Source organism: Falco rusticolus, chromosome 6 (assembly GCF_015220075.1).
Source record: "Falco rusticolus isolate bFalRus1 chromosome 6, bFalRus1.pri, whole genome shotgun sequence".
Classification (NCBI taxonomy): Eukaryota; Metazoa; Chordata; class Aves; order Falconiformes; family Falconidae; genus Falco; species Falco rusticolus.
In genome coordinates, this window is record NC_051192.1 from 868,064 (window position 1) to 1,152,813 (window position 284,750).

The window sequence follows — 284,750 nt, forward strand, 5'->3', positions numbered from 1 at the left end:
TGTCCCCTGGCCACCTCCTCACTGCCCCCTGTCCCCTGCCTGCAGAGTCTGAGAAGTCTGTTCTGGTTTGTGTGGTTGCATTCCTTCCTCACCAGGTTAGCCAGCCTGCTAGCAGGGACTTTCTTACCCACTCAGTCAAGGAGGCCCAGGGACACCTGGACTGGCAGTCTGTGTTCCTCGTGTTCCTCAAGAAAGGGTCCTGTGGTCATAGGAGCCAAAGCCCTGACTGTGCCACCAGCCCGATGGAGGCAGCAGGATGCGTTTGCTCCTATTTGAGACTGCCTGAGGAGAGTCCTGCCATGGCCACCAGCTTTTCCCCCTGAATGGTGCCTGATGTCACGGGGGTGAGGGCCTGATGAGCCTCACCAGCCTCCCTGGAGCATCATGGAGCTGCAAGCCACTTGAGGCTTCAGGTCAGGTTGGCAGAAGAGTGCCTCTACCTAGCTGCAAAGGGGAGCTCTGATAAGTGCCAGCCTCCTGGAAGCCTTGCCTTGTCTCACCCTTCTGCCTGTGCTCCACAAAGAGGGTGTCACCTGTGTACGGGCAAGAGCACCCCCACTCCCCCTGCCTCTCTGGACCTGTTGTGCAAATGAGCAGTGTATGTTCTAAGGGCAGAGACATCTCTCTGCTCTACAGACAGCCTATATTCTGCATACAGGCAGAAGAGCTCCATACTTACTACCTGTGTGTACCAGGTCTTTGTTCAGCAAGGAGAAAAGCCTTGCTGTGTGCTTCTATAGACAGAGTGTGCCTGATGTACAGACACACCGCCCCTTTCACCCCTCAGTCTTCACAGATTTCACGGGGGGTGGTGGGGGGGGGGGGGCGGAGAAGCCCTGCCCGGCCCATCTTTGCTTTATAACCAGAATATGTTCTGTGTCCCAATGGGGAAGTGGTTTGTGGTGCTGTCCATGTGTATTCTCCATACAGGTATTTTATAGTCTGCATGGTGACAGAAAGGTATTGCCTCACCTCACCCTTCTGCTCTTTTCTAGTCTCTATACAGCTGGTGTACACTGTATAAGCAGACCAAAAAGCCCTGCTTTGGTGGTATCTAGCCTATGACTAGATGGAAGAAACTTGCTTTGCCTGCATAGGGTCTGTGTACATGAAATATAGTCAATATCTGGAGAGAAAAGTCTTGCCATCTATTTTCTGATAGGCAGAGTATCACCTGATATGTGCTACATACTGAGAAAGCAAGCCTGGCTTAGCCCGTCTGTGTGTCATCTTGAGGAAGACAGTGTGTAGTCTGTATAGCAACAGAAAAGCCTCCCCTTCTCATTGGCATGTCGTGTATTCAGATGGTAAATATTAGATGTACAGGTAGGTGAGGTGCTGCTTTTCTATGTGTATGTTTTACGTTTGGCCCATATATTCTCTGTGCAGACAGAAAAGCCACTCGTCACCTTGGCTGAGTATATTCTGGATGTGCATAGGCTGTAGTCTAAAGAAAAGACTGAAAAGCCTTCCCCCCTCCTATTGAATATATTCTATAGAGATAAGCTAAATCCTCTCTTAACCTTGTGCATATTGGTAGCTAGGTTCTCTTGTGTGTATAGCCAGAAAAGCATGACTGTATGGGCCTTCTATAGCGCTCTGTGGAAAGAGGCTATTTTCTGTAAGCAGGGAAGACCTGCCTCATCTCTTTGTATCTACTCTACAAAGAGATAGTACACATTCTATATAATGGCAGTATGTGAGCTCTATACAGACAGAAAAACCACGCCTTGTCTCTCTCTCTCTCTCTGTATGTCTGCATGTAAAGTATGTGTATCCATGTGCATGTGTTCCAAGTCAGGACAACATGCACTCCTCCTTTGCCCTTCCTCCTTTGGCCTTCAAAATGCCTGTGTTCTATGTAGAGATGACATCTATTCAACATAAAGACGTTGACATTCATATTCAGCATAAAGACATGAAGCATAGCTTCCCCTCACCTGTTTGTTGTGTGTAGTACGTACGCAACAAATTCTATGTCTATTCTGTATGTCCTGTGTGTGTGTTCCATGCAGAGTGCATCTACGAAAAGAAAAGTACGGTTGTGCTTTCTGTGTCCGTATACTTTTTCGTGCATAGACAATGTATCTTCTGAATAGAGAGAGGAACACAGCTTCAGTGAGATGCAATCGGCTGAGGCTTCACTTCCTAGGGATAGAGTGTATAGTGTCTGTGGATGTTCTGCATAGACCACACATGGGGGAGTGTGTATCTATGTTTGTGAAAGACACACATTTATATGTATCTCTATATGTCTGTCCTTTATACATATATAGATATCTAGGTGGTGTCCTAGCTGTGTGTATTTTATATCCGTACAGAAATTGCCTCACTCAGGCAATGTAGGACTTGTTCTGTAGAGAATATACATAGCCTACAGGTAATGTAAATGAAATGAAGAAAGCTTCAGCTAGGCAAGGTGAGGCTTTTTTGTTCCTATGTAAAATACATACTCCCTCGTTTATGCCCCATTTGCAGATGCAAAAGCTTCAGCCAGACTCTTCCGAGTGTAGGCAGTTAAACATGCAGTTGAGCTCTAATCAACATAGCAATGGAAAGCAGGGATGTAGTCAGAATGCTTTTTGTCTGTCCACTGAGTGTCTGCTGTCTGAATGAATCTTCTAGCTTCAGCCTGGGAAGCTCAGCTGAGCCTTCTGTGCTGCCACAGATGTGGACTTGGTGCTGCTTGTGTATCTCTTGGGTAGTGGGCAAACAGCGAAGGGGGGGGGTGAGAGTGACCACAGGAGCAGAGAAGTGGCTCCCATGTGAAACAGGAGCCCTCCAGGTGGCCATTTGAAGGAGCTGAGGGGAATATTTTGGGAGCTACCTTGTATCTTGGCCAAAAGGGACCTTCTGTGAGTTGCACGTTTCTTTGAAGGCAGAGAAGTGGGTCGTGCCCCTGCGCAGGTGCTGCCTGTGAAGGATAAAAGCTCTCTAGGAAGCACTGAGAGCAGTTGGCCAAAGAATTGACTAATCCCTGTGCAATAAATAGCAGGGATCTGGTAAGAGGTGCAGCATTTGTGTCCCAATCAGGTGTAGTCCAGCTGTGTGCAGGCAGCATTTCCATTGTGTGAACGTATAGTGTGGTTCTTGGGTACAGAAAAGCAAGGAAGAAATGAGGAATTTTCCAGGAATCCCTAGGAGACAACAAATCGGGATGCATTAAAGGTCTTTCACAGAACATGCTAGGAATGACGTCTCTAGGAGATTGACATAAATTTTGTTGACTAGGAATTTCTGAAGAATAAAAATAGCTATTCCACTGCTGTTTTCTAGGATTGCCCACAATCTTGGATTGCCCATGGTTTGAAGCATCTGAGGAGTGCATCATCTTATGGTCCTGAAAGAGCGCTTCACCGCCTAGTTGTTTTGGAGTGCTTCATCATTTGGCTTTTTTGGAGACTTTCATTGCAAGGCTTTTTTTTGGAGTGCTAAAATGTCCAGTTCTTATTGGAGTACATCACCACACCACCCTGGAGGAGTGCATCACATTTGGTAATTTGGGAGCTGTTTGCTGTTTGGTTTTTTGGGAGCTTTCCACCCTAGGGCTTTTTTGGAGACTTCTGTCACCTAGCTTGCTTGAAGCTCTCTACCACACAATTTATGGGAGCGCTTTAGCCTAGGGATTTTTGAGAGTTCTCTGTCTTGGAGCTTTTTCCAAGTGTTTCACTGAATGGACACTTTGAGCACATAACCCTGGGGCTTTTTGAGAGACCTTCACCATTTTGTTTCTTTGGACACCTTTTAAGTTTGTTTATTTCCTGGAATTCTACAACGCCTGGTATTTTTGGAGTGCTTCATCACATGGCCGTAGAGGAGTGCATCAACATTCGGGTTTTTGTGAGCCATTCACAAGGAGCTCTCCACCTTGGTGCTTTTTGAGAGATGTCTACCCCATGGCTTTTTGAGAGGGCTCCACCACAGGGATTTTTGGGAGTGCCTCACCCTGGGGCTTTTTTGGAAGACTCTTACCCCAGTGCATTTTGGGAGCCATCCACCCTGGGGCTTTTTGGAACCATTTCACCATTTGGATATTTTTAGCACTTCATCCTCGTGCTTTTTTGGATGCTTTCAACGCTGGGGCTTTTTGGGAGCTCTCCACCATTTTGGTTTTTTGAGAGCCCTTTAAGGTTTGTTTTTCTTTTGGAATTCTACAACTCCTTGAATTTTTTGAATGCTTCACTATGGACACAGAGGATTGATTCATGGTGTGGCCCTAGAGAAGTCCTTCACGGAGCAGCCCCCAGAGGACTGTTCCTCCTTGCTGCTCTGGAGCAGTGAATCACGGTATGGCCCTCAAGGATTGCATCAGTGTTTTGTATTTTGGGAGCTGTTTGCCAGTTGTGATTTTGTAGATCTCCAGCCTGGTGCTTCTTGGGAGCTCTCCACCCTGGGGCTTTTTGGAGCACTTTACCACTTTGTTTGGAGACCTTTTAATTATTTTTTTTCTGTAATTCTACAATGCCTGGCATTTTTGGAGTTCTTAACTGTGTGGCCCCAGAGGAGTGCTGCACCATGCAGTCGTGCAGGAGTGCATCACTGCACAGCCCTGGAGGATTGCATCAGTGTTTGGAATTTTGGGAGCCTCTTGGTGTTGAGGTTTTTTTCCAGCTGTCCAGCCTGATGCTTATTTGGAGCTCTCCACTGTTGGGCGTAATTTGAACTGCTCCACAGCTGGGCTTTTTGGGAGCATGCCACCCTGGGGCTTTTTAGGAGGTATCCACCCTGGGGCTTTTTTGAAGCCTTTCACCTTTTGGAAATTTTGAGTGCTTCACTCTGGTACTTTTTTGGATAGTTTCCACCCCGGGGCTTTCTGGAACACTTCAGCATTTCAGGTTTGGGGAGCCCTTTAAGATATTTTTTGTTTCTTTTCTGGAACTCTGCAATGCCTAGAGTTTTTAAGAGTGCATCGTGGCACAGCCCCAGAGGAGTGCTTGCTGTACGGCCACAGAGGAGTGCATCATCACGAGGCTCTAGAGGAGTGCTTCACATCACTGCCCTGGAGGAGAGCATCACTGCACAGCCCTCAAGGACTGCATCAGCGTTTTGTATTTTGGGAGCCATTCACTCTTTGTAATTTTGTACATCTCCAGCCAGGGGCCTTTTGGGAGCTGTCCACCCTGGGTTTTTTTGCAGCACTTCACCATTTAGTATTTTGGGAGATCTTTAAGGTTTGTTTGCTTTTGAGAATTCTACAATGCCTGGAATTTTTGATTTGCAGCACAGCCCTGGAGGAGTGCTTTTCTGAGCTGCCCTGGAGGAGTGCTTTGCTGTGTGGACCAAGAGGAGTGTATTGCCGTGAGGCCTGGAGCAGTGCTTCACCTCACCACCCTGGCAAACTTCATCACTGTGCAGACCTTGAAGACTGCATCAGTGTTTAAGTTTTTTGGGAACCATTCACCATTTGTAATTTTGTAGATCTCTGACCCAGGGCTTATTGGGAGCTCTCCACCCTGGGACTATTTGGTAGCCCTCCACCCCACACCTTTTTGGTAGTTCTCCACACTGGGGCTTTTGAGGAGGGGTCCACCCTGGAGCCTTTTCAAACCATTTCACCGTTCAGATTTTTTGAGCACTTCATCCCGGTACTTCTTTGGATGCTGTCTACCCTGGGTTTTTTTGGAGCACTATACGATTTTAATTTTTGAGGACCCCATTAATATTTGTTTGTTTTCTGGGATTCTACACTGCCTGCAATTTTGGAGTGCCTCGAGGTGTGGCTGCAGGGGATTGCTTCACCTTGTCGCCCTACAGGAGTGCTTCAGCTCACCGCCTGGGAGGAGTGCCTCACCCTGTGGCCCTTGAAGATTGCATAAGCTTTGGGTTTTTTTGGAAAACGTTCACCATCTCTAATTGTGTAGATCTCCACACAAGAGCTTTCTGGCAGCTCTCCAACCAGGGGATGTTTGCAGCCCTTCACCATTGTGTTCCTTTGGAGAACTTTTCAGTTTGTGTTTTCTTCTGGAATCCTATGATGCCTGGCATTTTTGGAGTGCTTCACTGGACAGCCCCAGAGGACTGCTTCACCATGAAGCTGTGAAGGAGTGCATCACCACACAGCCCTTGAGGATTGCATCAGCATTATGTACTCTGGGAGCCATTCACCATTTTGATTATCCGTAGCTCTCTACGCTGGGGCTTTTTGGGGAGCTCCCCACCGTTTTGATTTTTAGGAGACCTTTAAGGTTTGTTAGTTTTCTGGAATTATACCACGCCTGGCATATTTGGTGTCCTTCACCGACTGTAACCCGTGACAGGATTGATTTGTCGCACAGCCCCAGAGGAGTCTTCACTGTGTGATCACACAGGAGGCCATCACCATGAGGCCCTGGAGGAGTGCTTCAGCTCGCCCCTCTGAAGGAGAGCATCCCCGCACAGCCCTCGAAGACTGCATCCGCATTTGGATTTTGGGGAATCATTCACCATTTCTAATGGTGGAGATGTGCAGCCAGGGGCTGTTTGGGAGCTCTCCACCATTATGGCTTTTGGGGAGACTTTTATGGTTGGTTTGTTGTACAATGCCTGGAATTGTTGGAGTGCCTGACGGCGCGGACTGGAGGAGTCCTTTGCAGCACAGCCCCAGAGGAGTGAATCGCTGTGTGACCCTGGAGAAGTGCTTTTCCTTGCCACCCTGGAGGAATGCATCACCGGGTACCCCCAGAGGAATGCATCGGCATTTGGTTTGCGGGGAGTAATTTGCCATCTGTAAGTACGTGAATTCCCAGACCAGGGGCTTTTTTGGAGCTCTCCACTCTGGGGCTTCCTGGGATGCACCCACCCTGGGAGTTTTTTTGAAATGTTTCCCCCTTTGGATATCTTGAGCCCTTCATCCTGGTGCTGTTTTGGGTGCTCTCCACCGTGGAGAGCTTTTTGGAGCGCTTCACCATTGTGGTTCTTGGGACCCCTTTAAGATTTGTTTGTTTTCTGGAATTGCGCAACACGAGAGGTTTTGGAGAGCTTTGCGGTGGGGCTGCGGGGAATCGCTTCACGGTCTGGCACCAGCATGGTGCTTTGCTGTGCAGTCCTTGAGAGGCGCATCAGCATTTGGCTTTTTGGAAGCAGTTTGGGATCTTTAATTTTGTACGTTTCCAGCCAGCGGGGGATTGGGAGGGCTCCACCCTGGGGCATTTTAGAGGGCGCCTGCCGTGGGCCTTTGGGGAGCTCTCCAGCCCGGGCTTTGTCAAACCGTTTCAACATTTGGATATTTGGGGCATTTCATTCTGGTGCTTTTTTGGATGCTCTCCACCCTGGAGAGCTTTTTGGAGCGCTTCACCATTTTTCGTTTTTGGGAGCCTTTTAAGTTTTGGTTGCTTTCTGGAATCCTACAATGCCTGGAACTTTTGGAGTTCTTTCAGGCTGCGTGGCGTTGCTTTGCAGATGGCCCCAGAGGAGCACGTCACAATGCAGCCCTGTTGGAGTGCTCCATTGTGACACCCTGGAGTTCTTCACCTCGCTGCCCTAGAGGAGTGCATCGCTGCGTGCCCCTTGGGGGTTGCATCAGCATTTGGATTTCTGGGAGCTGTTCCCCATTTGCAATGTGGTAGATCTCCAGCCCCCGTTTGGAAGCTCTCTGCCATTTTGGTTTTTGGGAGTCTTTTATGGTTGGGGTTTTTTTGGGAATTCTACAGCACCTGCAATTGTTGGCAGTTCCTCATGGCACAGCAGCGGGAGATCCTTTTGTGGTGCAGCCCCAGAGGAGCGTGTCACTGTGACCCTGGAGAAGCGTTTCACCTTGCCACCCTGGAAGAGCGTGTCAGCATTTGGTTTTGGGGGAGCAATTGGATGTTTCGAGTTGTGTAAATTTCCAGCCAGGGGGTTTTGGGAGCCCTGGTGCCTCTGGGAGCACTTTACCCTTTTAGGTTTTGGGAGCCCTGTAAGCTTTGTTTGTTTTCCAGAATTCTACAGTGCCTGGATTTTTGGAGTGCTTCGCGGTGTGGCCGTGGGGCATTGCTTCACGGCATGGCCCCAGGGGAGTGCTTCACTGTGCAGCCCTGCGGGTGTTCATCGCTGTGAGGCCCTGGAGGAGCGCTTCAGCTCGCCACCTGCCCTGGAGGAGTGCCTCACTGTGCGGCACTCAAAGATTGCATCCGCGTTTGGCTTTTTGGGTCTCGCTCACCATCTGTAATTTTGTGGATGTCCAGCCCAGGGGCTTTTGGGGAGCTATCCACCCTGCGGTTTTTTGGAGCACTTCACCAGTTGGTTTCTTTGGAGACCTTTTGAAGTTTGGCTTTTCCCTGGAATGCTGAAACAACCTGCCGTCCTTGGAGTGCTTCACTGTGTGGCCCCAGAGGAGTGCCTCACCGCCCAGCCCTTGAGGATTGCAAGCCGTGCTGGGGGCCGTGCTGCGAAGCGCTCCCCTGCGCCTGTGCCACAAAGGACTCACACAATGCCAGGCGTGAAGAGAATTCCAGAAAGGAACCAAACCTGAAAGGCCTTCCAGAAACCAAAACGGTGGAGAGCTCCCCAAAAGCCCCCCGGTAGGGACCTATGCAGAGACGAAAAGAGCGAACGACTCCCAGAGCAGGCCGTCACCATGAGGCCCTGGAGGAGTGCTTCAGCTCGCCGCTCTGAAGGAGAGCATCCCCGCACAGCCCTCGAAGACTGCATCCGCATTTGGATTTTGGGGAATCATTCACCATTTCTAATGGTGGAGATGTGCAGCCAGGGGCTGTCTGGGAGCTCTCCACCATTATGGCTTTTGGGGAGACTTTTCTGCTTGGTTTGTTGTACAATGCCTGGAATTGTTGGAGTGCCTGACGGCGCGGACTGGAGGAGTCCTTTGCAGCACAGCCCCAGAGGAGTGAATCGCTGTGTGACCCTGGAGAAGTGCTTTTCCTTGCCACCCTGGAGGAATGCATCACGGGGTGCCCCCAGAGGAATGCATCGGCATTTGGTTTGCGGGGAGTAATTTGCCATCTGTAAGTACGTGAATTCCCAGACCAGGGGCTTTTTTGGAGCTCTCCACTCTGGGGCTTCCTGGGATGCATCCACCCTGGGAGTTTTTTTGAAATGTTTCCCCCTTTGGATATCTTGAGCCCTTCATCCTGGTGCTGTTTTGGGTGCTCTCCACCCTGGAGAGCTTTTTGGAGCGCTTCACCGTTGTGGTTCTTGGGACCCCTTTAAGATTTGTTTGTTTTCTGGAATTGCGCAACACGAGAGGTTTTGGAGAGCTTTGCGGTGGGGCTGCGGGGAATCGCTTCACGGTCTGGCACCAGCATGGTGCTTTGCTGTGCAGTCCTTGAGAGGCGCATCAGCATTTGGCTTTTTGGAAGCAGTTTGGGATCTTTAATTTTGTACGTTTCCAGCCAGCGGGGGATTGGGAGGGCTCCACCCTGGGGCATTTTAGAGGGCGCCTGCCGTGGGCCTTTGGGGAGCTCTCCAGCCCGGGCTTTGTCAAACCGTTTCAACATTTGGATATTTGGGGCATTTCATTCTGGTGCTTTTTTGGATGCTCTCCACCCTGGAGAGCTTTTTGGAGCGCTTCACCATTTTTCGTTTTTGGGAGCCTTTTAAGTTTTGGTTGCTTTCTGGAATCCTACACTGCCTGGAACTTTTGGAGTTCTTTCAGGCTGCGTGGCGTTGCTTTGCAGATGGCCCCAGAGGAGCACGTCACAATGCAGCCCTGTTGGAGTGCTCCATTGTGACACCCTGGAGTTCTTCACCTCGCTGCCCTAGAGGAGTGCATCGCTGCGTGCCCCTTGGGGGTTGCATCAGCGTTTGGATTTCTGGGAGCTGTTCCCCATTTGCAACGTGGTAGATCTCCAGCCCCCGTTTGGAAGCTCTCTGCCATTTTGGTTTTTGGGAGTCTTTTATGGTTGGGGTTTTTCCGGGAATTCTACAGCACCTGCAATTGTTGGCAGTTCCTCACGGCACAGCAGCGGGAGATCCTTTTGTGGTGCAGCCCCAGAGGAGCGTGTCACTGTGACCCTGGAGAAGCGTTTCACCTTGCCACCCTGGAAGAGCGTGTCAGCATTTGGTTTTGGGGGAGCAATTGGATGTTTCGAGTTGTGTAAATTTCCAGCCAGGGGGTTTTGGGAGCCCTGGTGCCTCTGGGAGCACTTTACCCTTTTAGGTTTTGGGAGCCCTGTAAGCTTTGTTTGTTTTCCGGAATTCTACAGTGCCTGGATTTTTGGAGTGCTTCGCGGTGTGGCCGTGGGGCATTGCTTCACGGCATGGCCCCAGGGGAGTGCTTCACTGTGCAGCCCTGCGGGTGTTCATCGCTGTGAGGCCCTGGAGGAGCGCTTCAGCTCGCCACCTGCCCTGGAGGAGTGCCTCACTGTGCGGCACTCAAAGATTGCATCCGCGTTTGGCTTTTTGGGTCTCGCTCACCATCTGTAATTTTGTGGATGTCCAGCCCAGGGGCTTTTGGGGAGCTATCCACCCTGCGGTTTTTTGGAGCACTTCACCAGTTGGTTTCTTTGGAGACCTTTTGAAGTTTGGCTTTTCCCTGGAATGCTGAAACAACCTCCCGTCTTTGGAGTGCTTCACTGTGTGGCCCCAGAGGAGTGCCTCACCGCCCAGCCCTTGAGGATTGCAAGCCGTGCTGGGGGCCGTGCTGCGAAGCGCTCCCCTGCGCCTGTGCCACAAAGGACTCACACAATGCCAGGCGTGAAGAGAATTCCAGAAAGGAACCAAACCTGAAAGGCCTTCCAGAAACCAAAACGGTGGAGAGCTCCCCAAAAGCCCCCCGGTAGGGACCTATGCAGAGACGAAAAGAGCGAACGACTCCCAGAGCAGGCCGTCACCATGAGGCCCTGGAGGAGTGCTTCAGCTCGCCGCTCTGAAGGAGAGCATCCCCGCACAGCCCTCGAAGACTGCATCCGCATTTGGATTTTGGGGAATCATTCACCCTTTCTAATGGTGGAGATGTGCAGCCAGGGGCTGTCTGGGAGCTCTCCACCATTATGGCTTTTGGGGAGACTTTTCTGCTTGGTTTGTTGTACAATGCCTGGAATTGTTGGAGTGCCTGACGGCGCGGACTGGAGGAGTCCTTTGCAGCACAGCCCCAGAGGAGTGAATCGCTGTGTGACCCTGGAGAAGTGCTTTTCCTTGCCACCCTGGAGGAATGCATCACGGGGTGCCCCCAGAGGAATGCATCGGCATTTGGTTTGCGGGGAGTAATTTGCCATCTGTAAGTACGTGAATTCCCAGACCAGGGGCTTTTTTGGAGCTCTCCACTCTGGGGCTTCCTGGGATGCATCCACCCTGGGAGTTTTTTTGAAATGTTTCCCCCTTTGGATATCTTGAGCCCTTCATCCTGGTGCTGTTTTGGGTGCTCTCCACCCTGGAGAGCTTTTTGGAGCGCTTCACCGTTGTGGTTCTTGGGACCCCTTTAAGATTTGTTTGTTTTCTGGAATTGCGCAACACGAGAGGTTTTGGAGAGCTTTGCGGTGGGGCTGCGGGGAATCGCTTCACGGTCTGGCACCAGCATGGTGCTTTGCTGTGCAGTCCTTGAGAGGCGCATCAGCATTTGGCTTTTTGGAAGCAGTTTGGGATCTTTAATTTTGTACGTTTCCAGCCAGCGGGGGATTGGGAGGGCTCCACCCTGGGGCATTTTAGAGGGCGCCTGCCGTGGGCCTTTGGGGAGCTCTCCAGCCCGGGCTTTGTCAAACCGTTTCAACATTTGGATATTTGGGGCATTTCATTCTGGTGCTTTTTTGGATGCTCTCCACCCTGGAGAGCTTTTTGGAGCGCTTCACCATTTTTCGTTTTTGGGAGCCTTTTAAGTTTTGGTTGCTTTCTGGAATCCTACACTGCCTGGAACTTTTGGAGTTCTTTCAGGCTGCGTGGCGTTGCTTTGCAGATGGCCCCAGAGGAGCACGTCACAATGCAGCCCTGTTGGAGTGCTCCATTGTGACACCCTGGAGTTCTTCACCTCGCTGCCCTAGAGGAGTGCATCGCTGCGTGCCCCTTGGGGGTTGCATCAGCGTTTGGATTTCTGGGAGCTGTTCCCCATTTGCAACGTGGTAGATCTCCAGCCCCCGTTTGGAAGCTCTCTGCCATTTTGGTTTTTGGGAGTCTTTTATGGTTGGGTTTTTTTGGGAATTCTACAGCACCTGCAATTGTTGGCAGTTCCTCACGGCACAGCAGCGGGAGATCCTTTTGTGGTGCAGCCCCAGAGGAGCGTGTCACTGTGACCCTGGAGAAGCGTTTCACCTTGCCACCCTGGAAGAGCGTGTCAGCATTTGGTTTTGGGGGAGCAATTGGATGTTTCGAGTTGTGTAAATTTCCAGCCAGGGGGTTTTGGGAGCCCTGGTGCCTCTGGGAGCACTTTACCCTTTTAGGTTTTGGGAGCCCTGTAAGCTTTGTTTGTTTTCCGGAATTCTACAGTGCCTGGATTTTTGGAGTGCTTCGCGGTGTGGCCGTGGGGCATTGCTTCACGGCATGGCCCCAGGGGAGTGCTTCACTGTGCAGCCCTGCGGGTGTTCATCGCTGTGAGGCCCTGGAGGAGCGCTTCAGCTCGCCACCTGCCCTGGAGGAGTGCCTCACTGTGCGGCACTCAAAGATTGCATCCGCGTTTGGCTTTTTGGGTCTCGCTCACCATCTGTAATTTTGTGGATGTCCAGCCCAGGGGCTTTTGGGGAGCTATCCACCCTGCGGTTTTTTGGAGCACTTCACCAGTTGGTTTCTTTGGAGACCTTTTGAAGTTTGGCTTTTCCCTGGAATGCTGAAACAACCTGCCGTCTTTGGAGTGCTTCACTGTGTGGCCCCAGAGGAGTGCCTCACCGCCCAGCCCTTGAGGATTGCAAGCCGTGCTGGGGGCCGTGCTGCGAAGCGCTCCCCTGCGCCTGTGCCACAAAGGACTCACACAATGCCAGGCGTGAAGAGAATTCCAGAAAGGAACCAAACCTGAAAGGCCTTCCAGAAACCAAAACGGTGGAGAGCTCCCCAAAAGCCCCCCGGTAGGGACCTATGCAGAGACGAAAAGAGCGAACGACTCCCAGAGCAGGCCGTCACCATGAGGCCCTGGAGGAGTGCTTCAGCTCGCCGCTCTGAAGGAGAGCATCCCCGCACAGCCCTCGAAGACTGCATCCGCATTTGGATTTTGGGGAATCATTCACCATTTCTAATGGTGGAGATGTGCAGCCAGGGGCTGTCTGGGAGCTCTCCACCATTATGGCTTTTGGGGAGACTTTTCTGCTTGGTTTGTTGTACAATGCCTGGAATTGTTGGAGTGCCTGACGGCGCGGACTGGAGGAGTCCTTTGCAGCACAGCCCCAGAGGAGTGAATCGCTGTGTGACCCTGGAGAAGTGCTTTTCCTTGCCACCCTGGAGGAATGCATCACGGGGTGCCCCCAGAGGAATGCATCGGCATTTGGTTTGCGGGGAGTAATTTGCCATCTGTAAGTACGTGAATTCCCAGACCAGGGGCTTTTTTGGAGCTCTCCACTCTGGGGCTTCCTGGGATGCACCCACCCTGGGAGTTTTTTTGAAATGTTTCCCCCTTTGGATATCTTGAGCCCTTCATCCTGGTGCTGTTTTGGGTGCTCTCCACCCTGGAGAGCTTTTTGGAGCGCTTCACCGTTGTGGTTCTTGGGACCCCTTTAAGATTTGTTTGTTTTCTGGAATTGCGCAACACGAGAGGTTTTGGAGAGCTTTGCGGTGGGGCTGCGGGGAATCGCTTCACGGTCTGGCACCAGCATGGTGCTTTGCTGTGCAGTCCTTGAGAGGCGCATCAGCATTTGGCTTTTTGGAAGCAGTTTGGGATCTTTAATTTTGTACGTTTCCAGCCAGCGGGGGATTGGGAGGGCTCCACCCTGGGGCATTTTAGAGGGCGCCTGCCGTGGGCCTTTGGGGAGCTCTCCAGCCCGGGCTTTGTCAAACCGTTTCAACATTTGGATATTTGGGGCATTTCATTCTGGTGCTTTTTTGGATGCTCTCCACCCTGGAGAGCTTTTTGGAGCGCTTCACCATTTTTCGTTTTTGGGAGCCTTTTAAGTTTTGGTTGCTTTCTGGAATCCTACACTGCCTGGAACTTTTGGAGTTCTTTCAGGCTGCGTGGCGTTGCTTTGCAGATGGCCCCAGAGGAGCACGTCACAATGCAGCCCTGTTGGAGTGCTCCATTGTGACACCCTGGAGTTCTTCACCTCGCTGCCCTAGAGGAGTGCATCGCTGCGTGCCCCTTGGGGGTTGCATCAGCGTTTGGATTTCTGGGAGCTGTTCCCCATTTGCAACGTGGTAGATCTCCAGCCCCCGTTTGGAAGCTCTCTGCCATTTTGGTTTTTGGGAGACTTTTATGGTTCGGGTTTTTCCGGGAATTCTACAGCACCTGCAATTGTTGGCAGTTCCTCACGGCACAGCAGCGGGAGATCCTTTTGTGGTGCAGCCCCAGAGGAGCGTGTCACTGTGACCCTGGAGAAGCGTTTCACCTTGCCACCCTGGAAGAGCGTGTCAGCATTTGGTTTTGGGGGAGCAATTGGATGTTTCGAGTTGTGTAAATTTCCAGCCAGGGGGTTTTGGGAGCCCTGGTGCCTCTGGGAGCACTTTACCCTTTTAGGTTTTGGGAGCCCTGTAAGCTTTGTTTGTTTTCCGGAATTCTACAGTGCCTGGATTTTTGGAGTGCTTCGCGGTGTGGCCGTGGGGCATTGCTTCACGGCATGGCCCCAGGGGAGTGCTTCACTGTGCAGCCCTGCGGGTGTTCATCGCTGTGAGGCCCTGGAGGAGCGCTTCAGCTCGCCACCTGCCCTGGAGGAGTGCCTCACTGTGCGGCACTCAAAGATTGCATCCGCGTTTGGCTTTTTGGGTCTCGCTCACCATCTGTAATTTTGTGGATGTCCAGCCCAGGGGCTTTTGGGGAGCTATCCACCCTGCGGTTTTTTGGAGCACTTCACCAGTTGGTTTCTTTGGAGACCTTTTGAAGTTTGGCTTTTCCCTGGAATGCTGAAACAACCTCCCGTCTTTGGAGTGCTTCACTGTGTGGCCCCAGAGGAGTGCCTCACCGCCCAGCCCTTGAGGATTGCAAGCCGTGCTGGGGGCCGTGCTGCGAAGCGCTCCCCTGCGCCTGTGCCACAAAGGACTCACACAATGCCAGGCGTGAAGAGAATTCCAGAAAGGAACCAAACCTGAAAGGCCTTCCAGAAACCAAAACGGTGGAGAGCTCCCCAAAAGCCCCCCGGTAGGGACCTATGCAGAGACGAAAAGAGCGAACGACTCCCAGAGCAGGCCGTCACCATGAGGCCCTGGAGGAGTGCTTCAGCTCGCCGCTCTGAAGGAGAGCATCCCCGCACAGCCCTCGAAGACTGCATCCGCATTTGGATTTTGGGGAATCATTCACCCTTTCTAATGGTGGAGATGTGCAGCCAGGGGCTGTCTGGGAGCTCTCCACCATTATGGCTTTTGGGGAGACTTTTCTGCTTGGTTTGTTGTACAATGCCTGGAATTGTTGGAGTGCCTGACGGCGCGGACTGGAGGAGTCCTTTGCAGCACAGCCCCAGAGGAGTGAATCGCTGTGTGACCCTGGAGAAGTGCTTTTCCTTGCCACCCTGGAGGAATGCATCACGGGGTGCCCCCAGAGGAATGCATCGGCATTTGGTTTGCGGGGAGTAATTTGCCATCTGTAAGTACGTGAATTCCCAGACCAGGGGCTTTTTTGGAGCTCTCCACTCTGGGGCTTCCTGGGATGCACCCACCCTGGGAGTTTTTTTGAAATGTTTCCCCCTTTGGATATCTTGAGCCCTTCATCCTGGTGCTGTTTTGGGTGCTCTCCACCCTGGAGAGCTTTTTGGAGCGCTTCACCGTTGTGGTTCTTGGGACCCCTTTAAGATTTGTTTGTTTTCTGGAATTGCGCAACACGAGAGGTTTTGGAGAGCTTTGCGGTGGGGCTGCGGGGAATCGCTTCACGGTCTGGCACCAGCATGGTGCTTTGCTGTGCAGTCCTTGAGAGGCGCATCAGCATTTGGCTTTTTGGAAGCAGTTTGGGATCTTTAATTTTGTACGTTTCCAGCCAGCGGGGGATTGGGAGGGCTCCACCCTGGGGCATTTTAGAGGGCGCCTGCCGTGGGCCTTTGGGGAGCTCTCCAGCCCGGGCTTTGTCAAACCGTTTCAACATTTGGATATTTGGGGCATTTCATTCTGGTGCTTTTTTGGATGCTCTCCACCCTGGAGAGCTTTTTGGAGCGCTTCACCATTTTTCGTTTTTGGGAGCCTTTTAAGTTTTGGTTGCTTTCTGGAATCCTACACTGCCTGGAACTTTTGGAGTTCTTTCAGGCTGCGTGGCGTTGCTTTGCAGATGGCCCCAGAGGAGCACGTCACAATGCAGCCCTGTTGGAGTGCTCCATTGTGACACCCTGGAGTTCTTCACCTCGCTGCCCTAGAGGAGTGCATCGCTGCGTGCCCCTTGGGGGTTGCATCAGCATTTGGATTTCTGGGAGCTGTTCCCCATTTGCAACGTGGTAGATCTCCAGCCCCCGTTTGGAAGCTCTCTGCCATTTTGGTTTTTGGGAGACTTTTATGGTTGGGGTTTTTCCGGGAATTCTACAGCACCTGCAATTGTTGGCAGTTCCTCACGGCACAGCAGCGGGAGATCCTTTTGTGGTGCAGCCCCAGAGGAGCGTGTCACTGTGACCCTGGAGAAGCGTTTCACCTTGCCACCCTGGAAGAGCGTGTCAGCATTTGGTTTTGGGGGAGCAATTGGATGTTTCGAGTTGTGTAAATTTCCAGCCAGGGGGTTTTGGGAGCCCTGGTGCCTCTGGGAGCACTTTACCCTTTTAGGTTTTGGGAGCCCTGTAAGCTTTGTTTGTTTTCCAGAATTCTACAGTGCCTGGATTTTTGGAGTGCTTCGCGGTGTGGCCGTGGGGCATTGCTTCACGGCATGGCCCCAGGGGAGTGCTTCACTGTGCAGCCCTGCGGGTGTTCATCGCTGTGAGGCCCTGGAGGAGCGCTTCAGCTCGCCACCTGCCCTGGAGGAGTGCCTCACTGTGCGGCACTCAAAGATTGCATCCGCGTTTGGCTTTTTGGGTCTCGCTCACCATCTGTAATTTTGTGGATGTCCAGCCCGGGGGCTTTTGGGGAGCTATCCACCCTGCGGTTTTTTGGAGCACTTCACCAGTTGGTTTCTTTGGAGACCTTTTGAAGTTTGGCTTTTCCCTGGAATGCTGAAACAACCTGCCGTCTTTGGAGTGCTTCACTGTGTGGCCCCAGAGGAGTGCCTCACCGCCCAGCCCTTGAGGATTGCAAGCCGTGCTGGGGACCGTGCTGCGAAGCGCTCCCCTGCGCCTGTGCCACAAAGGACTCACACAATGCCAGGCGTGAAGAGAATTCCAGAAAGGAACCAAACCTGAAAGGCCTTCCAGAAACCAAAACGGTGGAGAGCTCCCCAAAAGCCCCCCGGTAGGGACCTATGCAGAGACGAAAAGAGCGAACGACTCCCAGAGCAGGCCGTCACCATGAGGCCCTGGAGGAGTGCTTCAGCTCGCCGCTCTGAAGGAGAGCATCCCCGCACAGCCCTCGAAGACTGCATCCGCATTTGGATTTTGGGGAATCATTCACCATTTCTAATGGTGGAGATGTGCAGCCAGGGGCTGTCTGGGAGCTCTCCACCATTATGGCTTTTGGGGAGACTTTTCTGCTTGGTTTGTTGTACAATGCCTGGAATTGTTGGAGTGCCTGACGGCGCGGACTGGAGGAGTCCTTTGCAGCACAGCCCCAGAGGAGTGAATCGCTGTGTGACCCTGGAGGAGTGCTTTTCCTTGCCACCCTGGAGGAATGCATCACGGGGTGCCCCCAGAGGAATGCATCGGCATTTGGTTTGCGGGGAGTAATTTGCCATCTGTAAGTACGTGAATTCCCAGACCAGGGGCTTTTTTGGAGCTCTCCACTCTGGGGCTTCCTGGGATGCACCCACCCTGGGAGTTTTTTTGAAATGTTTCCCCCTTTGGATATCTTGAGCCCTTCATCCTGGTGCTGTTTTGGGTGCTCTCCACCCTGGAGAGCTTTTTGGAGCGCTTCACCGTTGTGGTTCTTGGGACCCCTTTAAGATTTGTTTGTTTTCTGGAATTGCGCAACACGAGAGGTTTTGGAGAGCTTTGCGGTGGGGCTGCGGGGAATCGCTTCACGGTCTGGCACCAGCATGGTGCTTTGCTGTGCAGTCCTTGAGAGGCGCATCAGCATTTGGCTTTTTGGAAGCAGTTTGGGATCTTTAATTTTGTACGTTTCCAGCCAGCGGGGGATTGGGAGGGCTCCACCCTGGGGCATTTTAGAGGGCGCCTGCCGTGGGCCTTTGGGGAGCTCTCCAGCCCGGGCTTTGTCAAACCGTTTCAACATTTGGATATTTGGGGCATTTCATTCTGGTGCTTTTTTGGATGCTCTCCACCCTGGAGAGCTTTTTGGAGCGCTTCACCATTTTTCGTTTTTGGGAGCCTTTTAAGTTTTGGTTGCTTTCTGGAATCCTACACTGCCTGGAACTTTTGGAGTTCTTTCAGGCTGCGTGGCGTTGCTTTGCAGATGGCCCCAGAGGAGCACGTCACAATGCAGCCCTGTTGGAGTGCTCCATTGTGACACCCTGGAGTTCTTCACCTCGCTGCCCTAGAGGAGTGCATCGCTGCGTGCCCCTTGGGGGTTGCATCAGCATTTGGATTTCTGGGAGCTGTTCCCCATTTGCAACGTGGTAGATCTCCAGCCCCCGTTTGGAAGCTCTCTGCCATTTTGGTTTTTGGGAGACTTTTATGGTTGGGGTTTTTCCGGGAATTCTACAGCACCTGCAATTGTTGGCAGTTCCTCACGGCACAGCAGCGGGAGATCCTTTTGTGGTGCAGCCCCAGAGGAGCGTGTCACTGTGACCCTGGAGAAGCGTTTCACCTTGCCACCCTGGAAGAGCGTGTCAGCATTTGGTTTTGGGGGAGCAATTGGATGTTTCGAGTTGTGTAAATTTCCAGCCAGGGGGTTTTGGGAGCCCTGGTGCCTCTGGGAGCACTTTACCCTTTTAGGTTTTGGGAGCCCTGTAAGCTTTGTTTGTTTTCCGGAATTCTACAGTGCCTGGATTTTTGGAGTGCTTCGCGGTGTGGCCGTGGGGCATTGCTTCACGGCATGGCCCCAGGGGAGTGCTTCACTGTGCAGCCCTGCGGGTGTTCATCGCTGTGAGGCCCTGGAGGAGCGCTTCAGCTCGCCACCTGCCCTGGAGGAGTGCCTCACTGTGCGGCACTCAAAGATTGCATCCGCGTTTGGCTTTTTGGGTCTCGCTCACCATCTGTAATTTTGTGGATGTCCAGCCCAGGGGCTTTTGGGGAGCTATCCACCCTGCGGTTTTTTGGAGCACTTCACCAGTTGGTTTCTTTGGAGACCTTTTGAAGTTTGGCTTTTCCCTGGAATGCTGAAACAACCTGCCGTCCTTGGAGTGCTTCACTGTGTGGCCCCAGAGGAGTGCCTCACCGCCCAGCCCTTGAGGATTGCATCAGCATTTTGTCTTCTGGGAGTCCTTCGCTCTTTTCATCTCTGCATAGGTCCCTACCAGGGGGCTTTTGGAGAGCTCTCCACCGTTTTGGTTTCTGGAAGGCCTTTCAGGTTTGGTTCCTTTCTGGAATTCTCTTCACGCCTGGCATTGTGTGAGTCCTTTGTGGCACAGGCGCAGGGGAGCGCTTCGCAGCACGGCCCCCAGAGCAGGCCGTCACCATGAGGCCCTGGAGGAGTGCTTCAGCTCGCCGCTCTGAAGGAGAGCATCCCCGCACAGCCCTCGAAGACTGCATCCGCATTTGGATTTTGGGGAATCATTCACCCTTTCTAATGGTGGAGATGTGCAGCCAGGGGCTGTCTGGGAGCTCTCCACCATTATGGCTTTTGGGGAGACTTTTCTGCTTGGTTTGTTGTACAATGCCTGGAATTGTTGGAGTGCCTGACGGCGCGGACTGGAGGAGTCCTTTGCAGCACAGCCCCAGAGGAGTGAATCGCTGTGTGACCCTGGAGGAGTGCTTTTCCTTGCCACCCTGGAGGAATGCATCACGGGGTGCCCCCAGAGGAATGCATCGGCATTTGGTTTGCGGGGAGTAATTTGCCATCTGTAAGTACGTGAATTCCCAGACCAGGGGCTTTTTTGGAGCTCTCCACTCTGGGGCTTCCTGGGATGCACCCACCCTGGGAGTTTTTTTGAAATGTTTCCCCCTTTGGATATCTTGAGCCCTTCATCCTGGTGCTGTTTTGGGTGCTCTCCACCCTGGAGAGCTTTTTGGAGCGCTTCACCGTTGTGGTTCTTGGGACCCCTTTAAGATTTGTTTGTTTTCTGGAATTGCGCAACACGAGAGGTTTTGGAGAGCTTTGCGGTGGGGCTGCGGGGAATCGCTTCACGGTCTGGCACCAGCATGGTGCTTTGCTGTGCAGTCCTTGAGAGGCGCATCAGCATTTGGCTTTTTGGAAGCAGTTTGGGATCTTTAATTTTGTACGTTTCCAGCCAGCGGGGGATTGGGAGGGCTCCACCCTGGGGCATTTTAGAGGGCGCCTGCCGTGGGCCTTTGGGGAGCTCTCCAGCCCGGGCTTTGTCAAACCGTTTCAACATTTGGATATTTGGGGCATTTCATTCTGGTGCTTTTTTGGATGCTCTCCACCCTGGAGAGCTTTTTGGAGCGCTTCACCATTTTTCGTTTTTGGGAGCCTTTTAAGTTTTGGTTGCTTTCTGGAATCCTACACTGCCTGGAACTTTTGGAGTTCTTTCAGGCTGCGTGGCATTGCTTTGCAGATGGCCCCAGAGGAGCACGTCACAATGCAGCCCTGTTGGAGTGCTCCATTGTGACACCCTGGAGTTCTTCACCTCGCTGCCCTAGAGGAGTGCATCGCTGCGTGCCCCTTGGGGGTTGCATCAGCGTTTGGATTTCTGGGAGCTGTTCCCCATTTGCAACGTGGTAGATCTCCAGCCCCCGTTTGGAAGCTCTCTGCCATTTTGGTTTTTGGGAGACTTTTATGGTTCGGGTTTTTCCGGGAATTCTACAGCACCTGCAATTGTTGGCAGTTCCTCACGGCACAGCAGCGGGAGATCCTTTTGTGGTGCAGCCCCAGAGGAGCGTGTCACTGTGACCCTGGAGAAGCGTTTCACCTTGCCACCCTGGAAGAGCGTGTCAGCATTTGGTTTTGGGGGAGCAATTGGATGTTTTGAGTTGTGTAAATTTCCAGCCAGGGGGTTTTGGGAGCCCTGGTGCCTCTGGGAGCACTTTACCCTTTTAGGTTTTGGGAGCCCTGTAAGCTTTGTTTGTTTTCCGGAATTCTACAGTGCCTGGATTATTGGAGTGCTTCGCGGTGTGGCCGTGGGGCACTGCTTCACGGCATGGCCCCAGGGGAGTGCTTCACTGTGCAGCCCTGCGGGTGTTCATCGCTGTGAGGCCCTGGAGGAGCGCTTCAGCTCGCCACCTGCCCTGGAGGAGTGCCTCACTGTGCGGCACTCAAAGATTGCATCCGCGTTTGGCTTTTTGGGTCTCGCTCACCATCTGTAATTTTGTGGATGTCCAGCCCAGGGGCTTTTGGGGAGCTATCCACCCTGCGGTTTTTTGGAGCACTTCACCAGTTGGTTTCTTTGGAGACCTTTTGAAGTTTGGCTTTTCCCTGGAATGCTGAAACAACCTGCCGTCCTTGGAGTGCTTCACTGTGTGGCCCCAGAGGAGTGCCTCACCGCCCAGCCCTTGAGGATTGCATCAGCATTTTGTCTTCTGGGAGTCCTTCGCTCTTTTCATCTCTGCATAGGTCCCTACCAGGGGGCTTTTGGAGAGCTCTCCACCGTTTTGGTTTCTGGAAGGCCTTTCAGGTTTGGTTCCTTTCTGGAATTCTCTTCACGCCTGGCATTGTGTGAGTCCTTTGTGGCACAGGCGCAGGGGAGCGCTTCGCAGCACGGCCCCCAGAGCAGGCCGTCACCATGAGGCCCTGGAGGAGTGCTTCAGCTCGCCCCTCTGAAGGAGAGCATCCCCGCACAGCCCTCGAAGACTGCATCCGCATTTGGATTTTGGGGAATCATTCACCATTTCTAATGGTGGAGATGTGCAGCCAGGGGCTGTCTGGGAGCTCTCCACCATTATGGCTTTTGGGGAGACTTTTCTGCTTGGTTTGTTGTACAATGCCTGGAATTGTTGGAGTGCCTGACGGCGCGGACTGGAGGAGTCCTTTGCAGCACAGCCCCAGAGGAGTGAATCGCTGTGTGACCCTGGAGAAGTGCTTTTCCTTGCCACCCTGGAGGAATGCATCACGGGGTGCCCCCAGAGGAATGCATCGGCATTTGGTTTGCGGGGAGTAATTTGCCATCTGTAAGTACATGAATTCCCAGACCAGGGGCTTTTTTGGAGCTCTCCACTCTGGGGCTTCCTGGGATGCACCCACCCTGGGAGTTTTTTTGAAATGTTTCCCCCTTTGGATATCTTGAGCCCTTCATCCTGGTGCTGTTTTGGGTGCTCTCCACCCTGGAGAGCTTTTTGGAGCGCTTCACCGTTGTGGTTCTTGGGACCCCTTTAAGATTTGTTTGTTTTCTGGAATTGCGCAACACGAGAGGTTTTGGAGAGCTTTGCGGTGGGGCTGCGGGGAATCGCTTCACGGTCTGGCACCAGCATGGTGCTTTGCTGTGCAGTCCTTGAGAGGCGCATCAGCATTTGGCTTTTTGGAAGCAGTTTGGGATCTTTAATTTTGTACGTTTCCAGCCAGCGGGGGATTGGGAGGGCTCCACCCTGGGGCATTTTAGAGGGCGCCTGCCGTTGTTATCGTTTTGTTAATAAGTTAAGATTGATTGACTTTGATTTATTATTTGATTTTATAGAATTATTTTATAGAATAGCAATATAGAAGGATAAAAATATATTTTGAGGAAACTTATAATTGCTCAGTAAAAGCTGCTATGAGACCCTCTGTACATCCTGTACCAAGGCCAGAAGAATGAGCTGGAGTCATTGTTGAAACTTAGGTAATACTTTAGGGTTTGAAAGGTTTCTTTGTATCTGACCAGTCTTCTGTATGTAGAAAGTGTATTGAGATGTCAGAATATGCGATTAATGGAAATTGGGAAGAGTCGATTGGAACAGCTTGTAGTTGCCTGCCAAGAAACCGTGAACTTTAGGAAAAGGTAATTCCGGCAGGGGGAGATGGCAACCACCGACTCACATACGACCTACCCAAATTGTACCCCAGACCCATTTCTAGACCTTTGTAAGCTCTACTGCACAGCATCGTATATAGGAGGAGAGTATGTTAATGATTTACTGGAAATATTATGATTATGTATGAATATTTAATGAATATGAATGAGTATGTTCTATATATGGTGTCTGATTTTGAGACTTGGTGTGCGTTGATCGTGAGAGGACTCGCTCACGCACCCAGCTGTCAGTAAAGAAGTGTCTGCTTATCTACATCACATTGGTGTCAATAAGTTCTTCATTCCGAGATTTCGGTAACAGTTTTGGCGACCCAGATGGGACCTCGCTGAAGGAGACCGGAGGAGTCGGGGACCTGATCGGTTCCAGCCGGCACCGAGGATTTCTCGGGGATACCCATCGATCCCCGATCCGTAAGGCTCTTAGCGACGTTCCCTGGATTTTTGGTAAGACACTTCTTTTTTCAATTGTAGTAAGTGGGTTGGAGTCCCACTAAAGTAAGTAAGTAAGTGCACTAGAGGAAGTGGGTAGGAGTCCCACTATAATAAGTGTATGGTAAGGAGTGGGTTGGAGTCCCACTGAGTAAGTCTGCCTGTCAGAGGCGGTGAAAGAGCTGCGCAGGGTAGGACTAGGAGTCTGCCCGTAAGACATAAGCGAAAGCTATTGCAGGGTTGGACTAAAAGGATCCTTGTGGAAGTGGAAGCCTAGGCGTCTGCCCATAAGACATAAGCGAAAGCTATTGCAGGGTTGGACAAAAGTGTAGACAAGAGAAACTATATGCTATAGTGTTCTCTAAGGTAGTGCCTCTAACAAGAAGTTAGAAGAAGTTTTTGGGGTTTTTTGTTGTTTTGTGAGTTTGTGTATTAAGAAGAAAATTAAGAGGTATAATATTGTGTTATATGCTTGTTTAAAGTAACTGTGGGAAAGTGTGAATGTGGCTGTAAGGGTGAGACGTGTAATTGAGAACGAAAGCGAGTGTGGAGCGTGGATCCGTGGATCGGAGTGACAGAGTTGAATAATTGTGTATTGTACTGTGAGTAATTACACCATGGCAACTAAGTTAACTCGGTTGTTTAAAAGTAAAAGCATGGGTAATCTTGCTGTAAATGACAAAATCCCCAAAAATTCTTTGTTGGGATGTTTATTGGCACATTGGGGAAATTTACAGGATGATCTGCAAAAGAGCCAGATGATTGAGTATTGTAATAATTTGAGTATTGTAATAATTGGTGGCCTTTGTGTATATTGGATGATCAGGAAAAGTGGCCCATGAATGGGACACTGAATTATAACACTATTTTGCAGTTAATGCTGTATTGTAAAGGAGAAGGGAAATGGAATAAAATGCCAGATGTGGATTTGTTCTTTTACTTAAGACAAAGAAAGAATTGGCAGGATGAATGTAAGCTAACTATTAGAGATAATTTGGTAATGGCTATAACTTCTGATAATAAGAAAGTGGAAAAAAATGTTGTTCAAATTGTGAGATTGGGAGTGGATACAGGAGCAACATTTTTTTATTAAATACCTGTAAAGGAAAAATTGGAACAAAAACAGGCCATTCCTGCAACCCCTGGATTTGAAATTTGGAAATAAGATAATTACACATGAATTTTTGTATGTACCAGAATGTCTGATACCCTTCTTAGGAAGAGATTTGTTATCCAAATTAAATGCACAAATTGTTTTTGACGAAGAACTTTTCTTGAAAATACCTGAGTCAAAAATGGGAGAAATCTTGGTGATATAAGAAAAAGTAAAGGAACAAGAAATTCCACCGGAGGTGGATTTGGCAGTGATCCCTACTGTATGGGAAACAAATATTCCCGGTAAATCGAAACTAGCAGAACCTGTTAAAATAGATCTGAAGGAAGGCGCAGGAACAGTGAGAATTAAACAATATCCAATCAAAACGGAAGTGAGACAGGAATTAAAGAAATTGATTGATAAATTTTTGGAGTATAAAATTTTGGAAGAATGTGAATCTGAGTATAATACTCCTATTTTACCAGTCAGAAAACCTTCGGGTGAATATAGACTGGTACAAGACTTGAGAGCAGTAAATCAAATAGTTAAGGATATTTATCCTGTAGTAGCAAACCCTTATACACTGTTAACAGCATTGAGGGAGACTTATCAGTGGTTTACAGTGCTTGGTTTAAAAGATGCTTTCTTTTGTATACCTTTGGAAAAGGGAAGCAGAAAACTGTTTGCTTTTGAATGGGAAAATCCTCAAACCGGGTGAAAGATGCAGTTGACATGGACTAGATTACCCCAAGGATTTAAAAACAGTCCAACTATTTTTGGAAATCAATTAGCAAAGGAACTTAAAATCTGGAAACAGGATAAATCAAGACCTGGGCGTTTACTTTTACAATATGTGGATGATATATTGATTGTTACAGAAGAAAGATTTATTTGTATACAGGTGACTATTGACCTCTTGAATTTCCTGGGACTAAATGGGTATAAGGTATCCAGGAAGAAAGCCCAGATAGCCTGCCAGACTGTGATATATCTGGGCTTTGAGATTTCAAAAGGACAACGACAATTAGGAAAAGATCGCAAAGAAGCTATTTGTGGTATACCTGAGCCGAGAAATATTCATGAACTCAGAGCATTTTTGGGAATGACTGGGTGGTGTCGCCTTTGGATCATGAACTATGGGCTAATAGCTAAACCGCTGTGCGAGGCCCAAAAGAACTCTCCCTTTGTATGGGGCCCACAACAACAAAAGGCTTTTGTAGAGTTGAAACGTGCCCTAATGTCTGCACCTGCCTTGGGACTGCCGGATCTAACCAAAGATTTCCAGCTGTTTGTACATGAAAGACAACACCTTGCACCGGGCGTGTTAACCCAGAGGACGGGAAGCTGGAAGCGACCAGTCGGATATTTCTCTAAACAACTGGACACAGTGAGTAAAGGGTGGCCAAACTGCCTTTGAGCAGTGGCCGCAACAGTGATGCTCATACAAGAAGCTCGGAAATTGACTTTGGGAAGAACAATAACAGTCTATGTCCCACACATGGTGATAACTGTCCTAGAACAGAAGGGGGGACACTGGCTGTCTCCCAGCCGAATGATGAAGTACCAGGTGGTATTGACTGAACAAGATGATGTGATTCTAAAGACAACTAACCTGGTAAATCCTGCAGTGTTTTTAAGTTCCATACAGGAAGAAGGACGACTGGAACATGATTGCTTGGCTGCCATCGAGTATGTTTATTCCAGTCGTGAGGATCTGAAGGATGTGCCATTGGGGCGACCAGACTGGGAATTGTATACTGATGGAAGCAGCTTTATGGAACAAGGAGTTCGATACGCCGGATATGCGGTAACAACAGAGACTACAGTTATAGAAGCAGGAGCATTGGCGAGTACCACATCAGCCCAAAAGGCGGAACTCATCGCTTTAATTCGAGCCTTAGAACTAAGCAAAGACAGGAGAGTAAATATCTGGACTGATTCAAAATATGCCTTTGGGGTAGTGCATGTCCATGGAGCCTTGTGGAAAGAGAGGGGGTTATTGTCCTCTCAGGGATCAAACATTAAGCATCAAACAGAAATTTTACGATTATTGCAAGCAGTTCAAAAGCCAGATCAAGTAGCAATCATGCACTGTAAGGCACATCAGATTGGGAATACAAAAATAATAGCTGGGAATAATTTAGCTGATAGAACAGCAAAAAAGGTAGCAAAGAAACAAGCATTGCAAATGGCAATAATTCCTTCTAAAACAGTAACCCTTCCTAGGGAAAAACCGAGATATTCAGAGGAAGATGACAAATTGGGTCAGTTATTAAATGCTAAGAAAAACTTAGCGGGATGGTGGGTAACTCCTAATGGACAGGTAGTAATTCCACCTCTTGTGATGAGAGAGATAATTCAAACGAGACACCAAGAATGTCACTGGGGAGCAGAAGCCTTAGTAACATCTTTACGAAAGCAAGTAATATCAGTTAAGATGTTGGGAATAGCTAAAATGGTAACTGCAAAGTGTGAAGTATGTTTGAAAAATAATCCAGTGATTAAGAAAAAGGTTCAAATGGGTAGACTGAAATCTGGTGTAGAACCTGGAGATTATTGGCAAGTAGATTTCTCAGAGCTACCCAGACAAAATGGGTACCGGTACATCCTGGTAGGGGTTGATACTTTTACAGGATGGCCAGAAGCCCTTCCCTGTCGCACCACACAAGCAAAAAGAGGTTGTGAAGTGGTTATTACAAGAAATAATTCCAACATTTGGAGTTCCTATTGGAATTTCCTCTGACAGAGGTCCACACTTTGTTGCTGAAGTAGTCCAAAGTGTTAGCAAAGTATTGGGTATTAATTGGGATTTACATGCGTCTTGGAGACCGCAATCTAGTGGGAAAGTGGAAAGGATGAATCAAACTTTGAAACGACAAATAAGTAAAATTTGTCAAGAAACCAGTCTAAAGTGGCCTCAGGCGCTTCCATTGGCATTATTATGAATCAGGGTACAGCCAAAGAGTGGAACCTCAGTCAGTCCTTATGAATTATTATATGGAAAAACATATGAGTCTCCAGAACCAAATCTAAACATACATGTAAAAGGAAAACAAGATGTGTATAACTATTTGCTTTTTCTAAGGAAAACTTTGGCTGCAATTTGGAGTGCAGTAATTTGGAATAGACCTTTATTCCAGGAAAATTCAGTGCATGATTTCCAACCAGGAGATTATGTCTATGTGAAGACCTGGACCTCCGAACCTTTGCAGGAGCACTGGAGAGGACCTTTCCAGATACTGTTAACCACTTTTACAGCTATCAAAATTGCAGAATCAGATGCTTGGATACATTATACTCGAGTGAAGAAAGCACCTACTTCGTGGAAGATTGTGAATCGTGACCCAGAGACTTTAAAATTGACTTTGAAACATGTCTAATTTTTCATATCAGGTTACGATTGGTTTTTGGATTTTATTTTGGTCGGTAGTGTTGGTGGGATCATGGGCTGACTTGGTGGACAGGAACAAAAGACAAATAGAAACAGAACAAGTAATTGACATTCCCAAACAAATGGCTGAGGAAAATTTGATGGTAGGATTGATTAAAGAATATGCCAATTTACAAAACGTCACGCAGATCACTGCTTGTTTGCCAATACCGAGGGCAGTAGGTGAATCTATTCTATGGGGAATTTTAACTATGAATTTGACTAATCTGGAACATAAAAATGAAACCACCTATTGTGAACAAAGGCCAGTGACTCAATGGTATGAGCAAATGAAAGTCATTAGAAAACAGTGGAAAACTCCAGGTAGTCTGGCGGATTGTGAAAAATTGTTAAATTATGTTTTTACTAAAATAGGGAGATTTAAGACTGTGGGATGGTGTTCTTATGATGAACAATTTAAAACCAATGTGAGCAAAGGTGTCATGGAATGGAAGTGTAACGAAACTGGCCAAAGTACCCAATTAGTAGAACAGTGGGACTCTATATGGTCTATGTCCATATTTTCCCATTTTCAGTATATGGCAAGAACTTCTTGGTGTTTTACCTGGGATGGAAAAGTTTGTTTCAGTATTACCCTGGGTTGATGATAGGTCAACTACATCGGGAGAGAAGGAAAATAAAATAGTGCCATGGTGGAAATGTGAAAAAGTGTATGATTGCAGTAATGCAGACTTAGTAATCCAAAGAGTTCCTCCGTAGGCCACTGTTTTAAAATATGGTTGTTTTTGTCGAGGTCTTAAGAACACTCTCAATTTAACCAGCACTTTTACAGTTAGGAAAGGAACTTTGTTTAGTTGTAGTAAAACTACTATTTGAAGTCCAGGACATTTAGTTTGGGCATTAAGTGATGGAACCTGGACCACACATTTACCATTAGATGGTAAGGTGAAACATATTACTTTAGGCATGCCAACATTGTGTCCAATTTGGAAGAAATCACCATTTAAAGGATCCTTAGAGAATTTAGAATTGAAACGAATAAAGAGATCTGAGACAAATGATGATACTTGGAATGAACCATTTACAGGAGTGAAAACTGGTTGTGCACTTGAATCACTTTTAAATCCTATAGCTTCATATAGAAACAGAGCATGGCTCTATCAGTTAATTGGCCAAGTGGAAAAATTAGCAACAGTTAACCAAAAGGGGTTTAAGGAATTGAATGTACAATTACAGGCGACCTCCAGAATGACTTTACAAAATAGAATGGCACTAGATATGCTCCTACTTAAAGAACATGGAGTATGTGGATATCTCAAGGATAAATTGGACCACTGTTGTATCCACATTCCAAATGTCACTCAGGATGTGGAATGTGATCTAGACCTATTAGGAAAAATTGAAAAAGAAACTGAAACAATTCAAAAGGATATGTCAGAAGATTGGCTTGGGAAAATTTTTAACAAACTGGGATGGAATTTGAACTCTTGGATACAATCTATAATTAAAACTTTGTTTCTGTTACTAATTGTCTTTTTGATGAGCATGCTAGTATATGCATGTTTGAAGAAACAGTTTACCAATAGAATTGCAGTCAATCGTATGATTATGAGAGAAGTACCAACTATTTTATCAAGACATGATCCATCACCAAAATATGTTGAAACAAAAGATATATGAATAATGTGAAAGTATTGAAATAATGATTTTCAACACTTTCAAAAGGGGGAAATGTTATCGATTTGTTAATAACTTAAGATTGATTGACTTTATTTGGTTGATTATTTGATTTTATAGAATTATTTTATAGAATAGCAATATAGAAGGATAAAAATATATTTTGAGGAAACTTATAACTGCTCAGTAAAAGCTGCTATGAGACCCTCTGTACATCCTGTACCAAGGCCAGAAGAATGAGCTGGAGTCATTGTTGAAACTTAGGTAATAATTTAGGGTTTGAAAGGTTTCTTTGTATCTGACCAGTCTTCTGTATGTAGAAAGTGCATTGAGATGTCAGAATATGAGATTAATGGAAACGGGGAAGAGTCGACTGGAACAGCTTCCAAGAAACCATGAACTTTAGGAAAAGGTAATTCCGGCAGGGGGAGATGGCGACCACCGACTCACATACGACCTACCCAAATCGTACCCCAGACCCATTTCTAGACCTTTGTAAGCTCTACTGCGCAGAATCAGATATAGGAGGAGAGTATGTTAATGATTTACTGGAAATATTATGATTATGTATGAATATTTAATGAATATGAATGAGTATGTTCTATATATGGTGTCTGATTTTGAGACTTGGTGTGCGTTGATCGTGAGAGGACTCGCTCACGCACCCGGCCATTAATAAAGAAGTGTCTGCTTATCTACATCACATTGGTGTCGATAAGTTCTTCATTCTGAGATTTCAGTAACACCGTGGGCCTTTGGGGAGCTCTCCAGCCCGGGCTTTGTCAAACCGTTTCAACATTTGGATATTTGGGGCATTTCATTCTGGTGCTTTTTTGGATGCTCTGCACCCTGGAGAGCTTTTTGGAGCGCTTCACCATTTTTCGTTTTTGGGAGCCTTTTAAGTTTTGGTTGCTTTCTGGAATCCTACACTGCCTGGAACTTTTGGAGTTCTTTCAGGCTGCGTGGCGTTGCTTTGCAGATGGCCCCAGAGGAGCACGTCACAATGCAGCCCTGTTGGAGTGCTCCATTGTGACACCCTGGAGTTCTTCACCTCGCTGCCCTAGAGGAGTGCATCGCTGCGTGCCCCTTGGGGGTTGCATCAGCGTTTGGATTTCTGGGAGCTGTTCCCCATTTGCAACGTGGTAGATCTCCAGCCCCCGTTTGGAAGCTCTCTGCCATTTTGGTTTTTGGGAGACTTTTATGGTTGGGTTTGGTTTTGGAATTCTGCACACCTGGATTTTTTTTTTGACTGATTTGCAGTGCATATCTGTAGGATTGCTTCGCCATGCAGCTCCAGAGGAGTGCTTCACAGTGCACTCCCAGATTGGTGCACCACCATGTGACCCCCGTAGTAGCACTTCAGCTAGCGACCCTGGAAGAATGTTTCACTGCACAGCCTTCATGGATTGCATCAACGTATGGGGGTTTTTGGGGATCACTCACTGTTTGTTTTTATGTAGATCTCTAGCCAAGGGCTTTTTGGGGGTTCTGTGGACAGGGACTTTTTGAAGGACTTCACCATTTTTGGTTTTGTGAGCCCTTTTAATGTTTGTGTTTTCTTCTGTAATTCTGCAAGGCCTGGCACATTGGGAATTCTTTGTGGCACAGCCCTGAAGGAGTGCTTCACTGTGCAGCTCTTGAGGAATACACCAGTGTGTGGGGTTTGGGGGAGCTATTCACTGTTTCTTTTTATGTAGATTCCCAGCCAGGGGCTTTCTGGCAGCTCATTAACCACGGGGCATTTTGGAGCACTTCACCTTTGGAGAACTTTTAAGTTTGGGGTTTTTTTCTGGAATCCTACGATGCCTGGCATTTTTTACGTGCTTCACTGGACAGCCCCCGAGGAGTGCTTCACCATGATGCTGTGCGGGAGTGCATCACCACACAGCCATTGAGCATTGCATCAGCATTTTGTACTCTGGGAGCCATTCACCATTTGGTTTCTGCGTAGCTCTCTACCCTGGGGCTTTTGGGGAGCTCCCCACCATTTTGGTTTTTGAGACCTTTAAGGTTTGTTTGTTTTCTGAAATTCTACAATATCTTCATTTTTGGAGTGCTTTGGTACCCAGACCTGGAGGAGTGCTTCACACTGCAGGCCCAGAGGAGTACTTCACTGTATGGTCCTGGAGGAGTGCATCACTGTGAGACACTGGAGGATTGTATCACCACACAGCCTTTGAGGTTTGTATCAGCATTTGGGTTTGGGGAGTGTTCACTATTTGTAAGTTTATAGATCTCTAGCCAGGGTTTTTTTGGGAGCTCTCCAGCCTGTGGCTTTACTGGAGCACCTCACCATTTTGTTTCTTTAGAGACCCTTTGAGTCTGGTATTTTTCTGGAATGCTGCAACGCTTTTTGGAGTGATCATGGTGCAACTGTGCAGGACTGCACCACCATGCATCCCTCAAGGACTGCAGCAGTGTTTCCTATATTGAGAGCCATTCACCGTTGTTTTCTTTGTAGCTCTCTACCCTGGGGCTTTTTGGAAGCTCTCCACCATTTTGGTTCTGGGGAGATCTTTAATGTTTGTTTGTTTTCTGGAATTCTACCATGTCTGGCATTTTTGGAGCCCTTTGTGGCCCGGAGCCTTGCTTTGTGGCGTGGCCCCAGAGGACTCCTACACTGTCTGGTCCCAGAGGCTTACATCACACTGAGACTCTGAAGGAGTGCTTCACTTCACTGCCATTCTCTGGCTCCACCACTTAACAAAAAAAAAAGCCCTACCAAAATAATACATATGGACAAGAAAGGCATTGCTGAATCCCCTCACCCTCATTACAACCTTCCTGTAGTACCAACATCACTGAGGAAAAAACTGTTTTCAAATCAGTTTCCCTCCTTGTGCATCCATGTGCAAGCCAGATCTGACCTCTGTAATGTCATTCTGTACAGCTCCTTTTTGGTCTTAACAAATGCATGTGTTCCTTGCAAAAGTGTTTTAAAAATCTTCATTATCCTTGTCTTCTGAACTTGGTTCCCAGTCAGAGTCTTCATCAGTAGGCTTGCTCTCTTCTTCCTCATCATCTATCAACCAGTCATTAAGGTTGTATTCAATTGGTTCATTATCATCATTGTCATAATCTTTCCCTACAGCCCTTCCTCCTCCAGGAACAAAACCATCACCTATTCATGAATCTTAGATGCAGAACAAGATCTAGTTAGTCTCTCCCCTCCAGAGAAGAGAGAATCACCTACAGCACCCCACCCAGCAGTGGCAGTTTGGGGGTTGATGTTCAGGACTCTTCTGAAAAGCTGTGCCATGTCTCTGACCCCTGCTGCAGCACTTAACCATCCAATCACTCAGTTTTCCTTCCTGGCCTTAATCCCAGCCTCTTGTTACAGAGGAGCCAGAAGGTGATGTTACATCTCTCTGCAGCACCTTTTATCGCTTTCCTCATTCTCCCCAAATTTTCTCTAGCCTAGACTACACATTACCTTTACTTTCCCTTTCAGCTGTCCTGTCTTCTTCCTGTACATCTGATCACTGATGATCTTCTCTAGAACTCAGGCCTTTTTCACCAGGTCATGGCCCAGACAAAGCTCCAGATAAGGTGCTGTCCATTCTGGGTAGACACAGGTACTGCTGCACAGTTAGCCTGCACTCATCTGGTTACTAAAGTACACCACGAGGACTGCTTTTCGTAACTACTGTTCCTGAAATGCAGCCAAAGCACATTAAGTTATCACAGGTGACAGCCGCAAACCAGTTTCTGCAGAATGATTTTGTAAAAGCTAACGACTGATGTAGCTGGTTATTCTTCACTTCATAGAATACAGATAATTACAATTAATGCATTTCTTTCAGATCATTTCTCCAGCTTGAGATGATTCTGTATGTATTTGTACTGCGTACCAGTGTAACAGCCATACTCAGCATTCCTGGCGCCACATTATCAGGCATGATACTCACCTCATCTCCGACCACAAGTCTTCATGAAGTGTCCCAGATCCAGGCTGGTTTCTGTAAGTACAGGCCACATTTTCTGTTAGCACTTGGAAAACAGTATCAGGCCTCCCCAGCCTCAAAGCAGAATTTGAGTAGTACACAACTCACAGGCTTCTTCCTTGAAGGCAAGAACTCCTGAAAAGCCAAACCACGATGCACACCTGCACACCCCAGAAACTTGCCCCTTGCCCCCAAGACCGCACTGTGTCCACCTGCATATGCCCTGCCAATAGCCCACGTTCTTAAAAACACGACAAAACTTCGCTATCTTTGGCCACATGTCCAACACTGATTAGGTCATCTTCCTGAGAAAAAAAACATTCAACAGTATATGCTGCTGCTGCAACTTTACAGTAAACTCAATGAGCACATACATTATGTACAGTCCATAAATTTATGTCCAGGTAAAAGTCTGACATAGTCAGGCTCAAGTAAATGCTATTTCTATTTGGTACCTCACCTGTCCCCATCTCTCTATAAAGGTTTCTTACCAGATGTGTACACTGAGAAAATCATGTATGAAATTGAAACCCAACAGAGATGTAGAGGAATGAAGCTGGGTTAATTAACATCGATAATACACAGCTGTGGGCTGGCTTCAGGGGCGGTGGGTTGGCTGGTGTGGATAAGGTGCAGCTGTGGCTGGTTCCTGCTAAGTGGTTAAATAGCTCTAAGGGGTATGGAAGAGGAGCAGTCAATGAAGAGAGATTGGGATGAAGTAAAGAGAGGAGAGACGAGGAGAAGGCAGCAGAGGGACTGGCCCGAAGAGTATGAAGAAACAGCACGAATGGTGGATGGACCTTTGAGACCTGGCGGGGGACCGATGGCCGTGCTGGGGCAGCTACCTATAACTATATAACTACTTATTGAAATTAACTTGGTATGTGATGGTAAAAGACCTTGTTGCAGCTAGCTAGTTTTGAGAGTGCTGCAACACAGAGATGTTTTTGTTTTGTGGATGTTGTGCAGGGGTTTTGTAGGTAAGTTAAAGAGAGGAGGTGAGAAAGACACCCAGATGCAAGAGAGTGTTGGTAATATATTTGACAGCCTATTATTATTATACATGTCAAATGCTCTTTTGCATTCAGTATCTTACACTGGGTGTCCTCTGAAATTTCCTAAGTCATCAGGGCAAATCATAGCTAGTCTGGTATGTTGTTTCCAAATAAAATCTAAAGTTTTTTTAGTTGCTAGTCATATGCAGTTCACAAAAAAACCAACTCAATCTTACTAACCTTGTGGACTTCATAAGTGAAACAAGCCTGAATATAAATAACCATTTAACTTCATGAATAACTTAAGAGACTCTTCTAAGCAAGTTGAAAAAGCAGGAACATTGAAAGTATGTCAAAACTCTCCTTTTAGTGTACACTTTGGCGGTGTAAATGAAAGCAAATTTCAAACCACAAGCTGAAAGCTAACATCACAACAGACTGTCTACAGTCCAAGGTATATTGCTGACTGACTAGACTTCTAAACATGCAAACAAGAAATTATTTTCACATATGAACATGCATCTCTCTGAAAGGACACGATTCCTCCAGTGTTTTCATTGCATCCATAATACTGAAGTAGCGTAAGCTTTAGAGTAAGTGCCTGAACATTATTGACCCTTAGTCTTCACACTGTCACCAAATCTGCAAAACTTGCAAAGAAAGCCAGTGCCACAGTCCTGGGTTGCGGCTGCTGCCTGTCCAAAGCTGTGAGTCAAGCCTCTACCACAACTGGAAGCAACAACTGCAGAGATAAACCGAGCTCAGTGAGCAAACTGAGGGTAACTAAAGTGCGTTCTATGTGTATCCCTCAGCTATCCAAAGGCTGCCCAAAACACCCAATTTAACTGCAAGATGCCAGTTGTCATCCCCATCAGCACAGCATGACGGCAAGTTACCCCAGCTGCAGCACATCCCCAGGCTCCATCCACAGCTCAGACGATGCACGCAGCACGCTTCTCCAAGTCCCACTCGGCACAACCCATACAACACTCTTCAACCAAGCATACTTCATGCTTTTGAAAGTGGTAGTCTGCTAAGTAAAAAGTTGCATTATTTTAAAGGTTGACATGATCTGAGTCTGCCAAATCCTACAGTTCCTCCCCTACTACACAAGTCTCCTTCCCCCTTGTATCTTCGCAGTTCCATAGGGAGACAGAGCACAGCTGCCTGGCTTGGCTAGGCTGGTAACCCAGCCACGCACTGCCAAGTACTCCAGCAGTGGGAACTCACAGAAAAGGCCAAAGCAGCAGAACGAGGCGAGATAATCTGAGACCACAAGTTTGAGCATGGATAAAAGTGTGATCGCTTTTGGAACTACACAGTAACATGCTGACCTGTCTTGAATGTTGTGTTGTTTTGTTTTTTTTTTAATGTGTATGCATTATATAAACACATTTCTAATCACTTCCCAGTTTGTAAGAGGAAACCAGTAACTTCTACCTTAAGGATCAAACCAGTAACTTCTACCTTAAGGATCAAACCAGTAACTTCTACCTTAAGGATCAAACCAGGTAACAGTTAAAATACTCCTGCCCCCCCTCCCCCCACCATTTATCCGGAAGGGAACTCTTAACAGAAGTTAAACAAAATGTCTAGACCTTTTACTTCCCAGATTGTTCAACAAGCTCCTTCTTGTTCAGCAAGTCTAGCCATATCAATAGAACAGCACTTGCAGGCTGATAACTGATCTCTAGGGCACATGCACTTTGTGCAGTCACAAGATAAGCACAGGTCAAGGTATAAATATAGCATACGGTAAAGCCCTAAAAACAGTCTCCAAGAGAATTTCAAGAAACTTACTCCCAGATACTAATGCTCAGCTATTATTTCACCCTTCCTTCTTTTTATTTCTCCCTTTATGCTTTTTCCAGTTCTTTTCTGCCTTGCTGTCTTCCTCATTTCTGTTGTCCTGTACAGGCTTTTGTATCAAATTTTGTATTTGGGTTGAAAACGTAGTAGTTAAGACCAAAAAAACCCAACTCTCACTGAAATTTTAATCAGTTTTCCTTTAACCATCCTCCAATTACATTTTTTTCCTCTCACATCTTGCTTGTCATGCTTGTTATTTTCTAGAACAGTGTATTTTGTCCTACACTAGAAGACAACAATTACCCTTTTTTTCAACAAGTAGACTCAACTGATTTGTACACTTGTACTTTAAGCATGAAAATACTTAGTTTCTGTGGACTATTTTAGGTAAGAAACACCTGGTTCTAGTTTTATGACTTTAATCCCTGCTAGCTCACCTGTGTTGACATTGCAAACAAACAAACAAACCAGTTTAGAATGTTGAGGGCACTGCCTTACATGTTCATTCAGCATAATCACACTAAAGTCGCCCGTTACTTACGGGCTTTGAGATGGGTGCATTAATAAGGAATAGTTGGCTGAAGAACAATTTTGAACAAGTGTTTCTAAGTCAGCAAATGCAACCAAAAATTTCAAAGAGGCTCAAGTAAGAAGACACATCTTTGGTTTTTGCTGCCACTTGCACCTTAAGTGCTCTAACTCCCAGCCTTTGCGCTGCTGATGTTAACAGCAACAGCCGAGTTCTTCCTCCCACCCCTGTTTCCATGAGCAGGAGCCTGCAACCAATTCCGTCAAATGCAGATTTCACTATGTCAGTGCAAATGCATTACACAGGGTTTGCGGAAGCACGGAATGGCCTACAATGCCTGTGTCTCCATGCGATCACTTTACTAAATGTGTACAGCATTTATACAGTGTCTGCTCTGGAAAACCATGTAAGGATCCTCATTCCACCAGCGGCTAAAAGAATGAGACTCTTCAGAGATCTAGACTGCCATATCTGGGGAGGAGTTTAAAAAAAATGCACCAACCGCTCAGTCAAGCTGGAGAAGCACCAACTAATTAAACAGGAAAGAATTACTAGTGTCTCTGTGACAACAGTAGGGTATCAAATCAAATTGGTATATAAAAAACTGCCACCCACTGGAAATGAAAACTAGAAAAGTACAAGTTTTGATATTATTTCATTATTAAAAAAATCATTAACCAAAATGCCTCACAACTGGAAAGACACTATTACTCTGAAATAGAGAAGGAAAGAGCAATGGACAGTGCTCGGATGGGCTCTACTGGGAAACACCAGCCAAGCAAGAGATGTGCACGGTATCTGAAAAGGAGGGGAAAGAAAAGGAGGAAGAAGGCTAGTATTTAGCACTGCCCCTAATAAATGCCACAACAGTACAGTCATAAGGAAGACAGGACTGTGCAGCTGAACTAGTACAAACATAAAATCCAAGGTCCAAGGAGGTAAATCTCCTGCCAAATTTCTATTTGTCCTTCAAATGGAAACTGGCAATAAAATAAACAATGTTGCAACAAAAACTAGGCCAAAAAGCAGTCTAAGAGAGTAACAATAGAGCGCTTCTGGCTTTGACTACTTCCTATGTGAACTGTTGAACAAAATGCAGATGAGCGATTTCTAAACAAGTTGTTGCTCACGGGATAACCGATCCCAGGGCACAGTCAGGCTTCCTGAACTGGATTAGCTCCGCTCTTCAGGAAAACGCACCCGAACGGCTGCCCGACCCCCTGCTTCCACCCCTACGGGCTTCCCCTTCAGCCTCTCCCAAACCCACACGACTGTCCCAGAGCCAATTCAACTCTCCAAGCCAGCAGAAACCCACCTGCCTCCCTTTTCTTGGTTAGTTTTCTGCCGGGTTAGCTAACCATGCTGGCCCAGGCATCGTGCTGAGCATCAGAGCCAACGCAAGGCAAGCGGCCAGACAGCCGGGAGCAGGGCAGGGGATCGCCCCTCTCGGGCAACAGTGAGCTGTTACACCAGTCCAGCCCACCCCACAGTCACGGCTGTAATTAACAGGAATTGAACTACTGAGAATTATGCTAAAAATAATTAGGTTCCACATTCTGGTAGGAGGCGTGGTAACTAAAATGCGACAGGGCTACAGTTCTAGAAAGTAATGCTCCAATAAAGGTGATGTTAAACAGAAAGATTTGAAATGAAGGCAAACAAAAATCCCTAAGCAAGGCACGCATTATGGGTTAAGGAAACCACAATCACGGAAACAAAACCCTGTAGTACTTAACGCAGTAAAAACAAGATGGTAAAATATCCACCCTTCTCTGCCTGCCTGACAAGCTTCATAAGACAATTAAAACCGAAAGCCTTCATAACAGATGTTTATCCCTAGCAAAGTCAACAGAGGCTTCAACAGGTCAATCCAGAAGAAAGGATGACTAAAACGCCTATCAAAAAGCAAACACCTGAAAGGCAGTTTCAGTATTTCAGAAACAGCAAAGCTGTGGAAGTAGCGATGCCTTACTGGATCTTACTTACACGCCAGGGAAGAGGAGCAAGGGCACGGACATGGAGAGAAGAGATTTGTGCAGGACTGTGCGCAGGACGCTGCAAAACAGAGATCATCAGAATTCAGGTTCATCTGTTCTAGACACGTTCTCTGCCAGCAACACACAGGAGTGCCACCAGAAACCAGACTCCGGAACACAGCTGACAGCAGAAAGCAGTGAGTCACCAGGGGTTCCCCAGAGACACCCACAGCATCTGAGAGCTTCAGTGTGAAACAGCTGAGCCAGTAGGTGCATGACATCCCTCACCAAAATCAACTCCTGTGCCAGAGGACTGGGGAGAAGAAAATCCGGCTTTTTCTTTTTTTGAAATATGCGACCTCAAGCAAAGCACACCCTACTGAGTTCTGCATCTTCATTTGTTAACTGGCTGAAGCCGTAAATGATGAAAAGAACTGAAGGCAGACATGGTATAACAGGTACCTGCACAGGAACAATAATCTCACTCATTATCCCAACTTTCTGAATTTCAGTAAAGGGGAAAGTAAAAGAAGGGCCTTTCTTTTAGTAAGATGTTGAAAATCTTTGGAAGGGTATGCTCACACTAGATGAATGACCTGTGAGGTGGCAAACAAAGTTCAACCTTTATTAAATAAAAGCAGTATTTATTTTTTCCAAGATACACTGTGATACAAATTAATCATAGGAACAAAAGAAATGGACCTACGATCACTTCAGAATATGCTTCAAATCCACATACAGTTACCACCAAACCCAAAGGTGTTAGGATGGGGGCAAAACAAGATGAATTATGAATATGGTCTCTGTCAGAATACCACCTGCAGCACCTGGAACCCAAATCCTAAAAGGATGGAATGAGTTAGAGGGCCTGGGAACAGGGATGATGGTAACAGCAATTTCAGACCAAGAGACAGAGAAATCTCTCTAAATGAGAGATGAAGTAAATACAGAGCAAACTAAGCAACCACTCATTTAACGCTAGGAATATTTCCAAAAACTGAGCAGGACCAGGCATTGTCTTTTTTTACAACCAAAAAAACGTAACTTTTCTTTTACACTTCACGGGCCACCCTACACAATTAAATTATTTGCAGCAGTGAATTTTGATTTTAAATTTTAAAAAAAGTAAATTGCCTTTTGTTTCTACACAAAGGACAGAAATTACTTGTACAACAGAACTAACTTACAGACTTCCTAGTGAGTATCATTTTGGATAAGAAAATTTGACAGAAGGAGAAATTTGAGATTTTTCCTGACATGTAACTGCAAATCAGAAAAGCAATTTTGCTGTCAGTCTCTAAACTAGACTTTAAATGAAGCTGAATTACTTGACGAGTAAGTTTACTGAGATACAGAAGACAAAACCATGCAAATGAAAAATGTATGCAACACTGAAAAATACCTCCAAAAAAACCACCATTAGCAGATTGTCTGTGTTTTGTTACTGATACATTAACCGTCTTACAAAACTAGTAACTTGATTTCACCCTGAACTTTAGCAGTCTTCACAGGAGACACCTCTGTGTGTGGGATATTTGTGGGAACAGGTTTTAAGTCTTGCATTTTACTTAAACTTCTAATGAGAACTTCGTAATATTAATATTTTAGCTATCTATCGTGGCAACACAGCTTCAACAAAACAAAACTAAAACCCCAAACATCATCACTCTTTCAGACCCTCACTGAAACCAGTGCTATGTCCAGTGTTTATATTCCTGGGCTACACTAAGAACCAAACAATCCAGATGAAGCTTCACCTCCTACAACAAACTTGCACCGGTGCTGGTTAAAGAGACACATTACTGTTGACGGCACATATTTGATAGAGAGTGAACGGCACGAACAAGTTACCCGTTACCTTTCTTGTGATGCGTCCATTCGTTATAGTCTGCTCCAAGCCCTCTTTGAAAGCTGAGCTTGGGTGGGAAGGCAGATAATTATTAAAACAGTTTTAAGCCAAAAATCTGTACATACTTGTGGTGCATTAGCATGTTCCCAGGTACCAGGTAAACAGGATCCACAGCAGCAGGGTCGTATCACTCTGACCCATATCCCCGTTTCCTTCCAGTCTCTGCAGTTCAGTCTCCACCACGGGTTCTTACTTCACATTCCAAGATCTCCAGAGTAGAGACTCTGCCTTGGAAAGCACACAGATATGGGAAGTCTTCCAAAGGCTACACACAACAAACTTTAAAAAAAAGAAAATGCAAAAAAAGCCCAAACCAACCCAGACACGCTATTTGTTATCTCCACCCTAATCGCAGCAGAGGAACACAATGCATGAGACCATCCCAGCTTGCCAAGTTGCAAACGCTTGTCCAAAACAGCATCTGAAAGCAATCTGCAGCCATCCTCTGTAATCTCCCTGTCAGCTCAGCAGCCATGGGAAAGCTTTGAATTAGGCTGTTCCCCTCCCACAACCCCTTTTGCATAGACCAAGAGAACTCCCAAGACCTCTCTCCCTTCAGGGGAATTTTTCCGAACGCTTCTCTGCAGGCAGAATCAATTCTAATTGTTGATCTGCTTGGCAAGTTTTTCCATATTCCACACTGTGCCCTTGGGGTAACATTACCAAGTGAGGAAAAGCATTATTTCTGACAGAAATAAGTTTCTTCACCTTAAAAAGCTAAAGCATACCCATTAAACACATGCACATGCTGCCAAGAATTAATAGAGAAAATAGTTTATTTTCCACTCCAAGAGATCTCAAGAGTGACATTTCAAGCTCATTAGAAACGAACCTTAAAATAAAACACAAGACTGCAAGCCCTCAAAAACAGCTGGACACTTTGGAGATAAGATGTGCTTCCTAAAAAGTACTGCTAAGGGTGAAAATCCATTTACATTTGGTTTTGCAGTTCTACAAATACTTTCTCTCCCAAAGCAGCTCGTCCCAATACTGAGAGAGGCTTTGCCTAAACAAGGATTTGAGGACTGTCTCATTACAGTAAAAACGTTTTACATCCAACATTTTACATCCAAACCATTGGTAGGCATCTTCCACCTCTCCTAAAAAGCTAAAAAAGCAGCGCCTTCGGACATCCAGAGAAGTGAGGCGAGCTAACAGCAGCACAGGGCTGGCTGGGATCAGCAGCGCTCCCCCAACAACTGCCATGCTGCTTTTCAAGTGTATCAGGATTCCAGTTCACTCAGGCACAGCGCAAGAAAGCTACCGAGCCCCAGCAGCGCAGATCTTCCTGTATTTGTATATGAAAGCATCCGTCTTTCCAAGACTAACTTCATAAATGCCATCTGGCACCAGAGACCCAAAGCATGTCTGTCGGCCGCTGAGGAAGGATTCTTCAGCACCATTCACCAAGGAGGAAGAATTTCCGTCAACATTCAGGGCTTCTGCAGTGCCAGTTTCAGAAATGGTGTTAGGAGCGTCGTTTCCAGCACACCGGGTAATGCCATCCATGCGCTTGTGGAGATCCTGGCTCAGCAGCAACACAACGGTCCCTCCAACACGAAGCACCCTGGCAATTGCAGGAGAAATAACGGTTAGGTGTTCAGCCTACCGGCACTCATTTGTCTGTGCAGAACTCAACGCTGCTGACACTGCAGATGCCAGCTGCCTTCAACAAAACACCTAAGCACATTAAGGGTCATGGCCCAGCTTGACAACCTACATCTCCAAACAGAATTTAAATTCCCTATCTTCATAACTCTTCCTAAATGGGAGAACTGGGCCCTATCCTGACTCCCAAACATTTCTGACCTTGGGAGTCCTTTCCATTGGGTTGACAGGGAAAACTGGACTGTTTTTCCCCGCCTCTTAGTACTCTTCCAAGGACTGAAGGCAGTATCGCCTTCAAACCCCATTTCTGGGTCATGTGAGCCTCCCACCAGTCTGCAGAGGAACAGCTTCCCAGGGCAGCCAGAGCTCCTCGGGTCGGTACGGCAGTTCTGAAGCTGGCCTCTCCCTTCGGAATCATTAAAAGGTCAGCTCTTTCTGCATTCCACTGATCCTTAATGGCTTTCAAACTTGGGAAACAGAGGAAACTTCACCATTGTCTGTAATCCATTTTTCTTAGTGCATTAGCGAACGTTACACTTGGCTTTCAAAGAAAGGAGAAAGAAAAGGCTATCCTGGCTGTGCTCACAGCAAGCGGATCGGACAGTCCTACTGGTGGGGCTCTGGTGGTAATGGTCCCTTCCTCACGTGCACCTTCCCAAGGAAATATTTTGCTTAGGGTGGTCCAATGGAGCAGAGGAGACCAGAAGACAAGCACGGTCAAAGGGAGGGATGCTCAGCGCAAGCTGATGTAAGATTGCCCTGCCATTCTGCAGAGCTGCCTCACCTTCCTCACCGTCTTCCCACCACACCCCTGTACGGGCAAGTGAGAGCAACACCCACTGAAGACCAGTCCTACGGAAAGGGCTTGTTTTCAGCCAAGAAATAAAAAAGCTGACAGTTTGAACAGCCCCTTAGAAGCAGCCTGCTACTAGCTTGGCTCAACTCTGCCACAAAGTGACAGGGTGAGAGGTGAAAGGAGGCATCTTCAGAGGCTTTTAAGCAGACCAGGTGGCTAGCTGGATATTCCAGTACATGCCAACAGAAAGGAAAATGCATACCACCATTTTCTGGCCTGAGATCGTTCCTGCCAACACAGGTTGGTAAAAGCTTGATTGTGAACCCAAAAGGAAAGCCTGTAATTTTATGCAAGCAGACTTAAACCAAGAAAGGATTATTGTTTTATTTGCCTGGCCGTGTTTTAAGTTTGTCTAGGTCATCCTCCCCCCCCTTCTCTCATTTCTGCCTTGTAAAGAACCCCCATGGCTGTGGCTCCACAGCAGCCTTTAAGGGACAAGTAAGGACTCAGACTTTCACAGCCTGCACAGGACCAGACTGCAGAGCTGGAAAGCATTTGCAATAAAGCAAAACCTGAAGCTGACCGAACACTTCAGATCACAAACCATCATGACGTTTACACCAAACCCCGAGCACGTCAAAGGCCACACACACCTCTCCATTTCCTGGAGAATATCCGGTAAGAGCTGTATGTCTTTTGTGATCTTGAACTTCTTCCCAAATGGAATATCCGAAATCACAGCATCAAAGCTTTCTGAAGGCAACGGCAACGCTGCAGAATAAAGGCAGGTCTTTACATCTGGCTATGTGAAAAACAAACAGTAGCTATGCCCCCCTAGACCTTACGCTGTCTGCCCGCTCTTGGGTGTGTCACGTGCCCAGATTCAGAGCTCCTTCTGTCCTTACCGCCACAAATGGCACTGCGAAGCCGTCGACCCGATGCAGACCGGGAAGAGACAACTGCACGAGAGCGTGGCCGAGCCTGCAAATTCCCCGTTACTGGTGGGTGATACGTTTGCCCCAACAGCAAGGCTCTCCAAACAGGGACTGCATGGTTCCAAACTAACTCTGCTTCTCAACACACACCACATCTTTACACGCAAAATGCAGAAGAGGAGCTAAGCTTGCAAGCACTTTGCTCAGCGCAGATGTTCAGATGCCTGTGTATGAATGGCAATGAACCACATGTTAAATTCCCCTCTATCCCCCTTTTCTCCCTTCAAGAATCCAATTACAGCCAGAATCACTTGGATTGTGTCAGACCTAGTGTCTTTGAAGTACCTCCCAAGATTCTGCACCCTGGAAATAGGCCGTTCCCTTGACCGTGATGCAGCACTGCACCCTTCTGGTGATGAAGGCCAGCCATGCTGGCCAGAGCGGACCCAACACATGGAAGGATAAGACTATGGCTTCTCCATCCCTCAGGATGCTCAAAACTTCACTGGACAAAGCCCTGAGCATCCTGACCCAGCTTTGGGGTTAGTTCCACTCCCAGCAGATGCCAGGACTAAAGACCCCCAGTCCCTTCTCAGGTAAACCCCTGCTGCGATTCTATGCCAGCCTTTCCAGAACTGGCTGGAGATGTTTCTTGGACCATTCTTGGATCAACACTTGCAGCACAACAGCTTTATAACAATTTTATCTACAGACAGAAGGACAAGTTACCTACAGTCCTTCTCAAAATACGCAGAAGTAACAGCTTCTGACCAGTGACAAAGACACTAATTACTTCTTCAGCATTAGAAAAGCTTGACATAAAAGTACCTTCCATTATCCCAGAAGCCAAGCCCAGTCACAGCTTCTAAGTAAGAAATAAACCTATATATGTTCTTTGAAAAAACAAATAATATTTCTTACCATTTGGGTAAGAAATAAATATTGCAAAGTGAAAAAAAAAAAAAAAAAAAAAAAGCAGCATACTTCATCACCCATGCACAGGGAAAAGTGGCCAGCTTTTGTCTGTTGTGAGTTCCATAAAGGACTAAAATAGACTCCAGCTCCGAGGTACACAATAAGGTCATAAAATTACTACCTACTCCTAGCTCATGAACCGAGAGCAGACTCCCTCTCCCAGGAGAAAGGCATCATCATTTAAAATACTCCTACTGCAAAACATCACCAGTTCAGCTGAGTCCCCGCTATTACTCATGTAGTAAACGTGAGTTACTAGCCACGTGTTATCTGGATTTGTCCTTGCTGTGTTCCCGTAAGACACAAAGAACTCTCGCATAGTCTGTACTCTTTCTGGCATTCACAAATACACCATTAAGAGACAGACAACTACTACACGTGCCTGACACTTACTTTCATTGCCTTCTGCTGAGTTTATTCTTGCCAAAGTTCCCAGGGGTAGGGAGGGGAGAACAAATAATTAGCCATTCACTAGCACTGGAGTCACTACTCTGCTATTTGTTGAGACTTAGCTCTACTACACATTACTGCAGTATCTGTATAATCCCAGAACCATAAAAAATTTCAAACATGTCTCACCTGGAAAGCCTACAGACATACCTTTCACAGAAGCTTTAAATAATTCAATCTTATCCATCAAGCCTGCAGTCCGAATATTCACATCTGCACCCTCTAACTGTGAATCACTTATATCAGCACCCCAGTAACAGGCTTCCTGTGCAGAGAAAGAGAAAAGTCATTGTGCTGACAACCAGGTGTATTTATTTTATCAGCCCTTCTCAGAACCGCCTTGCTGCACAGCTCTTCCAAGACAAGTGCCTTTCTGGGAGATCAGCTACCACCACACAGAACGGTATGTAGACCCAGGGGACAGAGGAATGGGGAAGTACGTGCCATCTTCACTCCTTTCACGTCCTGGTCTGCTGAAGACACTTGTAACTTACAGAAATACTGAGGCTACATCCTAACAGCAAGCCCCCAGCTAGCTACAGCCAGCCATGCTGCATCTAATACCGACACCTCTGACCCCAGGATAAGCCCAGGCAGTCTCAGCTCCACGGCTGCCTCACACAAACCCAAAATCCAGGTCTCCCAGCACCCACCTGCACAAGTATGTAGGCCTTGGTTACACACTCCTGTGGAGGAACGTTTGCACTAAAACACTTTTAGCTGCCTAGAAAGATCAGTACTTTGAAAAGTACATTTTCAGCTTTCCAGCTGGGGGCTTTGGTGTAACTGTGGTACAGATTTTTCTTGATGCAACTACAAGCCATCTTGCAAAGGTCCTGCCTGTTGCCACTGCAATACTCACGGGCCACTCTTTGGCAGCTTCCACCAGTATTGTTCCTAGCCCACACATGGGATCCAGCACAAAGGCACCAGCCTACAAAAAGAGAGGGGTTATTGCATCCAAGAAAGACAGACTCCTCTCCCAAGACAAAGCTTACTCAGGGATGTATGAATCGCCTACTTATTCCCACTGAAACCAGTGTAGTTAACAATAATCACTGGTTTACCAGACCAAACTTGCTTGTAAGATAATATAGTAAAAAGCATTACTAGTTTCACTAAAGACAATGTATCCAGCCTTCATTTGTGACATTTAGGGGAAAAAAATTATGAGTGGACTGCAGGCAGGTATTAGTAAAAATTAATCTGTGGAGAAGATCACGCTTGCTTCTGTCTTCCCTTGGGAGAACACCACCAAACAACATTTGAAGCCTCAACAGTGAAAAAATGTTGCCATTTAGACGTGTCTGTACAAGCAATAACACCTCTGCTGAGAAGGACCTGGGGTTCCAACAGAAACCTGGTTGCACAGCAGGTGACAGGGCACTCCAATCACAGATAAGGCAAACCCTGCCCACATGCATTAGAGGACGGGGCGTTAAAATCACCACGCTTCTTCAAAGCTTCCAGCTCTGATGAGCAGCAGCTCCCCCCGCCGCCCCCCCATCTGGGGCTCTATATCTTTGCCACGAACATTCACTTACACTGATTTCAGCCAGAGATGCCATGGCCCACGCAATCGTTGACCGCAGTCCGGCTGTTTTGATATACTCTCTGTTTGCCAATGGAAGCCTGCAGACAGCAAAAAATCAACGTAAGATAATGGTGCAACCACGCAGAAAAGCCCGTGCGATACGAAAGAACAAATGAACTGGACAGACCTGCAGACAGTCAGACACCACAGTCTGCTCGTATCCATAACTCACTGCAGCCTGGCCTACATGCTCAGATAAGCTGCAGACAAACTACAAGACTAATGTGACAGTCCCACGAATATTAAACTGTAAGATAAATACTCGCAGTAGACAGAAAGACTATTTAGAAATTATGCCTGTTCTGATACTAGCAAGACAAAATCTGGTGAGAGCACCTACCTGAAAAGAGGAATCCCCACCACAGAATGAATGTCATTAAGGTGTACAAAGATCTGAAAGAGGAAAAAAAAAAACATTAGAAACTCTCAACTTGGCATGACAATAGCTTTAACTCATTTAAACCAGACACAGAAGCTTCTACAAATTTCTGATCACAGTTGTTAAGAACAAAAATACATGCTTTAGATAATTATGATTAATGGGGGGGGAAAAAAAAAAAAATCACACTAGATAATCTAAAAGCCACTCTAAAGACAGTCTAGTATTTAAGCAAGCTGAGAGGGGAATTTTGGCAGCCAGGAATCCATCAGCAAGCAGCTGAATCTTTAAGGGAACCGATTTTTGTAACACTGAACAGGTATTTTTAATTATAACCCCATTTACTCTAAGCAGATTATTTACCGTATACTAGCACTCAACTACTCACCTACCCCCTCTTTCTTTTAAAAAAAACCAAAACCACAAACCAACCCAGAACAACAATAAGAAAACCCACCGTAAGCGCCACTAAGGTGCATTTCAGATGGAAGGCGAATGTAGGTAACCCTTCCAGAAACACAGGCAGCGCAAAGAAATCGCCCTCCTGTCCCACACAGGGCATCTCAAAAGAAGACTGAGCTCCCCAGCAGGTCTTGCATGACGGCAGTCCCTCCCCGGGAAGCCCAAAGAGTAACGTGGTGCTGCTGAGAAATCCCAGTCCTCAGCACTTGAACGGTTTCAGAGCAAAAGGGAACAGGATCCCCATTTGCGGCTCAACGAAGCTGTGCTTAATGCACGGCCTGGGAAACCAGAGCCAGTGATGAACTCAGAGCTTCCACCGATGGCCTCCCACCTCCCAGCAGCAGCGCCGAGAGCAGCTCCCATACGCCAAGCGCAGGGATGGAGAAGCAGCTTGTCGAGAGCAACGAGTCATTGCCAAGCTCTCCAGACAGCCCACACCACGGAGGGTGCCTTAAGCAAGCTGCTTGTCAGGCACAGGGTCGAGAAGGAGATGCTCTCCAGCCAAGTTCCTCGAGAACACGACCTTGCTGCTCGCCCTCTTCCCCTACAGAGGCCAAACGACCTGCCCAGTGGCTCAGGTGATTGCTGTTTTCAAGAGGGTCAGAGCCCAGCAGCTTGTAAGCGCGCTGGATCCCAAGCCATCGCCTGCGTGGGTGGATCCTTCCCCTGACATACGGGCCCATCTGGCCGGTCTGTTATTTATTGACGTGCTCGGGAAGGCGCGCACACAGCGGCTGCGGAAAAGCTTTGCTCCGTGCTACCAGATGATTTCTGGTTAAATTCAGTGGCAGAAAGACAAACAGAGGGAGGCCGTGAACCCACACAGAGGGAGCGGAGAACAAAACAAAGGAGTGGGGGCCACCCTGGAAGCAGTAACAGGCCATCTGGCAGAGAAGCACCACACTACCTCTAGGTCGGGGTCCCGGAGATCAGCCCGCCACCCACACTGCTTCATGAGCGCTGTGCCAATGGCTCTTCCGATCTCCTGCAAGGGGGAAGAACACTCACAGGCAGTAAAAATAGCAGAATTAAGAAAACTACAGATCACAGCCTTGACTGTACAATCCTTAGAGATGCCTGGGAAAAGAAAAGAGTCTCTCTTTATCCCTAGGAGAACAGTTTGTACAGACCAGAAGAGGCAGAGCAAGTGAGCCAGGGGCACGGCAAACACACCACAGGACAAAACGACTGTCACTCAGCGGGAGTGCAGGCTGCTGAAGTTCGAGTTCTGCCCAGGTTACAACAAAAGTTGTCATCATTTCAGGATTACGTATCAGGCACAAAATATTTCTGATGGCTGTAAACTAGATTACCTAAAAGAAAACCTGAAAACACACAACTACAACTCACAATTTTCATGATTTTACAGCATCTAGAAAGCTCTGGCTACCTTCAGAGTACGAGAGTTCAAACACACGGTGTAGATTTAAGCAAACATACCCATTGGTACAGGGTACTGGCTTTAGCAGGAAAAAACCCCTCTGGTTAAACTGCTGTTACCTTCACGTAAGGGAAAACATACATAAATTGCAGCTACACACAGGGTTTCTTCTATTTTTTATTTTTCTTACAGTAGAAAGAGATGCTAGGCGAGAAGAGCGCTGGATGGAAAGGGTCCCTGGAGGTACCTACACCACCACGCTCTCCCAAGGACCAAGATCCACCCTGCCAAGGACACCTCCCAGCGCTGCACCACCCTCCTGGGGGACAAGCTCTCCCCAGTACCCAACCAGAGCCTCCTGAAGCTGCAGGTTCTGGCTTTTGCCCTTCCTTTTACACTGCCTGCTGCACCTGAGAGCAGTCTGGCTCCACTGCCCTCGCAATGGCCCTTCAAGTAGCTGTAAACTACTATCAGATCACTCCTCAGACTCCACGGGCCCAGCCGCCTCTTACCTTTACTCATCCTCAACCAAGGGCATTGATTTGAAAAACATTCAGGGGAATAGCACCCAGAAATTAACAACAGCCCTTGGGTTTCCACTTATTCAAGGTAAATGCAGGGTAAGGGCTTTTTCGAGAAAATACAGGAAAAGGTCAGATCAGTTTGTTTCTCTAAAACATACAACACAATAGAAAAATGACAAATCAACTACACATCTCGCTTCACCTTTGCTAAATTATTTTAAAACATAGATACTTTAGCATACCTGTGAGGTAAGGACTTTGGCAATTGCCCCACTACAACGACAAGAAACTCTGAAACTGAAGCTAGGCTGCTCGTTCACGACAGGTTCCTCCTCTCCGCTGCATTTGGAAGGGTCTTCTGAGGAATCCATGCTTTCCGTGCAGCAGCCCTGCCCCCCCACACACCTCTCTCCAGCTTCCACCTGACACTCCTCAGACACGGTCTCTCTCACTCGTTCTGCTTTCTGTCTTTTAGCTGCAGTATTTGTCTCTTCTTCTGATTTTCTCTTGAGAGGCAACTGGTTTTCTTGAGAGGTGTCATCGTTCTTCCCCTCGTGCCCATGAAAGTTTCTCCAGACAGAGATGACATCCAGCCAGTACGTCGGTTCCTCAATGACAAGGCTTTTAATCTCATGCAGCATTTTCCCTGGAAGAAAAAGCAGTCTCGGCATTTGATTTTCCTGTGGACTAAAGGCTGCTGCTGGCAGAGGCTGCGTTCAGAGTTCACGAACGCGCCAACGCAGGGCCCGCAGCAGCGGCTCTCAGCACCCACGCGGCACCCGCAGGCACCCAGGCATCTGTCCGACTGCAGGGCCGGCAGGACCAAGATAAATGGCGCAGGGGTTGAATTCTGCAGAAGGGTTTGGCAGCTGTGGAGAACCAGACCAGCTCTGCGAGTCATTCTCAGGGACAGAGGACCAGCCTACCACGCCATCCTCCCCAGAACACTCGGCGGGGGATTAGGGACGTGGGACACTTTTCAGGATTGCAGGACGGACACGAACACGAATCACTGATTCAGTTCAAGTAAAAAGCCGCAAGTCTGGTTTTTTCTAAAGGAGATCTCTCCTTGCTATTCATCGGTCTGCCTTTAATCCTGCAAAGTCTCCAACACACACCTGAACTTACGCCTCTTGAGCTGGCTATGGGGGAGGGGAACACGGAGGCCAATTCAATTAAAAACCTTGTAGCTGGTCGAGGGGTGGGGGTGGGAGGTATTTCTATTTCTCATTTAAAATTTTAGATCTATGGTTAAATTGGATCCTCAAAACTGAAGGCCACCTGTGACCTCCCCAAAAAAGTCTCGCCAGCAGGCGGGTGTCCATCCATCCAACTTGGAATTGTTACTGCAACAGCGACCGCAAATACAGCCCGAGCAGCTGAGATGGACACAACACCCGTGCGCCGAACCAGGGACACGGGAGACGCACCTGGATGCACCGGAACAAGGAGACTCACCGTTAGAATGCACACGAGGGGTCCCGGGCTGGGGGTCCCAGGCTGGGGGTCCCGGGCTGGGGGTCCCGGGCTGGGGGTCCCGGGCTGGGGGTCCCGGGCTGGGGGTCCCGGGCTGGGGGGTGGATTTTTGGCAGGGTGGTCTTACGCACACGCACATGCAGAGGGCCAGGACACGGCACAGTTAAAGCCACTGTCAGCCCTACAGGGCGCTGCCAGCGCGCCCGGGTGAGGGTCACCGCCCTCGGCCACAAAGAGCCGTTAATTCTGGAGCCGGGGCCCGAGGCCGCACGCGGGGGGGGGGGGGGGGGGGGAGGGGCAGCCGGTACCTTTGCTCCGGAGGCGCAGCGGGGCGGCCCAGCGCAGCAGCAGGAACAGCCGCTCCGCGCAGCGCAGCCCCCGCAGCCGCCCCGGCGCCGCCCCCGCGCGGAACGACACCTTCCCCGGCACGCGCTGCACCTGCGGGCGCACCGGGACAGCTGCGGCGGCACTGGGGGGGGGGGGGGGCACCGGGGTGGCACCGCCCGCACCCCCCGGTCCCCCCCGCTCTGCCCCCGCCCGCAACCCCCCGCCCCTCACGGAGCGTCCCCGCCTGCACCCCCCGGTCCCCCCAGATGTGCCCCCGCCCGCACCCCGCCGTCCCCGCGTCCCCGCCCCTCACGGTGTGTCCCCGCCCGCACCCCCCTGTCCCCCCAGATGTGCTCCCGCCCGGTATCCCCGCCCGCACCCCCCGGTGTGTCCCCGGCCGCCCGCAGCGCTCCCCTCCTGCGCAGGCCCGCGCCCCCCAGCCCGGCCCCCGCCCCCGCGGCGCCCCCTCACCTCGGTGGCGCCCAGCCGCGCGCGCACCTCCCGCGCCAGGAAGGGCTCCAGCCCGCGCCCCGCCGTGCAGAAGTACCGCCGGCCCCGCGCCGCCATCTTGGCCCCCAGCGCGGCCCCTCCCAGCGCCCCCGTGCGGCCGCCGCGGGGGGAGCAGCGCCGGGGGCCCCGCCGGTAGCGACCCGGCCCCGGCGGCAGCCGCGGGGCCGCCGGGCGGGGCGGGCGGTGGCGCCCCGGGCTCGCGGGGCCCGCGCGGAGGCACCGCGCGTGCGGAGCGGCCCTCGTGCGCGTGCCGGCGCCACGGGCGGCCCGAGCGCCGGGGGGCGGCGGGCGGGGGGCGCGGTCCGGCCCGCCCGGCGGGGGGCTCTGCCAGCGCAGCCGCGGGCGATCCGCAGGGCCCCGCTCCGGGCAGCCGGGCGCGTGCGGCAGCGGGGGCGTCCCTGGGGCAGCTGCGGCGCGCACGCTCCGCACAGCAGCCCCCGCGCACCCGGGGTGCGGTGCCGAACGGCGCGGCACCGGCGTGCCAGGGCCGGGCTCGGTGACAGCAGCACCGCCGCCGCCAACGGCGCTGCCACCGCGCCGGGGCTGTCCCCGGCTCCCGCTGCCCGCGGGCTGGGGGGGGGTGGGGGGCGCGATCCCCTGGGAGCGGAGCCGGCCGGGAGAGCTGACCCGCACCCCGCGAAGGGACACCCCGCCCCGCACGGGGGCTGCTCGGAGAACCCGGCGCGGGCGGCGGCCGCGGGACCCTCGGCGCTGAGGTGCCCCGGGGCAGCCGCGGCAGCTCCGCGGGGAGGGGCCGGACGGCGCCAGCTGGGACGTGGGAGCCGCGTCTGCTGTTCCTTCGCTTCCGCGCACGCCAGCCGCCTTTGCTGTTGCTCCGTCAAACTGCCTCTATCGCCACCCACGAGGGGTTTTTCCATCTTGTTTTCTCCCCCCGCCCTTGTGCTGAAGGGGTGCCAGAGCGGCTTGGTGGGCCGCTGGTGCCCCGCCGAGGTCCCCCCGCCCCACCGGGCAGCGCGCCCGCCTCGGCGAGCCGGACAGCAGCTGCCAACGCCGCCGGAGCCCCGGCAGGAGCCCGGAGCCCCCGCCGAGCCCAGCAGGGCTGGCACCCCGCTCCGTACGCCCCCGCCGTGCCCCAGGCGGCCCGGCCGAGAGCTCCGCTCCGCTGGGGAAGCGGCGCCGCGGAACAGCTCGGTGCAGCCCGGCCGGGTTTAGCGCAGCTGCCGCCGCAACCGCCGTGCGAGCAGGCGGCTGCCAGCGCGCCCTACGGCGGTACCGCCGCTGCACCCCCGCCCGCAGCGCGGGCAAACGCTGCTCCCCGAGCACCTACGGCCGGGAAACGAGCCTGGGAGGGGGCCGGGGCTCTCCGCAGCGGCACGGCGCCGTGAGCCCGGGCCAGCACAACGTAACACCGCCCCCTCCTGCAGCAGCTCCGCGGGTGCGCTGCCCCGCTGGCGGGCGGCGACGCACCGAACAGCTGTTGGCAAAGCCCCCGAGAGCCCCCAGAGAAGCCCCCGGGGGGTACAGATGAGGAGAGAAAAAACCCCAAGAAGCACGCTCTACCGCGTAACAGCCACAGGCCGCTGCTGTCAAGAATCTGGTTCAGTGCCCCCTCGCTCCCAGAAAACACAGCTCACACACTTCAGACGGTGGTTGGGTTTGTTTTTTTCTTTTTTTTTTTTTTTTTTTTTTTTTTAAATAAAAGACAGCTTCCAGCTACCTAGTCATTACTGTGCTGTTTGTGCAGGACAAACAAACTTTAAATACAAAAATGCACAAGGCAAGTTGAAACAAGCTGCTTGTTTCAAACTACTCGGCAGTGCAGGCTCTAGCACTTACTTGCAATGGCTTTACTCTTTGTACAATCAGTTCTATGTAGCAATGATTGTATATAAAGAATATAGTACATACTGTTTTGTCCATTTACAAGAGAAAAAAATAAATATTTTCCATTCTTATTATACATTAACACTTCAGTAGAAAGTTACAGCTGTTGTGTTGGCGTGACCTGCAACTTCAGGAGGAAAAAGAACATGCATACCTATCTATTAAGAACTCTAAACAATGACTTTGTAATAAATTACAGAGGATAGATACCAGCCAACAGAATACCGATTTTCTGAATTCAGTACATTGGTGATTCTTGTTCCAAAGAACAAAGGAAAAAACCCAACCAAACCAAACAAAAAACCAACCCCAAACTTGCAAAATACAAGCGCTAGTAGCTTGTGTTATGTAAATAAGACAAACCATGTATGACACAGCCTTTTCTTCAAATGTTTGTGAATAATAGGCTTGTGGTTTTAGGCAAAGAAGATTAAGTAGTTGAGCTGGTCCTTGCACCCTTCACACATAACTAGCACCGTAAAGATGCAAGGGCCTCAGCAAACACCTAAATTTCATGCTTAAGAACGAAAGCATGCATTTTGTAGAGTTTGTGCATGGTACCTATTCTGTTTATTAAGGTTACAGTGCAAGAAAGATTCTCAGACACTGAGGATGTTTCTGTAATTCTGCTAAAATTATTATCAACATTTCTAAAGTTTAGCCTGTGTGAGATTAATGAAAAAAAATCATACTGGTGCCTCACCTTTGACTGCTATACACAGACACTGCATCACTAAACTGGCAAATGAGAAAACAATAGCAGCAGCCTAAGTGTGCCATGAAGTGGGGAGGAAAAAAGAAAAAGAAAGAAAAAAAAAAAAAAGAGGAGTTAATATGCATTGCAGTTTACTTAAAAATATATAGGTATTTTAAAATGGCACAAAGCTTTGTACAGGTGGATGTGGATGTATCGGTGCAAATACATATAAATGAGGTACCAATTTATTCAGGCCAGATCTAATTATACGTATCTTACAATCGCACTCTCAAATTTCCTGTTGTCAGCTACAGGCTGACAACTTGTAGCACTGAAGTAAAATCAAAGTCAAAACAATTTCTCAGCATATTCAGCATCAGATCATTGTAACTTCCCTACAATTTAGTTTCTGAGCTTCCACTCCCTCCCAGTCCTCAGATGGCTTGGTTTTCTGTTATTTTTAAACACATACTTAGTGTTAATACTTCATTTTCTTTTTCCTATAATCAAGTTGCAAATCTTGAAAAAGTTAAAACTGTGTACGTAAATTGGAACAATAACTGGCTGACTATTTTACCATTGTTTGAAATTTTAGCAAGTACTGCCAGGAAGGAGAAACACTGTTATTGCTATTCGGGGACTGCAAACAAACCAACCTGAAGGCATGGACAGCACTGTTCCAGTGGTGGATGTTAGATACAACATGGCATTCTGCCTACAGTTAGTCCTTTTGCATTTGAACACTCTTCAAGTTATCCACAGCTTTCTCGTCCAGGCAACTATGATGACATTTACATGGAGATATGGATTTAAAGTGGCTAACTGTGGGGCACACACAGCTTTTCAGTTCTGGTAATTCTTTCTTGAGCCGTTCCAGCTGCTCCACCTGGAATATATTTGGTTGTTCAGGATTTGAGTCGTATATCCTGAATAAATGAGAAAAGAAAAAGCGCTGATCAGCCTGACGGATCTCAGGTAGACTAGATGAAGGCACTGGGTCTTTTTCCCTACTAGAGTAAAATTAGGTATCAGCAAGTCAGTAAGAACAGTATGTTTGAGGTCAGTACCTTAAGTTTTGCCACTCATCTTGCAATATCAAATGGTATTCCTTTTAAACAATGGTTAATGTTTCATTGGATAGACTAATAAGCTACCCACTGGCATTTACCTCACTTACTCTTCTGAAAAATGTTGTTTTACAGGTGGCAAAGGCAGTGAAAAGCAGAGTTCCAGGCTTCAAACTTAAAAGCCTAAGAAATTTCAGAGACTGACATTATTTGTGCAGACCACGATACACTGCTTGTACCCCACACTGAACAGAGTTCATACTTCCTGCTTAACAAGTATTTCACCACCACTCCCAGTTCAGAACCATTTTTGTAAAAAATTACCATTACAGTATTAGGTGACAAGTAAAAGCCAGAAAACCTCATCTTTAGTCATACCCAATGCAAATTTAACTACCTACACTACTTTAAAGAGTATATCTGCTTTTCACTTTCCTTTTTTCACACACGTAAACAAAGCTGTGGGATGCGATTGTCAACATCGTACCAGATTGTCCAAATCCAAAACACATTTTGAGTTTAATGGCACAGGCAGTGAGCGTAACTCAAGTGCTATTTTGGTGTAATACATTATAAAGCAAAAGCATTCGTGTTCCTGTAAGCTAGCTTTGCTACAGCACTTACTGTGACAAGGATACATCCTGATCTCCCAACATTGATTTCTAACACCAGTACGTTATTTAGTTCCAAATTGCAAATCCTGGCATCCAGTTCCCCTCTCCTGCAGCTGTCGCGCTTACACAGTTTCAGGTATTGCACATCTCCAGGTTTACCTCCTTCAAATGAGAGCTGCTGGAAGAAATCACCATGGCTTCTGCCTTAGTCTTTTATGAATATTTGTAATTTTCACTTACAATTCCTTCAAGAAAGTGGTTAGTTTTTATTGCATCATCCTTTCTCTTTCATACCATAACTTCAAGCTATGTCCAAAAGGGACACGGCATCACAACGAAAACAATGGACGGCTACATGATACAGTGCCGGGTGCCTTTTTATGCTGGCAAGACAACTTTGAACTGTTGGCAAGTCCAAGACATCAAAAATAATATGCAGCTTGAAGAGTCATATAGAAAATGGGATTCAAATGAGGAAACACTTCTGCAGGAAATACAGATATGGATCACATTCCCTACAGTAAGATCAAAGATAGTCTCTGTAAAGAAACTCCTAGAAGCGAGGACAAACGCTGTCTGGTCCTACGGAACACGCACAGAAGGCACAGCAGTTACCTGCACAGCACCTATAAGCTAACACAGGCCAAAGACAGGACCGAAAATTGCCTCACAGAAGACACCTGCATCCTGGAAGGAAGGACGGATGGGCTTTTATTTTGCAAGTACCACCTGTGCTTTGTTGGCTAGGTTAGCTGACACAGGACAAATTTCTCTATGCATTCAGGAGAAAGCACTGAAATTAGAAGATAGTTTTCTATATAGCAACACACTTTAGAAACTGCCAATCAAGTACCTCCCATCAGCCAGACACCAGAAAAGCAACTAAGCCACTTGTTCCTAGAGCGTGGCTAAAAATGTTTTAAGCAGCTTCTGGCAAGTATTTTATTAGTTTTTTACTAGGACAACCATTAATTCTGTAATTCTTGCCTCATACTCAGTTCTTTGCAATTGAGATTTTGGACAAGTCCAACCCTCCAAGCTCCTTTCACACACTCCACTGGAACCAGTCTGCTCCAGTGTATATACAGTGTTTCTTCTAAATCAAAAGCAGGGAAAACCATCTGAAGCAGAGCTACCCTCGCACCTCAGAATTTCTGGTCCCCCCTCTTCGTTTGGGTCCACAAAAGTACACCAGCAGTTGGCAAAAACAGAAAACGGCTCCAGGACTTCTCTTAACAAATTATTTCCAACATCACTATCAAGATAAGGAATAAGCTCTCATCTCCCTATCCTTCGCTCTTCAACAGGACAATTATTTGTAAGTAACTATGCACCAAAGTTTCTCCATTTGACATCCTATCAGTATGCAAGCCCTGGAGAAGACTGGGAAGTCCTCCAAATCCTACTGTTTTGAACTAGCACTTTCTACAAAAAGCCTTGCACAACATTCCAGGGTTATGCAGCGGGCACAGAACTGACGTGCTTCGCTCCCCTCAGGTGTGTTTGCAGCCCCTGAAAACACATACATCCAGCAAGTGTCAGTCACAGCTGGTTTTCTTCACTATTGCTTGGTCCAAAAACCAAGAGTCAGCAGCATCAAAACACTGCTTTCATGCTTAAAAGGTTTTCTGAAGCTTTTGCTTAAAACTTTTCATTTTTCTTTATGTTTCAAGGTAAGCTTGAGTTTACTTTGCAATTCACAAAGGAAGACTTCAGACTGCCACTGTGTAACATCTTAATTCAATCACTGAGTAGATTAAACTACAAATCAACTAATACTAGTTAACTTCCTATATATATCCACGGTGTTACTTATTTAAGTAACATTCAGTTGCAGGCAAATAAAATGGTGCAAATTTGGACAGTCTTCTAGTTTTGAGAAGTGTTTTGAATGCTTTTGCCTTTATTGCCACTTAAATTTGTGTTAGTTTTGGGAAGTTACTAACGCTGATAAAGCACAGAGCTTTTGTCCGGAGTCTGCAAATGCAATGTGCAGCCACAAGGAACTGTAGTGTTTAGAGAGGAGACAGGCACACCGAAGATTCTCATGGAAGAGCTTCCACCATAGATGTTGGAGGATTACTGTTTATAGTATTTTCATGCAGCTATGTGTATTATTCAGCAAACAGAACTCAGACCATGTAAAGTGAACTAAAAAAAACCCCAAAGATAATACAAGTGTAAGTTAGCACCCACCTCCTCTCCACATTGGTATTTAATATACAGCCAACTGGTGTACAAACGTAAGACTGCACTGTTCTTATTGAGTTAAGCACATTCAAATGCAGAAATATTTCCTGGATAAGCTTTGTAAACAGGCCAGGAGAAAAATACCAGATAAATCACGCCACAAATCCTGCTTCACAATTCATTACTTTTGCCAATCCAGAGAATTTTACTGCAATAGGTTAATGTTTCTTCTCTAAACAAGCGTTTCAAGCATGAGACGTAATTTTCTGTGTGAACAGAAGATACCCAGCCACGTACCTGAAGTACTTTTCTGGATTAGGGCCCAAATAGAAGCCCTGTGGGCAGAGATAGCAACTTGTCTGTAGGTTGCCCTTTTAACATAAGCAGTTTATTTTTGAGCGCTGAGATGAATGCTAGTTAAACATAAGAAAAAAGCAGAATATTGTCCTGGCAACTGCACTAGGCCATGCGATTGGTTCCATGGCTTCGGGTATGTCTAGTAATTTGCAGCCCAAGTGGAGAAAGGACCAGATGGGGTGGGGAGGCGGGGGGATTCTTTCCTCTGCCCCAGTGAGGTTGTTCTTTTAATAGCACTGACATTTGTAAGCTTTTTGGATTTAGTCTTGCAGTTTTTCGCCATGCAAAACAAACTCAAGACCTCCTACCTGCATTTTTTTTTGCCCGACACTTGATATCAGCAACTTTTGGCATTCAGGACACTGTTTTCCTGCCATCTTCACAAGTGGCTACAATGTTTTGCTCAATTCTACATGGACAATTAAAGTTCGGAAAAAATAACTTAGAGAAATCATCTCTACCCAGATGGTTCATACTCTTTGAATAATTACTGCATGCAATAACAATAACTCAGGCCCATATCCAAGCAGCCTAAAAGCTGTATTTGCTTCCTAGCTTATTCAGACAAATAACTGTTATTAAGATGGTTTAAGTAAAGGTCTAGTAAACAGCAACACAAAACACCAGGCACAGCGATTTTTTGATAAACATCTGCACTTGGCCTTAAGTCCAGAGAACAAAAATTCTGCAGAAGCCATGGAAGCAGCACATCCTCATTCAGTCCTGGAAATATTCTGGAACTTGAAACTGCAACTGTAGCATAAATTCACCTTACACTAATAAATGGGTTACTGCTGCCCCTACTTATTTCTAGACCTTGAAACACACGCGTACATCACTCCCTCTCTCAATACTGGAGTTCTGCTTCACAGTAGTTTTGAATTTATTTCTAAACTTCAAACAGCACAGAATACGGATGCTTACCCCATACATAAACTTTTGACAATGTGAAGTCTTGATATTAACTTCATACACTCAAACAGAATCATTTAGGTTGGAAAAGACCCTCAAGACCGTAAAGCTCACACTGCCAAGTCCACCACTAAACCACGTTCTTAGCCACCATGTCTACACGTCTGTTAAACACCTCAGGGATGGTGACTCCACCACTTCCCTGGGCAGCCTCTTCCAGTGCTTGACAACACTCCTAGTGAAGAAATTTTTCCTAATAAGCAATTTAAACACCCCCTGGCACAACCTGAGGTCATTTTGTCTTGTCCTGTCACTTGCTACTTGGCAGAAGAGACCAACACCCACCTCGCTACAGCCTCCTGTCAGGTAGTTGTAGGTGGTTTCAAAAGACTCCCTCTTTACCCAGCAACTCCACTGTGAATGGGAACACTTGCTGCCAGGTTTTTAGATTTAGACATGCATCCAGGACTTGCAGGTACCACCTGCATTTCAAAATGTCCAGCTTGAGATATCTGGTGAAAATTCTGGTGCAATTTTCAGGAAGTGTCATGCTCCTTCTAAGGAACCTATATTAAGATTAGATTTAATTCTACTCAGACAATTAGTAAATTCTGAAAAATAATTAAGAATTGTAAAGGAACATTCCAGTATTTGTTCTGGCCTACAGAAAAAAAAAAAGGTCAGTAAAATTTAGAAATTATAGTTAACAAGCCTGCAACAATTATCCCAAAACAAAGTAATTGTTTGCTACTCAACTGCAGTTTGTAGCTTGAAAAAGAAAGAAAAAAATGCACTACTGTACTACTGTTTTTTAAACAGCTTTGAAATTGATATTAATTTTGGGGTTTATCTCAATGAGGTGGAAAGATGTCAACAAGGTGGAAGAGAGACATACAGGGGAAAGGCTATGAGAGGAGAGATGATTACTATTAAGAATCTAGATGGTCTAAATTGTGCAGGAAGGCTAAAATTTTTTGTTCAGTTAAATCCGTAAGGGAATTCAGCCTATAAGCAATTCCAGTGAATTGGTCAGTCATGAGAAGGCGAGGCAAAAGATGTTCTGCTATCATACTGCAACCTAAAACACAGGAAGCAGTACAAAAGGCACTGTAAGATGACACATAGCAGACTTGCAGCCTTGACATAAGTGCAATGTTACTTAAGTAGTGTTGAGCAATTAAGTATCTGAAGTAATGAAAGTAACGTGAAGTCAGAAAAAAAGGCTGTCACCTGCTTTACTAATAGTAGTGCATATCTTATTGCATCAGGAGTAATTAAGAACTCCAGAGGACTGGATTAGTAGACATCAGATGAACAGACATTTTGCATAAGAACACTTTATGCCGTAGTGTTTGATTAAAACACCCCACCTGTCTATAGACTGATAGTTTATCACTGCAAGTTACACATACCATAGAATCGAATTACTTAACAATTCTATGCCCATACACTAAAGAGCTGGAGTACCGTCTTGTCTGCACACTAGTCCAGAGATACTTTTCGTCTACTAAAGGGGCCTCAATCTTCAGTTGTAGGAGAGGTACAACACGTAGCACTGCCGTAGCAGAGAAGAGGGCTTACATTTCAATGACTTCAAGTCTGAAGCTGATCCCCGGTGTAAAAATCTCGTTATTCCTTTTTACCACCAAATAATAGGAGACACTCTATACAGTACGAGAAGGGACACCCCAGCAAACCAGAGAAACACTGACCCGTCACTCTGGAGGACTCTCAATAGCCAAGATCAGATTGAAGGGAGTTAACAGTTTTTCACACTGGGAGCCTAGAACTCTCAATTGCAAATGATTTCTTGCCTTTAGATACATTTTAACTTGACTCTCAGTTTCCACTTTATAAAACAGAGCCCTTGATGTTACTTGATCCCACACACACTTATTTTCTCCAGGTAAAACTATATGCAAAACAATGCCCCTGCTAAAGCAAGATGTTTGAAAAACTTCTGCAATTTGACAGTTCAGTTACACCTAAAGCTATTCCAGGTACATATTGTTTGCAATCTATCGTAAATTCTAATTTAATACAGCTTCTCAAATTAATCGTCATCGTATAATAATGAGTTTCACATCTTTTCTCATAAAAGAGCTAAAACTTTTGGGTTTAGTAAGGAACTAAAATAATACTTTTGTTCACAGATTTACCAGAGTACTCCCAAGTCCACCTGAACTGTGTGGATGTAACAACTACCTTCTGAAGCAACTAATTTGGCAGTTTGCCCTGAGAACCACACCAAGCTAATTTTAACTGGAAAAGTGGTGAATTCACAGCTTTGAAACACAACAGAACATTGGCAAAAAATTCAGTTAAAATCATTCACTTAAGTTGTGTTAACTATTTCCGTAACTAAGTGTAGAAAGCTGAAGATTTCAGCCAAACAGTTAAATAACACTGTCCTCACTGTGTCACAGTCAAAGTTTAAAAATTACCATCAGGAATGTTAATAGCACATTAAATGTGTATGCCATGCACTAGTTCTTTAAAGAATCAAATTACATTTACGTTAACCTCAGGAGAAACAAAAGTTATTCTGCTTCATATATACAGCTGAAAAAGTAGGAATTAGTGTTAGCCGTGCTCATGAACTGCGTTTATGAGCTTCTTGTACTTACAGTACAAAAGGAAGATATTCTGCACTCAAGACAGCCAAAAAGCAACGTGAAATTTCACAAGAGTCAGGATACCACAGTTCCTAAGCTTTATTATTATTAAAAACACAGTTAAGTACCTGTCATATATTAGCCCATGAACACCATATTCTCTCAACTTCTTCCTGTTATCTGGGTCATTTGCATCATCACCCCATGAAAAAATAACTAGGCCCTTGGATTTGGCCCTTTTAATAAATGACGGATTCCTCAGCAGATCTTCAGAGTGCACATTAATTCCCTGAAATACAGAAGAGTTTAATTAAAATCCATGTTTCTGAAACACTCTCACATCAGGTTTTTGTAATCTTTTGACACTTGCAGCTCCTTACAATGTCATTCATAATAAAAAGTAATTTAATACGATTAAAGAGTTTACTGACAGTACTACTTTTTAAACACTGTAGTAAACAGACATTTGAAACAAAGAACATTATTTTGGCAGTTACAAAATGTTAGTGTATTTCTTCTATGAGGTTAGTCTTCATTTCAAGCATTAGCGTCAAAAATTATAGATTTACAACAAGTAGTAATAATTGTTTCATTTTACTGCCAAGTAATATCAGAACTTGTCGGCTTACCAGCAAGTTTTCAAATTGTGCAAAAGTAATGGCAATTGGAGTTGTACGAGACCTAAGATCCATAAGCTCTGGATAGAGTTTAGATTCTCCTTGGGTGAGAAATAGCACAGGGTACTTGTTCTGCTTATGCCGAACCCTGTTAGGAAAAAAAAAAAGTTTGCAAGTAGCAGATGTGTTAAAAAGCAGGGGAATTCAATATTACTGTTTGAGAATCACACTCCTTACTGCATGTTCTTCTAGTCCCTAGCTGGTGCAACAAGATGGTACTACCATTTAGTATCAAACTGCGTGACAAACTGCTCCAACTGTTCTTTTTGGCACTACTAGAGACTTACAGTTTGAGGGAAGCCAGACTTCAAGGTGAACTCAGACCCACATCCTCAAAATGTTTATATAAACTTTTCAAACTGTTCAATTCTGTAATTTTCTTCTTAAATGAGAGTTACAGTAAAATAAAGATTCACGATAAGAATTTCTAAATGTGGTTAATATACAACATCTAACCTTACTAGTGTATTTTTCCAGTCAGATGGTATGAAATGACAACAGATGGAAGCAAAATTTTGGGATTAGCATTACGCACTCTTACACGCTTGCTTCTTAACTCTTTTATCACTACCCTGATTTGGTTTTGTCCTGCCCATTTACCCTTCAATGGTATTTCATCGGTGCAGCCTCTCAGCAAATGAGATTTCCATAAAGCCTTACATTAACAGTGCTAAATCACTTCTTGTTACAAAGTGCTACAGCATATTGTTAGTTTATATGTATCCCAACTATTTGCTCCCCAGTTCAATTTCTATGCTTTTTCAGTGCCCCAATACCTTCAATATGACATTCCATAAAAGAAAAACAAACTGCTTAACAAAACAAAAAACTCTAAAACACCCAAACCAAACACAGGTAATCCAAAGTTCTTTCATTTTTCTGTCTTTTTAAAAAGGCAGATACAGTGAAAAAATTGTAACTAAGATGATTTTCTTTGTAAATTAGGCTTGTGTACCCCTCAAGAAAAAGACACTGTGATACCAGAAGAAATCACAGCCTTTTTTGCTGTGTCAAGACTGAAGCATTCAGGAAGGCACTTGACAAAAATGTCTACTTTGACTTTGCTCTCCTATTTTATTTTTGGCACAGCTCAGATGACAATGTGGTCTTGTCTCAATCCCCAACTATTTTGGCATTCAAAGTTTAGATCTAATCAAAACATGATTTGCTTCTTATTGGGTATTCTTATGTCCAAAGTCAATTTTACCAAAAAAAAAAATCCCCCACCAACCACAAACAAGAAGATACATTATCTCTTCTTAACTTACATTGTACAAATATCTGCATTAAAAGAAGAAAATACAATTCTTCTTCTTCCAGCATTCATCAAAACAGTCTTTAGAATAATATCTAGAAAGAGGTTCATATCAAAGTAAGTTGACAAGTTGCCGTCCCACTGTCCATCCTGGAAAACGAAAGGGCAAGTTTCAGCCTTGAATTACTTGCTTACTAAAAGTATTTTAACCAGCAATGGTCTCTCACTCAACCTCAGCAAAACGAGAGCTCAGTTTGCCAGTCCGAATACAGAAGTCACTCCTTCAGTCTGCTAAATGCTAGCTACAGATCTACACAGCCATCAGCCTGTGAGCTGCAGCTGAATACTAACAGCAGTAAGATTCACTGAAAAATTGACTGTCTTCTCATCCAAGAAGAGTTTCTGGGAAGCATTATTTTGAAAAAACAAAGGAATTAAATGAAAGATCACTAAAAGTTATTACAGATATTTTGTACTTCTATTTCTAAATAGAAAAATACAGCAAGATTTGTAGAAATAGAAGAGGATACTTCTCAAACGTCTTTGAGAATAGCAGGTACCAGTATTCCTGCAGCTGACCTGTTAAGAGCATCAGCATCTCCATGCATACAGACTTCCACCTACCCCTCTGCTTAGTTTCTTTACCCCACTCCAGGCTTCCAGTCCTAGCCATGACAATCATTTCCTTCTAGACCAAGCGCTAAGCAATCCAGCTGAAGGAAACAGCTGCTTGTGTTGCTGCACAACGTTGTAGCTGCTCCTGCATCAGGCCAGGAGAGTCTGAACTCGTCACTTCTCCCACATACAGTATACGCAACCTGCTGCGACCCACTGACTTTAAAAAGGGTCTTCTACTAAAAGCAGTCTGAGCTGTATTATGAACTCAACCCTATAAATAGCTCCTATCATTTTAAGAGTAAGTTTCTTCATTTGCTAGAGTGGTGCTGTTATACTCCCAGATTCAAAGACAGCAGGTTATAATAAAACAAGAGGGTGACATTAAAAAACAAAAACAAAAACAAAACCAAATTACGCCTTTGTTCCTAGCTTAGCCTGCCATTCTCATGGCTAAAGCCTGTAATTTGACATGGCATAGTATCAAAGTAAACCACATGTACATTTACTTACCCTTTGTTGGCAGATCCATTTTATTTCTATGTTGAACCCAACATCTTCAGAAACAGACTCCAGGACCTGAAAAAATTTCTTTATGAAGAGAATCCAAAGAAAAACAGGACATCTAAGCCCTACGAGGGTAACTACCAGGAGAATACATTGGAATTTAATGCCAATAGGGTCTAACAGTGTAATAAAAAAAAAAAAAAAAATAACATTTAACACAAGATACATATACACCTTCTTCTACTTCAGTTTAAAGTTAGGAAATACATAAAAATGGACAGAATCTTAAGGACAAAGTTTTGAGAAGGTACAAATGCAAGTTAATTCACCTTTAGGTGTGTGAGAAATACCCCATTTGTACTCCTAAAGATGACACTGTTTTTATTTCTCCAGGAAGTTTTTCTGAAGGCAGAAAGTATCTTAAACTACACATAATCCCAAGTATGATATCCAGGAGCTTGCCATTATGATGACAACACAGAAATATGTGAAATTTGAAGAACTATTGGTAAGGTGACTTCAAATCAAAAGGTGAAACTAACGGCTAATGAAATTAAGGAAACACTGGTAGATGATTCTTTAACCCTGTAAAGATGCCAGGTACAGAAGAGAGTAACATAGCCTTTCTTATAGGAAGAAAATTAAATTTAGGGAATCGAAACAGGTAGAGGAATCAAACCTCATTAGTCTATTATACAAAGTTCTCTTATTTTCTGCAGTTAAGCAGTATCTGATTAGACAGTAAAAAAAAAACCCAAAACTGCAGTGGGGCATATGACCTGTAACTGATGGATAGTTCATACATGCTCTGATATAACCCTATGAACAATTGGATATTAATAATCTCCAAAACCCAAATAAAAAGCAGTATTATTGTATAAAACAAGTCCCTAGAAGGCATATTAACATTCATATTAAAGTTCAGACATCAGGAAAAATAGTGAGGGGAAAAATAATAATAGAGGAAAAAAAGACTGCAAATGGTATGAAACTGTATTTGGTCAACAATTGTCAGTTGTTTCTGTGAAAAATAAGCCAACACAAAGCCCAAATCTGGCAAACAGTCATTGGAATGTACTAGAAAAGAAATCCACTTAACATTTCTCTGTGCCTGGCTTTTTCAGATGGGCAAGAGTACGTGATGAATTACCAAAGGCCAGGGTTTTTTGGTTGGTTTGTTTCTGGGTTTTTTACCCCAAATTAGCAAACAATTGTTATTGTATCTGAACGCAATACTCAGATGCTAACCAGCTGTAAAACTGAGTGCATCCCAGGCTATACCACATGGGTTCATGAATTAAGAAGCTTGAAAGGTAGGCAATCTATTACTTTTAAGTGCTGAAAAGGCTTCAGTGGTCAACAATAAAACCTATGTTCTCAGTTCCAGCACTGATATCAGAGGCCCAAACCCAAATACGACTATCTCTTGCTACATGCACAAAGCTGAAAGAAAAACACATGTTTTCACATTTCACAATCATAATCTCTATTGCTCTATATTTGCTGCTTACTCTCTGCAGAGAAGGAAATGGCTGGGTCTCAAAAGCAGAGTTTTCTTCTTCTTTAAAAGATGCTGAAAAGAAATACAAAATATTGAATCAAAAACAAACAGCAGCACTGCTAATCCCAGCAAGAAAAGACTGGCTCAAAATCATAAGGCCTTTGAGAGTAAAGAATGGAACCAGGTCTATCCTTTGATTACCAAAGCCTTCCCTCTAACACTGACATACTCCAATGATAGTGTTGGCAATTCATGTTTTGCCATTGGGAAAATAATTTTTACCCTTATTAAAAATCTTGCCTGAATATTTATCAGAAACAGGTTCTTCCATCCCTCACTGTTTCAGCCACTGAATCACATCCAGTACAAGCAGCCTTGCCTGTCAAGGCTTATTATTTATTTTATCTTTTCCCAGACAGTTAGAACGTGTAAAATACTTTGTCAGTTTGCTGTCCCTATAAAGGGGATGAATTAAGGCCCAAGATTTACAGCACCAGGAAGACAGCCTACAGCAGTTACCAAAGTTCTTGCTAGCAGTTCTGAAGAGCTGCCAAAAAGGTTCAGCTGGAGAAGCATAAGATGGGAGCATTAGTGGCAATTATGAATATTCATAAAATATATATTTATCTATATATTAAACTTCTACCCTCCTGCCTCATCTTCCCAAGGGAGTAACTTCTGTCCAGGTATTTACTTGCCACAGCAAAGAACTCTACAGCATGCACAAGATTGAAGTAACTACATAAGCATTTAGAAATGTTCAGGAAGAAACCAAATGTCATTAGAACAAATGACTGCAATCACAGAATCTGTATTTACACAGTAATAAATAAATCTCAAGACTCCTGCAAACTAGTACATACCATTGTGGTCTTTTACCTTCAGGGCAGTCACGTGAGCCAGCTAAAGAGCATAAAAACAATAATATTAACTAGTACTCCACCCATAAAGATCTTACTACATGTAAAATGCAACTAATTTTCCTTATAAATTGGTTTTAAAAGTCCATTACAGACATATTTTTAGTGATCTGTAAAAGAATAAAGGAAATCCTAGTACACAACACAATTTTCTTTCAAACTTCAAACAAAGATTGCAATGAAAGCTCAAAAACAAACTGAAAATATTCTTACTGAAAGCACAGAAAATGTGTTCAATAGTAGAAACACACGGAATATAATTTAACATTAAGATGTTAAGAAGTCTGAACATTAAATCTTCCTTTGTCAAATGTTAAGACTCCTTGTTTCCAATCAAGCGCAGGCACAGGTTTTATAATGTAGTTATATACTGAGATAGAATCAGGCCAGGCGTAGGGCCAAACTCCCTCACTCCATTCAAATTCTCTCTCCAAAAAAAAGGAGGAGAGCAAGTGATTTTAAGTTAAAAGAAACATAGTTCTTGGACCAGCCAGGTGCTTCCTTACTGAGGACACGAATCTCAGCTGGGTCTTCAGTGGCCCAGTCTCATTCCCTGACCCCACCTGTCAGACCACCCTTCTAGAAGATATAAATAATGAAATTTATTCAAGTTGTAATGATGGTGCAGAAGTACTATTCCAGGAATTAGCTACTTGTTCTACTTGTACAATTTTTAAAGCTTGTGCTCTCCCAAACTATCTATAGTTACTCTAAAAAATCTAAGCTTTATACACACAGCATAACACACTAGCCAAAGTAGCAATACCTTCAATAACTGCAGCTGATCAAATGTGAGTTCTTTGACAGCAATCTCAAACAGTTCCAAAGGCTCTGTATCCAGTTTCTTCGAAGACAAAGAATACATAATTAAGCACCACTGAAAACTAGAGAAAAGCCTACATGCTTTTGATATGGTAGCATTAAAGGCAACTGATATTTTCTCTTTTATCGATAAAGATATATTATAATACAAGATATCATTTGTAAGCAAGATGATCACTTTTCAGGAGACAACACAGGCACACAGAAGCATAAAACAGCTGTCAATTTGAGAAAACAGGATTTGGTCTTTCATGCAAGTCAGAGGCTTCAATGTTCTTTCTTCAGAAAAGGTTAGCACATTTATTCTGCAAAAACTTGACAAGTTAATGTATTCAGGAAAAAAGTTTGCCAGTAAAGAAATGTATCAAAAAATACTCTAAGGCAGTTCAGTTCAGTATGGTCTACTCAATGTCCCAGAAATGAGTAAAAAAAAGACAAATGTCCTGGTAAAACAGACACACACACCCTGCCCCCAAAACAAAGATAAAAAAAATTCTTTTAATCCATTTTTCACTCCCCCTCTTCACTATAAAGAAATTTTTACTCAACAAGACAATACTGGTTCAATATACACTGAACATATATTTGCCTTAGTTGAAGTTCCATTTCTACAACTGTCCATACTTCTTATAAATTGCAGTATCGCAGTAGATGAGAGTTTAACAACGCAGGCTTAGTGCCAAGAAGAAAGAGAGAACTTAGACTTAGGTAGAGCAGACTGCAAGATATCTTTGTTTTCACTGCCAGACCAGAAAGGAAGAAAACTAGAACAGAACAGAGTCCAATCTCTTTGCAACTGCTGCTCAATGCAAGTATCGCAGCCTCAGTGGAGAGCATGCAACAGACCAGGCAGGAAAGCACCAAAGTGTTTTCCTTCTGCCTGTGGTTGTCTCATTATTAAGGAGTGTAATGGCACTTTATGAGAAACACTCAATTATTATGCTTCATAAACTCTCAGTATTTAAAAGGTGTTGTGACAGACCGTTCAGAGCGCCCTTCAAGGAACACTTATCTCTATGCACGAGTACCAGTACTGTTCACTGCTGCTTATGTCACTTTACTCTTGACTTACAAAAACAGCAGAAAAGAGGTTTTGGTTGAAAAAGAATGAACAACTGCAACCTCATGAGGTAAGCAAGGAAAGGAACAAGAAACTTGCTTTCAAGAGCTATTTTCCTGCTCATACAACCTCTGTCTTAACTCCTTTCCTTCTGTTCCACCAAGCAATCCAAAAGCAGTTCCTCTTATCTTGTTGGGACAGTAAGTGAGGCTGAAGTATATTGCTCACTTCACTGTTACAACACTGAGCAAAATGCTGTAGTGAAAAAGGATTTTCCACTAGAAAAACTAGTGGAAGCCAAGCCACTTATGGCTAATCAAACTCCATAAACGAAGGAAATCCTTGTTTCTTCCACTTTTCTGCTTTCCATCTACTGGCCACTACTGGGAGACCAAATAAGGTTTATTTAACCTAAAAACTTTTATTAGTACGTAACTGCCTAAGAGAAGTACACATTTAAGTATCAGCAGGGGTGAGAAGTCATGCTGAAAATCATGCTAACTCTCCCCTCAAAAAAGAAACAAGCAGAAGTTCTCACTCTGACAGTCTGAGTCCCAGCGGTGCTAGTGAATCAGTGGAGTTGTCTAATTTTTTCTTCCAAACCATAAATTTAAAAAATGGTATAAAAATAACTACAATGTAAACTTGAAGTCTCAAACTGTGCATCTGAAATGCTGTTGCTACAACATCAAAAGAAAAGCTCAACTTCTCTACTTATGCACACAGTAATGCTGCATATTTAGTCCCATTCCATCCCTTGATTCTCCAGAATTATTTCTACGAGCACTTGGTATTTTAGTTTCTGCAATGGTCACATTTAAAGATAAAATACAGGTATCTTAATCTTTACCTTTTTCATGGCCATGCAACATGTGAGATCATGGTAGACAATAGGCACATGATCTTTAGAAAGATGCACATCAAATTCCACATATGCTGCTCCCTACAGAAAATTAAAAAACACACAGAACAAAACAAAATCCATTGACTCTTTATGCACAAGGACTACTGAACCGCAGATAAGTTGTCAAGTATTCACAGGTCCTGGACATCAACCAAGTTGAATGCAGCTGGCTATTATCAGTTAAATCATACTCCACAATGGATTACAAATGGGGTGGGGGTGGGGGGGTGGAAATCTTAGGGGAAAGTATTTTAATTACCATAATGCAGTTCTGAGATATATAGATATAGGTATCAATCTTGTAAACCTTCTAGTAACATTCAAGCACTGCAAACTTGATTTCAGAGAAAGACTAAGACAATGTTTTCAAACAGATACCTTTGCAGTGCCCTTCCTCCCTCTCTCCCCCCTCCCCACCAAGAGACATGGGATCACTACAAACTGGCAAAGCTTTAGCAAGGCACTCCATAGACCGAGGAGCTTCTGGAGTCACTAGTGGATAACACAGTAGTAGTGTGTTATAACATGTGCAAGAGCAGAAGCAGCTGCATCTGGTACTCTCCTGCCCTTTTCAACTGTATGTTGTTTTCTGTTAAGCTTAAAAGGAATAAAGATATTTCTGATAAGCTTAAAAGGAATAAAGGAATAACGAGTTCCAAGCACAATCTTTCTGAAAAGAGGGAGGGCCAGAAAGAAAGAGATAAAGAAACACACAAAGCCTTTTTTTTTTTTTTAATGTCTGTAAATCATGCCTTTGAAAGTCCTCCAAGAATACCATACATCAAATTATCATCCTGACTTGCCCAGTCTTTTTTCAATCAGTAGAAAAAGAAAATAGGGCAGGCTTTTTTCAGCCCTCTTCTCAGCAGAAATATTTTAGAGTGGTAGCTTTCAGCCTTTTCAATCTGCAAATAGTTGAAAGTACTCTTCTGGTGATACTGCTGACAACTTTCATAGTATATTTCTGCCACAATGTATACTTCTGATGGTCCTTTTAAAAGCTATCTATACACCTGCAGCATCCACCCAGGAATTAAGAACTATCACAAGGATAATGTAGTAGCTGTTTTCTTTTCCTCTGCAGTCAGTACATGTTCCAGACACTGTGTTCAAATTACACTTACTCCCAAACCAGACAAAGCTTTCAGCTCTGACTCATGGGGAGTACAGCACTCCAGAATCAGAAGCCAATAAGCATAATACTCCAGATTCTGGTCCCATCCCTTTAACAACTTCAAAAGATGTTTGGTAAGAATCTGCATTACTGAAGATGTACCTGCAAAGCCTTAGGAACCCTACAACTTAAGCAGCAGGTGATCTCATAACAGCATCTTTATGTGTAAAGCTGTAACCACAGCTCTTCACTGCGAGAAGAGAAGCTAGGCAAGGAACCTCTGAATGTGCTTCTGAGTCCAGCTACTCCGCTGCAGGATGTCACTGGATTGTCTAGATCAATCTTACCACAGATCACTTCAGTGACTAAGATTATGGGAAGGAATAAAATTGACCGCCTCAATCATGGAATTTAAGCACTTGAAGCCAGTATCTCCCAAGTTGAAAGTCTCATCTTAGGATTCCAAGTCTCCATCGCAACAAGCACTGAAGCAAAGGATTGTTTTATTCTACCAGCTTGGCATCCAAGTCTCATTTTTGGACACCAACTCTAGGTACTCAGCAGTCCCTGAGCCACCTCAGAGAACGCTGACCGACTCTAACAGAGCCAAGATTTTATTCATCTGTTTGAAATTCTTCCACCCCTATGTCTCTGCAGGGTTGAGATTAAGATTTTCTCTGTATTAGACCACCATCAGAACATATTAGATGGAAGTTTTGATTTTCTTTAAGGAACTCAAGAATGACAGCCTAATCTAACTGTTACTTCCCTTCCTCTCTCTCAGGGAATCTCCACAGTGATTTGATGCAATTTCATACCAGTGCAATTACCATTTGTTGTATTAAATCATGGAAACTAAGCATACAAGCCAAGATAGTTTTAACTATACAAGTACTATATGCGTGCAAATGTGCATACATACATGACTAGCAGCATTCCTCAGAGAGGCAATAGTATTCTCTTGAACTTTAGCAAGTCTGAAATAACAGCAAAGAAAAATGTTTTGTTAGATGCAGCATAGCACAAAAGTCCACTGAAACAAGAGAAATACAAATCACAAGTCTTTATTTTAAAGAACACCCACATTTGATATCGAAGTGACTTAATCATGGGTTGTAGCTTTTTATTTTAAACTGCCCATTTCCTCAATTGATGTCAGTGAAACTAAACATAATCCCCTCCTCCCTGGATTAAAATGTAAGTCAACTTACTTAGCTGTTGTTGTAGAATTTCCTGCTCCCCTGTGTCCAACATCTAGAGTTGTTCTTGGTTTCCAATATTTTGCGTATGAAGCCTTCATATCACAAGTGTATCCCTGGATCGGCTTAATAATTATGTAGTCCACTACAAGAAAAATACCAGTGCTTCATATGTCAACAGATAATGGATGACTGAGTAAAATTATCTACATCTTTTTGCATCAACTGTACCTCTAACTTTTCCAATTGTCTTCCTTGGATTTCTGCTCATAATAGCAAGTGTAAGAATTCCAGCACTCTTTCCGAGTTCTGCAATTGTGGATGACAGGAGGCAGGCAGAACCTACATGACCTGGGAGCACATCGCCTTGTACTACTTTTTCACCTAAATCTTCCTAAAAACAAAACAAACAAAAAACGAAAACACCTACTGTTACATGTAGGTGAGAATTCTAAACAAACTCTTTCTTGCTCCTCAGGAAGATACATACAGGCACTGATGTAACAGAAGTTTCTTGTGTGCTACAGAAAACACTAATTTCAGGCTAAAAATTGTTTAATGTAACAGCGTGTGGCAATTTACTGCCAGGAATATGAAATTCTTAATGGAAATCGACAAAACTCATGTACATTTGCCTTTGAAAACTCTTAGCTTTTCAGATGAAAATTGTATGCATGAAACAGTCTGTATTCTAAAAAACTCAAGTTGTGATTAGAACCAAGATGAATTGGAATAATACATATGCTTCAAATAACTTTGTATTTTTCTGCAGGGAAGGAGGAGGGCCACTAACATGCAGAATGTGCACTTAACCATAGTCAAGTTCAGAAACCATGTAGCCGCTCTACGATTATGAGTGTAAATGATTTTAAGGGTATTTTTAGTCCAAAGAGAGAATGCTTACAACTTTCTTCTGCGTAAACAGTATGAAGAGACAAAAGCTGTTTTCTTAATATTCCAAGTTTTTTTTTAAAGATCTTCCAGGGAAATTAAATAGAGTGCAAAATAACATATGTAGTAGTGAGAATTCACAAATATCCAGTTTTAATTTGTACTAGTCAATTCAGAGAAATCTATTCTGTTTCCAATTTTAAAATTAAGATCAAATAATTGTAATGTAACTAGTTCATATACACATTGTTCAGGTTCAAGAAGGATAAGCAAACCTTTGTTCTGGTAAAAGATAAAAATCAAAGCCAACCTAACCTAACTGCATGCAGTACTGCACACTAAGGTTTGTGTCTAATTTGCACTAACTTCTAAATAGGTAGAAACTGCAAAACTTTGTGCCATATCGAGAAGACTCATAAAACCTTTCTGCAAAATGGGGTGGTAGCCAATGGTCTCGTAACTTGTTTTTGCAAGTCCAAAAGATCAAGAATATCAGGCAATAGCACTATCCGAACAGTGAAATCTTCACGGTAATTGACTAGCTCCCAAAGGCAGACAGGAGTTGCTTCTTCAGGGTGAAGAGACATACCTCAAAAAAATCAAAGATTAATTCCAAGTTATCAGGCTCCATGGTTTGTATTGTGTATTCTATCCATCGATCTGGCTGCAAAGCATAACCACAGTCTGGCTGAGAGTGTCGACATTTATATTCGTTGTTACTTATTAAGGAGAACTCCACAGTGTTTGCCATTTTCTGAGGGACAGTAGGGGATGTTTTCTCTTGGCCTTCTTCATCATCCTCATCTTCCTCTAGGCCTTCTAGAGTCAGTTTTACTCTACTCAACCAGAAACACAAAACAAATGGTTAAGTCACAGCAGTGTCTTTGGAAACCCTGAAGAATTAGAAAGAAGCTTGAGCACAAGCTCATACAACACAAGAATTCTTCTCACCACCACCACCATCGACAGGACAGCATTGTGTGCAGTGGGCCCTCACAGGAGTCAAGAGCTTGCAGCTGCTGTCTAAATCTTATTTTGGTCAGATTCAAGTGCTCAAGTCACTTCTAAAACTGGAACTTGGGTAAATGTGAAAATTGTACTAGTGGTCTGAGAAGCAGCACTCCAGCAAAGCAACGTTTTGGTCTGCCACACAGCCAGCCTTTCTCCACAGACTGACACCCATAATGCCAAAAGGCTAATGAAAAAACACTGAAAATAGCAGTAATCGCCAAGGCTGGCTGCTGGTAAATGCACACACACAACTTGAAGTCTCTCTGAACACCGATTAGGCAGATGAATGTATTCTATTAGGCATAAATAAGATAGTCTGAAGTAATTAGTAAGTCCCTTGAGAAACCCTAAATGATCATTTAAAAGTAAATTGAATGCAGTTTCTGAAAAATCCTGGACTGAGAGGAATAAGCCTCTCAATAAGACTCAGAATTCATTGTTATTATACAGAGCAAACCTTCCACACAGAATTCATTATGCCATGTGTGATGGAAGCATATACGAGTAATCCAAATCCCTTTCTGAATTATCTAAGCAGCAGATGGGATAGAGTTATTTAGTTAGATGCCAATTCACTAGTAAAACTGAATCTGTACCTCAAACAATTACAGTCATAAAAATTCTTTACACCAAGTCCACATTCTTAATACCCTCATAAAAAAGTTACAACACAGATGCTCCACAAACTTGACAGTGTCATAGCAAGTGACAGTTACAGAAACTACCTGGGCAGATCTAGTTTTTTACGCAGCAAGTGGAACACAGTAAAACAGTATCTTATCTAGTGAATGCATCCAGCTTAACAAGTTTTGATTTCAACCATCTAATTTAGACAAGGATGAAGCTTCAGAAATTGCTCTCTCTCTACCTACTATAACACACAATGAATAGAGAACAGGACATAAGTATTAACTTTGACTGAAGAATGTTGTATTAAATCAACTTTCCCCTCATCAGAAGAGTTGGAACTTTCGGGGGGGGGGGGGGGGGGGGGGGGGGGGGGTTGGGGGACAACAACAAGTGTCAGACCATCAAAATACATTAGTAACTCCCAGGTTAACCAAGTGATCTGTAAATCACAGAGAGAGCAAGCTCCAGATCCCAGAAACTCAAGGGGGGGAAGGAGATCAAACACTCAGGGCAATAGCGCAGTCCTCAAAACATCAGGACTAAGGTACCTGCTTCTGTCAGTCAACTGTATACTTATAATAATGCCTGCTTTCTGAGACACCTCTGCAGATAAAAACAAACTGATCTAAACAGCAACAGAAGGGATTAGAGAATGCTGTTCTCTCCACCATCTACGTTGACTAGAAATCTGTAATGCAGTGGAGAGTTAACCATATATTAAATGGAGAGGGCTGTTTACTTTGGTAAGGAGAAAAAGTAGTAAGCAACAAAAAACCTGGAAGCCTTCTCCCTTTCCCCCAACTTCCGTTTCCATTCTGCTCTTTCCAAGAAGTTAAGAACAAAGAAGAAAACTCTGAAAGTAACAGCATAAAACTACTTCGGAACACTACAGTTCCAGCCAAGAAACAGGAAACACCAAGGCAGGTATGTAATAAGTATTTGTGAAAGACACCTGTTACCTACTGCTTAACTTGTGGTATCACATCTGATTTATACACATTCAATAGCTTAATAACTATTAGAAATGCAAAAGCTGAAAAGCATTAAATCAGCAGCAAAGCTAGAATAGTTTTGTTTGACTGTCTGTCTTCCTTTGTTAAAACAGGAGAAACTTCTGACACTACATTAACAATGAAATGAGGCAACTGAAACACGCCACCGATTTAATGTTATCATCATATTTTTACAAAGTGCTTAAATACTTGGAAATTGGCCTGATAGTACATGCCTATTAGCAACCCAATATTAATTTAAAGGCTATATTAATTAAGGAAAAAAAGAATCACTAGTATTGACAATTAACACAAGATAAATTGCGCACTAAGATGAGCAGGTTCTTACCTGAACCTTGATGTTTTAAATTTCTTCTTAGATATCACTACAGGTGGTTTCTCAGAATAATGTAGACGCAATCTTATTTCTGTTTGACACGTCAGCCACCCAGCATCCACAGTTTCAATACCATCTAATAAAAATCAAACAAAAAGTAAAAGACACTTTAACAACTTATTTCAGGGAGATCTAGATATTTTAATATACAAAAATATAAATACAGTTCCTCTGACACCATCTTCCAGACAATCCTCTTATCACCAGCCTTATTCAATAGCACATCCAGAGGAACTGCCGAGCACATCCTTTCACCTGTCTTTTCCCAACTACCCAGAACAGACAACAGATACTGCAGTTGTTTGCTGGCTTTTAAAAGGGGATTAAGTAGGAACAATGATCCTTCACACATGACCTGTCTGCAGGACAGCACGAAGTATTCCAGTGTTAATTTGTGGTATCAAGGACTAACTTAAGTCTCCAAAGGCAGATATAACATTCCCTTGTCCCGGGATCTCTCAATGCATGGAATACCACTGACAGAAGCTCTGAAGATCCATACACAACTGGAGATTCCCTGTTTCTATTGAAATACAGGTGTTGAATTAGCTCATCATAGTCAATGCCAGTAAAGCAGTGTAAGTCTGCAGGACAGGACAGAGGAAAATCCTCAACCTCACCATCACGACAAGGAGAGCCTACAAGCAGAATGGCTGGAAAGCACAAGCTGTCAGACCAGGTGCTGAAGCAGACCCCGCAGTTTTGAAGAATTCCTAGACAAACTCATCATTCAACGAGGATACAAAGAAACATGGAAAAGCTTTAAGACATGAGACATGCCAAAGAGTTACCTTGGGTGCCACAGGATTGAGCGTTAAGCGAGAGGTGGGATAGAACTGCCAAAAGTGAGACACATGCACACACGAGAACATGAGGGTTGAGCTTATGAGAGGTTTTGACAGTCATGCATCTGACTGAAGAGGAAGGTTGTATACATTTAGGGTAAGTGATAATATTTTTCTAGAGACAAAGAGTTTTTTCAAAGGCAAAGCTTTAGAAGAAAGTTAAATCTATTCTGTATTTCCAAAAAAACATGTTCATGACCTAAAGCTCACAAATTTCAACCTTTAACACCAGCACTCTTAGAATATTTCAACTCTTCCTAGCAGTCTCTTATTAATATTAGATGGGATTATAGCTTGAGCGTGAATTCACAATGCTGGATACAAAAAATCCCCAAACATATAAGCAGAGAAAACAATCACTTAGCGGCAATTCCTGTCAAAACTTAGTATTTCAAATATTTTTCAACTACAATGCTTTATCTTGTTAAAATTAAATATGTGGTAAAGAGTAAAGGTCAATATATCTCACTTACTACGGATTCCAAAGTATCCATCGTCAATAGTAATTTCATTTTCTAGAACCAGAAGGAGGGGAAAAGAATGAAAGAAACTAATTAGTATTCACATTATAAAGAATCATTGCCAAGTTAAATTAATTCTACTTTTCCACTTCACTTCTAAAAAGTGTATCTAAAAAAAAGTAGGAAAACTGAAACAAACAAAGAATAAGCATGTTTATTGCAACCTTCTATAAAGCTTTTTCCCCATTTATGCTTTTTCTTAGTTTCTGCAAGACAGACCAAACAACACACAAAATGCCGTAAGATGTTTTACCTAAAGTAATCTGAACTGAGAAAAGCAAGAAGGTTGCATAATTTCCTAGTTTGATGCAGTATTTTGCTTATAATATTTAAATCCTACTGGGATCTAAGATGCTTTTCTTATTAGTGTCAAAGACATTATAAAGTTTCTTGCAAACATACAAGAAAGCTGCCCTCCTGCACATTTATAGGTAAAGCTTCTAAATCAAATTAGTCACAATTAAAATGCTTATTCTGCCCACGTGACAGAAATCAACCTAGGATGAAATACTCAAAACACTCATTTCACACTTAGATTTATCCTTACCCTCTCCAAAGTCTTAATATCTGAAATCTTAAGGCACTAAGTAAATTCACAGCATTAACAGAATTGCAGTAGTCCAAGCACACTAAATATTTCTCAAAACATAAATCTTAACAAAATTTTGTGTCTACAGCCATTAATCCTATTATTTTTTTTCTAAGAATAAAAATTGAGGGCAGGCCCATGATTATTAACCTCAGGCAACAATTTAGGATCATAATGACCAAGCACTAACATCCTGGTTTTGCTGCATTTTCTTAAAGACTGCTTATGAAGGGTTGAGTATTACTTGAAGAAAAAAAAAAAAAAAAATCCTAACTGGAACGAAGTTATCCAAATTTAGAGATGAAGTCTAGACCCTAACAGAAGTTAGGCTGCTTCCCTAACCAGTTACTGACAAATACAGAAACAATCTTGTTACAGCAACAGAAACACAACTAATTCAATTGAAAAAAAAAAAAAAAGAAAAAAAAGAAAAAAAAAAAAAAAGGAGTGGGGGGACACAGGGGGATGGGACGACACCATGATCACAGAACTATTTGTGATTAACAGTCTCTTTAATACCAGCTTGTTTCTAAAAGACATCTTTTCAGTGCATCAGAAGGTATTTAATAGATGTGAATTCCTAAGTGTGGAGGAAATAACATTTTTCATATCCTAGAAAAGACAGCGCATAAAACATGCCATACCATAGCAGCATGAGAGATCTAAATTGCAAGCTACATTCAAAGGTTATTTCACTCACTCTTAAAAAACAAACTTTTCCCTGTTCAAAAAAGCATTAGGAACTTGTATGCAAGTCTGCATGCCACCTTCTCCCTCAGCAAAGTAGGTTTCTGCTAAATTGCCAGGAAAATAAGACCATTCGTGTTTCTATCTACGTTAATCCATTTACTCAAAGAAGCCTAATTAAAATTTTTTGCATGAAATATTAGTTAAATAAAAACAGCAGTGACTTCACACCCTCCCCCTCCCCACATTTTCTCTAAAAAAATAATATGGATCCTTAGTCTCAAAGAATTAAACTTACAGAAAATTATTACAATTCCAAATTAATAAAAAAACCAACCCACAATCTTAAGGATAGCAGCAAAGAATTTAACATCCACTCCATTTTTAAGCCACTTATGTATATATACATATATTTTGAGAGTAAGGCCCATGTTGTGCAAAGAAAAAGTTTATACCTCCAACACAATAAATTTAAGTATTTTAAAACTATAGTTATCAATCCCTCTACACCAATGTGCAGCATATTAGCAATCTTATGCATATGCCTCAAACAGATGCAGTTGATGCCCATACCTAAAGGGGTAATTGATCGTGGTTGTAGATGAGTCTCCCACGTGTGAACTATGACTTCGCAGGGACCATCGATAGTCTGTAATTTAAAAGTTAAATGTCTGCAATAATTTCTTTTGTTATATCTGATTTTCTACCCATGAAGCTGTTTGGGATGGTTGTGAACTAAAATTACAGGTTTAAGAAAGAAAAAGAAGAAACAGAGTGGGACAGAGAGAGAGCGTGAAAGAGAAAGAAAACAGATCAGGCTCGTTCGTTACCCCTACAACTGCTGACGACGCCATCTGATGCATCAGGCATACATATGACAAAACTTGTGACAGGGTGGAGAAGTTACATGGAATTATTAAACCTTTACTGCTTACAGCTACTCCACTGGACTACTTCAGTTTCATTCTGATACAGAAAAACAGTGTCTCTGAACTCATTAAGAGTGCTTGCTTTTTTAAGATACTACAGCAACAACTTACAAAAAAACATATCTCACATCTCGAATTTCAAATAGCACTCAGCATCTACTCATGCAGTTAACAGTTGCAGGGGTGGGTTCTCCTGTAAAATTTCCTTAACTAATTCAAAGTCTATAAAACACAGTTATTTCAGTTATGGTACAGAAGAGCAAATTATTTACCATTTCATTAAAACATAAATACTTGATCCAACTGGCCAGCAGTGAAACTCCGGCAGTCTATTCCATTTGGGACAGGATAAATTAGATTCTTGCACCCACACAAAAAAAAGTTACTGTCCCTCAAAAGATTGTATTTGTTGATAAACATAGCCAAGATTCAGACAGATAATCAGAACAGTAACTCAATCTCTTCTTTGAGAACGATTGAAGTTTGAAATGGTTTTCTAGGTTAAAGCTTTTAGGTAGCCACTGGCCAACAACAGAAAGAATATGCTTGATTCCCAGCTCAGTCACCCTAAGAAGTTTCCCTGAACATTGCATGGTTGTTACTATCGGTCAGAAGAACCACTGTCAGATAGCTTCAGAGTTTGTCATTTTGGTGTTTTGGACCCAAGTAACTCGTTTCCAAAAAGACTTGCTACTATTGCCAAAGCAATAGGCCAATTTGTCCCAGTACTTCAGGTTCTTGTTTAAACAGACTTCACATCAACAGGGACATCCAGACAGGTGTCAAGCTCGGCAATATAATTACACAGTACCATAAAGCTTTATCAACTTACAGCTTACTGAATAAATTCTTTAACAACAGATGGGATTTCTTGAAATACATCAAACACACACATTTAATCACCTATGCTTTCGGATGAGTTAACAGCCAACACCAAATAAAACCACTCAGTAAGATGGGTTTGCTCTGTGAATCTTAGCTAAAAGCAATTCAGGGGCATCTATACTCAAGAGTTGTGTCAGAATAAAATACATATACTTAAAAGACAGAATGCATGTAAATAAAAAAAAGATGATACTATTAATTTCAGTTTATCCCTGTTTCAGGGCAGCTTTAACTCCCATCTTCTCACTGCTGCCACAATTATCACTCTTACGGACTTCCAGAAAAACAGACTATGAGAAGTTTCTTCCCCCTTCTCTCACACTGGCGTGTCACAGTCCCAGTTTCCGAGGCTGAACCCCGTTTGCCAGCAGGGAGGCTACCATTCACTTCCCAGCACCACGCAGGCCTGCAAGCTCTCCAACAGTGACTCCCATAACACATATAGAACCTGTAGCTTTGCAAACCTGGGGAACGCAAGTCCGTCCCAACACGGATTGAGCTGTTTTCTGCAAAAGGTAAGCAAGGTTTTCTTTGTAGAAATCCCTAATGTATTGAAATACCAATACCAGTTTATGTCTTACACTACTGTAACTGCACATTTTAATTTTAGGTTCTAAAATTATGAATGAGAATTTGAGTAACATTATCCTAACAATAACAGCACACCACACTGGATACATTCAGCAAAATTTCATCCCCTGAAAGGAATATGGTGGCCTGATTATGCATGTAATCCCTGGAGCCCTCAACACTTTCCACACTAAGAGCCAAGCACAGCTACCTGGAAAAAAAAAGGGCAATGGATCAGAGAACAAGCACAGATGTGACTGACAAGCCCCCTCACAATCCCTGCTCAGATGGTGTTTGTGTTCATTTAAATAATGTTTTAATCACATGTAACAGAAGCCATTGTTATAACGAGGTTAAAGTACTGATGTAATTTCAGTGGCATATACTGACCACATCTGAACAACAGCCCAGTTCAGATCAGCCCATAGTGGAAGTAAATTATGTGTCATCAATATTCATAAGATGGTAATAATGTTACCTAAAAAGTCAGCCTCTTCTAGGCCAGTCTTAAAAGGGCACACTTGTAAATCTCATGTGAAGCAACCCTGTGGGCAGTACACCGAGATTATAGTAAGTGGCACTGCACGGCACAGATCCCTCTCCACTAACACAGAAAGCTGTATTTTTTTAATCAAATACATCAAAAAATACATTGCTTGATTCATTTGTAGCTGAACATATGATGCAATTTTAAAGCTCTTAAAGGACGTTCAAGAATTTCCTTTAAAAATCAAGTCCTTTTACATTGTCAGAAGCTGGGAGGTCCCCCAGTAGTCATCAGACACTTTTAAAAATAAGGGTAAAATGGCTACGTAGCCTAATGTTCCAGAGGTTCAAAGCAGTCTGGATGCACCATCTGCATGAAGTGCTTGGGTGTTCAGTACAACCATAAAAATGAAAGCACTTCCGTGGATGTTTAAATGATAATTTAGGAGGCCAGTTCCAAACTTCCTGATCCAAGGCAACATAACAGAGTAGGCACTAGGAAACAAAAATATCATCTTAAAAACACCACGTTAACTGCATTTACTCAACTGTACTTCTCAAAAGTAAGTTTCAAGAATATTAATCTACTTCAAGAACATGAGACAGCTAAATTAATTGGAATTAACTTCTGATGCTGGATTTCTGACAAAAATCTCTCTGGATTCCTGTGCCATGCAAAAGACAATAATTAAGCACAAAACCAATCAACCAAAGCCATTCAGCCAGCATGACTAACTTTGTAAGGCAATACAGCAAACACAAGTCACTTGCCAAGAAGCCCTGAGCTAAGTAAAGATTTTATAGCTGTAGTATTTCCATCAAGTTTAACACACAATCTGCTATCTCAGCGCAGTCACGGCAGCGGTGTTCCTTTCTTATTATCAGGTTAACCATGGGTTATTAGTCTAGCAAAAGCTTTTCTAAGGCATTCCAATATTAAAGAAATTACTGAGTCTAGACCCAAGTTTCACCTTTATTACTATATTCCAGGCACTAAATGGATTTATTGACATTTTGGAAAAGTAAATTTAAGTCTAATTTGAAACCTCTATAATTAAGCAATATTCTCACAAGAGTGAAAAATGTTTACCAATGCAGTTTTAAAAGTCCTGCTGCATGCATGGATAACTTAGTTATTTCATACTTCCCTTGAAAGAAATAACCCTAAACATGCATGCTTATTTACTGTTGGAAAAACAAATACAGAACATGGCTTAACAGAATGTATTTACCTTACTAAGGTTTTCAAATATGCATCATGCAAACAATACATACAAAAACATTCTCCTTAAAAATATGATACGGAAGACTTAAATTCCAGACTAGAGGGTTTTGGTTCCCACCTTTTGTCATTCTCCCCCAAACAAACAGAAGGTATATGTAGAATAAAACATGGGAAGATCCTCACAGTAAGGTAACTGATACTAGACTATGTTTAAGAAAAGAACAAACTTTGAGCAAAATAGTTTAAATTACTGTCTTATTTCATCAAGTGCATGTATTTACTTTTCTTTTTGAAATGCTTAAGATGATTCTTCAATTATCATTAAAACATTTAAAACACAGTAAAAGCTCTTGAAACGCAGGAACCAAGACTTGCACCAATTTTATAGTAAAATGTCCTTTGTATATACATGTATTTGTATTCCTACAAAAATTCTACGGATTTCAATATATTAAGTATTAAAAAAACCCACTCTATTTACATAACCACAATCACGCTAACACCAAAATGCTTCAGTGCAAACAAACCAAACTCCCTGAGACATTGTACTATCCTTTAACAGAGATCAAATGATGACTTTTTTTGTTTAGAGAGAGGTGAGAAAAATACTTTCCTATTTGTTTTTTTCCAAATTGTGAATTATTGTATCTATTTTCACATCTAGCCTATAGCAATATTTTGGATGAGAACTATCGTTGCTCTGTGTAAACATGTATCGCTCCCAGCTTTGCCACCATGTCCATCTCCAGCATCTTCAAAGATGCAGTTGATACAGAAAGGCACAGCAATTTCAGCTGGATCTGTCTTCAGAATGATTTACTCAATTATGTGGTGTCAAATTCACATATTCAGACTTCAATATATATTTAAGACTACACATGTATTTAAGTTATCCTACTACAGACCATGACACAAAATCGGGCTGATATAAGAGGTTAACAGTGCCTGAGGGATCATATATCACAAGCCTATCAAATTTAGCAGATTAATCACATGCAATGCCAAATGAAAAAAATTACTGAAATAAAAATATTCAGAATAATGTAACTTAGAAGTCTCTTTTCCTTATCAGAGTTTCTAATGCTAAAAGTCCTCCACATACTGTCTCATTTGCACTATACTGTGCATTACACTCATGTCACAATGAAGGGAACCTGCTTTTTCATTGTTCTTCAAAAAATTTACAGAAAGAGGGAGAAAAGACTGTACCTGTATTTCTCTTCTTCAAAATACTTTATGTTACAAGAAATACAGTCCTGGGCACTTAGTAAGTACAGGCTAGACACTGCTAAGTGGATAACCACGTACCCTAGTAATTCACATTACTTTGTTTTGTAGGGTGGTTTTCTTTTTTCCTCCTTTATATATATGCTGGTATTCCATAAAATTTATACTTACCTTGGCAGACTCTGCATCACACGGTACATAAAGCGTGCACGATACAGAGCACCTACTTAAAAAAACACACTCACCAATACATATCGTAAACTTTTTCAAATGTTAAAAACAGAAGTTGTTGTCTATAAGCACATTTTCTGCCAATCTGTTCTCACTAAGTGTGCTTTTTCTAGTGTGCTACTGATTACATTTTGAGCTTATGGGCATTTGCAAAAAAAAAAAAAAAGTATGAGTCCCATCAGAGTTGCTAGGCTGTAAGAACTGATCTACTTTTGGCTTCAGTTTGACCTCAGAAAAAGAAATCTGTTATTAGCCTTCCCTTCTTTTGCCTCAGAATAACAATTTAAACATCAGTCTCAGATTAAACTATTTCACATGCTGTAAAGAAAAAACAGAATTGTGTTTTATTTGAAGTTACCGTCCTTCACTGAGATGACAACTCTGTCAAATACTTTCAGTGAAAGAAAGGCTAGTCCAGCTGACAAAAACTTAACACGCTCTTGACAGTAATTTAAAATATTTAAAAATATTTAAAAGATACAGATGAGATGATTCTGTAACTCCTTTGCACATTTAGCTATGGCCTTCATAATATCTATTTCAAAGAACTAAATCCCAGAATGGTTAGCTACAGGATTATTAATACAGTAAGACAGCAAAGATAGTATTAAATGGGTTGTTTCTTACAATTATTACTTGCTATTTAAGAAAAACAGTCAAAGAGCAGCTGCTTATTTTCTCAGCTTAGTCCAACTTTTTTCTGGATACAGTCTCATCCCTAGTCTGAAGAACTCCCCGCTTACCCTAGTACAGTTTTTACAGACCAGTATACTGCCATATACATTCAACTCACATGCGCCTTTGACATCAATACCTCTAAAAACACATCTGTGTGTCTCTCGGGTTTTCCCCCGCCACCCAAGTCATGCAAATACCTATATACAAACCTAGAGAAAACACTGGGATGCCCCATTCCTTGCTTCACCTTTTCACTCCAAGAGATTAACATATGTTAATTATGCAGCACAAAAACTAGTTAATATTTCTCATGCTTCACAAAAAATATCTGCAGTAATTTTAAAAACTGTAGATTAGGCAATTTTAAATACACCTGCTCACACTAACCATTTTTCTCCTGCTATTGCTTGCTTCCATGCTACAGATCCTTGACCTGCTGAAGTCCGTGTTCAATGGTAACTGTCAAAGTCGTTATAGCCTCACTATAACTAATGAGAATTCACTGTATCATATAAGTTTTATAATAGCGTCAGGCATTTCATTATCACTGGAATTTTTGAAACACTAACACTGGTACAAGAGAGAAGACAATTTAACAAAAATAATTAAAAGTTAACAGCACACAGTCATGTCTTTCCAGAAGTGAACTGCTTGTATTTCCACAAATAGTTGAATGTTTCATTTGTTGCAATTTGGGATTTATTTCTAATAACTCAAGTTTAACTCAGAAAATCCTTTTTACTTCAAGTAAGGGATTTTTTTTACTAGGGATGAGCCAACTTAAAATAGAAAAGGTTGTACATACCTTAGGTTCTAGGAAGTACCCTTTAAAATACCGATACCGAACAGGAACTCCTCTAAGAAGCTCTACAGTAGCTTTCCATAATTGACTGCGGGAGAGGGAAATAACAAAACAGTAAGTGATATTCTAAAATAAGATTTAGTGTATTGCTGCAAGAAAAGCTTTTACAAGGTAACTTAGCAAAATGCACAAAGCACAATAGGTATTTAAAACTGAAATTACACTTTCTAATCTACAGGTCTGAAGTGCTCTGTAATGGAGCAAGAATTCTCAACCTCATTTAACAGATTGGGTAGACATGATGAAATAATTCCGGGACTCATTCAAGCTCACACAGCAAGTCACTGACAGGAGTATAAATACAACCTGCAAGCCCTATTTTCCTGCATCATACAAACAGTGATAAGCAGGGCACCATTTTAAGAAACCGCTGAATTTCCCCACTGTGTTTAAAATTTCTTAAAGTGCACTCACGTTTGTATACTCACAAACAACTTAACACAACTCTCATTTTAAATAATCTTCTCCCCATCTCTTTATAGCCACAATAACTTGACTAGGTTAAAAAGAAAGTAAATGATATAAACATCTCCTATAACTTGCTGTATAGTTATGGGACTGAGAATTATCTATAGCAGTGTTTCAAAATGTCTACAATTAAGGTACTGAAATATGCCAGCCACAACGCTAGAAGCATCACCTGTAACTAGAAAAGGCATACTCAAACATTTTTTTGGACACATTCCTAAGTCTTCAAAATTTTCAAGGGCAATACAAGAAATTCTGTAGAGTTTTACTAACGGTATGAGTAGCTCAATAGTTTACAAACTCAAAGCCAGAATAAACATTGCTCCAGAACTCCAGCTGCTTCAAAGAAAACAAATAAAAATCCCAAAATCCTGACTTACCGATCATCAGTCTGAAGGACCACTGCAGCTTGTGGATTCCAGTTTCCCAAAGCACTGCAGCTCCCACATATAGCAAAAACCTCTCCTAAAAAATCCCAAACAAATAGAAAACACAATCATCATTACTCAAGCTTATATGGAATTAATAAGTACACCCTACGCTGTCAAACCGTCAAATATGTTAAAAACATACACCAGAATCACCCATCTAAGCTTCCTCTTTTTGGTTCATAAAGGATTTTTCCCCCACCCAAAACTACAACAGCGTTTTCTTCACCATCACAAGGATCTCACTGAGAGAGGAAGTACTGACAACCGCCCTTAAAAGGGCTGGCTTCCAAATCATCCTGCAGTAATACTGTTCCTTTTATTACCCTTTTTTTTTTTTTAATAGCTTTTACTAAGCCAAATAACATAACTTGAACTTCAAAGCCTGAAATAACAGTTTTGAAGAAGTCTTTATCCCTCTAAAACTGTCTCAATTTTTTCCAGTTATACAGGTTAATCTAGTAAGAGATACCACCAGAACTGCTTACAAAAGAAATCCCTGCACACCCAGGGGTTTGAAAAAATCTACAAAACCCAGGAATTAAATAAGATAATTTGCTCCTAAAAACAGCTTACTGAAATTATTTGAGAACATCTTGAACCACGATCCCCTTTTTTTATAAAAATCTTTTGTTCCAATTCATTTAAAAAATAAAAATCAGCCTTTTTGTATGTTCACTGTAAGCATACAAACCAGCTGTACGAGTATACTAACTACGCAACTCACTGCACACAATTCCCTAGGTCAGGTGGTCTCCCTTTTCCACACTCTACCAAGCTACATTATGGTTTGTTTTTGCAGGAAGGAGATAAAGGGGGGAGGAAAGACCACCTGAATACCACACAGTTAGACTTTCTGACTGGAGATTTTAAAGAAGCTAAAATTCTTTTAATATCTCTTTAAAAGAGCAGTATTTAGTACAGCTTAGTGCATATATCGGCCAACCTCTCAAGTGCCATCTAAATTACACTCCTCTTAGTAGCAGCTAGCTAGAGTAATTTTCTGGCCTTTTTTAAACAACTGTGAACATTCTCCGAATACTTTATTGCTCTGCAAGGTACAAAATACAAAAGGCAGCATTTAAACAAGATGCACAGTCACCCTTCAAGTCACGCCAACAATTACACTGCAAGGCTGAATCAGGATTTGTAAAATGCTTCTTAAATTTTCCCAGGAAAGGCACAAGCAAAATGCATGATAAACTCCAACTGTCTTTTCAGAGGCAATTTAAGCTCAGCAGGCTTTTGCTTGTTTTTTTGTTTTAAGTGCAGAGACCATCCGCTTCTCCCCCTCCCCTTGCTGAGGAATCCGATGCTGAGCTGCAGTGAGGAAGCTACTCCAAGTCTTCTGCCCAGCCTCACAGCTTGCAACAGCCTCAGGGGTGTTGCAACCTCTCTGCTTGGGCCAGCTCTGTTGAAACAGTATGTTTGTATACAGGTGGGAGCTAGAAGCTCCATTTTTTGTTCCATAAAAGCTAATATTTGGCCACCTAACTGCCTCTTGGAATGGGACTGTGTCCTGACGTGGAAAAATTACTAAATTTGTATTACAAAATTAAAGAAATTTTAGGGTAAAACTGCAGCTGCTACTTCCAGGATGGAATGCAGTTGGTACAAACAGTATCTACTCCCAGGCAGTTCCCCAGGCAACATAACCTGCAACCTTAGCACCTGCTAAAAGGAACTGAACCTGAACAGGGGTGGAATGGAGTGAAGACTCTGAGGGCAGGCCCTGTTGGAACAGGAACTTGATGGTATCATGTATTGACAAACTGCACAGCAGCTGTCAAGCGAGTGAGGTAAGAGAAGATGTTGGCTGTTGAGCCAGCAACTGTGGCAAAACCCCTTTTCTTGGATGAGCTTTTCTCATTATGATCTCATTGTAATACCAAAACACACTACATCTCAAAGCTACCCTCTTCCAAGGTACAACCACCCCTCACTGAGCATGTGCTTTGTATTTTTTTATTGACCATCCCTTTAAAGGTAAAGCGAGAGAATTTTACACCTATGAGTAACAAAAGTATGTATGCCTAGAGTCACTCAACCTCCATCTAGAAGTAAAGAAATAATACAAAAGTCAGGAAGGGGAGAAACTAGGGAAGACTCAATCACAACTCTTGGAATCAGTCAATGGGCCAAACCCATCTTCTCCCTCACAGGAACATCTATCAGGTAAGAAAAGTACTATGATCTATGCGCATTTAATGATTTAATAACTCCATCTGGCTTTTATTTGTGATTACATTTTGTGTGTATGCTATTTCACACTTGTTCTTGCAGTCAGTGTACTATCAACAGCAATCTCGAACCTCAATCTGTCACAAAATTGTACAGTAAAAAATTCTCAGGTAAGATCTGTTTTGTGTGAGTTTGCAGAAACTTGAAGAATTGATTTGACTAGTGAATCTGTCACTGTGAATCCCTGAGTAGAGCAGTCAAATCACCCTCTGACACAGTGTGCTATCCAGCAGTCTCTGTAGCGAGCTCTGACAGGCTGGTCAGGCAAAAGGGTCTCATGTTTTCTGGGACATTGACAGACTAGGTGAACATACAGGCTTGGAGGGGAAAACCTCCCCTTTAATGTGACACCTGATTAAGACCTACAGAAGTTACAGCCAGTAACCAGTGACCCTGTTCCTTCTGCTAGGATAAGACAGAAATTAAACACTCCGTGTCACAAATACGTAAAAGCCTACGTCAATGTGTCAGGCTTCATTACCATTGTTGACTCCAGAAGTGGTTTGGCTAGAGGGACTGAGTCAAAGCATCATTCCTATACTGGTAATGCCCTTTTATCCTGCCAGTGCGCCTGGAATCACTGGCTTTGACAGCGATGAGGACACAGGGAGCACATTAGCACTCAAAGTGGGGATCCTTGTCTCCTCAGCCAACTACTCGCCCTGGTGATCTGACAAAATCAGTACGTGACATTTCTAAATAAAGCGGTAATTTTGCTGTTTGTAGAACTGCTGATTATTCTGAAAACCTACCTCTCTTCTTTCAGAAGAAGGCAAGTTGCTACTGCTGCATCTCAAAGCTCTTCTCCCCAGTCAGGAGCAGTAGTATCAGTATCGTCATCACCAGAAGCAACTTTCTGTATCACCTCTTTATGCTATACATATGGTAAGTATCTCCAGGTGATTCTTTGTAACCAACCACTGAGGCAGGATCTAGCTCTCCCTAACGCTGATTTTTGTTGCAGATACTAACAGAAAGTTAACAAATCCAAAGTCAACTTTACTAGTGACAGCACCATCACATCGGTGCAAGCAACAAGAAGTATAGCTTGCAATACTCCATTGATTAGCTACACCAGTGCTTCAGAGCCTCATTTGATCTAAGGTCAATTTATTCTTTAAACTCTTCTCCAGAATGCTATAAAAAAATATGTCTTACTAAAGGCTTCATATCCACATTGTGTGTCAATGTTCAGTTCCCAAATTCCCAAGCAAATGGGAGAAACACAGGAAAGGTCTAACATGGTGCAGATGTCAAAACTCTTGAAATGTTTTTATCATTTTTCCCCCCAACTACAAGAGGCGCCTATGCCATCTGGTATTCGTCTGTAACAGGAATTTTGCCAGTCTGTACATGCTCCACATTCACCTGCCTTTGTCAGGCAACCACCAATTACGTTTTTGGTGATCTTCCTTCAAAGTTCCTAAGGATGAAGGTCAAAGTAATAAGCACAATTTATCAATACTAAATCTTGGTGTTCTACATGACATGACATCTTGTGTTCCCTATTTAGATTACAGAAGTTATTTCACACATTTTTGCACAGATGGCATATCGAATTAATATTGTATATTCTTTCTGTCCTTAATTCCCACTGGAAGTCACATCTTGTTATGGAGAACCTTCAATAGGGATGCAGAGAGACTAAAAAATCAGAACAAACATGTCAATGCATGCCTGACTATCATGGTTCAGAATGTAAACACTTGTTTCCGTGGAATAAACTAGAGACAGAATACTGATTTTAAAACAATCATAACCATTTCAGTCAGCATCAAATTCTCAAGCACACTATGAAATTGCTGTTTGAAGAAAAAGGTAAACATTTTTATTCCCAAATTTAATTTTCAAATTCCTATGTGAAATTTCTTATTAATGTACTTTATAATGACTTATTATTTTGATATTAGAACTGATGTGTTCTTTTACCTCTGCAGAAAACAGACAAGACAGCCTTTGAACATCCTTCTATTCAGTCATTGTCTAGTTAAACCATAAGAAAAGGAGAAAGCATGCTTTGGGTACCTGGTACTGACGGTCCTCTTACTTCAAAGGTGACTTGAGAAGAGGTCATACCTGCAGAACTTTTGTCTTAGGATAGCTGAAATCTCCTATAGTGAAAGGAAAAAGATACTCCATTTCAGGAACAATACATCTGTTGCCGTCTTAAGTAAGAGGAAACACAAATCCCACCACTTACAGGGAAGCAAACCACTAGTGAAGTTACTGTTTCAGTGAGCAGTAAAAATAGATGGCTCTTTAAAACCAGCAGCAGCCCCAGAAAACAGCATCCAGCTGAAGAAGACATCACAACAGTGGCACAAGAAAAAGACTAGTAAACGAAACACCATATGCAAGTAACAATATCACGCAGCATTCACCAGTCTTAAGCTGAGATTTTTCAGAAACCTCTGTTTTGACTAATTTTGCTCCCCAAGAGGCCACCAGAAGTTTTAAGACATTTAAGATTATGACACTTGGCAAGCAGCAACTTCTGACTGTCCCAGCTATGCTATTCTTCAGCATCCTCTTCAAAACACAATAGAAGTTTCACAGAGAAGCACTACCACCTTGAAGGAAAAAGGGGAAGAACTCATGACAGATGACAGCTCTCTGCTGTCGCAGGCAGTGAGCTGTTCATCACTTTGGATCTCCTCCCCTACCAATAATTGAAGCATTTCACATGGAGCACCAGCAACTGGAAGTACCGAGCAGTCTTCCAAACACCACAGCAGGAAGAGACTGCCTGTAGCCAGGACAGCAGTTCAAGAATTGACCCTGTTCAACTTCCTGCCCTCCTCCAGTACACAATAACTTGATGGAATATAAAGCTGGCAAAATCCCACCCCTCCCATACAGCAGAAACACTATTGACGTAGCATGCCCTTTTATATTATTTGTGAAAGTAGTAGTCATATCAAAGTCCAAGTCTGGATGTTGCCAGACAAACTGTCATTACCCAAGTACATTCCTTTGGACATGGGCTGCAAAATAATCATACTAATGCTATGCAGAATTAACTTTGCAATGCTCTCAACTAACCATTTTCTTTATGTCACTGTGGGTTGTGGTTTTGTTTTTAAACCAATGAAGTAGAATGTTTTTATTGCTGTTTCTGAACAGGACAAGAGCACTTTATTTCAGTATAATGTTGCTCATTGATCCTTTAGTAACAGCTTTAATAACAAGAAGAAGAACAAACAGCACTAGAGAACAAATCTACCTTTCGTTAGCTCTACTACAAGCCTTTGCCTTCAAAGGGCACAGGGCAGTTTTAGCTTTTCTTGCTTTCAAGGCATCTGTTAATGGAAGTCAGACACCAAGGGCTGGCAGGGGAGGGGGAAGCTCATAATCAATCCTCATTCCTCCCAGGCAATCAGAAGGTTAGTTAAGGTCTGAAGTTCAAATGCCTACAATTTTTCTTCTGGATCTTCTCCTCCTCTCAATCTATTCCTGTTCTAACTATTGCTGCCTTTACTTTACATTCCTTTTTCTCCTCCCCCGTTTCCCTCTCTTCATGTCAAGGGAGACGACTTTTCAGTGGTAAAATGAGAGCAAGAAAATTCTAGCAATATACATGTTTCTGGTCATATATTCCAATTCTGCATGTATTCTTTTACAAGTAACATTTCTGTAAATGATAAAATCCCAAACTACTGAAGCACAAGTTCCATGAAGGGCACACCCTTTCTGAACTTTGTCATGTGTGTGTCATTAGGTGGTCTGTATGTTAACAGTGACACATTCTAGCATTTATTTTTAGCACTTGTTTATAGACACAGAAGTGCAGCATGTTTCAGTATTGAAACTAAAATTGGACTTGTGAAACCAGTCCAGTATGACACAAAAATCCCAGTTTAAAACAGAGAATGTAACTACTAGCATGCATTTATGAGGCCACTGAATAGTTCAGGGCCTTGGCTGTGTTCACCAACTATCCTTGCTTGGACATCTTTTAACTGAAAAAACAGGGGAGTCAAGGGGGCGATGAAATAGGCAAAAATGCCTTGCCAGAGACTATAAAGCAGGTAAGCAACAGCTGAAGCCTGAACCCAGTTCCCCAAAGCAAGAACAGGCTTTTGCCTTAAGAACAAACAAACAAAAAAAAAAAACCAACCAAAAAAAAGCCATTTCCCAATGCAACATGACTCAAAATTAAACTTGGCAAAAACCAGCATGTCTGTCTTACTCCAAACTAATTAACTACCCATCCATTCCTATCTGAAATCAGAAATCCTATTGTCTATAAAACTTTTATCCAATCTTGTAAAAATTCTGTTTACCTACTTGCAAGACATTTGTGGGCTTTTCTAAACCGCCTAGCAATAGAATATTGCTTTTCTATGTAACAACAGTTAATTGTAAGGAGATTTTGATAAACTAACTTTGTAGAGTTGTCAAAATTCTGCTCTAAAGGTATTTTATCTCAAAGACCTACTCAACCTGCCCAAGGGATGTATATCAGAAGAAAAACTATAGTTTACATCAACAAACACAGGCAAGATTTTTCTTCTGGCAGAACTGCAGCCACAGGCAAAAAAGGCATACTGATGCCGAAGAAGAGGGAGTAATTTAATTCCCAGAGGGAAACGGCAAGAAACCCTAGACAATCAAATCCTCTGGCCAGTAGGTGTCAGGCAACCTTTTAAACCCTATATTCCCTTCCCTCAGATTTTGAGCACTGCCTCACCAAAGCAGCTGACAATAACAAACCCCTCTCTGCTCCCCACACCTGTAAAGATAAACCATTTAGGAGAATGTAAAGAATCCTCAGCTCAGAGGGGTCATAACGGTCTGGTTATAGGAACTGAAACAAGTTAAAACAGTTAACATAAAAAAATGTTAAATGCTTCCTAATCAGCAAATATTAATAAAGTCAACAAAGCAGATTTACAAACTAGAACTCCTTGGGCGGTAACAATTTTTAAATAAGTTTCGCGTTCAAAAGTATTAAAGCTCAATTCACATCTGTTGCAGCTGCATGCATGCAAACAACTGACCCTCAGCCTGTGTCCCATTCTTCCCTTTTTTTATGGATTGCAACTACATGCAAGCAAGCAGTGAACACCTGAATCTCAGTCATTTCCTCATGGGAAAGAGACCTCACCCAGGCATTCACACAACGGTATCAGCACTTCATAACAAAAAACAACACACAAACAAAAAAGTGTTTCTCTACCCAGAGATTCTTGCTTTTACAACAGAAACATGTTCTTTCCCCCACCATGCCACAGTTCAAGTCTCTCTCACGCTCTTCTCCTATCGCAAAGCAAACCCTTACCTTTCACAATCTCGGCGGGTTCCCCAGGGAGGTGGTGACTGCACGGCAGCCAGCAGCACTCTGAGTCCCGGGGCTGTGCTGACCTGCCTTCAACAGCCTGCCTCAGGTAACCCTGCCCACCGACCAACCTCCCTGTATAAAATAAGCTGTCTGCCAGGCTTCCAGAGCAAGGGCAAGATACACAGCCTCGTAAGTAGGGTCACATATAAACCTTGGTTCCCCTGCCGCAAGACAAAGCTCTCCTCGTGGTCTTAGGAAGAAAAACAAATGGGAATCTTAGAACTTCATTGCCTTCGTATACTCAAAAGAAAAGCAACAAAGATTTTAGGCATAGTATTCTGCATGCTCAACAGAAGAGAAAATGAACCCCTTGTTCTAATATTGCCTGTAAAGCTTTCCTTTCACAATTTTCTCCCCCTCATGGGCACCTGAAGGAGTGTAATAGTGACAGGAGTTAAGTACTTCCCTAAGTGATAGGGAACCCAAGCTCTCCCCTCCTGATTCAAGAAGGGCGCTTCTAGAAGAGGCAATCAAAGAGCTGTGAACCCCTAAAGCCACTTGGAAGAAGAGAGAAGACAACATTTCAGACTCTCCTTCTGGTATAACACAATCAACTATTAAAGTATCACAAAATATCACAGCTTTCCTCTAAAATGAGGTAGCAAATGTCATCATGGATGGGGAAAACCAACATAACTTTCTGTTGTAGTCAAAATGTATCAGGAAATGGAATTAATTTAACAATTACAAGCTTGAAGTTCATTTGAACCTTCTGGCTTACAGGTCTGGTGGCATATAAAACCCCTTCACAACCCTTCAGCTTTAGTAGATTATTACCCACCCCCCCAATTTCCTTAACCTTTCCGATGTATTTTAAGAGGATTGGTTGTTTGCTCTCCCATTATCTTATACTCAATATTTCAGGCTTAGATAAATACACACCAAGTAATCTGGGACAATGCTGCAATGTAATAACCTAGTTTGCAAACACTGAACAAGTTCCAGACTTATAAAAATTCATAGCACTCAAAGCCAGATGACATGCTCTCTCACAATACAAGTGAGATTTTTAATAGCAACACAAATAGGTTTGCAAGGCTCTGACTTCTAATGCTCTAAGGGCAATGTCTGAGACAGGCTTGAAATACAATGTGATCATCTTTTTCTACTGAAGAGACTTACAAGCCTGAAGGCCCTGAACTTTGTGTTTGTTGTACCGACAGAAAGCTTTCAAAATTAGGCAGGAAACACTTTAGGCAACTATATTAAGACAGAAAAGCTGAGTTTAGCAACTGTGAGTTGGCTGTAAGGGTTGCAGAATGATTGGTTCTATTTGGCAGTAGAAGGAAAAAAAAAAATGTATTGAAATCTAATGGAGGAAGACAGGGGAGACAAACCGACCAAGCCTCAGGAAATTCTACACTGGCTTTCTAAGTTGGAGGGTCCTGCAGGGAAGGTTTCTATTGAGAATAATCAGAACTCATAACAAAAATAACTTCAAAATTAAATGAGAAGCAAAACACTGCTCTTCCAGTACATGAGAGGGATCCAAAGTTTTGCAAATCCTATCCTCTCTAGGATGCATTTAATGGAGTGTGAACTCAAAGAACTTCATTTAAGCTCCAAGAAACTAGATGACCCAGATCACATGAGACTGTCACCCTCTGCGTGGACTTAGTCCAGTGAAGTTAATCAGCATCTGGCACCATGCTGATAATAAAAAAGCACTTCAATGGAAACATACCTTGGCCCAAAACCCTATCTAATAAACTACCAGTATAAGTTTCTGATGTAAAAGTTATCAACCAAAAACTCTCTCTTGAGTAACACTATGTTTAAGGATGACTGGATAACTTTTCAATGAGGGTCAAAAACAGCTTACGCAAGTATCTTTCTAATGGGTGATTTTTATTTTTTTTTTAAGATATCCAGGTAAATTATTTTTTATAGGTAGTTAATGGAATTTTTCAAATGTAATTAAACAGACAATTAAAATGCAGCGGCTAGGTACCTAGGTGCCATGATATTCCTGGAATGCACTGTAATACTTTCAAACAGCTGGTTCTTAACATAAGAATATTTTTAACCACTACATTACTGAATGTGCTCAGTTATCTGCAGAAAAATACAGACCATGTGTGCACAAACAGGCTCTTTCATACCATTAGCACACATTTCATCACAGACCACAGCACAGACTGCTGGTACTGCAAAAGTAAACATATGCTCAATTATTTCAAAATATCACTCCACTTTTTTTGCATGTAAAGATCAAGGCTGCAGTATTTTTGCTTTTATTTTTCTGATTTCAAGCAGACATTCTGCAGGTAAAAGTACAGACTCATGAGACCTATGAACACCAAGGAGAGGTCCAACTCCAGCCTGAAGCAGGGGAAAGGTGCCACAGTCCCAGCCAAGTCACTCAACAGCTGAGAGCACAAGCTGGCAAGAGCGGGATCGACGCAGGGCACCAACGCTGCCTGCAACCTCCCTCAGGATAGCTGCGTTTGAACATGACCATGCACTGCAGGAGAAGGTGCTGTACTTACATTTTACCTTCCTGAAAGCTGTGCTATATGCAGCGATAGAAAATCCACCACGTGTCAGATCTGGTGCTGTGCTGAACAAAGACGAGGTATGAGGCTAACCACACAAAACTGTTTTAAGACACAGTTTTGTCATTTTTACTCACATTAGACTCCTGAGTATAAAAATACCAACTTGTGCTACTTCAGGCTATATCTTTAATATGTAAATGACACCTATTCCAACCCAATCAAACTTACAGCATGAAGAACAGATGTTGTTGCTTGTGGTTGGTCCTAACAATGTATCAGAATATTATAGTCTATTAGGTATACAAATTAGGTATGTAATAAAATTAAATAACAATAGTTACAATAACTGCCAACACCTGGAATTTAGAACAATGTCAGAGGATACACTTGTCAGGACATTCACTCCAAAAACTAGAGGAGAATTTTTATAAACAGCACTACAGCATCAACTCCTTCATCTTCACCCAAACAACCAGAAGGTTCTTCCTGCTCCCTCCTTTCCCCCTGCACCCTGACTGCATGAGAAAGGACAGCCACAAAGTCAGCAGCTCTCTCATACTGCATTGCAGTATTAACACTGGACAGAAAACAAACTTGCATACAAGATTTCAACATGCTGCTGATTCAAAGGCGGGAATTTTACCAATAGGGTTATGCCAATATTTAGAAAGCACCAAAGACAGAGTACTGTTTCTGAAACAGCAAGATATTAGTATACAGCAACAGAGAAAAATATTTTTAAGATGCTATTTCCAATATCAGTTTAACTACCCATTTGCAGGGCTAAGCCAGCCCTGGTAATCTGACTCAAGATCCCTTATCTGACACACTATGTTCACTTATAATGCATCTACTCTGTTTTAAATAACAAGATTTTAATGGTTTTCAGCATTTCCTAAATACCCACACACATTGCAAAGCTGCTGGGATATAAATAAGACAGAAAAGTTTGCTAAGTTCTTGAAAAAGATAGGAAATGGCTGGGGCATGTTTGCAACTAGACAAGAACAGCTTTTGTTTGGTTTCTCGTTGCTGAAGCATTGTTTGTTATTAACCTGCTGCTCACAAGTTCTTAACCAGGCAGTTCTTCATGATCACAGTAATATTCCTCACTTAGAAATGATGTGAATAAATAACACTCATAATGCTCCCCCACAGGTTTCCATACAACAACGAGCAACTTTTTAAAAAGGGTTTTCAAAGCCTGTATCCATTTTATTGAGAAGCAACCAGCTTTACTAAGAGATTTGGCTGGTAGCTTCTATTTAAGATAAACAGCATTCCTCTGAGTGTTTTAATATTTTCTATAGTTATTTTACAGGCAACAGCACTAGAAGAGAAATGCATATAAAAATCTGGAAGGAAAAATACCTTTTATGACAAAAAATGATTCCACTATTTAATTCTCATTCAAAACATTTTGAAAGTTACTCTCCATCTAAAAGCGCATGCTTTAATGAACTGGAACGCTAACACCCTGCAAAACAAGTCACTGAGTGAAAAGGAAAATGGAAAAAAGAAAAAATACGAAGATGAACCTGTACCTACTACAGCAGCCTGGTTAGGAAGCGCGTAACAAAGTTGATTTCGAGCTGCCTTATTGGTCCCTATGAGACAAAACCCACTCAAAGACAAGGCGGCAGCGGTGTCTGCGCCTTCCCGCGGCAGCGGCAGGGAGCGGCGCCCCGGGCCCGCCGGGCGCTCACCGAGCGCAGCCCGCCGCAAACCCGCAGTGCGGCCGGCTGCCGGGCGGAGGCGGTGCGCCTGCCCCCGGGCCCTTACATAATGCGGCCGCCGGGACGGCCCCGGGCCAGGGCGTTCGGGGGGGGCGTAAATCAGCAGCGCCCGCGGCCGGCGGCCCGCCACGCTGACCGGGGGGCGGCCCGGGCCTGGCTACGAGGAGCCCGGCGTGCCCGCTGCCTGCCGCGGCGCCCCAGCCCCGCCGGCAGCAGACCCCGCTCCCCGCCTAGAGGCCCGCAGCCGCCCCGGTGCGGCTCCCGGCGCACGCTCCCCCCGCCCCCCCTCAGGGCCCGGCGCCATCGCCCCCCTCAGCTCGCAACTCACCCACCGGCGCCCCCGGGACCGCCCCCGCGGGGCGCCGCCGCCCGCGCCCCCCTCACGGCGCGGCGCGAACCGGCCGCCTCAGGCCGCGGGTCCCCTCAGGGGCGCGCAGCAGCCGGCCCGGCCGCGCTGCCCCGGCCGCGGCGTGCACTGACCTGGCTGAGCACCGCTCCGGCTGTCCCAGCGCCTTGTGCGTGGCTGCGGGCGGCGCCGCCCGGGTCCCTGCCCGTCCTGCCGCCGCCGGGGCCGCCTGACAGCGCCGGGGGACGGGGGCGCCGCGGCCGCCAACCGGTTCCAGCTGCCCCCGGCCGAACCGGGAGGGGTGGGGCGGGGCGGCGCGGCGCGGAGGAGGTGGCGTCATGTAACCGCCCCTCACCGACACGTCACTCACCCGGGCTTCGGCCCCGCCTCTCTGCCGCAGCCAATAAGGAGAGGGCAAGAAGGGCAGGCGAAGAGAACGTCTTTTCCTCGAAAGCCGCGGCCGGGCGAGGGTGGGCGGGGCGCGGCGCCGAGCCGGACGCAAGGCATCGCTGAGGGAGGGGGGCGCCGCCGCCTTCAGCCGCCCGGCCCCGGCGGGGACAGCTCCGCCCTCCTCACCTCCCCAGGGCCGGGCTGCAGCAGCTCCCCGCATTGCAGCCCATAGAGTACCGACCCGCCCCCGGTATGTCCCGCGGGGAGAGCAGCACCGCACCTCACAGCGCGGCGCGAACGGCCGCCTCAGGCCGCGGGTCCCCTCAGGGGCGCAGAGCAGCCGGCCCGGCCGCGCTGTCCCGGCCGCGGCGCGCACCGACCCGGCCGAGCGCCGCTCCGGCTGTCCCAGCGCCTTGTGCGGGCTGCGAGCGGCGCTGCCCGGGTCCCTGCCCGTCCTGCCGCTGCCGGGGCCACCTGACAGGGACGGGGGCGGCGCGGCCGCCAACCGGTTCCGGCTGCCCCCGGCCGAACCCAGGGTGAGGGGGGACCTGACCCACGTCACGGCCCCTCGCCGACGCGTCACTCACGCGGGCTTCGTCCCCGCCTTTCTATTGCAGCCAACAAGGAGCGAGGAGGAAGGGCGGGGGCAGAGCACGCCTGTTCCTCGAGAGCCTGGCGTCTGGGCGAGCGGGGCCGTGGCCCCGGGGGGGCGGGGCGCCGTTTCCCTCAGGCCGGTAAGGCGGCGGGATGGCGGCAGTTGTGAGGCCGGTGTGAACGGAGGGTGGGCGCCGCGCGGGGGCTGTGCTGAGGTGACAGGTTTATTCCACCATCTTCCTACCCGCTGATACCACCACACCTCAGGCCTGGTCCTCAGTGCCCAACCCGGGAGTGTGAGGGTCCCTCGGGGGCAGGCAGCCCCCTTTCCCTGAGGTACCGGCCTGGCTGTGAGCCTGTGGCCTCAGGGGCATGGTGGCTTCAGCACGCAGGGGCAGGCAGCATGCCTTTCTGGAAAGGCTTTGGTCTCCGTGGATTTGATGGTGGCCATCTATCCCCGTGTGCATTTTGTTGAGGCTCTCCCTGTGCAGGTGTCCCAGCCCTGGCAGTAGGCCATGGCCTCTGTTGCCCGCTGAAATGTGGGGTGGCAGGAGCTGGCAGCCTCTGCTCCTCACATGCTTGGGCCGGGGCTCCCAGGGAGCCCCCCTCCTGTCAGCCAGGCTGCGCCTCTTTGCACAGATCTGGTTGCGTGTGTGGCCAGTTGCATGAGCAAAAGGGCTGCCGTTCATGGTACAGCTAAAAACATGTCTTCACAGCAGTGGCACTGAGGCAAACTGATGTGGGAGTGCCCATGCTGGCATTTTGAAGCAGCAGACAAAGCTTAAGCATGACACTTGCCTCTTTCAGGGTATCTGAGACCATTGGGTGAAGACCCCAGGGAGCTTTGCTGTTTTGAAAGGTAGTGTTGTGTTTGTGACTATGACCTTGTGGCTTTCCTGAGACCTGTTTTTGTAACGAAAAGGGTATCCCACTGGAATTCAAGCAACAAAGTATTGGCAAATAAAGCTAGACTCTTTTCCTCCCTGTTTTTGAGGGGCCTTGTGCTTTGTTTTGTAGCAGAGCTATGGATTTGTGATAGTATAACCAGTCCTTTAATAATAAGCTTGCATAAATAGTTTGGTAAGTAACTTGCTGCTTCTTTACACAACTTGTCAGCTGCCAAAGAAGCTGTGGTTTGAGTATGTGGAGAAACTGCTTGTTCTGTCTTGCATTGAGAGCACTGTTACAAGCATGCTGCTCTATGCTGTCCTTCCATCTGTCATTTAAATAGAGGGCTATTTTCCATTTATTCATCCCCTGCAAATGCAGCCATGTTAATAAGTAATTGGCAACGCAGCCCTGGATGTTGTAGGGAAAATGAATGTTAATATCACATGTTCTATACCAGGAAAGTATGTAATACTTGTGAATTGCTGAGGTCTTTAGGTGAGTACTGCAAGATCAGAGTACCCTGCGTAACAGGGAAAACGAGTAGGTGGAGGTATGCAGTTAAAAGAAATGATAGCCAAAAGCAGTTTATTTTGAAGCCAAAAGGATAAGAGGAATCCCATTCCTGTGGGTAAGGGGGAGGGAGGCCTGATGAAAAGTGCTTGTTGCAAAGTGAGGATCTTGTTAAAGGCAGATGTGAACTGCTCTAGTTACAAACCCTTAGTAATTAAATAAACATTAGGAGCCATCACTTCTACAGGTGTAATCAACAGTAAGCTGAAGAAAGAGGAAGAAGAAACCTTAGGGAAAACACTATTCAGAAAAATGATTGCCTCCTTGTTTTTCTCTTGCCCATTTTAAAGATTTATTAGTTCAAGTAATTTGTTATAAAGCTGGAATAGAATTGAACATTTTCAAGCATGCTTTGGTGTGTTATATTTTTCCAATATGGGTCTTTGGTATGGTGACAGTCATGCTATAAAATTGTACCATTAAATTTTTGTTAAAAACTGGAAGTATAACACTTGCTCTCTTTCAGCCCTAATCTATTGCAAAAAAATGCCTGTATCCAGTCAAAACTATTGCATTTCATACAATAATTCATTATAGCTAAAACCTGCAGTTTAGGCTCTAAATGAATTCAAGAAATACTTATGTGTTCATTTTATTAAAGGTGCACATCTCCCTACCTCACTAAGATAAGAGAAGCTAATATAATCAGCTCAATAGAAATGCGTAGAGAATTCTCCTTTTCTCCTTGTAAACTTATGTGGTTGATTTCGGCTAAAAGCTGAAATTCTGTGAAATGAACCATTCCTTAATTCTTCGGGTATCTTAAAGTAGTATAGATTTATTCATTTGGGTAGTACATTAATAGGAATTACTATGCTGCAATAAGGGAAACGGCCAATTCTAAACATAGTAATTTCTCATGGCAACTTTCAGGGACTAGTTTTTTCTTTAAAGGTGTCCTGGTTTCAGCTGGGATCGAGTTAATTTTCTTCTTAGTAATTAGTACAGTGCTGTGTCTTGGCTATGATGTGAGAACAATGTTGATGTTTTTAGTTGTTGCTGGGTGATGTTTATACTAAATCAAGGATTTTTCAGTTCCTTGGGCCCTGCCAGTGAGAGGGCTGGGGGGGCACAGGAAATTAGGAGGGGACACAGCCAGGTCACCCAAACTAGCCAAAGAGGTATTCCATACCATATGACATCATGCTGAGTATATAAACTGGGGGAAGAGGAAGGAAGAGGGGGGGGGACGTTTGGGGTTATGGTGTTTGTCTTCCTGAGTCACCATTACTGGTGCTGGAGACCTGCTTTCCTGGGGATGGCCGAACACCTGCCTGCCCATGGGAAGTGGTGAATGAATTCCTTGCTTTGCTTTGCTTTTGTGCACAGCTTTTGCTTTATCTATTAATTTGTTCTTATCTCAACCTTTCAGTTTTACATTCCTTTCCGATCTTCCTTCCCATCCCTCTGGATGGAGGGGAGTGAGCAAGCGGCTCCGTGGTGCTTGATTGCCAGCCGGGGTTAAACCACGACAAAAAGTAACTTGAGTTTGTCAAGATCAGAGATTATGTGTTTCACTCTGTAATTGATAAGGCTTTCCAAAGGGAAGAAATTTTGTTTAGCTGTATGATTCTTTTCTCTAAACAATTAATGTTTCCATGATTGCATCAGTAAGATTGCTCTTTGGGTTGAGGCGCATCTTCTGCTTTCTGCTTTGCCTCAACCTGTGAGATCCCCGTCTTGCTTTGTTCTTAAGCCTTTCATTGAAATACAAATTTTAATAACTTTATTTCTGTAAGTAATTCCACTGCGCTCCTCCTTGGTCTTGCTGAATAAAACAAAAGCAACTAATTAAGAATGAGGATTAAGCTTGTGTTCAGCATAAAGAAAGTAGGAAAAGGGTGGGATGGGAAATATTTTTATGTCTTGGGTAAAAAAAGTCTACATTTAATTAAGCTTGCCACTGTCTTCCCCCCCCACCCCCCCCTTAAGGAGTTGCTTCAATATGGTTGGATCAGATAAGGTCATACTTTGCCATGACGCAGCAGACAAGTCTCAGCTACTCCTTAAGATAATATAAAACTGTACAGTAATTAGAGCATGTAGATGAGTTTATAAGACTCTCGTATATCTGTCCAAAAAGTTAAGATTAGTGGTCTGCTTTTCTTGTTTACATAGCAAAACAAATGGAATGGGGGTTTTATATCACGTAACTGGAGTCGAATCAAGTTGCTGTTTGCAAAAGTCCCAAAGAGATCAGAAAGACAAAGCTACAAGACCCATTTCAAGTGTGCAGACACAAATTCTATTTAAACTATGTCTGCACATGTTGGAAAGCATGTTTTCCCCTTTCCACAATAGGATTTTAATAAGAATTACTAGTACTTAGCCAGTACTCTCTGACAAATTGTTTTGTTGTTGTTCTGTCAATGATACTGTTGTGATGCAGTTGCTGAGCAGGAGTGAAAGAGCTAAAAGATGCAGTACGTGTGCAGCCTCCTCAAACACTGTGGTGGCTGCTTTAAAACTGTACCTTGCTTCCAGCCACGACAGGGTATGAAGCAGTGGTGAAGGCAGTGTGTGCCATAGGCAGAATATCCAAGTAAGTAGCCTTGCGGCTGTCCTAGTTGAGACACAAAGCCCTATGAGACCTATGCAGCCCGGTTTTTGTGATTAGTGACAATGATACTTGCCCAAGTGCAGGAAATAAGCGGTTGAGGCTAATGCATAGAATACACTAGCAAACCTGTACTAAAAAGGCACGAGGAAATACCTTTGACATTTTATGTCTGTTACCGTAGCCAATGTAGTATTTTCTTCAGCTGCCAGAATTATAGATGCAACCTACAAATGAAGCTTCATTCATACTATAAATAGTTATAAAGATTGAAAACATGAAATTATAGATGTGCTGCTTCCTCCTTCATAGTTTGCATTATCACATCCAGTGAACTGGTTATACCAACATCGGTGCTCACAGCTGGTGAAGGCTGCATGTATTTAGATGAATTGTGCTCCTTACTTTACTGCACTTGATTTCTCTGCAGTTGTTCTGGTTCTGATGGCTTAGTGTGAATAAAAAGAGCTGGTAAAATCATGCAAATGAATGCACAGCATTAGGCATTTAGTATCTTGTTAGCTTTTGTTTTATCTTTTTGTAGAATCACTTATTCTTGAAAACACACTTTGACCTTTTCTCTGGCACAGAGTATTGCTGTGTCATTATCTAATGTGAAGTCTGGACAATTTACAGGCACTAAAGAAAAGTGACTCTAAGAGTCTGGAAGAATAGACAGTAGAACTGCTATTAGCGTGGCAAACCCCTCTCAGTCTCATGGAGAATTATGAGAAAGGATTATTAGGAACAGGCCTGTTGTGCAATGGCATTTTCTCTGTAATGTATACTGTAATATAATGTAATCTGGTTTTCTCTGTGAATGAGTTAGTAGTCAGGGAGCACAGAAACGCATCAGAGAAGTGGGTGGTAAGAATTAAGCAAGAAGATAAGGCTGTGTTCAAAGCTTTTTAAATACCTACAGTAGGGAAGCCTAGAAGGTGAGGAAAAAGGTGTGGAGGGAGGGGAGGAATGCTAATCTAGATTTGCAATAGCTCAGATTTCTCTGACCAGGGGAGACTATTGCCTAATGCAAGGACTAGGTGTGCTGGTAGCAAATGTGGCAACACACCAGAAAGGTGGAGATCATCACCAAATATAACGTAAATATAAAATGAAAGTCTTACGTGGCTACTGTTAACAATTATCAAATTTATAACAAGGAAAAGAATAGTTACAGATATTTCACTTTATCCTGTAGAAAAATCTGTCATTTTTTAATTTTTATGTATCATCTTGCACCAGTGGTAGACAATGTTACAACAGAAAACTTTCCCCAAAAAACCCCAGGTGCTAATACAATATTTGAGACATGAGATTTGGATTAGAAATGAGACGTACTATAATTAATCTTCAGGGTGCCTGAGCATGATTTGCTGCTTGATCTAAGCTGGTTTGCAGTTTCTGAAATGAAAGATGTTATGCATAGGATAAGCTTTATTGTGAAACACTTAAAGAACTAAAGTGCCAGACCATTAAAGCACCGCATTTAAACTGGCCCAAGTCAATTACAGTTATGAAACTTCTTTGATTTTTTATAGATGACTAACCAAAGTTATATAGTAAGTTTTATGTGTCTGTATAATTTATATAGTAGGTTATATACATAACTTTTGTTTTACTTTTGTATATATAAATGTATATGTGCTATTCTGTGAACTCCTAGCTCTGCCTGCATGCCAATTACAAGCCATTCTCTTGTGTTCTTGCACAAAATCTTCTGCTGTTACAATCTCCATCTCATTGTCTCTCAAATTGTATTCAAGACCTTCCATGCTCCTTTTGCCAGCAGCACCCATTTCACTGTGTCAGAGGCGAGGGTGGCCAGCAAACTGAGAACAACAGTGGCTCAGGAATTTGACAGAGATTAAGTTCTTTCTTCCTCCCTTCCTCTCTCTCTCTTTCTGATTTGTTCTGTTGGGGTTTATTTAATCTCAACAATAGGGAGGAGCACCTGCCCTAAGATAAGGGGAGATGGGGTTTCCTATGACAGCAGGAAGGTTTGTTTCTGGTGCCATTCAAAGGTCATGTTTGTGCTTTAAATTAAATGTGAAGCTGAATGTTGTGCTTTGCCAGATAACAAGAGCAGTGATACAAGTGCTTCCTTTGGACGCCTCAGGCCAGGGCTAGCAATAATGTGGAGTTGTGGTGTGGTGGTGCCCAGTGTTTCATGGGCACTGGAAGCACCACTGTCCTCCGCCCCCCCCCCCCCCCCTCCATGTGAACACCAAAAGGCCCAAGAGGGGCAGGAATATGCCACTTCTTGTTGTCCATTGAAGCTCTCTGCTTCCAGACTTGACATTTCTTGACCTGTGCCTGTACTGAATATACTTTTAGGGAGAAAGTAAGTGGGAGACCTCAAATTCAATAGGGTAAAATGTTAGCTTTTCCTATCCTTTATCACTGTCATTTCTTCTCCATCTGCTGCACATACCAAGAGTGACAGAGAAACATGTTTACGTTTCAGTTATTGACGTGAAATTCCTTAAGGGTGCAGAATCCTGTCTGTAACTGGTATTTCTTCCTTTTTATACGTATTAATTAAGGTTACTGCAGGAGAACTGATACCTAGCTTTACTGAACTGTTGTTCCTGGGAATGCAGCCGTACCCCGGGGACACAATTCCTTGTAAGCAGAGCTCAGCCTGAGGAGAAGCTAAGGGTGTCCCTTGCCTAAGCCAGTCTAGCATCTGGCTGCAGCGTTTTGGCTCTACTGCAGCTGCTCTTGCACTCCTGCTGCCCTTTGTTCTCCCTCTGGCCCTTGTCTAACCTTTCACAGAGCTATGCCAGCTCTCTGTCAGAGAGTGGGTATTTTGTTTGTTTCTGTTTTGGTTTGTTGTTTATTTTTGTAATTAGATTAGTTCTGCCTTGGGTTGGGGAGCTGAAACAATTCAAAGATAGGTTGGATGAATGTTAAAGCTGTCTTGGCACAAGTGGGGACATCAGCAGCTGGAAGGTGAATCCTCTAGCTGCCAGGACACTGCTTGTTGCAACAATGGAGTTGTAGAAAAAGCATCTCAGAGGCATTTATTACTTCAGGTTTAAAACAGACGGCTATCAGCGAGCGAACTCAGAGAGGACTTCTGTAGGAAAAAAGGAGAACATGTTACTTACTTTACACCTACTCTGCATTCTTGGTTGTCTCTGTCCTGCTCAGCCAATAGCGCTTGTAAACAGAATGTGCCTATTCTGCCCACAGCATTGAAAATGTCCAAAAATGAGATATTTTTTTTTTAAGGCTAATGAGATACAAACCAAGAAACCTTTTGGAGCAATTCTGACTCTCATTTTCCTTGCTGGGAGTAGGTAAGAACTTCCATCTCAAAACTTCTGAAGATACAGAGAGATGTATGTAACTGAAGATGAACACACCTTGTTTTACAAATACAAATTTACTTGTGAGTAGGTCTTGTTGTTCCTGCCGAGTCTGACAGTTCTCAGTGGCTGTCTCCATGCGAACCTGTCACAACTTTGTCATTCACATTTTAGTCAAAAGCTTTAAAAATTAAGAGCAACCACTACAAAAAATGCAAGATCAGTGATAAAAATTACACATTGTAAAGCTGAACAATGCACAGCATTTGTGTTAACAGCAGCAGAAACTGGTATATCAGGTTCACCCCAGACATGTACAAAACCTTTTGGATTATTGAGAGAGAGAGAGACACACACACTCACACTCACTCAAACACACACTCACTCACTCACTCTCACACACTAAATAAAAGAGTACCAGGACTAATAGTAGCAAAATCTAGGCTGTAACTAGTGCAAGGTACTGATATCTTCAAGCTAGATGGTTTGTTGGTGTGAATCACAGAAAAGCACTGAAAATCTCCCCAGCTGCTCTCAGCTGGGAGACTGAAAGAGATCAAGGTGTGCCAAAGTACTGGCCTGATCTCAAGCCTGTGCACAGGGGTAGCACAGACAAAGCTGCAGGCAGGCCACACACACAGATGTCTGATTAACTGCAGTGTGTGAGTTTGGTCAGAGCTGGCAGCTCTGCTGGCAAGACCAGCCATGAAGCTTGGCCACTGTTCATGATCTGAGGAAACTGCATGTCTCTGGAAAACAACTGCTGAAGGAATAACCTTCCATGTTGTCTTCCAACACTTCCTTTCGGAACCTGACACTGTGGAGAGGTCAGGTGAAATAATGATTAAAATAATCCATGGGGAAGGCTCCCAGCAAGGAAGAGCTGTGTTGCAGTCCCAGGCTGAATTTGGTCATTGTGAGCCCAGGCCAGCACCCCAGGAAGCACAGCGTGTTCCCACTGGGGCTCCTGGCAGCAAATGGGGCACTGGTTTGTGTCACTATCAGTCACTTGAAGACTTGAGTTGCATGAGTTACTGTAGAGAACCATTTGGGCAGAAAGCATCTTTTTGTTGCACCTTGTATTTCTCTGGGCTGCAAAAAGCCCCACTGATTTGCAGGGAGGTTAGTCTGAGGCTCCTGGGGATTTCATTAACGATTACCTTGAGTGGACTGTGTTGCAGAGAGGCATGCTGCCCCATAAACAGCACCCACCTCCTTCCACAGCGGAAAAGTACTTGCCTTTAAAATCTGCTAGTGTTGAATCTTGACCAGTTGTGCATTGTATTACAAAACTTTCATATTTTTAAAGTACAAATAAATGTGTAAGCATGAGAGGTGGTGTGAGAGCACAGAAATGATCTCTTTTAGCATTAATGGCAAGCCGGGGGGGGGGGGGGGGTGTGTGTGTGTCTTTGCTCTCTTCCAGAACAGGATGAAACTGTAATTATTTCTGCTGTTTCCCTTCAAAGCATTGCTCCACAAATAGTTATATCACTTTAAAGCTGAAGTAGTTTTTAACATTATTAAAGCAAACCAGAGTTCTAGTATCCTGGGGGCTCAGAACATGAACTGTATTAAGGGATTGTATGACGCTCAAAAGATGTTTTGGAGACTAAACATTCACCTTTGTTCAATGGAGTTAGAATCACAGCATGGTTGGAGCTGCAAGGGAGCTTTGAAGATCATCTAGTCCTGCAGTGGGCAGGGACTTCTTCCACTACACCAGATTGCTCCAAGCCCTGTTCAACCTGACCTTGAACACGTCCAGTGATGGGGCATCTACAGCTTCTCTGGGCAACCTGTGCCAGCACCTCACCAGCTTCATCATCATAAAGAATTTCTTCTTCATGTCCAATCTAAGTCTACCCTCTTTCGGTTTAAAAGCATTACCCTGCGTCCTGTCACTACAAGCCCTGGTAAAAAGTCTCTCTCCATGTTTCTTTTGAATATTGAAAGGCCACAGTGAGGTCTCTTAGATTAATGAATGCTGAGAACCAAATAACAGAAACAAGTGTGATCTTTCAGTAGATTTCTCTTTTTGTGTCGGGTCCCAGGACTGTGTGCATGCAGTCAAAATCTGCAAAGGTTCATAGTTGCTGACTGAAATGAGGAATTTTTTAAGGAATGGGTGTTAAAAGGCACTTGAAAAACCCCATTCTTTTTTACCCAGAAATGGAACTACTAGGAGGGTTTTGAACAGAGCATGCTGATTCTGAGACAGGTGGACTGCCTTGTCTCAACAAACTGTTATGTTAGCTTTCAAATTCCATTATCCCATGGATCTTCTGCAAATGATCCTGAACCAAGCCAAAAGTCAGGCTGAATTAAATCAAAGTAATTAAAAATACAGTAAATGAACCAGGGTTTGACATACTCTGAAACACAATTTGTGTCTTGTGCATAGGGATCATCACTTTCAGCTGCAGAGCAGAGATAATCAAACTCTCTTAAGGATAGAAGGGGATAATTCAATTAAAGCAGGAAACGAAAAGCAGCAGTTGCCAAAAAAGAGAGAGAAAAATTCCTGGAAAAAATACATAATGGGAAAGGATACAGTTTAAATCCAAAGCAAGGGGAACTGACCTTAATATGCTGTGGCTACTCATTCACTTATTTCCTGTTTATTTCTGTTTACTTTATTTTGCAACATGCTCCAGACCTTTAATATTTCCTAATCTGAGTAGTTATGGTTTGTTTTGTCAAAGACCTTCACACACCGCAGATGTTTCTGGAAAAATATATATTCAGAACATCCTTTTTATTCCAATAAGGAAAACATTTTGCAAACTATTACAGAAACAAAACAAAGATATCTTGGTTTTCCAACTCAAACAGTTGCACGAAATGACTGTACTGCTCAGAGGTGTTTTTAAATTTATTAACTGAGTTAAAACGATATTTCTAAAATTAAATATTACAGACTATGGAGCTAAAAAAGTCTGACTGTCAGCATCTCTTTCCCACATCTGTGTTTTGAGGATTGATTTCGTGCTGCAGGCTTACCCTCAGCAGTGGCCCATGAGCTCAGCCCTCTCCTGTCCTGACTGTGCACCTTGTGTTCTAGGACATTAAGATCCTGTTCTGTGTAGCTGGGAGGGCAAAAGGGGACGATGATGCGGGGCTTGTTCCAGATCTTGATTAAGAAAATTCCAACAAGTGGCATAATAAAATAGTTGGTTTAGTACAATTGAATAAAAATAGGAATACAGATAGCAAGTAAATCTTACATCCCTTCAGGTGCTGGGAATCTGGCTTGCAAGTAGCATGGGACAGACCCCAACTGGATTTTCCCATGGGCTGCTGTGCGTATCCCATCTGTGGAGAGGCTCTGCCTCTGTCCCATGCCGTGGTACCTTTTAGTTTGCATAACAAACAAAACCAGGTATCCTCTCCTGACAGCCTGGGCTGTTACTGCTGTCATAATGCCCACCAGTGCACAGCCCAGGCTGGCCCTGGGCACTCCAGCAGGTTCCCTCGCAGCAGCTGCTCATTCTAATGTATGAGCTGCTCAAGCCCTGAGCACAAAGCTTGGCAGGGCAGGCATGGTCTGCTCGTGGTCACCAGCTCCTCAAACAAAATGTCTTCTGCAAGGCTTCCAACACAGATCCCAAAGGCCCTTGCCACTTTGTCAATATAGTCCAGAACCAATGGATGGATTCAGAATGTACTGGAAAGCAGAAAAATATAAACACACAACCGAGCCATGTAAACCTCAACTTGCTTAGGGAACTGGGCAAAAAGAAATTAAGCACATTAAAAAATAAAAAGTAAAATTGGTGCTAGCTGACAAGATAGCAGGGAGAGCAACTTGCACACTAAGCTCCTGCCAAAACTTTATGCTCCCTATGCCATTGTCACCTTTATTTGCCTCATCACAGATAGATTACAACCTCAGCCATAACTTTTGGACAGTAGCTATGTTTAAAAACAGAACCATAGCTTTGAACTGAGAACAGTTTTGCTCATAAGCTCAGGAGACAGCGAAGCCATGTAACTCACGGCCATCCTGAATTCATTGTCTGCCTGTTGCTAGACATTAATTCATAGCTGCAATATCATACTTTGTTTACTCTGCATCTTATTTCAGGGCTTAATCTTCTAGCCCTTAATTGTATTGTAATGCTTCTGTTTAATAGGACTGTTTGCACAATGGAGGATTGTTTGTGTGAATAAATTAACTGGAAAGCATGTGTACAAGTCTCCTACAAGTACTCCACACAGCTGTCCCGAACTCAAGAAGTAATTAGTTATTTGCTAAAGTCCTGATCCAGCATCTATAGCCATCAATGAGCAGGTGTTGACTTCAGTGTGCTTTAGTTTAGGCTTTAATACTGTGGTCTCTCATCCTCTTGAGACCTGGTAGTGACTTCTACATTGAACGCCTCTTTCCTGGAGGATAAGGGTTGGGAACATCATGGAGACAGTACCCACAGTTGTCATGGGAGAGAGGACCCTGTCCTCGTCCCCAGGTCAGTAAATCCCTCCTCTCCAGGTCAGTAAATCCTACAAGGCCAATGTAAGCACTTATGCACTTCAAAATTAGTATGTTTATCGTGTTTTGCTGAATCCAGGACCTTCATTCCTAGGGCATAGCAGTTTCCAGGGCAGTCACGCTTATCACTCTGTGGCCCGTGTTTGTTCACACAGGGGTGTCGTTTATCCACAGGCACCCTCCCTCCTTAATACCGCAAGCAGAGCAGACACTGTATTGGGAAGGGAAGAGCAGTGACACATGGGACAGCAAAATATGGAGCCATTTTTCTGCTTTCCTGTGTTTCCTGTGGAGGAGTGTTGGGGCGAGTCCTGCAGCCCTCTTCTCCAGGGGAGTCCTCCATGGGTGAATAACTCTTCTGCCAGAAAGCCTGGGCCCATAAAGCATCTTCTGAACCTTTTCCCAGGAAGCGATTCAAGGGGTGAAGTCTCAGTTTTTCCATCAGCAGTTTCAAATAATTTGATCAATACCGCAGAGGGCTGGTGTCACATGCGTAATGCCAGGGTAAGGTGCAGAAGTGTCAGGCAAATATATTCCTTTGATGCCAGGGTTTGCAAAATGATTGAATGCTGAGGGTTACAATGCCTTCTGATCGCTGACTTCAGACAAAGGCCCTAACTGCGTCAGGCTTGATCAGCAGGAACCGAGTGTGACCTGCTCCAGTGGCAAAAGACAAAGCCTTCCCTTGAGCCTCACATACCTCACACACACATCAGGGGCAAAGCCTTCGGCTCTGTCATCTCCACAACATGCTACCCATTTCTTTGTCCTCTTCCCCACAGGGTAACTGTTGTGCCTGTGCTGTGCCAGCTGCGCCCAAGAGGAAAGCAGCTTGAGCAGAGAAGATGTGGAAAGGGAGATGAAGGAAATCAGTGTAATCAGGCTGAAATGTGCCAGATTATTTGGCACCTTGGACTCCCTCCAATGTTTGTACAGGTTGAAGCAGCCGTTCTCCATCTGTCGTGAGCAGTGCTAGACATGGCCCTGGGTAAGCAGCTTTAGGTGGCCCTGCTTGAGCAGGGGTGTTGGCCCAGATGACCCCCAGAAGTCCCTTCCCATTTGAACCCCTCTGACTGTGTGATCTCAGGGCCAGCTGGTGCAGGTTTCCCTTTGCAGAAGAAACCCCCCGCTGGTTTGTTAAGTCAGGGAAGTGTTACTTTTCCCATCTGTGCCCACAATGTCAGCAGAGGATGTGTTTAGGAAGTGAGAACATGTGGGAGATATGGAGTGGAGCCCTGCTCCACCAACTCCCACTTTTTATGCAGTTACTTGGGCAGGTGGTACTGGTTCTAGAGAGACAGAGAAATTAGTTCAGGAGTAATATCTTCTGGCAAAGATGATGTAATTAATTTCAGAATGTGGCTTGGACACCACAAGAATGGGCTACATCTGGAAAAGCAGGTAGACCTAAATGACCGTGTCTTTTCCAGAACACAAGAAGGATGCCAGAAATGGCTGTGTCTAAATTTAACACTAGCATAAGCTATGTTATTGATGATTAATTTAGAAAATAGAAATCTAACAATAGTTAGATCTTAACTCTATTTTCAGACGTTTGGGTGCTTCATATCTCAGTGTGCAAACAGATAAACATGAACTACTTTATGAACAGTGAGGTATCACGTCTACGGCAATTGCCTGTATTCAAAAGGCAAGAGGAAGTAGTTATCATTGCTTGCATCAGCCGTTGCCTTGCAATTGTGTTAGAAGAGCAAGCCCTAGGATAATCAGTGGTTTATAACTGTTTTTTCTTTCTAAAGTGTCTAATCTTTGTGTCTTCTATGTCCTGTGGTGTGATCAAATCTTGCACAAAGGCAGATAAAGTTGGGAAACAGTTGAAGAGTTTGGGAGAGCTGAGAGTTTGGAAGGAGCTATATTTGTCTTCAATCATTTTCATACTGCAGTAAATAGGCTTGGCTTTATTATTTTTCCAGACATAATGCCACATCATATTTTGCATTTCTAAGTTATCTAACATAACAACAACAGTATCTTAGATAAGGATGGTTATGAAGTCTGGCTGATAAGGGAAGACCACAGGGCATAGGCAGAATATTCTTCAAATTGAAGAAGCGATTTTCCTGGACAAGTTAAAAAAAAATCCTAAGACAAGTCTCTCAATCCAAAATGTGCGTTTTCTTACTCATTTGTCAAAGTGGTGAACAACTTTTGAGTTTGTAACGTAAAGAAAATTTTGAGTTTGTAATGTAAGGAGAATTTTGTAAAAATCACTGGAAAAAGAAAGCACTTGTCTCAGATTCCATGTTATATATTTGCTCAATAGACAAAGAAATGCAAATGAAATGCCTGGCTCACCAGGGGAATGTGTTCTGCTTTTCATCCAGGAGCAAGATGCGATCATTTCAAATCCCAGTGCTGCGTCACAGCACATACCATAGCGCATATCATGCCCCTTCCTCTCAATATTAAACATGCATATTGTTTGCTGTGATGGCACCATAGAGGAGTGTACCTTTATGGACCTTAATAGTAGCTTCACTCTTTTCATCATATTTTCACTCTTTTCACCCCACAGTCAGGCCACCTGCACCCCTTGGATGCCTTTGCTCCTGTAGAGCAAGGGTGTAGACAAACAAAACAGCCTGCTCCTCAGAGAAAAGTACACAAACATTGAAATGTAAAAAGAAAGCTGGGATGGCAACTTAGGCAGCTTTTAGAACGCAGAAAGCTCAGTAAATCTCATTAGACCCCTCCTAGAAATCTCAGAACTTGAATCCAGCTCTTGGACTCTGTGGCTCCAGCTGTGCTGGGCCAGCACGTGAGAGCAGCATCCTGGCCACTGTGCTCTGTGGGCTTAAGAAAAGCAACCAGAATATGAGCTGTAGGCAGTGATGTCTCCAGTGATGTGACAGCAGGCAGCTGGGTGTCTCCACTGTTTCACAGAGACTTACAGGCAGCCGCTGCAAAGACCTACCACTACCTAATGGCCCACATGGGTTGAAGTCCTAGTACTGAGCACTATTTCACCCCAAGCAGATCTCTGCTGTGCAGCAATGCTGCAGATTTTCCTAAGGAACTGCTTTTTAAGAATATGGTTTAAAAATACCGTCTTCTTTCTGCTTAAGGAGATTGTATTTATACAAACTCATAAAAACTGCCAGCAATTTTCTGTAGAGAGGAAAAGAAGGAAGGAAGAAGACTAATGTTTGCATTAGGACTTCAGTTACCAGTGGGAAGGTCTTAGTAAGGACAAAAATGTTGGATTTGATTGCAAATTTGTGGTGGTCAGTCCAGAGCTGCTGCATGAAGGCATATTCCTTTGAATGCTGCCAGTAACAGATATACGTGAAGAACTGAGAAAACGGTAGCTGATTCTAGGACTCAAGTGTATTGTCAGCACAAAATGCGCACCTTCAAATGCCAGGAGTTTTCTGGTGCAACACAGGTGAGTTCCTTCAGCTGCAGGGAAACCGTGCTGATGGCCATCTAGAGAAGAACCTCCAATACATCTGTCCTTTTAATCTCCAGTTCAGCCTATCTGCTTGCCTTGGTGTTTCTGAGTTTACCACCTTTTAAGTTATCCTGTTTGATCTCTTCAGTTCTTCTTCATACATCCAAAGCATGAAATGCCTTTTTCACCTTTTAAATTCACCGGTAAGGAAATAAGTGACATTTTATAGGCATACTTCTAAAGAACCAGTCAGCAGCAACACTGTTTTGCCAGTTGAGTGGCACAGACCTATCCCAAAACAGGAAGCGGATTCTTACCTAAGTATTGCTGCACAGAAGTTGGTAATTCAACACTGGCAAGGTCCCATGGGTGTTAACTTGGTGTGATAATACCTGTAAGCAATAGGCATCTGGGGTACACCTGCAGAGGAGCCTGCAATCCTCATGAGAAACCATGCCTTGGTTTCCGGAAGCTTATCAAGAAAAGGTCTGAAATTTTGCCTGCCAGATAACAAAAACGAGTTAGGGATAGGTTTAAAAAAAAACCACCATATGCTTCTCTTGCCCTGAGCTGAAGTGCCAGTGAAAGACTGCAAACTTGGGAAGGACCACTTTGAGGAATGCTCAAAATCTCATGGTCAGTTAAACGATTCTGTTTATTTTTCGTCAAAACCTCAGTCCTGTTCCCATTGAGCTCACTGGCAAAACTCCCTCTGCTTCTAACATGTACTAGAACCAGCATCAACAATTTGTGCTGCCTTATACAAGCCTTGCCACAGGGCCATGTTGCTGGAAGTAACTACCTTCTGACACAGTTACCAGAGTGGCCTGCACAATTGCTAGACTGGAAGAAACTACAGTTACAGGGAGATCTTTTCCCAGCAAACAACTCAGCTCATTTGGTTATTTGCATAGGTAGTTACAGGGCTGGCAGCCAGATATACAATACACAGTGGGGAAGGAATTAGCTGAAGGCAGAGGCTGAAATGGCTAAAGTTTACACAATGGGGAGGGAAACAAGACAAAACCAGCAGACCCCAAAGCCTTTGTTTGCTTTTGTTGTCTGTCCGCACATCTTTGGAGTTCAGCTGTGAGCAGTTAACATCTAAAATTGTGATAGTATCTTGTATTTTCTTAGATTTTTTCAAAGCTCTGGAAAGGGTTCAGATGCCAAATTTAAGCCCACAGACATAAACTCAGCAACGCCTCTTTTTGTGTTCCTGCCATACAAAACAAAGGCAGCTATATTCATAAAGAGATTTTCTTGTCATGGTGGGTGACTTCAAAAAGCATGGTCTCTCTGTACCGGGAAACAGCTGCAGCTGATTTTCTTCTCATCCTTGCACAGCAAGGGAGGAGTGGCAGCCTGGCTGGCCAACTTTAGGAGAAGAATTGGAGCAGCCAGACCCAGGTCAGTGCAGTTCAAGCCACTAATAATATTGTCTTCTTGTGTATTCAGAGAAGCTGTGGCTGTTCCCTTGACCAAGAATACAGCTTAATCACATAGAATACAGCAAGAATTCAGGTACAGCTTCCTGAAGCCACGTAGATATTTTACACCTCACAGGCAAAAAGACCCTCAGGCAGGCAGTGATCTTGCCATGCTTCTCCCAGGGCCAACACAGGGCACAAACATCATTTTACCCAGGAAGAAGGGGCTGCTTTTAAGGGTAAAATTTGTTCCACTGCACATAATATCCATCTGCAGCCAAGCATCTTCTTTACCATCCTCTCGTCATCAAGGGAGGAGAAAGGATTTCTAAAACAGGGTAATTCTGAATTGTTTAGGTGTTTCCCTCAGGAGGTAGTAAGCAGCAAGTCAGACACGCTTGTTGCCCTCCACTGACTGAAAATCTGCTCAGTTTACTCAGACCCAGGAGCCTACACAGTAGGCATTTCAAGTAAAGATAGATGAATCTCGCCTACTGCTCCATGAACGCAAAGCCCAGCTCACTGCAAACATGAATTCAAACTTTTCCAGGGTCAGCCCTGTCCTTGTAAGGTGCTCAGGGAGCCAGTTTTCAAGAAGAAAGCTGGAAGAAACGAAACTAGCCTCTGTTTTAAGGAGATTTATCTTCCACAACGATTTGTCAAGCTGGAGTACAGCAAAGGGTGAAGCCAAGGCATGTGTTCCTGTGACCCAGTTACCTTCAGGAAACCCAAGCAGGACAGAGAGGATTCTGTCTTCTACCTACAGGAGAGCAGCTGAGCATTAAGACATAGTCACCCATAATTAATTTATTCCTCCAAAGGATAGTTAATAGCAGGGTTTTTTGCTGCAAAGTAGCAGCCTAATATTGGTGCTGATTTTAATTAACTAGCCAATGGGAGACAGGATGGGCTGAGGAGAGATTTCATACAAAAGTTAATTAATGCTCTGACCTAGTTTAAAGTGTTGCTTAAGTGGAAATTGGGGGGAAACTGACATCAACCAGTAATGGATCTTTTAGCATCCGTATTACCGGTTCTCCCATGTGATCCACAGCACTTAAATTAGCAACCTAGATGAAATTAGTGAACGCACAAGAAATATGGAAGTAGTTTCCAAGGTAAACATAATTACTTGTTCATGAACACACAGGAGTTAGAAGAGGAAGAAGCCCTTCTTGCTCCAGACAAGCACTTGGGTTTTGGCTGAGCTCAGCTCAGGGCGTGTGGTGGGTGGCATGGGCTGTGCTGTTTAGCCAGGAGGCAGCTCTGAGTAGCACCAGTCTGGCTGAACCGTGTGGTGGGACCGAGCCAGTGCCCAGCACATGGGAGCAGAGCTCAATACCTTTGCTCAGTGTTACTTGTAAGAGCTGTACTCCTGGGGGACAGTTACTTTGCACCTTGTGGAAAATGCACTGGGTTTACAGAAGCATCCTGATAATAACTCATTATCTCTTTAATGAGACTGTAACCGTCTCTGGGTTTTTAACTTTTGTCCTTCCTAGATTTGTTTTAATCATATGTCTCTTAGATTAATACCTTTTGCCTTCATTTATTTTCCCAGTCCTGAATATAAGACACTTCAGGATTTTATTTAATCTTTTTGTTTGGGAAATAAAATATAGATTTATCTTATTGACCACCTGTAATTTCGTCATATGAAAGCAGATTTCTCCACATCTCTGAAAACCCAAGGCCCTCTAAGATTCTTGCCTTGGGCCCACAGCTATGTATAACCACCAAATCACTTTTGCAAACCAATGCCAATGAATGCAGGACATTGATTATTGTGTTACTGTTCTTTAAGGGCTGTGTTTTGCTTGGCACTGCCCCTGTCTTGAAAAGTTAGCTGTATGAACAGGCACAATAACTGCACTGTGGGAGAAAGGACATTTTAGTTCACTCCTATTTCACAAGCAGGAATCTGAGGCACAAGGTCATGAAATTACTTTACCAAGATCACAGTAGTGCAGTCAAACCATCCCATCGTTTGCCCACTCCTCAGCATTACATCATCATACTCTCAGCTGGCAAAGTGCAGTTCGGATTATTGCAGTTGGAAGGGCACAAAAGACATATTTTTAAAACTAGTGTATCAGGTTAACTACAGTCTTGTAAGAATCTCTTCCTTTTCATAAACAGCTTCAGCAATGTGGTTGGGAGTCACATCCTGTACCCAAATTCTGTGAAATGTTGACTCGCCAGGCAAGCAGCTCTGTTTGAATGACTATGAATCACTAAATCACTGAAGCAAACTATTATCTGGCAGCTGAGCATCACATCCTTGTTTAAGTCACTCCATAGATAAGCGACAGCTTAAACACTCTACTAGTGGAGCCTCACATCCTTTTCTAGGTCACTTCACAGAAAAATGCATAAAGTTCCTTCTGTGCAAATCACAGCCCAATGTTTTCTTGGAAGTCTGAGGCGACTCCTTCCTGGGAGGCAGGAATTACACTCTTGGGATCTGACTTCTCCCTAAAATGCAGCCCAATCCTCAATAGGGAATTTGTTTACACCTTTCTGAATCCTATTAAAACCCTTTTTTGTCGAGGATACACCAAGTATTTCTCTTCTTTTTCTGCAGGAATGTGTAAATAAGGCATGCTGTCCAGTTGGCATTCAAAGAATACCAAGACTGGAAAGGTTTAATGAATTGTGGCCCTGCCTTTAGTACCTGCTTTGGTTAGGGGAGGTAGGTTCCTACCAGAGAAGGGAGGCCGCATACAGCTTTCTTAAGAAGTTAATCAGTGTTTATAAATAGTCTTGGGCTTGGGAGCGGCTTTAGCTCCTTGCTGCTGGGATTTTGTCCTAAAAGACCAATGGCTTTCAAAGAAAAGCCTGAAGATCTTAGGTGCTGAGTCATGGGTGGTAGGCTGCCCACCTTCAGTTATCTATTTTACTCTTTTATTTTAAATATTGCTGCTGTTCCCTTTCCCCTTGCTGTATTGAATATTCTACCATTTAATCTAGTTGTCCTCCATTTCTTCCCTAATTTGAGATGCTCGTGCTGCCTGCTTCTGGTCCCCTTCGCCCTTCTGCACTGGGAGGTGGCTGAAGACCTAAGCTGTGCTGTGTGCCTGTGGTAGCCTTGGTGTGAGCGACATTCAGCCTGTGTTCTGCTGTGCTGCAAGACTCCTGTCTTGCATCTCTTAGGGCATGTTTGATTTCTATCAGCTCCTTCTTCCTGGCCTCTGGAGGCACAGAAGAGGGCCTGGCCTTTTGTAGGGCCCGGCTGATCCCTTCTCCTTGAGGCTGCGCACAGCTTCAAGCACAGGATTAAAGTCATGTGGGTCAGCGTGCTCCAGCCATGTCTAAAAGGCAATGCTAGTTCTGATAGCTGTTGGCTGCCCTCAGAGGAGGTGATGTGTCTGCACTAAGGCAACCATGACACAGTGTTGTTGGGCACATTCACTTTTCGAGGAAGGTTTTGCTGTGGCAGCCGCTTTCCGAACAAGACACCTTTCACCTGCCAGGTAGGTGAGTATGCTGCTGAAACCTCTTCTCCATGGTGCTGCTGATGTCCTACCTTTCACATCCCATCTCTCCCATTGGTTCCTGCCTGCACACTTGCACACTCCTCCTTCCCTCTCAAGAAGGGCACCCCATGAGCTTTGTCACTAAAACTGGGGAGTATTGAGTGGTGGTGTCCACACCCATATGGGGAATAATGCTCTCACTCCTTCTTCCATGAGTATTTCTCAAACAGTGGACCTTTGCCCCATGATGCTTGTTTGGGCTTAGCTCCACAGTGGTCTCCTTCAGCATGTCCTTGCACAAGATTTCTGTGAATATGCCTGAGCTGACCTCGTCCTGGAAAGAGACATCCTTCAGTGATGCTTCTTGTCTTCATCACAGGCTTTATATTTTATTGTTTACATGATGATGCTTGATGAACCTCTTAGCTCAAAGAAGTACTATCTCCCACCCCTCCCCTCCGTGAGGGATGCAAAGGAACTGAATAGGCAGCTGCCAAGAGATTCCTGGCACAGGACCTTGCCCTTGGCACCCTGACTCAAGGCACGTGATTGCTTGGCTCTGTCTACACGCATCCATTTGCGTGGATGCTACGTGGCTTGTTTGCAAATACTGGCGACTCCAGCTGAAAGGTGCCAAGTGCTCACAAGCATCCAGCAGGATGTTGTTGGTGACCTCCTTTGTGAAGAATGTCTGATCATTGGTGCCAGCAACCAAGTCCTGGCATGACCACAAGGCAAAAGGACAATGTAATAGTAGCCTCCAACCTCTTCAAGGGCAGTTGAAAAGATGACAGAGCAACACTCTTCTTGGTGGTGGCAGATGGTGTAACAAGAAGCAAAGGTCACAAATTGTGGCTTGGGAGGTTCAGGTTGGATGCTGGGGAGAAACTTCCTGATAAGGAAACGTACAGGCCTGGGACAGATCACCAGAGGGCTTGGGGGAACCTCCATCCTTGGAGGGAGTTCAAATATCTGCCAGGCAAAGCCGCAGCTGACCTGATTTAGCCCTGGCAATCATCCTCTTCTGAGCAGGAGGTTGGAATAGAGACTTCCAGGGGTCCCTTCCAACCAAATACTCATAGGATGACAATCTCGCCTGTTGGCATCTGCTGCAGGAAGACCTAAGGCAGAGCCTGTGGATTTGTGACTACCAAGTCTGACGAGCCCAGTAGTGGGAGGAAGGAAGAACCCAAATGGCAACAGATTACCAGCTGGCTCCCAGGCAGCTCGCATGCTGTTCCACCAGCAAGCAACCCTTCTGGCCTTTCTCTAGACACAAGGCAGCTGCAAGGACAGTTCTGTGCTCTGAAAACACCCCTTGCAGCATGCGATGTGCGAGGGCTACAAGCAGACAAGATACTTGCCCACTTCTGATGCTATCTATCATGAGGGTACAGGGCAGAGAAAGAGCTAAAGAGCATCATGGTCAGTGAACCTGACTTTCTGTGCTACTAAGAAATCAATATGAAAGTCTAAGTGTTGATTAAAATCAGTCATATGAGTCTTACCCTCCCTGTCCATATCTTTCCCAAGTCTGTCCAGTACCTATAGATGCAGACCTGCTTAAAGTTTGTGCTGGCCTTTAGCGTGTGAACTTCTATAGTTTGTCAAGGCTAATGACTACAATAATTCAGAAGCTGTGTTACCTCCAGAAATATAATACCATTCCTGGAGGTATGCAGTACATTGTCTAGAGCCTATTCTGGGCTTAATTTTGTCCAAAAATTGTGTTTAAATGTGTTTTAGAAAATAGCTATTAGATTACATCATTATGGATTGCTCTTCTTTTTGGCATTCAGTATAATGAATCAGTGGTCAGTTATTTCTTGGCAGGAAAGTAAAATTACTGTCTTGAACCATATTTGAAAGAAAACAGCACGTACAACCTAAAAGATTAATGGGCAAGAGACCATGTAAACAATATGTCATCTTTTTTTTTTTTTTTTAATTTAGTGGGGGTGGTGTTATGTCTTAATTTAAAGTGTGCTAGGCCTTTGAGGAAGGAATTGGAGCACTACAGAAGCAGGATGTGTTACTGGGAGGCAGTTGTATGCCTGTCCTTGGTTTTGGGAAGATGGAACCTTATGTGTAATTTTAAAGGCTTACAGGACACAAAATTGTATTTTCAAAGGGAAAATTCAGATTAATTCTGCATCTTGTAGTTACACAGGGGAGCTGGATGGGCAACTGTTATTAGTGCTAATGTAAAAGTGTACTGCACTTCACTTGACTCAGGGGCACATAAATGTACCATTAGCACTAAAAAGTTGCAAATTAATGAATTAGTATTCTTGCTTTCCTGAATGAGGTAATGTGTTTCTTGCTGAGAGAGAGTGCTAGATGACAGGAACGAGTAGCAATCTCTGTATGGTGATTTTTTGTCTCTCTGATCATACTGCAGGTGAGAAGGGCGAATCTGGGCAGCTATTTGGGATCAATTCACAGCCTTCAGTGCAAGGGGGTTGCTGGCACCAGCTTTTGGACTGTGAAAGTCCATCCTTTGCTCATTTCTTGGCCCAATGTAGCTGTGTATTTTCTGGAGCAGGCATCACCGCCTGTCACCAGGAGCACGTGGCCCTGGTTGGAACCTGTCTGTGCTGCTTCAGCAAGCAGTCCCTGGCCGTTTTAGGGCAGAAAGGGCAGGTTTGGCCATGTTCTGTTGCCTGCCCTAGGGTTTGCCCTACCCTGTGACAGTTCAGCAACTGTCTCTTAAACTTGGCTGTTGCAGTTGAACCCAAAGTGTTTGGTTTGGGGTTTTTTTGATCCCTTCTTTATAGCAGTCTTTATGATCCACTTCCATGCAGGCCATGTAGCATGGATATCCTGAGCCATGGTAAATGCAGGGTCTAAGCAGGACTACAGGGTGTGAGCAGGACTGCAGGGCTTTAGCCCCTGGGGGTTTGCTGACCAGAAATGGCCCAGCAAGAGCACTTGGCTGGCAATCGTTTAGAGACATCATTGCTGTGCTGAAGAGTGAGGTCCTGCAAGATGCTGGAGGTGAAAAAATGGTTCCCCTGTGCCAGCCAGCTTCTTTCCCCAAAGCTGGTTGTGCAGCCCCTCTAACCCTGTGTGCCACTTCTAGCACTACACAGTGAGATGGCTTAGCTGACACAAAGCTTACCTGCTGGGGAGGGAGAAAAGTTGGGCTGGTGGTCCTGCACACTGAATTGACTCAGCCGAGGGGCTTGGGGAACACTGCAGTGGGTGCAAGGGACAGGGTGAGACTGCTGGTTTTGGTGGGAGCCAGCTTGAAATGGCACCCAACAGCCCAAGGACCATGATGGAGGGGGCTGAGGTGCAGCCAGGAATGGAGCAGTCTCATGTAAGAGACAAATGTGAGGGTACAGCCCTCTACCAGCTTGTCATATTACCACTACCCCTGTTTAAAACTGGAATGCCTTGTCCACTGCGACCATCCCCATGATCTCTTTAGACCTGTTTTGCTCCTTATGACTCGGATTTCCCTGCTAAACATGAATGGCATAGAGACTAGCACAAGCCCTGGTATTTGCAATACACATGGAGAGGAGGTATATACACCCCTACAAACTACACAGTAGCTCTCAGTGATCAGACACCCCATCCAGTAAGAAGCATGAGACCTGCTACTTGTCTAAAATTTTTTTAAAGCCAGAATTTTTTTTCTCCCCCTTGCCAGTTTGGATTGAAAATTACTCAGGCACTCAAGGAGACATCACTGTGTTATCTCCCTGTGGAAGGAATGTCTTCTTTGTGCTGCCATTAGGGTTAAACTTGGCTATGGATGATGTGCTCCTACTAATATATGTGGGGGTCTCTTACACAGAAGCCCTTTTAAGGGGCATTAAGAGTTGTCAATAGAGCTTTCATTCATTTCTGAAGCCTTCTTTATACTGAAGTCCATGAATCATGCCAGCCAATGCTAGCTTGAGCTCTGGTGGCCAATGGTTTCAGTGCTCCACTTAAAGCTCTGCTGGGAAAGTGTCATAGATTTTTAAGTTTTATCACATTATCCTAATTTTTCACAAGATTTTAGATGGATTTTATATTTACATAGAGAGCATCTCTTCTGATCCAGTCACAGTTTTGGACTTCAGATCTAGTCTGCGATTTTAAATTGTGGCTCATAGACTTCTGGATGCTTTTCTTAAGGCAGGATTTCTAAAGGGAAACTTTTCCCAGAATCTCTCAATGCTAACAGGGAGTTCCCAGCAGGGATATTCCAGTGTTATTTTGCATTTTTGTGCTGCTTCATGTCTGGTTTAGTTGTCTTTCAGTCCTTAGTAGTTCCTCAAGTTTGTGATTGCAGTCTCATTTAACATCCTTTGCTATGGAAACTTGTATTAGTGCCAGGGAACGGCTAAGCAAATGCCAGTGCAGAGTTTAAGAGTGGGAGGGAAGCATCATGAGACATGATGTTTATGAGGGAAGTGGAAAGTGGAATTCCTCTAACGTAAACCCAAAAATCTGCACCAGTACTTCCATTATGTCAAATTTTTCTACCCGCCCCCCAGCCTTTCTCAGGTTCCTATGGCCTTGCATTTTTGTTACCCTAAGTATCTAAATAATTTCTTAATTTATCCAGGAAATGAAGGGATTTTCTAAAAGAATAATGAGGATATTGTAAAGAAAACAAAGCTGTCTTTGCCAACACTATCCTCTTCCTCAAAAACAGGTGAACAGGGACCGGAAGGGGGTAAATGGAGGCAGGGAGGATGCATGTATTGCCACAGCAGTGGTCTTGCAAGAATCATGTTGCTGTTTAAATTTCTGTAAAGTGAAACATGCTGTGCTCTAAAATGACAAGATTTCTTTCTGATCTATGGGAAGCTGCTGTTATTTAGTAACTCCGGGTTCCCCTGATGGTGAGTTGCTATTAAATAATGTGAGTCATGGAAATTACAGCTCTGTGGAGATCCGATTCTGGTGCCTGGCCCCCATGTGCCCATGTGTTACCTACCAACTGAATGCTGGCTACCTAAGGTGACTGATTTAGGGCAATATGGTACTGGTAGGTGGAGTGGCTATTCCAGAGAGCAGCTATTCTTCAGACTCAGTGACAGATCCCACCAAAATGTTAAATATACCATTGCTCTGATTTCTGATTTAAAAGGTCAAATGGTGGTAAAAATACCTACTTGGCACTTCTCAGCTACAGACATGCATGGTTTGGTTATGACAGTTTTGCCGTAGTAGGCACAACCACTAATACACTGGGGTGAGGGACTAGCTTGCTTTGTGGACATTGTGACACTGGAAATAAAGTCACAGACTTTCATGTGGCCAAAGAAGGAACTGGACAACCTCTCCCAGCTTCAAGTGACTTGAGTTGCTGTGTGTGGATCAGAACTCCAGCTGGGGAAGCAAACAAGTACTTCCCACCATAGGATAAATGAAGAAAGAAAGGTACATTAGCTCTAGTCAGAAGAAACCACAGTACAAAAGTAAAAATGGATAGTGTAATAGAAACCATTCTAGCCCTTGCTTTTTGCATTAAAAATAGAAAACACCTATGCTCTGTTTAAATACAAGTTTCAGTAGTGATTTGGAGGCCTAAATGCAGTTACTTTAGTCTCTTAAATTACTAGTTGGCTAGTTCCTTGTTGGTCTTCAAATACGTGTTACAAATCTCATGGCTTGCTTGTCTGTACTGGTGCTGCTATTTGGAATGAACTCTTGGCTTGAATCTTTCAGACTTGCGGCAAAAATTGTGATGAGCAGCACCTGCCCTCTGATGCTGAGCCCTGAGTAACCTGGGTCAGAACAGGACTAGCTGGAGTTTCTGGGTTATAAGCAAGCCTTTTTGTTCTTCTCTTTGGTGTAGTTGGGGAATAGTGTTTTTCTTACAGAGATTTATTATTGATGCTGTGATCATGCATTGAAAGCCCCAACGTATACTGTTTTGCTTTGAGATCATTAGCAAGAAGCTGCTAAGCTTACTTTTGTCAGGTTGAAAATATATATATGTATGAATTATGTATAGAAGTTCGTTGACTCTAATAGCCACTTGAAAAAGTGCAAACTTTCCTCCAGAATGTCTGCATTCCAAAAATTCAGCATTTCTTCTCAGTTCAGTCATCATGAGACTTGGAAACATTTGACTTTGATCTTCTGAGTTGGGGTATGAAAGCATCGCAGTGCAATGGCGCAGTGACTGGCAGCGTGGTTTGGTCTCTGCGTAACTTCCAGGCAGAACTGTGGTGCAGAAGAAGCAAAGGGCTGCTGTCTTCTCCACCTAGAAAGGAGATCTGTGTGAATTTGAGTGCTTGGGATCCATCACAGTTGTCTGCATTAGGAGGAAAACTTGGTAGTAACAGCCTGATAGGGTTTTGTGGGCTTGTACAACAAGCCAAGACAGTATGTCATAAACACATATGCTCAGGTAGCCAAGTAGCAGGCAGACATATCCTGCTTCCCAGTTGTTTCTAATGCCTCTAAACGCTAACACCCCCGTCTCTCTGTTATTGGAGAGACGCTGCGGCTTGCCAGGTCCCAGAGCTGCCTGTCCTTCCTTGGTTTTGGAGGCCTGATCAAAGCAGAGCCACAGCCAGCTCAGGCTGCTCAGGTTTCAGGCTGTGCTCAGGCTCTGATATTTTTTCCCCCCAAGATTGGGAAACAAAAAAAGTGGTAAACATGTTAACAAACATTTGGCCTGTTGCTGTCTTGGGATCAGGGACTTGGTGACAGCTAATGGAAACTTCAGAAAAACAACATGCAAGCCCATGTTACAGAGGACTTGAGATTCCCTCCTGGGGCAAATAAAGGGTGACAAACTCTTTCATTCCTGATCAGGTGATCCCTTACTAAAAACCACAGTTGTATCCGTGTCTGGGCACACTTCTGTTTCCTTTTTTATATAAAGAAGGGGTGCAGAGATTCCCCTGGCAGAGGAGCAAGGCACTGCAGTTAGCCATGCTTCATCCAAGCCTTAGTTGGCGTGAGCTTGGCCGGGGTGCGGAAGAGGTGCCCATGCAGAGGCAAGACTGTGCAGAGCCAGGGAGCCCCTAGCAGGGTCCAATAGGGCTGTCTGCCTGAGCTGGGGGCAATCAGAAACTGACAGCAGGGACAGGAGGGAAAGTCGTGAGTGGCTTGTGTGATGCTGAGAAGAGAGGGCTGGTGCTGGGAGCTGGTGCTGCTGGTCCAGCACGTCACTGCAGTTGGTAGATTTCCATCAGCAAACTTGGATTTTTTGTGGAGGAATAAAGGGTTCTCCCTGCTCCCCCCTCCCCTGTTTTTTAGGGGGAAAAGTTGAAAGTTTGAAGTTACAGTTGAAAATACAAAAGGAATATCCGCCTGTCTGTCAGCCTAACATAGCCCTGAGGCAGGTACGTGCCAAATTCTTGTCGACTGCACCCTGGTTTCAAAAGTGCTGAGAGGCCCAGAGCTTGCAGATTGCAGCACCCTTGGAAAAGACATCTCCACCCAAGGGAATCGGCTCTGTTCCCAGAGTAAAGTGAGGCAGTGACTGAGTCACTACAGCTTTGATTTTTCTTTTTTTTTTTTTTTTTTCCCCATTAATTTGGTGTTTTTAATGAGACCTCTCTGTTCCCATGCCTGCTTAGGCCAAACTGTCTGTAATCCAGTCAGTAGAATATAAACTGATGCAATGTAATGCAAATAAAACAGAGCATTCAGTACCAAGAAATGGTGAGCATCAAAAAACCTCCGAGTAAGTAGGCATCAGGCAATCTCTTAAAAATAGCTAATCTAAAAATAACAGATAAGGGAGGGAGTTCTTCTGTAAAGCAGTTAAGGAGCTTACGTCTGGAAACTAAGGACAAAGACCAGCGCTCTATCTGCAATGCACCTTTGCTTTTAGGCAATATATAAGCCTTAGGCCAGAGGGCAGGGTCTCTTCTGTATCTGTTCAGATGCAGAGCCTAAGGCAGTCTTAGTCTGATGCTTTTACCAAAGGAATTCAAGGCCATCCGCCAGCTGACTCAGGAACACGGTGTATGAAATTGTGCTCCAGCAGGGCAGAGGTCTTGTGGGGTTCTCCTGCCTCAGCCCAAGTCCAAAACGTTTGTAATCCTCTCCCAAGCTGTGTCAGCACTGGCAGTGGAAAAGCAGGCTAGGCAGCCGTGGGTATGTGCCAGCCCTGGGAGCTGCACCGCTCTTCCTGCTCCAAAAGGTATAACAGGGTGGGATCTCTGTAGTAATTGCAGGCCATGAATAAATGCAACCAGGACACCAGAAATACTAGCCTAAAGCCAGCAACAAGGCTCCAATCTCTTCAAACAAAAAACACAGTTGGCTTCAATCTTTCAGTAGCAGCGGGAGCTTTTGGAGCTCTGAGGATTGAAGCTGGAGGTGTGATAGCCTGGTGTTCGTTTTGAGGTGGTCGTGTAGGTTGATTGCACAATAGTATGCTCTCAGCGTTGATCACGCTGGATCAGGGTAGCTCATGTGAACACTTACAAGGAGGCTGTCACAGACAGATGGGAAGATGGGTTTTTGCATTAATGTATCACTGACAGCTTTAGCTTTGCTTCCCTCATCATCTCCAGGCTGGGGCACAATTTCCTTTGCACTTCTGCTCTGGTGACAGCTCAGAAGAGGAAGGCGCAAAACCACTCTTTTACTGCTGAATAGCCCAAAGCAAAAGGGTAGCAATGGAGAGAAGTCTTTGCTTTCCTTATGGTGTAACTGCTAGGCCTGCTGGGGAAACCAGCAGGCCTTTGTAAGCATTTCACAGCTCAGGAAAGAGTATGCCCAGGTGGAGTACTGGAGAAGAGCTGGAAGCCAACAGGTCTCAGAGCACTTTCTTGCCACTTTCTGTCAGCAGCACATCTGCAGAGAGTTAGAGCTCAGCAGTGCCCCTTTCATGTAGGGGCACTGGTACACGCCTGGCTTTTGGTGGGCTTTAGTCCTTCAGCTGTGACTCTGCCAGAATGCAGGCACTAGAAGCGGGCATGACTTGAATGGACCTTAGCAGAGGGCCAGAGTTTAGCAGCCGTAACTTCATAAAAAGAAATTATGGGAAAAAGTGTAACTACTCCAAAATAATATATGGGGCAGGTAATAAGGCTGTCACCTCAAATCAGGATACATTGAACAGGCTCAGAATGGAGCCTCCATTTTAAGTTATAAAGATGCTCTCCTAGAATTGTTGTGTGAAATTAATACCAAAGCCATTGTCAATCCTATGCCTTATGAATGAGAACTCAGTTAAAGTAAAATGATATTCTGAGAAGCTCCCTGAAGCAATACAGTGGAGAGAACTGCTGGGGAGCAGATAATGCCATGCTCTCTGGCCTTCAGTTTCACTCCATTCATCATAACCCCGCTTGCAGGATGCCAGCCTTCTAGATGAAAGACATGACTCTTCTCTTTATTTTGAGCCTGGCTTCTAGAAGATACAAAGCCAATGTGGGTGTGCTCATCTCAAATTACTTTTGAACTCTGATTAAATCTGATGGATAGGTAATGACCTCAGAGCTGATGTGATTGCTGTAACAAAAGTAAGTCTGTTACTAGACAGGGGAGAGACCCCTAGCAGTATAGAAAGTCAGTAAAGGTGGCTCAGCCCTTAAGCCCTAGAGGACTTATAGTGGAGAGAAGTGCATGAATACTGCAATTGACACTTCTTGCTGGACCTCCATACTGTATCAGGCTATGGAAAATCCAGGCAAGAAGCTAGACTTTATTTCCTGTTCTCCTGGGAGTATTTACTTCAAGCGAGGCTGGAAGCTTCTTTTGGAAATTCCCTAAAGGCCCAACAGCATGAGAAAATGACAAATCCTTGGTGGATATGTATGTGTGTATAGACATATGTAGGTGCAGCTGTAACAATTTCCATCCCAGATCCCAGGCGTACAAGAACTGGGAACTCGGACACACGGTCCCTGCCAGAAATAAAGGAGTCCAGTTGCTGCCTGGTATGTACGGTGACAGAGAAGCTGAAGAGACTGTAGATCACTTGCTTCATAAGGTAGAAATAAGAATGAAAGGGAATAAACGGCAAAGGCTAAATCAATACTTAAAGGGTTATTTTGCCCCACAGAGAGGCTGCCTCTGCTCTTCCTATGTGCTTCCTTCATCACAGCTGCAAAGTGCAGGATTGCCGTCGGGCAGCAGCTGTGGCACAGGCACAGGCAGAGCAATTAGGATGTACAGAATCACTGGGTAGCAGGAATGCAAGGGAAGAGCATGGGTGTGGAGGCTTAAATAGAAATACTTTGCAAGAGGGGAAGTCTGTAAGAAGGAAATACAATGCTAGTTAAGACAGACCCAAGTTGTGCTTAGGTGCAAGATGAGAGTTAAGTTATAGTGTGCTTCATGTCTATCCTTGCATCATATAATGCTTTTGTTTTATGGTTAGTGAGCATTGATGCAGAAAAGCTCTTTGTAGGGAGGAAATGAGGCCCCACGGAACCCTACGTCTGCATCCACTGTTCTAAAAGCTTAAACAGAACAAAAATAATAGTGTCAGCAGCCTAAAAAACTTTACCTCAAAGTGGAATCAAGGAGCAGCAGATGCGAAGGGAGTAGCCCAAAAAAGAAGAGAGGTAATATCAGTCAGAAGGGTAGGAGCCATTCTGTGCCCACTCCAGCAAAGGCTCTCAAAGGAGAGAGGCACGATTTGGACAGGGCTGTAAGAAAAAAAATTGGCTCCTGCTGGTCCCCAACATTCACATTTTCAAGCCTTTACAACAGAAAACTACTTTTTGGAGAGAAACTTCCTCCTGAAATCACAAAATTCTTAGGCCTGTTATTAATACATGAACTGGCTACCATGATTTCATGTAAAGTTTAGAAGTAGCACCTTAAAAAGTCAGATACTGCTGGCAGACCCACAGCAACAGCTTCATGGGAGGGGGTGGGGGGGAAAGGCAATTTACTGGCATGTGGTACAGCAGAAATAACATTTGGTCTTTTAAACTTCCTGTACCGTAGGGTGCTGATTGCAGCAAGTGAAAGGCTTAAACTCCTAGTTAATGAAAGAGGAAGCAAAAAGCATTACTTGTCTTATAGCCAGGAAGGAGAAAACCAAGAATTTTTTGGATGCCTGGCTGATCCACCCTTTGTAATGCAGATGACTGCTGGCTGTTCGCAACCTTAACCTGTCTTGAGGAGAAACACAGTTACCAGGGCAGAGCTTACAGGGTTGGGGTAACTTGGAGATGCCTACTTGACTAAGCATGAGAAAGACAAGTAGGACAGCTTATACGTTGACCTTCATGTTAGCCAGGAACCTGAATCAGTGGTAAGTGCTCTGTGATAGTTCAGTCCAAACTCTGCAAGGCGTTAGCCCCGCGTTACCTCTGTCTGGAGATAGTAATGACAAGGAGGGCTATTTCAACTTAAGTGGAACTGACCCTTTAGAGGGAGGTTTGCTGGTTTGAACGATTGCCTTTGAAGTGGCAAAACATGAAACACACAATGTCTTTTTGTGTGGTCCTGGAGACTTAACTGCAGCACGTCTGGAAGGACTAGTAATACCTTTCATCTGACCAGCTAATAAATCTGAATAAATCAGTGAGGTTTAGGGCAACCAAACGCTTTTTTGGGGGGTTGCATAGGTATGGTTTGGGATTTTTTTCCAAGTAAGCAAGTGTATTCCCTCAATTGTGCTAACCCAGGTCCAGCCTTGGTAGGAATCAGGATGGATAACACACCTCAACCAGGGAGTCTGGAGACGCTCCTTGTGTGTCTGCTGTCATAATGCAGCTTTTAAGTCTCTTGCCTCTGCAGATGAGCTGCACTTTCCATGCTGAACTATGGTGTGCACACAAAGGACACAGCTGTAGGTTGAAGGGACGATGATCATGCAAAAAGTTAAGTGAGAATGCCAGGTGTCTCACCTTGTGTGGGGCGGTGGGGTGGGAGAAGAGAGCTTTCCTTCCAGCCTTCCTCTACCCTTTGCTGTCTGCAGTGCCACCAGCAAACCTCAGTGGTCTGGAAGGAGTGGAGATGAGTTGCCAGTTGCAGTTTCTCATCTCATGGGTTTGAAGAGCTGTTTCTCACAGTGGCTCACCTGAAGCCTGAAAACACTCATTCCTGGTGTAACTGCAAGAGGTTTTTTCCAGAGCAAAGGCTGCTAAAGCACTGTCTGCAGGGCTTGAGGGGAACTTCAGAATGGGAATCCAGTACAGCCTGAACCTCCATCCGTTTTAGTAACAGCCTCTAGAGCTAGGAAGTGAAATGCATGTGAATAATAATTTAAATATATGGATTTTCTTGCTTGCTTTCAGTTTTGAGAAAAGGGGCTAGTTCATTGTGGGGAGTGAACTCAAAACACTCAAAGTATGCAGACTACAAACTTTGATTTAATAATTTCTATTAAACAACAGAAAATTTTTTGTATCAACAGTGAGAAAATCAATCTTGTTTGTGTCTCCTCAGCATCTCTTCTGCCCTGGGCACTTCCTGTGGAGCAGAGGCTATTCAGCTGTTACTTTGTTTTCATGTACTAAATTCACTTGTAGCTGTTGTGAAAGGAGGAAGTGAGTAGACAGAGTTGCTGCCCTGTGGTGTGACAGTGGGAAAGGACTGAAAAGACATGAACTTGCTAGTTCTGCTGTTTATGAAGACAGACTTTTTTCTTCATGTTATTGTTACGTTTTTAAGATGGTAAGTTGGCAGATATCCATTAGCTTCAATGACATGAAATTGTACAGCTTAAGACTCTGGTCTTGAGACTGTCAACACTCTGAAAACTGACATTGTGACAGAGCTGCAATAGTCAGAAAGTGTATTTCCTTTTCCCCATGTGTGACCCTCAGTAGTCTGATCTTTGGTAAATGTCAAGTGTGGGGTTTTATTCTGTGTTTCCTGGCTCTTGTGTATCTTCTTCTTTAACCAACTTCAGACATGGCTGCTAGCATAGTTTTATCATGTGCTAACTTTAACATGCTGATAAAAAGAAGGAGCACAGCACACACTTATAGTCTTGCACTACACAATGTAGGCAAATGTAATCTCTTTGCTGATAATGCAGTCCATAAGGAATAAAGGTAAAGAATGTAGATTACAGTGGCAGGGGGACTGGGGGAGTGCACGGCTTTATGAGGCAGGCACAGGACCTCTCCCTTCTGGTGAGGGAGAGGCGGAAAATGAAACAAAGATCTGGTTGTCCACCTAATATGACAAATAGAAACTGGTAAGCTGTAGGTGTTTGTTAATAAGCCCTATGGCTTCCTTGTCAATTCTGCTTACTGGAGCTTGTTGCTTTTCCAGGACCCAGCAGTACCTACCAGTGGTATTCCCCACTGCCGGAGCTTTTCTAATGGGAAAGGCTCCAGATTATCTGGTGGGATGAAATCACAGAGATGACTGGTTTCTGGGCGCTGTAATATCGCATGTGCTTCCATAGCTAAATAAAGCAATTCTGCTGATGTTTTGCATTCCCTAGCCCCACTCCCTGGAGCGAAATGAAGCGCTGTGGTGCTGCCTTCCAGCCTGTAGAAAAGGTGCCATCCCACTCCCCAGAGGGGTGGGTAGTTCTTGGGGACAGGCAGTGAATGGCAAGAGGTAGCCTGGCACTAGAGCAGTGTCTGGGATTAGTTACAGCCCAGGAGGTAGCCAGGTTCGCATCTCCACATGCTTGGTGATCCCAAAAGCCCAGGCCTGGCTTGAGGGAGGCTGTAAATGCAAGGCAGAGGCGTAGCTGCTGCGCCTGAAAAGCAGACTCAAAGGCCCTCCCTGTGGGAACCTTTCCCAGCTTGAGCCAGCTCACCTGGGAGAAAAATGAAGCCCTCTTGGCTTCCACAGGACTTCAAATTTATTTTCTTCCTTTTAATGACTTCCTTCTAAACACAATAATTTGCCACCAGTACTTTTGCAGTCCCAAGGCTCTTGGAAAAAACGACTAGCTCTCTCCCAGTCTCAGCAGCAGCATGCGTGCCAGGGAGCGCAGCCAGCTCCCGACTGGCAGCAGCCTGCCCAGCGGCCGGCCGGCAGCCCTCCTCCCCGGCTGCTCGCCCGACAGAGAGGGGCTGCCCCCAGCTGCCGCTGCCCCGGCACGGCTGGCTGTGCCATGCTTGGCAGCAGCACTGCGCTATATTCTCTTTGCTGGGAAAGCTCTGGCGTGTCCCGGAGCACTCGCTGCACCCCTATGAGGAGGGTCAGGATGTCTGTGCCATGGCTGCCGCCCTGGGGTCCTTGTCACCGTGCCTGCTGCTGCTGTTGCAGCATGTGTGCCACGTGCCTAGGCAATGGGTATGCCCCAAATTCAGCGCAGTTTGTATCCTACTTCCCAGCAGGATTTGTGATGCTTTCATCGTGCTGCCCATTAAACTCCTTGGTGCCATGTTACTTAGCTGTATTTTAAACAAATCTGAGCACAAAGCTTAGGCCAAGTGGACTCTCTAAAGTTGTTAAAAGTGATGAATGCAGGGACTTCTAATCGAGGAAGTCAGCCTCAGGAAGGATGGGAAACTAAGAATGGATGGGGAAAAGAACACCCCTGCCTGAAGTTATGCAGAAAGAAGCCTCTGAGTGAGGAAGTTTTCACTGCAGGAGGAGGCCACAAGTTAATGAAGTGTTGCCACTGACAGAAAACTGGTTGAAAGTAGGATAAAGGTAATTGTGGGAATGGGAGACCGTGACCTCTGACTCAAATAGCCCCCTGAGAGAGGGCAAACCCCGGTGGGGGAGCATGTGGAGTTCATAAGAACCAGCAGTGCTCTCTGAGGGTCAGTGCTGCTTTGCATTAGAACTGAGACACGTGTATCCTGCCCTACGTGTGAGCGGCCGACACCCTGAACATGCGCACAAAACATGTGATGCCCTAAACACGTGTACGGAACACGCAATGCCCTGAACATGCATATGGAACGTGCGATGCCCTGAACGTGTGTACGGAACACGAGACGCCCTGAACACGCATACGGAACGCGTGCCCTCCAGCAGCTCAGAGCGAGGGCCGGGCCGCGATGCCCTGCACACGGTGGGCTGCAGGCAGAGCGCGCCCGCCGCCCGGTGCCGCGGTGGAGGGGCACACCCCGGGGCCGGTGCCCAGCAGGACGGCGCGGGCACCCCGCTGCGCACACCGCCCGCGTTGCCCTGCCCTGCACAGCTCTGTGCGCCTGCAGCCCACCCACCTGCTCACCTCCCACCTGGGAACAGGGGTTATCTTCCCTCCAAGCCGCACTATGCGGTTTGCAGCCGGCGGACCCGGCGCAGCCCTGTGCCCGCCGCCGCGCCGGGCCTCGGGCCGGGGCCGCCGCGCCCGGCGCTCCACACAGCGCCCCCCTCGGAACCCGGGGAAGTGACACGGCGTTAACGCGCCCGGAGGAAAGCCGGGCTAGAGGCAGCTCTGCCATCCCGCGGCCCTCCGGTATTTGTGTTTTCCTCCTCGCGTCTCTCCGCACACCCCGCGGCTGCCGGCCGCTGCCGGGGTGGACCCGCCGCCCGCGCAGACGCTCTGGCCGGCGGGGCCATGGCTGGGTCCGTGCCAGCGCGGTGCCCGCGCCCCCCTCCCCGGCCCCGCAGCGCCTGGCCCGGGCCCGCCGCGGCCGCCCGTAGCCCGCACGGCTCCGCCCGCGCTCCCTCGCCCCCCGCCGGCAGGGGCCGGCAGATGCGCCGCGGGAAGGCCCTGCCCGGGGCCCGGGTCTCCCGGCCGGCAGCGCGGCGGCGGGCCTGAGGGGCCTGGTCGGGCCTGAGGGGCCCGGGCGAGCCTGAGGGGGCCTGGGCGACCCTGAGGGGGGCCCGGGCGCTGCAGCCGCTTTTCTCCTCAGGAAGTGGCAGTGCGGATGAGGCGAGGCGCGGGGCTGTGGAGGGGCCTGCCTGGCACCAGGCCTGTGGGGGCTGCCCCATGGTTTTTCTGTTTCCTTTTGCAAGCGGTTGTTGAAATAATGTCTGTCTCTGCCTGCAGGAAAGGGAAACGGGACCGGGAGGAAGAGAACCCTCTCTCCAGCAGCCCCACAAAAGCAGCCGGTAAGGCCAACACCCAACACCCGCCACCATGGTGGTTGCACGTCACCCAGCAGGCGTTTGGGGGTTCCTGGGAGCAGCGCAGTGCCAGTGGTCAAGGGTGACCCAGAGGAAAATCCGGTTTCCTTCCAAAAATATGTGTCCTGGTTGCTCACTGAAAATAGTGAGGTAATGGCAGAGGGTGGGGAACAGGATTTGGGTTTCGTGGGCCTGTGGCTTGCTCCACATGCCGGGCTGCCTTACCACACATTTCCTGGTCAAGGTTTGACAGCACAGGCTATCAGTGCTGGCGTCAAAGGATGGCTAGATAAACCTGTTGGGGGAATACCTGCTCGTCCACAAGAGGGAGTGAAGGATGCCAGCTATTACTGGCTTCTTTCCTTTATAGGTTTTGAGTAAACAGCCCACCTGACAGCTTCTTCTGAAGAAAATCTTGGGTTTATTTCTAGTGTACCCACCCCTTTGCAGGAGGTCTTCATTGCTGTCAAAAGATTCAAGGGCATTACTAGATGTGCTGTTTCAGATTCCTAGAAAAAAGCTTTTCTCTGTGCCAGACCCAACAAACACCAGTATATGTGATGAATGACAGACTGTTGACGATTGGCATATGTGCTTTGAAAGGTCACACCGTCCGTCAGCCAGATCAGCTGATGTGAAGCATGTAAGTGACCTGTTTGTTTCATTCCAGCAGGCTGGGACTAACAAACCATGAAGGAAGAAGGAGAGGATCCTGAAACAGGAACAGACTGTTTGCTCCTGGACTCTGTCCAAGGGGACTGCTTCAGCATCCGTGCGGTTCCCAGGTATGGCAGCAAGTGTGGCTCTTTCATATGCCTGAAGGCTCAGGGCTGAGCTCATGTCTTGCTTATCCTCACAAAAAAGTCTTGCCATCAGTTCTGGGAACAGGACTGCCACATACTTGACTTAGGAGGACTAGAGGGAGCTGTTCCAAGGGAATATTTGATTCATCACATGGCTGCACATGTTGTTAGCCCTGTCAAGGCAATATGAGGAAGGAGGCCAGCACAGGCAGCTGGCAGAGATGGCCAGGATCACAGCAGCCCATATCAATGACAGCCTTAAGCTGCTGTGATACCACATCAGCAGCTCCTCTTGCTATAATCTCCCATTTGCTCTTGGTGGGATAGGTTTGGTTGGGGTTTTGGTATGGTCTTTGGGGTTTTTTTCCAGACCAAGGACTGAAATAGGCATTTTTGTTCTTTAAAATATCCGTGTACTTAAAAAGTAGCAGAAATCATGAAAACAGTATTTGAGGAAAGTTTCTCCTTCACTGTGTTCCTTACTCACAGATCATTTGTGTTTTGGGACATGAAAAGCAATGGAGGAGGAGCTTCCCCCTGCAGTGACTGTTGGGGAGCAGAGGGTTTTGTACTTTGTTTTGGTTTTAACCTTCCACTCTGCTTTTCCTGGAAGCTTTCTGTGAATGCATTGACCTTGCTTGTCACTCTGAGGCAAAGCAGCTGGTCTCACAGCCAACATCTCCACTCTGCTCATTAGTGAGTTAGCATTGTGAAGAGGCCAGAGGTGCATCTTAGCTACAAGTTTACTCAAGACAGAAGCACCTAAAGAATGGTGTTGACTTAAAAAACAATCTGCATGGGGGTATTTACTTCATTTTTCAGTATTAATCCCTTCTAGGGTTTCCTTTGGCCCCTGGGACTGTGACATTCCTCACTGATAGTACCCCTGAGATAAGAGTGTATTGCCTTCTTCCTTTTACAGAAGAGGAAATACATGTGAGCCTGCAAGGTCCCAAGCCGTTGCCCAACCACTCCATCTGGTTCCTCTCCTACCACTCTTTACCGAAATAGCAGAAGGATAGAGCTGGTGGAGGGGGCAGCCATAATCTGCTTTTTTTTATTGCATATAAGTAGGCAAAACCGTTGAAGGAATAAACTTGCACAAAAGCTCCTGGATTCTCTGTTAAGAGCTGGGGACTAAATTCACATTTCACAAGAAACACTCTTGTTCTGTCCATGTTTTTTTTTTTATGAAAAGCTTAAATCTGTTACTTGAATGAGGGAAGAAAAGATGTCAGCTCACATTTACCCCACTCCGTCTCCATCAGTGCGTGGTGGGTGTTGAAGTGAAGCTCCTGCTTGAAAGTCTTTTTGGCGTAAGGCCTTGCAGTAAGGAGTGGGTCAGCCTGGTGTTCCTTCACTGGTGTTGCTGGAGGTGTGAGCTGGTGTACAGCAGCGCTCTGCCCGGAGCCTTTACTGTTGGGGAGAGTCTCAGCTGCATCACAAGGGGTTGTGCAGGGTGACTAAAAGCTAGTGGCTGAGGTATCGGGGGAAAATTAAGAGTGTTTGGGGCTCTTCTGCATCTTTTCTTGCAGATGGCTTTTCTTGAGAACCCCTGTTACTGAGTGAGTGCTAATCATGCTTCAGCCCGTGGATTCCTGTTTGCTCTCTCCATCTGTCCTTCTGTGAGCTCCTGCCCCCCCAGGTTTGTGCCTTTCACTCCTCTTCTGCCCCAGACACTTGTGTGGCTGTGCTTGAAGCTGTAGGACTGGAACACTTCGGTTTCATGTTCTCCAAAAGAGTTGCCCATCCACTGTGGCCCTAGATGTTTAGCTGAGTGGCACCAGCACTGTCCTGCTATCCACCCTGCTGTGTGTTCCTGCCCTCAGCAGTGGTGGATTGGTTGAGGGAGCTCAAGAGAAGGATGTCAGGATATGGGGATGCTTCAACCGCAGCTTACCAGGGTGCTGTGCACAGGGTATAGAACACAGCTGCCCACACAGGAAATCCTTGCCATCCCTGTGAGACTGAGATTACCAAATTACCAAGATGCTTCTTCCTTCTGCTAGTGAGCATGATGAACTTCATGAACAGAGCCAGGAGAAAGGGGTTTAACTTGTGACTTCTAGAAGCTTTGGTAGAAAGGGACCCTGTAGAACATGTTTCCTTTCAAATTGCACACATAATATACCTTGAAGGGAATATACTTCATAGCTTTCTGGTTGTGGGGCCTGAATCTGTACTTCTGGGAAGTCTCTAAGAAATCTAGATTTCTTGTGGACTTCTAGTTATCTTGCTTAGGGCTGAGGCCTGTTGTCTATGAGTTTTGCTGTTGTTCTTCCTTTACACCTTTAAATTTCCTCTTACTTTCTTAAGTGAAGTAAAAGTATGCTAGAACAGCTTCTCTCAGCTCATAAAGCAGTGCAAAAATGTCAGATCATTTGTGTTAACTTCTGCTTAGTTTTTCATGCTCTAAAAACTCAGCTCAGTTACATTTGTGTCTCTGCAGTGGGACCATGGAAGGAAAGGAGATGCCACCAAGTCATAACTCAGAGGAGAGCACAGTATTGGACCTACCCTTTGTTTGTGATCTAGCAGAGTGCTTTCTGCCTTCACACAGCTCTGAAAACAGTGAAGAGCTTTTCCTTTCTGTGGATACTTTTCCCTCTCCACCCACAGGTAAAAGCTTCTGCCTCTTTACATGCTCTTTTTCTTTAGCCAGTGCATTATCTATTTAGGCAGTGTGTCATTTGACTGAGTAACCACAGCCTGATGCTGGTGCATCTGCATGTCTTAAAGCACAGTTTACCAGAGCTACGGTCTGTTCCAGCTTCACAGATTCCGTGTGAACTGAATCGATGAGGCCCAGGAACTAAGAGGATACCATCAGCTGCTAATGTTTTGACAACGCTGTTTCTTCCTGTTTAGTGTGTTCTCAGAGGAAGAGAGTTACTTGAACTAACCCACAGAGCAATCCACCAGACTTTAGTAGGAAATACTGTCTCAAATTGCCATAGTCAGTAAAAAATGTTTTTAAACTTTTCCTTATGTTCTTCATGTGCTCATCATGTATCTCCCAAGCATGAGCTAGGGATGTGGCCTCTGTATTCCTTTACTTTAGAACTGTAACAGTGAATGTTTGCTTGTGCTAATGGCCTGTGTGAAGAGATCTGCTTCAGTTCAGCTCTTGGGAGACAGCCGTTTCCTCACTTGAAGGAGGACTGATTCCTGCAGAAGTGGCATTTTAGGTCGACCACTACTCCGTATTCTTAGGAGTAATGGTGTATTGGAAAGATAAAGGGATAGCTGGCACATTCTGATTACTACATCCCTCAGCCCGGTCAGTGTAAATACATGGCAGGAAGTCTGAAATTGAAATGCATGGGCCCAATGACACTTCTTGCCATATATTCATACTGGCTGGACTGAAGGTTGTAGTAATTATATTTAATATTGTGGGGGGAAAATAAAATCTGATCAGCAAATAACGTGTGGAGATAAGTTTGTCGAGGCACCTGCGCAGGTGAAATGTCAGTGATGACATTTCTGGTTGCTTTGGAGTCTCAAGTAGTGTAAAATTAGAGTTTGGCTCCTTTTCTTCCTCTGGCACTGGGTGGTTTACTTCAGCCTGGTTCCAAGAAGTAGGAACTTGGAATTTGTTGTGTGAGTTTTTTGGTCGCAATTCCACTGTTTTGCATGCTAAACAGGTAAGCATGGGGATCTACCAACTGATCTAGCTCTGTCGATGTTGACTACTTGTCTGTGCAGTTGTCTTAACCTCTAATTGTGGGACATCCAGAACTGTAATGACATCCACAAACCAATCCTTGCTTTGGTTTTCCTGTGCAGACCAGGAAGTCACGTGTCTTATGTTACTAATAATGCAGATCTTCTACTGTAACCTCTAGTTTAAACCATGACACATATCACATTCCATGATCCATTTGCCGTTAGAGGAATAGTGTATCTGGTTTGAGGTTTTGCTTTATTTTTTGTGCCTGAGTGCTGACCACCACTGCAAGGAATGTACTGAGCAAGCTTTTCCCGCTGTCGTGGGAGAGGAGGATGGGGAAGTTCCTCTAACTTCAAAGGCTGGAAAAGCATTTGTCTACTCAGATTTCACAAGTCCTGTGTCACAGGCAGGTAGGAATAAATTCTGGGAGCTGTGAGGCGGTTCCTGCAATGTGTGTAATGGTAGCTCAGTTGCTCAAACGCCATTTAGTGTGGCTCAGGGCAACTGAGCTTGATTGGTCTGATGAATGGGATACACAGAAGTGCATGACTGCTCAGCAGTCGTAAGACTGGTCTGAGGCATAGCAGCAGTGACGTATGTGGAAGTGAAGACAGGCAGCTCTAAACTGAAATGACAGCATTGGGCAAGTGGTTTACTGTGCATGTGTGAAGTATGTAGCTGAACCTCAGTACCAAGGTAAGCTGAGAGGCCGAGGTCCTGCCTCCTTGCTGTCTCCAATACCCTCTGGTGTCAGTGGGGATTTCAGGTGGCTGGGAGGGCAGATCAGGCCTATGAACCCTCTCCTTCTTCGCTTATTTTAGAGAGCCCTCGCAAATGAAACCACTTGGCAGTAACTGTGGGATGCATAATGTAAAGCGGTTCCTTACTCCTGCGAGTGAAATAACCAAGTATCACATCAGACCCAATTCAGGCTCTGAACTTCCTGGTTCCTTTCTCCATTTAACAGCATCAAACCAATATACGTACTCGCTTAAACTCTCTTTCTAAGCCATTGAGTTTGGTCAGTGTGGCAGAGGAGGCAGGAGGACAGTTTTAAAAACAGTGCCTGTGTCAGGTGTTCTTGGACAAGCAAGTTCTGTCAAAGGTATCTTGGCAAAGGAAGCTCCTGTGCTTGTTTGTTTTCTCATGAGACATTGTAAACTGCTGCTGTGATACAAGATAATTTAGGAGAGCGGGGTGGCTATAGCTTGCACCCCACAGTATTACCAGAAGATTGCGTCCTGGGGCTTGTGCAGGATGCATGATGAGTGTTCTCATGAAACTTGAAAGATTTTTGTTAGGGGTGAGGATCTTCCCTAGTGATTCAAAAGCATTTCCAAAAGGGCGTTAGGTCTCTGGGAATGTGACATCTCTGGGAAAGAAGCAGACTGACAGGACAAGCTGTGTTTTCTGACATCTGCCACATGAAGTGGCCTGAGACTAACTAAAATACCATGTCATTCGAGCCTCAGTAGTCGGAAATGGATATGGAGGTATTCCCGGTACCTGAGTCACTAGTAATAGGTCTTAGCCTAGAGAGGCTCTGTCACTTGTAATAGCAGGAGATAGTACCCATTAGCCATGAAAACAGGCATCCCTAGGCAAGAAAACAGTAGTCCTGTGGGAATACTACTAAATGTCTAAGTTATGTATAAATAAGTGGGTTTACAGTCTGTGCGGGAGTGAGGGTTCTGCTATTGCAACAGACATGCATACTTTTAGCTTATTGTCATAGTGAATTCAAGGGTTTAAGTGGTGACAGACTGAGAAAATTAATTTGGATCAGTGAACCTTTCAGTATGCTTCCTTTTTTTTGTTTACTCCATACTGGAAAATAATTTAAAAAATCATTATTCGTTTATAGTGTTTCTAATCTGCATCACTCGGCTGCACAATGCTGCAGCAGCACCTTACTACTTCCTCTGGATTAAGAAAAGTTGCCAGCAAAAGTTCTTTCTTGGCAGCGCTCAGGTGTGTGTGTGGGAAGGCCTTAAATTATTTGGATCTGTGTTTGAAGGGCAGCTAGTAAAGGCTGTTTCCGATCAAGTAAGGCACTGGCAACGTTGCTTTTTCTTGTAGGGCACTGAACCAGAGCATACCAGGGACAGCAGAAACATAGGCTTGGCCGGGAAAAGTTGTTGCCTAAGAATGGGTTAGAAAATAGGTTACAGATGTGCTCTACGGATTGGAGCAGGCAGGGTCCTGGGCTCTGGCTGTGATCTGTGTTCTGGCAGAGCTGGATTTGCCAGTGCAGCCCTGGAGTGATTCTGCCAAGCTTGGAGGCAGCGTTGAGCTGGGCCATGGCACCATGCCCGTCTGAAGCATGGCAGAGCTCAGCCGCATTTGTCTTCGTGGTCATTCCATGGGGCTAGCAATCTTGGGAGGGTGGGTCTCCTTGTTTGTCCTGTAGTTTCTCCCTTAATCGCTTAGTCTTTGTAATGAAAAGTAGTTAAAAAGCTGTGTCCTTAGGAGAATGGATGGGTAGACAGAGTCCCCCAGTGGAAGAGAAGGTACACAGAAAACAGTGTCACAGGAACAAAGAAAATGAAGAATGGCAGTAGCAGAGGAAGGATGATGGTGGAGAGATGGGGTGGTGAAGGAAGACAGAGTTCACTGTGTTATTGGAGAGGCCTGTGTGTATCTAAAAGCTGGCTAGCTTTTAAAAAGAATTCAGTAACACAAGCCAGTTTGGAAGGATAGAGGTGTTCAACCTTTAGTTGCCTTTCCAAAGGCACTCTTTGTGTTCCTGCAGTTTGCTTCAGGTTTGAGCCCAGGCTTACCTTTGGTTATTTTCCATGGACTGCCTTGACCTCTCTAATGCAGCAAGAGTCCCAGGCTGCCCCCGATCGTGCCTCTTTATTCCTACTCCATCCTTAGCACTGGTACCCGGGTGGCCACGTGAGAGTCAGCTCAGGGAACTGGCCCAGGAAACTTGCTGGGCAGCCACGTGAATATTTGTGTGGATGAGATGGGGACAGCTGCTCTTTCTGGAAGCAAGACAGGTATATGCCAAGGTGCAGCAGTGTGCAATGTGTCCAGTCTTTCATATGCGGTTACAGTCTTTCCAGAACAGTAATTTCTGGAAAAAGTAGTGTTAGAGTATTAATTGCTTTTCCCTTGTGGGGACCCAGGCTGTAGGTTCTTTTTGATCAGTTGTGGATTTTGTAGACTTTCTTCAAAAATAGCCCATTTGAACAAGTTGTGAGAACTTGTGGGAGATGGAGCCAAACCATTTCAGTGGAGACTCACTGGCTGCAGGCAAAGCGATGAGTCTGGGCTATGGCACTGCTGCTGACAATGCCGCTCAAATCAAGAGGACATCTGATCACAAGGTTAACCCAGTTTAAAGATAAAAGCTATCACAATTTTTGGACTGTTGCAGGCACTTTCTGGATTTTCAGTCAACCAAGCATTTATGTTAAACAAAGCTGAGATTTCTAGCCTGTTAACACAGCTTTCAGTTCTATAGGCAATTGGGATTCTGCTGAAGAAAATGCTACACATACCCAGTGAATTTACATACATACAATTTTGCAGTGGGTCGCTATGTCTTTTATTAGCAACTGCAGAGTCACGCTAATGTTGGTGCATGTGTTCTGGCTTGTCCTTAAATGCTTTTTGCTGTTTACCACGTCCGCTTGGCTGTCAAGAGTTGCTTAATCTCTTGTGCAGAAATGGGTCATGTTTACTGAAGAAGCCTGGCGTGGTTCGTACATTTTCTGTATGGGAGTTGTGAACAAGTGCTGGCGTAGAAGCTGAAAATGAAGGGTACAGGCTGTACTTACCATGTCAGCCACAACCTTTCAGAGGTGGTGCTTGGTGGGCACTTGGAGATTCAATTTAGCCCTGAACTCAGTGTATAGAAATTATACCTTGGCTGTCTGAGCTACCACTGCTACCAAAAGTTGCAGAATTTCCAAAGTGGCTTTTTGTCTGGCCATACTGAAGACAACCTGAAGGCTAAAGACCTTTATATATAGTCTTATTTAAGAGGTCTATGTAATTTTGTAAATCCAGAACATGCATGATATTTCAGACTGAGCCAAAGCTGAGCTAAAAAGGACTTGTACTTGCACTCCAGGCAGCTGTGGTTAGGTACTGAAACTTTTGATAGTACCAAAAAGATCACCTTAAGAATATTTTACTTTTTGGCTCAATGAGGAGGTGAAGGGGAGGGTGCTCTACCAAGGTGATTTGTGCTGTTACGGTCTCCTTCAATTGCAGAAAGTGAACATGCTCTCCTACTTGCAAACCCACCTCAGTTTGAAGCGTGATCCCAAACACAGTGAGAACTAATTGTTTTTTTAAGGCAGGTGACCTGTGCTTTACTGCCTTGGCCTTGATGAAGAGCACGGCTGCTGTTGTGGGAATCGGTGGATTTGTACTGGTTTTGGTTTGTTTCCTGCTGCCCTCTAGTGAGCAATGTTACCCTTTCTGATCCCGCCAGGCTTGCATGCTTGGAACTTGGAGGGCTGATGATTTTTATTTTTCGTCACCTGGTGGTGGGGGTGTATATCACTGTACTGAGCTCAGTCCTGTGTCAGTTTACTGCTTTTGAGAAATCATGCTAAAAAATCCCCAAAGCTGGTTTGGGAATACTTCTGAGGAGTGTTGGCTGCTCATTGTTTACTGCGTGGATCTTGGCATAAGGTGACTTATGTTGCCTGTTGATGAAGTATTTTCCTGTTCTCAGAAGTTTCAGGCATCCAGTCAGAATACAGAAACAATGCTTAAACACTCAAGTAATTAATTAACCACAGATCACAAGTGATGAACAGCAATTAAAGTGAACAGTGTCTAAATAATCCATTGATTTAAAATAGTCCATCTAGACTATTCATATAATCCTTATAAATAAGAAAAACATAAAAATCAGGCCTGTGTCACAACAAATATGAGTAAGGTAAAGGGCTACATTTTTCAGCTCATGAATTTGCAAAGAATGACTCAGTCAGATATAATGCAGAGCTTGTCAGAACAGATTAGTTTCTTCAGTTCTCTGAGTTCTTAAAATGCATAAAACAGAGGCTCTCTGGAGAGCAGCCCCACAGGAGGAGACCTGGGGTTCTGGGCTGACGGCAAGCTGAGTGAGTCAGGAGTGTGCCCTGGCAGCCAAAGGGGCCAGCGGTGTGCTGGGGTGCACCACAGTGGTGTGGCCCCACCTCGACTGTTGGTGCAGGTTTGGGGGCCTCAGCATAAGGACGACATCAAAGCACTCCAGTGTGCCCAGAGGAGGGTTACCAGGATGGTGAAAGGTCTCAAGGGCGAGACTTCGGAGCCGGAACAGCTGAGTTCACTTTTTTCAGCTTGGAGAAGAGGAGGCTGAGAGGTGCTGTCATCGCGGTCTGCACCTGCCTCAAGGGAGGCTGCGGAGGGGACAGTGCTGAGCTCCTCTCTCTGGTGACCAGCAACAGGGCACAGAATGGAATGAAGCTGCGTCAGGGGAAGTGCAGACTGGATGTTAGGGAAAGGTTCTTCACAGAGAGGGCGGTAGGTCACTGAACAGGCTCCCCACAGAAGTGGTCATGGCACCAAGCCTGACAGAGTTCAAGGATTGTTGGGGCGACGCTCTGAGTCAGATGGTTTAGTTCTAGGTGTCCTGTGTGGAGCAGGGAGTTGAAGCCGATGATCCTTGTTGGTCCCTTCCAACTTGAGATGTTCTTACTTGTTATTGTCTGGGAATAGCCTTCCTACTTCTACCTGTTAGAATTACAGCTGTGCTGGTATCTGATTTTGTTACAGAAATAAAGACTCTTTAAAGCTTGGTTATTAACCTTTTTTTGTGTGCAACTGTCATTTTTTGCAGCCTTTCCAAAAGTTCTGTTTTTAGCAGCTTTCTCTTTTGTCCCTGATACTGGTATAAACATCCAGTTATTTGTCAAGGCAGGTTATTTGTTTAGCTTATGCAAAGAGAAGAAGCACCTATTTTCAAGCGAATGTGTATTTTTTTTTTATTGATGATTTTTAACCAAGTACACTCTCAAATATGATCCAAATACTAGATTTTTCATAATACTTTAGTCTTCTCAAGAGGAAAAAGAAGGTGAATTGTTCCAAATGCTAATAATTTTGTAAAGATGTTGTGATCCAGTGAGGCAGATGCTCAGTGGACTTGAATTTATGCAGCTCTGCTGAAGTCATAGGCAGGCCCTTGGGTCAGGTAACTGCATGGCTGTGGTGAGAGTGGCAACATTACCTTCCCAGGCATCTCTTTGTGGCTCAGTTGTGTTGAATATTCAATGAAGCTGCAAAGTGAAATGCATGCTATTTTACATAAGAGGAATACAGGGAAACCGCGTGACACAAAAAATAAAGCACTCAGCACTGCTTGGCACCACTGAATTGCTGAAGGTCTTGCATCTTTTGTAAGTTAATTTTTCAGGAATGTGTTACATAAAGCAACACCCAAAAATAAATCCTGGAAGAGAAAAAGACAGTGGTTTATTCTTCACAATCTGAGGAAGAGAACTAATCCCATTTTAAGAATTAGAGCACTATACTTAATAAGGGAAAAACTGCAACATGTGACTTGCCTTTCAGACTTCAATGCTTCAGAGTACCTCTGTGTTCTGTGGAAGTGAATAGTTCATACTAAACCATTGATCATTAGAAATCAAGTCCAGAGGAAATGCTTCAGTAACAAAGAGAAGGAGTTGTGCTTATGCACTGAAGTTGTCTGATGGGATTCTGCGGTTCTGTGTGTAAGAGAGCTTGGTAATTTGTCTCTTGGAGGTGCTAGGGAACAACTGTGCAGTGCAACTGCATGCTGTAGTCTGAGGGTTTGTATTGACTTGTTTGGAGTTGCATATTCTGCTCAGACTGAGCTTTCTTCTGCTACCCAGCTCATATTTTTTTCGCAGAAAAAGAGGATTTGCTAGGTTCACTCTCATTAGGCATACAGTTTCAGCTGTATCCACCAATCTAATTACCAAGCTTTTCAGCATGGAAAGAAGCATAGTACGTGTTGTGCATGTTATCTCCGAATCCTTAAAAAGTGCTGGCACAACACAGAAGTTGGTATTTGTATATTTCAGGGTGACTTTGAGGGACCATTACCGTTGTTTCCTTTAATTCGTTGCTTTTAATTGAGTGTATAGGCTAGTTAAACCCTTGCCAGCCTCTCTGTGTAGAGGCAGAAACAGAATGGGTTGGTTTCCAATTTGGGAGGCTCACATCAAACTTCACGCGGTGAAGTGATTTCTAAATCGTTCCAAGCTTCTAAATGTTTCTAAGTTATTCTAAATGTTGGTAGGAGTTTTGTTTTCTCTGTAGAGACAGTCCTAAGCAGTTGCCTGTCAAATTTGTAACTGGATGCTGTGGCCTCGTACTGGGAACTGCTGCATGATTGCTGTAGAGCTAGGAGCTAGTGGCTCATCCGCATGGTAACTTTGGGAGTGGGCCTGACCTTGTAACAAATTGCCATTGCTTAATGAGTCACCTTTTGTTAGTAAGTGCAACAGACTAAATATCTGTGGCAGGTCATGGGGGTGCTGGTTTGGGATTTCTTTTTAATGTTGTATGTGTGCATGTGTTGGTGGTGCTGGACTTAGAGCTTCTCCAACTCTAATGAAGCATGACAGAGATGAAGTTTTTGTTTCTGGTACTTGGCAGTAACTTTTACAGGTAGGGACTGACACAGAGCTCCTGGCTGATGCCAGCTAATGCTGGTTTGTGTCTGTAGAGCATAGCCCTGCAAAGATCTGAGTGACTGTGCTTCTCCTGACTGTCCAGGGGATTGGCTTTTCGGCTTCCTGCAGGAATGAAAACTTTTCTGTGTATTGCATTGATACATTTCTTCAAGCTAGCAAAACATATCTGTGTTCTAGTATTTAATGTTAAGTCCTGATGGGGAAGAGGGGAGACCATGTGGCTGTTTGCCAGCTGCTTACCCAGGATGTAGTTCAAGTGAAATCTGATAGCAAAGAATGGATAAGATGTGTGGTCTGAACCAGACTTCCAGAGGAGTGGTCTTTTTCTTTTTCTGAAATGACCATTCTGCAAAGATGTTGCCATGTATTTAAAGGGTGATGATATACCTAGGATTTCTATACCAGTTAATGAGCTGAGGCAAACAAATATGCCACACATGCAAGACTGAATGTGTTTGTTCAAAGCCAAATTCAGCTCTTTTCCCACATTTTACAGTCCTTTTCTTGTCAAATCAGTCACACTGACTGCTGTAGGTCTGCTCTGTTACCTTGGGCATGGCTTTTCCCTGCTGTGGTCTGTATTTTTTGCACCTGTGGGCTCTGTGTGTCTCATTTGCATGGTTGATGATCTCTGTGGGGCAGCGACCATGCTGTGCTCCATAGCTGTCTACTACACAGAGGACAGTAGTCTCTAGCTGCCTTCTGTAATAGCAAAGCCCAGCAGCACCTTGGAGTTTTGTGACCTAGGTACAAAGAACCTGTTTTAAACTTTTGAAAGATGTTTATTTAGTCCTTGTTTAGTCAGAGAAGGTGAAGCAAGGTTCAGAGTGAGGAACAGTAAATACTCCCAATGGAACCATTAGGCCATAAATCAGAGAACACACTTGTCCCGTTCACCATTGAGAATAAGACATGTTTCTGAGGTAGCTCATAACTTTAGATTATTTTCCATTTTTAATGTAAAATCCATATGTTGTCAAGATGATGCAGAGTTGCTGTGGTGCATTATATGATCTAGAGCCTGGATATAGAGTTGCCAAACGTGCTTATATGTAGCAGGGCTTACAAACTGAATGTATGCTGCTGCATCCCTTACATTGCTAAAAGATTTTTAGTGAGGTTTTGTTTTCCTGTGAGCAAAAATTTGTGGGATTATTGTATTTTTTCAGGTGCCATTCAGTTCATAGAGATTCCTCTTAAACGCTTCAGGCTTCTCATTTGCAAATATGTCACAGAGCAGTCTGTCCTTGCTTTTAGTTCTTTGTGCATTGTTTTGCTAGATTTTTTTCTTTTTCTACCCGATTTGGTACCTGTATTGGAGGAGGGGAAGTCGTTCCTTGCTGGGCACTGAACTATGCCTGGGCTAGTACAGTGGTCTTGAAAAGGTGCTCTCTTGAAAGGTCTCTTACTACCTAGTAATAGAAGTCTAGGATCCCTGCAGGTAAGTCAAAGTTGTCTTTTGCTGGTCACTTCAATCTGTTCACATGCTTGTTCTCTTATTTCCTTCCCTTGTAATATTCCTTGCTTTTGCACTTTCACTGCCTTGTCTTCTATTCCGTGAAAATTGTGGTGGTGTTTCCCTCCCCGCTGCCCCCCGCCCCATCTCCATTGTCCACATAGAGCCACCTACCTGTTGTGCATTCTGGGCAATGTCATTCTTTTTGTCCCGAAAAGTATATGCTCCTTTCAGTAGATGGCCCTTGAAACAGCATGAAAATATTTACTCTGTAAGCCTGTAGTTAAAAACTAGAAGTCTTAAATGCTGTCCTCCCACCCTGTGCTGTGTGCTAAGTCTTCAGCGTGATCCCTAAAACAACTGTTATTGCTGGACTTTTATTTCAGGAAACTTCATGGGTTTTATTGGCTTCGCTTCCAAAACCCTTCTGGCATAGTTTTCAATGAAATGTTTGCTCTGCATCTGCCTTTGATGTTTGATGTGCTTGTAGTCCTTGTATTTGCAAAGGTGGTTTTCCAGTCCTTCCTGGTTATAAGGCTCAAAGGTTTGACTTAGACTTGAAATGGCAAAACTAAAATGTGAAGACAGTGTTTTAGTGATTTAAAAAGGTCAGACAGGCCTATGAGTCAGGTCCAGGAAAATAAATGTGATCCTACTTAAGTAGCCAGTCCAGGGATTTACTCAATGTTGAGCAAGGAGGGGAATCTGTGTATCTGTATAAAATGTCATTATAACAAACCGTTATTGGCATTCATTTCAAAAAGGAGGCTGCGCAAAAGCTCGTGCCTGCTTTCAAGATGCCATATAGCTAATTTCATTATTTTAACAAATGCATTTGTAGCTTTTCTTAAAGCTCCATCTGCTGGAGATTACCAGCTATGAATACTTCACATTGATGACAGCAGTCTGGCTGCTAGCTGTAGAGTATCATAAAGCTCTAAAAAGTGCACACTTGGCATATAGAAGCAATATGTATCTATTTGAGATATCATTGATCTTTTACTAGTGTCTGGTGAGAGGGGCCCAGTTTGTTTGCGGGCAGTAACAGCCACACTATGGGTGCACATCAGTGCCAGACAGTGGGACCCATAACAGGCATGTGGAGCAGTGTGCCAGACAGTGGGACTGGGCACTTGTAATCTCGCCTTGCCCTGAGGCTGTGCTGTAAAAAGGCCCTGTGGGCCATTTCTTCCTTATCTTTAACTGTCATTCCAATATTGGCTTTTATTCCTCTCATCATAGCTATCAGTGTTTGTCCACTGCTGTGGCCTAATCTAATTCAGGCTGCAGTAATGTCATTATGGTAATTGTTCCTAAGGTGGCTGTGAGGCAATTTTGTACATACTTGTGCCAATGCTGTTTTATCTTACCAGGCCAGTTAGCAAGCATTAACTGTTTAAATAAGAAGGAATTAAATCCTGTAAATAAATGTCAGAGAACTAGACTTTGTTCAATTCTTTGTGAATCATTTTCCATCCTCTGAAGTACGGGTGTGGACTCCTTTGAGATGGAAAATTGTGGATTGGGAATAGAAACCATTCAAGTATGTGTTTTACAGGGGAATGATAGACAAGTTTAGGCTCTATAAAGCCTGTGCCTCTCAGTCATCATTTGTAACCACCATGATGCCATTAAATGTTATGGGCACAAATAAGAATGTATACGGTAGTACAAGACCTCATCAGGAATTCTTAGTGACCAAGATGCAGGCTGATGCCAGGTCAGGATAGGGGTGTTTTTGGGTAGCCAGATGCTACTGGCTCTGTAAAGCTGCAAAATACATGAAAAGCTGATCCTTGCTTTGGGTTCCTCCTTAATGGGTGCTTCCCTGGGCTTCCCTGTTCCGTAAATAGATTTTTAGTGTGTGTGTGTGTGTAGTGTGAAGTTTCTTCTGTGCTTTGAGCTTTCTTTTGTATCCCTACTCAGCTTTTTCAAAAGCGTTAGCTCTGCTCCTCACCCCTCAGAGTCATCAGTGGAGGTGGATCTGTCGTGAAGCAACTGCATGCCAGATGTCGGCAGTCAACTGATGTTGCTGAAGGGAGCAGAGTGTTTACTGAAGTTGATAGTCTTCTGTAAAACAAAGGTCCGCTTAGGGTGGTTGCCTTCACTACACTAAGCTCCCATCTGAAACAAATTTGTCTATAAATTGTCTTTATTTGGGCCCCAGAATCTTCAGGGAAAGGCATTATTAACCCGTCTGTATGGCATCTGGTATGTCTCTGGGTAGCCAGCATGGAAGCCTTGGCCTAGGATGATATTTCAGCAGGTAATTGTCATTCCTTGTCTAGTCCTTCAAGAGCACAATTCCAAAATGCACTAGTGCTCATGATACAAGTTTCACACAGTGGTGTTGGTGCTCTTACATGCTTCTGTGTATGGCTGCAAGGGATTTACGGAACACTCCAGAGCAGTCGAGTATGGCCTGCCACGATATGAGCCTCTGGCCTGTCACAGGGAGAGGGGGATTAGAGATTCTTATTTTCCTGTGACAGTTATTTTAGTGCAAAACTGTAGCTGAAATTCTTCAAGTTCCATTAGATTTTTAGAAGAGAGATAAATCCCCTGTTTTGACTCATTGCCCAGGGACTGTTTTTACCACCTGCTTCTCACTCGGATGCTGGCTTTGAGCAAGCAGCAGGAGCCATTTCTTTCACATGATTAGAATTGAAAGCGCAGGCTGCTCTTGCAGAGATCCTCACCTGCTTCACTGCCTGACTCCGTTCCCTTGAGCAATATTGTGGCTCTGTGCAAGTGTGCTAAAGTGCCAATAGAAGGGATATGGGTTGAATGAAAGTGCAGGATTCAGGAAAGGGAAGGAGGAAATTAAACTGTCTGTGAGGTTAAGGGAGAGGCCAGGAATCCTGTACAAAATGGGTTTTGTTGTTTAATCTCTGGCTAATAGGTTTTGATTCATTTTGTCACTATTTCAAAGCTGAGGAGCTCTAGGAACAGTCACTGATGTAATAGTGGGGCTGGAAGGGTGTGGCAAGACAGATAGCAATGGCGGTGATGGAGAGAATTTTTTTATATGTGGGAGCTGGGTGGCATTCCCTTTACCCATCACCTTGGGTTACCATTTTAATTGTCGTTCCTCTTTTTCAGACAAATTGCATTTTTGTATGCTGAGTTCCTAGATAACCTTCCATAGCTTTACTTCTTACCATTGAGAGGTGACTGTTCATTAGTGTGTTCATGTTGTTTGGATCCAGGTATCCAAAAAGTATTTCACTAAGCAAAGTGCAGAGAGCTGGGAGAATGTGCTCTGCTTTCCTGATGTAGCAGTGATTTGGGTGCCACTTGTGTGCATCAGGATACACCGTTTTTTCTCCCAGGCTTCTTTGCAGAGTCTGGAGGAAGGCCGTGATGCAGGAAGACAGACTTGGCTGTGTTGTGTCCCAACTTTGAGAATCCCTCTTCAGAGAACCATAGCAGAGGATTTCATAGTCACCCTTCTTCACAGCACCAAAGCTTTTATAGGATTGCCCCATGATCTGATGTATGGAGGCTGTGACAGCTGAGAGTGGGTCCCGGAGATGAATGCATCCTTCTAAATCCACTCTTGTGCTGGATTAGGAGCTGCCCCTTCCCCACTGCAGACTGAACGTCTGATTCCCTTCATCTCTTCTTCCTGATGTGAAATCCAGCAAGTGCTCCATCCCTCTTCTACTGCTGTGTTTCTGTAAATGCTGGGCTGGGTTTTTCGTGCTAGTATATGTCTAAACAAGGATACTATGAACCACACTTCAATGTATGTCTGAGCAGTGAGTGCCCTATGTTTGAAACATTTTAGAGACAAAAAAAGTTCACCTTCTCTACTAATATGGAGAAAAAGATTTGGTTTCCTTTTTATAAAAAAAGAAAACATCAAACCAAAGTCCAGCAAATCTCTAGGATGTATTTTTAGCTTTGAAATCAAGCTAATTATATTAAAGGATTCACAACATGAGAGTTACACAAGGGGCAAAGAACTCAGAGGAGAATGGGCGTGCAAAGAGGTTGGACTACATAGCTCCTGCAGACCCTGCTGTAGGTGAAATTTGTCCCATTTTTTGTTCTGCTTTTAAGGAAGGGAAGCATCTTCTGCAGAAAACAATTTCAGGGAAACTCCAGTTTTCCTTTGCAGCTGGAGAGGAGAAGCTACGAAGCAGTCATGAGGCCTGTAAGCCAGGGTATGCGTTTTTATAACAAAAGTGCTAAAATAATAGTCACACCAGCTGTGAAACATGCTGGTGTATGCATCAATGTTTCCAGTCACTTTGGAGTGCAAGAACTGCTGTACAGTTGAAACATGTCCACAAAATACTTTTTTTCTTGAAGAAAAATGAAAATACATGCCATGAATCCTTAAGTAACTGAAATAAGTGGGGAAACTGGTATAGAAGTGTGACTGTTCCTGTTACCCGTACATGTTACCCGTTCATGGCATCTTTTCGTCAATGTTAGATTCTTTTGTGTGGGGATCTCAAGATACCGGCTGCTTTCCTGTATAATAAAACTGCTCTTTGCTGCTTGCTATTATGGTCTTGTTGTAGTGCAGATACTGCAAAAATGACCCAAGATGTATAGATATGTGTTGAGGAGCCAGCAAGTGGCAAAACATGAAATGCCTGTGATCACCTTGTTACGTAAAACCAGCGTTACCCTTCCCTGCTGTCTGCAGAGCATGGCTTGGTGTCTCAGCTTGTCAGCTCCATCACTTGTGTGTGGGTGGTAAAGATCTGTGAAAATGGCTTTAAAATCCCAATTTAAATCATGAAGGATGCCTGGCTAGGACAGAACAATGAAAAATGTCAAATTGGTTTGGAAAGCCATGCTGAGGCCATCCTGCCCCAGCCCGCCAGGGTATTTCTTTGATAGTGTGGTGGTGTGGGAGTCATCTCCCAGGTTAGCATGGGCGTTTGGGGAAGCAGTATGGCTGCATTGACTGGAAATGCAGCAGTACTCAAGGCAGAGGACCCAGGTAATGATGCTGCAGAGCTTCCAGTAAACCCTGAGCTTACACATTTCATCAGTGCTCTGGAGCGTATCACCTCCAGTCCAGCTGTGAGCAGTGTTTGTAGTTTAGAGGGCGATTTGATACTCTTGAGGATACAATGGATAAATAAGAAATGTTCCTCATGGAGTCTCTTTAAAACCTTGAGTTTCCATGTTTGTTCTTTTACATATGCTCGTTTACTGGCAGTGGCTTTCATCTCTGCTTGATTTTCTTGAGTGTATGCCACTGGTGCATTCATGTTTCACCTGCCCACGCTGCTTGCACTGAGCAGCTTTGCCCTGTGGTGCAGTCCATGGAAAGACAGTGGTGTGCATCATGCCACATGTTGGAGCATGTTTGTACAGGAATGTTCCTCTGACTCTGATGGTGCTTTTGTGTAATTCATCATAGTTACTGCTGAGATAGCAAACTGCCCCCTGGAGCTGCTTATGTAAATAATCAGAGAATGTTTTTATTACCAATTAACAGGGATAGCTTATGTAAGCAACATGTGCCAGAGCACTGGGTGCTGAAATACCACTATCCTTGAGGATGTCTGAATGTCTCTGAGATAAGGTGTATGAGCCTGTATGAAGTACCTCCATGGCCTAAGCAGTGAACTCATACCATAATGAAGGTTGTTTCTTCATTATTCTATCAGCAAGAGTTTTACTTTTCCCCCCACCCGCCCCAGTCTGATTCTAAATGTAGGGGGTTTGCCTTGTAATTTGTCAGATTCACCTGTCCTGTTACACAAAACACCTTGGAGAACCCTCAGAGACCTAAATTCTGTGTATGAAGTTCATATGCTTTTGGGCATCTTTTACATCAGTGATCATTTATGTGCAGCCTGAGTTCCTCCTTTTCACTGGGTGGCTTTCACTACGCTTCCCTCGCTATCATTCAAACCTTTTTTCAGACGTACAGTGTGATTACATGGTATAAAAATGATCTACAGTTTATTGGACCCAAAAGGCTCTGTCCTGACAGTTGTCGTTGAAGTGCAGCAAGAGAAAACAAGATATATCTGCCCAGATTGCCGTGGTCTCTTACTGCTTTTGAATTTATTCCCTGACTTGAAGCTTCTTTAGGTACTGGTGTGAATTGGCAACAGAGAAACATATCTCAGGGAATCCTCTGTGGCTGGTGGCAGGAAGGAGGAGAAAAAAAGGGATGCTGGTGGCATTGAAATGAGAAGCTGCATTCCTTGCTGTGCTCCCAGGACTCTGCTTAGTGTAGAGGCCAGCTTAGTGCTGTGAAAGGATGCAACTTGTTCCCACCCAACTTTGCCATGGCAGATTTGGAGTAAGAGCTGAGCAGAAGGCTGTGGGCAGGGATGCCTGTTTCCTGGGCATAAATAGAGCTTATGGTGGATCCAGTGCCTGGAGCATTTCAGGGGATGCGCCTTCGCTCTGTGACAAGGTAGGTCATAGTGCTACTGCCTGGACAGCCATTACTGTCTTCTGGCTGGAGGTCCCTGCTCTCTGCAGTGATGTGGCCTGGATTAATCACAGGATTGTGGGGATCATTGTGGAGTTTTTTCCTGGTTTTTTGTGTAGTTATTTAGTACCTGCCTTTGCATTCACATGCTCTCAGTGTCTCCTTGCTTCCCCTCTGTAACATCTGGCTTGTACTACACTGCATGGATTGGGTCCAGATGAAATATTTCTAAAGCCTCCCAGCTCAGGCATCTATCAAAAAAATAAATGATGTAAGTGGGGAATCTGGCACTGAATTTAAATTAGTTCTCTGTGTGTTTTAATTCAGGCCTCAATTTTTTTGCCTGTTTCTCTGTTTCGCTTTGCTGACCTCATTGGTGTGCAGCTGATGAGGCTGCAGCGTAAAAGCACAAAAAATAGTGACTCATAACCCTTTAGTAGCAGACTGAGAGTATAAAATAGAGCACACTTTCATCATCCACAATATTTTTCTAAACAAAACAGCATAGACTAGTGATTCAGCATCAGTGTGGCTCATAGTACATTAAGTTTTATCCTGGAGCCCTCCTGTGTTTGATTTCTTCCTTCATTTCATGAGTTTAACAACCCTTCACCCCACCCCTCTTCCTTCTTGGTGTGATGTAAATTTCATAGTAGCTGAGCCCTGTGGCTGGCTTACACATGCACATATATATTCCTATAAAATCTCCTCCACAGACAGATGGAATGCTGTCAGGCTGAGCCGTGCTTCTGTGTTTGCAGCAAACCTCCACGCTAAGGGTATATGTGAAGGGTATGGGCAGCTGCTTATTTATTGCCGTAATGAGCACTGGCAAGCAAATGACATTTTGTGCTATGTGCTGCTTGCTGTTCTTTTCAGCATGTTGAGGGATTTCTAGCTGTGCTCTGTTTATGTTTGTTCCTGGGTAGGGGTGGAAGCAAGTGGTGGCTTGAGTTTTGCAAGGTGACTATTTTATAAAGATAGCACTGACTGTGTGGTAGAGATGGTCTTATTCTAAAAGTTACTTTGGTTTGTCAAGAAAGTAAGACATTTGCATTCCCACCTTCCATAAATGCCCACAGACTATTTTGTACATCTCTAAGTAATAATATGATGCGTGTTAGTACTAAAGGAGGTCTCAACTTTGTACAGGCTGTGAAGCCTGACAGGAAAAATTGGGGGTTTTACAGTCTGAAAAGATGAAATGAACCAGAAAAGAGTAAGCATAGGAAAGCAGACAAGTGGGCTATAATGTCTTATAGATGAACAGGGACTTTGATACTTCCACAGTGGTCCATTTTATATGTGTACTTCTATCTCAAAGAATTATGCAAAACTTGGTATTTATTTTTTTTTTAAAAAGTTAAATCCAGAAAATAATGATGATGTAGAGAGGAATCTGAATGTTGGTTCTGTACGTGTTGGAAGATGAGGAAAAGGAAAGGTGGTAGTATCAAAGTCAAGCATTTCTTTACACAGCAGGTAATAAGATTATAAAACTCAGTGCTGCAGGAAATTATTGAGGCTGAGAGCTTAGCGGTATTAAGAAAGGGGATTATGCACTGATTTGGGTAATGAGAACAAGCTAAGCCAATAGTTCTTGCTGACACAAGCATTGCTGAGATATTGGATACATGGGGCGGTGTTTCAGGGCTCGTACTAATCACTGCCTAATTTCAAGTGTCAGATCACACCTATATATCTCCATTACTGTATTTCCCTGTTGCCACCTAGAACAGACCACAAGTGGAGGGGCCATACTAGACCAAGTATGCTTCTGGTCTGATCCTGCCCGACACCTCCTTCCTTTCCCCTTTAGAAAAGAGTGAGACCAGTGTTTTAATGTGTTGTGCTGGTTTTGGCTAGGATGGAGTTAATTTCTTCACAGCAGCTGGTATGGGGCGATGTTTTGGATTTGTGCTGAAAAGAGTGTTGATAACAGGGATGTTTTCCTTACTGCTGAGCATCCCTTACACAGAGCCAAGGGCTTTTCTGCCCCTCACCCCACTCCACCAGGGAGCAGGCTGGGGGGCACAAGGAGCTGGGAGGGGACACAGACAGGACAGCTGACCCCACTGACCCGAGGGGTGTTCCATACCATATGGCATCATGCTCTGTATGGAGCTGGGGGAAGAAGGAAGGGGAGGAAGTTCAGAGCGATGGTGTTTGTCTGCCCAAGTCCCCGTTACGCGCGCTGGAGCCCTGCTGTCCTGGGGGTGGCTGAGCACCTGCCTGCCCACGGGAAGTAGTGAATGAATTCCTTGGTTTGCTTTGCTTGCACACGCAGCTTTTGCTTTACCTGCTGAAGTGTCTTTATCTCAGCCCACGAGTTTTCTCACTTTTACTCTTCTGATTCTCTCCCCCATCCCACCTGGGAGGAAGCGAGCAAGCAACTGTGTGGTGCTTAGTTGCTGGCCAGTGCTAAACCACAACAGCCTTTTTTGGCACCCAGCATGGGGCTCGAAGGGTTTGAGATAACAACAGATTTGATTGGAATGTGCTAGATCAAATGATCGGATTTATAGCTGTAATTGCTGTTTAGCTGTTAAAGGGCAGGTTTCTGTGCTTGGATGGGGCTTGCATGGGTGGCAAAGCTGACAGCAATGCTTTAATGTATACAACTCTTGCCTTCAGTAGTCTGTACCTCTTAAGTAGTTACTTGAAAATAAATCCTTGGATAACCTGTCCAAACGCAGAAGCAGGAGGTGGTTGTTGGGATAGAGAAGCAGGCAATGCAGAGTTGGAGGAGGGGACAAATTTTTTTTGGTTCATATAGGTTATATTTGTGCACGAATAAATTTTACAGTGGTATTTTACATTGTTAATGGGTAACACACAGATATTGTACATCAAAAATACAGTAACTTGTATAGACCTAAGGAATACTCACCTTTAAGATGCTGACCCAGTACCTAGCCCCAAGTCCTTCTCTACTGTTCATAAAACAAACTTATTCTGAATGTAATGATTTAAGCACTTACAATCTATAAAGACTGCAGAGAAATAAGTCATCTTTGCTTCTGGTCATGGCGCAGCACAAGTGAGATCGGTTTTGTGGTATCTTATAATTCAGTACCGATTTCTTGAAGGGGTGGAAATGCTGGATTGAAGCAGAACCTGATTTACAGAGCTACCATCTGCAGTCCCAGCTGAATTTAACATTGCTCTACATTGCTGCTTCTCTGGATGTCTAATGAGGTTATTCCTAGGTTAATTTTTCTCCTGATGCAGTTTTAATTAAACTATAATGAAGGCAGCAGAAGATGCAAAATAAAATAACTTGAGAAAATCCATTTCATGCTGTACCAAGTGCTTTGTGGTAGGATGTTTGTTATTGCTGCTAATTATTATTTTATATGAGGCACTTGTCTAATAGCATGTGTGCGCATGTGAATCATCTGCAGAGCCTGTGGCAGCATTCCAGAAGTGAAGGTAGCTCCAGCGGCTGAGTCACTGAGTTTGTGCCAGTGGGTTTCATTCCTGTGTTAGATTGAATGTGAGGAAATATTAGTATTCTTCAGCCCAGCAACCCTGGAATGTAAAGGGAAATATTTTTGCATTGTTAAGAAATTATGTATTGCTGTTAGCTTTCAACAATCCGCTGATAGTTAATGGAGACACTAATTTATTCCTGATGAGGATCTAACTCTGAGGTTTTTTCTCTTACGAGAAAGAAAAGGAATCATAATTTTGCAGAGGAAAGCAAGAATGGGGTTGAAAGTTGGATCTGATACTCAGAATGTAAGCTTCATGCTCCATAATTAGCAGATACGAAATACATACCCACCAGGATGAGTTAAACCATGTGGCGAAAGAGGGTGAACATGCCTTGTTGGCAAATGGCATTCTTCACACAGGGTTTTGCCTTTGTTGTTCCCTCATTCAGGCACAAAATATTTATTCATTTAAATTATTCATGATTTATCTTGTATTACCAATACCTAGCAGTTAAATATTTGTAGATGAACCTTTCTGTTCCATTATGGATTAGCTGACTGCTGTCTCCTCAGCATGTTGAAAGGCTGATCTTAGAAGGAGGTGATATAAAACCTAATGGTATCTTTCAATCAATACTCTACCTTTAAAAAGTGCCTGTGGCTGGTTTTAGTACTTCAGACTAGTAACCTGTTTTGTACAATCCTTTGTTTGCCAAAATCTACCTCACTGTAGCGCAGAACAAAACCATGCTGCTGTTTCTAGATGCCAATGTCTAACTGCGGTTGTGTTGAAGTGTTGCAGCCTGTGCTTTCTGGGCTCATAGCAATGGTTTCCCCACTCTTGATCCTCCTGTTAAGAAATGGAGAACAAACCAGGCTAACCACTTCTGAAGAATAAGATGATTTCAGAAGGAAATCTTCCTGAAAGGATCTGGCAGGAGTCTCTCCTGCCAGTTCACCTTTTCTCAGCTATGCACTAAAACCAGAATTTGCCTCTCCAGACTGGTACTAAATGAATGTGTAGTCATCAGACTTAGCCAAAGCCTCTTTGCAGCTAAGCCATGGAAAGGTACTGCTGCAGCTAGCAGCAAATTTGGTCCCCTTCGAAATATTATAATTGTATGTGTCTCCTGCTCATCTTCATTCCTGTGGGATCTTGAAGTAGGTATTAGTAAGACTGGAGTGATCCCAGAATAGTGGGGTGGCCAAATTTGAGAGAAGACAGGAAGCTTGGTTTGGTTCAGCAGCCTCAGTGCATGGGATTTACTCTGCATCTTCCAAGCTCTTTGAAGCCCTGCCAGGCAGTGGCTGGGCCCTTCCTTTCTCCTCACGTCTCAAACAGACCTCCATAGCTTTTCTCAGCCAGCAAATTACTGGCTTGTTGCAGGAATCTGATTCCCTCCCTTGATTATTGCATGAGAAAGTAAGCAGGCTTCACTGCTGTTTTGGAAGCTGTTACATCTGATAATGTGTCTGGGATTTTCCTTTTGCAAAACACTGTTTACTTCCAATTTGAAAACAGTTGTTTCTACTCCTCTCAGAGGAACTAATATGTTCTCATTAATTTTAATTCTCTTCTGGTCACCATAGTATCCCTAACTGCTCTTCCCTTAGTGACTAATGAATAAGCAACAGAAATGGCCTGAATACTCCTGTACCTTGGCTCTGATACTGTGTTTCCAGCTGTGCTGAAAGAAAGGAGGCAGAAATGAAGCGGAAGCAGAGCCCATCTTCAGGGGTGCAGGGACCAGACAAGGACTCGAGCTTTGGGTGACCACTGGCAGGCACGCCACTGCTCTGCTTGGATGGCTTACTGCCGCATGCAGCACCTGCCAGACTTTCCCTCTCTGTGCCTTTCCTGCCTGCACAAGGAGGAGTAATGCTGTGAGAATAAACACTGTAAGGACTATAAAGTGCATGTTATTGGGAACAGGAATATACCAATTATCAACTCAATACTCCAGATGCCACTCTGCCTAGGGCACTTTACTTAGAGTGCAGTTCTTGTGGAATACTGCACCTGGAAGGGCGTATTGTCCTTACCTGTGGCAGGTTGCTTTGGTAGTAAGGCTGTGACAGTGAGAGGAACCAAAATGGGAAAGGAGACGGTATGCCAAGCAGCACCCTTTGGTCTCCATTTCCTCTCCTCACGGTTGGGCCACAACCATGGGTCAGCATGCGTCTTGGTCTTGCCAGATATTGTTACTACATGTTATTGCAGAACATAATCAATTAGGCAAGAACTAAACTACTTCTGGAACTTAAATGGTATCTAGAATTAAGTCTGGTTGGTGATAACTCACTAAAATTTTCATGTAGTTGTCCCTGCCTCTTCTTGCTGCTTTTAGCAACCTGGAGAAGAGGTTAATGTTCTCCGTTCTCCATCTGTTAGAACATCATCTATGTGACTGCTGATTTAACTCTTGCTTTGTCCTTTTCTATAACACTTTGGCCAAAACCATCTTTGTTTTTCCTCTGGGAGTGTTTGCAGGAACATCTCTAGTTTCATTAACGTTCATGTGAATATTCCCTAAAGCTCAGTGTGGTCTTTGAAAAATATCACTGTCCCAAATGTGCTTTGGTGCACATTAAGTCCTGCTGAAAGGCAAAAAACTAAGACAAAGGAGGTGCAATAAACCATCTGTTGTACCTTAGTTATACCTTGATACAAAGGACACTCTGGGGGCTGGATGACATACTGCATGCAGCACTCTGCAGAGCATGTGCATCCAGAAGAGAGCATGGAAGCGAGTACTGATTGCTTAATTTTGTATGGTGTCTTACTCCGTGGATGGTCTCCTCAAATCATACTGCTCAGTGCCCATCAGAGAAGACTTGGCATGGATGGTGTAGCTCATTCAGTGGATTAATTTGAATAAATAAAACCTACTGCCCTGTTCCTATCTGTGTGAAGTTCCAGGCACTAAATGCACAGCAGACAAGTGGTGGTGGAGGGGCATGGGTATGGGCGCTTGGAGAAGAATTCAGGCCTTGCCTGGGAGGTGACTAGTTTCTCAGAAGCCGCCACTAATGCATTTGGGTAGGGTGGTCACACACAGCTAATGCTTTTGTTTGTCAAAAGGGCTGAAACCCATGTGCCCTGCCTTGAACCTTGGACCTTACCTTTAAAATAATGGTGAGGGCAAATAGGTTTTGGATAAAAGTTTCTGTGGGGAAGCTGTCCAAAAGATTCCTCTGCTTTTTTGGAGAATTTGGTTGTAATTCTGCTTGCTAAGGCTTTTTTCTTCATAGTCAACTCTTGTGCTGACCCTATGGCCAGTCCCTTGGGTTGTGGCTGGTGTGCTCCCTGCACCTTGGGGACTTGAAGTTGCTTGTGGGTCTGCCCAGTGCCAAAGCCAGCCAGATAACCCTGAGTTGGTCTAATAGCCCATCATAAAACAGATGCCGGTGAGCTGGGGCACAGTGTTGCTCCATGTGAAATGCAGCATGGAATACCCTGAGAACAGGAATATTTTAGCACGGTCCAGGTCAGGGGCAGCAAATCTGAGGGGAGTAAGGGCTCTGCCAGGTGATGCAGGAGTGTGGCAGTGAGCTGATGTGCTGGGTTGCAGCCAGCCATTTCAGTTGAATAGTTTGTGAGGCTGGTGATCCTGGGGGGTAGCTCAGGGCAGTATTTTAGAGGCTCGAGTTTGCAGCCCTGTCTGGTGACTTAACTTGTGGCCTTACTTTGTGCTGGCCCCTGCGTCTCCCCATCTCTTTGACTGCCAGCTCTTCAGTGCTGTCTGCTTTGCTCTTAGCAGAAAAAGCCCCCAGCCCAGTTCCACTGCCAAGGTGGCCAGTGTGGGAGCACTGTGAAATCTATTGGCTGCTGGGAAAACACTTGAGACCCCGGTTTGGATGGGCTGGGGTAGTGCCACGAGTGTCTGCACTGATCCACACCTACTGTGTCATGATACTACACTTTCCTCCTCCCCTGGTACCCCTGAGCATGCAAAGAGGAGGATATCAGTGCTACAGTCTGTGGTGGTCTGGAAAATGCTGAACTTTATATGAAGACGTTGGCATCTCTTGTTAAACACTTTCTCAAGTCTGTGGATTTAGAGTATAACAGAATATTGTTACCTAGTTGCTAAGCTCTTTGGGTAATACTGCAGAATGAAACAGCACGTTAGCTGTAACAGTGTTTTATTAAAATGCATCTTAGCTTGTTCCCAAGCAAGAAAATATTAAAATATTCTCCCTTTCATATGTGCTCAGTAATCTGTTCATCTGTTTTCTGACTTTTTAATATTTTTACAAAACTCGGGACTGTGGTTGTTTATTTTTAAAGGAAATTAAACTGTTCCCAGCTAGGGAGCTTTCATTAGACTTAGTCTGTAGCATGTGTCTCTAGCATCAGCAGGTCCTGATACTGAGCTGTAATTGAGTTTTGCATTCTGTCTGAGCAGTTCATCTCAAAACCTGAAATCTAGGGGAAAAAATAATTTGTGCAGATGGTCTTCATAAAACAAAGGCAGATTAAATCTGGAGCTGTCACAGAATTGCTCTTACAGATGCATCTGCTGCAAAATAATTACCTCTCTTGAGCCCAGTAAGTTAATCAGTGTCTTCTGTTTGTGTCTGCAGTGAAAACAATTAAAAGCTCATTCCTATTTTTTAGGTAAACTTACAGATTCTCTGATTTTTAAGGGTAATTAGATTTGATGTGTATCACAGTCCAAAGTGTTCCTGTTGGACAACAAGCTGTCTGTAATGCAATTTACCTGTAGCCAGGATGTGATTTCTTTTCAATCACTTTTTTTTCCTTGGGCTGTTTTTCACTAGAGTTCAAAATCCTTTTGTCTCTTTTCACATAAATTGCATTTGAAAAGCTTAGGGCTTTTTGTACAAACGTAACAACTGTCATTATTTGCATTTATTTCAAATTTTCTTAAAATTAATTTTCTGCAACATGAGGAAAAAATTTATAATGTAGTTAAGAAAATACAGACTGCTACTACCTTGGTTGTAATTTGTGAAGACCTGTGTTGGGAGTCTGATCTCTCAAACAGGGTGAGACACTTGTGCAGTGTGGACGGGACCCCACTGAGACAGGCAGTGGACATCAGGAAGCAGCTGCTGACAATGGCACCTAATTTCTAGAAGCACATCTGAAATTCCCAGGGGACTTCTACTCTGGGATTTCCAATAGAGATTTTCCTCAGTGTGTTTTGCAAAGTCTATCAATATGGCTCAGCATCACTCTGTGGTTTCCCAGGGGGATAAATCCCACCCCTCCATGCTGAAATGACTTGTGCAGCGTAGACAGCTGCAGCCCTGGAGAGAGAGTGCCGCTTCCCTGAGGGTCCAGAGCAGTAGTGCCTGCTTCCTCCCTGGGATCGCAGCTGCCAGGGAGCACACGGACAGTGCTGTGATGAACCTATTTTCTGCTCCGAAGGCTCCCCTGGAGCCTGCACCAGGCAAGCATTGCACCTCACATGCATGTGCGGCCTTAACTATGGGAATGCTCATCGTGTAGTTGACCACACAGTGTGAACACTGCCACAAAGAGTGAGGGTTTGAAAGGAGGCAGCATGGGCTGATGCCATCATTCCTGCCATGCCTCTCTGCAAGGTGCCAAACATCTTACATCTTTCCTCCTGCTTTGCACAATCCCTGCTCCTCCAGGACAGACCATCCTTTGCTGTCTTCAGATTGAGTCTGTGGTCCCTGTAGTGTCAGTGATTTGATCAGGAACAGATTTAAATAACTGTACATGTGCCTCCTTTTCCTCATGGCTTGGCGGGACAATGAATAAGCCATCATGGTTGTGCTGGAGGCTAAAAAAAAAACCAAAAAAGAAAAAGAAAAAAAAACTCAGGATCCTTTGAACTCTAGTGTATAGCATTGATGGTGCAGTTGTGTTTAAAAAGAACAGGATCACACCCTATAATTAACCTTGCATACCTTGTTCAGGATGATTTCATTTTGTTTGCTCCTTGTGATCTGCTTGTGCTTTTATGTTGGCATTAGAGCACCAGTGCTGCTGTCACTGAAATGCACCTTTTGTCTCCACTTCTGTTTGAATAACTTGATCTCTCAAAAGTCTGTGCTGCAGCAGACTGGCCTCATATTTTTTTATTACAAAGTATGGGTGACAATTGCTACGGGGGGGGGGGGGGGGGGCGGGGGCTTTAAGGGCACAACTGAACCTCAGTGCAGACAAATGTTTGTTTTATTTTAATTCTCAGTGACCTTTATTTTATCCCGATTCAATTGCTCACTCAAGGACACCAGCCTTTTTGTGCTCTTAATGCATTAAACATTTTCCCAGCTAAAGAAAGCATCAGATACATCTCCTGTTGTCTTAAAGAGTCACAGTTAACCTTCAGCAGTGAATGTGACCAAGAGGAAGTGGAAGAACGTGGAAGTGGAAAGTGGATTTGTTTGTAGAGGGGAAGAAATTAAGGACTCTAGTGCTATGATCATAGAGGTTTTCAAACTTCAGAGCTGAGAATCCCCTAAATGTCAATTTTCTGACAGGTGTACCTAACTTAATTTGATTAACAGGAAATGCACCTAGCCACCTTATTTATAAGTTAATGATGTTCAAGTCCAGGTCATTCCTGGATATGAGCATTTTCTGGTATGCTTTTGTATCTGTAGCTACACCTTCTTTAAGAGGCACAAGTGTCTATATACTCTGCAGAAGTATCCTCCCTTACAAAGGTACTGAGGCTTTGCGGAAGGCTTATGAGGAAATGAAAGAGATTAAGGAAGCAGGTTGTCAAGGTACTGGAATGCAAATTGTCCACATTTGATCTAAAGAAACACTATTAAGTACTCTTTGAAGACCAATCCCAAAACTTGAGCCAAAAATATTCACTGAAGTCTTTGTTTCAGAATTCCCTGCTTTATTTATAAATAAACCAGATGTATTTACTACAATCACAGAATCCAGTCTGTTTAAATTATGTTTTCTTTAGGTGCTTTAAAACAAGCATCTTAAGCTGATCATAATTTTTTGGGGTCAAAAAAATTAAAAGAAAATTACTCAAATGTATGATCAGCTAAATTATCTGGACTGTCAAATCCCATGCCACCAACCAATCTCAAATAAGAGCCAGGAGACTTTAGCTTGTCCTGGAACACAGCTGTCAGGAATATCTCTGGCCTAGCCATGGGAAATTAGTAGTGGTAAACTTACCGTTTTACCTGAAAAATAGAATCTACCTTCACTGTTAAGGTTCTATATCATACATCTCCAGTTTCACCACTGGATAAAAATGTCCACTATTAAGGTATTCATTACATTAAATACTTGCCTTTTCCTTTTAATAATTGAATGGCTTTGTTAATATGATTAGTATTATTAATTATGCTTGCATTAATATTTTCCAGGAGTGCTAATCAGTCGTTACCTGTCATTAATTCACTGACATTTTTAAAAGAAGAGGAAATGTTACTCCAAAATATGTGTGAACTTCCATTGTTTGAACACTTGTCTGAAAATGACATTTGATAGCTGAAGTTGGCAGATGTTTCCACTGCTGGAATGAGTGAGTTTCACAATTTGATCAAAATTATCTTCAATTCTCTGTATTAATTTTAGCCACATTATAATTTGACTACAAGTAGCAAAATCTGAAATTGTCCAGCAATACTTGCCCAGTCCTATCATGCAAAATTTTTAGGTGACACCAACCCTCCTTCCTCTGTCACTGAGAGGTGGTTCAGGGATTCAGGCTGTGCATGTGGGTCTGGAAAACTTACCTACTCCCAGACACTCCCTGCATGATTTCAGGGGCTGGTTTGGGGCTGCATACCTAGGGATTATGAGCTCCATGGATTTAAAGCTATTTTTGTTAATTAAACCAAGTTTTCAGGCTTCTGTAGCAATTTTGCCCCATGTTTCAGTGAGACATTCCACTTCATAATGGTTTTTCACCTTGTCTAGTTAACTTACTCCGAGAGTATTAAAAGTAGCTAAATACCACCCTGATGGGGTTTGATTTATATACACCTCTGCCTTCCATTTCAGTGTAGACTCATTCCAAAACATGTTCTCTTTTTCATATTATTTTTTCACATGGGCCAGCAAGCCTTTCTCAATAAGTAGAACAATATTCACAGGCATGCTGTCCTTCCCCCTGCTCTTTAAAATTTATATCCAAAAGCAAGATGCTGAGGTATCTTTACTGGTTGAGATCAGAGTCAAAAAAACCCCCAACTTTGAGCAAGGCCACCATATTGAATTACTGTTGTTCCTTAAAGAATCCCCATCACTAGTCCAAGGATACGTTTAAACCCATCTGACTGGGGATTCCTGGTGCAGAAAGCTGGTTGCATGCCCAGGGAACTGGATTTGGTTTAGTTTGTATGTTGTTTTTAGGAATGTAATTTTTATGCATTTAGCACCTACGCTGCAGCCCCTAGTTGTCCAGATTCAAAACCACTGTCTTTTATCTATTGATTGGCCGTTTGTTCAGCTTTACTCATGTTTATTTTCATAATTTTTATTTCTTGTCTTTTTTGTTCCCCTCTGATACTGTTTTGGAGAGAGAAGCAGTTGCACGTGGAGACCTGTGTTCTCATTCCAATGACAAAACAGCAGTGGGAATTGCTAAATGTAACATTGGTTGTTTCACATTTGAAAAAAAGAGCCAGGCAATTTTGAGAGTCTGATCAGTAAGATACAAATTCTGAACTTACTGGTGTTTCCTAGTATCTGGGTGTCTGTCTCTATAGTGTCTCTAGCCCATATTCAGAGAACAAATTCTGAACAAGCATGATCATAATTCATCTCACTACTCTGTTGAAAGTCATGCGAATGCTGTCACATCACCTTGAAGAATAGTTAGGGTATTGGTCTTTACTGTTTGTAAATGGTGCAGATATTTACACATACAAATATGAGATGGGTTATGAAAAACACACATTACAGTGTTCACAGATCCCTGCAATAAGCCCTAATGCTCCTGTGTTTTTAGGAGTTTTATATTTCTCCTTACCTTTCTACTTGTGTGATAATTTTTGAATGAAGTAGGTATTTCCAGTTAGGCAGTCTTGTGGCCTAAAGTGGGTGAAAAATGTTTCTTTTAATAAAGGAACATGTGAATTGCTCTAACGGACTCTGGCTTATCTGTCTTTTCATTTGTCTTGTTTTGCAGGAATTAGTTTTCTGTTCACAAGTATATGTGAACATTATGTTTTCAAGCTATGTGTGGAAATGCAAGATCATAATACCTCTTGTGGCGTAAAAACATCTGTGTCATAGAAGTGTGGTGAACAAGCATTACGTGGTTGCAGTAACTGTCACTAACCACAGTTCGTCACTAGTTGAAGGTGTTACTGAAAAACTGTCCAAGCAAGTGGCTCACACGCAGCACCAGGCTGTTACCTGATGAAGTCTGTGCAGCCTCCTGGGGCAGAATAGCTGTGGGGTAATAATATGGAATGGGCAACATGGAGTTTTATTTTGTTTGCTTTTTAAACAGGATTTGGGCTCTTGCTGACCTTTGTAGTTTACCCTGAGTTGTGTCTGGTAGTAATTCAGGTGGAATGTTTGGTTTGGAGCAGAACTGAGAGGTTTGAGTACACGCAGATCTGCTCATTGCTAAGAAATTTTCTTTAAAAGCAGGACTAATAGGCTATGCAGCCAGCTAGAGGGTTGCAAATGAATCTTGAGTGACTGAAAGCTTTTACTGTTTGGCCTTTGAGGGCAAAGCTGAGTTATAGCAGGGAAATGCCTGTATTGCCAAGCCTTTCTCGTGACTGGCTGAGAGGACAAAGTGAGGAGATAGGAATGGGGACTGCTCTCATTGCTTGCTCAGTGATTTTTTTCTTTTTTGGCTTTTAAAGTTATACTCCTTCTTAATGACTTTCTCCTTTCTCCCTTCTGCTCTGCCCTTCAGATTTTTGTAGTCCATTCAGAGGTATAGAGTCCCACAGCCATGACACCACCTGAGAAAATTTTGGTAGGTGAGTGCAGCCCATTAAGGGTCTGACGACTCACTCCCTATGCAATTCTTATGTGATGACCATTTCTGGTTTCAGTTTTCAGGTGCTTGGTTTATTAACAACACAGCAATTCCTGCAGAAAACTGAGTGATTAAATGGCAAAACACTTCTGTTCAAAACCTAATTTTCTATTAAGCTGGTTCTGATGGAAGAGATTTTCAGTGATTCCCAAAACAGCATGTAGATCATTAAGAAAAAGCCCTTGTGGTTCTCAAGCCTCCAGCATTTGTGAATGGTCTATAAATACGCCTGTTGCTTTGGTCCAGTAATACTAAGAACTCTTTACTTGACTTCAAATAATACTGCAGCAAAACTAGATGGCTCAAATGTTTATTCAGGTGTACTTTTAAAGTGGCAAGCCACAGTGCCACAGACTAGTGATGAAAAAATACCTCCAAGTTATTAAACTTGTGTATCTTGCTTGCTTTTCATTGTATTCTGTTGAAATTTTATTTTCTGTCTCTTGAAAATTTCCTTGGTGACTGTTTGATATATCTTGACTTTGATTTCTTCAGTATGAGCATATTTCATTTATTAGCCTGTGGAAGGCTGATAGGTTGAGACTGATATCTTGCTTCCATACTTATGTTTGAGTCTCATTTTTCATTTTTGATCAATATCTGATGGTCAAGCTTCCTCTGACGACACAGAAAAAACCAGCCTCGAGCTGTGTGATTCCACATCTCACATGGCAGGGCTGGGGAGAGGACAGAGGCATAGGTCTGCTCTTCGTATGCCAAGGGACTCCAAACTCAGTATGTCTGCACAGCCTGTTCAACGTGTACAGCCACATCAGGCCTGCGGGAGGACTGGGAAAATGCCTCCCTCAACCTTCATATCTTCACCAGAGTATCGGTAGAATTTTCTTTTACCTTTGTACCTGCAATTTGCCTGTGCTTTTTAAAATTATTTCTTTGTGGGTTTTTCCCCTACTCCTCGTTCTAAAAGACATGCAAGGCTTTCCATGCTTGTCTGACATGCAGCATATTTTCAGGAGCACGACAGAAACAAAGAGTGGTTTTAAAATCATCTTCTTGCAAGTAAATGCAGGAAATGACCTCAGAAAGTGTTCCTTTGTTGTTCTTAGGGAAAAAGATCAGTCCTGGCTGGAGGTAAAGAGTTTTGATCTGAAGAGGGACAGGCTGCACACATTCAGCTATTTCTGTCACATCTAGAGAGAATCAGTCCATCTGTAAGCAGTTCTTGTGATATTCCCACACTCACTTGTGATATTCCCACACTCATGCTTTTGGCCTTAGACAAAAATAGAAGATCAGGACCGTAAAATCTGAGAACTAGAAGGTACCTCTCCTGTTTTTCTGTTGTGCAACTTGTAGTGATCTGCTGCTGAAGAATTAGTGAAGTTAAAGCTTAGTTTTTATGAAGACAATGCCATCTAAAATCTCAATGGCTTCTTTTAAATTTGGTGTGAGCATCTGTGTATTCAGCACTTCTGAAAACCAATCCACTGATTTGGGATATGAACCTAAATAATAAGTTGGTAGAAAGTTGAACAAACTCACATAGATGCATTTGACTGAGACACACAGGTATGCAAGTTGGAGGGGGTAAAGAATCAGGAGGAAGTTAAATTTAAGTCAGCCTTCACCCCTTTGGAGAGGCACTTTTTGCAAGGGCGTGTAGTGACAGGGCAAGGGGTACTGGCTTTAAACTGAAAGAGGGGAGATTTAAATTGGATACTAAGAAGAAATTCCTTACTGTGAGGGCGGCGAGGCGCTGGGCCAGGCTGCCCAGGGCAGCTGAGGGTGCCCCATCCCTGGCAGTGGCCAAGGCCAGGCTGGACGGGGCTGGGAGCAGCCTGGGCTGGGGGGAGGTGACCCTGCCCGTGGCAGGGGGCTGGAACTGGGGGGTCTTTGGGGTCCCTTCCAACCCAAACCATTCTGTCATTCTACAGTTAATCTGCCTTATTTGACTCAATTTTCAACCTCCATAGTTTTTAAAACATTTTCTGTTCCCCACAGCAGCTGTTTTACAGTAGATGCCCTGTAGTACCCAGGCATCAATTCCACAGCACAATTCAGGCCTCCAAGTGCAGGACCTCCCATGAAGATGGCCATGTATTATAGTATTTGTAGTATCACAGATATTGTAGTATTATAGGTCATAACTCTCGGTCCAAAAAATATTTACAAGTGGTATGATTTTACCTGCAGTTCAAGCAGGGTGCTTAAAAAATACCTTGCTTTGCAGTATTTTCTTGGTTTAGAAACTGCCTTCCTGCCTATAATTCTCATGTCACTTGTGTCCACAGCTGTGCATAGGTGGTTGGCAGTAGAGATGAAATGCATGTGAATCTGCAATGTAGACTGTGTGTATGTTTTTGGGTGCCAACATTGTAATGAATTGAACTGTCAGGTGCTATAATGACAAGGGAAAGCAGCTTCCTCTTTTCCAGGTTCACACGATCTGTAAATAAAGTGAATCTCTTGCTAGATTTTATGTAATGTTTTGGTCTTCTAGTCTGTTCTCATTAAAGAAATACTGTCAAGACAGGCTCTTCCTCTTCTATTTTAGCTGTATGAATAGCATCATATTCTCTTTTTTCCAAGCAAGCTGTCAGGCATGTCACTTTGCAAGGAGATGCAGAAGGTAGAATTTTTGTAAACTGATGTTGAAACTTAAACTGTTGATCTCCAGTGAGAGCTGTCTGCTTATTCCTGTTCTTGCCAGGGGCATCAGCTGAGGATTGTCAGTCCTCCTGAGTACTGAAAATGTGTGATTCTGAATGAAAGGCAAAGTATTTAATATATCAGGAAAGGATATTGCTTTGGGTTTTGTTTTCTTTTTAATACTTGCAAATACAGTGATATTGTCTTACTCAGTAATACTTGTAATCTTGAGTTGCTTCCTGTTATTGGCAGTGGTCATTACTGAATATTTCAGAGCAAGAGGCAGTTTCCCTCTCTTTATTTTATCCCCATCCTCCAGAATGGGTGTTTGCAGCATACAATGTGCTGCCTGTTGGGCCCCATTCTTACCTCTAGCAGAGGATTTGTTAAAGCCCCAAAGAATAGGATTTACTAATTCTTACAGATATGATTTTTTTTTTTGTTAGACTTGTCTATGTTCACTAATTGTCATCCAGATAGATGTTGAAGTCCTCTTTTAATTTGAGCTCACAGCTTCATCACATCACACAGCTCACACATCATCACAGCTTCTGCATGACAACATCTGCACAATGTCTAAAAGTACAGTATCTTTCTTTTGTGCGTCTTGCCAGAAACAGGAAGGATTTTTCCCTTAGAACTATGCAGAATGTTGTCTTTCATCAGTCCCTCTTCTCTTCAAGAGGTCTCCTTGGATGACTCAGGTTCCCAGGGGACTTTCTCAGCTCATATCTGAAGAGGTGGGCATAGCAAATCCTTCTCCAAATTCTGGAGTTAACTAGCTAGTAACTGGACCCAGGGGCTGAATAAAAATTCCTTCCCTTGCAGTTAATTAGGGTTCTTTGGGAAATTCTAATTATGTCAGAAAGCTAAGAGTTAGTGAAGACCTGACTCTGTATAGAGTCAGCTGGAAAAAGGAGAACAGATAAGGCAGGAATTTGTAATTTTTAGGCAGGAAAGAAGTATGAAAGGGAACAACGACCATTTGCTTTAGCTGTGCAATGTAAATAAAACAAAGCTCATTCAGGTACCATAAAATACAAAACCGAGTTCTGCTTTGTAAAATTCTTTACCAATCTTAAGCAGTGAAAATCAGGCAGACAGAACTGTTTCTCACCAGTTTCAAGCACCATACTTTTGCTTTTATTCTGAAATAGGATGAGCTTAAAACCAAATATGATCTGGGGCTAAATTAGAGCCTTTCAGGTATAAAATGCAACGCTGCAAATTGCTGGTTAAAAGAAGGAAGAACCATTCTTTTTAATAAAAGGCTTTTGCCTGCTCACAGGAAGAAAGGGGTCAAACTTGCCTCAAATGGTGTAAATCCATGCCATGGGCAGAGCAGTCCTGTGGTGATCCTGGTGAGTAAGGGACTTGATGTGGGAGGATGGTTCTTATTTTCACTTTCAGAGGAGGCAGAGGCTTGGCTTGGGAATGCTCGGGGTGGGTCCTGCCTTGTCAGAGATTGAAAGCCCATTCAGATGTTTTGCTGTGGCTTAAGGAGAGGCTGGTCTAACACAGTACCGCCGTGTCTGTGCACATGAACATGTGTGGTGCTTTTCTTGCAGTTGCTTCCCCACACTTTCCTGATGCCTAATTGGAACCTGAGCAATTAGCTTAACAAGCCTTGTCAGAGTTTCCTTTTGGAAATCGGTGCCTGTGGTGTTACATAGACAAGGTCAGATTGGCTGTCAGTTCCCAAGACTGTATATGTAATGGGAAAGCAACAGATAGTTGCAGTTTAATAAAGCCCCTTGATGCCCTCATCTGCTGGATAATAACTTTAATTGACAGTTAATGTTTTCAGCTGCACAAACAGGGTTTTTTATTATTTATGTTCCAGGGAAAGGTTACTCTTGATAGTAGAATCTTTAACCTTAGATCTTAAGAAGCTTTTTAAAAATCACAATTTGAGACAAATAGGATGCTTTAGGGTTTTTTACTGGCTACAGCATCATGTAAATTAAACCACTCTAAATAAACCTATTTGCGGAGTTCTTAACTTTGCTGTTTCTATTTTTAGAATGGTTATGAACTCCAAGAGAGGCATTTGCGTTGTAAAAATAAAATCTCAGGCCCCACAGTTAGTTGTTGCCCATCTCTTAAGGCATACCTGGAATCTTTGTGATGAGAGATGTTCTGTATGCTGTTGCACTTTCAGCAGCTGTTCACAGTTACATCCAATGCCTGCTGTTCTGGGGCCTGGCTGAGGATATATGGCCAGCAAGCTCTTGGGGCGCAGCAATAAGTGATGGTATTTATGATGCTGCCTCTGCCCATACCTATTGCCCTGGCCCATGGGGCTTGGTTGCTTAGGAACAGGTTTGTGAGATGAGAGTGGTGCCTATCTCTTAGCTTTCAGCAAATAAGGAGTGTTAATTTGTAGGAGTTCATACTGCAGCTGACTCGCTTTGTGGTTTATTAAATCCAGCATGCTTAACTAGTGCGTTCTCTGAAAGATTTCATTTAGCTGAGTCTTCCAGCTGTCTTAAAGTATAGCACAGCAGGCATCAGCTGTGAACTTTTGGAGCAGGGCAGAGCTTAATACCAAGTCATTTGGAAGGGTGTCTAGGGGGAATGTGCTATGCCTGCTCATCGCATTTCAAAAGAACTTTACCATTTGCAGGGCTGGGTGTTTGGTTTTTTTTCTTGAATTTCAAATTCCTAAAGGAGTTACGACAGAAAGGGAAGGGTTTATGCTTCCCCAGAATAACTGCTTAGGTCTTATCCCACACAAATTAAACCCCACCTAGCTTTTCACACCATGGATGTGCAGCAAGTAGAAGAAAAAAGCACAGAGCCTGACTCAGTACTGGGCTATACCCAGTGCTATTCCTCCGTCACTGTCTCCCTTTTCTACTCCAATCCCCAAATTCCTCCAGTCTCATCCTTCCCTTCTTGCTGCCTTTTGCCCACCCTCCCACGCTCACCTCCCCCAGGTCTCCTGACAGAGCAGCCAGCATTTGCACAGCTCCCAGCCAGTTCCTCAGCAATCAGACACAGCAACATGTGCCTCTCCCGTGGGCTGGTGGATGAAGAATATAGCTGGTTATGTCATGTGTAAAGCAGTCTCTCACAGATACTGTCTTGTGAGCTATAGCCTACTGCATCTTATGGCAGGAGAAAGCTGGTTTGTGTGTCATCAGGGAGACAGCAAAGTAGCAAGGCTCATTATATTCTTATTTTCACTTTCAGTTCACAATTTAAATACCCACAAGGAACAAATTTTCTCTGCTTATAACAGTCTTTTTGAATGATAATGTCATTGAACATTCCATTTTGCCTTTGTTCTAAATGCTGGAAGGTTTCCCAAACAACGATGCAAGAAGAAAACAGCTGTTTTCTGCAAGGCAGAGATGTGCGCAGAGAATTTGCAAACTCTGCCACAATTCTTCAGTAGTGTAAAACAAAGGTTGTAGGATCTGTCATTTACTCAGTGATAGGTGTTTGTTGAGCACCTAGAAGAATGATACTTGTTTTTTTGATACTTGTTTTTACTTGGTTTTTTGGTGCTATTCCAATTTAAATGTTAGTAATGGAAATCATACAATGCAAATATATGCCAGTTCTTGTAAAGGGATGTAATCAGCAGTTCAGGCATGGGTTTATAACTGTTGTAATCAATGGGAATTTTATTAATGCAAGTAAGGGCAATAGGATTTGGTCCCCAAATGTCTAGCTTTGCAATGCCTGAGTGCTCAGGTATACGATTACTGGCAGGCTACGGTACTGTGAGAGACTGGGGTGTAATGAGCTCCTGCTAAATGCTCCCTAAATTTCTTCTTTCTTCCCAGAGCAGAGTAGAATTGCATTACCACGATGATACGCACACTCCCACTGGAAATCAGCCAGGTAGAAAGAAAAAAAAGATGGTTTTCTCTGTGTTAGTTGTCTCAAGTGCTCAACACATGTAACTGTAAGGTGCATGGTCACATAGGAAGTTTGGCTGTGACATGGGACCTGTTCTTGCCTCCTGTGCATCAGACAGATGCATCCCCAAACCATGTGATTTGGCACAAATTTGCTGTCAGTTGGGAGCTCTGCTCAAGCCCAAGTAGTATCACTTCTGCGTGTGGTTTCCCATGCCATATGGATGTGTCTGATGGAGAGGCAAGATGAGTTTTTCTAGGAGTGGTGAGAGGCCTGTAGCAACCCTCAGGGATGGCACCTGTGCTCACTTGCTTTATCACTTAATAGCGACCACAAAATTAGGGATGCTTTCTTACTTGTGGATGATTGCTTTCACCTCAGGTGCATCCTGGCAGGTTAATGGGAAAAGAGAAATAATACAATCTGTGAGAACTTCTGAGCAGCCCTTTTCTAATGAGTACCATCAACCAAATCACCTGGTAACTTTTGTCCTTCTTGTATGACTCATCATTTCCCATGGATGTTGAGAATGTGTTGACTTGAACTGTAACAAGTCACAGTGGGGAGAAGACTCGTGTGGGTAGAAAGAGCAGCTGGGGTGTCCACGGCAAGAAGTGGCTGATTTTGTGACCATCAGAGGAGAGTCTTCAGTCTTCCTCTTTTGAGGAGAAGTTTGGGAGCACCAGTTAACTGTGATGTGCCAAGAGGCAGGATCTGTGGTCTATTTCAGATCTTGAAATTGGCATAAAATCAGGGTGGTGTCTGGAGCAAGGCTGTATTTTAAGCTCTGATATGGGAGTCCGTGTGCAGTTTGTCTCACCAGCTAGAACGCATCTCCTGCTTCTGCTTTTCAGCTACTCCTAAAAAAAGCTGTACTCGGCTATGCTCAGCCCCATCTACTTCCAGGGAGAGTAGGTAAAGTATTGGCTACTTTTGGGATGGTCTTACCCAGGGAAAGTTTCTCTTGTCTTGCTCTTTCCTTTCCTTTATTTTTCCTTTCCACTGTTGCGTTGCTCGGTTCTCTGTTCAGGGACATTTGTTCAGATAAGCTGACCCTAATGGTCTCTTTGGGCCTTTGCAGCAGGCAGCATGGCTGTAGCAGGAAGCAGACGCGTGTTTTCGCAGTACACCATCTCCGAGCTGAGTACCTGAATATCTCTGCCACCGAGATACTCTGGATAATAGTCCTGTCATTGAGTTTACAGCATAGGGATGTGTGCTGGCATCACCTAACCAACCTCTGGTTGAACATCAATCACTACTGTGAACATAACGGCAATTTGTATGTCTCCAGATTAATTTAGTTCTGTTCAAAAAAACTATTTGCTTTTCTCAGTCTCATAGTTTTCTTCATCCTTGTTTAGGTTGGCACAACAGAGGCACCCAGAGAAATTCAGCCCTTGCTCCAAGTTACCCACAGCATGATCAATAAAATGGCTGACAGGCATCAAGGGCTGAACGGTTCAGAGATAGTGCTTGCTGTCCTTGTCAAATGTGGCTGCTCGGGTAATGTCTAACACCTGAGAGCACCAGAGCAGCTCTGGGACCGGTATGGGACTGGCATTCATTTTGGTGGGCTGGAACTCAGCTCCATCTGTGCGCCAGGGATGAGTCATTCCTAAGCCCTAGGGCAAATGATTCCTGCCCTAAAACAAGCGATGTAATTGCCCTTTTCACAGAACTGCTGATGGCAGAACACTGTGGTTTAGCTCTCCCATACTCGGGTCTACAGTATAAACCTCTCAGACCCTCATAATAGGGTGGGCCTTTGTGTACCGGGCAGGAGGGGAGCCACAGGTCCTACGCGCAGAGTTCCCGTGGGGGAGGCAAGACAGCATGGGAGAGGGCTTGGACAAATCCACCTGTAACTACAGAATTAGCAGCTGCTGGCTTCCAGCTAAGTCCTTGCAAAGGACAGAGACAGAGATCACAGCAACACCAGCTCTAGGGAAGCACCAGCAGCTGCAGGGATCACTGTCCACCTGAACTGGGGCAGGGATTTCTTTCCCCAGAAAGCCAGCAGCATAGCAGCTCAGCTGCTTGAAAGGTTGCCTTATTTTACACCCTAACTGTATGTGCTTAAACACAGTTACACGGAGGCTCTGGCCACTAAATGAGCTGCTTTTCTAGAAGTGCAAATCATAATATTGCAGTTGTTGCATTGCCGAAGGTGGCCCAGGTCCAAAGCAGGATTTGGTTATGTGCTTCAGGCGGTGGGGTTACGTGCTTGTACCAGATGGAGACTTTAAATTTTCATGAGCAGGTTTATAAACACAAAGAATATCCTTTTATCAGCCTCCAGGTCTTTTACTAATAAGCTACAAATGCTGAACTTCAATTAGCATGGAGTGGAGGTGCAGATGAAATAATATGCATTCTTACTAGTGATTATCCATCATGTGAGAATGAAATCAAGACATGAGTAATGACCTGTTTCAGTTTTTTGAGGCTTTTTTGTTGGGTGGGTTTTTTTCCCGTTAACACATGCTCGGTGTAGTATAAATGAGTGAAAATAGCTAAAAATAATTTGAGCCAGATTCTCTGGTGATGACACTCCATTGCAGTTGAATGGAGTGTGAGTTTTCAGCCCTGCTCATCTTCACCTTGACTTCTGTAGGTGTTGGGCCAAGCCAGCACAAGGGTGTGTGACAGCTGTGTTGTTAAGTTTGCCATGGAAGGGTAAAGAGTTTACAAAACTACTTGTTTCGTGCTGCTGAGAGCTGGCCAGAGAGGTCTAAGCTTTGAAGCAATGCTGCTGTGTGTTGTTAGGGAATCCTGGCTTTCTTGAGGGGCTCAGGTGCATGGAGAGGGAAAAGGATTGATTAGTTTAATGCTGCCTTTGCCTTTAGCAGCAAGTTTCTTGGCCTACGTGGCGTGCTTGTGTGCTGTGTGTGTGCCCCAGCTGAGAAGTTTTCTGGACCCTGCAGGCATCCAGCTACCGAACTTGTGCCCTGTGGTTTGTAAATCACGTAGGAGATCTGTGCGTTACAACAGCACTATCAGCTCTTTAGAGGGTGTTGAGGAAGGACATCTATCTCAGTTGGTACCTTTTGGGGAGGAAAGGGGCTGGGTGTATTTGCAAAGATTGGTCTTGGCACATAGTTTGAGAAGAAGGTATTGGGGAATTGTCAGGAAAGCTGAATAAAAGTGCAGCTTTGTGGGGTATAGATTGGTTCTGGGGATTCTGTGTTTAACTTTTCATGTCTTGCCTTAAGAAGGCTTTGCTGGAAAAGTAATCCACTAAGAGGATAGGGCCTACTGTTGAAAAATAGGCACATAAATTTGAATCAGTAACTGAAAGAAAACTGTTCTCCCAATAATATAATTGAGTACTTTCTGACTAATCAAACCCCAGAATATACCCCTGATGTACTTACCAGTCACTTCTTTGGTGGATTGTGCTTCAGCAGGATGGCTGTTTTATAGGTCATACTGGCTTAGAATAGGATATAATCATTGAAGTTGGAAAAGACCTTTGAGATGACCGAGTCCAACAATAAACCTGGCACTGCCAAGTCCACCACTAAACCATGTCCCTCAGTGCCACATGTGCACGTCTTCTAAATACCTCCATGGATTGTGACTCCACCACTTCCCTGGGAAGCCTGTTTCAGTGCTTGATGACCCCTTCAGTGAAGAAATTTTTCCTAGTATCCAATCTAAGGTCACGGGAGAAAGACAGAACAACATTGCAGAGGTCTCCCCTGATACCTGAAAACCAACAGGTTTTTGCTCTTTCCAGATCGTGCAGGGTTGAAATTTGTAGCTGGAGGCAGCTGCTGCTCTTTCATGAAACATGGCTGTGAGCTGTGCGTAAGAAGGAGCAAGACAACAGACGACAGCACGGCACAGGGGTTTGCAATTGCCACAGGAGTCTGAGCGCAAGGGCCGCTTGATTGAATTATCGGAGATGCATGGGGCTTCAGTTCTAACTTAACACAGGCACCAAGGCTGCAAGATTATTGAGGCAAAATGGACTTGTTCTCTTTGATTAGCTCTGATTTGCTACTCTCATGGCATATATTGATGTTAAAAGAAGGCCAATAATCTTTTCTTTGTACTACATTGGAAATGACACATTGCAAGAGGAGGAAAATTTGTTTAAAATTGCGGAGTTGGAAATGAAGTTGAAAAGAAAGATCAAAGATTGGAAGTAGGGGGAGGAAGAAAGAGGCAATGTACGGTGTGGCTGCACAGACATCTTAATTTCATTTTAATGAATCTCTGACCACTCAGGAAGGGGAGGGTAGCTCTTTGTGTACTGGGAGGGAAAGAACAGCCTTCTGCCACCATACCGTGATCTCCTTTGAACATGGTCTCTTACCAAAATGAAGGACTCCACTCTGCTTCCCATTTCACAAAGTTAAAAAAGACCACGCTATTTCCTGACTCCCTGCGTCCTGCTTATGTAACTTGCAGATAACGGCTGTGCAACCTCTGGCTGAGCCCTGGAAAATTTTCTTGTCGGTGACTCAGGTGCTTGGCAAACAGGCTGATGCAGCAGGCTTGGCGATGAGATTGCAGTTAGAGGTGCTCCCTGGGTACCAGAGCCCAATTCAAGGTCTCTTTATGGAGGCTCTTCCTACTAGAAGCTCTGTGTGGCTTACTGATCATCCTGGTCACATCATTGCCAAGCGTCTCTGTGCTGTTGCTGTATTAATTATGTACAAGTACAAAGCATTGCCCTTGATTGCATTGGAGCAGAAGAGAACCACAGCCCTGACTGTTGTCCAGAGATGTGGGTCAGCAAGGAAGGAAGAGAAGAGCTAGGTATGAATGATCCTCAGCCTTTACATAAATTTTATCTATAAAAATTCTTGCAGGATGTGGGTAGAGCGTTTAGTGCAGCTGGGCTGCAAAAATGGGACTTCATGGGGAAGCACAAGGTCCCCTTTTGGAGTTCCCATTCCCAAACTCTGTGCAGTGTTGTTTTATAGACTCTAGATCTGGCTGAAAGCTGGAGGACAGGTCTGCACATTGCGCTGTAGGAGTAAAATTGAGAGCTATTAAAAGGGAAGGATTAGACCTGGGTATGAAGGGAGAAAACTGAAACAGAGGCAGAACTGCCTCAAATGCAAACCAGACTTCCCTGTGGGTCAGCTTTTGTCTCCAGCAGCAGCACATCCCAATTTCTACCTCTTCGGAAATGTGACTGAGAGGAGCCAGGAGGTCCATACCACTGAGTAGGGTCAGTCACTGCAGAGGGTTGAGACTGGGACAGCTGTGACATCCCCAAATAGAGCACATCTTATACTATGCAGCAAGCCCCTCTAGCAGTCCAGCCAAGTTTAAAGCAGTATTTAGTGCACTCCTGTACAGACCCTGTTTGCCAGGCTGCAGTGAGGGGGGACAAAAAAAGATGTTGCCACATGTGTGACCTGGTGACTAATGAGTTTCATTGATCTTGTGCTTGCAGGAGAGAGCAATCTACCCTCTGCAGTTCCTGTGAGCTTTTCTGCTGGAGGCTCTGAGAAAGCAAATGTGAGATGCTATCCAAAAGCAGGACTGTGTGAGCCCACTGAACCTAGTGATGCTGCACTCTCATGGATGTATGAACGTGATAGTGCAGAAGATACCAGCATCAGGAAATCTCTTGATGGCTTCTATAAAATGTATTGCAAGAAGTGGCCAGACAGAATGGATCCCACCTATGAGGCTGCATCACGATGTCTGTCACAGAAGATTTCAGAGCTAGCAAACAGGGATGGAAAAAAATACGCATTGCGTTGCCTGCAAATGGCCCAGGTGGTCTTGAACAGAGATGGGTGTAAGATCTTTCCAAACCACCCCGCTACTGCTTGTTTTTCAAAGCCAGCTGAAGAAGTTGCATTGGAAGACAGGAAGAGAACACCTGGACTTTCAGACGATGTTCTGCAATTCCTTTTGAAACAAACACAGACAGAACGTAGCCCTGATGTGTCACATGAGAAGTGAGCAAGACGCTGGTTTGTTTCTGTCATTGGAGCTTTGCTTTCACTCTGAAAAGACGTGACTTTCTCAGAAGGACACTGTTCTCTTAGCACCACCTTCAACGCCACATAGTCCATGGAGGGACTCTGCCAGGCAGCCCCACCTAAGGAGCATCTGTGGTCCTCATATAACTGCCTGGGGTGTGTTGACTCTCAGGATGGGTGACAGGTGACGTAGTGTCAGTTGCTGGGACATCAACCATGATGATTTATACCTACCAGGGTGACCTACATCCCCACCCCAGCTGAACAGTGGCCCATCCCAAATTCAGCCCCTGTGCAGGCATGGATGTCCAAGTGCTGTTGACTGTAACAAGACTGATTGAACAAGCTTGGCACGGTATGCCCTAGACCTAGGGAGGAAGTTAAGATTTTGTTCTGTGCCTGACTGGTACTGTAAGGCCTGTGCCTCTGCCTGATAGCTGTGTGTTTTTACCTACAGACATACAACCCCACAGATTATGATTGCAGTGCGGGTGAGCTTTTTTGACAGAAAAAATGTGTGTGCAAGAGAAAGAGGAACTACAGCTTCTGAGAAGTTTTGGGGTTTTTTAAACAGGAGGGATAAAAAAAGAGAAGAAAAGCTTTATCGCCTTAGTGATGCTTCTAACACTTCAAATGCACCAGCTGAGCAGACGGGATTTTTTCCTATCTGTATGAGGCGGTTTAAGAACAACCTGAAATAGATTCATGAGTGAGGGCTCTGCAGGGGTGTCCACAGGGGAACTGCGGAGTTGGTGCCAGCTGCACTGGTAGCTGCCTTCTGCAAAATGCAGAGTGCCTAGAGAAAGCAGAACTCACATATCAGCATGCCCAAGACTGTGGGTGGCTTGGTCGATTCTGTGGGGGCGATGCTGCTTTCTCCAGCTCTCTCCCTACCCACTAGCCCCTGCTTTCACAGAGAGGAAGCCAGTGTTTGTTGCTTGAGTACAATCTGTTATCTTTGTGGCACTGCACAAGACCTTGTGATTACCTTCCCGGGGTGTTGATGGATGTGAGAAAATCTTCTGTGAGATGTTTGAACCATGGAGGTGGTTGCTGTCCAGTAGGGATCATCTGGTGTTGGTTGGTTACAGCAAAGGTTTGCTTCTTCTAACGAGCTCTGCTGCTGTTTATACCCAGAACTTCCTTGCTCTGGTTTTCGTTGGCAAGGTCACCACTGGCTGCGGTGGGAACTGGCCCAATGCAGTAGTTGCCCAACTTGGGTTATGGTGACTGTCACTTGCCCTGTGACATTAAAAGGTGACCTGAAGGACTAATACCCAGCAGTCGGTTTTGGTCGCTGCCTCCTGGGGAATTAAAAGTGCTCTGAGTCTGATGCATCACTATGAATTTAGCTGGCCTAATTCTCTTTGGCCTTTGTGCTTATGGAAACCAGGAGTGAATCCCAAGGAAAGTACCTGCACGAGGGATGCAAGACTGGGCTCCCGCTGTTGAAGCCCTACTGGGAAGGGTGCTGCAGTCACCCAGGGCTGCAGTTCAGGCCCATCTGCTCCCTTTGAAGTAGTCACCCAGGAATGAGCAGAGCTTCCAGTCCCTCTTCGGGCAGGTTGTCAGTCATTAAAGCTATGCTTTACTGTCTGCAATTATAAATGTTCTGTTCTTCAATGAGGTATCAGGCTCTAAAAGAGACATGTAGGTTGGAGAATATCATTATGTGGTGGCCCTTACCAGGGTTGCCAGGCCCACTGCTTCGATGTAGTTTTTCCTCTGGTTCACAGCTTTCTTGGGGGGCTTGCAAGTTGAAGAAACCTCCTGGAAAAATTCTGAATTTTATCTTCTCCAAACTTTTATTGTTAGATTTCCATTAAAATTTAGAACAAACCTAATTATTTTATGGCAGATATTCATACTTCAGGTGCTTACAGAAGCAGAGCAGAGCTCAGCTGGATAAATTAGGCTCCAAAATCCCATTGATTTTTAACGATAAGAAATCAAGCTAAATGTTGAGGGGAGTCTGACAATTTTATCAGATATCTGGTGTTAGGAACCAAAACATGATAGGGTTTAGAACCTTATCATTCTTACTGTGAAATGAACAGCTCCATTTCTGGAGAAACACTTAATTTTAGGAGGTGTTTCACTGGGATCTTCAAGTTCAATACTTTTATTAAGTTAAACAAGACTGCAGCACAGAGAATAACGCTCATCACTCCTTTTCCCACTCACTGCTAATTAATTTTTTACAAACCTGTGCTGGAACCTGCTGTATGTGTCTCCAAATCAGCTGAAAGCCAAACCATTTGTATTACTCATTTCCTCGATAAATATCTCTCCTCGATTTCTTCAAGACATGAGGAGATGAATGCATCTGTCCTTGGCCAGGTGTTCCAAGCAAGACTCACCAATTGCTTCAAACAGGCTGTCCTTGAAAGAAGCACAATCTTATTTGACATTTTATGGTGCTACGTAGAAGAAATTGTAACAATGAATATTACTTCTGGTGAGCAATAGCACAGGGAGCCTAAGTTATGTCTCTTTTAATTCCTTAAGCTGATTTGCAGTTATAACTGAGATGCTTTGCTTCATATTAACCAAGTTGGATTCTTTTCCCCCTCCTAATTTTGTGGGTTCTTTCCTGCTTTTTGTGTGTTGCTTTTGTGACTTTTCTCAGCCTAACAGAGGGATATCTACCCATGTTCTGGATCCACTCAACTGCTCTTTCACAGACTACTTCACCCCCTTCTTGCAATGGAGTCTTCAGGAAGGTGGAAGCAGCTTTCAGGGAGCAATCAGCTTGAAATGTGTAGGGCTGCCAGGATCCTGTGTCAGACTAGTCCTCAGCATTGCAGAGTGGGATGGCTGTGTAACAACACCACTGCGCTTCCTGCCACTGCCAACACAGCCGTGGGTACCTCGTCTTCTGCTGCCTGTTGCAGAGGCACGAACTTGGCCAGAATTGCTGCCCCCTAAAAACAGTGCCCAGTCAGTGATGGGAGAGGGGAGGAGAACGGACCCCAAGAAGAGTGAGAGCACAGGGAGAAGGAGGGATTTGGCAGGGGAGAACTGCCCCAGGAGCGCAGGTGGGTGAGTAGGTGCCTTGGGTTGAGCTCTTGGGCAGCTGCTCTCCTGGACGTTGCCCTCCCACCCCAGCCACTCACCCAGCGGACAGGGGAAGGAGGCAGCCCTTCCCTGGGGCAGCGAGGCTATCCCCGCAGGGCAGAGTGCTCCCAGCCTCCTTCCCCTGGCAGTTTAAACACAGCTTGGCACTGCTTCTGTCCCATTTCCCTCCCCACCATCACCTCTCCACCAACCTCCAGTTCCTTTCTGTCTTTCATGATAGTGCTAATGAGATCCCTGGAGGAGTTTTCCCTTTAAAATTAAACAGATCTCTCCGAGCCCAAAGAGCCTGATGTCAGTCAGCAACAGAGCAATGAACCCACGCAGAGCCACTTTAGGTCTGTCACTTGGAGGCCTCCTATCTCCTGGCTCAGTGACAACTTTGCTGTTTCACTCCCTCAGCCAGGAAGACGTGTGCCTTTGTGCATGTTTTCCACCCACTGGTTTGCCCGCTGAAGGGGTGGTTTGCTGCGGCGATGTTGCTTGCTGACTGGGGAGGCCATTCATTCTCCAGTGTGGATGTGTTCGAGGAAGCACAGAGAGCAGGAGGAAGGGATGTGCTTAAGATGACAGCACATGGGCAAAGAAGAAAGAAGGAAGGACAGTTGGACTCTCAAAGGTCAACATCAAGGTTCCTGGCTAATGCGGTTACTCCAGTACAGCCACACTGCTTGCACTAGTTTTAGCATTTGATCTTCAGCATTTCAGTTTGGAGATAGCTCTTAGCTTACCAGCTCAGCTGCTGAGACCTCCCATCTGCTCCCTTTCCATGCCGGCCAGATCCCAGCACGGGTGTGTGTCTTCTGTGCCCATCGGATTCCCGGCTGCAGTTTCACATGGGACTGCTATCCCTGCCTTGCTGCCTCCAGCAGATTGGCACAGCTGTGGTGCTCTGCAGGTGTTTCCAGCAAAGGCAATGGAAATTTGGCTGCTGACTAACCAGAGCAGGAAGAGGCCCCGCTGGGCCAGCTGGCTGCAAATTATGGCCAAAATCTTTGGACTTGGTGCAATTTCTTTTTGCGAATAGTTTTATACTAGAATTGTCTCGGTTTAGGTTGCTGTCCTTGAGTCATTGTGGAATTGATACATCTGGCTTCTCGCCGGTTCTGCTTGATGTGCTGCTTGCTTGCTTTTATGACAGGGTGTTGTACACATGCTGAAGGGCACACCAAATTTTGGAGCAGCCCCTCAGCTGTTCCCCAAGCTACTCAAGTTAATGGTGCTAGGGGAAAAAAAGGAGGTGAGGACCCAGCATAATTTCTGTAGTAGTAAATGTATCCACAGATGCTGGTCTGTCAGAATCCATCCTGCAGGCAAAAATTATGGAGAAAGGTAATACCCACTGCTTCAGCCATAGATACAGCTGGAAAAACAAGTGTGCTCTTGAGTGTGCTATCAGTAATTACAGTAACAGTACTAGCCTCTCCCTGCCAGCTCGCGCTGCTTAGCCACCACAGACCTGTCACAGCTATAAGGGCATTAATACTGACGGATGTAGGGAGCTGTTGCTAAGGTTGTACAGGGAGGGAGGAAGATCTTCCGATGTTTGAATCCAATGTTATTGCCTATATTTTTTCGCCAGCATTTATGATGTACCACACAGTTACATGCGAGTTGCTATGCAAAAACTTTTAACTAACATTTTAAGAGAAACAACCTCTCAGAAAGAGGGAGCTGGAGAAGTCAGTCTGTATCCCTTCAGCTGCTGTATTGGGTTTGGTGATGAATTGATCTGTGCTTTGGGTTAGCTTTAAAACCACCTGGTGTCCTATTCAGATAAAATAAACAAACAAACAAAAAAGCCAAATGCATTCAATTTCCACAAAGAAAGCTTGGAGCGAAATACGAGGTGAGGCTCCTGTTCTTTAGGAGAGTCCTGCTGCTACTGATATTTGAGAGATACCTGCTGGGTTTTGATGGAAAAGAAGGTCTAATGGACTCTAGTCTGACCCTAGTAGACCAGCCCCGGAGCCAGATGTGGCCTTCCCCACTGATAACAACTGTGAGGGATCTGCCTGGAGCTGTGGGGAGAAAGGGTGCACGCAGGCTGCTCCTCCTGAGGCCCAGAAAAGCTTGAGCTCCTGGGTTTTTTATCAGCTTTTTGAATGAGGTTTAGAAAACATTCAAGGGAAGAGCTGTTCATGTGTTGTTAATGATGGCAAAATGAGGCAGACTTCGTTTGGAAGGGGTGTGTCCACACTGGAAGTTAATCTGGGGTCCTGGTGTGGGGGGATCATGCTGCTTCTCTACACACCAGGGGCCAGAGGGAAGGTGAGATGCCTCCGGAGAGGTCATGCGTCTCCTTCAGCTCCTCTGGGCTCTTGGGGCTGTGCAGCCGCTGCCTTTAACAGCGCAGTTTTCTTATTAGAAACTTCTGATGCAGCAAGAAAAGGGGTAAGAGGACTCATTACTCTTCAGCCCTTTAGGAAATGTGATGCAAGCAATGACAAAACAGAGAATAGGCGGCTGCTGAAGGAGCATGAAGATAGATACCAGTAGAGGAGACATGAAACTGATTTTTAAAGAGCAATGTAGGCAGAACAGGCTGGATGCAGCTGAAAAATTTTGATCATGACTCACATCTACAAATCTTGGCTGGCATCTCACAGAGGACGTGGTAAACTCTCTGTTACTGGAACACGCAGTCTTCTGGGAGGTTTGCACCCCTCATGGTCAGGAGCCTGCAGTTGTTCTTTACGCTGCTCACTTCCAGGTACAATATTCAGCTCTGCCAAAAATAGATGTGTGTCTCATGCTGAGACAGAAGGAAGGGCAAAGACAGAGCCCTTTGGAATAAACATCTCTTGAGTAGGTGATAAATTTGAAGCAGATCTCATCTAGAGGAGAGGGGTTTTTTTTTTCTTATCTGTATTTGTTTTCTTTGGAGTATGAGCCTGATTCCTGTGTCCACACTGATTTGCACGGTGATTGAGAGACTAAGTTTTGGGAAGGGGTAAATTACCTACAAGGAAGAGGGGGTTCCTCTCAGTTCAGCACTTGTTCAGGTGGGTGATAATCTGGGATGTGGCTTGGAAATAGTTGGCCAAATGGTTGGAAATGCTACTGCAGAGCACTTCTGAGATCACTGCCTTCACAGACAGAGCCCCCACACTTGTTGCAAAATGGAGAGGAAATGTGTGGCCTTTGCAAATAAAACCAAAAATTATGCGCTTGGGACAGCTTCCTAGAAAACAAGTGAAAGTTCATGAAGCTTGAAATTCCCCCTGGGATGGGAAGGATTATAGATCTGGGATATCCAAGTTCAGGTAGTTGCAGCGGTTACATACAGAAAGGCCTTGCGCTGTGGTTACTTTTCACACCTGAAGTCAAAGGCATGAATCAACCCATGCTCTAACCCCAAAGGCCCGATGCTTTTGAAGTGACTTAATTCTCCCTCTGCCCTATCCCACGTATAGAAAAGGAAGAACACTCCCATGCAGATGTTCCTGCCCTTAGATACGTCCCAGTGTTCATGTTGCGGCTTTGCTGCTGCCATGACCCCGATGCACTACTGACTTTATACTGTCTGGGTATCTGTTACTATGTGAAATACCTGCTTTCTCCTGCCATGTTGCTATTGTCTGAATTTCAAATATTTCAAGAATTTTCAGCCCTATTGCCTTTTGGGTGGGGTTTTTTTTTTGCCTTCTGTGACCAGAAGCCACAGAAGCGTGGCCATAGGCTCATTGGTTTTGGTCTAACTCTGCTTAGCTGCTGTCGAAGGACTGAAGTAGTGGCCTGGAAGCATGGCCATCCATGGGTGGATAGGTGATGCCTCCTTCCAAGCAAAGAACAGTTTTTTCTGGATTAAGTACCAGGAGTGGTATGAGGCCCTCACAGAAATGTATCACTTCTGTGTATTTCTCCCCAGCCTGTGCAATAACCTTTGGGAAACTTTCTTTCGGAGAGATGAAGTGCTTTCCTCTCCGCCTGGCTTGCACTTGACTTAGCTTTGACACCTTCTGTGGTTTCATAACTCGGTAAAGCACAAATAATCTTCTCAGAGGCCCTTTGCTGTTGGTTTCTCTCCATTCACTTTGCTTCTGTGACCCACCCTATAATTTTATTCTTCCTCCACTACATTATTTAAGGCAGGAAATAATCTGTTTCCCTGGAGGCGAGGAACCATGCGATGCTGGACCACGTTGTACCTGAACATGCTCCCCCACTGTGAGCTCAGTAGGCAGCTGGGCTGCTTTGGTTCAGCTCTCAAAAGCAGACTTGGCTGTAACCACTGGATATTTAGCTGCCAGGCAAAAAAAATGCACCTGAAGTTAGTCTCCTTGAAACTCTCCTGCCAGTTGTTGTCTGTGCTGTGTGCACGCTCTGGACAAGGTGGGATTGCAGGTTGTCCCTTTGTGCAGTGGGAGACATCCCTCTCGGTTGCTGGTTTTCCCATGCTTTAGCCCAGACATCACTTGCTGCTCAGGAGGGCAGGCTGCCTGATCCTAGGGCGGAGCTGCCCCGCGGGGTGATCCCAGGCGCTCTCAGCACCATCCTACCCTCCACTTCCCACCCGCTTCAAGAGCTGTAGGAGGAAATTTCCCCAGCTTTCCCTAAATCATGCAGCTGCGGCCTTGGCAATTTGCACAGAAGGGAGAGAGGGACTCTCTGATTCCTGTTACGAATGCTGCGTACCTGCAAGTCGTATTTGTTTCCTCCCTTTTGCAGTGACCCTGCCTGAAGCAGTGAAGGTGTTCCCTCCATCCGCCTCCCCTCCATCTCCTGGAGTGAGCCCCCGCAGCTGTGTGCCCTGCCCCATCCCAGGGCTGTTCCCAGGAAGCTTTGGGCTTCCGATGAGCCCGTTGTCACCTCTGTTCATCCCCCTGTGCACTCTGGTGGTAAATGGAGGCTGCTTTTGCAAAGGCATTCGGTGCCTTCCACTGCAGAGCAAATCCAAGGGTTTTTTTCCTTTTGCTCATTCGAGGAAGTGTCCTGGCTCACAGCAGAGGAGCAGCACCCTGAGCCTGGGTTAGGACAACACCTAAAACCCACAACACCCTTCAGGGCTGTGGGTGTACAAGATTCCACAAGACCTCCAAGTGAGATGTGTTAGTGATGTCAAAGATGGGGAATAACATCAGCCCCATAGGGTATGACAAGCAAGGCCAAAACTGATCTGTCATTACCAAGCAGGAGGGACACGGAGCATGGTGAGGGCTCCACAGCCAGTGCCTGAGTGGCTTCCCTGCCGTGCAGCCCAGGTCCAGTGCCCACCCCAGGTCCGTTGGAGGTATGTGCAGTTTGGCTGGGGTATTTTCCAGCTGAGCTGGACCAGCGTCCTTCGGTGTCCCAGAGGAGTGAGTCGGGCTGCTGCAGGCACAAAGCCCCTGCCTGAGGGCTCCAGCTGCCTGGGTTGCCTTGGGGCTCATCCTCAGACTCGGTCTGGCAGGCAGTGAGCGCTGCCTCTCTGTGCCCAGGACGAACCTTACATAAATGCCTGATCGAAACTATTCTGTCATCCTTGATGAATCCTCCTGCTATTAAGTCGCTCCCCACTTTCCTCGGCTTGGAGCTCCTCCAGGATATTTGGTATCGATGGCCTCGCCGATGCCTACTCTGACAGAATTTTTATTTTCCCTCCCACGCAGCTGCTAGTGGGAGGCTCTGATTCATGCCAATGACCTGCCCGATCCTGGAGCCGAAAGGCAGCCAGGGAGAGAGCTGAGCTCCTGCAACAGGCAGGTGCCGGAGCAGATCCTCAGCAGGCGTCAATGAAGTAGCTCCCAGCCTGTGAATGGAGCTGGGGCCATTTACACCAGCGGAGGATCTTTCCCCAGGAGTTTGAGGTATGCGTGGGTACTTTGGGACATATGGTTGCTAAACTCAGTTTAAACAGGCAGTATACATCCTATATAAATGTGTCTCTTTCATTATTGAGTGTAGGTGATTTTCTGTGGGGCATATGTTTTACCACAACACAAAAGTTCATTTTAAAAATACCTTGTTCTGTAGGCTTTCCCTAATGACTATTTTTCCCCACACATCTATTAGCCAACAACATATGCCAGCATTTCTTCCTTAAAAGTAAAAACTGGCACATAGCACACAGAGCATGAAATAATAAGATGTGATTAAGACAGTAGCTGGAGCTAACCAAAGCCAGAAAAACTCATGGCTGAAAGGTCAAACCTTTATTTAAATTGCCTTTGCAGTGGCCTGTTTATTTGCAGGTGCTGTGAATTAAGAGGGAAAGTCTTGTAATAAAAAAAACATCTGGCATGGAAAATCTCACCTCAGTTCAAGCTGAACAAAGTTTCACTTGCATGAGAAGGGAGGTCCATGTAATGGGAAGTGTCAGTCAACCTCGGGGCAGGTAACACTATCCAGCGTTACCTGCAATGACGGCATTTCTAGGTAAGGCCAGTACTTGGGCCAGGAATGCTGCTGAAGGGGTGCTAAAGTCAGCACCTCCCACCAGGGAAACGGGAGGACTCTGTGACTGAAGGTGCTGAGGTGGGGATCAGTGCTATGCCCTGCAACACGTTTTCAATGTGACCTTCACCAGCTGGTTTGTTCTGAGTTCCCAGCAGCTTGTTGTGAGTGTCTGAGAGCTTTGAAGGAGGAGTGAGAGGACAGGGCATTTACACCCACATTTTGTATAACAGCAGCTCCCCTAAAAAGGCTGCAGTTAGAAGTTGAAATAATATGGTTTTGTGTCCGGTCCAGGCACCCTAGTTTTAGGAAGCAACTCGGCATGTGCTGTGTGAGGCTGGCTTGTTTTTGCATCCTTGTCCCCTCCTCCTGCCTGGGTCTAGCGGTTCCCTGAGGGAGCATCACTGCTCTGGGCATGGCCTGGGGGCCAAGAGAGTCAGCTGAAGAAGAGCACAGCTGAGGGCAGCCGTGGGATAACTGCCTACGTGCTCTCAGAGTGCTTCTTCCCTCCATGGGATGGCTGGATCTATAGGGGAGTTGCTTTCGTTTGTATTTTGGGGTGGCTTTTTTTGTGATCTGAGTTTTGGGGCCTTAGTTTTGAGATGTGTTGGTGCTGGAAGCAGAAAGAGGTGCCCACGAGATGAGTACCACATGGGGCAACAAGAAACGCGTGTGTGTAGCCAAGTCCCATGTCTGAGTTTTTGTCTCCATGAGTGTTAAAGCTGGTTGTCTGGTGTTCAGGAATAAACCTGTTGCACATGAATTATTGAGGGGAAGAAAAAAAAAAGTATCTTCTGGGGTAAGGAAACAGGCTGTGGCTAAAGGCAATTTTGAAGGCTGGAGGGGGTCTCTACAGGCAGCAGTGGATGAGGCTGGAGATGCAGTGGTGTGCTGGGCAAGGGTCAGACTGATTTCTGGACCCCTTCCTCCTCTTGCCACTACCATGGGGTGCCTCTCTGGTGCTAGTGCTTGATGAGAGGAGATGGCATCAGCGCCTGGACTGCCACAGGGAGAAAGAAGTGAAGTTGATTAAGCACAGACTTGTTGTTCAGCACTTGAATGCAGCAGGCACCCTCGACAGCCCTGGTCCCAGGTCGTCCCCAGAGCTACTCAGCCTGGGTGGGCCAGTCACCCAGCCAGCACCGGGTGCTCCTAACCTCGAATGGAGGTGTCCTCTTAACTTTGCTCCCAGTGTCAGTTTGCCACACCTGACCCATTTGAGCTGAAATATCCCCCCTGAGGTAGCCACCCCACATGGGTGTGCGTGGAGGAAGAAGTGTGCAGGAACTGCCTCTTCCCAGAGCCAGGCCAGGAGACTTTACAGGCTCAGAACGCTCAGTGCGCCTTACATGAGAGCTGGCAAAGCCACCCGCTATGGCTCGCTCTTCCCCACATCCAGGGTAGCAGAGTGTCTTTCAGGGTCGCTTTTTCTGCTTTTCCCTTTTGCATCACCTCTCCACCCCCAGGGTTACAGCTGGATGCTGGGCTTTCTCAGCCTTTCAAATGTCACGTGGAATGGCTGGGCTGCGTCCCCCCCAAGGGCCTCCTGTCTGAGTGTGGCCAGCACCAGCTGCCAGCAGGAAGGCTGAGGAAACCCTGGGGCATCACCTAAAGCCGAGGAACGGGGCCAAGCCCAAGGGAGCAGGCATGGCCACTTGTTGGAAATCCAGAGTGACTGTGCCAAAGAGAACGTCCCACACGTGCATTTTCAAGGAACAGGTCTGAAGACAAGTTAGTGCAGCATCGAAGGTGCTAAGGACCCCAGGGAGGCCCCCTTCCCATGGGAGCCTGGCTCCCAGCTGGTCGAGGCCACCTTTGCAAGGTCTGGAGAGGGAAGTAGTGGCAGGTTCCTGCGTTAGTACCCCTTAGGTAATGGGTCACAAGTCTTGGCATCTGCTGGCTTCCACCTTGCAAGGACATTTAATCTTGAAACAGATTTTTTCTATATTCCCTGGCAGGCTGCGTGCTGGCTTTACATCCCTGGCAGGGGGCCTGCAGAACATTGCAAAAGTTTTTGGCTGGAAAGCTGCAGAGGCATATGTGAGAGATGGGATTTTGAACGTCAGCAAAGATGCCCATTGCGCTCTGCCTGGTCCTGCCCACAGGCTGCCAGGTGCCAGCTGCAGCGAGCCTCCGCTGCTTGCAGTAGGTGCTGCTCCTTGAAAATTGGGGCTTTTCCAGGGAGCGCAACAGGAACCCAATATCTGTTCTTTGGCAGCCACAAAGTCATAAGCTTCTCATCAAGACCAGCTAGATGGATGGGATGGTGAATGAGCACCAGGCAGTGCGGAGGTGAGTTTCTACCAGACCGTGCTCCTGTATCTGACCTGGGAGGGAGCTTTGGAGAAGGGGCAGAGCCGCAGGGCCATGGGACCCGGGTATAGCATCTGCGCTTGGAGCTCTGGTATGCCAGCGCTGCCTGGCTTGTTTGTACAGCAGTGGCAAAGCCAGAAGGTTTGTGACCATCTGTGTTTGAAGAGGACCTAAATTGTTACTGGCAGGTGGATAGAGAAGTGACACACATTAATGCCTCCCTGACAGAAAGACAAGTCAGTCAGCTCACATCCATCCTGCCAGCCCGTCACTCAGCACTTGTCCTGTCAGCCAGCCAGTACTTCCACAGCTCCAAATTGTGCCATGCCCAACCAGAGTGGTTGGGACAAGAGGGAGGTAGGTGGGGACATGGCACTGGAGCAGGTGGATGGCCAGGCTGGGATGCAGGAGCAAGCTGGGACCCCTGGGGAGAAAGAAGACACATTTAAAATCCTGGAATTCATGTGTCATTAATTCTGTCTCTTGCAGAATAGCCCTTCTACTCTGAAAAGATTCCGATTAACCTTGAGAGGATGCTTTCTTGGTTATTGCAGGGTTGGAGGGAAGGTTTACGTTGCATTTGAAAGCCTTCACTTTGGGGAGCCAAGCTCCAGGCATTCCTCCTGCAAGGGGAAGTGGCTACTGCCACTTGACTTGCAGAGCCACTGTCTGCTGGGCTTTTTCCCACTGATCGCTGTCACTGACTTTACGTATTATAGTCACTGCTATTCCAGAGCCAGGGTGGATTGATGTCCTGGCCGGTGTGCTGCTGTGGCAGGGTGGGTGGCGTGTTAAACAACAGGTCACCACTGAAATGCAGTTCCTCTGCTTCCTCTGCCTTGCTGTCAGGGCGTGTTATCTGAGATCCCTGGAGTCATAAAGGAGATGAGACTGGAAAAAAATCAGAAGTGGAAGGATGGTGGTGTCCAGTGAACCAGGAGGGTTGTGTGTGAGGAAGGCAATGTCACTGGCAAAGACCCCGCCTTGTCTGCATGACATTTTGCAGAGGAATTATAACTATAATTTCCTCTGGAAAATTGTCCCTGCATCACAAATCCAGGTAGTTACTATCTTACCCAGGAGGGAATGCCTGAAAACTCACACGTCTATGGCAAAGCTGAAAATGACAGGCCAGGGATGTGCTCTCTGGTCCTGGCTCTCAGCTGGTGTCATTTAGATGTAGCCTCTGAAGTCGATAGAACTAGACAAATTTACACTGACAGAAGTATCTGCCAGGTATTTTCAGTTCCCAAGGCTGCCTTTAAACCTAAGCCTCTTAAGCCTTTTTTATAAGCACACAGCATTTCACAAAGAGCGCCTACAATCTTACAATCAGGGTACGCAAAAGAAAAAAAGGATTTTCTAGTGGGAAGAGATCTTAGCAAAAACTCCTCTTGCATTTTGCAGGTTTTGCTCTCTCTTTTATAGGGTCTTTTTGCAGCTGGGTTTCTGTCTTTAGGGTCAGTGGTGATTGAAAAGAGGTGATTGAAAATTTCTTTGGTGATTCCTTCTGCTGTGTGAGTACTGGTGTCATGAAATAGATCTTTCAGCACTGTGCTTTCAGCCTGGCGTTATGTGCAAGGGCATAATGGGATTTTTTTTTCAGTACGTAAGTCCTTCAGCAATAAAAAGTTTCTTTTGAAATCGTTAGTCTGTTGCAGAAATCTATATATTTTTATCTTACAGAATTGAAATTTGCCCCTGAAATTTCCATGATACTATCAACCATAGAACAATATTGTTCTTACCAAACAGTACCCTTGCTGAGAGTCAAAGAGCTATAAATATTTAAAGAAATTAATTACTAAGCCAGACTAGTGCCCCAGTCTGTAAATATTAAATGGAACATACGTGGTTGACAAAATGCAGGCAGAAACACTGAATGGGGCCATTTCATTGCCCAAATTAAATTATTTGCAGTGTAAAGGCAACTGTAAAAGTCATTTTTGCTTAATGACAAGCAGCACTCAAAATACGAGGGCTTAAGTCAGCATTTTGCTGCTGAAAGAAATTTCCATCCTGTTTTACAGTCTACTGCACAAGCCCCAAGCGTCTTCACCAGTGAGGCTACCAGTGTGTGGTTAATTGCTTACTTAAAAAATACTTAATGTTAGGGGGGGTAGGCAGGCGTTGTTTTGGGGGCAGGGGTGTGTGGTGGTGGTGGTCGGGGTTTTTGTTGTTGTTGGTTTCAGTTTGGCTATTTTGGGGGAGCCCAGGTGCTGGAAGGTGAGATGCCCCATAGCTCTCTGGGCATCTGCTGCCTGGGAGCTCCAGTCTGCAGTGACACCGAGCATCCAAAAGCCGGGCCAGAGAGCTGTGCTGGCAGCTTTCGGGGCTGCATTGTCCAGGACTCCTCTGTGGTGAGGAGGGTGTTGGGGTGGCTGTTACTTACCCCCTTGCAGAGGAGGTGTCTGGGGCTGCGGAGGTTGCTCCTGTTGTCAGCAAGGCAATTCTGTTACAGCTGAGCCTAGGAGAGGATTCAGTCACAGCCAAATTCATAAAGCCATGAGTAATCATGTAGGGGCTTTCTGAGCTCCCCTGGATCCAAAGCTGTGTTTTAGCTTGATGATCAGTTCATCTGCAGTGGCAGGTTTTGACTGGGACTCCAGCTCTGACAGCAAATCAGGAATCTATACCAAGGCAAGAAGTGGCAGCACAGGTAAAATGAAGAGATTTGTGACTAAAATTCCCGGTGGTACAACAGTATTAGGCAAATTCTTTCTCTTGTAGGAGAGCGGGCAACGCGCATGTTGTTTTACATCAATGTCACTTTTCCGTGGATGCCATACCGGTGTAATTGCAAGAGCTAAGTTGCATCTGCTGCCTGGAGCAAGCAATGTCGGTGAGCTGCTGTCAGGGAAGGACGTAGGAAATGGCACTGGTTTTCAGTGCTAATCGTGCTGACAGCGCAGTATGGAAAAATTGTCCTTTGTTCTGTAGGGCCCAAAGTCTGCTTTTTATTTATCTATTTATTTTCATATTGCAGCACAATCTAGTTTTCTCGAGTCGGGAGGGAGATAGGTGTGTATGTGAGTGGCATATGTGAAGACATTCATGTGGAAAACCTGGGATGTCAGGGAAGTGGTTGTGTTCAGACTCGGTCTTCTTTCTCATACCTTTGTTTTGAGCTTGGCTTGGGTTTGGGCTTTTTTTTCGTTCTGGTGATACCTTTACAGCTTCTGATGCCTGTGAATGTATCCAGAGGCCCTGAAGATTTGTGTCAGCTGGCATAAGGCTTTTTCCAGAATACCACAGCAGAGTCTGTACATATAATTTTAGTATCCCTTAACAGTTATGACATGTCTTCTAGGCACATTTTAAACCTCTTTTAAGTTTGGCCGTATAAAATTTGCCTTATTTCTGTGGTATAGGTACAATAACTGAAGAGCTGGAGCTAGAAGGATCCTGCACAAAAGAGGGTTACAAGTGAGCAAAATCTGCTGTTTCTAAAGACTGAGAAAGACAATTTAAACAGAGTCGAACCAAACTTTTAAGGTTCTCTTGTTTCTGGAGCAGAAATATCCTATCCTGTAGATTCTTTAGGTTTTATTTGAAGAAAGTCTTTGAGACTAAAGATTAGCAGTTGTTTTCTAGCAGTTGTTTCCGTACTGCCCAAGAGCACATGGCATGAACAAAACCCTAGTGTGTGAGGAACTACATAAATAGAAAAAGGAAAAAAAAGATATTGCCCAAACTACAGAAATTACATGTCTGTACCACACAGGGTCTCTTCACAGCTCCTCTGTCTCTCGGCTGGAGCTCAGTTTGCCAGGCAGGTCATTGATACCATGCACTAAGGCCACAGGCAGTGACAGGTGTGTTTAACTTTCAGGGGGAAAATATTTCAGTGGAGGCAAAAGATGTGCATTTTTAGCTTTAAACTGGAAGCTGGTTATTGTATAAATACAGAATTAGGTGTTTTTATATCTCGGTGCATTCAGGTGATTTGCATCCCTTGGACTCAGTTCTCCTATGAGGGTGCATTTTTTGTCACTGTTGGGTTTCAGATGACAGAGAAGCTAAACCAAAATGTGCAGGCTGACCACCCATTACACGTAACAGCCTGTATCAGCCCCCTCTGCCCAAGCACAGGCTGCTGCAAGGGGTGCTTAGAAGCGTTTTGGCTTAGCGGTATCATTTCATCTCCCATGGGTTCAGCGTAAGCTGACACTGTTCCTGATCCCTCTGTCCCTGCTCTTTGTCAGACGCTGCCGTAGCTCAACAAGCAAGCTCCGTACGTCAGCATCACTGCAGGTGCCTGGTACAGGACAAACAGTCTTTGCCCAATAAGAAGGAGGAGGCCTGAGTGTGGTCCTGGCTGCCACCTCCCACAGAGGCTTTGGCTGGAGGCGTGCAAAGATTTTGGGGTGTATACGGGCATATGGGGTCTGAAGGGTTGTCCCTTCTGCTTTGCCAGGCCCCTGGTCTGGACAGTGCAGATGAGATCCAGCTGGGCACTGGCCTGTTCCCTCTCCGGTGGATATGTCTGATGCATTTTTAAACTCCTCTGAAGTCCATCACCATACGAACAAAGAAGCGAGCCATGCACCTGATCCTGCCTCACTGTAGAGCTTCTAAGATGATAATTGAATTCCTGGGGCATGGTTCAACTACACGTTGCACCACCTCTGAGCCACTCTAATGGTATTAGTGAGCAATGTGTGTGTATCTATACATACATATGGTAGTGTATAATGGCAGCAGAGCCTAAACATCTGTGCAATTCCGTTATTCATTATGTTGCAACCAGCACTGCATATGTGTAAGACCTCTGAAAGGATTTTTGCTGCCATTACTGAAGCTGCATTGATGGTGTCCCTTGAGGCTTTTCAGATTTGATTGGTGTTTTTTGCCAAATCCATTCCCTTAGCACCTTCTGAATGAAGGAGATGAGTTTGTTCATGAAATGGGCTGCAGGATTTTCATTCCATGAAAACTAATTGACATCCAAGAATGAAGATAATCCCACTAGCATGTCTAATTAGAGGAGAGCAATCCTCATGTTCCCTCAGCAGTCTCCTCTCAATTTAGAAGGAGCCCAGACACAGAAACTCACTTGTCATCATTTAAAGTTCTAGCTTCTAGCATGAGCGAAACATGTATTTTTTTTAAAGCATTTGTATTTGAGAGAATCCAGCAGGATAAATACTGTTTATTCATAGAGTGATAGATTGTCACAACATTATGAGGCGTGTGATCACTGCAGTCAAAGTTCTGACACATCTGAGATGGGAGGTTGGGGTGTCCCACTCACAACCGACGGAGGGAAATATGCCACTGCCTGCTCTAAGCCTGACAATGCAGCCACATCTCTTTCCTAATCTGCGAGGAAGTTGGTGCCAGCTGATACCTGGCTGTAAAAGTCTGTCTAAGGCAATGTTGTTTTGAAAATACAGGCTGACTTCATTAACTGTGGGCAAGGTGCTTGGATTCTCTCTGCCTGGTTTTCCAGCACTAGCAGAAACGTCTGTGGGATCATGTTTTGAAATCATACCCTTGGGTGCTGAAGGTGGAATTAGATATCCTCCATCCAGTTCTGTCCTTGCTCCTGTCACGGACCTCTTGGGTGACCTCCTGCAAAACTTGCAGATCTCTGTAACCTCAATTCTGACCAAGTCTGAAGGCACTAACATGTACTCCCGTGTAGAGCCTGACCTAACGGATGGCAAAACATGCCCCAGCAGTGCTTTAACATCTCTTCTTATCAACGGCAAATTCAGGACTTCTTGATTCTTTAGGATCAGCCTAGACAATGCTGAGGTGAGGGAATGTTTCAGAGAAATCCTACAAGTCAAATACAAATAAACCAGCTAGCACAGGGAAAACAGCTGTGAAGCCGCAGTGATAGCTGCTGCGGTGCAAGGGATGGATTAGAAGCCACGTGAGGCAGGGGTGTGGAACTGCTTCATCTCAGCTGTCCTGCAGCGAGGCAGCTTCTGCAGCGGTGGTTGTACCAACTATCAACAGGACTTGTGCGGTGCAGGTACTTGGTGCGAGTACCTCATAGATACTAAAATAGCTGGCAGTTTTTCTTCATCTTTGTGTAACTTTCTCCTTTTGACTTCCTGTCCAAGGTAAGTATAGCCAAGCAAATGCTGGAGTAGAGCAGTTACAGAGTGTGTAACAGTTACACAGGGTGTAGCACGCACAGTGCGCTATTTATGCACCTGGGGAAGCAGAGAAGGCAAATATTTCACTGAGAATTCTTTCTCACGAGCAGCTGAGGAGGTTGAGGCCGGGCTGAATCCTCACACAGACAGGGGAGGACATGGGAGCCTTGGAGGCAGCGAGATACTTCATAGTTTTTTGAGTCGGGGTCTGGGCTTGCCCAGTCAAGGCTGGCGATTGCCACAGAAGGATCTGCCCGAGGAGATGGGGCTTGCACAGGCAGCAGGGGAACGGCGCGCAGGAGCAGGAGGCTGAGGGAGCAGTGGGGGTGTTGCAGCGTTTATTTGCTTTTCTTGGTGCCCAGTTAACTGGGTTCTGTTATTTTGCAGAAACCCTAATCCGAGCCCGGGGTGAGCAGGGGTGTCTGGCCTTGCCTCCTGGAGTTCCTGTCTCCTGGAAGGAGCTCCCAGCGGAGCTGACCTTCCCGGCTTGCTTGATGCACAGCTGCGGCTGCCGGTGAGTTTTCCTGGCATGTGGCGTCCTTGTGTCCCGTGTGGTGTGTTGAAGGGCTGTACGGTTCTAGCAGCTCGGCGTTGTTAATGCACAGCGTAACGGCCCAGAGCGATGTACAGCTCCACCGGCCTCCGCGGGCAGGGCGGTTAGACGGGCACCTGCTCAGCGCCGAGCGAACGGGAGCGAACAGACAGCTGGAGATGGGCCTCTGGGTGCTGCCGAAAGGAAGCGCAAGAGGAGCCCGGGTGTTACAGCTGCTTGGCCCTGCGGGGGGCTGGGGGGGCGCGGGGGGCTGCACGGGAGCCGGGGGCTGCGCTTTGCAGCCATCGCGGCCCGGCCGGGCCGGGGGGCTGCGCACCGAAAGGCTGCGGGACTTGTCCCGTCGGTGAGCGCTGCCCCCCGCTGCCTCCCCGCCCGCCCCAGCTCTGCCTGCGGGGGAGATGCCGGGAGCGGCGGTTTCCCCGGGCGGGGGGGGCGCCCCGTGCCCCTCGCCCCTCGCCCGCCGGGTACCACCGGCGCGGGGGCGCTGGGGGTGGCGCTGCTGTGAGCGCGGGGGCACAGCCCGCAGGAGAGGCGGCGGCACCGGGGGGCTGCGGCCAGGGGCTGCACGGGGGCGGCCCCACCTCCCCGGCAGGCGGCGGGGGGCGACGCGGTGGCTGCCGAGGGCGGGGAGCCGGGGGCGCCTGGCCCGGCCTGGCGGGGGGGGAGCGGGCGGGGGCGGCGCCGCCCCCGGGGGCTCGCGGTGACGCAGCTCCCGGCGGGGCCCCCGCCCGGCTCCTCCGCCCCCGCGCCCCCTTTAAGTAGCGGCGAGCCGAGCCGCCGCGCCGAGCCGAGCCGCGCCGAGCCGCGCCGAGCCGAGCGGAGCGGGCATGGGGCCGCTGGCGCTGCTCGGCCTCCTGGGGGCCGCCGCCCTGGCAGGTGAGCGGGGGCGCGGGCCCGGGGGGAGGCGGCGCGGAGCCCCCTCGGCGCCCGGCCCGGCCTCCCGCGAGGGGAAGGCGGGTGAGCAGCCCCGCGGGGCGGGGGCTCGGGGGGCTTTGCCTGCTGGACCCCCGCTGCCGGAGGGTGACGCCACCGGCGGGGGTATGACGTCATGCCCAGCCCGCCCTGCGTCACCGCGGGGTCGCCCCTGCGGGCGGGGGGGCAGCCGGGCCGGGGGCGCCGCTCGGAGCGGTCCCCGCTGCCACCGGGCTGGGCGGCCGCTGCCCCCGTGTCCCCCGGCGGTCCCTGCCCGCGGCGCGGCCGGGCGGGCGCGGAGCTGCCCCGGGGACCGCGGGGACCGGCAAGTGGCAGCTCCGCACCCTTGACTAACGGGGGGGGGGGGGGGGGTGGCGTGCGGCATTAAATATGAAAACCACGCTGTGAGATGAAGGTGAAGCACACCAGGATGAGGTGGTGGCTTGGCTCCGTAGCTTTTCGTGCTGCCGCAGCGTTTCCTGGAGGACCCGGTGCCGTTCTGGGTGAGCGGTTGGGCGCTGGGTGCGGTAGCGGAGCTCTCCGCATGGAACCGCTCCCGGGACTCGTACGGAAACTCCGCGGTGCTTTGGGAGCCGTCAGGTGCCTGAGGGGAGAGCGGGAGATGGGGGGAAAGACCCCAGCCCGGAGGCGCTCACCAGGCTTATCCCAGAGACCCCATGGGGATTTCTTACCAAACACTTGTACCGGTTTGTGCCGTCAGACGGGTCAGGTATCTCTTACGTCCCTTTCGGCTATCTTCCTGCCGCGTGTCAGCCAGAATCAATGAACTAAGGAGTTTGTTTGGGGCAGGGAATCAGTGCAACGTTAACTTCAAGAACTTTCTAGTGCTCCTTCTGCAAATCAATATGCCAGAGTTTCTGTGATCTTTCCTGGGAAGGGTTTTTGCTGACATTTTGATGAGCAGTGGCACTGCACTGAGTCATCGGCATTAACGAAACAAAGCCGTGTGGGGATTTTGTCAGGGACGCACCAAAAGATCTGTCCCAATCTTGGAGATGCAAGCAAAAGCCGTGTGAGTTTGTCCTGTGTTTCTCATCCTTTTTTGTGATCTTCCATCAGTTCTCAGAATTTCTGCAGAATCAAACAGCCTGATCCTAACTGCCTGGGCAGATTTGGCTCAGGAGGGGGAAGCAGACCCAGGGCTTTGCTTTACTTCGTGGGGCTGAGGGCTGGATTTTCTGCACGGGTGGGGGGAGGATTTCCACCTTGGTGTGTGCTCTGACTTCATCTCTGCTGTGAAACCCTGCAGTTGTACCGTCTGCCGTGTCCCCACATGCCCAGTGGGTGGGTGCCCTGCTGCCCGGTGCCGGGTGATGGCTTTAGCCCTCCTGAGCACATGTGGAGAGGAAGGCAGAGGTGCTGGCCAGCCACCTCCAGCTGGCCGGTGGCCCCGAGGGAGCTCTTGCCAGCTGGCACAGGCTAGCGCTGCCAGCACCCGTGTGAAGTGGGGCACGCTGGCTCCCCACGGCCTCCCTGTCTCGGCTCTGGCAGAGCAGCTGCCTCAATGTATTATTTCAGGCTCTGGGGTAGACTGGGTACTCATTTTGTGCCTCCGAGCAGGTTAATGCGACGTATGTCCAATACCGTTTGCTGCTTCTGACGTTGTTATGATAGGCTAATGCTTACTCTTTGTGCATGTCAGCTTTCCTCGTTAACCAAGTGCTTGCTTGGTCATTAATCTACCTGTAAATCTTCTTAGAGAGGTGGGAGCTGTTTCATGACAGGGCAAAGGCAGGGAGCACAACCTGACTTTATGTTTCTGCACCACTGACATACCGCTCGAGGCAGCCTGAAGTTGGCATCTCTAATAGCAAAAGAATGTTCAGAAGTTTGTTCTGTGCTTTATCACATCAGCTGGGTGTAACTCACAGGAGATGTGTTGTGGCAGCATCACTGAAAGGACAAAAGCAGATGTTTGCCCTTGTGCGTGTCGTGATTTCTCACGGGCTGGAGGAGAGGAGCCTCGTCAGGAAGAGGCAATGAAGCGGGTCATCCCCTCCGCTTACCTCTGAGCGCGGACTGCGAGCCGCTCCTGCCGCAAGAGCAGCAGCTCCAGCCCCTGTGGGGTTGGGAGAACTTTTTTAATAGAAGGGACTTCGCTGCCAGTCTCCTGCCCCCACGTGTACGCACATCCTCATCCTCCATGCTCAGATGGAGGATGCAGTCAGGTTAGACTGCAGCGGCGTCAGCACTGTGTAGCGTGGTAATTATTTGCATACTAGGTTAGTAAATAAAGTGTCCTAAAGCCTGGCTCAGCGCTGAGCGCGAGATGGGGGAGCGGTTGGCTCTATGTAGCACCATCTCCCACACACACCACCTGGCGTTCTGGGGAAGCGGTGGGGTAGGGGTGTAGCGCTATTTTAGGGGAATCCCTTCTGTGCTACCCTCGTGTGGGTTCCCTTCGCTGATCGCAGTTGTATACGCAGAGAGGAGACGGGGGCTGGAGAAGCACATCCCTACATACGCGTTTGGGGGAGCAAAGCTAGAGGATAGCAGAAATACCAGAATAGTTACTGCATCGCGTTCAGTTATTACACACAGTCAGTGCTCGAGGGGGTGGCTGCTTCCTCTGAAGACACGGAGAAGGGTTTTACCGCTTTCAGTAGCGTGAGGCCACCCGCTCCTGGCTGCTTTGCAGGAACCTTCCTTGGGGCAGCATTAAGTTTTCCTGACGCTGTCAGGTAAACTGACGCCCTTCTCTGTAATCTGCTTTGTGTTCGTCTGTTACAGATCCCTCCCTGTCCCAGGCAAGCCGTACTGCAGAGGGGGTGATAGGTCTAAGGGGATTTAAGACTATCCTGACTTGTGCAAGAGCTTCGGAGCTGCACCTCAAGCTGTGTGTTTGTGTGTGGTGATTATATACCGTGCGGACAGTCTGTGAAGCCACGACACAGTAAGCCTTGCTTCTCGCGCTCGTGTGTGGCTGGCAGACTTGCTTCACTTCACTTCTGCAGTTCTCAAGGTGGATGAGAATTGACACAGTTTATTAATAATGCACAGCAGCCAAGCTTATTAACCAGCTGGAGACATACTGCAGCAGTGATGGCAAAACAAAGCAGCATGGGGGGCTCATGTGCAACAGTTTCTTTCCAAAAGCAAATGCCTTTGGCCAGGTACAGTACAACTGGTGCAAGGAGGTGTTAATTACCCTGTGCGTCCTCAGCATGGAGAGGGAGGGAGAGAGACGGGTTGTGCTGCTTCATTCCGGAGCAGTGTTTTCCACTAGGATTTGACTTTTTTGCTTATTTCTTGGGGTGATAATGGACCACTCAGTGAATGGAAGTTTTCCTGTCCCTTCTGGCTCTGTTCTTCCCTCCAGGAGCCGCCTCCTATCCAAGTGAGGCACAGTTTCTCCAGCAGAATTGGGACAGTAGTTGCTTTAAAGCCTTGAAGAACGGTCTCCTGCTGGGGAGGTGGTGGTGGAGCCCCTGGAGCCCCTTGCAGAAGCCAAAAGGTTCTTGGGGTACATGTAAGCCTAGCTTGTTTCCAGTGGGTTTTTTACCACCAAACAGGTGCAACTAAATGAAGACCTGACTTGCAGGTCTTGGAATTCAAGTGTTGCTTTCTGGGTTTTGGTGTGTATTCTTGTTGTGCTAGAAATGTCAACATGCCTCTTCTCGTGCTAGGCTGTAACTTCACGTTGCTTTTCCATCCTGAATTAGAGAAGCTGTAATGCAAAATGTGTCTGGTTTACTGACCTGCCAACCCAAACCCCAAGCCATCTCATCAAACCAATTTGACTGAGGCCTCCTGTCAGTGATGCTTGTTGCTAGGATGAGTCTGTAGTAATCTGTTTTTCTTCTAGGTGCCAGCGCAGTTCCAGTGGAAAAAGACCATACTGAAGAAGTGGTGAGTAGCTGTATGTCAAAGCAAATGTCAGAAAGTATCTGTCACATGCTTTGCATGTTTTGTTTTTAAACTCTCAGGGCAATCCTTTTTTTTTTCGTAAGGTAGACTCTTAAGAGATCACTGGTGATGTGGAACTCGGAGTCCCTTTAGCTGTCAGAGATACCTGCGTGCACTTTGGTGCATTTGATGAAAACGGAAGCTGGCTTCTTGTGTCAGTGTGGTACTTCTGAAACTCGTATGTTGTACAGCTGCCTGAAAAATGATCTGAAATATTATTTGATAGTACGTGTTACTGGATGTTAACAAGTGAGATGGCAACTTTGAAGAAAGATGAAATATCTGGTGTTACCAGCTATGTAATGTTCTTTCTAATGCCATCCTCCCATCTGCTTTGGAAAGTGTCTTAACCTGTTTGATTAAATAAATGCCATTGGCTGCTCTCAGCGCCTGTAACCAGACACCAGACTCCCACCACTGGCTGATAATATGATCATTTAGATTAGTAAACACCTGGTAATAACTGAACACAGTTAAAAGACATTCAGCTCTATAAAAGTTTTATTGTCTTCTCTCATCCAGCCACCCAGATTGTCAGCTTGAGACTCTCATACCCCTGACGATCTAAGCCAGGGGTCCTCAAACTCTTTAACCAGGGGGCCGGCGCGGATGCAGTGGCAGGGACTCATCTGCGGCTGCTTGGTTTCCCCCCCAACCCCCGGCGGGGGGGCAGGGGGGGTGTCTGTAAATATGGGGGGCTGGACTGAGGACCCTGGGGGGCTGTACCCGGCCTGCGGGCCGTAGTTTGAGGACCCCTGATATAAGCAAGTGCTTAGATCAACCAACAACTTCCAGCACTTGAAAATCACTTGTACAGAAGAGCCACTTTGGTAGCGCTTAGGATTAGAGGTGGTTGTGTGATTTTCCTAAATCATCCATTTCCTCCACTTCCAGAAGGCTATCCAGTTGAATATCAAGCGCTAAAAGAGGCAGGGTTTGCAGCACACGGGCACAAAAAACCAGGGAGCATGTCACTTACAGGGGATATAAAGGCTTTTTGGTTTATTGTTAATCCAGGCAATACTTCCAAACACTTTTTGCAGCATCCTCATTTGGACAGATCCTACAGGATGATCCTCCCCTTTTGAGCGTGTGCTGTGTTCATTATTTTTTGTAGGGTGGTGATATCTCATGTTGTTTGACTCTCCTTTTTCCTGAACAGGGTTCTTAATATTTTAAAATGTACAAAAGGAGCCCGTTACCTATGCAAACAAAAGGGGAGATAAAAAGAGCTAATGACTGTCCTTTTACTGGTATGGGAGTGAGGAGCAATGCACTTGTTGCCCGAATGTACGGGAAATTGGAGCTGGGGATTATGCTAAACTCATAAATACTCGCCTGAACTCTAATCCTAAACTAGTCTTCCTCACTAACTGGGTCAAAAGTAGGATTTTTGGTTTTGCCATGAGAATTTTTTCTCGTTTCTTTTAGGTAACGCGGTGCATAGTGGAAGTTCTGTCCAACGCTCTATCCAAGACAAATGCACCACCAATTAATCCTGAATGTAAAGAAATCCTGAAGAAGAGTAAGTACAACGTTACCTGAAATTGTGAAAGGAATTTGGTAGACGGATGGTCTTGTGCTGGAGCTAGTGAACTGTTACTTCAGCCTGTGTGAAACTGGTGCCTCCAAACTTCCGTGTCAGAATTCCCATGTCCTTCTGTTTAGTTTGTCTTGCTAAAGAGCAAACAGCCTGACCCGGTAACTGGCAGGGATGCAGGCTACACCTGCGGCTCTCTGCTGCAGCCACCTGCAGAGCCCCAGGAGGCTGGGCAAGCTCTGCAGGTAGCCTGAGAGGTCAGCAAACGCGACCGGGCTCGGACCACATGCCAAATGCATCCCAGAGGGTAGGAACTGGCTTCAAATAACCGCCACTTAAATCAACAAGGCTCCCGAACCTGGTGGCAGCTGAGTCCACGCTCAGCTTGGGAGTCTTTTGCTCAGCCCAGAAAGGATTTAGGTTTGTGGTACTGATTCCGGAGGTCTGGAGAGGTGTGCCAAAAGCTCATTTCAGGTGAGCTCATTCCTGCGGCGTGGCTGCCTCGATGTCGAGCCGTAAGGCGGTCGGCATGCTCGGTAGCAGTCAGCAGTGAAGTGTGGTTAAGTTTGACACTGTGCCAAACCGCGGAATGCACATCTTTCTCTTCTGCCAGGGAACAATAAAAAGGCTCTTGAACTTGCTGCCAGTGAGAAGCAATAATGAAACCCATCTGTCTCCTACTGTGTATTAGCCACGCTGCGATCATCAGAGGAGGGTGGGAATATGTGTATTTGTATCTAACGCAGCCCCAAATTTCTAGGGGATGCTGAACGCCATCGGGCACCAAGCTTTGTTTGTGATTGTTAATTTCAGGGGAAAAAAAATGTGTATTTGCTGTGTATTTGCCATATATTGGGAAACAAAACCACACCTACTGGAAAGAGAGGGTAAGGACCGTATTTTTGCCATTAGACACATCTCCTCCAAGAATTATCAGATGATGAGCAGCTTTTCAGAAACGCTGAGCTATTTTTAAATCTGTGCAGCTGCTTTCAGGATTTGTGATCTATTTCTGATGTTACTCAGGTACAAATGCAGCAGAAATTCCTTCATGTGTTTTACCATTGTGGTCAGTCAGACTTGCATTTAGCATTCTAGGAATAGTGGAAGGAACGTGATTTGATTAAACACACTGATTACAAAGTAACAGGTTTCTTTCTTTTCTTTTTTTTTCCAGTCAATTTAGAATTTTAAAATTTGTTAAAAGCTCCACATGTCTTGAGTAGCTTGAATAGGTGGTGTCTTTTTTGTGGATAAGCATATGTGATGGATAAGACTTGCATTCAAAGAACTGAACACAACTCCAGATCCCATTGATTTTTCATGGGAATGAGATTTAATTTAATTCAATACTAAAATGTGATCACAAACAAAGAAAAAAAAACGAAGAGGAAAAATATTGTCAAAATTTCAGTGGAACTTTTAAAATGCCTGATTTAATGAAAATTACTTAATGCTTTTCCAGGCAAACGCACAAAGTATTAGGAAATCACTCATTTTAAAATCAGAATAATAAAAAAAATTCTGTCCAAATCTTCTTGCTACTTTGGGAAGCCAGTTATCTATTTAAACTGAAATAACGTGTCAGTGCAGAGTAGGATTACTTCATTATGCTGCTCTTGTTATTGTAGGTGGTAGAAATGACAGAGAGAGGAGTGAAAACAAACAGCTTGAAGTGAGGCATTTGAAAGACCCAGGAGAGATTGAAAATCATCGTCCTGGGAGTGTGGAGAAAGAACAGAGTCAGGCAGAAGAGGAATCTAAAAAGTACATGAAAGGAAGCGACGAGGAGAGACTTGCTCACGAGGAAGGTAGAAGCAAGGAAGAGGAGGATGGACACCACACGCCTATTCAAGAAGAGAGACTTCATACGGAAGAAAAGAAACACTATCAGGAAATCAGAAGAGAGGAGGAGAAGAGCTACCACAGTGAAGAGGAAAGTAAGGAGAGCAAGCGTCTTGACGAAGAGGTAGAGCGTGCTGTTCTCAGCAAGAAGTCCCGCTCTGGAGGCACAAGCACAGAGGAGTTCCCTGATGGGAATAATCCACGTCCCGTGGGCCGCTGGCACTCGGAGGAGGGACTGCAGAGCCCTTACAAAAGAATTCGTGAAGGTGAAGAGGGAGAAGCAGAGGAAGAAAGAAGTGAAAAACACCACCATGAGTCTATGGAGCGTGATTTCTCCCATCAGCAAGAGCACGAAGAATCTGATGACAGCGAAGAAACAGTGGAGGAAAAGCAACCCTACAAACCCAAACGTTATCATGGGAAGCACCGAATGGGCGACACCTCTGAAGAGAAGAGGGGCCATGGTGGTGAAAAAGAAGTAACAGCTGAGGAATCGGACACAGAGGCGGCCCATCTCTGGGACAGAAGGAACCGCCATCAGAAACATCGTGAAGAGTCTGAGCAGCAGCATGAGGAGAAGAGCGGTTATCACGGGAGGCATGGGGCTGAAGAGGTGCAGGCGAAGAGGCGTGCAGACCAGGGAAGCGAGGAGTACAGAGAAAGGTGGCAGCAGAGTGACGAGAGCAGTGAGGAAGAAAACAAGAGGCATCGCCACAGTGAAGAAAGTAATGAGAAATGGCACGAGGAGAGGAGACACCATGATGGATCGCGTGAGGTGAGGAGGCACCGTTCTGAGGGGAAGGACGTATCTTCGAGGGGAAAGCGAGGAAGAGCTGGACGGGTATCTCGGGTGGTGGCAGCAAGGAGAAGCAGCATCGTGCTGGAGGGAGATACCGCTTGTGGGACAGTGAAGGTGCAGGGTCACAGAACGTGTACGCTCAAGAACGCAGTGGGCAGGCCAGAAGACAGTACAGCACTGAGGACAGTGTAGAGCAGCAGCGCTACCCTGGCAACCAGTGAGGAGGAGGGAGGTGGTGGAAGGACGTAGGAAAGAAGCATCACAGCAGTGATCAGATGGAAAATGAGGAGAATATGGAGGAAGGAAGATATGCAGAGAGGGAGGAGTACAGAAGCCATCTCCTGGGGAGAATGAGAAGAGAAGTACAGCATCCCACAGCCCTTTCTACCTGTGGTGGAAAAGCCAACCCTTTGAGAAGCAGGACAGTGCAGGGGAGCAGCTTCTGGAGGGCAAAGAGGAGGGCAGGCCCACCCTGAACGAGGAGAGTCTTTTCCCTGAATATAATGACTACAACTGGTGGGAGAAAAAGCAAATCCTAAGTGCTCTGAAGCACGGACGCACCGAGAAGAGGAACCTTGGCAAAATGAACAAATATGATATCAAAAGGCAATACAACAAGATGGATCAACTCGCACAACTTCTGAATTACAGGAAGAAATCGGCTGAATTCCCAGAGCTGTACAATTCGGGAGAAGACATGAAAAAACGTCACATAATCAGGAATGACAGAAGAAGTCTGAGCCAGAGGCCTCTGACAGAGGAGGAGGTATGTAGAGGAGGAGGTATGTGTACAGGGGTTTCCCTGACAAGCCCGGGGACGCTGACTTCACGTGCACCCTTCCCAAGGCAGCTAGCGAACTGTGCGTGGAAAACCACAAGATTAAGTCGCATTGAGAGCCAGATCTGCAGTGACTTCAAAATCTGCTTTCTTTGAATGAATACAGTGAACCTACCCCAGGGCACAGTTTGCAAAATAAGACAGTGTGCATCCTTATTAGCTTCTGTCTGCAAGACAGGAAGAAAAAGATTTTCTTCCTCTTTGGGCCTCACCTCTTCCCTTCTAGGGTCTTACAGACTAATAAAACAGAGATGCCCATTGCAGCAGGAGCAGAGAGGTAATTAGCAAGCACCACTTCATCTGTCAGGTTGTTTAAAACATACAGCTAGAAAATAGGTTGGACATTTAGAGTGAAATTCAGCTGTCCACTGACTTCCTGGTGCAGCTGCAGGGCAGAACATGGCTTGCCCCTGTAAGCCCAGTTCGTCCCGTAGTTCCCATGTGTGTGAGCCCCTTTCTTGGGCTTCCTGGGCTGCTTTGGTGTCCTGGAGAACCTGTCACCTGGACGCTCCTTACATACGTCACTGTAGCCATCGCACACAGCTGGGCTGGGTGGGAGCAGTGGCGGTTTAATATCCGTTTACAAAGGTTAAATGGTGTTAGAAATCACCATCATAAACAAGAACTGGTCACATAATTCTTTATTTCCCCCCCAGCACCTCTTAAGGGGGAGGCGTTCCTCTGGTTGCTCGCTGTGTGCAAGCCTGAGCCCCCGGGCCGTGCCCGTAAGGCTGCAGCCTCCTGAGGGACCGTCACCGAGGCAGGGGGCAGCTGTCCTAGCAGGAGGTTGCTGCTAGATAATGGTGCTTTACAGCCAAGAGGGAGCCGTAACTGGGGCCAGCTTGGAACGAGTGTTTCGATACTTTCCCCTGCCTCAGTTTGGCTAAAGGCAGGAAACGGCACAAATCTCCGAGTACGTGCTGCGCTGCCCATACCCCTCGCCCCACACTCGGCCCCGGGGCCAGTGAGCAGCTGGAGTGGCTGCCTCAGAAATGGTCTTTGGCTCTCATTTTCATAGAACAAAACGTTCGCCAACGCTATTTGCCGTGTAAAACACTCCTATGTTTTCACAGGAAAAAGAACTGGAAAACCTGGCTGCAATGGATTTGGAGCTGCAGAAAATAGCGGAGAAGTTTAATGACCACAGGAGAGGCTGACGATGCTCTGCGTGGCGTTTCAAAGCTAGGTGTAGCTGTACTCGCAGTACCTGTATTGTGTGGTAAATTCACTGCCACTGGATTGTTGTTTGCCCCTAAAACCAGGAAATACTATTTACTGTCCACTATAGTGTAGTGATTTATACAGCTGAAAATGTCTTTCATTTGCCGTTATGCTATTGAGATCTGAATAGCATGAATTTTAGTATTATAACCTTTCATGCAAGGCAGGTATTTTTAATATGCTTGTGAAAATAATTGTGGTAGTGTTCTTCAGAAATATATTTGTCTGAGTTTGAAATAATAAAACCCGTTGATCTTGGACCAAACTTTCTCCTTGCGTATTTGCCTTACCAGTTATTCCAGAGTAAGCTGTACCGGATGGCTAGGCGGTGCGCAGTGTGTCCACTTACGGTTCACCGGTATTTTTTAGAAGTTACAAGAAGCCTTCTATTTGCCAGTGAGCAAGAGCACAAGAGGTAAGAAGGAGCACCGATTCATTTGCTCCAGAAACATCCTGCGAGTTAGTAAGTTCTGGAAGTTGGTGGTTAAAGCAGCAGAGGCTGCAACACCAAATGGACACTGTTAATTTGGAAAGCACGCGGCACTGCAGACCACCGTCTGGCACGGTGGATTGGTCCTGCCGTGCGCTCGGACTAGGCAGCCCCACTGACTGAACCCGCCACCGCACGGGCTTTGCCTCCCGCAGGCAAGCAGGCGGTGGCGAGGAGCGCTGCAGAGCCTGTGCGCGGTGCGGCAGCGCGGCACCTCTTGCACAAGGCCAGTTTCTCGGCAAGCTGGGGGCAGGATGGGCACTGGTGTAACCAGCAGTGCAATGCCTCCCGTCAGTAAGTGCTGTTTGGTAATCTTATGACGCTACAAGCAGTAAAAGAAATGATCCCATAATTAGTTTCAATTATTCCAAATATCCGAGGCTCAATTTAATTTAACTTACCCAAACGTGAGTGAGTTTTACAGGCTTTCTGCTGTGACGGTGTCTTCGGTTGCTTGTGTAACGCCACACACGGGAGCAGTGCTGCACAAAGAATTCAGCCCGGTCATGTTATCAGTAAGTGCACAGGATCTATCGTCCCAGGTCAACCCATTTAATCCACCCGCTCATTAAAATGCGAGCATACTCTCCAATTAACTGCACGGCAATATGAAGGTACTGCGAGATACTGATCCCTGAGCTGCGTGAGTGTGTCTGTGCCCAGGGACCACTCCAATGTTCCGTCTTGTTTGGTGAAGGTACGTGACGATTGAGCCTGGGTTCGAAGAAGCTGACAGAATTTTGACTTGAGCAGGACCACAGTTTCACCAGACGCTTCCAGCACCACAGGGGCAAGTTAGGAAGTGACCAGCTGCAAAATACTTCGTGTGCTGTCTTCACATTGTGAGACGCCCCCTTTTTAAAGCTTACAGTAGCAAGTACTGCAGCACAGCTGGTATGGGAAGGCACCTCTGCCAGTAAGTAAATACCAAGCAGCACACAGCTTTAGCCGTAGCACAGAAAACTCCCCAAATTGTTCCAAGTATGTAACTGTAGCAGTGGTTTTTTTAAAGCTCAGCTCATGCAGATACACATTCATGAATCAGCAGTGGTTTGCTTCCAAACGTGTCCCTTGGCAGACTTTAAAACCAAATAGGGTTCGTTCTTGGTGACAGCCCTTTTATCTGTCGTCTTCCTGCTCCGCTCGCATTGCCCTGCAGGGCTGATGCCACCAGCACTGAGAGCTGAGCAGCTGCTTGGGCCGCTCCCTCTGGTCCATTTTTATCTACGCATCTGCACTAGTCAGGAGTTTTTTTCATGGGTAACACTAGGTGGGTTTTTTAAACAAAACTTCAATATAAATTGGACTAATATTCATTATTTAAAGGCAAATGGCATGGCTTTGGCACTGAAGGCAGGTGGTACAATTTAAAACAAGTATTCGTGTATCAAGGTGTGTAGTCTTGTTCCAGGACATCAAATGTAGCGGAAACGGTGCTTCTGGCTTCTGCGGAGGTGCTGCCTCACGCCTGGCTCGTGTGCCCTGGCTAATGGCAACCTTGCCGTGTCGTTCTGGAAAAACAGAGGAGTGGGAAGCTTGGCAACTACTCGATTTCTTCTCATCTGCTGTTTGCAGCAGATTTGCGTAGCAAAGGCAGTTCTGTGTTGTTCTCTGTGAGTAAAGACGGGAATGAGCACAGGTGCCGAGTCGTTTTAGTGCAGCCATGCCTTCACCGGACCAGGGCCCCTGGCCCCGCCAGACACCCGCAGCACAGCACAGCAGCTGGGACCTCTGCACTGCAGCAGAGCCTGGGTACCACCGGCTGCCAGGGGGAGGCTGAAGTTCCCCTGAGGTGCAAACAGCACCTGGATCCCCTGTTGCGTCCTTGCTGTGCAGCCGGCGAGCTCGGATGGGGACCTGAGGAGGCACAAACACGGGCAGGTGCGCACAATGCCTCGTTTCTAGGCACCACCAACTCCTGTTCTCGGATGACGCGGCCTGTTTCAAGCTGTAGGCACGCTTTTTAAAAACGTACCTACAAAACTTTTTTCAAGAGTCATCTGGAGGTAACCACTGCTGCGCCACGCGTGCCGAGCTGCGCCGTCCCTGCCCACAGTGAAGCCGGCTTTGCCCAGGCACCTGCCGCCTCAGGGGGGGCAGGCTGAGCACTAACCTGCCCGCAGGGACCCATCGCTGGCTCCCTGTTCCCGATCCTCACACCCCCGACCACAATTAAATTGTGCCCATTATGTCTGATACTTGCAGAGAGAAGAGTCCCTGGACATCCTGCCGAGGCTCCAGGGCTTACCAGGCTCCGCAGCTCCGCGCAGCCTGAGCACAGGGACCGCAGGGACCGCAGGGACCGCAGGGACAGGAACCGCCGGCCTTTCCTTCACCCCCACTTCTGTCTTGCCTCCTGGTGATGCTTTTCATCACAACTGCCATGTCCAGCGCACGTTAAGATCTTGCAGGATGCACTCCCTTCCTTCCCATTGTTCTGCGTTTTCCATGGTTTGTGACTTGTAAAACTCTGGACAGCCTTGACTCGCATTTCAACAGCGCTCCTCTCATCGCAGGCGTTAGTATTGCCATTACAATAGGAGCGGTCCTTGAGACGTGCTCTTTCACTGCTACATATAGAGTGTGGTCTGTCAATTTTAAACTGGCAATTTTAAATATTTTACAGGAATGATTTCTTGGTTTCTTACTGTCTTTCACTGGCACAGGTGTTACTGCACCTTTAAAAACTGGGGTACAGGGTTCAGCACTGGGAGCATGTTAGTGTTAATGCTGGTGAAGTGGAGCCACTCCAGCTTTGATCTAAAGTAATTTTTCAGGTGTTCCGACACTCTGTATGTCTCAAAATGGATCTTTTTATTATACAAATAAAAAGAGTCTTTCCTCGGGTCATTATTTTTAGCACACTGTAGGTGACAAAAGCGGGATGTAAAGCTTATGCTGGTTGCTTAACCTGGCTTCTCCTGTGGAAGTTCTGACACCTCTGCTGAGTGCCTGCCGGCTCGGTGGATGCGGCACAGCAGTTCCGGCACCTGCTCTACAGGTCAGGAAACTGAGGCAAAAAGTATTTTTTTTTTATTAATCTCCTGGCTTACACTGACTCCATCTTTTTGCCCCTTCCTGGCTTCCAGGCTCCTACCCATTGCTCTAAGCTGGGTCATCTCAGGCCTTCATCACACACTGGGTGTGGGCTGCCGCCGGAGTCCCAGTTTGCCATCAGTATGCGCGTGCAGACATACAGTGACGGAAAACTTAGCTTCCCTCCCTGCCCCTTCCCCACTAGGCTCTTGAAAGAAGTAGAGAAATACAGAATTTTTAAAAAGTAGTAAAACCCACCCATCATATTTCTATTCTTTGCATGTCACTTGCAACGCTTACCCTGGACGGAGAGGGGAGAGGGGCAAAGTGCTTTTCTCAGGTCCACATCGTTGGTGGAATAGGGAGGAGATGGTGACACCTACAATCTCTCCATTTACAGCTTTTTCACGTAAGTAAGAGAAGAAAAGGAAAGCTTTCCATACAAACCAGAAAAAAGAAAAGAAGGTTACAAAAACCAGAACAGAGCAGACAAAAACCTGAAGATGCACTGCACCTGGTCACTTAGGAGATGGCTTTTAACTGCTGCTTTACACACAGTATGACCCTGGTTTGTTTTAAGCTAATGGTGTCCTAAAAGAGCATTACTCTTCTCAAAATACAGAATGTTACGGTTTGATGAAGTCTGACAGCCTGGTCCCAAAGCTCCACATTCCCCTGACGCCTACGCTGAAGAACAGAAGCCAAGTCCTGCTGGCTGTAGGAACTCCCACACGGGCCCAAAGCTCCCACTGGGGGCTCACTGGCGTGCAGCCAGCCAGGGTATTCTCTTCCTAAGGCCTCTGCTAGACCTCTATTTCCAAAAAGAGGGAAAAGGAAGGAAGAGGAAGTGAATCTCATTAGGAAAAACATCCTGCAGTTTAATTGAAGTGGCAAACGCAAAGTTAAAAAAATTAATAGAAAAGCTACACATCATGAAAGATAAAACAGTAGAATACATATATATACATGTTGGAGTTTTCAAAATAGTCCCATCTTAAAATAAAAACAAGTAACAACTCTTTGGAAAAAGACAGGCAATACTAATTGAGACATTGTTTAAATATTTGGTATTTTAATTTACAAACATGCACTTTCTCCTCTGTATGTACGTCAGGAAAACATGGGTCATGCTGTAAAGTTGTGCTATTAGTATTCTCTTTTTAGCACTCCTTTAGAAAGAAGAGCCTATGATTTTTGCTGTTATTTTACTTCCTTAAGTTACTGAACAGAGGTGGTTCCGTGCCCAGAGGGGGAGCAGATCACTGCGTGTGCTGCTCAACCCTGACCTGTTCTGGGAACACGGAAGGCCGAGTTAGGCGCGTTGGTTCGGACCCAACCTTTGCACAACCTGCTGCTTCCTTTCCACTTTTGGCAACAGACAGACAGAATGCCTTCGCTCACGCTCATCTTCTCTTCTTTCCAAAGTTACTGTGTTTTCAGTGTGGTGTTTGCTCCCAAGGGTTTTTCTTCTCATTCTGATCATGTGAAGTGGTAACAAGCGAGACAACCCTCCCTGCCACACAGTTCGCTGCTTTCTGCTGACAGACGGATGACAGGCACAACTGCTGTGCTCTCAGGAGCACAGGAAGCAGACTTGTTATTTTGCTAACAGTAAAGAGTCCTGAGATCTAAAAACCAAATCAGTTCTTCAAACGTTAACAATGAAGGTCTTGAACTTTGCACCTTTTTGATGATGGCTCTTCCGTCTTCAGCGCTTCTAAATTACTGGAATCAGATCTGCCCTTATCCAAGACAACAGTTATACCAGACAGAAGGTACCCTCCACCTCCGCTCATGGTCAGTTTTGGATGGCTTCGATCTGGTAAGACCTTTAAAAAAAACCACAAACCCCAAACCAAACAAAAACCCAAGCATCTGTAAAGACTCACTCTGTATGTGCACACTGAATTGTGTCATTTAAGCTTACAGTGTAAGATGTAATTTGTTTTTCCAGCCACCACAACCAACAGTAATTTGGAAAGTGGATTTATCTTCAAAGGGCAAAGTACCTGCGTGGCAGAAACCAGGTACAGAAACAGGTGAGAACACAGGCTGCTGCCCCACTGATTACTTCTCCATGGCATTTCCAGCAAAATGACAAAGCCGAGGTTTGGGGTGCATGAAAGCCTCATTAATGTGTTCAGAACTGGGGTACTCTGCAAAGGACTGCAGCTGGCCTCACAAACCAGCACTAAGTAATACAGTGATTTCCAGCTCTGCCACTATCATCTTTCCGTAGCTGCTCCTAAGACAAGATACAGCAATGAACCACCACCTTCCGCTACGTTAAGACGTTCTGTAAACATCTCCTCTTCAGTTATGCCTCCTCCTTGCTTTGCCTGCTGCTGCAGGTCTAAACTGATTTACTCGTGTCGGTGCGACGGCGCAGCCTTGTTCCTAACTGCACCTGGGCACAGGAAGCCTTGCCAGGCCTAACCCTGGTGAACACCTTCCTCTGTGAATCTCCCCGTCACTCCTGACTGGGTTGCCTGATCAACAGTCACTCATCGTGGCCACCCATGCCTGAATTAAGTCATCCCCTCAATAATAATTCCTTACAGACTCCAGCAGCCTATGGGCAGGAGAAAGCTAGTGAGATGCAAGAACCTCTTCAGAGGTGGTGAGCTGCTTAGGAATCAGACATGCTCCTGCTTCTCCACAGCTGAGAGGGTACTCCACATTTGCAAACGTTCCTTGTTCAAAATGTCAGTCAAACTGACATTTTTCACTGTGGAGATGTTTTCCCCCCTCATCTTGTTCAGTTCCCAGACCAGAAACTTCTTGTTACTTTAGTTCCAAGGCATCAACTGTGTAAGTCACCACCATTCTTAACATTACACTTTTTTTTTTCCAGCTGTCAAACCAACTGGAAATTAATAAACACTTCTAATACTTTGCTACATCTCTCTGACACGACATTACATTGTCCCTCACTTCAGGCTAGCCACTAAAGCAGCACAACTACTGAATCTGTCAGTGCTGCAAATATTTCAGCAAATGTTTAAATGAAATGCTTTGTAAGAATAAAATAAATATTTCCATTTGAAATTCCTGCAATGAAGCATTACAATTCTTCAGAGTATTTTCCCACTGCTCTCAGGAAAACAAAGGCACAAGGTTACGCGCCGTCTGTCAGTTCAAACCCCGTATTTTCAGAGCGCGCTTCGCTCCCCAGCACCCATGCTGTTTTGACAGCCATTTACTGTAATCCTTACCTGGTAGTTTCGTAGCCAGGTTTCAGACAGCTTTAGGTTAATAACACCGCCTCTCTCCCTCAGCTTTGTGTAACATTCTAATAATGGCTTAAAAAAACCAAATAGTAGGTTACACAGCAGAACAGTCTTAAACTTGAACTATAAGAGCTGAAGTAACATACTTGATTTACCTCTTTATACTGGCAGTAGACAACAAAAGGCCTTGAAGGAGCAACAAATTCCAATAATGAAAGTAATAAAGGAGTGGGGTGAAACTTGCTGGCTACAATTAAGCTGCAAAAGAAATTTCACACACATTAGTTTTCTGCTTCTAAAACCTATTCATCAAGTGACATTTTCTCCTACTTAGCACAGCAATCAATTATAGCTTAAATGTTGCTAATCAGCATGTTTTCATGGCTCTAATAACTCCCCAAAGACAAAAAAATATCATGATTTCCTACTTGCATAATTGAGAGGATAAATCACTTGTTCCCTAATGTGCCATATACTTGAACGCACTGCAGAAAGCACTCAGTTCAGCTGGGTTGAGCTCCACAGTAATTCTCACGGCCCAAGAATTTGCATGCTGCTTTCTCTACCCTAAGACCATTGTCCAAATAAAATTCAAATTTTGTGACTGCTACTTGTTGCTTAGAAGGTAACTTCAGTTATGATTTCTTTAGACTGGGTAATCTTCATTACAGACAGTTTTGTATTAAAAAGTTATTATTTAAGGAGAAAACAATCCCTTAACGGGCATGACTAAAAATCTTTTAAAAATAAATTATGTCCTTGCCAACTTAAAGGCTTCAAATTTTATTCTTCATCCTCATTTTAATATCATAGCATAACTTGGACTTACAGATGGTTATGATTCTCTACAGATAGGGAGTTTTAATAAAAAAAATTCACTGCTAAACTAGATTGCAAGAAATGATGGAGCAAATTAGTTGTTATACTTGTGCAGAAGAATGTGCTAATTAAACTACTTCTCCCGTACACAAATACCCTAAGAGATGACCCATCAATTAACATTTGTTCTCCAGGGGAACATACAGCGCTGGAGACACCGTTAAACTTACCTAACAAAAGCAAGGTAAAAACAGGTGTTCAATTTTCTAAACACAACAGAGATAAAGAGCTGAAGCAATTCTTTCACAGTTGTTTCATTTTGGCATTGTGCTGGCCATGGCCTTGTGGGCCATTTACTTCAAACCCTAACTTCAAAAAATTTATGCTTGGTAATTTACCAAGCAGACCATAAAGAAAAAAAGATTCCAGACTGCCTGAGAAGGCTTGGAGCGCTGCAGTGACTGCCAGGAGCTCGGCCAGACAACAGGAAGGTAAGGAAGAGATGAGACTGCGAGAAATCAACTGCTGCGCTCTCATATGGCAGCACATATTGCTGTCAGCGGGCAGCCTGGCCGGGTGCAGGATTAATGTAACGGGTGAGAGGGGAGGAGAAGAGGTAGAGGAAGAGCAGGGAAGGAGAGAAAGGGAGCGTGGCCTAATCTTGAACACATGGAGTGTCTATAAACGCATTTCCACTTTCATAGTATCAGAAAAATGTAATAGTCTGTCTTAGGTCTTCTTTAAAAGAATACCAAATCCCTAACGGGTATCTTCCTTTTTCCCCCACAAAGACTGACAACAGACTTCAGCTCTCATAAATGGAACTGAACAAACAGATCCAGTACAAGCAGTGTTTTACCATGTGACAGCACAGAAAATATAACTTTAATAAAAAAATGTTATATTAAATAATTATTCTACAGTATATACATTTCTGTAATTTATATACGTATATGTATAAAAATAATAATTAAAAAATACTAAAATTGTATTTTCTACATTAAATAGTACATACTGTTAAATGCAGGACCTCAAGAAGTAATTCTCCGGAGGTCAGTGCCCCAGCTCCAGTGTTACCCAGCTTCCACCTATTCTGTCCCTGTTTCTCTCTTGCAAAACAAAACAAAACTAAGCATGCAGGGAATATGGAATCGAAAACTCAAACCTCCCTGCCTGCTTCCACTCCTGTGCCAAGTTGTTAGTTTGAAGCATTGCTTTATTCCATGCCAGTTTTTCCTGGCTTAGCAGTACAGCACCCTGCAGCTCCTGGTCTAAACAAGCGGTGGGCTAGAAAAGGCAGGTGACCCAAGGTAGGGGACCCCGACTGCAGCTGGGACAGCGCCTTCAGGCAGCCTGAACTCCCCTCCTCCCCATCATACCGAAGACCTCCTAAAGCAAGAAATCCCTCACCCCTTCAGGTATATAATTTATTATAGCTCTCACGCATTACAAAGGGCAAAAGAAGTGTACATGTGATTGAAGACAAACGAACAAGCGACAAATGCTAGATAGGCTTCCTTGAACTCAAACAAAAACTGAATACACTATTTTACGCTACAGGAAGAATCAAGTAAAGCCATACACTAATTTTCACTTTGCTAATCGTGCACAGACATTAATTATAACAATGGGTGCTGGAGACATGGGTAATACCAGAACAAAACACAGCCACTGTTCAGGCAGTGTAGTGGTCATCCACAGGCACTGCCCGTGGCGCTGCTGCCGCTGAGCAGAGGTGCAGTATATTTTACAGACCTCCTTTACCATTTTATTGCTTAGGAGAACCCAGAGTGACCTGTCTCTGCATCTTTATAGAAAAGGCTAATTCTACCACTTAAATATGCTAGATGAGATATACTAAAATATGAATGCACATGAGTTAACACATTTCATAATAATACAAACAAAAATTATACACAGGCATTTAAACATAACCAATAAATGTGTACTAAAGTTTATCCGAGCAGAACAGCTTTATTCCTAGTGAGCCAATATTCTTAGGAGGAAAACACAAACTTGAAATGTTATTAAATTAACAAAATCAATGTTATTCAATTAACTTAAATCAGTTCAGCAATGGCTAAGAACATCGTGAAAAAGTCACAACCACTAAAAATATACTTACACTACAGTGGGGCCGAATTTCTAGGAATCTATTTATCGTATTTGTTTTAAACTTATGATACGAAATCTTCACATTAAATTGTTCCTTGGGAACAACTGACCCTGGCTAAAGCAGGTAAAACAAAGTTATAGAAAAGATGAGTTTCTAAAAACAAATGAACCAAACTCCCAAGGCAACAAACTTAGTTACAATTTAATAAAATCAAAACCCTCAGGTGTTGTGGGGTTTTCTGCCAGTTAGAATTCTGTGATTGTTATCAGCAGTCATTTTGTATTAAATTCTACCTGGATTCTGTTTCTCTTTGGACAAAATAGGTATTTTATTTTTTTGTTAATGTTTACTCATACCTAGTCAGGAAACTATGGCTTTTAGATCAAGACATTTCAAACCATTTAAATAACAAAAAATCTCAACTGGGTAAGAACCAAACAAAACCCAAGACACACGGGGGCTGACTGCTTGCTTGTAAATATTAAGAAACAAAATAGTCTTCCTAAAATAAAGCTTTTGTTTCAAAGGAAATTATTTTCTATAGATGTGTTTTCAAACAGAAGACCTTTCTGACTACAAACAAACTCACCCATCAGCATTCCTCTCTCTCAGCAAAGCAGCAGTTTCTATCAGCTTTTTCCTTCTCTCCCATTGTTTTCTTTGCTTTTCCCGAACCTTTAAAAAGCAAAACAAACAGTTTGCACTTCAACTGGTTATTATATATTGGATCACTGTTGCATGGACTTAAGTTTCATTTTTTGGCATCTTAGATGGCTTAACGTAAGACAAAAGACAACCTCCAGAGTTCCATTGTAACACCTGAATAAGCTGTATTTCAGCACGCCCGATTCAGACGGAAAAATTTTAAGTATATAGACCTTGTAAAACTCGAATAGCCATAATACATATTCTTACATATTCTTACATTTTCTTTATTTTCTTTTTCTTTGTTTTCTTTAAATTCTACATCTTCAGCATTGATGTCCATTGTTTCTTGCTCTTCTGTTTGGTTGATCTCCATAGCTGCTTCAGTAGTAGATTCCTCTTCTGTTTCCTGCAGGGAAATCTGCTTCTCATCAGTCACTCCGTTGCTTTCTTCTTCCCCTAGCGCATTATCTTCAGGTTCTGAGGGCAGAGTCTCTGTAGAAAATGTCCCAGAGAGGAGACTATCCACTTTGCTGAGAGGAAATTCATGAAGATTATTGAAAAAAGCTTTTGGAAATCCAAAACAAGTGGTAGCAGCTCTAACAGGTCCCCCTCCTGGATACATCTGAATAATGGATCCATAGCCTATGAAAGCAAAAGAATCAAAAATACGTTGGAAAGCCAGAATTTCTTAAATCGCTTCAAATTTCTAATTTTCTAAAATGCTTAAATGAAGCATTCATTTAAGAATAGGTAAGTAATTGCCTGCTCTTAATCTAACCTTCGTCAAATTTAACAAGCTGCTGAAGTACGCCTTGCGGTAGAAAATTCTTATTGGAAGGACAACAGTTACTGCAACTCAAAAGGACAAGGTAACTCAAAGATTATGCATGTATTGAACATGTATTTAGGATTAGCACAGAACATGTAAGCAGTGACAAACTCTTAGAAAAGCTAATTTAATTAACAATTAGAAGACAAATTTTCTACCATATTTGTTACTTGTAACTATGGAGTGGTTTTGATAAAAAAGAAAAGCTAATTTAAACAGCATTAATAGGCAATGGATTTCCTCAACATCCAGACTCTGAAGGAAGAGCTGTCAGATGTTTAAACATACTGACAAGAACTTTTCAATAGTTACACTGAAACTGCACTTTATTTAATTGACTTCAGAAAGCATCCCTATGGCCAAAAGTTGCTGAAACAAAACCAATTTATTGCATGACTGCCTGTGTGCTTCTCAGCCAACAAACAGCACATCTGGGTGCACATCACATCACACTTCCTACCTTTCTAGGCTTCTGGAATATAATTGTCATCTCTGTCTAGTGTCTTTGAATGACTTATGATGAAACTAATTAACTGAGTTTGAGACATAAAACCCAAGTTGATCTTCTCCTAGAATACGCACATGAAAATGTCACATGCTACTTTTAAAATATACATTTTGCAGACATTAAATCTCTGGTGCAAAGAACAAGAGGAATGACAACATTTTCAGTGCTGCGGGCTTTCTGAATTCCAGTGTCACGATCTCAGATTTCTACCACTCACTTTCCTGGACTTCCCACGTGCCTGGGAAGAATATGCATACAAACTCCTTGCAGCCTTTTCTGAACATGTCACTATGCTAAGACAGAAATTAAAACCAGATCTACATACAGTGATACCTACTTTACATTTTGTATTTTTTTTTAAAGAGTGGGAAAAAAAATCCAACTGAAATACGCAAAATACAGCTTTCTCCAACAGAAAAACAAGCGTCTCTCTGAACTGAGAAAGTATTCTGAAATAATGCCTTTTCACAGTATCACAGAGATATGCATCGCTTAAGTTTCAAGTAAGCCCTCAGTCTGCTCCTTACTAAAGCCACCGTGTTACTTGCCTCCCATTCGCTCCATCACCGCACCCAGCACAAGGCCTGCACACGTTTCCATTACAATCATCTTGTTGCCAGCACGGATGTTTCCTAAAGTCAACATCTGAGCCAGGGTGTCATATCGCAAGTGGCTAGAAGACAGAGGGGTTTAAGATGTATCAAGTTAGTTTTCTTAGAGTTATAGATGCTGCGTATCATTAGCTCAGGAGCCTGTCAAAAAAAGTTGGATTACAGGTCGATTTTCAGGAACAGCACCAGTGGTCTTCAGAGTCACCATGCGGAAACTTAAATTAACCACCCAGTAATAAAGAAGCATTAGAACAAAAAATTAGCAAACAAGAAATCAGCAGGGAAGAGCAAAAGCAGGATGTAAAGTAGGGTGCGCATACTGAAGTGGACATCTCATGCTGTGTCAGTCAGACAAAATATTTTTAAACTTCTTTTGTTTTCTCTGACATGTCAGTTTTGTAAAGAACAAACGGTATTTGAATGCATTTCCTAATTCTTAAATGTTTTCTTTATGATTTTCATCTGTTTTGCAGTAGCACACACCATGTGCAATCCAAGATCAACACCTAACTAGACTTACTGCAGCGCATGCACTGAAGAAACTCAGCGACGGCCAAGGAAATTACAACCAGTCTCAACAAATAAAGCCAAGCGAAGGTGATGGGGGAAGGAGAAGGAAAACGGTTTGAGAAGCCTTAAATAACAGAAACGTGAGGGTTTTAAGTCTCAGCATCTCAGCCTTAAAACCAATGAATTCAGTACATCTTAAACAATGTCTGTAACAACGTATCATTTAATTTTGGTAAGTGAAAATCCAATGCGCTAGATCTCTTATCATTGTTCCCCCCAACTCCCGCCCCCCAGCATTAACCAGTTTTCAAATTCTGGAGACTTCTGACTGAAGAACATTTTGAATCCCTAGCACATTAAGGACAAAAGTTCCTGCTTCTGGCAGGTGGCTTGTTATTTTGATTACTGAGCCAGAAAACAAGAGACAATACGCACTGACCCAGAGAAGAGATACCTCTGAAAATGCAAGAAGCCTGTCTGCTTAGGTAATTAGCAAGACGGTGGTGGTAGGGAAATGGTAAACGCTGACACTACATGCAGAAGAGTTTTCCTCTTTGCTGCAATAGCATACTGATTCATTTTCTATATCACATTATTTTTCATTAATTTGCAATCTTTCCACTAACAGAGGAAAAAAAAGAAGAAATGAGAGTATTGTCTACTCTGGTATAATACAGGTATTTTAAAGAATATTAAAATATCTTTCTGTTATAATTTGGAAAAAAAAAACAAAACAAAATGGAAACTCACTTAATTTTTCCAGGTTCCCTTGCATAATACATTGTTGAAAGAATGCGAGTGGATGGTTTCACAATTGTAATAACTGCTTCATATCTGTATGAAACACATAGTAATAGTCTTATTTTTAGCTCAACATATTAGAGGACTACTAAGTATTTTCCACATTTTAAAATTAACTTACTTTTTTTTCTTCTTCTTTATGTATTTATCTTGAGCAAATTCTGTTTTGTCTCTGAATGTTGTACTGTTCTCTATTAACTGTTGAACTATTTCCTTGGAAAAGACAATTATAGCTGGTATTTATTTCTCGTGCATTTCACATAAAGTACTTTTTCAAACAAACACTTGAAATATTTTCTTCCAGTAGAGGCATGTATACTGTTACCTTCCACTGCCATTAATGGCAAACTAAAGTTCTATTAATCAACATGACAAGTGAGGCACTACTCTTGACTATGTGCAGAAATTTAATCATATACTTTTGTCTCTAGGTGTTCTCTAACTACGTAATGCCAGCATAAAAATGATAAAGCTGAAAACGCTTATCCTGGAAATGGGGTATTTTGTGGGGAAGGAGCCTGGTAGGTGCCAAAGCTAACTCATGAGAGAGGGCAGACTCGTAAGGCCAGAACTGAAGAAAAAGCAGGGTTGTTCCTTTCAGCATCAGCAAGTCATTACTTCAGCCCTTACTGTGAAGCCTCAGTACCTAAATATTCTTATCCCATGCCAATGTAAATGAGACTATACTGCTTTCTCCAAGTGATTAGCTACTTTAATTATCCTGTGTTTAGAGCGAGGCTGAGTTATGTTTATTGTCAGTTATTACAGAACAACTGACATATATTCTGTTGGGCTAACATTCCCCATAGTAACTGGATTGCATGACAGTACCCTAAGTCCTGCGTGAAGCTATACAGGCAAAAATATTTTACAAAAACAAAACAACCTGATGTCATACGCAATATTTACTTTAATCCAACTCCTTCTCTGGGTCTCTTTGTCTGACTTCAGCATCTCCATCTCTGAGGGTATCTTTTTTTCCACCTTGTGCTTGTTCTTCCCTTATACTCTGCTACTTACCAGACATCTCCCTTACACCACTTCATTTTGTCTGCCTCCCAAACTGCGCTAGATTCCTGTACCAACTCCTTGCACAATGTCTATCTCCTCAGCATTTACTATTTCCTACAATACTCCCCCCGACTTCTTCCATCTCTAGCTCCCAGGTTTTCCCAGAATTCCATTTTTTGTTTCCTGGTCTCTTCACTCTAATCTCCTTTTGTCAATCCAACTCTTCCTCATATGTTCAGGTTCCAGCTGGAGGGATCATTAAGACCTCCAAGAAAAAAAAACTTTCATTGCTCAGGACTTGTCCCCATGCCTGCAACAGAAGAACAAATGCTGCAGAGTGGTATTTCAGTTGTTCAGAAGTCGTTTAACTGCTAAAATTGAAAGTTTCTATTAAACATGCAGGAAAAGTATTAGTCTAACCTGGCCTCACAGGAATTTGGAGAGGGTAGCGGTAGGGCAATGACAAAAGGAGTATTTTCAATGCAGACATTGCATCTCCCATTGTGCTTTAAGAACCTGCTCCAAAATACAGTGGTGCAAGTACTTCTTACTTGCTATTGCTGCTTTTCAAGCCATTATTTCTTAAAAGTTCTTCAAACACTTAAAATGCACTATTAGTGGTGTGAAACAGCATATCTTTCTTTTTCTGCCTTACTCTTGGAAAAAGTTAAATGCAGTGTCTGGGCTGTTTGGGTCGGGTGTTTTTTTTCCCCAGTAAATTTTCAGTGAGGAAATTGGGGGATATTTCCCTAGGGTAAGCAAAAGCCAAAAAGGAAGCCACTGCACTATGCAGTGCCCTGGGAATACATGCCACTTCATGTCTTCATCCTAACACCTATCCCTCAAGACCTGGGAAGGATTTGGGAAGTGATGGGAAATCAAGCCCCATTAACACTGAGGTTGGTTTATTTCAAATAACAATCATCTCTAACTGAGCCTGTGTCACAAAGACATGCCATTCACAGTTCAGATTTTACCAGACACTTATGGAAGAACAATGTCTATTGCTGCTAATTTAACACAGGCAAAATGAATATTCGGCTACAGTTCAGAAACCAGAGTTAACAAAGTAGGATATTTTAATAACCTAAGATAAAAAAGTATGGTAGATGTATGGCAGAGACACACTGAGGACATACAAAAAAGCCAGAGTGATCTGCCACAGATAATGAGAACGAATAGAAAACATCAAAGGTATCAGACTGATTAGTATGTTCTTTTCAAAGAGGTAACACAACTAGCAGCACAACCCTGGAAACAGAGGAAATACCATCCCAAACTCCTTAGAGCAATCCAACATTAAGCAGGCAAAAGCACAACAGCTGCTCTAGAGAGCAGCAGCAAACAGCCAGATGCAAACAGGAGATGAACTTGATGTAAGCAGGAGCACTTTCTTATTTTTATTAGAAAGGGTAAACCAAAGGTAAGAGAGAATTTTTGCCTGTGCAGAACACGTGCAGAACAGAACTGGCTGCAAAGGTTCATTAACATTTAAGATGGCCTCACTTCTTCTTGACAAAGTGCAGGGTAAAAACCAATCCGTGTTCTAACAGAACAGAACTGATCTCTTGACAATATTTTTAGCTTTTGAGGTGCAGATAAAACACAGGCATCACATGTTCAGTAGGTACTGTCTAGAGGCACACTGACAGTACACTTGTTAAACAGTGTTATTTCTTAGTACTTTGGTGTTTATTCATAATCCTTTCCTACACCTTTGATAGCTTAATTATTGTAAAATTTTAATATATCTGTAATATAGAAATATAATTTTGCATCTTATAAACAAACAAAACTAAAAGGTGATTATGCGAGCTCTATTTCCTTAATGTTTGTTGTTATTTCTTTTTGTCTGTTATGACTTTTGATGCTATAAAAATTAATCTTTTACTTTCTTTTGACAAATTTGCCAACCTTACATGAAGTTTTCTACGAAAAGAGCCTTTGCATTTTTGTAAAAACAGATCTTTAGAAAAAACATGACTTGAGCAGAAGAACAAAGAAAAAGCACTGAAGTCTATGCACCAATAAAAAGAATAGGCTAATTCATAAACTGAAATATAACCATCAAGGTAGCACAGAAATGACACCAAAACCTTATTTTTACCTGTCCTTTAATACCCTTGTCCTTCAAAGCCTTTATGTCATCATGAGTCAGTTTTTGAGACTTTCCATCGTCAACTATGTTACGATTATCTGTACCTGCTTCTTTTGTTTCTAAAGGAAAAGGATATAGATTTGTAAAATCTAGCTCTAAATATCTTCACATTGGAGAAACATAGATTTTAGTTTCACAGAAAGCAGACTTCTCAGGATTAAACCCACATGCTTCATGGCCTTGCAAAATATTGCCTAAGCAATCAATGAAATGTAATATGTAAAATACACCTTTAGTATATATATGCACCCAGACTAAGGTTCAAATTTTCTCCCATATTAAAAAGCTGATTTGTTACAGGACTAGTGAAACAGCAGATCAAGACAAAACCATGCGCTTTCATGACAGAAAGAATATAAGTGGCGTTAAGTTAATAAATGATTAATAGAAAGCTTTTCCATCACCTTTGGTATTATCAAAGAAACAAATGAATTGGAACTTGTTTTTCCAAACACCAGTCAATCCTCTGTAATACCTGTGGCAGTCTCTTCCACCTCTTGCTTTGGCTGGAGGTTTCCACCGCTGGTTACTTCAAATGTAGTTCCATAAATATGTCCAATGGCATTATCCAGATAGAACCATTGCTTCTCAAAAATAATTTTTCTGAAATAATAAAGAAGTTAATTATATTAAAAGCATTATTTTTACTATGTCTGAAACCCACAATAATTGAAACTGAACTATAGCTTCATATAAAGATGTGCACATGTGGCACTTAGAGACATGGGTTAGTGGTGGGCTTGGCAGTTCTGAGTTTACGGTTGGACTTGGTCTTAAAGGTCTTTTGCAACCTAAATGATTCAATGATATATGCCATTTTTACCTATATCCTTGAAGAAAACCAGGACAAGCATAAAAAGTGAAATTAACCACAAAACCACATTAAACTGAAACTGATTAGGAAAAGAACAAAGAACTTAAATGGAGCACAGAGTAAGAAAAATATTTTTTTCAGTTCAAAAAAATTGCAAAATGGCAGATAAAATAAGGCTATAATACTTGAATTATGCAGTACCATTTCTGACAGAGAAAGTCAGAACAACGCAAGGAATGAAATTAATTAAAACTTCATTAAATCTAGGCTGGGTCATGCAGATTACTGCAAAAAGAACCTGTATTTTGCAAAGCTCCTTTGCAATAATATTTGCCAAAAGCCTATGAAGAAAACTGACAGCAGAGAGCGACTTGTAAGCCTAGAAATGTTTAAATAAAACAAAAATTTTAAAAAAAGAAAGGATTTTACTATCCCTTTCATTTTGATCGCACTAAGGAAGGTTTACATTTTTCCTTCTTCACACAAAACAGGATCCAAAGCCTTTAACTTTCAGGGTGACCTACAAAGGTTTCCTTGCTGACCAGAAGGGAACTGGTCTTGTCTGCTGATCTTGTCAAATGAAACTGGTACCAGTGTATGTGCCACAATCACATCCGAATCAAAAGCTACCACTATGACCTCTGATTATACTCACCACTAACTCTGAATCTAAGCAAACAGGTTGAGTTCTTTTGTTATTTCCAGCATTCTACTGACTGAAGTATGCAATTCGTGCATGTATTTTACATACACTATTTGTATCCCCAAATACACTCCAGAATTTAAATAAAGCATAATAAAGTTTTGTCACGTTACCAAATCCTTTTCATAAAACATTAACGTTATACTTGCTCACATGAAGTCTATTAATCCCTACCAATCCAGACTTTAAAAGGCTAATAAATGATTATAGAAGACTTGAAATGACTGGAGAAAATTTAAATAGATGAAAAATAGTGTGCAGGTGCTCAAATTTTGATGACCATTCTAAACAGAATATCCAACCACAGCTATTGTCTCATGGTCCTGGAGCATCCTTACCCTCATCAGATTATAGAAAAGGAAAAGTTAAAGCAAGAGTTATTTAATTTCCCGTGACGTTATTTACTCTTCAATATTTTTTTATTCTTTCTTACAAAAACTGAAGAAGGACCTAATGAACAGATCTTGGCATGCTCTGCAGGCTGTCAGAGTAACTACCTGATTTAGGTGCCAGATCCTACTGGTAAACGTTTAGCCTGTCAATAACCAGTACTCCCAATTCCTAGGTCTGAGCTATGCCATTTCTAAACCAGCCTCATTCAAGCATAGCACCTTTAAATCTCCATGCTACTGAATCAGATGCCTGGCCACATTACCCAATACTGACTTCTACACACTGGTCTACAAAATTGACTGCTGCAATGGGAGGAGCCCAGGCTGTGTCCACTGATTGTGGCATGTCCTGCTGGGGTGCAGGCGCTTCTCGCTATGCCAGCTGGCCTAGGAAAAAGAAATGGGAGAGCTTTCATAGCATCCTCGCCAAAGCTGCAGCACCCAGAGCCGACAGCCAGCACCTTCCTGCAGCCTGACGGCGATGCTGAGCCAACCCCGCTAAGGAGGCAGCGCTGCAGCCCGCAGGATGAGGCGCCACTGGGGGCAGGTGTGACAGGCGCTGGCCAGGCCGCTGCACCCTCGCTCCCCGTCAGCCGCACCGGCCTGACAGCGGCAGCGCAAAAACGCCTTTCAGGTCCTCAGCGAACACCGCAGCCAGGAGATCTGCCGGGTTCTTGGGCACAGGAACTAAGGCGGCATCAAAACCTTTCGCGCTACCGGTCACACCGGCCGTTACCTCCGACTGTCCCGGCGTGAGAGCCGGGGTCACACCCGCCGCACCGGGACCCGCTCCCCTCGGGAGGGCCTCGCGGCCGCTGCATCCCCTCAGGGGAGGAGGAGGGGTGGGGGGGCGGCGCAAAGCTCGGCCGAGGGGAAGACGACAAATAGGATCGAAAACCCCGGGCCGGCCCCTCACCTCCGCCGTAGCACGGGGACCGCTTTGAAGACGTCGTCCCGCTTCAGGACGGCACAATCCCCCTCACAAATGCGCGGGCCCGGGCCCGGGCCGCCCTCCATCGCCGCCGCACCTCGCGCCGCGCGCCGCGGCAGGGCAGTGCGCATGCGCGGCCGGGCCCGCCCACCAATGGCCGAGCCGGCCGGGGGCGGGGCGCATGCGCAGTGCGGCGGCGCAAGCCGGCGCAAAGGGAGAGTGGGCGGGGCGAGACCCCCTCGGAAGGGGAGAATCAGCTAATGGGGCCAGCGGCGACGCCACACGCTCCCTCGGGATTGGTTGCGGCTCCGGAAGGAGCGTGTGGCGCCAAAATGGAACGCGGCGGGGTGTGAGGGTCCCTCCGTGCGCTCAGGGGCCGGCGGCAGCCCTCCCGGGCAGCGGCCGTTCCGCGGGCTCCGGCGCTGTTCTTTCGTCCTCTCACCGCTACGGCCGTGCGGCTCTTTCATGGGGCCCTCCCTTTGGTAGGGAGAGGTAGGCCGGGTCCTTCGCAGCGCCTCCGTGGTATCTCAGGGCCTTCGCGCCCACCCCGCAGGTGAAGAGCCCCCCTGGCAAGTAACTCTAATTTAAATTAAATATCTTCTGGTAAAGTTTCTGTTTCTTTAGGTCGGTTCGCTATCGCGTCCCCAAGCTGATGCCTGCGGAGCGAGATGAGTGGGGGCTTCAGAGGCAGGGGATGCACCCGGGGAAGAGGCTTTCAGGGCTGGCGAGGAGGATGGCGAGGTGGATGGCGAGGCAGAGGACAGAAGGGAGAGTGGAGAAGAATGCCCGAACCTGGTGAGCCAGCACCTGTGCTTCTACCTGTTCTCTGAAGCCATAATGCTTTTCTTTTGAACCAGTTTTGCCCTAGGCAATTACAGCCGTTTGCCTCCCGTTGGTCAAAAGAACCACTGAGAGTAAAGCTTGCAAAGTTTTAGTATCCATATTCTTTTAATCCTCATCTCAATCTTTTTATGTTTTTTTTTCCAGTGAGGTCTCGACTAGTTCAATCGACACTGGACCAGTTTATTCCCTATAAGGGCTGGAAACTTTATTTCTCTGAAGGTATTTTTAGACTAAAATGATATGTAGGAAGTATTTTATTCCATTTTTTCTAGAATTGGTTACGAGTAGAGGGGATAAGTTCAACAGAAAGCAACTGAAATTTGTGTTTCTTATATAAAAACATGAATATGATAGACGTTTCAATCTTACAGCATACTGTAGTCTCTGTGGGCTCCAAACCTTGGAAAGGAATCTTGAATAATGTAAAATACAATCTTTCTTAAACCTGCTTGGTTAGCTACATAAAATCTGCAGTCTATCAAAGACAGGAATATACATACTTCTACTTTGCTTCTTTTTGTCCTATGTGCTTGTCCTATGTCGTCTTAGACAAAGACCTGTTTTGTAGCAGGTCTTACAATAGACCGTTACTGTGACACTGTAGAGATCTATCATCTTCCTCGGTTTTGGAGTGCAGAAAAATAATAGAATAGAAATTGCCTGTTTATGTATTTTGTGAAATGGAAAGAATTATTTCTGTCCGTCACTAACGGAGCATGTTTCTAATTAGCTTATGCTGACAAGTCTCCTTTTGTCCTGAAGACTCAAGCCTTTGAGAAGTTTTTCATGCAACGCATTGAACTTTATGATAAGGTAAAACCAAAATAAAACGTATCCCATCCCAACAACCTATTGTTGATACAATAACTGCAAATTTTTTGTATTTTCTCTATCCAAAATGATCTCCATCATAGATGTGAAATGCTTGTGACATGATTTGGGGACATTTTATTTGTAATTGAAGTGTATTTTATAACTTAAAATGTTTTACAGGATGAAATAGAAAGAAAAGGAAGTATTCTTGTGGATTATAAGGAACTAATACAAGACAAAGAGCTGACTAAATCAATACCAAATATATCTACTGAATTGAGAGATATGCCTCAGAAGATACTGCAGTGTATGGGTCTGGCAATTCATCAGGTAAATATGACGTTCTCACACACAGAAGCATAACCCTTGCAACGAAGAAGAATCGGTGGAACTCAGGCAATTAAGTTATAAAACCCAAATGTTTTTCTGTCCTACAGGAAATTACTGTTCATTCAAAACACAAACTCTTCCATCTCTCCACTGTTTCTGTCTGGCCCACACAGTCACACTTTGAAAATGCTTTGGTCTTGATGCATTTTGCTTATTAATCATCAAAGCAGTTAAGTAAAACTAAAATGTTACTCCCTATTGGGAGTTCTGACTCCTGGGTGGTTGAGTTTTTTTAACATACTGGGGGTCACCTGTCCTGAGTGTCCCACCTCATGCAGCAGAACCACAGCTGGTGAGCAGATTCAAGAATTCTTAACTATTCAGTGTCTCTTAAAGTAGCATTTCACTGCTGCTTTGACAGATAAGTTGAGATGTTTGTGCTTTAGTCAAACAAAACTCCACAATGTTAAACATTACTGTATACTTTTTTTAATTAAAAAGCCAAACACCACAAATATGTTTATTTTAAATTCCATCAAAAATTAAGCTTAAAAGTGCTCAGAAGCAGAAAAACACATTTAAGTGGGGGGTCACTGGACAGCAAAGAGCTCTTTAGACTTCAGTAGGGGGATCTGATTGTAAGGGTTGGTAACGAAACTTAATAGCAAATTAAATCTGTGTTGCATGGCGCATTGCACTTCTCTGCCTTTGTGTTCTGTCTAGGTGCTAACGAAAGACCTTGAAAGGTACGCTGCAGAGCTGCAGGCGCAGGAAGGATTACCACTTGATGGAGAACCTATAATAAATGTCCCTCTCATTCATGCTAGGTAATGGGCATTATGTATTCGGTTTTTTTCCAGGAAGATCTATTTGGGTTTTGTCTAATGGTTGTCAGTGTTCACATGTGGTGCTGAAGGCTTACGTATTTATTTTGAGAGACTTGACTCTGAAGCTATTTCCAGAAGAACAGTTTATGTTTTGCTTTGTTCTTCACCTTGATAAAGGCTAAACTGTCCTTGTGAAGAAAAAAGTGAAATGAAACCTGCTTATAAGCTGAACAAACAGCTTGTACCTAGAAAAGCTCATAAGTTGAGAAGTAACTTACAAGTAGAACAACTATTCTGTGACACATGTATTGAGTAAAACCAAAACTATTCAAATTTCTGCTGTTTACTGGAGAAGCTGGGAAGTGATTATGACCTAGCCTTTTGTTAGCAAAAGGCTTGTCTTTGTAAAGAGGCTGATTTGGAGGGTGAGGACGTAAATTATAGCTGGCAATATTTATTATTCCTTCTATGGATGTTTTGACAGTGGTATATGAGGATCTGCTATTTCATATTAGCTTACATCTATTAAATGATGACTGGTTGGGAATCTCAAGAATATTAATTCTAATTAACCCAACTTGAATTTGAAATTAAGAAACTCAGGTTATACAAGTTCTGAATAAGCATGTACTTTCAAGAAACACAATTGCTATTATAATTATAAAAATGTGATTTCCTTTGAATTCTTAATGAAACAAGTCCTTAGCACTTTTTTTTGTTCTTTATCAGAAGTAATGGCATCTCAGACTCTTGAAGTCTGAGGGGGACTGGGAATGTAAGCCCGATTTGAGCTGAAATTATTTTTTTTTTAAACTCCCTGCTGCTGATGACTTTGTGTGGGAAAGCATACGCCACACCATGCCGAAACGCAGTGAAGGCAGGGACTCAGGTTGTGGTGCAACCGCAGGCACTTTATTGTACGAAGAAGCTCGTATTTGTATCTCTGAGCCCGGATACAAATTCCAGCTGTATGTACCACCAGGCTCAGGGCAGAAACCATTCATGCAGTTACGTAGTTACATGTCACTAAAGGCACGCAGATACCTTTTTGCTACTAGATAACCATGTTCATGTTTCTTACTTTCCTTCACAATGCCTAGCTGTTTTCTCATCTCCTGCCAGGTTAGACATTCTTCATCCTCCTCTCGTATATCTCTCCTCAGACATTCTCTATCCTCCTTTCTATTATCTCCCATCAGTAATGGTCAGACATTCTCCATACTCCTCTCGCACATCTCTCTTCAGACATTCTCTGTCCTCTTCTCCCACAGCATGGCAGGTGGATTTAATTTGGGGGGTTATTGTGCTATGATATATTCTTAAGTTTTGCATTGTTATAAAATTGCACCCTTTTAATTACACAGTGGAATGTGTTTAGGAAAAACCTGTGGCCAAAAAAAGGTATATACAAGGTCTCGGATTCTAAGAGCATGCTATGGAGTGTTATCCTGTAGAGGAAAGTATTCAAAAAGTCAATAAAATATCTTGCTTTTATAATGGTTCTGCAACATAGGCAGGGTTGAGCCATGAGATGGTGGTGTTCAGGGCCCTAAGTGGAGGGAGCAGGGAAACCCCTGGAATTCAGGAGCCAGACTCTTCTCGTTGGTGCCCAGTGACAGGACAAGGGACAGTGGATACAAATTTTAAAAATGTAAAATTCCATGCAAATGTGAGAAAATTCTATTTTAGAGGGAGGATATATAGTCTCCATCCACAAATGCATTCAAAGTTCAACTGGACATAGTGGGTGATACGGTGGTCAGAGGACATCTTGGGCATAGTGATCATGAGATGTTTTTCTATTCTTGGAGAAGTAAGGACAGGGGTCAGCAGAACTGCTACCTTGGGCTTCCAGAGGGCTGACTTTGGCCTGTTTAAGACCCTGGTTGACAGAGTCCCTCAGAAAATAGTTCTGAAGGGCTGAGGGGTCCAGCAAGGCTGCACATTCATCAAGAAGATAGTCTTCAAGGTTCCAGGAGCAGGCCTTCCCTGTGTGCCAAAAGACAAGCCGGCAGTGGAGAAGACTGGCCTGGCTATACAGAGAGCTTTGGCTGGAGCACAGGGGGAAAAGGAGACTTTACCACCTTTGGAAGAAGGGGCAGGCAACTCTGGAGGACTGTAAGGATATCATGAAGTTGGGCAGGGTGAAGGTTAGGGAGGTGAAAGCCCAGCTGGAACTCAGACTGGCCGCTGCTGTAACAGATAACAAAATGTTTTTGCAAATACATTAGAAACAAAAGGAGGGTCAAGGTTTGCCACAAAGGATGAGGTGTTTAATGCTTTCTTTACCTCAGTCTTCACCAGCAAGACCAGCTTCCCTCTGGGTACTCAGCCCCCTGAGCTGGAAGGCAGGGATGAAGAGGAGCAGAATGAAGTCCCCACAGTTGAGGGGGAAACAGTTAGTGACCTGGTGCTCCACTTAGATGTGCATAAGTCTGTGGGGCTGGATGGGATCCAACGAGGGCACTGAGGGAGCTGGTGGAGGAGCTCACCAAGCCACTCTCCATCATTTACCCATGAGATACCGTCCCCTGAGACACTGGCTGCTCCTGGCCGGGCCGAGGGTGCGCTGCGCTGGGTTCAAAGCTGGCTGGGCGGCCAGGCCCCGAGCGCGGTGGGGAACGGAGTCACCTCCTGCTGGCGCCGGACTCACGGGGTGTCCCCAGGGCTCCGGGCTGGGGCCCGTCCTCTGCAACGTCCGTCGCTGATCCGGGCCAGGGGATCGAGTGTGCCCCCCGCACGTGTGCAGGCCACACCAAGCTGGGGGGAGCGTTTATCCGCTCGAGGGCAGGGGGCTCTGTGGGGGGGGCTGGGCGGGCTGGGCAGGCTGGGCCCGTGGGCCGAGGCCACTTGTACGAGGTTCAGCCAGGAGAAGGGCCGGGTCCTGCCCTGGGGTCACAGCGGCCCCAGGCAGCGCTGGGGGCAGGGGGCTGGGGAGCTGCCCAGGGGAAAGGCCCTGGGGGGGCTGGCTGACGGCCGGTCGTGTGCCCAGGTGGCCAGAAGGCCAACACATCCTGGCTGGTACCTGGAACAGCGTGGCCAGCAGGGCCGGGGCAGTGCCCGTCCCCTGCGCTCGGTGCTGGTGCGGCCGCCCCTCGAACCCTGGGCTCAGCTCTGGGCCCCTCACTGCCATGGGGACGTGGAGGGGCTGGAGCGTGTCCAGAGCCGGGCAGGGGCTGGGGCACAGGGCTGGGGGGGGGCTGGGGGGGGGTGGAGCTGCGGGGGTTTATTCTGGAGAGGAGGGGGCTCAGTGGGGACCCGTTCATTCTCTACAACTGCCTGAAAGAGGGTAGGGTTCAGTCTCTTCTCCCAGATAACAGGCAATAGGATGAGGGGAAACAGTCTCATGTTGCATCAGGGGAGGTTTTCCTAATATCCATTGTAAAATTTCCTGACTGGAAGGGTGGTCAAGCACTGGAACAGCCTGCCCAGGGAGGTGCTGGAATCACCGTCCCTTGAGGTGTTTAAAAAACACATAGCTGAGGTGCTTGAGGTCATGGTTTAGTTTTGGGCTTGGCAGTGCTGGGCTAATGGTTGGATTCAATCTCAAAGGTCTTTTCCAACCTATATGATTCTGTGTCTGTAGGCAACCTGCTCTAGCTGGCATTGCTTGAGCGCGGGGGTTTGGACTAGACAATCTCATGAGGTCTGTTCCACAGTAAACAATTCTGTTTAAAGTTTGTTATTTTGAATTATTTTGCAAGGTATTCTTTGTTGTCCTTAACAAGGTGCAGTGTTTTGTACCTGATAGCAGGTTCTTATGTCCTTGAAATGTGAAAACTCGCCCTTCCTTTTAGAGCGTAGGCATAATACATATTTGATCTTAACATGCTGCAAGTCTTAATCTGATCTGGTTATAGATAACTATAAACATACTAAATGTTATGCTGCTTTCTAGAATAAAATCAAAGTGTATGCCATGGGTCCACAGACAAAACATTTCTAATATTTGCTCTGGATTACTGTTAAAAATCAGGCGTGGTATTTTTTTGTTTGTTTGAGTTTGGTTGTTTTGGGGGGCTTTTATTTGTGTGTTTTGTTGTTCTGTATATGAGTATGGTAAGCTTTAAAAATGTTAATGCTTGACTTGTGTAGGGTGTACAACTATGATCCACTAACTCAGCTGAAAAACGTTCGGGCCAACTGCTATGGAAAATATATTGCCTTGCGTGGCACCGTTGTGCGTGTCAGTAACATTAAGCCTCTGTGCACTAAGTTAGCTTTTGTCTGTGGCACGTGCGGAGATGTTCAGAGTGTTCCTCTACCTGATGGAAAATATACTCTTCCAACTAAGGTAAGTTAAAATAATTTAACTTTGTGCTTTTCCCTTATCTATAGTGATTTAACAAAAAGAAGCACCACTGGTATTAAAAAAAAAATATCTAATCTTTAAAGCTAGTTTAAACTGACACTTCAGAAAAACATTAAACTTGCATCTTTGTATTATTGCATACCCTTGTCATTTGAAAAAATGGTATTCTGCTGAAACAAAAGCAGTATGTAGAAACTCTCAAATTTTGTGGGGATGGGGAAGTATCTTTGCATTTCCATTTCACCAGTTATGTTTAAAATTTAAAAGCCTCATCCATCTCCCTGTGGTAGGTTTCTATGCTTAGACTGGGGGGGGGTGGTGTGGTGTGGTTTTGTTTAGAACTTTTTATGTTAATTAACTGTTTTTATCTGGATTTAAGAAGTTATTAGACATAGGACAGTGCCCAGTTATTTTATGTTACCTGATGTGCTCAAGTGGAAAAATTATCTCCTTTGGAACATCTGCAAGTACTTAAAAGAAACAGCCAAACAACAAACCTCAACAAACAAATAACTCCACCCCCGAAAAAAAACAACTCAAACCAATTCACCAAAAGGATCATACAATTCAGCTGTACTTGTTCTGGCACCTGTGAGTCAGGGTTCAGGTGTCTGTACTTGATAGCCTTTCATTCATTATGCATGTGCTAATTTGTAGCCCTAATGTAACTAGGGTTTTTTTTCTAAAATGGCCTTAACAGATCACATTGCTTTTTTTTTTTTTTAAAAAAAAAAAAGATAAGGCAATTTCAAACTATGATTTTAAAAAAGGTTGAGAATGAATTAGAATTACTATTGTTACAGTGCCTTGTTCCTGAGTGCCGTGGCCGATCCTTCACAGCTGACAGAAGCTCTCCTTTAACCACCACAGTGGACTGGCAGTCTGTTAAGTAAGCATGTCTTCCCTTCTGCACAAAAATATAATACAACAGGATAGTCAAAAAGTGACAGGACAGCTCATTCCATGTTACACTGTGTAATTTCTATAATCTTCTTTTGCAGCAAGTACTCTTCAAAATTTGTATTACAAAGTGGTTGTTTTATCTGAGTGCTAGTATATTTTGTATATTAAACTTGCCCAATATAATAGCTTCTTGGATATTCCCCGTACCATGACAGAGTTCTTTGAAAAATGTTCAGCTTGTGGTCTTTACAGCTGTTCTTGGTCATTTCTAATTGCATGTATTGTTTAATGATTCCCTTTAATCTGTAAGTCAGCTAGAAAAGCCCTATTAAGTTACATTGCTTGGCTGTGACAGTTGACTAGAAGGAACTGAAAGTAAACATGAGGGTTAAAAAAAATAATCTAAGTTTAAAGTGATATTGTGTCTCCCAGTCCTTAACGTATGCTCAGTAGAAGGAAATAGTGCTGCACCTGCCTGTTCATTCATTCACTTTCTCTGTCTAATCAGCAATGAGGTATGCCTAAAATTTGGAAGACCTTTGCTACAAGGGAACAAGTCACTGTTTCTGCAGAAATTAACAATGTTAAAATGTAGGAAGGTGGACAATGGAGCTGGTTTTCACTGCTTCCATCTTACTGTGTGCTATTAGCACTGTGACCATCCGTATTGCCTCATAATGTACATTCAGAAAAGTCTGATGTGTTGTTTCTTGTCCATCCTGTTAGCTTTGGAAAAACAGGACTCTGCTTGCTTTTTCCCACTGCTTACAAAGTTCACATGCTCTTCATCAAAAATCTTATTGTGCCAAATGACATCTAAATATGTTTGTCTTTATTAACATTCTGTATAATTTAAAAAATCATTTTAAAAAACAGTGCTGACATTTTTAGGAGCTCTAGAGGGTGCTGTTTATCTCAGCTTCTTAAGAAAAGCTTGACTGAGCTTGGAGGAAAACTGTCAGAGCTCTAAATGCAGAGCCAAAACTGGAACCTTTTGAAGAACTTGTGAGTTGCTAGCCTTTTACAACTATATAAAGAGCGAGCTACTCTTCTTGTTATGGTCTGAGGAATTTCTTGGGCTTTGCTAGGGTTAAAATGCCAATTAAGCATTCACCAGGGCTATAACATCTGAGTCTGACCTCTTAATTTTTGTATATGAGGCCCATCTTATTTCACTTACTGTATTTATCTCTACATGAACATGCTCATCAGTGATAAAAATCTGGATTTCAATTTTGATTATTATTTCTGGAGTTCATAGTTATTGTCTTCCTGGTTTTATGCATAATGTGTACCTATTTATTAAAGTCTGAACTGAAAAACTCTGTTTCTCCAAATTCAGTGCTGCTGTTTCTAGAGTTTATCAGGACATTTCTTCTGTCTCCCTTTTTAATTTGGAAAGGACTGGTTGGAAGCACACAGCTATAGATCTTGTATGCTGTAACTGAATGGGAAATGTTACACATAGAGTGTATGCACACCTTGTGTTTTGCAGGGTGCAGGAGCTCATGTCAGATGATCAGCGGGAGGCAGGCCGGATCCCCCGCACAATCGAATGTGAACTGGTTCAAGATCTTGTGGACAGCTGTGTCCCTGGAGATATGGTCACAATTACAGGGATAGTAAAGGTGTTGAGCACCGAGGAAGGTAAAATACATAATCTGAGAACACCTTTTTCCTAGGGTGGAGTTTTCTCCAGTGATTACACAGGAAGAACAGCCATCCACCTTAATTTGGGCCCTCAAAGTTGTAGATGCATGAAGTGTATGTTTCCTCAGAAGTTCCCGAAGTTCTATAACGAGGAGCTACTTGGAAAAAGCCAGAAGCAGTGCTGTCCAAGAGGAGCCCTCTCTAATGCCCACTGATAGGGGGTTTCGCAACCCGCTGCTCTACCCACAGCTCTGGCCCTGGTTCCCAGCTGATGGTTTAGCCTGTCAGCTGATAGGAAAGCCTTCTCCTGAGACTTGTTATTTGCTTAGCCTTTTCACTTTAATGTCTCATTCAAACAATAGGAAAACAGTCACGCTGTTGTAAGGAGTATTATCTTCCTTAGTTTAGTTCCCCCTGGAGAAATTTTACAACTTTTTTTTCTTTTTTTCCCCAAAGTGAAGAAATATGTTGCCTACAGCTATAATAGAATATATTGCAGAGAACTGCAGTACCAATTTACTGTGAGACTGCATTCTCTGCTCAGTAATCATTGGGGGATATAGAAAATTACTAAGGTACATGTTTAATTACTCCACATGATAGATTTTTTCCTCTAAATATTAAGTAGGAGCATTTTATATTTGGCTTTCATTTTACTAGAATAATGTAGTAATATGAAATTCCTGGAAAACGTCATTTATTCTGGGAAAAATTTTCTATATATGTATGCCATCCTAATCCAGCAAAATATTTTATTTTGTACCTAAATGGAGGGTGAACATTTTGCATATGGCTGTACTTAATATTTCTGAATTACCCTGTGCTGTTTGTAAATAACATCAGTACACAAGGATAGAAAAAATAATCCTTCATTCTTTCTCAATTTTTCTAACAGGAGCTTCTAAAAATAAGAACGACAAATGTATGTTCTTGTTGTACATTGAGGCAAATTCTGTCAGCAACAGTAAAGGACAAAAACTGAAGAATTTTGATGATGAGACTTTTCAAAGATCATTCATGGAGTTTTCTCTTAAAGACCTCTATGCTGTTCAAGAAATTCAAGCTGAGGAAAATCTGTTCAGGGTTATTGTAAAGTAAGTTGCATCAGACAGAGACTAGGTCTAGGATTAGACTTCTGAACAGGCATGACCACCTTTGGACAACATGACAGCTAATATTAAACTGTGAAACGTTTAAGGCTTGTGCAATAGATATCACAGAGATTTAACAAACTTTAGAGGGCAAGGGGCTTGGGAGGAAGGGAAAGTATTGCAGTGGGTATGTTGGGACTTTGGGAGGGATTCAAGGATATACAGGGAAGTTAGGATTGTGTTAGTTCAGCCCTGAGACAGAAAGCTATAGGTAAAAAAAGCAATTGATTAATTTTGCTCCTTACTGAGTAAATTCACCTCATGAGTACTGTTTTGTTCTTGGTTCTGCTTTCCTACAGCAGAGGAAAAAGGTGCAAGAACTGAGAAGAGGGTGTGACAGACCCTCCATTCAGACAGAGAAGTACTTTTCTAGTGGAAGTGTCCCTCAGCCCCTCCCAGTGGGGTCAAAGAATGTAAAACTAGCACCTTTAAAAGGAGGGTTACAGGTAGTTAATTGATGAAGATAAAGGGTGCAGAAACCACTGGGAAGCTGGATCTCCTCTGTGTTTGTATGAACACAAATGAAAAGCTTTTCTTGTTTCAAGCATATCTGGTTGTCTGAAAAATTCAAGAAATTTCATGCTGATGATTTTAAACTGATTCTGTTGGAAATTCAGCAACAGCTAACTAAAAGTTTGGTATGTTTATGGAGATATTCTGTGACAAGAGACAGAACAAGTGATTAATTAATAGTAATACAAGATTTATATTCCCCTTATGTTAGTGTTCTTTGTTTTTACAGCTCTCTTTGTCCTGCAATCTACGGCCACGAGGTAAGTAATTTAACAGCTCTGTTTGCAACTTCAGGTTGAAATGTTTGTGCCACAGTAAATTCATAAAGGATTTATAAAGCTTATCTAGGGTGGGGGGAAGGGGCAGGGACTGTACAGGTGGCGTGACTCACAGTCACTTTCAGTGACAAGGAGGTGGCAGTCTTAACCCTTTCCTTCTGGATGGCTGAACCTAAGGGTTATTGCAACCAATTCTAGGGAGCTCTCTGTATTGGTCATCATGGTCGGATACTTATTAGCATTGGTGTGTACCACTACAGATTGTAAAGGCAGGTTTGGCCCTGGCATTATTTGGAGGATGTCAGAAGTTTGTAGATGACAAGAACAGAATCCCAGTGCGAGGAGATCCACATGTTCTGGTCGTTGGAGATCCAGGATTAGGAAAAAGTCAAATGTTGCAAGTATGGGTTGATTTATTTCTATTGTCTCATTGTATTTGTCTCTAATTCCTTGTTATCTTGACTTCTTGTAAGCATAGTAGGACAGCTGTGCTAAGACCAAAGGGTTGTTTGAGCCTGGCTGGAGATCCCTTTTCATGTAGAATGCCTCAAACATAGGGTAGTACCCAGAGGGGTGCCCTGCTGTCCTCTCCTTCCAGGGAGGCTTGCAGAAGGAATCAGGCCAGTTAAAACACTTACCAAAGCAGTTACATTTGGTCAAACTTCTGGGCTTTCAAGTACAGGCTTGCTGTACCAACCCTTTCCCCAGTGAGGAGTTTCACTCTTCATTTAGCTGATTTCATTTAGCTGATCCATTGTCTAATAAAATAAGAGCACTCTTGGAACTAATGCAACTTTAAATACCATTTCACTTACCACCTGTGAGGTTTACTTCCATTCTTTTACCCTGTTTCTGTGTTGCTGGTACAGATCTCTGCTTTTTGGAAAAGGGACCGATTGGTGTGTATGGGTTTTGATCTTGGTGGGCATTTCTGCGTGACTGTGACAGAACAGTTAGTGCTAGCATTCTTCAGTCTTAAACTGAATGGTTTTAAATGTCCATGTCTTTTCCCATGCTTACTGTGAAGTCAAAGAGGGACAGAGTTTGCTTAGACGTGTAGCGTTGCATACCTCATTTAAAAAGTCTGAGTATTTCTACTGTGGACATGTTATGTTAGGATATGACTTAGGATAACTCAAGTGATGGATTTGTATGCAAGCATCTTGGCAAACAAATATTATAAATAATTTTTTCATTGAATGGGGACTTTCTAGCATGCAGTAGATGACTTGTTTTTTCACATCATTACTGAATAACAGGATGCCATTCAAGAAAAGCTAGTAATCTGTTCCTCCAAATAAAACCCTGGAACAAGTCTCCTGTGTTACTGCTGTCACAGGAAAAAAAAGTCCCAAGGATAAAACCAAAGTTGTGTAGAAGACAGGAGCCAGGGTTTTTTGTTGGTTTTTGGGGTTTCTTTATTCAATACTCAGTACCTGTTACATAGCTGGTGCTGAATAAATATGGTTTGGGTGTTGCTGTTTAAATAAAACAGCGGTATCACTAACTACAGATTTACTGGGGAAAAAAACAGTTATGACTGTATTCTAGGCAAACTTAACTTAACACATCTCTGTTCCAGCCTACCATACTTTCATGTTTCATACGTTCATGTTTCAAATTTAGGCTGCTTTCTAGGTACTAGAGGCATGAAGAAGATTAGGACTGTCCTTTATCCCCTAGTTGTGGGAAGAACTATGCATGCTCCCTCTAAAGCAGTGTGTGTTGGGCAGTAGGACAAGATATCAGTCTATTTAGACATAGGGGTCTGAAGAAACTATAAATCTGCGCTTCTGCGACAAATGGTGTCCCCAAGCATTTCAACATACTTTGAAATGTAATGGGCCATATTAAGTGGAAGGAAACAAATGTGGGATTACTTTTGAATTGTTTCTCTAGAATAAGGCTTATGAAATTCTTCACCTTGGGGAGGGAGAAAGTATTTATTTCTCTTCTAGGCGGTGTGTAACGTTGCTCCTCGAGGTGTGTATGTTTGTGGTAATACTTCCACCAGCTCTGGCCTGACTGTTACACTGTCTAGAGATGGTGCTTCTGGAGACTTTGCCTTGGAAGCTGGTGCTTTAGTGCTTGGAGATCAAGGTAATACATGTAATGTTCCAGGTTTTGTATGACTGTATGTGGGGGGCGGGGGTGTGCGTGCTGCTGAGTCTAAGATTAACTACAGTGCTTGTGTAGCTGTGCACTAAAACTGTAAACCTGCAGTACGATGTTAGCTTTCCATACCTTGGGAAGTTCTGAGTTTCTCCAGTGACTTCTCTGAAGGAGGTTCCTGCTTTCCTATAGCTTAGGATGTGTATGAAACTGGAGTTCTGCAATTCACATGCCAGCCTTACTGTGCCAAACAAAGATTTCCTTGTTGAGAAATCTCTGGACTTAATGGCAGCTGCTGAACTCTTAGTGTTTTTGAAAACAGCTTGCTTATGAGATTTGTCCCCTATTTCTATGTTTAAAAAGCTTGTTTTGTCATCTTAATGGGTAATCAAGACACTTGCTGCCACAAGCCAGGCCAACTTCATTGTGGTTCATCTGCGGCACCATGAAATGAAAACAAACCTTGTTGAAATGGACACTTGTTCCGATGTCTCCTGCAGTCCCTAGGACTGTAGGTTGGACTTCTGATGTAGCACGAGACTGTAGCATACACTTGTCCATCAGTTAATGTGTTTTCTAATAAGTCTTTGTCCTGTGTTAATTGCTTCCAGGAATCTGTGGAATAGATGAATTTGATAAGATGGGAAACCAGCATCAGGCTTTGTTGGAAGCCATGGAACAGCAAAGCATCAGCCTTGCTAAGGCTGGCATTGTTTGCAGTTTGCCAGCTCGGACATCTATTGTTGCTGCAGCAAACCCAGTTGGAGGACACTATAACAAAGCCAAAACAGTGTCTGAGAACTTAAAGTGAGCACTTTCTGAAATGCTGCTTCTATAGTTGACGTTCAGGAGTAGATGCTTCTGGCAGTCTTGTAGCTTATATATAATTGCTTTCTAGTTTCCTGGAGCTTGAACACAAACTTACTGTAGTAATTTTTCATAGCTTTTGAGAGAGAAATTGCAGTTCTAATTTATCCTGAATGAATGAGACAGGATTTTTTTTTTAAGTGTCTTTGAAGTGGAACAGAGTTGCTGTAATTTTTCCACTTCTTTGAGCACTCTGTGGTTTTCTTGTCTTTACTCCAGAATGGGGAGTGCCTTACTGTCAAGATTTGATCTAGTTTTCATTTTGCTGGACACCCCAAATGAAGATCATGATCACTTGCTGTCTGAGCATGTGATGGCCATCCGAGCTGGAAAGCAGGCAGCATGCAGCAGTGCTGTTGTGACTCGTACCAACACACAGGATCGCTCTGTTCTCGAAGTTGTTTCAGATCGACCGCTACTTGAAAGACTAAAGGTAGGACTTGTCCTGTGACTGTTGCTATGCCCCGTCCTGTGACTGTTGCTATGCCCCGTCCTGTGACTGTTGCTATGCCCCGTCCTGTGACTGTTGCTATGCCCCGTCCTGTGACTGTTGCTATGCCCCGTCCTGTGACTGTTGCTATGCCCCTTCCTCTGGGGTTCCTTGTATTAGGAACCTGGCAACCCTGATGTGCTGATGTCCTCAGTCTCCCACTCTTCTCATGATAATTGGCTCTGAATTAAAGAGGAAGTATTTAGAATCATATAATCATTTAGGTTGGAAAAAGACCTTAGAGATCATCAAGTCCAACTGTTAGCCCAGCACTGCCAAGCCCAAAACTAAACCATGTCCCTAAACACCGCATCTTTGCATTTTTTTAAACACCTCCAGGGATGGTTGACTCCACCACCTCCCTGTGCAGCCTGTTCCAGTGCTTGACCACCCTTCCAGTCAGGAAATTTTTCCGGATATACAACCTAAACCTCCCCTGGTGCAACCGTTTCCCCTCATCCTATTGCCTGTTATCTGGGAGAAGAGACTGACCCCTCCTGCCTAAAACCACCTTTCAGGCAGTTGTAGAGAGTGGTAATGTCCCCCTGAGCCCCCTCCTCTCCAGAATAACCCCCCCCCAGCCACCCCCGCATCAGCCTTGTGCCCCAGCCCCTGCCCGGCTCTGGACACGCTCCAGCCCCTCCACGTCCCCCTGGCAGTGAGGGGCCCAGAGCTGAGCCCAGGGTTCGAGGGGCGGCCGCACCAGCGCCGAGCGCAGGGGACGGGCACTGCCCCGGCCCTGCTGGCCACGCTGTTCCGGGTACCAGCCAGGATGTGTTGGCCTTCTGGCCACCTGGGCACACGGCCGGCCGTCAGCCAGCCCCCCCCAGGCCCTTTCCCCCGGGCAGCTCCCCAGCCCCCTGCCCCCAGCCCGCAGCGCTGCCTGGGGCCTCTGTGACCCCAGGGCAGGACCCGGCCCTTCTCCTGGCTGAACCTCGTACAAGTGGCCTCGGCCCACGGGCCCAGCCTGCCCAGCCCCCCCCGCAGAGCCCCCTGCCCTCGAGCGGATCAGCGCTCCCCCCAGCTTGGTGTGGCCTGCACACGTGCGGGGGGCACACTCGATCCCCTGGCCCGGATCAGCGACGGACGTTGCAGAGGACGGGCCCCAGCCCGGAGCCCTGGGGACACCCCGTGAGCCCGGCGCCAGCGGGAGGTGACTCCGTTCCCCACCGCGCTCGGGGCCCGGCCGCCCAGCCAGCTTTGAACCCAGCGCAGCGCACCCCCGGCCCGGCCACGAGCAGCCAGTGTCTCAGGGGACGGTATCTCCTGGGTAAATGATGGAGAGTGGCTTGGTGAGCTCCTCCACCAGCTCCTTTGGTACTCACGTGGATCCTATCTGGCCCCATAGATTTGTGCTCCAGCCACCTGTTTGTACCAGCTGGATGTTTAGCTAACATTACCCACCCCACTGGGGCTGTTAAAGATGTGTCTCAAGCCATCTTGGTCTCTGCACAGTAGAGAATTTTTTAGCTGAGCTGTTTTTTGGGGCTTTTTTTGATTGTGGTAGTGAGAAAACACTTAGCATGGCATGTTCTAAAGCAAATTTGCTAGTTTAGATTTCAGTAAAGAGCTACAGAACTAGACTGGATATAATAATTTGATATAACATGATGCACTGTGAAATATTGAATCCAAATAAAGCAGTGTGTAAATAAGTCCTTGGAAGTCTGCAACTCGTGACAGATTTGGGGATTGTAGGAGAGGAAGCACGTTTCTTAAATGTAAGTGATCAATGCGAGGATTGATATTGCCAAATGCCAGGAGAAATATCCCCCCCAAATGGAACTAAACCCATGTACTTTAGAAGTGGGATATCAACAGTGATGACTTAATCTTCTTTGGAGCCAAGTCTTATAACAATTGCGAAACTGGATTTTCTCTTTTTGAGAAAGAATTCTTGGTACAGTTAAATCGTATTTGGCACTTCTTATCATTGCAAATGGGAAGCCTCAGCTGCTTTTTCTGAAATGGCCAAGTGTGTTTAATTACATGTCTAAGCACAGCGTATGGACTTTTTAAGTGCATGGTTCATATATGAAGCACTAAAGCCCTTACAGTGAAGATTTTACCAGGTAAAAGCATAGAAGATGAAGATTTTATGTTAAAACATGTATAGCGTTCTGACAGAAATCTAAGCTCTTTGTAACTGGGTTAGATCTTACCAGGAGAAAACTTTGATGCCATTCCACATCAGCTGCTGAGGAAGTATGTCGGATATGCTCGGCAGTATGTTCATCCAAGTTTATCTCCAGAAGCTGCTCAAGTCCTCCAGGAATTCTACCTTGAGCTCCGGAAACAGAACCAAGGAGTAGACAGCACGCCAATCACCACAAGGCAGCTAGAGTCACTGATTCGACTTACAGAGGTAAATGCAAGCTGTAATACTTAAGGGATTGAAAGTAAAGAGATTATTCCTAAATATAGATAATTCCTACTGATATCCTATAACTTTTGACAGCTTATTCACTGCTGTGCTTTTTTGTTGTGTTTAAAAAAAAAAAGATGTGAGAATGCAAGAGATTTACAAATGCTTAGGAGCTAATGTTGCTTAAAGCCTCTTATGAAATAAAATACCCTTTGGGGTAGAAAGAGAATCTATCACATTCTCCCAAAAGGAGAAAAAGTAGGTGCAAGTAGGAACTGCTGCTGTCTTCCCTAATGCTATGCCTTAATAACACTACGTGTGATCTGCAGCTTCCCAACAATATGCTGTTAAAAAGCAAATAAATTCCAAGCTACAGCCTAATAATCGGTATGCAGGAGATGACATTGAAAAGCTATTGAAAAAAATACAGGAATTTTCCTCTAAATCCTGTAGGCTCAGGTTCCATCTCTGCTCCTAAAATTCATGTTTGTAGTAAAGTGATTGTAGCTTTTTTTTTCGTATTAGCTATAATATATCTTAAATATACTTTTGTGGGGGGGTTGTTTTGTTTTAAGGCACGATCAAGGCTGGAATTAAGGGAGAAATCTACCAAGGAAGATGCTGAAGATGTAATAGAAATAATGAAATACAGGTAATAAATACACACTGCTTTAAAAATAAAAAACATCACAGCGCTATTAATTGAAAATATTTGTTTGTTTTAATACAGATATGCAAACACAGTAAAGAAATCAATTTCTCAAGTTTAGGCCCACAATACTCAGATTTGTTAGCTCTTCTTTAAAAACTGACAGCAGCCCTGAGTTGAATATGGTTGCTTAACCTTTTGAGTTTTGTCATCATAGCAGTTAGGGGTATCTGTGCACAGTCACTTAGACATGAGGCACTGCCAAAGGGGTTTTTTCTCTCCTGTGATTACTCTCTGTTGCTGCAGTTGAATAGTTTAAGTTTACAAGCCGTTTAGACAGATGCTTCATCTAAGTTCCCTAGATAGTGACTTTCTTACTAGGGGATGGTTTCCTATGTGGCTTCTGAAGGCTTTCTCAAGCAGTTTTGTTTCAGGAAGCAAATCCACGTACAATTGCCTTTTTTAGCATGCTGGGAACCTACTCTGATGAATTTGGAAAACTGGACTTCGAACGTTCACAGCACGGGTCTGGGATGAGCAATCGGTCACAAGCAAAAAGATTTGTTTCTGCCCTGAACAGTATCGCAGAGAGATCTTACAACAATCTCTTTGACTTGCAACAGCTTCGACAGATTGCGATGGAGCTACAGATACGAGTAAGTCCGGAAATCAAGCACTTCAACAACAAATGGCAAGACCAGTCAAAATTATTTATTGCAAAAGGGAAAGTGGAAAAGGCACATATGTTGTGTCTCTGCAGTGAACAGAAATAAGTAATGATTGTGGCTTTTATAGGCTGAACGATCTTCCTCAATTGCCCTTGTTTGTAAGCTTTACTAGTATCTTACTAGCTGTTTGATAGTAGCAACTCCTTGCGCTAGTAAGGGCTGGTTCTGCTTCTGAAGCTGATCCATAACAAGGTTCTGCTTTCTTTCAAGAAAGGCAGTTTTGATTTCAGTATACTTCCTCTGGCTCCCCAGGGAACACACCTATTTTTCTTCTCAAATTTAGGCTGTTGTGGTGTCCATGTTCTATTTCAGCAGTGCAGTGACGTTTTGCTTGGCTTTCTCTGGCCCAAATATGCCTTTTGGGGTTTCATTCCTCCTTGAAGCATCATAATGTTGTAACTCGATGGGAACATCATGTAGGGCACGTGGCCACAAACACGGCTGATCCTGTACTCAATTTTTATGCTGTACTTGTGGGGGATGTCAGCCAAATAAAAACGTCAATACCTTTTGCTTTATAATAAAAAGCTTTAAGTGCCAATTTGGAACTTAAAACTGGGTTTCAGGTGTAACGAGTGAAAAGAAGTGATAATGACTTTCTCTTTGTGGAACCTATTATGGACTGTTCTTTCCGTTACCTGGCTAGCCTGCTTTGGTCTGCTGGGGCAAGATGGCTTCACTTTCCAAACTTGTTCAGATGTTGGCTGTAGACAAAACTGGATTTGGTGTGAATCCTGTCTGACAGGACATGTTACTGCCAGCTCTCTCCTCCCATGATTGTTCATTCATTCAGTGACTAGGTATTTAAAGCTAATTCAAGTTATTCTAATTTTCCCTTCATATATAGAGTATTTTTTGCCCTTCTATACCTGTATATATTTGTATATATACATATATATACCTGTATATATAAGTTCTATACCTGTAACAAATACTTGGAAACCAGTGAAAGTTGTAGAAATCTGACTTTTCTTTGGTAGACAGTTGTGTTTCAGAACTTGTATTTATACTTTCCACATGTCGTGAGGTGGAGAAGACTTGTTTTGTGTAATACCACAGTAAAGCCAGCGTGTAAGTAAAGCACAAAGGGGTGCAACTGACTGTATGCCACCTCCTAGCAGGTCAGCAGTTTGCTACAGAAACTAAACTATTCTTAGCTCACTTTATTTCACTAAGTTCTTCTAAAGTGTTTATGTTGCTTTACAAGAGGTAAAATGTCACTCTTCTCACTTAATTTTTTTTGTCTTTTCCTAGGTGTCTGATTTTGAAAGCTTTATTGGATCCCTAAACGACCAGGGTTATCTTTTGAAAAAAGGTTCAAGAGTTTATCAGCTTCAGACTATGTGAGAAGAGCCACCGTGATAAACTTTCTTGAGGCATAGTCATTACATGTGGAACGGACCGATGAGCGTGCAGCAGTAAAGCTCCCTGAACTGCAACCTAGGCACAGTATTGATGCGCTGCTGGCACTGTTGCTTACTGCGGTGTGAGCTTCCCTTTCGGAACCTAGCAGTGCCCACAGGCTTGCTTTAAGCTGCTGTAGGACAATCTGGCATGTGGCATCGCTGCCTGACTTGTCCTATAGGTCTGCTAGCCCAAATGAGACTGTGTAAGACTAGCGGGTGCCTCATCATCCTCGAGTAGTCCAAAGTGTGCTTTGTATTGACGTTACCACAGTGCTGTAACAGATTTTACTTCTAAAAGACATGCTGGACCCACAAATTTAAAACCAGAAATCTTTCCAGAGAAGATGATGTGAGCTGTATTTTTAGCACTGTAGTTCATTAGAGGAATTTAAAGTATAAAAATGTTTCCAAAAAGTTGGGAACCTTCATGTTTGAGACAACACAGTTTTAGAACTGTTAAGCACCGATACCTCATTGAAACAGACTTGAATTTCTGCTTTGCAGCTCTGCATTTATTGGTCTTTGTAGCTGCCGTTTTATTTGAGATGCAGGTCTGAATTAAGAAAATGTCATTATTATAATATTTAATTTGTGAAACAGGAATTTGATTTTATTTGTCTTTCATTAAACTTTGAGAAATCTGCAATTTGTTCAAGAGCATTATGCAGTAACAGTGAATGCTGTTGGTGTTAATGGCTACTATAAGATAGATAACGGGAACATGTTATGTATGTTTCTGTGTAACTGTTCCTGCCACAGAAGAATGTGTGTTCTGCAAGAGTAGAGTGATGAATGTTTCCTGAGTTTCATGAAATTAGTCGTAGTCTAGTGCAATAAAATGGCAGATGAGAAGCTTTCAGTATTAAAACCCAAACAAACCACCCCCCAAAAAAAAACTTTAAAAAATCAAGGATGCATTGCTGATTCTTCTGTCTTCTTTTATTTCTAAGGTAAGGTATGATACATAAATTGTAAGACAAGAAAGTAAGTGTCATTATTTCTTCTTTTTTATTAAGTGGCATAAGAATCTGATCTACAGCCTGCTCCCACAGCAATTTTGTATGAAAATAGAAGCTTCACAGATTTGAAAGAACATGTTAAACTGTTCAGTGCTGCCTCAGTGTGAATGTACTGCAATATACTTGAAACTGAAGACGAGTTTGACAGATGAGACGTTTAAGAGAAAACTAAGACATCGTAGCCCCATGTATGAACTCAGCAGCAAGGCGCCTGCTCGCTCCAGGTTGTGTTTGCTCATTGTGGTATCTGTGGTTAACGGCTTTTTTTAATGTCTGAACTGTCAGTCTGTGTGGGCATGCAGTCATCATCTGTCCGTGAGCATCAGCATCTGGGCAGCAGAGCACATGTGTTAATCCTACATGGGATCAGCTAAAAGGTGTTAGATACCAATTTTAACTTCTGCCAGTAGATTAATGCAGTTGGGGGCGGGGAGGGGGCCGGGAAAGACACGACGACGTTGGTTTCTATGCCAAAGAACTCTCAGACTTGCTCAATATAACTAGTCCATAATGACATGACAGAACTGGAGTTGTAGAAGTGGGGTTCCAGCTTCCCTCCTGTTGTGGTTTAACCCCGGCCAGTAACCAAGCACCACGCAGCTGCTCGCTCACTGCCCCTCACCCCGAGGGATGGGGAGGAGAATCGGAAAGGAATGTAAAACTCGAGGGTTGAGACATGAACAGTTTAATAGGTAAAGCAAAAGCTGCACATGCAAGCAAAGCAACACAAGGAATTCATTCACTGCTTCCCATCGGCAGGCAGGTGTCCAGCCATCCCCAGGGAAGCTGGGCTCCACCACGCGTAATGGTTGCTTGCAAAGACAAACGCCGTAATGCTGGGTGTCCCCTCACCTGCCGCTTCCTTCCCCCTGTTTATACATGGAGCATGATGTCCCATGGTATGGAATGTCCCTTTGGCCAGTTCAGGTCAGCTGTCCTGGCTGTGTTCCCTCCCAATTTCCCATGCCCCTCCAGCCTTCTGGCTGGCACAGCCCAAGAAACCAAAAAGCCCTTGACTTAGAATAAACATTACCTGGTAACAACCAAAACCATCGGTGTAACATCAGAGCCAAAACACAGCCCTGCACCAGCTTCTAAGAAGAAAATTAACTCTATCCCAGCTGAAACCAGGACACCTCCCCTGCTCTGGAATGCAGAGGTCTGTGCTCAGAACCACGAAGTGTCCAGGTGGGAAGAGACCAGCTTCTCCTGCCCAAGCAGGACGGGCCAGAGCCCGGTGCCAGGGCCAGCTGCGTCACTCAACTTCATCGGGTTCCTGTTAAACCAACTCTCCTGCCTGCTGGAGCCCCTCTGGATGGCAGCGCGACCCCCGGGGGTATCGGCCACTGTGGCGGCGTAATCTGTGAACTTGCTGATGGTGCAGCCCGGCTCTTCTCCTGCCTCTTTAAAAAAGAAAAAAGCAACTACACCCGAGGTACAGAAATTAACTTACTAACATGGTCACTCACATTTTAGCTGCTCTTTCTAGATTCTTCCAAACACCTGTGGAAGAGTTAAATATCCCACACGCAGTTAGCTTTTTTGTATGGTGGTGGTTGTTTTGGCAGGTTTTTTCCATTTGTTTTGCCAGTTGTTGACAGCTGTGTGTAATTAAAGCTGACTGAAAAAGTCAAACCGTAGCCGGGTGATAAACGGATGCCAGAAATATGAAAAATAACCGTGTCTCCTAGCGCTAGGGAAGGGAGGCAGGCACAAGCCTCCGAAGCAAGTGGTCGCACCTGGAAAAGTAAACTTTCCCTCTCCTTGAGCTAAAGTAAACGTGGGCGAGGGAGGGCGAAGAGCAGGTGCCAGGAACAAGAGGCTACCTGGTGCTGTGAGAGGTCTGCAGCCAAACAAACCCTCGCTTCCCTTTGTCAGGGGCCCGTAAGGGAGCGGCTGGAGCGGAAAGCGCCGCCCGCCATGGCCGCCCGCGGCCGGCAGGTAGGCCGCGAAACGGCAGGAAACCGGTTTTCCCTTTAATTTCCCCTCACGGCCGGTGTCAGTCCTTCGCTTCACCGCCGCGGGAGAGCAACCTGCCGTAAAGCGCGCTGCCCGCCGGAGGGGGGGGTGGTGGTGGAATGCCGTAAACCGCCGCAAAATGTCGCACGCCCCCCCCGCTCCTGGCTGCCGGTCCGCGGCCCCCGGCAGTCTGTCGCGGCGGCGGATGGCGCGGGCGGCGGGCGGTCGCGGGCTCCCGCGGGCAGGGCGGCAGCAGCGCGCGTAGGGCCCGCGGGCGGGCCGCAGCCCCGCGCCATGCTGGCCGCCGCCTGGCTGGGCAGGGGGCTCTGGGGGCTGCTCCGCGGCGCGGCGCGGGGGCGGCCGGGTGAGCCCGGTAGGCCGCTGGCCAGCCGGCCCGGCGCGGGGGGTGCCGGCGGCCGGCGTCGCAACGGCAGCGGGTTGTGCCTGGCGGCGGGCGCGGAGGCGCCGGGGGGGGCGGGTGCCCCTCCCGCCCTGCGCCCCCCGCGCCGGCCGCTGCTGCGCGCTCCCGCCGCCGCCTGGCGCCTCCTGAGCGGCGGGGCCGCGCCGCCCGAGCCCCCCCAGCGGCGGGCAGCGGGGCGCTACGCCGAGCTGGTACGTGACCGGGGGCGCGGCGGCCGGGCAGGGCCCGGGCTGTCCCCTCCCCGCGGGGCCGAGGGCCGGCGGGGGGGCCGGGGGCCGGCGGGGGGGCTGAGCGCCGGCGGCCTTGCCTTGCAGTACGAAAACCCTTGGACCGTCCCCAACATGCTGTCAATGGCCAGGATGGGGCTGGCGCCGGTGCTGGGCTACCTGATCGTTGAAGAAAACTTCGACGTCGCGCTGGGTGTGTTTGTCCTGGCTGGCGTGACGGATCTGGTAGGTTCGCAGCGCCTTGGGAGCGCTCTGGGAAGAGGGTGGGTTACGGTCACACCTTTGGCGTGCGTTGGACTCCAGCGCGGAGTGGAAATGAATACAACGGATTAGGGTTTACGTTCGTTGTTTTGTAGAAGTGCTGTGCGCATCCTGCGCGACATTGGGAGGGGAGGTCACAGACGAACGTGGTGCTGCTGGTGCAAAGGGGTGCCCTGCCCAGCCCCAGCGGGCGCTGTCCCAGCCAGCGCTGCTGCACCCGCTGGTGTACCTGCTGCACTCACCCCGACTAACTGTGCCAATTTTAGAACATCGGTTACCTTTTTTTCCAGTTCATTTTATTTTTTAAACAATGAGAATCGAATATATTCAGAGGCTTCCACAATCTGGTCTGCGGTTTGAAAAAATTATACCAATACCAGCAAACAGGTGTCATGTTCCATCTTAGCTAAATTAGCGGTGATGTTCCTGAAGTATCTCTAACATTAGCATATATAAGCTATTGTTATTCTTAGTTTTCTAACAAAGAAACACTGAACTTTGTTTTTCTTAGTTGGATGGATTTATTGCACGAAACTGGGCTAATCAGAAATCAGCTTTGGGAAGTGCTCTTGATCCTCTGGCTGATAAAATTCTCATCAGCGTGCTGTATGTAAGCCTAACTTGTGCAAATCTTATCCCAGGTGAGAAAATGTCAGTTGCATGCAGTACTATATATATACAAGGTAAAGAAGCTAATTTTATCTGTAGTTATATTTCTTATGGTTCTGGAGGGAGAGCAGTGTATTGCATGGAACTCTTGCTTTGCCAGATGCACTTTGCTGTTTGCTCTGATTAAATACTTGGAATACATCCTCCCAGTAGACCTCATAGAAAGCATGTGTTACCATTTACAAAGGCAACTAGCATATATTGCCGTTCTCAAATGTATTTTCTTGAAAGCAATAGTGGTCAGTAGCTATTTCAAAAATTTTCTCAGAGACTGGATTGTTTTAAGACTTCCGATTAGACTTTCAGAAGGCAGGTTAAAAAATTTCCAGTCACGCCAAGTTTTCTTGGTTCAGAAGAGCTTGAGAATGGTTATTTTGCTTGCTTCGTATTTTGTGCTCTTTTGGTTGGGTTTTGGTTTTAATCATGGGCATGATTTTTCACTAGATCCTGTTGGCTTGGTTTTTCAGTTTCACTTACATCCATGATTATTCTGAGGGATGTAGCGCTCATTGCTGCTGTTTTTTATGTGCGATACAAAACTCTGTCTCCACCGGTAAGTATATAGCACTAAACAAAATTGCATGAACATGTAATCATTTTACTTTGATTAAATCATCTGTATTTTTACAAGCATAAAAAAATAAGCCTTTATTAAAAGTTGTAACAAAGAGATTTTCATCTTGGGACTTGGTGGTTGCTCAAAACTTGGCTAGATAGCCTAAGATGTAGTGGTGTTCTTGTCCTATTGCCAGGTAGATCTGTAAGCAGAACAGTATTTCATAAAACAGTTTCATAAAGATGAGTCAGAGCTACTGATAACTTTTTCCTGTGTATGATGTGTAATAAATCTTGTAAGAGTGGTAGCAGCAGAATTCTTCAGTGTTACAGTTGATTTTTCTGTATCGTGTCAAGAGGCATATCAAACTGAATATCCTAGAATTGCCTTTTTTCCTCCCCCCCTCCCTCTTTTCTCCCCAACAGAGAACACTCAGTAGGTATTTTAACCCCTGTTACGCTACTGCCCAGTTAAAACCGACATTGATTAGCAAGGTAAGAGCAGTAACTCATTACAAAAGGTAACTCCTCAGTGCTTGGGGTGGTGTGTAGTTTGGAGGGGGAGGGGCTGTTTGCTACTACTGCTGAGCGGTTTCAAAACAGTGCCGACTAATTCAGAGGCAACCTAGGTCCCGAAAGATTTTCAACTGCGCTCTGTCAGAGTACATGCTAATTTTGAGTGTGCAAGATACTTCATTAAAAGAGGTTTCTAAATAAATTTTGTGTAGATAGACTAATGCTTAAACCAGTAATGAAAGTGTATATTGGTATTCCTTGCACGGTACGTATCTTCATTTTAGTCACATATTTTGTTTTGCTTTTATCAGATGAATACAGCGGTTCAGCTAATTTTGGTGGCAGCTTCTTTAGCAGCTCCTGTCTTCAATTATGTGGACAGCATATATCTGCAGACATTATGGTAACTTATCTCTGCACTTTTTTTCGGATAATTTAATGTACTTCTAAAGAAACTGGTATTTGAGATTAGTCTAATTGTGTGGAACAAAAAAAACCTGTGCCCAGATGCCTGAATTTTTACACATTTATCCTTGACTGCCACAGGAGCTAGGTATTTATGGTACTTAGCTGACTATACAAGCAAGAAGTAGCCAAATTAAACTAGTTAAGATCCAGGAATAATAGCTAAGAAACAAGTCTTCAGAACATAGTGTAAGTTCAGATGAACAGAAAAGAAGGGAGTGGGGAGAAAGGTTGTATGGATTCTTTATTTATTTGTGCTGTAAGTATCCTTGAAAAAGTAACCCTAGTATCAGTAAAAGTAGATGAGAAGTGTTTTCTTATTTTTACTTTATATTGTACCTGCTATCTTGAAATCTAGGTTTCTGAGGCCTCTTTGAAAAGCACCTGAAGAAATCGGTGATTCCTGCTAGACTATAGGAAGGAAAGGGAGGGATCGAATGAGAACAGGCATACAGGAGCGTACCTCCTTAAGTAGTGGCTGTTCCTTTCGCTGCTATCACTGGAGAGCTGAACTGTATCAGAATCTGAATTGTAGCAGGTGTTACAAGTGCACTTATTTCTCCTGAACAGTTAGGTAAGACTTCAGAACAAAGAGGCTGAGCAGCACATAACAGAATTACTAAGTAACATAGTTTAAAGTAGTGGAAAATACAGTGTTACTCACCTTTTAGGAAAAAAACCCAACAAACAAACAAACAAAAAACCACAAAAAAAAAACCCAACCCAAACCGCAAGGCTTTTAAGGAACTGGGAAACTTGATCTTAACAGTCAGTGTGGTTTTTCCTCCTGCTGGAAAGCCAAATCTAGGTTTGCATCTGTGAAAGATGCTTACTTTGCTGCTTGTCTGGGACTGTGTGTTACCGTGTTGTGAGTAACAGAGAAGTGCTGGGCGTGAGTTACCAGAGTACGCTATAACCACGCTCAGAAATGCCCTGGATGAGCCCGGCAGTGTGTCCAGGGAGGGCACTGGTGAGGGAGGGGCAGGACCATGGTGGTGGCTCATGCCTGAATGGTGTCAGCCTTTGACACGGAGGAGCAGTGCTGGTTTAGAAATACCGATCGTTATTACCCAGCATCTGAGAAGGGGAAAAAAAGAGGCTAAAGCCAAAACTTGTGCTTTAGCTTTGGAATTTGGTAAAATGAGTCCAAGTTTGGTACGGTTTGAATGCTCCCCTTTCATATTACTAGGGGATAGTTTCTCACATCAGTCAGTTCTCAAGCTGGTAAAAATTATGTAGGCTACATATATGGAATCTTTTGCCTTTCCTTCTCTAAAACAAGTGCTAATATGGTAGAAATTTGGCCTAGTGTGTAATTACACTGAAATGTGCTGCTTAGTGCTGGGTGGCAGTTTGTTTATCTAATCCTCCACTTAGTACTGAATTTCAGCATCTAAACTGTAAACTGCATTTCTGTAGGACAAAGTCCTTGGCTGTGTAGTGAAAAATAGGGAAGACGCCTAAAAATAACACATCTTATTATTGTACTGAAGACTCAAACAACTTACAGAACTATTTTCCCCAAAGGTGCATCACAGCTTTCACAACGGTAACATCTGCATACAGCTATTACCACTATGGCCGAAAAACAGTTCAGGTGATAAATAACAAATGAAGTATTCCTGAAGGACCGGGGCTTGGCGGCGCAGCGTGCTGTGCTGTCGAAGGTGGCTGTGTTGCAGTTGAGTTTTGGATCAAGAGCTCTTGTTTTTCAGCTTAAACCATGGCATCGCAATGAAGTGAAGTTTGAACATGTACTGTGTATATATCTAGAGAGAGACTTTTCAATGTATTTTTAATTTGTTTAAAAATAAGGTTGTTTACAAAAACAAATAAATGATATTCTTAAAGACACAGGTTACTGGTTGCTGCCACGTGCGTTCTGAGTAATTTTCTACTGTTTTTGAAGTGAAAATAAGCACTTTTTACCAGCTTTTTTTGCCATCATCATGCAAGGCACCGAGTAGGCTGAGATCTGAGAAGAAAAAGCAGTTACAAGAACAAATTTCTCTTTGTACCTCAACCTAAGTCAGTAAACCTGCATTGCTTGTTAGGGCTTGATGATGTACGTCAGCTTGCAGCGGAAGAAAGCATGTCGTCGATGAACAGCATCTTCAGAAATTTAAACCAGAGTGATAGAAATTTTATTTCATGTTCCGCTGTAATATGGATAAGCCACGAAGAGTTACTACCCTGCTCCCTTTTCTCTTTAAGTACGAGCAAGAGTGAACTGCTTTCATCAGGGAAGAGTTTTGAGTCTCAGGAGGGTCAGCTGCGAAGAGTCTGTACCCAAATGGAGTTATGTTTCTCATGTTGTCTATTCATTTCTAATGATGGAAAGAAACTCCTGCATCCCTGCACCCTTAATGCTTCTAAAGACACTGTTTAATCTAAATGCCATTGGTGAAAAAGGACATTTTAAATAGTGTCCAAATGAATGGAAGGAGTAGAAGAAACTTTGTGATGCACATACTGTTAATTCTTCCTGTACCTCTGGCATCAAGTGGTGTGCAGTGATCCCCTCGGGCAGGGACAGCTTGCACGTGTTCTTGGCCTGTCCTCTACATACAGAAGGCACAGCATGAAGAGCCGGACAGCACAGATCATGTTGGTCAGAAACTCCTATTTTCGAGCAATGTGGTATTTCTTGTATGTCATATGAAGGAGTGCAACTGTGAAGGGCTTAAATAATTGAACTTGGGTGGTAAATGATTCTGCTGCAGTACTCGCAGAAGGAAATGTGCTGTAGGCATCTCTTTGGAGAGCACAGTCTCTTTTGTGACTGCACATGCTTGTATATACAGAACATTTTAATATTTTTTGTATATTTAAAGTTGTATAGAATGGTGCACAGAGAAAACACTTGATTTTTATCTGTATCTCTTTCTTAATGTGTTTTGTGGTCGACCCTGCATCTTACAGTGAAAGGGCTGAGAGCAAAGCCTGTGGAAATTTCCTTAGAATAGCCGCACAGGGGTGGAATGGAGTGCTTTTTCTTGACGAAACCATTCAGAAAGCAGAAAACCATCGTCCCCCGGCAGGCCCTTCCTGTCCGGTTCTGGTCAACGGGAATGGGTTGTGGTTGGGTTGGTGGGGTTTTTTAGTGTGTGTGTGTGTGTGTATATGGTTTTTATTTTGTAAATCACAGAAAGCTTTGACAGCGCATGAAAGCGTCGGGGCACGACCGAACGCTGGTCGGTGCGGGCCCCGCGTGGGTATACTTGTTGCCCGTGTGGGGAGTGGCTGCACGGTGCTCGGGGGTGCGTGCCTCCATGTTTGCGCTAATAAAGCCCGTCCGCAGGGCAGAGCCCCGCTTCCTCCGCTCGCCTTGGGCGCTCGGGGGTTGGGACCGGCGGCCGAGACCGCGCCCCCCGCCCGCCCTGGGAAGCGCACGCTGGGGGCGTGGCGTGGCCTGTCCCTGCGCGGCCGCCGTCCCGGGCTGGGGGCGTGGCCTCGCTGCCCCGCGCTCCGCCATGGCGGCCCCCGAGCCGCCGCCGGCCGAGGGCTGCAGGCCGCTGGGCGCGCTGCTGGCCGGCATCGCCCAGGCCGCCTACCACGGCAACGCGGCCGTCACGGAGGAGCTACTGCGGCAGCAGCTCTACCCCGAGGCGGCGCCGGAGGAGTTCCGCGCCCTGCGCGCCAAGATGGGCGGCCTCCTGCAGGTACCGGCCGCGGGGCCCTGCCTGGGGGTCCCGCTCCGCCGCGGGGCTGCTGGTACCGCCGCGGGGGTGAGGCGCGGATGGTGCGGGCCTGGCGCGGTGCAGGGCCTTCCCGCAGCAGCCGGTGGGGGCGGCCGGCTCGGCGGGACGGGCGGCCCGGTCCCCCCCCGCCGCCTGAGGGCCCGGGCCCGCCGCGCCGTGAGGGAGCTGGGGCTGCCTGGGGCCGAGGGCCGCCGCCCGACGCACATTGCCCCGTTTTCGGGGAGAGGCGCTGCCGGCTGCCCGCGGTGCGGCCGTAGCTGCGGGAGGAGCCGCTCCCCGGGGCGGCCGGTCAGCCCCGGGCCGCGGTGCGGGTGCGGGCGCGCTGCCGTGGGCTCTTGGCGCGCTCAGGCGGGGGAAATGAACTGGCTGACATTTCAGTACCTCGCAGGAGATCCCAGTTCACTGCTTGATTTCCTTTTTGGTTTTATTTTTAAAATTGGTCTCCTTTCTAAATCTGCCTAAGCCAAATTTTACTGTGGTACCCACTCTCCTGTGTTCCGATAGTTATTTTTCAGTCCTGACAGACCCCTCGCCCCTCTCTTCCCCTCGCTCCTCCCTCTTTTCTCTTCTCTTCTTTGACTCGCCTGTTTTTCTTGGTGCTTTTTTCTGAAGTGCTTTTGACTTACCTCTGAGAGACGTGGCAGATAACATAAGAAACACAAGTAGTATTTTTCTAGTCACTTCAGTGCACTATAGTAACTTTAGATAAATGATAATTTCATATGAATAATCTCCAAAGTCTATATAGGCTTTCTTTTTCTGTTTGCAGAAATGGGTAACTCTTTAGCCATCACTGAAATGTGACAGCTGCTCAGCCAATATGATGTGTTTGAGGCCAGAAGAAAAGAGCACAACATCCAGAGGAAATAGCTAAAGAAACTTAGGTGGGCAATTGTTGGCAGATCTGGAATTTGATGAAGATGTTGGCACTCATCTCCTGCTTTTCTGAAGGGTCCGTTGTTTCTTTAATGATCAGATTCATATGATGCCCTGAAAAGCCCAGAATGAAAGCTGAATCATAAGGATTGGTTCTTGCAGGACTTAAGACTCTCTGGTTTTGTCTTTCTTGGGTTTTTTTCCTTCCCTCCCAAATATAACTCTTACTCAAGTGCTGTTGAGATGTCATGTTCTAGACATAATAATAATTCAGGCCCCAGAAAACACAGGTGATTAAAATTATTGGGTATTTACCCATTGGTGTAACATAGGCATATAGCTTAGGAGGATGGCGGTGTGTTGGGAGAGGATATCTCATTCCCCATGTGCTGCTTTAAGAACCAAAACTGGAAAAACCGTGGTCTTTGAGATCACACCTTCCAACATAAACTAGCCTCTCACTGTCATCAGGTGCATCTCATGGTCTTCACAGACACCACTCTCCTCATCTCCTTATGGATGGAATTCCTGGGAATAACCAAAGCTTATGCAGTTCAACACACTTTAAAGGTGAAGTTTTGAGCTAAGCAGTACACAAACTACTTTGTACAGACACAAGTTCGTGTTAAGTATGCATCGATTTTGCGGTGCTTATTTCTAGTGAGTGACATAGGAAGTAACACCTAAGTCCTGTGGATACTGGCAGGATCTCTGTTCTAGAGCATCCTAAATAAACCCTTGGCTTTCTGGTCATTTTTAGGACCTTCTCTCTTTCACGCCGCCCAGTATGGGGGGGAAGGTTGAGAATACAGTTGTGGTTTGGAAGTAGGGAGGCTTAAACTTATTTTCCTCTTCCAGAAATCTACCTAACGGGAAAACCCTTTATCCTAGCTATTATTTGTGATACCTCCTTTTCAGTTATCACAGCTAGCCTGGGAATCTCGGTCTCTTGCATATCTGTAGCTGTCACACAGAGATAATGGTGTGAACCGGTTTCCTTTTGTTCCAACAGTGTGCATGAGGGGGAGGGGAAAGTGGTCTTGGCCCTACAGGTTGCTTAACTAAATCTTCAAGAAGCTGAGAACTGATAAACGCATACTTGCATGCTTCAGAGAGTTGCCTAGAACACTTTTAGTATCTCTGAATTTAAATATGAGAGGTTTTGTGTTATATTGTATTTGCTGATAACAGCAAGCTTCAAAAGTGTTCCTCTGTGCTTATAACATCTTAGGTTTTGGACTTGTCTTGGATGCTGCTGTCTTCCCAGCACCTGAAGTAGCAAGCTCCACTTGAAGCTCTTGTGTTGTCCCATCCTTATCAATTGTCACGTGAATTTCTGAGCAAATTTATTCCAGACTTTATATTGAATTCATTGTGAAAAATCTGCATGATTAAGATGTTAACAGCAGCTTTTCTGTTAAGCTTTTTACGGGTTTGTTTCTTCTCTCCTCTGGGTGGTGGAGGAAGGGGAGCAAACAGCTGAATAGCAACAGAAAGTCAGAGTACTTGTTTATGCAGCTATTTACCTTGTGTGCAGTGATCTGCATCTGAAGTTCAGAAGGCAGGTAACCCTTACGTCTCCAGTGATGATAATACCTAATTGCACCAAGTAAGTTTTTTCAGGAGGTGGCCACACCGGTTATTCTCAAGTACCTCATTTATAAGCCCAAGTCCTTTGTATGGTCAATGTGGAAAATATTAGATGCCTTATACTGTATTCTGTTGACTGTATAGGGAACGTAAGCACCTAAATTAATGGGATGAATAATGCCTCATTCCTGTCTCTCAAGGATTATTTTTTTTTTTTTTTCTCTGACACCCATCTCCTTGATGGTCAGCAGCAGAGAGATTCATTGCCATTGTGGTTTAATTGCTGTAGTACTTCATGTCTTCTAAGTAGTAAGCATGGATCTGTACCATAAATCAACCACTTGCTAGTATAAGTAAGGTGAAGGACTTCCCTGTACCCTTCTGCATTCCACCTGTGCAAAGCATGGCACCTGTGAAAAGTATGGAGGTGAATAAGGGCCACAAGTGTATCATATTTACTGCAGCATTTAAATGTTTATTTTCCCCTGGTTTGTGTACAGACTAGTCCTGGTTTTGTATTTATAAAAGATGTCATTATAATCTTACTCCTTACTGCTGTTTCCTGCCCATAGATTGGCTGAATGTGCATGAATCATCTGACCTCTTTCTAAAATGCCACATTTATTTTGTAGAGAAATCATGTTGCTTTATTAAATTCACTTTTTTTAAAAAAAAAAAATATCTCATTTCTTGTGTGGAATATCCTGGAAGGTAGAACAAAACCCTAGGAAAGCCTGACTCTGGAGAACTGTAGCATTTTGGTGTTCTTCTGTCAATTTTTATTTTTTTTCCCCTCTGCCTTTGTGCTTCCCAGCCTCCTATACCATAAGGTTGCAGAACGGTGAGGAACTGGCCGAAATCAGCTTTTGCGAATTCTCGCCCCCGGCTTTTTTTTATTTCCAAAGACGACTTCATCCTGATAAAGTACTAGATTTATCTCCTCCTTATGTAAATTTAATTTACTGTGCTAGTTTCACTGGTGATAGAGTTGCTTTACGCCTGGAGTAATCCCACTGCTGTCCTTCTGGTGGCAGCAGGCTATTTGATTTATCGAACATGGCCCTTCGCTGCGGGGTTGGAAGTGTGCTTCAGAGCCGTGTGCGTTGGCTAAATGACAATAAAAATTTCCGCGTGAGGACTCTAAATTTATTATATATGATTTATAAGTATTTCTTGACACAAAGGCCATCTGCAATAAATATACTTGCTATAATTGGTAAAATATTAATCAGACTCTACGTAAATAATATGTGAGAACCCAGAGCTTGATATCCAACAAACTAGATGGACCCACACTCAATGTATACACTTTATAATATTCGCTAGCCCTTTTCCATCAGTGCTTTTCTTTGGGAATATGCTGATATTTCTGCCACATTTTTCTGATGACTCTGATGTTTAGTGTCACTGTGTTTCAGCCAAGAGGCTGATGGTTCTGTTGTTGTTTGCCTCTGCTGTGCCACTGGCACACACAGTGTATAGAAGTCCCATCTTTAAGCGATTTCTGTATCGTGAAATGCCCAGCTATTTCTAGTGATTACTTTTCTTCATGCCTTTGGAGAAAATCTGTTGAATAAGAAACCTTTTGATCCAAATCTGATTTAAAGACTTGAGGGGGAAAATTCAGTGGAATTTGGGGGGGGGGCGGGAACTAGTGGATAAAATCAGTTGGTGTGTAAAATGCTCCGGAGACGCACAAGCAAACTGTGGGTGCTTTGGAGGCTGCTTAGTGCTGTTACTGTGCATTGTCCCCAAAGACTGTTTCTCTCCCACTAGGAAGCTGCTGCTGTTACCTCGAGAAGAGGTCCCGAGGCATTACTGCCCCTGCTTGAGAAGGAAGAGACTGTTTGCCCTTCATAAAAGGGGTGAGCCCTTAGGTGGAAAGTCAGAGCAGAACAACAGTTGGGTTCACTCAGTTGTGGAGGATAAAGCCAAACTTTGCATCTTCTTCAGCAGGATTTCTGCTGACATTTGCTCGTGGGAAATAAATGACTTCTTGCATTTTCTAATAAGAGAGAAGAGTTGTCAGTGTTCACTCTTCTCAGATACCTTGTGATTCCTCAAGTATGTGGCCTGGGTCGTGAGCTCTTGAGCGCTTTGCAGTTGTCTGAGCTTCTGCAAGGCTGAGGGGCAGAACAGCCTCAGTCTGAAGGCTGAGATAAAGTCATTTAGGAAGAGTTAACAGGAGACACCGCTTGCTTTCTGCCACTTAGAATTGCAATTGTGCCTGCATCTACTAGCTAGAAAGATAACCCAGTAAACATGCTCATTCTTCTCGACTGAAGAAAAAGGGAACAAGTCCCTTGTAAAGCAGTATCAAGAAGTACTGTGTTGATATAAGGTGCTTTCTACCCAAACATGTGTCCTTTGTTGTAGTTGAGTGTGTTACACTTGTGTTAAGTGTTAGACCTTTCACTCCAGTGAATGACTGTGCTTATTATGAATAATTCTGCTTGTTAGTGGGCTAGGTGAAAATATGCTAACTGTAACTTTGCACAGAATTTTGGGAGGGAAGGAATGCTTACGGTGTGAAAATTGGACATATATGAGAAAAATATATTATCTCAATTTGATATTTGACTGGAACAAATAACAATTCTTGTGTCTCTCTTTTTTTTTTTTTTTTGATAATGTAGTGAAACACCACTATTAGAGCTCTCTGATGTGAACACAGCTCAGTTGCCACCTCTGCAGCGTCTGGTGTAGCAGCATGCGTTTTCTCTTACCAGTATATAAACCCATAGGCATTGCTGCTTTTTTTCACCCTATTTCAGCATCGGAAGGGTAGAAAATTGAATGTTTACTTGAACTAGCGCCTGCTGTATTGTGGTGATGAAAACATTGATGGATACTGCCCCAAAGCATTCTTAGTGCTTCCAATGTGAGTTATTTTACATTTTAGGTATGTGTGCAAGCAGTTAGTTTAAATAAAGACTGGTGCAGCTGGTGAATGTAGGAATAACATAAAGTGCAGGGGGAAGGCTCTTCAGAAGAGCGAACTGGAGAGGGAGTTTGGCTGCAGGATGTGACATGGTTGAAGCACATTGGCAGGAGCGGTAAGGACGGTGCTTCAAACAATGTACCCGCTTCATTCTGGATTATTCTTTTTAATACTCCTTTTTCTGCGATTTCTCCAGTTGCAATAGTCAGTATTTGTGTTGTTAAGGCCTTTCCTATTTGCCATACTGGTTTAATTGCTATTGTAATTACGGAGAGATGTATAGGAGGCGGTGTTGTTGCTGGTAGCTGTGGGATGGGAAGGTGATGGTGTTCTGCGCTGTGAGCAGATCTGTACAAAGTTTAAACAATGGGGTGTGAGTAAGGAGTGCACACCTCCACCTTGCAAACCTCGTAGTCTTCCTACTGCTGTGCAACTACACGTGCAAATCCTGCAGGCAGGCAGAAAGGGGAGGGCTTCCACCGTTATAACGTCATTCACTTAATTAGTAGTATTTTCTATAACTCGATCGTGAGACTGAGGTGAAAGGTTATTACCTAACGAGGCAAATCCAAGACTCATTTGAGATTGTAAAGTGCCAATATGCTGCAACTGTGCCACTTCAGTGAAAATGGCTTACCTTATGTTTAATGGTTTACTTGACCTTTTGTGTCATATTATTTTCATGTTCTCTATGGAAGAACGGTAAATTAGAAGATGTTGGCAGACCTGCGTCACTGGTGTATGATAGGTGTGGTGAAGTCTGTATTGGCCAAAGGAGAAGCCAGTCTCTCTCTTTGTGTTTTTCCTCAATTACAGTGTTGATTATATCTCTGCAAGTAGAGACCTACTTGCTTTGTCCCAGCTGTGGAGGTGGGGGCTGCCCTGTCTGTGCCTAGAGCCGGCAGGTCAGCGCCAGCTTTTCCTGTTGGTAATGACTCTGCATTACTTCTTCCTTTGAAAATGCCCTACTGGAAATCTGCTAATTGTCTGTTAATGGACTTCTGGAACAGCTTGCTGTTGAGAAAGCTGGATTCCCTGGTGGTCGCCATCCAAATGTACAGTTTGGTTTGTTGCATTTGTAGAACTTATGCCAGTAAGTAGTATTTTCATCATTAATAACACCAGCAAGCTTTGGGTGCACTCTGTTTCTCAGAGAAAAATGCAAACCCCGCAGGTATGATTAGCATAGGTTACATACATATATATATATGTGTGTGTGATTAACATGTTTATATATACGTGTGTGTGTATGGACACCCACATATGCATGCAGAGAAAGGCAAGTATATTGATTATGCTGAAATTCATTAGTCTGATCCCTGCAGTGTTTCTCTTGACCTTAACAAGAATCGACTGTGATTGAGGACTAGGGAGTGAGATCTTGCCTTTGAAGTTTGTTAATGCAAATTAAATGCTTATGCTATACTTCATTAGTGTTCATCAAACACATGCTGTATGGAGTATATTTGAAAAGGGAAAAAGACTCCCTTAGGCATAAAACTACACGTGAAACCCTTATTTCAGTAACACTAATGCTCCGTTCCCAGTTCCCCAAAGTGTGGGGGAAATGCTGAGGAGGGTTATGGGAGTTCACTGCCGTCATCTCGGCGCTGGTGACTTTCTGGACTAGTAGTAGTTGTCTTTCCTCTTTAAATGTGGCCTGTGAAACGGAGAGAGCTGGAGTTGTCTCACCTTCGTTTTGATACATAAAAAAGGACTAAAAGGAAAGGAAAAGCTGTACACTGAAATTATATTCTTTGTTATATCATACTTTTTAGGTATATATAAAATATATAGATACCGTCTGTTACAACTGGTGTGAAGGGAGATTAGTGCTTGCTTGCTCCAGGACAGTACTGATGCTGGCAATGGAGTGAAAATTCTTATTCCAGCCGTGCCAGCCTCATGTGAGGCTGCCATGCAGCTGAGCAGATAATAGACTTCTTTCTTTCTTCAAATACACATGTATCTTTTCATTGCAAGAAAAGATAAATCTTACTAGGAAAAAAGACTAGTCAGTGCATCCTTTACGTTGGGGTGAGCGTAATCTCTGCTGATGCATATATACATCCTCGCTTCACAGAAGGTTCAGAACAAGAAGAGAGCAACAGAAAGAGCCGTTAATGCATGGAATAAACACCTATCACAGATGCAGAGCTGTGACATTCATTTGAGCCAGGGGTTCACAGCTAGTGTATGAAAAGCGAGTTTGGACGACACTTACAAGTCAACCCTTTTTACAAGATGAACATCTGAAATTTTCCATTTGTGGTAACGCTTGGCAGCTACAGACCTGTTATGACGTACATCAGTTTTTCTACTGTGCTAGTTTGGAGCAACTGGATGCAGTATATCCAACAACTTGTTAAAAAAAAAAATAAATCCGACAATACTAAAAACTTAAGAGTGATAAAAATGCTGTGTAGCTAGAATTACTGCATTTTGCAGCTTGTACTCTGGATTTCTTCCAGTGTGGTGACTGGAATGTTGGAGCCTTGAACTCTTCAACGTGTTTGAATGACGTTAATTTTTTAAATAGCTTATTTATTAAAAAAAAGGGGGGGCGAGAAAAAGCATTAGTGGCACAAAATATCAGACGCTACAATTTGTTACGTCAAGTCTTTTGTTCATTGATGGTTTTAGTCATTGAGCCCAGTGGGGCAGGAGCTGTCGGGTAAGAACCGGCAGCGACTTGAGCTGTGGTGGGAATGGCCAGTCCGGTTCCCTGGCAGGAGGGGCTGGCTGCAACACTGAGAGGGCCCCGCGTTCATCCCTGGAGGATCATGGGCCTTACAACAAGGCAAAGTGAGTGACTTTCTTTAAAGGCAGAGCCTAAAATATTCTGTTTCTAAATTTTGGGTTTATCATTGTAAATGTGTGATTTTACACAATAACTTCAAAAAAAGATTTAGTATATGGAGTAAGTCAGAACTGACTGGAACGTGGTTGGCCTCCATTGTGAGGGATTAGGAGTTCATTATTGTGAAAACCAAACTGGTTTCTTATTTTGAGGCATTTTTGCTATGTTTTCTGAACACCTGAAACTTAAGCTCAGTAGGTTTTCCATAATTATATCCCATTGCACATAGTGGTCATGTACAAGGAAACTAAATCCTACAAATCCTACAAGGAAACCAAATCACCCGATACTTTTTAGCCATGCAATGATTTAAAATTGGATTGTCTGATAAAAGCAAGGGGGATTTACCTTTCACTTTGTTTACAGTGCACAAGCATCTGTTTATAGCTGACAGCCGAAGGTCTAATTCAGAGTACGCCACCTCTTGCGAAGTTGATAGTTTTATAGCTGTATAGCAAGCCTGTGACTCCCTCCTCCTTCCCAACTCCCTACCGAGTTTGGTATCTGTTTATCTGTTCTCCCTGAGGACTGTGTGTTTCACTTCTAAAGGTGACAGTGATCTTGGAATACATTTTTTTTATTCCTCTAATTCTTTGGCACCTTCTATATTTACCTCTCAACAGTGCTGGTTTATGTGTGATTCCATGTAAGTTAAAAACATCACAACAGAATCTCACTGAAAGAACATGAAAATAGACTGTGCGTAGCAAATGTGAAATAATAGCCAACTTGTCCAAACAATTTTTAGATTTAAAATAAGTGATTTTCTCATTTTTAAAAAATATTTTTTTAATTATCTCATTTTGCATATGTTAATATATTCCTGCAAGCCTGTTTTTCATATCTCTCTTCCCACCCCCCACTCCCCACCCCCAATAAAATGTGGCAATACTAATACAGTTTGAGTGAAATTCTGGGGTTTTTTCCAAATAAGGCTAGATTATATCTCTTTTTCTGTTTGAGATGTTTTGGGATCTCTGCCAGAAGGTTTCTACCTCAGCTTGGTGGGTATTTTTTTTCTTTCCTTTCTTTGCAGTCTCTATAAACTGTGTTGCCAGGATTATGAAACATGTTCTGAAGATATACGCAGACACTAAAGTGGTATCTGTGTAAAAGGCGAGTAAGCAACAGACAGTTTTACTCCTTGTGTGACACTTACGCATGGCTTTGTTGTCTGTCTTCAGACTGTTGCGTCAGATGTGCTGTTCTGTTGTACTCCTTTTGCCATTTGTGGTTGAAGAGTATTTTATATTTTGTTCTAACGAGCTGTTTGTGTAAGTATGCTTTAGTTTTACATGGTCAAATGTGGTAGAAGTACTTTATACATTTGAATTAGCTTTGATTTCTTTAGTATTTTTCATTAAAATCAATTTTTACCTTTTTTGAAGTGAACAAAAGACTTTTTCTGTAGGACAAGGAGTGGCGCATTTTGGCAGTGTGCTGTTATTTTAGTAGTTGGTCAGATACTCCTATGGCAATCACACGTACATGTTTACAAAGTATTTTTGCACTGTGCAGAGTGCACAAAAGAAGAGAGGTCAGAAATTAGTCCCCTCCTGACACCGTTCAGTGACACACTTAGTTTTTATTCACTGCCTGGGGTGAAGATGGTAAACTGTGGTTCTGGGGCTGGTTGGGGTCTTGTGGTATGACCCCATGGTTTGCTTTCCAGTGTTGTGTGTGAGATACATGTGTTGCTGGAGCTGGGCTTTACTGAGGGGTCCTCAGGAGGCTGGAGGTTGTTATGCTGCGCTTCAGACCTCTTGAGACCTCTATGATGGTCCTCTCTTGGTGACTCTTAAGACACCCAAAGGCACGAGCGGCTGATGCAACCTTGCAGGAGGAGTCTTCCTCGGTTGCTTACTGGATGTGCCTCCTTGTACACAAGTACCTGTGCACATGTCCCTGTTTTGTGTCCTTTGGGTAAAGTCTCCTGAATGATGGAAAGAGAGTGATCTGGCTGTGGCTTGTTGGGAAGCAGGTTAGAAGAGTGTCAGTTGTTCCTTGCTCAGCAGGGAGAGTGCTTCTGTTCACAGGATTCATTTGATGACACATCAGTTTATGACATGTTAGGAAATCTATAAATAGTCTTGCAATGGAAAGAAAGCACTAGAGAAATTTTTTATTTCGTGTGGACAAACGGTAGGGAGTTCATTGAATATGAGTAGCCCCCAATTTGACTAAAAGCCAAAGAGAAGGCATGGGAAAAAATAATTGCTTTCTTTTTGATGGCATGGGCTGTGGTGTCTTGGCGCGTTTGAGTGCTGAAGTTTTTAGCTGTTAAGGCCTGTGATGGTGAAAAATAACGCCAGATGATGGTGAAAAATAACGCCAGATGATGGTGGGCACCAAAGGGTTTTCACTGGTGGTGTGTGTCTGCAAGCTCTGCAAACCGCCACCATGCATGTGTTGCTCTCGAGAACAGTGCATGTTGTCTGGAGGCACAGGGGTGTGCTGCTGGTCCTACAGCTCGCTGGAAACCCTGATGACTTGGCCAGCTCTGCTGATAGATCAGGTCCCTGACAAAGTCATCTGATAGAAATAGAGAACCCCCTCTGGGGTAGTTAAAGCAGTCGTTAATATTTAACGTGGTACTGTTGGAGAATACTTTCAGATTGATGTTTTGGTTGTTTCATTAAGTCTTTAGCCTTTTTTCCCCAAAAAATATTTATTACGCTTCGTTCTAAGCATTTTTAATACAACAAACGGTACGTAAATCTTTATGGGAAAGTGAGGGATAGTTTCTTCTGAACTCCCGGGTTTGGGCTTCGCTCCCGATCAAGTGTTGTTTTCCAGCACCAGGGATGGAGCGGGGACCTTTACAGAACAGTTGAGATGCCTACACGGTGACCTGCTGCTTGTTTCTCCTCATAAAGGTTCGGCTGTTAACAACCACCACGGCTGCTACTGGTTTGGGGAACATGTTTTATATTTCACTGAGCCGACAAGAGGGAAAACTATTTTATCTGTGTTGAAAGGAAGACCTGCTGGCTCGTATCCCGAGACTGGAGGCTTACCTCTCGCCTGTCAAACCTGTCAACGTGTAACATGAGTTGTCAAAATAGGTGATGAATGACCAGATGGTGAAGCACCCTTGCTTGCTTCCCTTAAAACTCTGTAGTCTGCAAACTTGTCTCCTTTACTTGCTGATCTCTTTGCCACTGTGAAATGTATCTGCAGGGCTGTGGGCTAAGGCAGTGGTGCGTTGTGTTGTGAGCCTGGTCTAGGAGTGCAGAAACCCTTCTCCTTCCAGGTAGGAAAATGTTACTCCGCCTGTTGCCCGGAATAGTACAGGTAATATACAGTAGTGCTGTGAAAGAGAGGAAAGCAGAGCCTGGAGTCAGAATCTGGCTCCAAACCAGAGTATATGGCAACACACCATACAGCTGAGGAGTGTGACTCGTATTTCATGTTGTTCACTGCTAGAGCATCTAAGCTTTGCTGTAAAGGAAGCTGATGTTCAAATGTAAATCAACAGGGAAATTAAATGAGTTAATTGTTAACTTTTAAGATGCAAACAGTCAAGATGCACTGAGTAAAAATGAAAACTTCTGTTTTCTGTGCTTGGTTCATAATAAAGCAAGTTTGTGCTTTGCCTGATTTCACTGGCAGGATCGCTGCCTGCAGAGAGCTACAATAAGCTCTGCTAATGTCTGCACCATTACTGCACTCGGGGTAGAGCTACATCTTTTCTTCCCCCCCCCCCCCCCACGTGCCTTCAAAATATGAGCTGCTCCAACTTCTATTTTTAACTTTCCTAAGTGAAACGAGATTAAACATGAAGCAGTAGTCCACGGCAGCGAGTAATTTTCCCAGAATGATTGTAGGAACCTGATAAACACAGTTCTCATTTATTTTATTGTAAGAGAACAGAGCAGCAGAAAAAAAGCTGACCACGTGGTCTTTTAAGGGAACGACAGGTCATGTCACCAGTTCCGGGACTGTCAGAGTGTGTATGTGTCTATCTGTGTGTGTCTTTTCCTGCTTTTACTCCCTCCCTTGAATATTTTTTTTGTTTGCCATCTGGTATTTATTCTGTCCTATCTGGATTTCTCTCTGCCTTTTATTTTCCTTTCTGTCATTAGCAGTACTGCATTAAATGGCTTCCATCTGTTGAGAGTTCTTATTTTTGAATCTAGCTCCTTGAGGAGGACCAAAGAAGAATCTGTTTTAGACTGAATAACATAATCTGCAAAGATTTTTATGTTCTCCAAGAAGGCAACTTGCCTCTGCTGAAGCTTCAGGGCACACGTATGTGCACATTAATTTTGAAAAAGATTGAATCTGTCAAACTTGGCTGTAACATGGATGCATGTTTAAGAACTACTGGAAATGTGACGTTTCTGTGCCTCTACCCCAAGTGGCAAAACGCTTTCTGAACCATAGCAAAGAATTCAACTCAGCTGGGGAGAAAACCGATAGCAAAGCTTTGGCTTTTTTTGCTGTGCTTCAGTTGAGTACAGGCCAGGATGGACAACCTCTATTTGTATTTTAATACATTTATATTTTTATTCCTCCTATTTGACCCTCGTAGTTGCAACTGTATCTGCTATTAATAGAACATTTCCTTATTTTTTTCGGTTCCCTGTTTTTCCTCTGGCCTGTCGACTTATCTGTGCTCTCTGAGAAGCACTTTCCATTGCCTTTTTTCTTGTGCATCTCTTCCTCTTTCTATTTTCAATAATTTAAGTACAAATTTAAGTAAATTTGGAAACTATTATTAGGAAGGGGGAGGTGCTTTTTAATGTTTATTGCTTAATATCCAAGCTTTTAGTATCTGTTTGTAATCTGAGTATGCAGGCGCTGTTTGAAGATCTAGCCATGACTAATGGCGTTAGTGGGTGGGCTTGTTCTGTTTGGGTTTTTTTTAATTTATTCTCATTCTGTAAGTGGTATAAAGCCTAGACAGAGTCTTTAGGTCAGTCCAGACAGAGTAAGCCTAATGATTCTCGATTTTTCCTTCAGCTGAATCTGTTTTTTAAGATGGGGCTAGGGTGGGGAAGCCACTTTTTTGAGCTCAGCCCAGCAAATTTGCAGGAAGTATGATCTGACCACAGGAGCATGGCTCAGGTTGCGGTTCATCTGCTGGCTGCCTATTTTAATCAGCATTTCATCCTCCTTTGTCATCAACTGAGCCTTCATACTGCAGGAAAGTGATACCTCCTGCAAATAAATTTAGGAAGTGGTGTTTTATGGAATTATGAGTTCAAACTGGTCACTTCTAGCAGACATACAGACTAATGGCAGAGGCAGGCTGGATTAAAAAATGTTGTGGTCACTTCAGATGTTTTAAAAACTAATGCCAAGATCTCTTTTGTGTTCAGTTGTAAGCTAGGCCAGAAACAGCTGAATATCTACTCCCCTCTTACTGAACTTCGTGTTCAAATGAAAAAGTAATTTTAGCAGAGGACGTCAAGTTAGGTGAGCTTGTATGCAAAAAAACCAAGATAGGGGTTTGAGGGGGTTTCTGCGTGGTGGAAACCTTGGGGAGAGAGAATGGAGGAGTCAGTCAGGACGCATGGAAGCAACCCGCTCAGAAGGGGTTTATCTTCATTGTGCACATTTGACAAGTCTGGGTAGAATCAAGCTTAATAAGGTTAGAAATGCAGGAAGCATGTAATTTTTCCTGAAACTTCATCATGCACACGCATTTTTCCCATCTGCAGTAGCAGTTAAGTAATTTTTTTGTTGTTGCTGTGTGTTGCGAATCCTCTCGTCTGAGGAGAAAGCTTGATGAAAGTCAGAGTAACTCCAAAATATTTCCAAGTCTGCCGACGGTCCGTTGACCTGGTTAGTGTCTCCTTGGCAACGAATCAGAAGGCTCCACAGGTTGGAATAAGAAATAGTTGTTGCAGAAGATCTATTACACACTAGAAAAAAAAATAAACTACAGGTTTTAACATAAATTATTATTCTCTTAATGATTCACAGTTAGCTCTTTTCTATTAGCAAACAGTTTCATTTCACTTTTAACTGTGTATTACAGCTCAGTAAGAAGCAAACAAATAATGCTGGGACACAGTATGGAACTTGAATGATGGCAATGCGTGCGATCTCCCGTGGATTAGATGAAGACTTAAAGATTAGTTAAAATCTTGCTACTTCAATGTAGAAATACCAAATGTGTTGTCAAGGTCACTTGTGATTTCTGACTTACAAATTTGTGGGGGGGTGTTGAAGTCTTTAGCTTTCGGATTTTTTCAGAAAGATGGATCACCATTTTCAAGTGCAGACAGACAGGCTGTTGCATCTAATTTTATCTTAATTCCAATTCTCAGGAGAGCTCTTGGACTCTAATAAACAGTGTTTGTGAGGCACAACCTACCAGCTAGTTGAAAACCTCCACTGTCTCCGGAAACGTGGGAAAGTCTACTGGACTAATATCCAGGCAACATCTCTGGGAACAGCTCATTTATTACAGGACTGGGTATCTCGGCAGCCCTTGGGAGAGAGTCTGGTTAGTACATACTTACAAAGGAGGACCCAGAAACCACAGGGTTGCAGGGATCTTCTCAAATTCCTCCTGTCTGAAGCTACTATTTGTAGAAGAACATGCTGAGCTGACTTTGGCAAATAGCTTAGTGTCACTAGGACCCGTGCGTGCCATTACGTCCAAAGATGAGGAGACAGAGAACCTCTCCCAGGGTTGCCTTTCTTCTTAGACAGGGGGAAAGAAACCGCACGCCCCAAAGCTGCATGCAGCAGGCACCCCCATTTGCCCCAAATCCAGTAAAAGTTTTCTTCTAAGGTTGGTAAGAGGAAGAAATGCCTAGTAACCTGAAGTAAACAGGAATTGGTTTTGTGTGATCAAAGTGGTTTGGCCGAGTGGGGTCCCTTGACGTGTTCCTGCTGTCTGCAGCTGGCCCCCGCCTCTGTCCATGTGCTCCCACCATCTGAGAATGGTTTTAAGGTTGTATTTCCAAGAGCATCCAAAAGGCAAGGGCTGTGAAGCAGGACTAGCCTCTCGTCCCTGCCTCCCAAAAACCTGAAGAGGCGAGTTTGTTAGTAGGCAGGCGGCACTGAATCGTTTATTTCTCTGAGCTTGTGATGCCTTTGTGCTGCGGGCTGGCAGCAGCCTGCAGCTTTGAGGGTCAGCTGGCGAAAATGCCTACACATGCTGGCATGGGCAGCTCTTGGAGCTCGTACCGGGTGGTTGACAAGTAACGTTTTATTTCTGGAAATGAAGTCAGTTTTTTCCTGGTGGGTTTTGCCGATTGTCATTTCTTAGTAGTACTGCGTGCTTGTCAGGCTCTATTTCTCAGAAGAGACGATGAATTTAAGTCTGTTTTCCTGTTCTGTGTACTAAGGCACATGTCTAATGAATCTAATTAAGCCAATACAAAACTCTCCAGATTATCAAATACTGTTCCATTAAGGAAATAGTATTTGAAGTCATATTTTTATTGGCTGAATTATATTTGAAGACATAGTGGGTAAGTGTTGAGGGTGAACACAAGGAAAAGGCGGTGTGACCAAAACTGTTTCTTGTTCAGAAGCATCTGCCCAGCCTCTGGAAGGACAGGTGTGTGCCCAGCTGCTGAGGGTAGAATTTGCGTGTTTGTAGTATGACATGCTGTCCATAAGCTGTGCTTCCTGGGGATGGAGGGAGATATTTCTATTTTAACAAATCTCAAAGTACGTAATGGGAGGAAATTTTTAATATCTAATGGTGTTCTCTTACAGATTTTCTTTTTGAAAATAGGCTTTTTTTACTTAGTCGCTTGAGCGAACAGTCATGGTAATGTAAATTACTGGCATAGAACAGCTGTGATTCTGTACATTCTTAGAAAATTTTTTTGCTTTTTGTTGGTTGAAGATTTTCATGGTGAAATAGTAAATAATTTGTGATTACCAATAAAAACTGGAATTAGGACCTACATAACCTTTTTTCCTCAGTGCTACGGCACTTCTCGACGTGCTGTAGAATGGCATAGAGATGGGGCAGAATGTAAATAGAAAGGGGGCTGTGACAATACGTTGCAAAAGTATGCTTATTGAGGACTGCTGAAGAGAGGAGGTGGGAAACAACTAAGGCAGGATCTCCACGTAGACACGCTTAGCTCAGAATGTAAAGTCTATATAACATACTGCTGTAGGTCATTGGCAGTGACTCAAGGTACAGCAGTAGATCCTGCACTTTAAGTTCTGTCTGGACCAAGTAATTGGCATTAATAAGATGTACCCCTCTCGAACCAATGCTGACAGTGATTCAGCTGTAGGAACTGATGGATAAAACAGGTTTCAACACCTTTAAGTCCTGAGAAGTTTGCAGTTAACAATGCTAACGTGTGCGTGTGTTGTTTATTCCAGCAGTGAAACCATCTTTATCGCTGTGTGGGAGGTGGACAGCAGCTGGCCATTGTCCTGGGGGTGGCAAATGCTCACCCGAAGCTCCTAGGGCTTAAAAGCAGGAGAGGAGACCTACACTCACATATTTTATCTGTCTTTAGTTATAAGCACAGAAGAACCACTCATGTTTTAAGTTTAAATTAATCTCTAGAAATATCAATAAGGTGTATTCACTATAATTCGATATTCTATCTAACAAATGAGCATTGTTAAAAGTAATAGGAAGAACTGTTCGTAATGCTTGGCAGAACATGACTGGAAATACAAATTTTTGCCAAGTTAAATTAAAACATCTCCTCAAGCTTAAAAAAAGTAAAAAATTTAACTGTGACCATTCATAAGAGCAATGGAGAACTGCTATGCTTGTTTAAAGAATTAATTGTATAGGTGTTGTATACAACTAGTTGTACAGTTGTATATTGTTTATAACAATAACAGAGATGGAAGACCAGCAAGGACCTTAATTGTGCTCTCATTCTTTGTAACTTGTATCAGGTTTCCTGTCCATGGTGAAATGTTTCAAAGTTAAGATGAAGAAGGATATTAAAATGAGTTGCTGTTCTTCGGTGACTTGAAAAGTTTTATAGCTGGTGGGTTTTACCGAGGAATTTAAAAAAATATATCTCCATTAATATCTTCATGCAGCTATACTGAAGTATAACTTGTTCATTGTTTGATCCATTTCCAATTAAAATTCATGTTATTTTTTTTTAAAAGGAGGTTTTAAGTAGTTGTCATATTTCCAAGCTGAGAGAGTCTAGTCTGAACGATGGCCTATAGTGGCATACCAAAATACAGCATAGTTATCTTACGGTTTCTTAGCAGTTTACGTGTACAGGATGAAGTGATCCATATCATGTGTACATGTGCACACATGTCTGTGTGTGAGAGAGAGATAAATGGCTGTTAATTATGAACATGGCTTCCTTCCTTTGTTTTACGTGGTAGTGTTTTGGTAGCAAACTGTATCGGGGTGCTTGTAGTATATGAACATACCGAGTTTTTAAACATAGCCCGCACCGGATCTTAACTAATTGTCAATCTGTTGATGATCTCTGCCAAACAGGCAAGTATAACTGCCCTGTTATAAGCCCTAGCAATATTGCTCTGTTTTCCTTATGCTTTAAAACTGCAAGCTTGGTCATAAGCTTCCTCTTTCAGATACACTTCAAAGTCAAATTTATGTCATGTGTCAAGCACAATAAGGAACTTTGTGTGTGCGTCTTTTTCCAGCTTAGCAAAGCACCGCCAGAAATCTTGCTGCATCTTGCAAAAGAGTTGTTGCAAAGGGGGTAAGGTTAAAAAGAATCTGAGGTATTACAAATGTGTAGTGTTTGAAGGTTATAAAAATCAAGCCTAGAAAAGGATTACCTGTTTATTTGATCCAGTGAATCTGCATCTACGACACCTTTGCTTGGTTCAGTGCAGCGGATGCAGTTTATGTTCTTGGTTTTTGCACGGGAATAAAACAGAAGGCAATTTTCTGCACAGCTGAACTGAGAAGAAAGTCTGCATCTCAACTTGATCTTAGTCTTGACACAGCTTACATAAGGTGCTGGGGTCTGGGGTTGTTGATTCACCTCTGTTCCTCCTCTGTTCCATAAAACAACACAAAAGGTGTATGTAGGCGGTAGCCAGTGTCACACAACACGCAAACAGATCCCCACACAGATGTAGTGATACGAAAAATACTAAAACAAAATATTCCACTGTACTGTTAATGGACAGTCCTGTTCATGTAAGACGTGGATGTAGGAAAGGACTGTCAGCCTAAATAGCTTTTCTTTGAAAATGAAAAGTGCTTTTTTCACTTACAGCATAATTAGGTATTACAGGATAATTACCTCAAGTGAAATATCCTCATGATAAAAGGAAGCAATATATACAGACATGGCGAATGCCCTGTAGAAAAGACGGTGGTGCACTAGGCATCTCAAATTTTACAATAAATTGGCAGATGCTCCTATTAAGCTGGAACCCTGATACAGCCAAGCAGTGACTTCTAGTGTGGATTGCTGTTTCTTTTCTCTGCCATGTAACAGATGGCTGCTAATCCATTCTGAGAGCTAGGGAAGGTGGCACATCCCTCTAAGAAGAAAAAATATATATATATATATTCACACACACATTACAGAAGCTTCAGGAGAGAGATTTTACACGTGGATGATAAAAGGCAGCTAATGGTTGTAGATCACAAGTTGTTTGTTGGGGTTTTTGGGGGTGTTGTTTCTGGTTTGCTTTTCCTTTTGAGCAGAGCGCCGAAGGTGAGGCGGACGCGGTGGGGTGGCTGCGGAAGGCTGCTGAGCACGTCCTGGTGTCGGCTTCCCTCCCTTCGAACCAGCAAACCCGCCGCTGTTCTGTCACTTGCGTGATGCGCGAGCTCTTTGGTTTGGCCTTAGTTCTTGTGCTTTCTTGTTACCTGCCGTTTTATTTCAAAAAGGACTGTCAGTGCTGATGCGGCTGAGATGGTGTATACTTTGACGTGTCTGGTCTAGAGGAAGGCGGCAGAGCCGGCCGGTAGCTCACCCCGCTGGCAGTTGCAGTTCGCTGCCGGTGAAGCAGCAGGTCCTTGGCCAGCTCGCAGAGCGCCAACCCCCTGTTTTGAAGTAAGCGTCACCCAGTTTTGCAGAGGAGCGATGTGAAACACACAGCGTGCGTCTGGCCAGAAGCCACACAGTGTCACCCCCTTGGCTATTGAGAGCGAGATCGGTGCTTCCCTGAGCACGTGGAATACGGCGGCAGGAATACCACGTCAGGGAGAATGCAGTGAAGGCGAATCCCAAAGATTGCAGCATTGACCGCTCTTCACCTTGCTGTGCTCCATGTTGGCGCATGCTTGGAGGTGCCGCGTTCGTTTCAGACAAGCTGCATCCATTTTGGGTGAGAATGAAGCAGAAGCGTCTGCTTGAAACGGTGGTGGGGAAGCTTAGCCACAGTTTCCTCTCTCTCTGCCTCCTGTCCTCCCCTCCCTGCATGGCCGTATTTTGCAAGCATTGCCAGTTAGGCGATGCAAATGTAAGGCTGTAGGATTACCAGTTTTGGAAAATTAGGTGGGAAAACTGGCAATCTATTAAAAAAAGGTAGTTGGGAAGAATAATTTCTGTTGCTGCGCAGGGAGGAGGAGCGAAGGACCCCGTACGCTTCCTGGCAAAACACAAACATAGTGTTTACCCTGACAGAGTCCGCTGATGCGTGGGAAGAAGCTGCAGTCATGTTTTTAAGGATTGCTCCGTGCACATGGACCCTCCCTGGGAAGTCCCACGCTTTGCCGCTGCACCCACACGCCGCTGCGGCCAGTGCTGCAGGCCCCGCTTCACTGGTGCACCGTGTACCGGTTGTGCTGCCTTGTCTGTGGTGCTGGGGTGGCCCGTGAAGCTGCGGGTGTTGCAGGGAGCTGGCATGTCTCCTCTCTTGTTTCAGCCTTGGCCGGGCGCGTGTCACGTTTGCCCCAGCTTTCCTGTTTAATAGACCATCAGAACAGCAGTATCATGGCAGAGTCCTGGCCCGGTGTTCCCAGTAGTGACCAGTTGGGTATGCCTAGGGCATACTGGAGGAGGGGGCCAGGGAAACAGTGAGAAAATTCTCTTTGTTATCCTGTACCAGTACTGCATTCCCAAAGGCGCTCCCAGTTCCCTCATCACTGTTCCCGATCCATTGCCCTCCAGCTGTCGGAGGACAGGAATCTGGGATAAGTAGCAGGCACTTGCAAATGGCATTTTAATGAAAGTTGTCAGGTTATTTCCATAACCCGGATTTATTTGCACTATATCTTTAAAATCCAATGTTTGTAAAACCCTAAAGACGTGGCCTTCTGCTAGACTGTATTTTTGAGCAAGCTTTTCCCTTTTACTCCTTTTATATTCCCTACAGTCGATTGCTTCAGCAGACATGGATTTGAATCAACTTGAGGCTTTTCTCACTGCCCAAACCAAAAAACAAGGTGGCATCACATCAGATCAAGCTGCAGTCATTGCAAAATTTTGGAAGAACCACCGACTAAAGATTCATGAGAGCCTGATCAACCAAAGCCGTTGGGACAATGTCTTGAAAAACATGAGCTGGCGAGTGGATCTGAAATCACAGTCAAGACACGTTGATCAGATAAACACTCCTGTTGCGATAGTTGAGATGGAACTGGGAAAAAATGGGCAGGTAAGCTTTCTTTTGCAAAATATATAAACCTGATTTATCTACATACATGCTGCGACATTTTACCTTTGCTGAGTTCACTGCATCCAGATCAAGTCAGTGTATTTTTCACCACCGGGTCTTCAATGTACTTGAACTTGTTCTCCATCTTTAGATACAAAGATGCATTCTGGGTGGTGAATGCAATTTTGGGTTTTGTTTTATATCGTCATATATGTCTTGACAGCGCTTTTTACGTTAAGCTTGGAAAATCTGAGGATGTAGAAATCAAACATAAAATCAGCTGAACCAGCAGTTATATTAAAATTATATTTGTATTCCATGTGCTGCAAAATTGATCAGTCTTTTTTTCCTAATCAAATACTGAAATTAGGTAGTACCTGCAACGTAGAAGCTGAAAAAGAGCAAAGTTCACAAATTGTGATGATCAAGCATCCCTGACATTTTAGGACAAAGGAGGGGAAAGACTCCTCTTTTATCTTGCATAACGTCTATTTTCATATTGCAAGTACGTCTTTATTACCAGTCACATTATATAATCTGGTCTTATCTGCCAGAGAAACAGATACAGCTCTATTGGTGCTGAACACTGCATTTCTTTTTTAATCTTTATAATTCATATGGATGTACAACTAAAGGCATGACTTCCCATCTTCTGTTTATCTGGTTTTTTCTGACAGGAAATGTGTTTCAGTTTGGTATCTTTTTCCTCTGCAATGTGTTAGTGAATCTTACAACGTCATCTCTTATCAGTAGCTACTGCAACTTACACCATGGGCTAATTTGGGGATGTTAACTATTAACATTTAGCAAGTTTCCTTGGATTTCATAATCCATTTCATAGTTGTAGTAGCTTGTAGCAAAAGAGTACCTGGATTAGGTACAGCTAAAATGTGGGTGGCATACACACACACACGTACATGCACGCACCTGGAGTATACCTATGCAGACCACGTGATTTAATTGAAACTCTGTGGTTATACCAAGGCCAGAATAAATAAATGTACAAGTAAATTGGGGTCATACAGAGACTATCTATCTATCTACGTATATCATTAAAGTTACTCTGTTAGTCCACTCTTCCTCTCAGTCTCCGAAAGCTTATCCTTCCTAAGTGCCGACCCTCCGCCTTTCACTCCTGTATCTCTGCAGTGGCCAATTTAATAATGGTGTGTGGTTTTAGGTTTTTTCCTAGCCTCGCAAAAGTGGAGTTTTCTGCTGAGGATCTTGAGATTGGAAATAATTACATTCTATTAGTAACAAATGGAAAAAGTTTTACAAAAAAAAAAAAGTTTGAATACATTAGTGAGCAAATGGGAAAAATACCTGTGTTCATTAAAAGAAAAGAATCCTTGAGTCAGAACCACTGTTGTATTTCATAAGGGAATTCTGTAGTCAGTGACCCTTGTTTTGAAGTTGTTTTTTCCCCAGTAATGGATTATTACGGTAACATCAGTCCATAAATACATTTGTATTCCATCCACCCTGTGCAGTGACAGAAAGGAGATGTGGACATGAAGGAAGAATACGCATTTCTGAGATGCTGTAATTTCTCTTACCAAAGAGCCCCGCAACAAAACCAAAATGAATTATTTTAGTAATGAAGCTTCATGTTTCAAAGGGAAGTGGTTGTGCGAATCTTTTTTTTTGAACAGCCATCAGATGTAACTTTTGCCTCCTTTGCTGAGGGCAGTAGTGAGCTGTCAGCAAGTCTGACGCTTGCTTCAAGTAAGGGTATTAGACTGGTACTTCCAGAAAAAATCATGGAGTTAATTAGCATTGTCACCACTTGAGTCAAAATCACCATTTATTGTAAGGAGCTGCGGTTTCCCATAGCCTTTAGCTTTCGTTAAATAGGTTCTCTGCTGAAAAGCTTTTGGTTGAGGCAGTCGGTATGAGGCTGCATGCTCCTGTGATGGGCTGAGCTTTGGGAACTCCAGGACTGAAAGGGCAGCAAGTGGGTTGCTAGAACAGTTCTTTGAACCCTCAGCCTCCTCCTGCATTTGGTGTCCTCCTGGAAGGATGGGTGCAGAGACTACTACTGGAGGTTGAACATGTTCTTGTATGCTGGATCCAGCCCACAAACTTAAATCATCAAGTTTTATACCCTTTATATGTATTTTTACTTTATCATTAGCTCACTGCTATCTGTTCTAAATATCAGGTTTTGTAGCACATCAAACAAACACA

At 44.7% G+C, this 284,750-nt stretch overlaps 8 protein-coding genes and 2 long non-coding RNA genes across 32 annotated transcripts in view; 5 read left to right on the forward strand and 5 right to left on the reverse strand.

Moving 5' to 3' along the window:
• Positions 1–41,563: 41,563 nt before the first annotated feature.
• Positions 41,564–52,290, reverse strand: THUMPD2 (THUMP domain containing 2). Of its 3 annotated transcripts, XM_037392528.1 has the most exons (10): positions 52,184–52,289; positions 51,694–51,823; positions 50,152–50,555; positions 48,912–48,989; positions 47,504–47,556; positions 47,114–47,201; positions 46,432–46,503; positions 45,720–45,834; positions 43,863–43,980; positions 41,564–42,372 (listed from the first exon to the last, which is right to left on the reverse strand). In XM_037392528.1, the coding sequence occupies exons 1-10, from the start codon at positions 52,277–52,279 to the stop codon at positions 42,066–42,068; spliced, it is 1,461 nt and encodes a 486-aa protein (XP_037248425.1). In that variant the 5' UTR covers positions 52,280–52,289; the 3' UTR covers positions 41,564–42,065. The 3 variants fall into 3 exon arrangements, with proteins under 3 accessions (XP_037248425.1, XP_037248427.1, XP_037248426.1); XM_037392530.1 differs by lacking the exon at positions 51,694–51,823 and having other exon boundaries at positions 52,184–52,290; XM_037392529.1 differs by lacking the exons at positions 51,694–51,823; positions 52,184–52,289 and adding an exon at positions 51,368–51,638.
• A 1,587-nt stretch (positions 52,291–53,877) lies between these two features.
• On the reverse strand, positions 53,878–100,103 carry GPCPD1 (glycerophosphocholine phosphodiesterase 1). Its single transcript, XM_037390997.1, has 20 exons — positions 99,942–100,103; positions 91,912–91,997; positions 87,598–87,682; positions 86,693–86,777; positions 80,230–80,305; positions 78,333–78,374; positions 76,967–77,090; positions 74,574–74,820; positions 73,325–73,487; positions 73,106–73,238; positions 72,817–72,871; positions 70,727–70,819; positions 68,761–68,838; positions 67,938–67,977; positions 67,085–67,146; positions 65,580–65,645; positions 64,465–64,601; positions 63,149–63,284; positions 62,648–62,808; positions 53,878–55,690 (listed from the first exon to the last, which is right to left on the reverse strand). The coding sequence occupies exons 2-20, from the start codon at positions 91,958–91,960 to the stop codon at positions 55,486–55,488; spliced, it is 2,037 nt and encodes a 678-aa protein (XP_037246894.1). The 5' UTR covers positions 91,961–91,997; positions 99,942–100,103; the 3' UTR covers positions 53,878–55,485.
• Positions 100,104–100,276: 173 nt separating this feature from the next.
• On the forward strand, positions 100,277–194,639 carry SHLD1 (shieldin complex subunit 1). 9 transcript variants are annotated; one of them, XR_005104777.1, is made up of 7 exons: positions 100,583–100,931; positions 101,599–101,650; positions 136,727–136,788; positions 137,474–137,588; positions 140,056–140,225; positions 182,113–183,005; positions 191,317–194,639. XR_005104777.1 is itself a non-coding variant. In XM_037390991.1 (6 exons), exons 4-6 carry the CDS (start codon positions 137,494–137,496, stop codon positions 182,628–182,630), a joined length of 783 nt encoding a protein of 260 aa, XP_037246888.1. In that variant the 5' UTR covers positions 100,277–100,447; positions 101,599–101,650; positions 136,727–136,788; positions 137,474–137,493; the 3' UTR covers positions 182,631–186,118. The 9 variants fall into 9 exon arrangements, 8 of the variants coding, with proteins under 8 accessions (XP_037246888.1, XP_037246886.1, XP_037246890.1 ...); XM_037390991.1 differs by lacking the exons at positions 100,583–100,931; positions 191,317–194,639 and adding an exon at positions 100,277–100,447 and having other exon boundaries at positions 182,113–186,118; XM_037390989.1 differs by lacking the exon at positions 191,317–194,639 and having other exon boundaries at positions 182,113–186,118.
• Positions 126,396–136,051, reverse strand: LOC119149600. The gene is made up of 3 exons (XR_005104778.1): positions 135,969–136,051; positions 132,714–133,041; positions 126,396–127,144 (listed from the first exon to the last, which is right to left on the reverse strand). It is a non-coding gene; the product is annotated as an uncharacterized LOC119149600 (long non-coding RNA).
• A 7,141-nt stretch (positions 194,640–201,780) lies between the features above and the next one.
• CHGB (chromogranin B) lies at positions 201,781–212,418 on the forward strand. Its single transcript, XM_037390982.1, is given in 8 exon segments — positions 201,781–201,952; positions 205,815–205,858; positions 207,347–207,440; positions 209,087–210,096; positions 210,098–210,148; positions 210,150–210,435; positions 210,438–210,865; positions 212,011–212,418. Coding segments are annotated over 8 exon segments (2,046 nt in total). The 5' UTR covers positions 201,781–201,903; the 3' UTR covers positions 212,095–212,418.
• Positions 212,419–216,538: 4,120 nt separating this feature from the next.
• Positions 216,539–231,893, reverse strand: TRMT6 (tRNA methyltransferase 6). 6 transcript variants are annotated; one of them, XM_037390983.1, is made up of 11 exons: positions 231,751–231,893; positions 229,401–229,528; positions 228,875–228,984; positions 225,878–225,969; positions 225,706–225,789; positions 224,383–224,507; positions 222,775–223,139; positions 222,439–222,524; positions 219,070–219,172; positions 218,900–218,986; positions 216,539–217,513 (listed from the first exon to the last, which is right to left on the reverse strand). In XM_037390983.1, exons 1-11 carry the CDS (start codon positions 231,849–231,851, stop codon positions 217,340–217,342), a joined length of 1,455 nt encoding a protein of 484 aa, XP_037246880.1. In that variant the 5' UTR covers positions 231,852–231,893; the 3' UTR covers positions 216,539–217,339. The 6 variants fall into 6 exon arrangements, with proteins under 6 accessions (XP_037246880.1, XP_037246882.1, XP_037246884.1 ...); XM_037390985.1 differs by lacking the exons at positions 228,875–228,984; positions 231,751–231,893 and having other exon boundaries at positions 229,401–229,513; XM_037390987.1 differs by lacking the exons at positions 228,875–228,984; positions 231,751–231,893 and having other exon boundaries at positions 225,874–225,969; positions 229,401–229,513.
• A 121-nt stretch (positions 231,894–232,014) lies between these two features.
• Positions 232,015–252,926, forward strand: MCM8 (minichromosome maintenance 8 homologous recombination repair factor). Of its 3 annotated transcripts, none has more exons than XM_037393070.1 (19): positions 232,015–232,318; positions 232,390–232,560; positions 232,753–232,827; positions 233,339–233,421; positions 233,602–233,751; positions 234,475–234,578; positions 238,674–238,872; positions 239,694–239,779; positions 241,289–241,440; positions 242,339–242,537; positions 243,337–243,367; positions 243,646–243,786; positions 245,344–245,485; positions 246,109–246,304; positions 246,584–246,797; positions 249,010–249,219; positions 249,795–249,871; positions 250,335–250,524; positions 251,851–252,926. In XM_037393070.1, the coding sequence occupies exons 2-19, from the start codon at positions 232,434–232,436 to the stop codon at positions 251,941–251,943; spliced, it is 2,469 nt and encodes an 822-aa protein (XP_037248967.1). In that variant the 5' UTR covers positions 232,015–232,318; positions 232,390–232,433; the 3' UTR covers positions 251,944–252,926. The 3 variants fall into 3 exon arrangements, with proteins under 3 accessions (XP_037248967.1, XP_037248969.1, XP_037248968.1); XM_037393072.1 differs by having other exon boundaries at positions 232,015–232,257; positions 232,375–232,560; XM_037393071.1 differs by having other exon boundaries at positions 232,015–232,257.
• On the reverse strand, positions 252,924–254,086 carry LOC119150491. The gene is made up of 2 exons (XR_005105073.1): positions 254,055–254,086; positions 252,924–253,350 (listed from the first exon to the last, which is right to left on the reverse strand). It is a non-coding gene; the product is annotated as an uncharacterized LOC119150491 (long non-coding RNA).
• A 1,121-nt stretch (positions 254,087–255,207) lies between these two features.
• Positions 255,208–259,955, forward strand: CRLS1 (cardiolipin synthase 1). Its single transcript, XM_037393073.1, has 7 exons — positions 255,208–255,592; positions 255,716–255,853; positions 256,401–256,530; positions 257,026–257,111; positions 257,540–257,608; positions 257,941–258,032; positions 259,622–259,955. The coding sequence occupies exons 1-7, from the start codon at positions 255,275–255,277 to the stop codon at positions 259,707–259,709; spliced, it is 921 nt and encodes a 306-aa protein (XP_037248970.1). The 5' UTR covers positions 255,208–255,274; the 3' UTR covers positions 259,710–259,955.
• A 1,572-nt stretch (positions 259,956–261,527) lies between these two features.
• Positions 261,528–284,750, forward strand: part of COMMD1 (copper metabolism domain containing 1) — a 78,932-nt gene continuing 55,709 nt past the window's right edge. Inside the window, exons 1-3 of one of the 6 annotated variants that reach the window (XM_037393076.1) lie at positions 261,529–261,756; positions 282,282–282,563; positions 284,725–284,750. The exon at positions 284,725–284,750 is cut by the window's right edge and continues 1,380 nt beyond it. In XM_037393076.1, coding sequence (XP_037248973.1) covers positions 261,568–261,756; positions 282,282–282,563; positions 284,725–284,733 — 480 coding nt within the window. In that variant the 5' untranslated portion in view covers positions 261,529–261,567 and the 3' untranslated portion in view covers positions 284,734–284,750. Of the gene's footprint in view, positions 261,757–262,564; positions 262,680–274,055; positions 274,314–282,281; positions 282,564–284,724 lie in introns of those variants that run through there. The other 5 variants (XM_037393078.1, XM_037393075.1, XM_037393077.1 and 2 more) reach the window with 5 other exon arrangements.

Excerpts from the sequence above, each read along its gene's own strand:
- THUMPD2 (XM_037392528.1), bottom strand. The coding sequence starts at position 52,279 with ATGGCGGCGCGGGGCCGGCGGTACTTCTGCACGGCGGGGCGCGGGCTG. Across the intron at positions 51,824-52,183 it reads CGCGGCTGGGCGCCACCGAG|GTGCAGCGCGTGCCGGGGAA; the intron begins GTGAGGGGGCGC and ends GTGCGCCCGCAG. Across the intron at positions 43,981-45,719 it reads ATTTAAAGCTTCTGTGAAAG|CGTTGCCGTTGCCTTCAGAA; the intron begins GTATGTCTGTAG and ends TTTATTCTGCAG.
- GPCPD1 (XM_037390997.1), bottom strand. The coding sequence starts at position 91,960 with ATGACCTCTTCTCAAGTCACCTTTGAAGTAAGAGGACCGTCAGTACCA. Across the intron at positions 74,821-76,966 it reads TTTAAAACATCAAGGTTCAG|AGTAAAACTGACTCTAGAAG; the intron begins GTAAGAACCTGC and ends CTGGTTGAGTAG. Across the intron at positions 63,285-64,464 it reads AATGCAGATATTTGTACAAT|GGTTCGGCATAAGCAGAACA; the intron begins GTAAGTTAAGAA and ends TTTTCCTAACAG.
- SHLD1 (XM_037390991.1), top strand. The coding sequence starts at position 137,494 with ATGAAGGAAGAAGGAGAGGATCCTGAAACAGGAACAGACTGTTTGCTC. Across the intron at positions 137,589-140,055 it reads AGCATCCGTGCGGTTCCCAG|TGGGACCATGGAAGGAAAGG; the intron begins GTATGGCAGCAA and ends GTGTCTCTGCAG. Across the intron at positions 140,226-182,112 it reads TTTTCCCTCTCCACCCACAG|GAGAGAGCAATCTACCCTCT; the intron begins GTAAAAGCTTCT and ends TTGTGCTTGCAG.
- TRMT6 (XM_037390983.1), bottom strand. The coding sequence starts at position 231,851 with ATGGAGGGCGGCCCGGGCCCGGGCCCGCGCATTTGTGAGGGGGATTGT. Across the intron at positions 222,525-222,774 it reads AAAAAGAAAATAAAGAAAAT|GTTCGGGAAAAGCAAAGAAA; the intron begins GTAAGAATATGT and ends TGCTTTTTAAAG. Across the intron at positions 217,514-218,899 it reads CCTGGCTACGAAACTACCAG|GTCTTACCAGATCGAAGCCA; the intron begins GTAAGGATTACA and ends TTTTTTTTAAAG.
- MCM8 (XM_037393070.1), top strand. The coding sequence starts at position 232,434 with ATGAGTGGGGGCTTCAGAGGCAGGGGATGCACCCGGGGAAGAGGCTTT. Across the intron at positions 249,220-249,794 it reads CACTGATTCGACTTACAGAG|GCACGATCAAGGCTGGAATT; the intron begins GTAAATGCAAGC and ends TTTTGTTTTAAG. Across the intron at positions 249,872-250,334 it reads ATAGAAATAATGAAATACAG|CATGCTGGGAACCTACTCTG; the intron begins GTAATAAATACA and ends TGCCTTTTTTAG.
- CRLS1 (XM_037393073.1), top strand. The coding sequence starts at position 255,275 with ATGCTGGCCGCCGCCTGGCTGGGCAGGGGGCTCTGGGGGCTGCTCCGC. Across the intron at positions 255,854-256,400 it reads TGGCTGGCGTGACGGATCTG|TTGGATGGATTTATTGCACG; the intron begins GTAGGTTCGCAG and ends TGTTTTTCTTAG. Across the intron at positions 257,112-257,539 it reads ACAAAACTCTGTCTCCACCG|AGAACACTCAGTAGGTATTT; the intron begins GTAAGTATATAG and ends TCTCCCCAACAG.